General features: G+C 42.4%; 24 protein-coding genes, 2 long non-coding RNA genes and 1 other non-coding gene across 41 annotated transcripts in view; 18 read left to right on the top strand and 9 right to left on the bottom strand.

Annotated features, from left to right (window-relative positions):
• Positions 1-2,996: 2,996 nt before the first annotated feature.
• LOC133969142 (uncharacterized) lies at positions 2,997-9,489 on the top strand. Its single transcript, XR_009924182.1, has 2 exons — positions 2,997-3,327; positions 8,796-9,489. It is a non-coding gene; the product is annotated as an uncharacterized LOC133969142 (long non-coding RNA).
• Positions 9,490-12,125: 2,636 nt separating this feature from the next.
• On the top strand, positions 12,126-13,976 carry LOC133969483 (trafficking regulator of GLUT4 1-like). 2 transcript variants are annotated; one of them, XM_062405999.1, is made up of 3 exons: positions 12,126-12,642; positions 12,833-12,959; positions 13,049-13,976. In XM_062405999.1, exons 1-3 carry the CDS (start codon positions 12,241-12,243, stop codon positions 13,057-13,059), a joined length of 540 nt encoding a protein of 179 aa, XP_062261983.1. In that variant the 5' UTR covers positions 12,126-12,240; the 3' UTR covers positions 13,060-13,976. The 2 variants fall into 2 exon arrangements, with proteins under 2 accessions (XP_062261983.1, XP_062261982.1); XM_062405998.1 differs by lacking the exon at positions 13,049-13,976 and having other exon boundaries at positions 12,833-12,973.
• On the bottom strand, positions 13,970-22,096 carry LOC133969482 (Golgi SNAP receptor complex member 1-like). The gene is made up of 9 exons (XM_062405997.1): positions 22,004-22,096; positions 21,098-21,209; positions 20,684-20,756; positions 20,101-20,208; positions 19,929-20,020; positions 18,867-18,941; positions 15,145-15,174; positions 14,800-14,882; positions 13,970-14,468 (listed from the first exon to the last, which is right to left on the bottom strand). The coding sequence occupies exons 1-9, from the start codon at positions 22,029-22,031 to the stop codon at positions 14,344-14,346; spliced, it is 726 nt and encodes a 241-aa protein (XP_062261981.1). The 5' UTR covers positions 22,032-22,096; the 3' UTR covers positions 13,970-14,343.
• On the top strand, positions 15,546-18,106 carry LOC133969484 (uncharacterized). 7 transcript variants are annotated; one of them, XR_009924205.1, is made up of 6 exons: positions 15,546-15,560; positions 16,679-16,791; positions 16,995-17,050; positions 17,520-17,612; positions 17,732-17,833; positions 17,994-18,106. It is a non-coding gene; the product is annotated as an uncharacterized LOC133969484 (long non-coding RNA). The 7 variants fall into 7 exon arrangements; XR_009924207.1 differs by lacking the exon at positions 15,546-15,560 and adding an exon at positions 16,100-16,114 and having other exon boundaries at positions 16,679-16,773; XR_009924204.1 differs by lacking the exon at positions 15,546-15,560 and adding an exon at positions 16,100-16,114.
• Positions 22,097-23,397: 1,301 nt separating the features above from the next.
• On the bottom strand, positions 23,398-24,939 carry LOC133969481 (beta-crystallin A1-like). Its single transcript, XM_062405996.1, has 6 exons — positions 24,853-24,939; positions 24,446-24,507; positions 24,163-24,281; positions 23,878-24,019; positions 23,657-23,799; positions 23,398-23,545 (listed from the first exon to the last, which is right to left on the bottom strand). Exons 2-6 carry the CDS (start codon positions 24,482-24,484, stop codon positions 23,398-23,400), a joined length of 591 nt encoding a protein of 196 aa, XP_062261980.1. The 5' UTR covers positions 24,485-24,507; positions 24,853-24,939.
• Positions 24,940-28,537: 3,598 nt separating this feature from the next.
• On the top strand, positions 28,538-38,762 carry unc119b (unc-119 homolog b (C. elegans)). Its single transcript, XM_062405994.1, has 5 exons — positions 28,538-28,866; positions 35,465-35,575; positions 35,866-35,965; positions 36,080-36,252; positions 36,710-38,762. The coding sequence occupies exons 1-5, from the start codon at positions 28,605-28,607 to the stop codon at positions 36,820-36,822; spliced, it is 759 nt and encodes a 252-aa protein (XP_062261978.1). The 5' UTR covers positions 28,538-28,604; the 3' UTR covers positions 36,823-38,762.
• A 73-nt stretch (positions 38,763-38,835) lies between these two features.
• On the bottom strand, positions 38,836-48,249 carry LOC133969479 (solute carrier family 13 member 2-like). The gene is made up of 12 exons (XM_062405993.1): positions 47,623-48,249; positions 45,922-46,050; positions 45,108-45,244; positions 43,958-44,214; positions 43,700-43,877; positions 43,474-43,596; positions 42,493-42,702; positions 41,607-41,707; positions 41,248-41,363; positions 40,992-41,153; positions 40,769-40,906; positions 38,836-40,408 (listed from the first exon to the last, which is right to left on the bottom strand). Exons 1-12 carry the CDS (start codon positions 47,722-47,724, stop codon positions 40,277-40,279), a joined length of 1,785 nt encoding a protein of 594 aa, XP_062261977.1. The 5' UTR covers positions 47,725-48,249; the 3' UTR covers positions 38,836-40,276.
• Positions 48,250-50,284: 2,035 nt separating this feature from the next.
• Positions 50,285-54,320, top strand: vtnb (vitronectin b). The gene is made up of 8 exons (XM_062405992.1): positions 50,285-50,473; positions 51,164-51,280; positions 51,364-51,591; positions 51,923-52,062; positions 52,336-52,492; positions 52,914-53,072; positions 53,454-53,774; positions 53,899-54,320. Exons 1-8 carry the CDS (start codon positions 50,410-50,412, stop codon positions 54,033-54,035), a joined length of 1,323 nt encoding a protein of 440 aa, XP_062261976.1. The 5' UTR covers positions 50,285-50,409; the 3' UTR covers positions 54,036-54,320.
• A 358-nt stretch (positions 54,321-54,678) lies between these two features.
• trnat-agu (transfer RNA threonine (anticodon AGU)) lies at positions 54,679-54,752 on the bottom strand. Its single transcript has one exon. It is a non-coding gene; the product is annotated as a tRNA-Thr (tRNA).
• A 6,694-nt stretch (positions 54,753-61,446) lies between these two features.
• On the top strand, positions 61,447-70,818 carry aldh3a2b (aldehyde dehydrogenase 3 family, member A2b). Its single transcript, XM_062405559.1, has 11 exons — positions 61,447-61,583; positions 63,170-63,332; positions 64,135-64,366; positions 66,515-66,600; positions 67,046-67,254; positions 67,342-67,459; positions 68,000-68,141; positions 68,233-68,399; positions 68,524-68,623; positions 68,918-69,156; positions 69,951-70,818. The coding sequence occupies exons 2-11, from the start codon at positions 63,171-63,173 to the stop codon at positions 69,963-69,965; spliced, it is 1,470 nt and encodes a 489-aa protein (XP_062261543.1). The 5' UTR covers positions 61,447-61,583; position 63,170; the 3' UTR covers positions 69,966-70,818.
• Positions 70,819-71,990: 1,172 nt separating this feature from the next.
• Positions 71,991-78,083, top strand: ca4c (carbonic anhydrase IV c). Its single transcript, XM_062405561.1, has 8 exons — positions 71,991-72,173; positions 74,135-74,182; positions 74,393-74,557; positions 74,967-75,112; positions 75,681-75,773; positions 75,870-75,936; positions 76,047-76,210; positions 76,522-78,083. The coding sequence occupies exons 1-8, from the start codon at positions 72,113-72,115 to the stop codon at positions 76,708-76,710; spliced, it is 933 nt and encodes a 310-aa protein (XP_062261545.1). The 5' UTR covers positions 71,991-72,112; the 3' UTR covers positions 76,711-78,083.
• An 84-nt stretch (positions 78,084-78,167) lies between these two features.
• On the bottom strand, positions 78,168-83,644 carry asl (argininosuccinate lyase). Its single transcript, XM_062405560.1, has 16 exons — positions 83,435-83,644; positions 83,138-83,332; positions 82,064-82,147; positions 81,293-81,349; positions 81,074-81,171; positions 80,904-80,981; positions 80,703-80,780; positions 80,570-80,622; positions 80,245-80,307; positions 80,027-80,141; positions 79,690-79,774; positions 79,444-79,503; positions 79,272-79,355; positions 78,920-79,000; positions 78,728-78,834; positions 78,168-78,556 (listed from the first exon to the last, which is right to left on the bottom strand). Exons 1-16 carry the CDS (start codon positions 83,447-83,449, stop codon positions 78,397-78,399), a joined length of 1,413 nt encoding a protein of 470 aa, XP_062261544.1. The 5' UTR covers positions 83,450-83,644; the 3' UTR covers positions 78,168-78,396.
• A 320-nt stretch (positions 83,645-83,964) lies between these two features.
• Positions 83,965-87,798, top strand: LOC133969902 (serine protease FAM111A-like). The gene is made up of 3 exons (XM_062406612.1): positions 83,965-84,107; positions 84,864-84,939; positions 85,081-87,798. Exons 2-3 carry the CDS (start codon positions 84,901-84,903, stop codon positions 86,659-86,661), a joined length of 1,620 nt encoding a protein of 539 aa, XP_062262596.1. The 5' UTR covers positions 83,965-84,107; positions 84,864-84,900; the 3' UTR covers positions 86,662-87,798.
• A 27-nt stretch (positions 87,799-87,825) lies between these two features.
• LOC133969901 (serine protease FAM111A-like) lies at positions 87,826-93,827 on the top strand. Its single transcript, XM_062406611.1, has 4 exons — positions 87,826-88,686; positions 90,667-90,742; positions 90,864-90,926; positions 91,228-93,827. The coding sequence occupies exons 2-4, from the start codon at positions 90,704-90,706 to the stop codon at positions 92,947-92,949; spliced, it is 1,824 nt and encodes a 607-aa protein (XP_062262595.1). The 5' UTR covers positions 87,826-88,686; positions 90,667-90,703; the 3' UTR covers positions 92,950-93,827.
• Positions 93,828-94,658: 831 nt separating this feature from the next.
• Positions 94,659-98,245, top strand: crcp (calcitonin gene-related peptide-receptor component protein). 2 transcript variants are annotated; one of them, XM_062406828.1, is made up of 6 exons: positions 94,659-94,752; positions 95,586-95,622; positions 95,732-95,830; positions 95,929-96,023; positions 96,509-96,566; positions 97,142-98,245. In XM_062406828.1, the coding sequence occupies exons 1-6, from the start codon at positions 94,745-94,747 to the stop codon at positions 97,277-97,279; spliced, it is 435 nt and encodes a 144-aa protein (XP_062262812.1). In that variant the 5' UTR covers positions 94,659-94,744; the 3' UTR covers positions 97,280-98,245. The 2 variants fall into 2 exon arrangements, with proteins under 2 accessions (XP_062262812.1, XP_062262813.1); XM_062406829.1 differs by lacking the exon at positions 94,659-94,752 and adding an exon at positions 94,759-95,494.
• Positions 98,246-100,221: 1,976 nt separating this feature from the next.
• On the top strand, positions 100,222-107,801 carry LOC133969433 (protein-tyrosine sulfotransferase 1-like). Its single transcript, XM_062405917.1, has 6 exons — positions 100,222-100,469; positions 103,797-104,413; positions 105,307-105,465; positions 105,624-105,877; positions 106,670-106,871; positions 107,215-107,801. Exons 2-6 carry the CDS (start codon positions 104,006-104,008, stop codon positions 107,248-107,250), a joined length of 1,059 nt encoding a protein of 352 aa, XP_062261901.1. The 5' UTR covers positions 100,222-100,469; positions 103,797-104,005; the 3' UTR covers positions 107,251-107,801.
• Positions 107,802-107,815: 14 nt separating this feature from the next.
• On the bottom strand, positions 107,816-112,581 carry LOC133969434 (pinopsin-like). Its single transcript, XM_062405918.1, has 5 exons — positions 112,224-112,581; positions 110,872-111,040; positions 109,844-110,015; positions 109,523-109,756; positions 107,816-108,322 (listed from the first exon to the last, which is right to left on the bottom strand). Exons 1-5 carry the CDS (start codon positions 112,558-112,560, stop codon positions 108,146-108,148), a joined length of 1,089 nt encoding a protein of 362 aa, XP_062261902.1. The 5' UTR covers positions 112,561-112,581; the 3' UTR covers positions 107,816-108,145.
• A 1,454-nt stretch (positions 112,582-114,035) lies between these two features.
• Positions 114,036-122,236, top strand: LOC133969432 (clathrin interactor 1-like). Its single transcript, XM_062405916.1, has 12 exons — positions 114,036-114,314; positions 116,546-116,650; positions 116,847-116,943; positions 117,381-117,489; positions 117,733-117,972; positions 118,244-118,412; positions 118,512-118,728; positions 118,824-118,905; positions 119,057-119,134; positions 119,445-119,761; positions 119,843-120,026; positions 120,336-122,236. Exons 1-12 carry the CDS (start codon positions 114,274-114,276, stop codon positions 120,707-120,709), a joined length of 2,013 nt encoding a protein of 670 aa, XP_062261900.1. The 5' UTR covers positions 114,036-114,273; the 3' UTR covers positions 120,710-122,236.
• Positions 122,237-122,814: 578 nt separating this feature from the next.
• tcerg1b (transcription elongation regulator 1b (CA150)) lies at positions 122,815-133,399 on the top strand. 2 transcript variants are annotated; one of them, XM_062406365.1, is made up of 21 exons: positions 122,815-122,871; positions 124,232-124,463; positions 125,170-125,322; positions 125,588-125,840; positions 125,933-126,175; positions 127,112-127,171; positions 128,349-128,549; positions 128,701-128,801; positions 129,043-129,131; positions 129,244-129,404; positions 129,550-129,631; positions 129,726-129,861; positions 130,131-130,220; positions 130,357-130,475; positions 130,646-130,796; positions 130,887-131,051; positions 131,182-131,364; positions 131,646-131,825; positions 132,097-132,180; positions 132,437-132,537; positions 132,660-133,399. In XM_062406365.1, exons 1-21 carry the CDS (start codon positions 122,825-122,827, stop codon positions 132,859-132,861), a joined length of 3,033 nt encoding a protein of 1,010 aa, XP_062262349.1. In that variant the 5' UTR covers positions 122,815-122,824; the 3' UTR covers positions 132,862-133,399. The 2 variants fall into 2 exon arrangements, with proteins under 2 accessions (XP_062262349.1, XP_062262350.1); XM_062406366.1 differs by lacking the exon at positions 127,112-127,171.
• A 711-nt stretch (positions 133,400-134,110) lies between these two features.
• On the top strand, positions 134,111-139,304 carry LOC133969936 (prenylcysteine oxidase-like). Its single transcript, XM_062406669.1, has 7 exons — positions 134,111-134,453; positions 135,181-135,387; positions 135,515-135,689; positions 135,859-136,070; positions 136,361-136,501; positions 136,839-137,250; positions 137,431-139,304. Exons 1-7 carry the CDS (start codon positions 134,345-134,347, stop codon positions 137,678-137,680), a joined length of 1,506 nt encoding a protein of 501 aa, XP_062262653.1. The 5' UTR covers positions 134,111-134,344; the 3' UTR covers positions 137,681-139,304.
• A 2,931-nt stretch (positions 139,305-142,235) lies between these two features.
• Positions 142,236-146,663, top strand: exosc8 (exosome component 8). The gene is made up of 11 exons (XM_062406022.1): positions 142,236-142,305; positions 143,447-143,483; positions 143,582-143,645; positions 144,080-144,153; positions 144,233-144,278; positions 144,712-144,817; positions 144,899-144,944; positions 145,021-145,117; positions 145,210-145,330; positions 145,410-145,516; positions 146,451-146,663. The coding sequence occupies exons 1-11, from the start codon at positions 142,289-142,291 to the stop codon at positions 146,567-146,569; spliced, it is 834 nt and encodes a 277-aa protein (XP_062262006.1). The 5' UTR covers positions 142,236-142,288; the 3' UTR covers positions 146,570-146,663.
• On the bottom strand, positions 146,580-158,776 carry supt20 (SPT20 homolog, SAGA complex component). Of its 3 annotated transcripts, XM_062406019.1 has the most exons (24): positions 158,765-158,776; positions 158,224-158,319; positions 158,035-158,070; positions 157,229-157,354; positions 156,542-156,668; positions 156,334-156,437; positions 156,036-156,152; positions 155,876-155,929; positions 155,579-155,718; positions 155,283-155,439; positions 154,904-154,960; positions 154,692-154,769; positions 154,101-154,270; positions 153,981-154,013; positions 153,755-153,866; positions 153,340-153,445; positions 152,953-153,099; positions 152,172-152,484; positions 151,978-152,093; positions 151,800-151,855; positions 150,941-151,051; positions 150,160-150,250; positions 149,520-149,608; positions 146,580-147,589 (listed from the first exon to the last, which is right to left on the bottom strand). In XM_062406019.1, the coding sequence occupies exons 2-24, from the start codon at positions 158,224-158,226 to the stop codon at positions 147,443-147,445; spliced, it is 2,490 nt and encodes an 829-aa protein (XP_062262003.1). In that variant the 5' UTR covers positions 158,227-158,319; positions 158,765-158,776; the 3' UTR covers positions 146,580-147,442. The 3 variants fall into 3 exon arrangements, with proteins under 3 accessions (XP_062262003.1, XP_062262004.1, XP_062262005.1); XM_062406020.1 differs by lacking the exon at positions 158,765-158,776 and having other exon boundaries at positions 151,978-152,090; positions 158,224-158,315; XM_062406021.1 differs by lacking the exons at positions 149,520-149,608; positions 158,765-158,776 and having other exon boundaries at positions 158,224-158,315.
• Positions 158,777-182,752: 23,976 nt separating this feature from the next.
• Positions 182,753-188,354, top strand: LOC133970020 (UDP-glucuronosyltransferase 1A5-like). The gene is made up of 4 exons (XM_062406806.1): positions 182,753-183,050; positions 185,636-185,934; positions 186,034-186,747; positions 187,160-188,354. Exons 2-4 carry the CDS (start codon positions 185,641-185,643, stop codon positions 187,742-187,744), a joined length of 1,593 nt encoding a protein of 530 aa, XP_062262790.1. The 5' UTR covers positions 182,753-183,050; positions 185,636-185,640; the 3' UTR covers positions 187,745-188,354.
• Positions 188,355-191,080: 2,726 nt separating this feature from the next.
• Positions 191,081-194,636, top strand: LOC133969993 (UDP-glucuronosyltransferase 2C1-like). The gene is made up of 4 exons (XM_062406767.1): positions 191,081-191,346; positions 191,461-191,759; positions 191,872-192,585; positions 193,173-194,636. The coding sequence occupies exons 1-4, from the start codon at positions 191,343-191,345 to the stop codon at positions 193,755-193,757; spliced, it is 1,602 nt and encodes a 533-aa protein (XP_062262751.1). The 5' UTR covers positions 191,081-191,342; the 3' UTR covers positions 193,758-194,636.
• Positions 194,637-196,566: 1,930 nt separating this feature from the next.
• On the top strand, positions 196,567-199,477 carry LOC133970106 (UDP-glucuronosyltransferase 2C1-like). The gene is made up of 4 exons (XM_062406932.1): positions 196,567-196,694; positions 196,809-197,107; positions 197,221-197,934; positions 198,595-199,477. The coding sequence occupies exons 1-4, from the start codon at positions 196,589-196,591 to the stop codon at positions 199,177-199,179; spliced, it is 1,704 nt and encodes a 567-aa protein (XP_062262916.1). The 5' UTR covers positions 196,567-196,588; the 3' UTR covers positions 199,180-199,477.
• A 7,312-nt stretch (positions 199,478-206,789) lies between these two features.
• Positions 206,790-226,346, bottom strand: LOC133969816 (periostin-like). Of its 4 annotated transcripts, XM_062406513.1 has the most exons (31): positions 226,101-226,345; positions 225,395-225,493; positions 220,762-220,826; positions 220,515-220,672; positions 220,252-220,416; positions 220,001-220,147; positions 219,711-219,852; positions 218,479-218,691; positions 218,248-218,382; positions 217,509-217,657; positions 216,993-217,129; positions 215,401-215,531; positions 215,142-215,272; positions 214,179-214,281; positions 214,021-214,088; positions 213,882-213,927; positions 213,759-213,794; positions 212,635-212,934; positions 212,496-212,531; positions 211,253-211,297; positions 211,054-211,140; positions 210,932-210,967; positions 210,770-210,805; positions 209,529-209,573; positions 209,330-209,416; positions 209,208-209,243; positions 209,047-209,082; positions 207,812-207,856; positions 207,634-207,720; positions 207,515-207,550; positions 206,790-207,319 (listed from the first exon to the last, which is right to left on the bottom strand). In XM_062406513.1, exons 1-31 carry the CDS (start codon positions 226,217-226,219, stop codon positions 207,267-207,269), a joined length of 3,009 nt encoding a protein of 1,002 aa, XP_062262497.1. In that variant the 5' UTR covers positions 226,220-226,345; the 3' UTR covers positions 206,790-207,266. The 4 variants fall into 4 exon arrangements, with proteins under 4 accessions (XP_062262497.1, XP_062262501.1, XP_062262500.1 ...); XM_062406517.1 differs by lacking the exon at positions 209,529-209,573 and having other exon boundaries at positions 226,101-226,346; XM_062406516.1 differs by lacking the exon at positions 207,812-207,856.
• Positions 226,347-229,892: 3,546 nt separating this feature from the next.
• Positions 229,893-233,963, bottom strand: part of trpc4a (transient receptor potential cation channel, subfamily C, member 4a) — a 19,304-nt gene continuing 15,233 nt past the window's right edge. The window contains exons 8-15 of the mRNA XM_062406518.1: positions 233,847-233,963; positions 233,563-233,763; positions 233,351-233,472; positions 232,877-233,072; positions 232,594-232,788; positions 232,280-232,321; positions 231,869-231,958; positions 229,893-231,412 (exon numbers count right to left, since the gene is read on the bottom strand). The exon at positions 233,847-233,963 is cut by the window's right edge and continues 23 nt beyond it. Coding sequence (XP_062262502.1) covers positions 230,822-231,412; positions 231,869-231,958; positions 232,280-232,321; positions 232,594-232,788; positions 232,877-233,072; positions 233,351-233,472; positions 233,563-233,763; positions 233,847-233,963 — 1,554 coding nt within the window. The 3' untranslated portion in view covers positions 229,893-230,821. The remainder of the gene's footprint in view (positions 231,413-231,868; positions 231,959-232,279; positions 232,322-232,593; positions 232,789-232,876; positions 233,073-233,350; positions 233,473-233,562; positions 233,764-233,846) is intronic.

Here is a 233,963-nt window from a genome sequence, read left to right as displayed (position 1 = left end):
GGTTGTGTTGTGGTTTTTGTGGTTGTGTTGTGGCTTTTATCGTTGTGTTGTGTCTTTTGTAGTTATGTTGTGGCTTTTGCGGTTGTGTTGTGATTTTTTTGGTTGTGTTGTGTTGTGTCTTTTATCATTGTGTTGTGTCTTTTATGGTTGTGTTGTGGCATTTTGTGGTTTTTGTAGTTGTGTTATGACTTTTGTGGATGCGTTGTGTCTTTTGTGGTTGTGTTTTCGCTTTGCATTTGTGTAGTGTTCTTTTTAAGCTTGTGTTGTTGCTCTTTTGTCGTGTGGTGGCTCTTTTGTAGTTGTGTGATCACTGTTAAGTTTGTGTTGCATTCGTACCTTCAGTGATTCAGGAAGACAGAAGATAATGCTGAGTCATGGAGGACACGTCACATTTATTCCTGCAGAAGTGACAAAGGTCACAGTGACACGCAGACGTGACACAGGTGTTTTCCGATCCCTGATCTTTGTCATAACAAACTCCACAAAAGCCAAATCTGATGTTCACACATTTCTACAGGAAAAGAATGAACATTCACGTCCAACACAAGAAACATTCAGCTCCAACTACTACACGTATTTCTATGTTCCTGTGACCTTTGGCCTACAATAGTCTATTTATTCCACAGGTCATGTGATGGGTGGCGTTTGAACCATGCCCCAGCTCACGTCTTGTTCTGATGATCTTGCGAGTCATGAATGTCGGTGGGGGGTGGGGGGGGGGGGGGGACAAGTGACTTGCACACTTCTCCATCTGGTGCAGTCATCAGTACACAAACAGATCTTAGGTTTCAGCGCAAGTGAAATGGCATTTCATACAACAGCTCCACAGCTTTTGCAAAACATGCAAAATATGTTTTAATTTGAAAGAGACGTACATGAACATGAAAGCTCCGGGAATTTCAACCCGGACGCTGTGAATGTTTTACAGAAGTGGGTTCAATTTTACCGGTGTAGTTCCAGTCATCATCTGACACCGAGTAGGTTCTTCTGTGTTACATATATTGAGTAACAGCTTGTCTTTTGAGCTGCAGCTTGTCTTTTCCTAAATGTCAGATGGTCATTTTCATTATCCAGATCTTTTACTGGGGGGACGGCAGGAGAAGTTCCTGTAAAATGTCCCAAGCAACTAACTCGGACATTTGCTTTCTCATATTCAGCTCACACGGGCAATTTCATGAAAATGTCCAAAGTTCTGTGCAAAAAGCTTGGGGGGGTTATGTTACATCACTGGTTCATGTCCACCCTCATAAGTAGAGGACATAGTGTGGGGTTGCTAAGCACTGAAGGTCACAGGTTACCATCTTTCTACAGACACAACATCATATGTCTGTGTGAGGAGGCCTTTAAAAACAATAACACACAAAGAATTCAGTGATTTATCAAGGTCAAAACCAGACGAGTAGTTTTAATTCTTCCTGCTTCACATTCAAAATAGAAAAGGTCACAGTGAATTCACCTTGTGGTAAATATTGTGTAGTATTGGCTTTTTTTTTTTTTAAAAAGAAGGCAGGGGAAGAACAAAACGTGGGAATGAGACAGCGGATTTGTTCTGGTGTGGATTTGCTGTGTCAGGTGACCGGGTGAGGACGCAGCTTCTCAAACTGCAGCGAGCTTAAAGCTGCAGAGTGACGGGCCAGAGAGAGAGAGAGAGAGAGAGAGAGAGACAGAAAAACTGTAGATCGGCCGTACAGTCCTCGCTGTGTGTGTGTGTGTGTGTGTGTGTCTGTGCGTGTGCGGGTGCGTCAGTGTTTAAAGGGTAACAAGTTCACTTCGACCTGCTGATGTCCCTGGAGGCCATTTGCAGACTCTTGTGCCGTCTTGACACAGTGCGACTTCTGTGCAATTAGAATCAGGCTCAAACTGACACCTGAAGAGCAGCTTTGTCAGCCGGACCCATTCAAAACATAATTTCACTGTGAATGTCCACACTTCATGGTTCTCTTTCTCTCTGGGACTTGAGGCTGGTTGGGATTCAGGCCTGCTGCTGATGTTGGTGAATTTGTTTCATGACTTCAGAAACAGTTTGGTTCCCGTTCAGCTGCTGAGTGTCAAGACACAAATTTCCTTAATTTGGAAAGATCAACATTATTTTTGACCCACACGACAGATAAACAAATGATGCTGAGACACAATGAAGCCAAAGTTTAGCCAAAGTTCAACGTCCGTCACTTAAAAAGGGTTTCTTGTGTTGTTACTCATGTGTATTTGAACGATTGTAAATGTTGTAGATCTTATCATTTTTCTCCTGCAACCTAATTTTTTATTTTATTTATTTTTTGGTGAACTGGGCGTATAACCTTTATTCATTTTTTCATCTCAGCAGCACAAACTTTTTCTAAATAATCCTCCTACAGTATTTTAACAAAGTGTTGTGAGTGTGGAAACCAATTTAAAGTCACTATTTTAATTGGTAACACACACATGAATTATGTTTGTTCAAATTTTAATTGACAAGTTATGTTTATTCTTTCTTTATCTCATTGTTATTATAAGTATGCATACTGTCTTTGTCTGTTCATCCTTGTGTTTAATTGTCTTTATAAACTAAATGCTGTTAACATTACCACCACCTACAAACACATTAGTTTTATTTATAGCTTTTCTCGTCTTCATTGTTTATAGAGATGAACACACACATCTGGAATCACATCCATCCATATGAGTCATTGACAGGAAATAAACATTCAAAACACAATATGAAGGAACTTAACAAACAGGATTAAATAGAGAACGAATGCAGGTGAGAGGTTGCAGCGACAATAAAGAAAATGACCAAACATATATTAATAATTATAGTTTTTTACTGCTTTCGGTGTTTGGAGGGGAGTCGCCCTGCGTGTGCACGTCAGGTCCGTGCCCAGTCTGACGTGCTCTCCTCGTAGGTGCTGACGTCATGACGCTGCCAGCTGATCGGAGTGGGAAACCGGGTGTGTGTCTGACTTGTATGTGTGTGAGTGTCTGTGTGTGTGTGGGTGTGTGTGTGAGAGAGAGAGAGAGAGAGCGAGAGAGAGAGAGAGGCAGATAAAGAGAGAGAGAGAGAGAGAGAGAGAGAGAGAGAGAGGAGTGGAGCAGGAGTTGGGTAAAAGGGGCTGAAGTCCTGCGTCTTCTACTCCGCCGCCGCGAGGAAAAGTCTCCTCAGCGCCACAGACCGAACCCGGGGCCGAGCCGTGTTTTACACCGTCAGTCGTTGAGTCGGTGAACCGAGCCAACTGACAGCGACACACCCTGCCGGAGCTCCGGGACTCCGCCGAGGAGGAAGCCCCGAACTCCGCCGGGTCCGCCCTGGATGAGCTGTCGGCTGCCCGAGCGACCCGGCCGCCGGTCAAGGTGGGGCTCAGTACTTCAGTGTGTGTGTGTGTGTGTGTGTGTGTGTGTGTGTGTGTGTTTGTCTCTGCCGGCGAAATGCGTGTTCCTGTCCGCATGATCTAGCCCGTGGCGGCTCGATGACCCAGTTTGCGTGAAAACGGCAACTGGGAATCATCCCTGACACGACTTCACGAAGTCCCACATCACCTCTGCAGGTCAGATGTTAGTTGTACAGCGTCAGATTGTCGAGGTTATGGATGTGATGTGATAGGAGTTGAGGCTGAAGGCCTGTGTGTATGTGTGTCACATCATCCAGGCCCTGACACTACAGGATTTACAGGCAACCTAGAAATGTGACATTTTGCCAGCATAACCTCTGAGCTCCTGCAAAGATTAAATCCCAATTCAGATCATTGACAGTGTGAAACCGTGGGCAGAGACTTTATTAAAGTGTTGCATGGAGTATTCCACCAATGGCAATGAAGAGATGAATGAAACCTGCTTAATACTCAAGATAATATCCACATTAAAACAGATACAGCCCGTTTGTGATTTACAGACTTGTTTTCATGTTCTATTCCAAATCTATTATATGTTATAAGAACATTCAGAAAAACCACAAATCTGCAGCTCAATCTTCTAGAAATGTCGTATTTTTAGACCGCGGGCACACGTTGCAAGTTGAGGTCTGCACCAGTGGAATCCAATCTTGTCAAAATGTGTCCGTGTTCAAAGCCTCTTAAAATCTGCTGAGCTCATACCAGGCCCGAGAAATAAGCCCGAGCTCGAGTAAGGGATAGGTGAAAGTGTAGGAGGAATATCTGAGGCCGAGTGTTCTCTGAGAAATGTGGTGATACCAGCAGTCGCCTGGCAAAGCCGGAGGATCCTTCCAAGGAAATCATTACACCAGTACGTTTATAGAAGATGTTTGTTAGAACCAGTAAAACATTCCTGGAGCGGATGACGTAACAAAGTATTTAGGCCTCCCTGTTCACCTCTGGCTCTCCTCAACTCGTACGCAATCATTTTACAGTTCTACCGATACAAACTGAAGCTCCATGAACGCATTTAAAAGCAGAGTTAAATTAAGTTAGTCTCTCTACGGGATGCATGCTTGTGGGGGAGGGAGGGAGCTGTCATATATATTACATCCAGGAAGCCTGCCTTATATAATTGTACAGCCAGAGTTCAGTGCACCGGTTGGAATGCTCAATAGGCTGTGTCACGAGCTGCATTTCTGCCACTGCAACCCTGGAGTGTGACATAAGCCACTCCGTCAGTGAGGATCACATGGCCGTGGCAGGGTGTCAGTTAGAAAGCAACTCCTCCAGTCGTCTACATGCGTTTGTCCTGTGTCCAGGCAGAAACTCAGCAAACCTCGCCCCGTGCCGTGCCGTCCCCCTGCCTGCGTTTGCAGAAGTGAAGCCATTTTGCTCAACTTGGGTTACACCCTTCATTCCTATTGCGTGCCTTGTCACGGGAGGATGGGGCAAGAAGGGATGTGTTATGTAGGTTCAGTCTTTTCACAGAAAATGGCAGAGACTGCCTGAGGACGGGCTTACAGGCCTTGTGTGTTAAACCCCCTCTCAGGATGTCATGAATTCCGAACGGTTTCCAGTTATCAAATAAAAAACGGTCGTGGTTATCTCAGGGTTAACGTGAGATGGCCTTTTAAAGTCCAGCGAGCAGCAGAGCGCTGCACTAAGGTCAGAGTGTTGCCAAAGCCACCGCCCTTTCCCTGTCTTTGTCCCCATTCCCAGTCTGAAATGATCAGTGGTTATTGCAGACTACAATCTGGGGCAGTAAACACTCTCCATGTCGGCCACACCCACAGCCGGGGAATGCACCTGAACTGATGTATGTCATTGACGCACAACGTTTAATTATCATGTGTGAGTATGCAAATCTGTATCTGTGATAAATCTGTAATTCCTCACATATTTACACCAGGCCGCGGGTGTAGGTTTCTTATCTCATCGCCTGCTGCGGTATTCTCACACACCGGCGTCACCCGGTGAATGAAGAGACCAAACAAGTGGTCACGAGGCACAGGAAGATGTCCGTCTGTAACTCTGACGGGGATCTGTCCGAACCACCCTCCATCTTAGACACTCTGTTTTCTGCTCAGCTTCTATAGGAGTGCGCTGCCTCTGCCTATATATGTTCCGTGTTACACAACGTCAAGCTCCCTTGATAAACAACTTCAATTATTTTCTTTGTGCATGGATCATTCACACCCTGTTTACACACCATCACTCCTATTTCTCTTGGACACGCACATCCTGGCAATTCCACTCCAGCGTGTCTTTCCTCTTTCTTACCCTCCCTGTCGAGGCGGGGCGTGCACGTCCACGGCCCCAGATAAGCTCAGTTATTTTGTATATTAGTGAGGTGTATTAGTGTATATTAGTGATTGTTGTCTCTTTTTACACTGTTGCCCCCTTGTATAAAAGCCTGTCTCAAGGCCTTCCACACCGGCTGTCATGTGACTCTATCTGCCTCTCTCGCTCAGTCGGGACAGAATGAAAGGGTAAGAGAGAGGGGGAGGTGTGAGATGCAAAAAAAAAGAAAAGAGGAAGGCGAAAGGGAGGTGAGGGTGAACCTAACGGTGAAGCCACGTCCGCCTTGTCTGGTGTGGACCAGATGTAGACGAGCACACAGAGTGGGGATGGGTGAAGGATAGAGGGATGGAAAAGGAGGGGTGGAGGAGAGCGTACGAGCCCACAGCAGCCGGATGGAATTTCTAACATACGCAGCTGGAATGTCCGGAATGCAGGACAGTCTGATCTGACCAAGAGAGAGAGGTTGGAGAGGACGGACGAGTCAGGAAAGACTGAAAAAGAAGAAGAAGAGGAGGAGGAGATATGGGAAACAGTGGCACAGCTAAAGGGTCTCAGGGTTCAACACTGGCCGTCATTGTGAACCTAAAGATACAGAGTCCCCGTTTGTGGAGGCAGTGACACGCTATGGAACAAATCGCTAATTCAGTTTCAGTTTGAGGTTGTGGTAGCCTCGGTCAACAGTTCGGAGTGTCACTGGTCCTGTGTGTGGCCAGAGGACTTGTACGTCTTCCTGCCTGAATACATTCATACACTAGCTGAGCGCGTGTGCAGCCCTGCGGGGGGGTGGGGCGCCGGTTCACTGTATAATTCTGCTAGGAGGCAGCATTTCTTTTAAGATCTGCTTCCGGCATTTTTTTGCAACTGACAGTGAAAAAACGGACAAAGAATCAGTTTATGAGTCATCTTCAACATTTCAAAACATCCAAAGGTCATGAAATCTGGTCCAGACACACCCAGGGAGCCCAGATGATTCCTGGTTATCTGGTCGATCCCCTGTTATTTCCTCGGTATTGCCCTAAGGCACCTGTCTGGATGGCAGTATCATCCAGTCCGTTGGTTGGTGCACTGCTTTGGTCCAGACCCGAGTGAACCACTGACTTTCAGCCAGGTCCACGTTTTCTCTCGTCTTTGTCTTTGATGGCTTATTTACTCCATTAACTGTTTTGATTGTGCCAGCAGATATGTTTGACTTGTGTACTTGTGTTTTAAAAAAATGTGTCCAATGTTCAAAAGCAGTTAAATCCCCAATTTTTGTTGAAGATAAAAGTAAGTTTAGTTTTGGCCGCCTTTTAATTTGGACCAATTGGCTTTACACGTCTCTGCTATAACTCCGTGACGTACGACGAAATAAAAACGCACTGCTAGCCATTTAGCCGATGTTCCATTTTTTCTCTCCACCGTTTGTTCTTAATGGATCATGATTATTCGTCCCCATTTGCTGCTCAATGTGAATAAAACTGTAGTGTGTGTGGAGGCTACAAGACAGAAAGAAACTGTGTATGGACGCCATTTTGGAGTCCAGTATTCAGTTTCATAACTCTCTCAGATTTTTTTAAGGTTTATTAGACTTCAATCTGATTTTGAAACAAGTATAAATATGTCACTGGTAGATTTCCTAATGTTTTCTTTTTTTTCAAGAATGTAGATCCAGTTAAGGGCATGTTTGTGTCACAAGTCAGAACAGGCAGTCAAACCATCTGCATGACTCACCCATTAAAAAAAGACTGATGTGTGTCAAGTAGATTGAATGTCAGGAGGCGGAAGGTAAATCACATCAGTGTTTTTCCATGTACGCTTCAGATGAATGATCTGTTATATACGTCTGAAGGGAAATGACTCTCCGACACCCTCAGGATGACGCTGAAGTAAAATGCAAACTAAGTGTGAGACAGAGTGATTATTTCACCCAGCGGCAATGTCTGTAAAACCTTCATAAGTCTGGCAGATTGTGACCCACCCCCCCCTGCTGTGCGCCTTCTGCAGGCCACAGGCCGCTCGAATACCTGAGATTATTCTGCTTCTCCTTAGCGCAGGAATGTGCAGCATGTGTTACTCATCGTCAAGCGGAGAAGTGGAGCATGTCCTCAATGTCCTCGATGTCTCCGGATCACCGCAAGATTACATTCTTACCTAAGGCAAGAAACGCACAAACATGCTTTTGTGCGTTTGTCTTTATTTTTATCCCGTACACGCTATATCCACTCTGTAAGACACTGGATTGGTTAACACTGGAGTGTAATTCATTTAACAGTTACAGTAAGCTATAGCAGCAATTCAATAATTTATATATAATTATTATACAACAATTTCAATGGATCATGCGTACAAATAAACTCCCTGTTTTATCCGTAGAATGTATCAAAAAGATCTATTCCTAAAATGACAGAAACCATCTATTACAGAAAGTATTTAATGTGTGTTTTGACTTTTTAGTTTGGTCCATGTGCCATCTACTAACATGGAGGAGGCAGGGTTTATAACCTAGACTGCAGCCAGCCACCAGGGGGCGGTCACGATGATGTGGCTTCACTTTCAAGCACCTATCATGTCGTCCATCTTTATGTAATGTGTACAGATAACACATTTTTCAGCATAACAAGTCTTACATTTATTTTACATTCTGGAAAAACCCAATAAATGATTGATTATAAATCATAAGTGTTTTTTTCAAAATAAAAGTCATGCTAGCTGCTGGGATGCTGTACTTCAGCTAGCACGTGGAACATGACGGTGCTAAAAAAAAATGCCGAGGAGCAAATCAAAGGAGGACTTCATCCGGGATTCCAGGATCTTTCATGTGAGCGTTCCTCTGGAGGCCGGCGTCGGATCCGCAGAACCGGGAGAATATCTAAGAATGTCTCGCTGGTGCTGTGAAACATGCAGAGGCAGAGCTGAGCTGCCGATGCATGCTTCCCCCTCTGCTGATCTGACACATGATCCTGTGTGTATCTCTGCTGTCGTTCTTATAAATCACCTTGTCTCACCCACTTACTCACAGCTGATCGCACACGCCACTGCACCCACTTTCTGTGTGTGTCTGTATTTGTGTGTGTGTGTGTGATTGGCTGCAGGCCACCTCGTACCCACGCTACGAGCAGAGAGTTTAGAGGGGAAGCTAAACTGACTCTTCTTCTTCTCTTTCTGCAGGAATCTGTGTTAGCAGAGGAAGGGAAGAGGAGTCGTGCCTCGTCCCCCGTCACCCCGGGCTGTCTGCTTCGAGCTCTCACGCTCACTGGTCGACTCCCAGCGCCTCCCAGCACCTCCCCTCGGCCCCCGAATGGCTGACGCACAGCAGTTCTTCACTGGCGAGCTTTATGTTCCCGTACACATGCTAAAGCTGCCAGCTGAAGAACTGTTCTGGTCAGCCCTGCCCCGGACGACTCGAGGAGAGGAAGCTGACAGCTGAAAGTTTTGGTGGTGGGGGGGGGGGGGGGGACTGAGGAAGGAGGCAATTTCACAACACTCAGTAGTTAAACTGGACTTTTACAACCATTGTCTATATTCATGTGCTAATGAGACGTAAGGTATATTTCACTTTAGTCAAACTGGTAAACTGATATATTAACCCTGGAGTTCATGTACTTATGTCCTATTCATCTGCTGTAATGTAAGTTTTTTTAAAGTTTTCATGTGTGTTTTGGGGCAAATAGTCATTTCAAACCTTCACATTCCTCAGCTAATAATTTCCGTCCCTCAGTCTCGTATTCATTTGTATCTTCTGTGATAATAAACACGTCTTGAGAAATCCTAAATGTGACGTTGTGAACTCTGGAGAAACTTTGTTATTGTTCATGTTTTGTTTTTTTGTTGCTTTCAATAAAGACCAAAATATTTCCTCAGACTCTCGGACAAAACTGGAAACAATCGACAGTTAAAAACATTGCCAGCTGTGACTCTTGACCAGAAATGAATAAAACAGAGGCACAAAAAGCCAAATGAAACTGTGTCAATCCATTTTTACTTAAAAGAGACGGATCTGCAATAACTTCATGGTTATTATTATCTTTAATCTCCACATAAAAAGTAAATAAGCTGATGTTTAGTCAGGGCCACATCCAGTTCCACTATTTTTACACACAGGCCAGATATGGGCGTCTTCTCCTCTGGGCCTATAGGAATTATCAGATGCTGCAAAGGGCGGCTCAGGAGGTAGAGAGGTCTGTCCACTAACCAGAAGATTGTTGCATTGATCTCAGAGGATCAGGCCAAGATACCGAACCCCACAATTGCTCCTGTATGAGGAATGTGTGATAGAGAAAGTGCACATAAAGTGTCTGTGGGTGAATGAGGACCATTCAAGGGATTCCTTCAAATTTAGAAGTCATATAATCATCATACTGGGAGTCAATGGCATTTATAGAAATGCTTCTTAGTTTATTTCTTCAATTGTTTGAGCAGTCCAGAGATATTTTTGTAAATCAAGGAAAAAGTTATTTTTCAGTCGCCACCCACTTTGCACTACATTTAACTTTAGAGCTCGTTTGCAACTCATTTAATTTTCTGAATAAATGTTTTTATTCAAGGGGAAGCTGAGGCAGAACTGGAATGGGCCTCGGTGGAGTTGTCAAAACGTCCACTAGATGGGGATCTGATCTCTAACTATAAGGTTTAAAAAGGGAGCTAGAATCTGACTGGATTATTATCTCGTCGTGAGGATAAACACGGTAAAGAATCTCTGATCTGGTGAAATCGATCTTTAATAAAAGTACAGTAAGATGTAAAAATATTAAAGATTATATTTAACTGTCTTCATCCAGTGATATTTGATATGTGATCATATACTCAACCTATACTTTAATACAAACAATTTTTACCAGGACATGTGCAGAAATCTTTAACACAATAAAATCACACTTTGTTTAAATCAATTATTTCACAGATCAGTGTTTTTCATATAGGTGCATAATGGAGCACTGGACATAATGGAGCACTTTCCAGTGCTGGGTTGTAACTGAGTACATGTACTGCATTGACGTATCATATGTTCAGGTACTCCGAGTGGTTCCTTTAAGATCTTTAATGTATTTGTACTGCATTACACGTACTTGGCAGCTTTGATAACAGTTGCTTTACAGATTTTACAAAACCAACAAACAACCTTTTAAAATATATCATCATATTAACACAGTGCTTAAAATAAAGTAATATATAACCAGGCCATTGTGCAGCTTCACCAGCTGCATCATTTAAAGGCTAATCATGTATGAATGCATCAATATTTTAATACTGTTACATTCACATATAGGCCATTTTTCTTACATTATGAACGTCTTTATTTCTGATGAGTATGATACTTTTAAATAAATCCCCTTAAAATCATTCTCCTTTTCAACAGTGAACAGAAATGGTTAAATACATGTAGTGGAGGACAATGTGCAATATTTCTCCCTGAAATCAGGTTGACTGTATAATTGGCACATGAAATAAATAGAAACATTAAAGTTAAGCAGGAGCCAATTCAAAAAGCTACTGTCACACTCACATGGGCATTTTTTTGATTTTCATGAATATCTTTAGTTCTGATATAAGCCTACATTTAGCCAGTAAGAATTCAATACTTTAAAAGTAAAGTACAAGAAAACTTTCTCTTTTCATTTGTTAAATCAAACATTTACCCGTGACTAGTAAATACATATAGTGGATGGAAAATGCAACATTTATGAATGAAATGAAATATAAAGTAATAAAGTAGTATTCAATACACTGTAAAGATCATAAGGGCCATTTTATCTTAGTAGTATAGATGTATCTTAGAAGTATCTTTACTTCCGATACCCCAAGTACATTAAACTAATAACACTTAAACACTTTTAAGTAAATGATCTGGAAACCTTACCTTTATTTTTAAAATTCCAGTCTTTACTAATAATCAGTTTTCAGATAAAGTGGAGGGAAAAATATCGATATTTGTCCCTGAAGTGAATTAAAGGAGCACGAAATAAATGGTCATATTAAAGTACAAATTCTACTCAATCCAAAGGGTATTTTGGATAAAGTAATATGTTTGGGCAATGAAATATTAATTAACCACTTTATTGTGTCAATGGGTGAAGAACGATGAGCGTCCTGTGTCCCTCTGTAGCCGCTGACCCCCCCGTGCGTAAATGGAGAGCTTTTACGCGCCGGGTCTGTTTTGCTCCAAGAGACGTATTTGCAATGTCACATCGATCAGCCTCGCGTCGGACGCTGGGGATGAGCCGTTCACATGTGAGGAGATGCGGTAATACTTCAGAACTTAAAGAGAGAGAGAGAGGGTGAGGGAGAAAGAGAGGAAGGGAGGGAGGGAGAGAGAGAGATAGAGGGGCGGGGGAGGATGGGGAAGGCGAAGCGTGTCAAGACGCTCGCCGTCAACTAAACGTGAGAGGGACCGAGACATCAATAACATCGAGCTCATCAATAAGACATTTGGATGGAGTTAGACTGCTTAATTAAATAGGTTGCCTTGAAGGTATTGGTCTCTCTGAATTTAGAATGGAGAAGATCTGAAGGAAGACTCCTCAGCATCTCCATCCACAGGACAGCGGCTCCATCCCATACTCTCAGAGACGCGCGCACACGCACTCACATTATAAGACTTGCTTATCTTTCCACGATGGCGATCAACACTGATGCCGCCTTTGGGAAAAGCGCCCTCGGCGAGAGGGAAGTTTCGAACCCCACCGACTTCCAGGACACGGAGAAGCTGCTGGGCGCCCCCACCACCGAGCCCAGCGGGCAGAGCAACGTCAAATCCTGCGACTCCTTCTCCCTCAACATCCGAGGGAGCATGCATTCCCTGGACTCGGAACAGATCGGACACAGGTCGCCGATGAAGTCGGGCTCTGTCGGGCAGCTGACGGCCCCACCCAGGTCCACGTCCCGGCTGAGCCTGGGCCCGCTGCCCTCCCCGGTGCCGCCCGGGTCTGCGCCCCCCACCTACCTCTGGCTGGCCGTGCTGTCCTGCTTCTGTCCCGCGGTGCCGCTCAACGTGTGCGCCCTGTGGTACGCGAATGTGGTGAGTGTTACATCCTCTTGCTCCTCCAGTTCCCATCATGATAACACAGTGTGCACTATGGTTGCTCTGGGCTTTAGGTGCTTGGGCGTATTTGAACTTATAAGCTCAAACACTACAGGTGTTTTGCGCCTATGTTGGATTTAAATAATTCATAGTTAGTGACTTCCTTTCGCTTCTCCTTCCCCATTAGTCCAGGTCTGTTCTCACTAGTGGGGATATAGAAGGAGCCAGGAAATATGGGCGTCTGTCTATGCTGCTCAGCTGTCTGGCAATTCTGATGGGTGTGGCTGTCATCATCTTCATAGTGTTTACAATAGGTATGAAAAAATAATAACGTGGAAAGCACACACTCACAATGCTCAGGGTGAAGCTGTGTAACTTTATTTCTGCCTTCTCTTTCTATCAGAGCACCAGTAGTGAACCGTGGGATGGAAGGAGTCACAAAACCGACTCCTTGGACTTCACCTGATCTCAAATTTGCACAGAAGAGAGAGGAAGAAGAAAAGGAGGATGAGGAATGAAGACCAAAAAAAAAAGGAAAAGCACAAATCTGAGTTGAAAACAAGCTTACGAGACTCTTGATGTACAACTTGTTGCTTTTTTTTCTGCTGAAGAGAGACAGAAAGAAAAGAAAGAGGAGAGAAGTCACAGGCTCACGTCCGTTAACCCCACAAACTCAGGAAACAACGGCAGGAGGATGAAGGCTGCACGCTGTCCGCTCAGCACCTCTTGCCAGAGACCGGAAACAGCTCATAGTCTGAACTGGTGGTGCACTGACGACTCAGACAATTGGATGATTCTACATTTTGATTATGAGAGCAAAAAATACATATAATAATCACAAGAAGTAAAAAAAAAAAACTATCGTAATAAGATTTGCGTGTGATGTGAATAGCAGAAGTCCTCAATGCACCTCCGGTCTTTGTCCCAACATTTAACTTCTGTAAGCACTAACACTCCACTTTTCTGTTCGCCACAGGATGTTACACGGGTAAGATGATTTCATACAGCGTTTACATAAAGCTCATGTACACAACAACGCCCCCCCCCGCTGCAGTCGTAGTGTGATCTCTTGCTTCGCGTGCTACTATGTTAAAATGAACTGACTCGTGTTTTGGACTCTACTGGAACTGCCTGGATCTCTAAACCTCATTATGTTTACACTATACTGCAAGATCTGAGATAGGGGCTGCTTCCCCCCCCCCTTGTATGCACTGTTCTTGGCACTCTGATGTTGATGTTTATACATTTATACTGTATGACTGGTTAACGTGCCATAATTCTGCATGTCTGAAATAAACTTGAATGAGCATGACACACGCAGGAGTGAGGTCGTCGTCTTTATTTTGGTCAGGCACCGTCGATAGCGTATAACAAAAGTGCGGCATGAACGGCACACCATGCCAGTAAAATCTTATTTCATACATTTATAAAGATTTAAAAATGACAACAGGGCACAAGCAGCAATACAGGAATTTCAAGAAGAAAACGTAAATTGCAGAAAATAAATAAAACTCATCAAATCCTCACTTTCAATTAAGACTTAATGTGATGGACTTTAAAATGTCTTTCTTAATTGCTCGTTTAAGGAAAGCAAATTACAATAGAAGGAGACATATACAAAGATATATAAATACAAACAGTTGGACTGCAATGAATATTTGAAAATGAAAGTAAAAGGCGGCCAAGTGAGCGAGTGAGTCAGTGGAAAGTGTAGAGCAACAGGAGTATGGTGCAGACGCCGATCACCCCGCCCAGGATGAGAGAGTCACGCCTCTTGCGCAAATTGATTTTCTGGATGAGACCGTTGATGGCAGGGAAACGATCTGAGGGGCAGGGAGGTGCGGTGAAGGAAAGATAATTAAGAAGTCGGGCTTCCCTCGCTTGTAGTGAGCAAGAGGCAGAAAGCAGTGAGGGAACATACATCAGCAGGGCTCCTCAAGCAACCGGGGGGGGGGGGGGGGGGGGGGGGGGGGGGGGGGGTAGGACAAATGGAGCCTAATGGTAAAGTCTACTGCGTCACACAGGCTGATATCCCTGCATAGCATCAGCACAAATCTGTGCAAATGTCCTGATTTCTATTTTAGTAAAAGACAGTAAAGATTTCCGGGTAAAGAGCAGATGAGGAGATATAAGTAAAACTGTAAAAAAGGATACTGGCCAAAGTTGTAACCCTGGTTTGAATGGACTTCAGCATCCCACGCTGAAAGGTGATGTTCTCTTTGGTCGACATGGCGATACTGGATGGAGAGAAGGCACGAGGGATTAAAACGAGGGATTCAGCCGTCGTCACCACATCACATCACGTTTTATGTTTTGGGCAGAGAAGCGAAAAAGTAAGATGTTACAATGGCGTCTTTTTAACAGATCTGAATGGGCTGTGTTTGTTCAGGGTGTGAGTCTGTGTGTGTGTGTGTGTGTGTGTGTGTGTCTGACTGAGCTGAGTGAGTGCGTGAGAGTAAAAGGGGAGAGGAGGAGAGTGAATGTGGCAATAATGCTCACCTTATTGCACTGTCAATAAGCCGATCGGAGCTGTGAGTAAGAAATGGGGAAAAAAGGACAAGCTGAAAGACACTGAAACGCCTTCATCCCGTTCACAAACAACATTCTGATCTGATTTGAACCGCGCTGGAAAATGTTTTCTCCTGGATTAAACAAAGGAAAGCCTGTGCATGAAACCACACGGCTCTTTTGTCGATTATCATAAAGGGAGCACTTCCTCCTGCGAGTCCCGGGAGGCAGGAGAAAGTGCTGGTTAATGGAGGATTCTTTAGAACGGCAGACTGATTGGTCAAATCCGACCCCGTCTGAGCAGAAGCACGTTTCTTCTCTACAACACATACAGCGGATGAATATAGGTGCGTTTAAGCAAGACGGCAGATGCACAGCGTTCACGTCAGCTGCTGTTTACTGCTGAGGTGAGTGACGGAGAGAAAAATGAAATGGTCAGCGTTCAGGGCCGAGCAGAGCACACACAGGCTGCACTGTGCATCCTGGCTGACTCGAGCGGAGACAAAGAAATCAATACTGTGCTTTACACTTCATTCGTCTATCTGTCCACCTCTTCTACTTTTTATCTACTGCTGTCCTCTGCTCTTTCTCTCCATCTTTCATTAGCTGGAAGAGCCCACGGCTTTTTGTATTCAACTTGTACTTTCATACGTGGAACGACCTCCCTCGCTCACTGAACTGCACGCTCATCTCATCCCCTTTGCATCAAGTTTGTAAACAGTAGTATGAAAAATACGTTTCCAAGGTCTGTCCTGTCACTCTCCTACTTCTGACTGTGCCCCTTCCTGGCTGGGGGGGGGGGGTCCCCTGCTACTTTCAGACATCGAATCCTCCTGGATATCTACAGACATTAAACTAGGACGTCAGGCGGATAAAGTCTGACGAAATCATGGAGCGTGAGCGTCTCACTCCGACATTTGCGTTCACACATGCACCTCCTGGAAGGACAGCAAAGTTCAGTGTATGTACAGACCAACACACACACACACACACACACTTGTATATAGTGAGTCCATTTTTAGTTAGTTTGGGTGTTTTTAACTTTCATTATTTTTATAAGAAATGTTTAGCCTTGACACAAATACTTTCTATTTACTAATGTTGCCCAAGTATAACTTTTGCCAACGTCTACACTGCCAGAAACTGTGAAACCTTCAACTTCGCTCACTACTGATAAGGTGACGGTGGTCAGTGGTATCAAGTTAATTATTAATAAAAGTCCCAAATTCCTGGTTGATGATTTTAATTTTTTTTACCTTCTTTAGAACCCTGGTGCCCTGAGATAACTTGAATATATGACAATGATTTAACGTTAATATAAAACGTTGTCTGACAGTCAAATTCATTGTGAACCGATGGACCCCCAAATGCACGACAAAGATCATTGAAACACGCAACCTCATTGATAATCATCATGCTTACTGTCAGTGGACGGATAAACAAATATGGGAGCAAGTTCGGGAATTGAACCATCGAACACTTCTAATCAGTTCCGGGCACAAAACTTTCTTGTTTGACATAACAGATTGATCGGAATCAGACACGTGGGACGGCCGAGTGTTTCCCCCATATATTGAAGACGCCCAGCTCACAGCAGAGGACAGAAGACTGAGACTAGAGGTAGGACCAAGACTCCAGGTTTGTCATCTGCAACACATTTATCTCATTTTATATTTTCCATCTTAAATTTGAGATTTTTTACAGACGCTTATACTTTGTGTTAGAGTAAGATAATCCAACTTTTCAATTTCAAATAAGGGAAATCCCCTAAACTCTGGATAACTGTTCAGGCATTTTATCTGAATCCGTTTTAATAATCATTGATTCTGCTTTCCTCTTAGAAATTCGTTGCTTGTCTGGTTTCGAGTTGGAAAAATGTCACAAAATACTAACTGCGGTACGTTTTCTGACGACAGAAACTGAACAAATTATCAATTAGCAGATAAAATCTGTCGGTATGATCAACGTTCATGTTTGGCGCCATGAACACGTTTTATTTGAGATTAAACAATGCAGAAAATATGCTTTTGTTATGATATTTTACACAAACGCGTTAATTCTAAAAATGATATGTCTCTATATATAGATATGTGTTTTCTTTTTATATATAGCCAATTTATAAAAATTTAAGGCAAAGGTTAAACTGTGAAATATCAAGCCTCATAACAATGCTTCTTCATAAGGGTTTGATAACAATTTTATAATCGTTGCCAATTTTGTTATTTTTTGGCACTAAAAATTTCAAATCGGTCAGCCTCTCCTTTTGACAATTGCGCTGAAGTTGGACGTAAATGTTTAAACAGTGTGAATTAACTTTTCTGTCAAGTTGTTTTATCGTCTCTTTCCCTGACCACACCTCTTTACAGGAGTTGGGCCCAACAGTAACCAGGGCACCATGAGTGGCAACACCATTAACCCGGTAAACAGTGGAACCATTGGATCAGGGAATACCATAAACAGTGAGTGGTTTCACATGTTTCTGAGAGGGTTTGACCAATTTATTATAATTATTAATTAATATTATCGTCATTTTTTTTGGGACTTTACTCCTTCTCTTCAATCTTCATCATTCCAACAGCTGGACAGCAAGGCCACGTGGGAATTGGAAACGTGACAGATATTAATGTCGGAACCAACACAGGACTCATTGGTTCAGGATGCAATGCGATCAACAAATGAGGTGAGAAGAAGGATCAGCTTTATTTGTCTCACAGCACAGAGTAACAGATGTGTGCATATGAGATGTGTGTTAATTTTTTTCCTGTGCATTTGTCCCTGAACAAATATATAATATATTTTCCCATCGTTGGACTCACCATTTTTTTGTTTCCCCCTTTCAGAAATCTGCCCTCCGACAGAGTAACTCAAATGTTGTTCACAAAGTATTAAAGATGGAGGTCATCATTGATTTGAGAAGTATTGATGATAATAAAAACAACATATAATATCTGAATTCTGTCTTTGGTTGAATATTTACTACATTTTAGATATCCGTTTAATATCTGACCTTCCTCGTGATGCATCAAAACAATGAAGCAGCTATTTTGAATCAATAATCATGTGTTTTAATAGCTTGGTTTTTGCTCAGGATTTTCTCAAGAATAGAAACAGAAATAAAAATGAAGGTTCATATCTGCTTAAGGTAGCACCAAACACTTCGGTATGAATAAATATATATAAATGTCAATATTATTATTGATCTAACAGCAGCTAAAGTGATCTGTGAGGACAATATGCACTTATAGTCTTTATCTATAAAGTTAACTTGTTTTAGTCCAAATTTCAAGTTTGTGTTGATGTTAACATGTCCTTATACAGACTGAAAAACCAACCAGACATTAACTGTTAGTGAGCTTTAGAGCTGCTGGTAGGTGGATTCATCAGCTCTGCCAAGGACTTTATGTATTTACCCGACACAGTTTGTTGGTTAGTCAGCAGGATTACGCAAAAACTACACAACGGATTCCCGCAAAACCTGTTGGAGAGATGGGCCAAGAGGGAATCCAGGAATGTTCTTACTTCCTTTGACATTGAGAGATAGGGTGTTTTTTTATTTTCTCCAATTTCCTGAGGAATAATGAACGAAATATTTAGGGAACTGATAGTTATGAGTGTATGTGATTTGGTGCAGCTTGTTGAATTTAAGGGGACTGTGAGGCCTTGACAGAGGTATGCACTGAGGGTGTCATTCGAGTTTTAAAGAGATCTCTTACTTTCTGAGATGTTCATGTTCCTTGAGGAAGAGCTCGGTCTTTCTGTTATTCACTCCTGAGCTGCTTTTGTAGGACCTGCACAGGTAAACAGAAGCAAGAGAAACATTCAACTGATCCATTCATAATAGGAAAACTATAAGAATAATTGTTTGTGGCAGCCCAAATCTTTTTTTGATTGGTGACGCAATGTAGTTTAAATCTCTCTCAATTGGTTGCTTCATGAAAACGAACAACCCTCTGTAATCACATGCAAGTCTTCAGTCTTGATTCCGAATGAAGTATTTCACTCTCTCCTATTAACCGATGCCTGGGTGCTCATTATGCACTTCCTGCGATAAGGCTTTTAAGTGATTAGCTCTGCTTAAGCCACAACTCTGTCCTCCATCTCCTATTTACACTCCCTGTTTGGACTGATCATCAATTCATCTCCCATTATCTCCTCTGCCCCTCTGCCCCTCTCCTTCCCACAGCTTCTCCACACCTCTCATCTCAAAAGAAAAATATTAAAATTCACTTTCATCATTTTTGTAATCGGTCAGTCAGCATCAGCTCAGGACAGCGTGTGTACCTCCCTCTGGCCGTGCGCTCCCTGTCCTCCCCAGATGGAGCATTTCTCTGGTTCAGATGGGCCAGACATAACCACTCTCTCTCAGCTTCGGCTAAATGAAAGCCTTGTGGTTTGATTTACTGTAGAAGGCACTTACGAAAGATACCCCCAGAGAAAGAAAGAAAGAAGGAGAGGGGTGTAGAGAGGGAGGAGGAGCTGCGGGGGGGGAAGGAGGAGGAGGAGGTGCCTCGTTTTTACAGGATGAAACATGATAGAGGGAAGCAGGCTGTTAAGGGATGGGGGAATTCTGTTAATGACTGGACATTTCTGCCTCCTACTGGTGGAGGATAACACAGCAACAATCCACAGAAAGAGCAGAAGAGAATATCTTCTAATAAAATAAAATAAAATAAAACTCCATTTAGCAATTGGCGTTTTTCAATATTTTCTGACATTTTGTTTGCCAACAGTGTACAATATCTTTTATTATATATGTGTTGCATGAGGGGGCTTACTCAATGTCTCTGTGAACCGAGCCAAGCAGGTCCTCTCGCTCCCGCAGGCTGAGGAAGTTGCTTTTGGTTTTGTGGAATTCCTGATTGTAGTCCTGCAGGATACAACAATAAGAACTACAGTTAAAATACTGACAATGGCAGTAATAAGAGAAAGTGAAGTTATTGTGTGTACCTGTAAAATGTCTCTGTGTCTCTGTAGGGTGTGCATCAAAGCTGCATTATGTAACGAACCTCCCGGAGAGTTTGTGTATTCTGCCATTTTGTCATTGACCCCTGTAAGCTGCAAAATACAGATATTACATTTATATGGTTATTTAATATAACAATATATAAAACCTAAACATAAAGCAGCTATACAAACATGACTCTTATCCTCACAAGATTATAATGTCAGTTTAACGTATAACAATGTTCTATTAAACATGAATGTATTGTAAAAAAGCGCATTTGTAATAACCAGGAAGATGTAAAATAAAAGTACTTCTCCCATCATATAAAAACCCAAGACAACCGGAGAGCTTTGGTTGATGCTCTGTTTTTGTTTGAGTAAGAGTTTAAGCACTTTGAGCTGCTCTACAAATGATTTTATTATCATTAAATATAGATTTAATTACCTTTGATAATATTGGTACAAGATTAGTTCTGTTGCTTCTACTTGAAGCTACACTCAAGCTAATAATACTAATACAAAATGAAAGTAATACTATAATGACACTTATACTATGTAGTTCAATATGTAATGTTATTTGACTTACATTGGCCAGGAGCTGCTCCAGCTCAGTAGTCATGGCCACAAGCATATTGTCTTGAGTCGAGCCAGAATCAGATCTGATGAAAAGGAAATTACGCTTCATTAGGTCTAGTTATTTTTGTCATTCCAAGTATAAAAATGTAGTTGAATGTGTTTATGAACTAATGCGTCACACATACCCAGTTACTGGTACAAAATATATCACTCAAACATTGTGCAACAGTTAAATAGGGAGGACATTTAGGATTTATGATAGTAGAAGTAATAGTAGAATTAATAGTAGTAGTAGTAGCAGTATTGTAAGTATCGGATTTGATTTAACACAGGTTATTTCTATAAATATTTAAAGTGTATATCTAAGGTTAACAGAGGTCAGAGTACTTCCACACTGTACAGTGAGGTGAGGTTTGCTGCTGACCGGCTGTCTCTCGTCTTGTTGCTGCTGCTGCTGTAGCTGGTGCAGAGTTTACTGAAGGAGACCAGCTTGAGGTCCAGCTCATTCTCCAGCCGTCTGGCCTGTTTACGCAAATCTGAGACAGAAGCAGAAAAACATCTTGTATGAAACAAAACGATTTTCCACATCTAACCAAAATAGAATTTGTGTGTTTGTGGTAGTTTACACTCAGAACTACCACAAAGAGACAAATTATGAATACAAGACAAAAACTACCACAAACATACACAATTGAACACAAAGATGATGAAAACTACCACAAAGACACTTAAAACTACCACAAAGACACACACGATGAATACAAAAACACATACAAATACCACAAAGAGACACAGGATAAACACAGAGACACTTAACAATACCACAGAGACACACGGTGAATACTAGACCCAAACTACCACAAAGATGATGAAAAATACCACAAACATACACAAAGACACTTAAAACTACAACAAAAAGCAAAAAGATGAACACAAAAACACATAAACCTACCACAAAGAGACACAAACAAACACAGAGACACTTTAAACTACCACAAAGACACACAAGATTAACACAGAGACACATGAATTCACACAAAAAGCGTTACAACGTCTCTTCCAGTCTTGGGCTCCTCTTTATGAAGGCTCCCGGGGTTCCGCCTGTCTACACCCGGGTTCAACTCTCTCATAATCGGTCCGTGCATGTGTAACATCCACCAACAAGCTAACAGGTTAGCAGCTACACAATCCTGCTCTGCGCCGACATTACGTTAATTTAACGAAACCTATGACGGGAGCGTGTGAGTGTGTTTGAGCTGAGCCGGTGGAACAATCACACAACATGTGTACACACTCTTGTTTTACACTCAGACGCAGTAACACAACTTACCTTCCCAGTAGTCGCTGCTGGTCGCCATGTTTGTTTACTGACATGTCACCATCAACCGTCATAAGAAACAGCTGTCGCAAATATTTATTCCACACCATAGTGGCCTCTAGCGGTCATTGTAGGCAACTGCAGCGTGTACTGAACTGAATGAAAGATGGAAAATAACAAACGAGTTAAAACCCCAAATTCAAAAATCTCCCTAAAGTAAAAGGTAAATGAAGTTTAATCAGGAAATACATATTTAAGCAATAAATATAAAAGTGCTGGCAGAGGAATGCTCCTTTTCATTTGGTCATCAGTTCATTATAACAGTTAAAGTTTATCATTGTTCAAATCGGGCTGAGATGGAGCTAAGTTAAAAAAATTTAACTTCCAGGTTAAAACAAGTATTTTTTATTGAGAGTTAAAGTATAAATGTAAAAGCTGCAAACCATGCAATTTATATAAAAAATGACCTTGACAGCTAAAATACTTGAATCTTTTATTTTATTTTTTGCCCCCTCCCTATTGAGCTGGGAAATATTTTACCTTTATTTTTTTCTGGGCTACACTGACTGGATTTCACAGTTTACGTTTATATTCAGAAGATCATTTTTAAAAGACCATATATACCTGTTTTATGACTGCATCCTAAATTTTGCCTCATATGTTTTGGCAGTTTTGAAAAGTTTGAGCCTGATAATAAAAATGAAACTATGTGATATAAGTGTGGTTTGGAAAAGTCCTCTGACAGGTCAGTGTTTCAGGGTTTAATGAGGTTAATTCTCATTCATACCAGTCTTTACCCATTGGATTCACCTGATAAGTTCATGTTTCTCACATTGATTATTATGATTTTAATTCACCAGAGAAAGACAACACACAGAAGGGATTGAGGTACATGTCAGTGTTGTGAATCTCTCAGTTTCTTTGCTCATTCTCTTTATTCATCGTCTTGAACACAGGCAGTTTTGGATATCACAGGTATCACAGGTTGTTGTGTTGATGTAGAAGACAGTGACAATAATGATGATGATGCCATCAATGGTCGAGATGAAAAAGAGCAAAAAGCTTTGAGGTGTTTTCACTGCTCTGCAGCCGACCTCAGACCACAAGGCCTCGTTGCACTCTAGTTCAATTTCCTCTTTCTGTCATTCCGATTTTCTGTCTTTCTCACATTGTTCCTTTCTTTTTTGTGATGTTCCTTTAAAAGACAAAAAGCCCTGTGAACAACTGACATCAGTAAGCACCTGAAGACCAGCTTGGGATCCTGCTCTGACTTGTCGGACCAGTGGAGCCAGAGAGATGGAGGTCGGGGGAGAGGAGGAACGGAGCGAGGGATGGAATTTCAGATAGAGGGAGAGGAGAAGGAAGATGAAGAGGTGAAGAGGAAGAGTAAAAGACACGCTTCCCTCTCAGTGCTGGATCCGCCTGATGGACTGGATCTGGGAGGTTTGGGCGTGAGATCCGAACTCACGGCAGCACTTGTACTCGCCTCCACGCACGTCACTCTCCAGGATGTACTGGAAGCCACGGTATCCAGGGTACTGGTAGCACACGAATCTGAAGAAGTAAATAGATACGGTAAGATAAGATAAGATAGTGATATAAATATCCATCCAGCTGATGTTAGGTTGTGTAAAACTTCATCAAATGTCATGTCCTGGGACTTACGCTCCACTCTGAATGTGCATGGATGCAACCTCTTTGTTCATCCAGCCCATGGCCTGCAGGGAGGGGTAGTCGTCAGACAGCTCGAACTGACGGCCTGTCAGGTTCTCCAACTCGAAGATGGTCATGCGGGAGTCCTTATGGTTCTGTGCAGAGGAGGAGGAAGGAGTTTTAACAAAGTAAAGTAAACCGAGGGCTGTTCCTGTGTCACTTATTAGACTTACAGCACTGCAGATGGGCCTGAAGGAGATCATCCTCTCAATGCGGTAGGAGTTACTGCCACTGTAGGCCTCAATGCGAGGGTAGTCTCCCTTCTCCAGGACAAACTGCTGGCCGCTGAAGCTGGAGTGCTCGTAGCCGACCCAGCTGCAAGAAGAAAGGGGAATTGACAAAGTCAGCGAGCAAGGAAACACAAACTTACCACACACTTTTATACTCCTCAACCCATCTTTTTCAGTGTTTCATTCTGCTCTGGTATTTCTAAAAGTAAGGAGAAGCCTTGTACGTACGCGCCACACTCGACCTTCAGGGAGCGGATGTTCTCCATCCCACACTCCATGATGTTCTGGCAGTTGGCGGTGAACTCCATACGCCTGCCCTGGAAGTGCTCCTGGTCGTACACGGTGATCTGTGAAACACGAAAGAAAGAGACGGGAGATTATATCTTCACAGGCAGGTCAGTTTGTAAAAACAGTACATAAACACAGCTGGAACACTGCTGTGCCTCGACATGCTCAGAAACTTCTTCCTGCTCCATGTGCTCATGGGTAATGTAGTATGGTATATGCTTACCTTCCAAGGGCCCATGGGCATGGGGTTAGTCAGAGCCATTTTCTCCTGATTTTCAGTAGTACCTGTAGAGAAACACACATTATTCAGGGTGGGGATGGCTAAAAACACCACAACACAAAACTTCCCCAATCTCAAATATCTAAATCTTTTAATCTGACACTCTTGGTTGTAGCCTAAATTTCTCTGATGCTTATACTTCCCTGTTTTCTGTGTTCAGGCAATTAACTCCAACAAAATACTTCATTAAACACTTATAATCTTCCATTTTCTTTCCTTCACCGTCTATTTAGCAGTAAAGGTAAAACAAATATCCCTCTGTCTTCACTCATACTCATAGACTCATTCTCCATCATGTCCATAGATTGGGAAACTGTCCTGTCTTGTTACCTTGAATTAATTTGACCTACCTAAACTGGTGAGCTGTCTGTCGCAGAGTTCCACTGAATGGTCTGCAGAGACGGTGTATAAGGGAGTATATATACACCCATGGGTGGCAGGGGCCGGTGGGGGTGGGCCAGCCTGGACCCATGTCAGCACTTTGCTTTGGACTCCATTGTTTTGTTGTGTGCAACACAGAGGGGTTAACACACAGACGCACAATGATTCATGCGAGCACAAAGAGGCTGAACGTCCATACTGCATTACCTATGACTCTGTGGTAAATCTACTGTATATGTAAAGGGGGGGGCTCTGCTATAACTGCAGAGCAGAGGCAAAGCACATTACTTTTGCTGTTTATAAAGTAAATCCACAACAACTGATTCCAGTTCTCAGTCTGCTGCAGGATTGTTTCAACCTTTTTTGTAATCACGTTCACTGAGAGCATGTTTTGAAATAACACTGTGGTTTTCTCTTACTTTATTTAGACTCAGATTATTTAAATGTCTTTCTTTTCCTGCATCATATTGTCTGTAACTATTGCTCTTGTATGCGTTGCTGAGCTGACTTGTCCTTGTCCAACACTTTTATTGTTGCACCAGATGTGACAAACAAACTTGAAACTTGATCTATCACTTGTAAAATTCACTGTAAAATTGTGTTTTTAAGTGTTTAAATGCCACTAAACTACAATAAATTACATTTATTAAAAATATCAACCATAATGTAAAAGTTGTAATCCATACGCTGTATGTAAAATACTTGTGTTAGGATACAGCTTGTGTTTTATTTGTTGTTTAACTGTTTGTGTTGTGTATTGTTTGTATAGTAACCTCCTTTCTAACAGTCCAGTGTCCCTGCTCATTAAAATATGTGTATCAGACGTCTGCTTTTTGTTTAACAAGACTTGGATCGCTTGTTGTCTCGGCTATGTGATTTCCTGAAACATGAATACCATATGCAATGATGCCACAACAATCTACTTAAATAGCACATTAGAAATAAAAAAAAAAAAGAAAGAAAGAAAGATGGTGGCTTTGTTGAAAATCTAATCAAGCTGCTTTATTGATCTAAAAAAAAGGAACTTGATTCATCATCCTTGAACGCCAGCAGAGGTCATTGTGATGCGTGTGTCGTATACTTTGAGGTTGAAATGTGAATGAAAGTATCTGCTGCTATTTCGGGAAAATCTCTACCAGTGAATAAATCATCAATGAAGGTGAGCAGGGGGCGATGGCAGCGATGGAAAGGCCTCATTGGCAGCACCAGCCTCGCTTTGGCATCGACTGATGAGCTGTAATTAGCAGCTCGACTTTCATGACCTGTTGCCGTGTCGATGCATCAGCGTGACGCGGAACACGCTGAGAGAAGAGAGTCGATGTGTTTGTTACTGTTTCGACTGATTGGCTGCCTGATTTCCTCGCTTTCAATTATTCAAAACATCTTCTGGTATTTTACAGAGTCCCTCAGTGGGTCATTAAAGCAATCAAGCCAACCAGATAAGAGAGGTTAGCCGGTAGGTAGCTGAACGTACCCCCTCCTCTCTTCTCTAGCTGCACTGAACAATAAACATTTAGGAATGGCAGACTGAGGTCAGCACATTGCCCAGACTCTCTGTCAGTGTGTGTGTGTGTGTGTGTGTGTGTGTGAGATTGTAATTCCAGGATTGTGTCTGCAACACAGAGACAGATCTATCTGAGAGAGAGAGTATATCGTGAGCATATCACAAATCATATCACAACAAATTATTCTGGAGGACATTCCTGATCACAGGGGTTTTGTGTAGGTGAGAATGTGACACAGGACTGTTGCATATGTCCATGTGTGTCCCTGGTGTGTCCATGTGTGTACCTGTGTGTCTCTCTGTGTGGGTGTGTGTGTGTACGTGTGTGTGTGTTTGTGTGTGTGTGTGTGTGTTTTGCTGATGTTAGCACCAGCAGCTCAGACGTGACAAAGGGTTGAGCGGACTCAGCAGGCTGGGGTGAAGAGCCCACAGTGGCCATATAGCCGACGCTCTGTGTGCACATAGACATCGCACATGTAACAAAACCTCACCTGCTTCTATAGACGCTACACAGACGCCAACACCATCATGCAGCACAGACACAGACACACACCGGACTGCCACAAAAATGTCCTACAAGATAACAAAGGAACACACTAAAACTTAAAAAGCTATCTATTTATCTACGCTTATAGCTGCACTTGAATTCATTTTCCTTTTGTGAACTTGATGATTGAATATTTAAGTTTGGAAGTTTGGCCTTTTTCCAACTTTGGTCCCACTTCTGAACCAGAAAAAAAAGTATCTTGTGACTCTGCAGGTACTTTTTGATCAGCATATGAACTACAACACCTGATGCACTGGCCTCTGGAGTGAATGAAACTGCATATTCACCTGTCAAACTCCTTCCTATATCTTGCAGGTGCCCAGAAAAGGCCAAACCCAAGTTATAACTGGAGACTGGTCTGTAGTAAAGGAGGACTACCTCTAGGGTGCAATGTTTCCAAATGTTTCCGTGTCTACTGTTATAATTAGTTTAGGGAATCTTCAGCCTCTTAATGACTCTTAATGACTTTGATCTCAGTCAATGCTGGTTTGAAAAAAATTAAATCCAGGATGACACCTGTACTACTCTGAAAATTAAGTCAGTCTGTTGTATTTACTGGTGTTTTTCACATGGTGGTGATGAAGAGTCATGTGTGGCTGAGATCTGCAGTGACTCATGCAGAGAGTCCACATGCATCAGTAGAGAGAGAAAGAAAGAAATAGAATTAGATCCTCACAGAGTTGTTCCCGCTGGCGCCTGTCTGTGGTTATTTGCAGCTAATCGCGACACAGGCAATTTACCAGTTCATTTCCAAAAAAAGTGAAAGCAACAATAACTCTATCAAATAGAATATTTACAGGCCAATGTTGTGTGTCACATAGTGCCGTAAGAAGTATGTGCAAAGCACCTATAATAAAGACCTGTCTCAAAATGTAACTGTAGCAGAACAAAGAATTACATTGGCCTGTTTCACTGAGGTTTGCAATGTGTGAAAGGCCTCAATAGACACAAACACACACACACACACACACAAACAAACACAGACACTTAGACACACAGAGAGAGTTACATTAACCTAAACCTAAACCTAACCTGATATGAACATGAACCCAAACCTTATCTCAACCTTCCCCATAATGCGACTGTAACAGATGTAGGTCTTTTAAACATGAATATCACACACACTGTTATGAATGACTGTTAGATCATCATTTATTGTTGAGCCTCCTCCATCAATTGTAGCGAAGAAGCACCAGACGCTCTGTCAGCCTCTCTGCTGGAGGGCTCAGACCTCAGACCCCCCCCCCCCCCCCCCCCCTTACCGGGCATCAACGACCATCTGCCGCCTATTTTTTAAATTTCAAACTGAGCAGGCCTCCAGCTGCTGTTCACACAACAGGGGCTCCGTCTGAGGAAGAGAGGAGAGGAGAGGCGAAGAGAGGAGGAGAGGAGAGAGGAGGGGAGGGGAGGAGGAGAGAGGAGGAGGGAGGAGGAGAGAGGAGGAGGAGAGAGGAGGGGAGGAAGGGAGGAGGAGTGAGGAGGGGAAGTTTGCATGGAGTGCGTCTGCAGAGGAGACAGGCTCATAAAGACGAAGCGGATTTGAATTAAGCACCGGATAACAGACAGCAACTGTGCATCCTTCAAGGAACGAGGGAGGGAGGGAGGGAGGGAGCAACTGCTTTGTATCTTCGGTTGGCAGAGAGGGTGGGGGGTAGGAGGAGGAAGGGAGAATGAGCTATTCTTGCACCAGCCGGGGCAACAGCCAGGACCCGTCGAGCGCCAAGGAGCCTGTCGCTGGTAATCCGGCCAGAGACGCCGGCGGAGACGCGGACAGCGGCGGCAGAGACGGCCCGAGGCGCACTGCGGCGATGAGGGTGAAGAAGGGATGCAACTCGACCGACGTGGGGGTCCCGATGACCACGGAGGAGGACCTGCTGGCCAGCGCGGTGGTCAGCCCGGAGGATGTGCTGGGTCTGCAGAGGATCACGCAGGGTAAGTTCATTGGGGATGAGAGGGAGGAGGAGGAGGACAAAGGTGCTAAGGTGTCACCTCATGTCCCCTCAATGTGTCACCTACCAAGGCTCCACGAAGCCCCCCTGCACCCCCGGATACTTCTGTTTGTTTATGTTGTCAAAAAATGTATGAAATGTAGTAAACATAAATATAAAGGTTAGATAAGAAATGAAAAAGTAGAGAAGAGTTTCCTACTTCTCACTAAAAAGGTTCATTGTACATTCGGACAGTCTTGTTACTTTTTTAGTGTCTATATAAGTTGTAGAGTCTTAAAACCCTGAGAAATGGATTCTGACCCCTTGTATATGTTTACAGTCAAATCATTTTGCACTGAGATAATATTTACATAATCCTTTAATGAAGTCCCAAAAGATAATTGACAACACAATGTGAAAATAGTTCAAAGATTCGGCAAAAAGTGCTTTTGTTTTCAATATAAAATAGAGATATAGATTAGTTTGATATATAATGTTAACTATTTCTTGATGTGCACTTTTTTTTTATCTTATTGGTCATATTCAATTTATTTGGTTCCAATGCTGTCCCCAAAAACCTTTTTCCTTTCTCAAAACTCAGATTTGCAGGGAGCTAAATTATGAGCATGTTTCAGGTGCTTCCTTGAAAGTACCTGGGAGAAAGTGCAGCCAGGTGTCAGGTAACTGCCGAACATGCACAACGCTTTATCCTCTTTAATCACATCATCCTCTGTGGGGCACCACGGCTTTACTTCACCTCCGGGTGATGTTATTCGGCTGGAGGAAGGTGCAGAGTGAGGTGCTGGGGTCAGTCAGGGGTTACGATCCACGGAGGTTTCTTCGCCTGAGTTCACGTCTGGTTCAGTTTCGGATAAAGAGAGAAAGCTGACGTGTGCTTTGCAGAAATCTAAGAGGCCTCATCCAACCTGGAAGTGTTTGTGTAGCTGTATCCTGTTGTTCACTCTGCAGTCAGGTGGTGAGGGACCCACAATAATCCTTGCAGGAAACAGGAGAGTGTTCAGTGCTGTTATACGAGGAGTGATAGAGTTTTAACTTAAGCAAGGATAGAAAAAGAAAATATAGAATACTTGTCTGTAAGTTATACTTAAACACGTAAAAGTCAAAAATAAATCAAAGTATGAAAAGTAACTATATACAGATGACAAACCTTGGCTATCGGTATAATAATAATATTAATATTAATACTAATATAAAAAAATCATCTTTTTTTAAACATTTATAACTATTTCTTTTAAATCAACAATTTGTTTGACTTACTTGTTCTAATTGCTGCCTTCTGAAGCACTTTGTTGTATTTCTGTTTTCTTCTTACGTATAGTTATTAATACTTAATAATTAGGAGAGTAACTAAGGCTGTGTAAGCACAGGGTCATCACAATGGCTCTGTCCCCCACGCCGGACTTTATTACGGTGTCGGAAACTCTCCCTCTCTCATGTCACAACCTCACGGCTGGAGGGAGGAGGAGGAGGAGGCATGTGTGAATCACCACAGCAACACAGACACGTGCTTGAATCACTACAGCAACACAAAGCATCTTCCCTTGGTTACAGCCAGAAGAACATGCCTGCTCTGTTCCCCCCCGACCCTTCTTCATGTCTGTTGGCCGCTCCCCAGTTTAAAAGAGGAGCTGTGCTGTCACTCGTCGCCGTCAGAATTGACACTAACAACATGAGCTCTCTGAGGCCCTGGTGTTGTTTTCTGGCTCCTTCGTCTGCTGCTGCTCATTCTCAAGTAGCTGAAGTTTCCTCTCTGAGTGGCATGGCGCTCGGCTCAGGCTCGAGTCAAACTTTGTGTTTTTCACTCAGTGGTTGTTGTTGGAAGCTGCTCGCTGCCTGTGTCAGTCTCACAGGAGAAGAACGATGCTCATGAAAGTCACTTTCAGATGTACCTGACGCTCATCTGGTAACCAAAGCAAGCGGCTGAGAGTGATTAAGGTTTGCACGGACAGAGCAGGCTAATTTGTTCTTTAAGAGAATCTTAATCTGCCTCCAAGCTTAATACTCAACAGCCGACAGGAAATGAACCAACGGAGGCTTGAAAAATTCGTTATTCGTGTTTAGATGAAGCAGAAATGCTTTTTACATTGGCTGGTTCCATCTTCTCAAGGAAACCAGTTTACTTTTGATTCAGTTTTGTAAAGTGACAAAACAAAACAAGACAAAACATCACATTGAGTGCGAGAAAATGTGATGAGCCTTTTTCATTAATGAAATGTTGACATGCAACTGTTCGGATGATGAATAACTGGGCATTATAACAATATCAATAATCATATCATTTTCATTAACAGGAATATAACTGAAGGTGCCATATGTCGACTACAAAACTGTTGGTCATAAAGAAGAGTTTGAAACCACCACATTCACACAGGACCAAAAATCTGTCTTTAAACTTAATTTAAAGTATAATAATTTGACATATATCGTGGTAGGTAGTTATCGCGATATTGTTTCCGGCCTAATCGTCAAATTGCTTCTAATCTTTTTATTTGTATCCTTTCAAATCGTGCCTGAAACCAGAAGCTCACAACTTCAGAACTGTGGCCAGTGTATGATGATTCTGTTTAAGTGACATTTCCTGAGTTCTGTGAAAAGGATTCATGGTGGCTCGACATATTTCTCTGTCAGCTGAGCGACAGAATCACTGAGTCAAATGTAACCGTGTGAACTTGCCTGTGAGGTTTTCAGTTTGAGATGAAAATAACCTGTGTGTGAGAATAGACTCTGGTCCTATTACCCACTGAACCTTGCAGTTCTGGAGGATTGTTCTGCTCTGGTGTTGTGCTGCTGCAGTTAAATACTCCACGCTGTGAAGTTAAACATGGCGGCAGGTGATGCGACTTTATTTACTGTATGTGAAACGTTATTCGAGGACAATGACAAAGTCCCATCACAGATATGAAGAAGAAAACCTCACACATTCGACCCCTTGTTCGCTGTGTGAAATCACGTCTGATTTCCACGTCCGTCCATCAGTGAACCTCCGCTCTATTCCTCCCGTCATCATCATTCTCTATTTTTTCCATGGCGCTGTGGTCAGTGACAGGCGAATTCAGGTCGTAAGGCAGAGGCGAAATGCATCAGGCCTCTACTGCAGCATCCTATCAAACCTCATCACAGTTCACACAGAGCTTAGGGGAAGAGACTGTGACACATCATGTCTGTTTTTACACTCAGCTGTACTTCGACAAAAACACAAGAAACTCAAGTTTATATAGAATAGAATCGATGCATCATGTGTTTATCATAGAGCAGCTTGTTGATCTTGTTTTAACAAATATAGGGAACTTGCTGGTTAGAGATATTATTTAAGACTCTGTGAAAGACGAGGGATCAGAGCTGAGGGAACCAATCAGATGAAGGGAGAGCGTGAGTGAGAGCTCAGGGACAAAGTGCTGGAGTTAACAGGTGTAACACCGAAGAGACCAGCTCCCATTCTCAAAGGTGGGAAACACACTGGTGCAGGAAGTGAAACAACAGTAGACACACGGGGAAGGTCACTTTCAAAATAAAACAGGAAGTCACAGAAGGACAAGACTGAGGTAATTCCTTTAAAAGTGAAGAATACAATACAATGAGATCCTGTCTTGTAGATGCCGATTAGGATAGAATGAAATAATTAGACAATATACATACCATACAGACTAAAAGCTCTATAAAGATATGAATACATAAACAGGATATAAACAGTACATACTTCAATGTGAATGATGCAATGAGTGTATCAAGTGTGGAATAGAGTGTCCCCATCAGCTGGGTATATCCAGGCTGCTGTTATCATGATTCATAATCAACAAGTTGAGCCAAAGAGGTTTGCACTGTTGCCTCACAGCAGGAGGTTTGAATTGCATGTTCTCCACATGTCAGTGTGGGTCTTCTGCAGGTAGTGTGACTTCCTCTCAAAGTCCAAAGACATGCAGGTAGAGGTTAGGGTAGTTGGGGACTATAAAGGCTCCATAGACCTGTCAAGTGTGTACTCCAATGGGACAGACTGAACTAGATCAGAATTTTCACTGTCAGTTGTTATGTTTGCCTGCATGCACGTTGTGTTTCTGAGCTTTTTATATGGATTCATGTGCAGCTGATTTTAAACTGCTGCTCTGGAAGGTAGAATCTGACCGGTCCCTAGTGTTATCTGGATGAACGGGCAACACGGAGCTCAGGAGTGTTGATTTTGGATGACTCTAGGTCATGTGATGCACATGTGTTGAAGAGATCTATTTCATAGATCTGCAGCTAGAAAACATGAACGACAACAGCAAGAGGTTTGGGTTAGGTTTAGCTTAGGGTTTGGCAGGGAGTAACTTCAGCTAAGGTTAGAGAAGTTAAATGAAAGTTAATGTAATGTTCTCTGAAGTCATGGATACACGATTCTGTGAGTGTGTGAGTGTGTGTGTGTGTGGCTTTCTTATTATGTTGACAGATTGTTAATTATGCACCACGTCATGCTTTGTGTTAAAGTCCCCCTCCACTCAAATATAATGCATTGCTTATTGTTATGTCCAGGATAAAAATACCGCCATCTTTGGCATTTTGAGCCAGAGTCTGCACACCAATGAGCGGGGGATGGAGATGTAGCTCAAATGCAAATCAGATGTAACTTTAAGTGGTGAGTGTGAAATGCAGGATCATCAGTTTGATGCACTTGTTCAGTGGAGAGAACATCTGAAGTCGCCGCAGGATTTCAAAACCTGCTGATGTTGGGTTGGGGTGTGGAGTAAGTTTGAAGAAGTGGTTTTGCAGACGAGCTTCCTGTCTCTGCGTACGACTGCTGAGTTCACACCCACAGACACACAACTACACACACAGACACACACACACACACACACACACACACACACACACACACACACCCACACACAAACATACAAGGCTTTAGCTGCTTATAGTCAACTTAATGTGTTGCATAATTCATCAGCAGCTTCAGTGGATTCAACATTTACTCAGATGACTGTGAGTTACAGAGATTGTGTTTGTGAATGAAGTTTACTACAAGACTCACACAAACACACACGTACACACACGCACACACTTGCAGATAATAAAAATGTTTGTCTCTTATTCCAACTCTGTGTCTTCATGGGACTTCATCGTGAAGCCCAAAAGGAACAATTAGCAGTGGGTTAGTGAAAAGACAAAGACAACTCCAGCTGTAGTATATAACACACATAAACACACACACATAGACGTACACATGCACACCAATACACGTCCATGCGCAACTGTTAGTATTGGTCCCCGCTGCTCACAGGCACAGACAGTAGATGGTATTAATTGAAAATATAAAGCTGCTGAGGGTGTTTTTGTTTTTCTGTTTCGTATGTGTGTGTGTGTGTGTGTGTGTGTGTGTGTTTGCAGCTCCATAGTCAGGACTGATGAGTTCAGAGAAGCCTTCACATTGACAGAGGAGCAGAAAGGCGTCACAAGGACACAGCGAATCAGATCAGTGCTGTCAGGAACACTCGCCTCACAAAGGACACAGGAAATGGAGTTGACAACAGACTGAGACTCTAGTGTGCGATTCTTCTTTGGGGATCTACCGATTTGTTCTTATATGACATCGTTCGACCAACTTTCATGGATATTTATTTACGAATTTTTTCTGCATAATCAGTCCTACAAACAAACAAACAAACCAACAAACAGACATAAACTCCTTGGTGGATGTATAATAAGGCGCATCGTGAGTAATCTTCCAGATGGTCATGATGAAATAAACAACAAGCGGTTGTGTGTGTGTGTGTGTGTGTGTGTGCCACAGATCTGTTGACATCAAATGACAAGTAAACAGACACTGAGCTGATAGATGGACATGACATTTTAATCAGACGTGTGTTTACTGATCTCTTAAACTCACAGTATCTGTCTCTGCAGTGATCAGCACACAAATCTCTGAAACTGCCAAAAAGAAACTTTCTCTATGAGCGTCGTGGCTGCGAGGCGAGAGCAGCCTCGGTGGTGATGATGATGATGATGGAGACACGGGGCTGTTACACGTCCTGACCAGTCTTTTCACTGGATCAAGCGAGAAGCAGGAAGTGTCTGCCCTGCTGGGGGACGCTAATAAGAAGTGACACTGCCTGGCGAGGGCAGGAAGGATTAGAGGATCGAAAATAACCAGCTTCTCTTTCTTGTGTGTGTGTGTGCGTGTGTGTGCGTGTGTGTGTGTGATTGTGTTTGCTAAGGAAATGGCTGCTCTAACACAGTTTTTTCATCATGATTTTGAATACGACTCATCTGTCTAAAAGTTGAGTAGGATTAGAAACTGCACTTAGCAGAATGAATGTTATTATTAGAAAAGTTATGTATTGCTCTGTAGGATTTTCTGTTAAAGCTTTTGAGCATTTATTCGCAGTGTAACCACTTTCTTAGATTTTATTGTCTTGTTCGCTTGGTCCACTCACAGTATATTTTCTAACTTTATGATGGTTCAGTTTTGTTTTTCTCAACATAAAACCGAATCCACCATTATATCTGAGCTCAGTTTAACATGGTCTAATATAATATTGTATATTCTTTAATTATATCGTTGAAGTGTGTAACTCTTCGTCTCTCTCTCTCTCTCGCTCTCTCTCTCTCAGATTATCTGTGCAGCCCGGACGAGAACATTTACAACATCGACTTCACCAGGTTCAAGATCAGAGACATAGAGACGAGCACGGTGCTGTTCGAAATCACCAAACCTCCCACAGGCAAGTCATCCATCCATTCATCCATCCATCCATCCATCCATCCATCCATCCATCCATCCATCCATCCATCCATCCATCCATCCATCCATCTATCTATGTATTTATCTATCTATCTATCTATCTATCTATCTATCTATCTATCTATCTATCTATCTATCTATCTATCTATCTATCTATCTATCTATCTATCTATCTACCTACCGTCATGTTAAATTACATCCAAATTTCTCTGTGTGAAAATATTTTATTTCTCTTTTCTCTGTTCCATCCCAAACGAATCCTCACCTCAGATAAATCAGGGGAGAAGAGGGACATCGACCCGAACGCCGGCCGGTTTGTCCGTTACCAGTTCACCCCGGCTTTCCTCCGGCTGCGGCAAGTTGGAGCCACGTAAGTGAGAACGCGTGTCAGTCTTTTAGTCAGAGACAGAATAAATGCGTTGTCCTCTGTCTGTGGGATTCCTCTGTCTCTCTCACCTCTATGTCTCTTTCTTTTTGCCGGCAGCGTTGAGTTCACCGTCGGAGACTTGCCCATAGAAAACTTCAGGATGATCGAGAGACATTATTTCAGAGAGAAGCTGCTCAAGAGCTTCGACTTTGAGTTTGGCTTCTGCATGCCGAGCAGCAAGAACACCTGCGAACACATCTACGAGTTCCCTCCTCTGTCCGAGGACGTCAGTAAGTCTATACACACACACACGCACAAACACACACACACACACACACACACACACACACACACACATAAAGAAAATATCTTTAGAGGCAAGGAGGCATCTGTTTTGAAGGCATTGACATGGCACTGTAATGGTTAATGTTTGGATAATGCTGCAGTCTTTGTTCCTGAGTCCACTACACATACCTGTAAATCATGGTCATTCTCTCCATCCAGCCATCTTTCTTCTTACATGAGGGTATGCAGGTTAACATGAAGGTAGGGATGAGAGAATGAGGATGAAGGGACGAGGATAGGGATAAGGGAAGAAGGATGTATGGTGAAGGAATGAGGGAAGGAGGAACCTCCTGAACATAAGTCCTGCATCGAATAATAAAATAAGTTTATCTGTCTTGTTCCCACGTTGGAACGTCGGACATTCTTCTGACCACTGTGATTTGTTTGTGTGTTTCTGTTCAGTCCGGGAGATGATCCTGCACCCGTACGAGACGCAGTCCGACAGCTTCTACTTTGTGGACAATAAGCTGGTGATGCACAACAAGGCAGACTACTCATACAACGGTGGGACGTAGAGGCGACACACACACACCGACGGGAGAAAGATGGACGCACGGACGGTCCTGAGGGAGGATCAGAGTAAACTGACAGTTGCTCCAATCGTCTCTCCTTCTCCGTCTCTGTCGCCCTCTGAGAGAATTCCACAGAGGAAACACCCATTCAAATGTGTCAGTTGAATTGTGAGTTGAGTTTGTCCGAAGCCTGAAAAGACGTCCGCACAACCACACACATAGTGCAGGCTCGGTGCGACGTGTGTGTTTGTAACAACGTGAGAAACAACGGCTTTTGCTCTTTAGCCACGACATGAAGCAAAAAACTGGAAAAAATCTGTATCTTGAAATATTGATAGAAATTATTTGTTTCATTGACGTACATGTTAGAAACAAATCATCCAAAAACTTGTGTTTTTAGGACTTAGTTTCAACAAGTTTGTGTGTGTGTGTTTGTGTACTAGAGCTGGGTCGATTTCTGGTTTGGTTTGTGATCATGACAGGTTCTGGCAAATTAAAAATGAACCTACACCAGCAAACTGTGCAGACAGCCTCTAACCACCGTTAATCCTGAAAAGTAGGACAACATAATAAATAACACTTGTATGGTGGAGGGCACACCTCCGCCAATTAGTCCCCTTATGAAACCACGTTAAGATTCTCTAGCATCAGATGTCACACACTCATAAATATCAGAAAGTGAGAAGCATAAACACATCCAGGACGGTAAGCCAGAGTAGTGTGATGCTCAGTTTTCATGATTCAGTCTCATTTAACAGCTTTTTAACAACTGTATTATAGTTACGTTAAATAAAATGAGAGGCCTCCGATGAAAGACGTGTGGAAGTGAAAACACTTATTCTGTATTCATCTTTCTATCTAGTGTCTATTATGGTTTTGACCATGTTGGAATTTGTGTTCCATGTAGCCTCTGCTGGATAAAGAGCGACAACTAATGGTAAAAGGCGTTACACCGGTCTGGTGTGAATTTGACTCATTGTTTCAAATCGGTTGTTTGGTTTTTACAGAGCCCAACCCTACTGCACAGTGTGTGTGTGTGTGTGTGTGTGTGTGTGTGTGTGTGTGTGTGCATCTGAAGTCTGATTACTGTGTGTGGTAGCAATATATGAACTTAAATGTCAGTTGTGTGGTCATCAGGTTTAAAAAGGTCTAAATAGATTTCAATCTGTTTGCACATTTTCTCCAGCAGACAGTAAATTAGCTATTAGTTAATGTTTCCTTTTTAGGTCTGTTCTTTATTTCTTATTTCTCAAGTTGTGGGACCTGTGTTGACCGTGTGGGGACCAGCGGTTTGTGTTTACTGTCACTGTTCAAAGCACAGCGACTCTCTGGAGCCGCATTGTCCAAGTTAACATATCGCCTTTCAGGAACTTTACAAGAAAAGAAAATGTAGCCGAAGACTCTCAGAGAACAAATCACCCCCAGATATATAGATATATATATATATATATATTGTGTGTGATGTAAGGTCTATTTCTACTTTAATTCTTGTTTCATTAGATAATTTTCTCATTTTTTGCGTTGATTCTGCCTCTCATACGTCATTTTTGGTCAGGAATCGTTCCTGGTGTTTTAATCTGCTGTTATTTTAGGGCAGTTATTTATTAATCACCTTCACATCATAAAGAAAATCAGTAACTAAACTACCAAACCCATTGCACGCACATTGCAAATAGCTTACAAAAAACATATTTTCCCACTATTACTTGAACGTGCCTGTTTGATTCATTCATTGATTCAAAGTTAATAAAGTCAAACCAAGGGTTGGAGACACATTAGCAGCAAGAAGTAGTGAAACAGGCAGCAGGGAACTCAGGTTGGCTCGGGTCCACTTGAATGTGCAGCAGATGTATTTATTACCTACTTTGACTTGTGTAAATATTTTGAACCGAGGTCAAGTTTTTGACGAATCAAACGTTGATGAGATGATTAAAAAATAAACATATATTTATGAGTCTTTTTGGAAATATCTCGTCTGTTAATGCTGTGGGTGTGGAGAGAGTGAAGACACGTTGCTGACACGATGATGCTTTATTCTCAGAAAGGAAACAGGTTTCAGGTCAATAAAAAACTTAACTCAGGACATACAAACACTTCTGAGGCGCTGTAGCTCCACATCTCCACAAGTGACCTCAGGGACCTTCATAACCTACTGGCAGCTCCTTATCTCCAAGTTGTCCTTTAACCAGGGACACCTTCCTGCTATTGATTTGCACAACTCGATTCCTCAAAGACTTTTAATCAGTGTCGGCTCGACTTTGTGTGCAAGTTCTGATAACAACTGGAGTGGCTCTGTTAAAGGGATAAGACAACATTTCTGTAATCAGGCTCAAAAGTATTGGAGTAGATTGCATTCCTCAGCCAAGGCTCAACAGTTTTTAAAAATTCATTAAAATTGCACACACTCATGGAAATCAGTTTTCTCACTGTTGATTATTTATTAAACACTATCCATGAATTAGTCCCAGGGAAATTACAGAAAATGTCCGTGCCTGTATTTAATGGCTTCCTTCTTCCCCCTTGTCCCATCCGTCCACAGTGGAAATCCAGTGACTGGTTGTTGCGTAATCCAGTTGACAGACAAACCAGTATAGGTACAGGAGCGAAAACCAGTTGGCAGAGGTAATTAATCTTCAAAGCTCAGTGTTATATCTGGTTTTGTTTTTTTATCTGTACAAAAACGTGTTAATCAGCCAACACTTGAGAAGAAAGAGTGTGTTTTCCAAAAATGTCAAACTGTTCCTTTAATACCTTCTATAATATACAAATAAATACACAACTAAATCCGCCTCTTTGGTTTATACAAATCACAAGAGCAGAAATACAAAGACAGTGCTCATTTTTCGAAAAAGTAAAAACCAGTGTGACCAAAACGCCACAGTGAAAAAAATAACACGTTCAAAAAAGAAATAAGGGACCACAGTATTAATTTAAATCAACTGATACAATTCAGTTTTAGCTCATTTACGTGATGCCTGTGAACACAGCACGGTCACGTTACAGTAAATAACCAGTCACACAAACAGTTTACTGCAGTTTCACATGATCTGTCAATGATGAACACGTCGATGAGATCACGTCCCCGTCACAGGAGAAAGTGTCAAGGAAACGTGTCGGGGTGACGTGTCAGCAGAACGCCACGGATAACGTGAGCTGGGTCTAAATGGTAATATTTATATATAAATTTCATCTTTTAACTTTCTTCAGCACGGGTGGGTGATGGGTGGATGCCAAGACTGTGCTTTGAAGCACTTTGAGTGGTCACCAATACTGGTAAAGCTCCATATAAGTAACAAACATTTACCATTTATTTCAGAAAATGTATTCCTGAGATCTAAAGACTACTAACATCTGGATTAAAAAATATTTACAAATTAATTTTTTTGCATTATGTTGCTTATCTGATCATAGATATTTTATGAAAGACCTCATTGTCCTCCATTGTGTCCTTTTTCCCTCAGGGTTGGCCCTGTGTAGCGTTGACCCAAGCGGGGATGGTGCCCAAGTCAAACATGGCGTATCCCCAGGTGTTGATCCCCAGGTTTATGGTCAAAATCCCTAGGATGTTCAGCATGAAGCCAGCTTTCACCTGGGGAACCAAACACATCAGATCAGCACAGGCTCAGTTTTAGTGACTTAAAAGGTCGTCTCCTGAACGAGAGGCCCAAACAGAGGGAAGAGTCTTACAAAATAGCTGCATTAGTGTGGGCGGAGCCTAATTCTGAATTAATACACAACCAAGACTGTAGCGTTCAAGAGCCGGCTTCACATTTGCGGAGCTAACATGTCGTTCATCTTTGTATACATCAATGTAGAGGACCGTTATCTCCCTTTAACAACGTTTTGACTCTTTTAAATAAGATCCGAGAAGCTCAACCCCCTTCTGAGCCTTCTTAATGTGAATGATAGGATTTGTGTGTTGTGAACGAAAGATGTGTGTGAATCTCACCATGTCGATGACTCTGAGTCCTCCAAAGGAGAAGGCCACGGCGTTGGGTGGTGTGGCCACCGGCAGCATGAAGGCCAGATTGGCAGCGAGGGTGCAGGGCAACATCACGTACAGCGGGTGTATCTTTATCGCTATGGCCTATAAGAAACACAGAGCAGTTTGACACATGGAGTGTGTGCACAGCCGTGTGTGTGCATGTGGACGTTTATTGTGCTGAGTTTACCATTGAGCCCAGGATTGGCAGGAACAGGGTGGTGGTGGCAGTGTTGCTGGCGCACTCTGTGAATGTGGCCACCAGCAAGGAGAGCAGCAGGGAGATGGCGAAGGGGGGAATCTTCTCCAGAGGGGACAGGCTTTCTCCCAACAACGTGGACAGACCGGATCTCTGTGAGCCAACATAGGAGGAGGGTCGATGCTCATGTAGTTATTGGTCATGAACGTGACTTATAGACATGCAAAGACCAAAATCGGGTTTTTACCTCACTGCCGGCTGCCAAAGCAAAGCCTCCTCCCAGGAGCAGGATGATGTTCCAGGGCATTCGCTCATGGACCTTCTGCCAGCTCAGCAGATTGGGGGGGGAATTAATCATCTTACCTGCAAGACCCAGACGAGGTTGGAACAAGAAACAGTGATTGGTTTGAAAGAGCCGCATATGTATCTGTCCCACAAACCAGAGACTGGCCCACTGATTAAATATCTCTGACACCAATATATCGGCTGATATCTTGGGAGTCATTGCCAAATTATTATATTAATAAAAAGAATCAGCCTTGACTCCTAAGACGTCATTATGAAACCTATAGGGATTTTATATTGAGGTCAAAATGAACATTTCACCTGCTTTGTCGTAACCGTAGCCTCCGAACCTAGGCAGCTGGGAGGGGATGACGAAGAAAAGCATCGACATTAAGATGGCGATGGTGCCATCAGACACAAACCTGAGAAACCCAAAATAACAACATATTGTATTAAACATTAATGTGGACAATTTAGGAAAATGTTAACTCCACTAACACAAACATTTAAGATATAGTTTGTAACTCTATATTAAAGAGCAAAACAGTGGTCAGAGCAGACGATAGGTCGAAGTGGTTGTTATAGAAATCATGATGATGAAGGTGCTCTATCCTTAATAAAGATGCATTTCTTACCCAAACTTTAACAAAGTACCCAAACCATGATCTTTGAAACCTAAAACTGAATCCCTCCAAAGATGTCTTAATGATGTCCTATGAATTTTAAAAGTTATGGACCAACAACATGACATTTGCCTTAGAGGATGTAATGGTTTTTAAAGGTCCAGTGTGTTAGATTTAGGTGAAAGGGATGTGTTGGTAGCAAATTAATATAAAATAATCCCAGTGATGTCTCACTGGTATGTTTCATCTAAATTGTAAAATTCCTGTTTTCTTTACCCTAGAATGGGCCCTTTATATTTAAGTACTCCATATTTACATCAGGGGCGGGTCCTCTCTTAGGAGGCAGCCATGTTTTTTTACAGTAGCCCAGACTTGACAAACTAAACCTTTTGAGTTTTTGTGACAACCTAAGCGGCCACAGGTTCTCTTTCATGTTTGGAAGGGGTGGGTGAGGTGAGGGATGTTCAGCCGCAACATGTGACTAAATTCTACACACTGAACATTTAAAGGAATAAGAAATATTCAGCTTTGGCTACACTTTGATAGGAAAAAATATAAAAACTTCACCAATGCGAGAGACTCACGCCTTTTCCTGGTTGAAGAGCACCGTGGCCCAGCCGTCAATGAAGCCCGGCTCCCTGGTGAACCACAGGAGCACCAGCGTGGTGAAGATGACGAGCACCGCCACCTCAGCAAACCTAATGCGGCCCAGCTTGAGGTACTCCTCCCTCATCACCTCACGCGCCTCCTGATCTCTGCCGCTCTTCATGCCACAGCCAAATGACTGCTTCAGGCTGCGGAGGAAAGTAAATCATGGAAACGTCTGAAGACTGAGGAAGTTAGGCTGAACCATTAATTCACATAATTGAGAAAAACTTTATTAAATACTCCTCGGTGACCTGCAGTGGAGGGCTGTCACAAAGTTAATTTACTTCATTAATGTACTTTTTCGTCATTTTTCACGTATATGTATTGTACTCAAGTAGATTTATGTTTGGGTAAATTTCCCTTTTAATTCACTGCATATACCAGCAACACTACTACACTGTACTTTCTACTCCACTACTATTTTATAATAAAATATGTTACATACAATAAAGTAATCAATAGCGAGAGTGAAACCTGCTCCACTTATCCAATCAGAGTCGGCCGGTAATATTAGACTCCGCCTCCTTCAACAAGAGCAAAGCGTGAGGTCACAGCCAAGACTCCGCCTCAATGGTGCAGTAAATTGTCTTTAATACTTAGCATACCTAGAAGCAAGAACTGACTTTTAATCAAATAGAATGTACTTTTACTTGAGTACACTTTTTATTTTACCTATTTGTGCTATTACTTAGGTCTAATGTTCAAGTACTTTTTCCAATGCTGGTGACCCGGTGAAACTCTAAAGCCGGTTAGCTTAACTTAGCATAAAGACTGAAACAAATCTGCTTTCTTACGCTTGCTTATGAACATGTTGTGTGACGTTTGTTTGATTTGCTCAGGGCACACAACCATGCATGAAGTTCCCAGTGGTCACAGAATCATCTGCGGCCATCTGTACAAGTCTGAAGTGGCCTTACTTGAAACCGAGGAACATGAACTGAAGCCAGATCCAGGAAAACACAAGCATGAGAACCATGTTGGGGAAGGAGAAGGCGAACCAGCTGGCGAAGTTGATCACGTCACCATTTTCAGGAAACATCCTTCACAAAAACAGACAGGAAAGATGGAGAGATGAGAGGAGGAAAACCAGCAAACACAGTGTTCTCCTGTGCTTGTTGAGCGATGATCATATCAAGGTCTTACTTGTCGACTTGGCCCTTGAGGATGATGTTGGTGGTGGAGCCGGTGAGCGTGGCCGTGCCTCCGATGCTGGCAGAGTAACACACGCTCAGACTCATCCCCTTGGTCAAGAGTAGGTACCTGTCCTCCATCGCTTGTCTCCTGGACTCCTGACACGACTCTGGACTCACCTCAAGTTTACCTGTAGCCCGACACGCCCAGAGGGTTCAAATCAGAGGAAGCTCTTACTCTCTAGAAAATGGCCATCGTGTCTTTACTTACACACTCCGTCCTCCTGCTGAGTGTTGGTGTCTGGGTGTTTGTCGCTGCTTATTTCCTGCTTAGTGGATCTGGTCTCCAACTCAAACCCGTGGTTGTCGTCAGCTGCAACAGGAAAATCTCGCTCATCCGCCTGGATCTCGATGGCTTTCAGCTGCTGCAGAATGGCTTCGGCGATGGGCAGCATCATGGCCGTGGTGGCTGTGTTGCTGATCCACATGGAGAGGAAGGACGAGACGATCATGAAGCCCATCATCAACCTGTGATACATGGCGGTGATGGAGAAATGACTATGATGGAGTATCATTTTTCATATTTAACATGTTAGATATTATCCAATACATTGTGAGAGTAAGGTTTTATGCTGTCAAATACATGGAGAATAAAAGTACTTCTGCTAATTTACCTCGATTGAACATTTGAAATGTATTTCTATCTTCTACACATCATACACCATTTGTATTGGTGTGTAGTTTTATGCTTCAGTTTTGTGTTGTGTATTTACATTTTCCCTCAGATCTACCATTTTTTGTTACGTTTGGTTATAGTGGAGAAATCTCTCAGAAATGTAAATTCAGAGAAGGCTTTCACCCCGAAGATGATCAGGGCCAAATGAAGGATGTGTGGAATCAGATGATCATTTTCAACAAGTGTTGTGACTCTAAATAATTGTGATGAGAAAATTATCTGAAAATGTTATAACTGTGCTATCAGGGGATGGAGCAGCAGTATTGAGGTGCTGGAGATACACTCACTCCACCACTTGTGACTCACTTGTCAATCATGATTTTCTGAGCCATTTCTATAGCATCAAATAACTAAATCCAAACTTAAAAGAAGCATTAACACTTGAATAAACATCAATGTGACAAGAACTACCTAAAATAGCAAAAAAAACATTGCTGAGAAAGTTTAGATTTTATTATTTTGGCCCATCTGCTAATTTGTAGGAAGCAGGGTTTATGACCTATACTGGAAACAACCACCAGGGTTGATGCCACAACTACCTTTTGTGAGTTGTGGCATCAACCATCTTTATATACAGTCTATGATATCCACTATGACGTTCTTTATAGGCAGTGATGACCCCATAGTCGAAGCTTAGTTTTTCTGTGTGTTGTAGCATGCACAGATGAAAGATATCGGTTCTTACAGAGCCGGACGGGCGCCAACCACCAGCAGAACTCGCAGGGCGATGCGCTTATGGAGGTTTGACTGCTCCACCGCAATGGCCACCAGCAGGCCACCAATGAACAGCATGTTAGAGTCTTTCAGGTATTCAACACTGACCTGAAACACATCACACAGACACAATCATCAGCTGACGAAATCTAGAGTCCAAACGGGTGCAACAAACCATCAGCTAGCTCCTGAAGTAACCTGTGAACACCCAGAGCTAATGTAACATCCAGATTGTTTTACGAGCAATAAAAGTCAAACGCTGGCATTGGCAGATTTGACCTCGTCTGTGGAAACTAGAATAGATCCTGGAAATAACTAACCGGGGGGTCAAATGAACACTTTGAGTGCACAGAGCCTAGTTAGGGCTGAGTTATTATAATAGTTATTATAATAATAATAATAATACAGTAAGCTTGTGCCGAACTTGAATCATCTCACATATCCTCAGGTGTTGCTGAGGAGAGTGCCTGGAACTTTAGACCCTGACTACACATCTATATTTGTTTGTTTAATATTTACTTTATGTTGTTGTACTAATTTGTTGGTTTTGAGAGTTTATTCAAAATATTGGAGGAGATCATAAGAGGAGAATTTAGTTGTCCTTCCTCTGATTGAATTTCGGGACATTGCCGTGTTAAATCATGAAAGGATGACAACAACAAAAGAAAGAAAGAAAGCAAAGCCTTAGAAATATTTGTGTGTTTTTCCAATAAGGGAAAACTCATAGAGACAAAAAGTACAAGTGCATATGAATAAAGCAGAAACTCTGTATATGAGAGCTGTACCTCTCCAGCCGTCATGATGCCCATCATAGGAAAGAGGACGACCGGCAGCAGGGCGGTCACAGCCAGAGGCATGCACTCTGTGCACCAGAACAGAGCCATGAGGATGATGGCGTAACCACATCGTGCTTGCTGTAAACAAAGACACACCCTGGGGTCAGAAGTGGCAGGAAACAGCAGAATTAAAAACACGTAAACAAAGACAGGCATGTTTCTTCACGTCTTTCTGCGGTCACATCCTCTGACCTACCTGGAACTGTTTAAAAGGCAATACTAAGACTTTACACACGCAGAGAGATTAACCGTGATCATAAAACAAACCAGATAATGAGTTCTGATTAAAATGCTTTTCCTCCATGACCCGTTTAAACCACCCGACACAAACATTTCCACTGCCACTCACACAAGACTGCGCTCAACTCAATAGATCACAGACTAAATTTTTGAGAGCAAAACAGTATGATTTAGCAGGATTACACAAAAACTACAGAATCGATTTACATAGAGGGGTGATGACCCATGAAAGAAGCCATTCAGGAGTTTTATTTCAACTTCTGTTGAATGTATCCAGAGAATAATTGATGAAAAAACCTGACGTTTGGTGTTTTGGATAATGATCGTTATTCTTGCAAATTGATACCGATCCAGATCTAGTGAAGTCGAATGTGGTGACATAAATCAAGACTATTTTAGTTATAACACACATTTCATACAGATTCAAGGTTCTGTACATGGATATAAAACAACACAAAGACAACAAAAAATTTAAAAAGTCATGACAGGACAGATTAAATCCATTTTCAAGCAATAAAAAACTATTCAAAGAATAGAATAAATTAGGTGTTGAGATTAAAAAGGGTAAAAGAAATTAAATTCCAATATGAAATTCAGTTAAAAAAGTAAAATAATACAAATAAATTAGATAGAAATGTGTAAAATAATAAATATAATAAAAAGAGGTATGACCATATATATATATATTTTTTCATAATTAAGTGAAAGGCATTTGTGAATGAAAAAGTTTAAAATCTGGATTTAAAAGCTTCAACGAGGACTGTTAAAAGTGGATGGAGGTATGTGATCTGCTGAGTAAGTGGTCTTATATGGTCTCGACCTGGATGAAGTTCATGACTCCTTAAGAAACAGGTTGAGACAATGTCATTCAGTTCCTTCAACCTCAGACACGGTCAATGCTTGTGAAAGTGGAAGAACAGAAAAAAGGAAGGCATGTGGGACTTTATGACACAGAACTCTGAGTTCTGTGTCATAAAGTTAGAAAGATATATGATACTCCTCCAGTGTGCACAATAGCTGAGGCGTTGTGTCTGCAGATTGTCCGTACGTTTGCCCCATTCTTCTCAGCACAATATCACAGGAACACCTTCAGGGACTCCCTCTGAATTTGTGAAAAATCTTCAATTCGACTGAAAGAATCAACTAAATCGATTTTGTTGGTCAAAGGCGAAAAGTCACCATCACAAAACATGTTTTGGCCTCTTGAATGTGATCTCTCCAGTTTTGTCTTCTTATTTTGATCACTTTTCACTTGGGCTCACAGACTAACTGATCAGATTTCTTTGGTCAAAGGTCACAGTGGCTGCAACCCCTCCACCTTTCCTGTTGTGTTGGACTGACACTGATAAAATTTTGCCGATTAAGCCTCTATCAATGTTGCTAAACATTAATAATCACACAAACACTCACCGACGTAGGACTGATGAGCGGCAGGGGAAGTAGTATCAGAGGAGTGATGGAGATGATAAAGTAGTTCCGATGGTACCACAGCCAATTCAGCCAGACACCCATGTCTCTGCTGGATACAAAAATCTAGCAGTAACCCAGAGGTTAACTATCCAGATGTTTTCCTGGTCTCTCAGTGCAGACACCTGCTGAGAAGAGAGAAGACAAGACTCAGGAGCCGGGAGAACCTCCGATTAGCACCCAGGTCAGGGGAGCTGACTGTGAAGAAAAGCAGAGATGTGCTGTGATGACGTTGACATGAGCCGCAATTTGTTCCTTTTATCTCTTTCAGCATATCAAACATTAACTCGACACAGAGGAGATCACACTCCTTAGATAACATCCCTGGGTGGGGCCTCAGGGCATGTGCTACAGAGCTGGCTGAGGGACTCACCTCGATCTTAAACCTGTCGCTGTCACAGGCCACACCCACCTGTTTCAAAACCACCAGTGACTACAAGCCAGTTGCACTCACTTCGATCATCATGAAGTGTTTTGAGAGAGTGGTTCTGGCCCCTGTTCAGAGAAGTATACATGAGACTCTGGACCCCTTGCAGTACGTCCACCGTCCATGGAAGCACCTCGGACACCATCATCTGAAGCCCTTCACATAGGCCCCTCCCACCTGGAAAACATCAGGATGCTCTTCAGAGTCGTCCCATAACAAGCTCACTAACAAACTGCAGAACCTTGGACTCAACCCCGCACTCTTTGACTGGCTGTCAGATTTCCTCATGGCACAATTGGAAATATAACATCAAACAGCCTTGTGATGAACACGGGTACCCCACAAGGATGTGTTCTCAGCCCCATGCTCTACACATTTTTCACACATGACTGTGTCATCTCTCACAAGGACAACATGACAAAATAAAGGAAAACTCCTCTGCTGCGGCTCATCCCGGGGCTTGAGATAAGCAGCTTCAAATTCCTGGGCGTCTACATCACTGATGACCTCACCTGGAAACTAAACACTGCCCACTCAACAGTGGCTGTACCTCCTGCAGAGGCTGAGGAAATGTCGCATGTCACCAAAGACCATCAGCAACTTCTACAGCTGCATAATTCAGAGTATCTTGACCATCACCATCGCAGTAAGACTGCTGAAAGTCATGACATCACTTCCCTCTCCGGTAGTCCACAGAAGAGTCTGCTCCATTGTCAAGGACTCCAGCCTCCCCCAACTCGACCTGCACACACCTCTGGCAGAAGGTCCAGAAGTGTGAGATGCAGGACGTCCAGACTGAGGAACAGCTTCTATCCAACAGCCATCAGACTGTTAAATACTCTCTAGCCTTTCACTGGTCTTTACAACTCTTAAAAGCTCATAGTGGAAGGCAAAGAAATCATTTCGTTGCACAGAACTGAATATATGACAATAAACGCTTTGGTCTTGTCACAGAGGAAGATGGAGCTGTTGTGAAAGAGAGGAGAGGCGAGGACACGGCCAAACACAAGACGGGTTCACAGTGTGAAGGAGTTCAGCTCTGTCAGGGTTCACCAGAGGTCAGGGGCGTTTGGCAGCTGAAAGTTTTTGTGGCTCACGGACGGATCATGAGAAAATCCCCCCCAAGAACCCCATGAAAGAGAAACAACCTTTTTGTGTTGCTCCTTTATGTGTGATTAAGCTCATTTAGAGTCTCTTGAGTGTTCAATTTGTGATTTCACAATCAGAACACAAAAATAAATAACTATATGATTTTATTATATTTTAAATTGTTATATTTATATCATAGTTACATTGTCAACGATTACTTAAGAACCATTTGATTATGGCTTTTTTCTTGGTCACAAACACTGTCAGCCATAGAGAGGTGCACCTGATGGACAAGTGCCCCACCTTGTGGCAGTGAAAATAGGAGCAGTCCAACTTGCCCTGATAGCTCACACATGTGGGCCACTTGTGGCAATGACGCAGCACTCCTGGTCTTCTTATGGCCTGGACAAATAGATCTCAAATATATCGCAAAACTAATCTGGTCCCTTTCTGACAAACATACATTGTAAACTGGATGTGAATCTTAAGTGGCCCATGAGGTAAATACGGCACAAATATCAGAAAATGAATTCAGGCCACCTTTGGCCCCTCTGGTTGACATGCCATGACTTCTTTCTGTGTCGCTTTATATGTCAGTGTAGTAACCAGGGCTGTATTTGTAAGAATCTGTGTGTTTGCTTTCGGGTTGTCTATTTGTTTTGTTTTTTTACCAGGGATCAATAGAGAAAAACTGCTGACCCAGTTACACAATGATTGAGCTCTGACACTCACTCCCCCAGACGCCGTACAGTCTGCAGGTTTTCATTAGAATAGCACATGTCCAAAGTTTGTTAGTTATTTTACATTTCAAGCATATTCCCTATTAAGAAACAATCGAGTAAACAGAAAAACTACACAATATGTATTCTCCATTATCGGTCTCATTGTTGTTAGATAACGGGGAAGCTGACATTGGGTGTAACTATCTAAAGTCTGTGGGTTTATTCTGTGCCTCGCAGTGATCATGTTGATGTATCTGGGACAAACAGGACAGAGATCAGCCATTCCAGTTTAATGATTATCAAAGTGTTGACGGCCTGGGGTCATCAGCTCCTGAAAAATACCGATCGATTGTCATCTGCACACAACGCTGCTCCCCGAAGTGGGACACTCAGTTCACACTCATCTGGCTGCACTACAGTGAAAAGTGCACTGTTCTCTTCCACGTCTTGACTTTGGTGTGTTTGAAGGTGGAGTGTTTTCTGTGAGACGACATGAAGCTAGCAGTGAGTCTGCTGGGCCTCGTCGTCCTGCTGGACGCCACCTTGGCTGCAGAAAGTAAGTCTCTTCGAAAAATAAGAACTTTCTTAATTAGCGATTGTGTTCTGTCATCACAGCTTAGAAATATACTACTAATCAAAATGTATATATAATATAGTTATGTGACAATAAAACAATAACATATTTTGAACCTGTTTATGTGGCTACATCACACAGGAATTAAATGTATAAACATAAATAGTATGTCTGTAGTATGCCCTATGTCTGTAATATGTATGGACGAGTATATCCCTATCCGAAGTCTTGAAGAAACTACTATCAGCATCGGCCGCAAAATAATCCATATCAGTTGGGCTCAATTAGATTTATACTTATATTTATACTCAACTGATTTATTGTTATTATTATATTCAGTGAAGCGTAGGACTATTATAAAAATGCATTACCTTTAAAGACATTTATTATGTGTACTCCCCTGTTTACCATACAGTGTATCTGAGCATATAAGAACTCTGTGTATGTATTAATCCCTGATGGAAAACAACATTTTAAAACCTGTTTTTAATAGTTTTATTAACTAAATTACTTTTTACAATAAGAAAAATATGATTAATAAATCAAATATAGATGTTATATTATAAATAAGTAGCATTGGGTTTGAGGTCAGAAAAAAACTATACTTTATGTACTAACCTTAAGTATCTGAGTACTACTTAACGGTATCACTGTCGTACAATGTCTCCACAGAGTCCTGTGTGGGTCAGTGTGGCTCCTTCGATCCACAGAGGAAATGCCAGTGCGACTCCATGTGTGTGTACTATGGAAGCTGCTGTGGAGACTTTGACTCTGTGTGCCCCAAAAAGAGTGAGTGGAGCTGCAGCACGTTCCCATGAATGAATGGTCAAATGTTTTATTTCTCATTTGATGAAACTTTCCTCCACCCTCAGCCGCTCGGGGTGACACCTTCGATGCAGGAGAGGACACCACAGAAACTGTGACCCCAGTGGCTACGACTGTTGCACCAACTTTCCACACCTCTGCAGCGGTTGTCTCTCTCCCACCCATCCCCACACAAGGCCCCACCCCGGCTGCAGACCCTGACGCGGTGCCCTGCAGCGGGCGACCGTTTGATGCTTTTCTGCAGCTGAAGAATGGCTCCATCTATGCTTTCAGAGGTAAACCTACTTTTTGGTTGAGGAGGACACTTTCTCCACAGTCCTCAAATGTGTCCTCAAAATATTTTCTTAGGATCCAGACCTTTGGAATTAATTGGTTGATTTTAAGAACATATAGTGCTATGCAAAAGTGTTAGACCCCAAAAGTAACAGGATTGCAAAAATGTTTAAATGTATTGATAAACTCCGAAGAAATGATGAATTACAATCCAGACATCACACTCTAAAGCGACGGCTGGAACTGCTTCTCTTCGGTCAGGCTTCTGATGTCAGATGATAGTGATGAAGATAACTTATTCCCGGCTTCCCATCCATGCTACTTCTCCTGTAGGTGAATATTTTTTCGAGCTGGACGACAAGTCTGTTCTTCCTGGTTACCCCAGACTCATCCAGGACGTGTGGGGAATAGCAGGACCCATCGACGCCGCGTTCACACGCATCAACTGTCAGGGGAAATCCTATATCTTTAAGGTAGAAACTGTGAAGAGTGTGTAATCGTATGTGTAATATTATTATTTATTCTGGGAACTCATACAAATTCTAAACCGAGTATCACTCATTTGTGTAATGGTTTAGAAAGGTTTGAATCTGTAAAGAGAAGCAGCACAAAGAGCTGAGTCTTACACTGGGGCCGGGATCTAAAAGTTTAGGTTGTGTGTGTATAATTTGGTGCAGTTTTATTGAATTTAATGGTCCTCTTTGACCTCCGGAGGTTATTTTAGCATTGTTCTTATTCTGTCTCAGGGCGACAAGTACTGGAGGTTTGACGGCAACGTCTTGGATCCGGAATATCCACGGCTCATTTCGGTCGGATTCGACGGCATACCTGACGACACTGACGCTGCGTTTGCCGTCCCAGCACCAAGCCACCGTGGCAAAGAGAAAGTTTACTTTTTCAAAGGTATAGATGAAGAGATGTCTGGTGTTTTTCAGTTTTTACAGGTGAATTGTCACCAGTGTCAACTGTGATGACCCCCCCAAAAAATAAAGTACTGTTAAGATGATGCTTGTGCTCATCACCCATTAAAATTAAGCATCTCAACTTTTAACAAATTATGGCTTTGTGACATTTTTATAGTTAGGTAGTTAGTATTTTACCGTCCTTTATTTTGCAACATCTTGGGGGTCCTAACCCCCGGGTTTAAAACCTCCAGTGTTGGAACGTGCCTATTTTTATATCTACCTTTCAAGTAAATTAAATATTTGAGCCACATTTTATGCTATTTTATACATCTTCACATATTGTTGGGGCAAATAAGGCTGTGACATTTCAACATGTCCTCAGTTTATCATATCTCATGTGCGTGTGTTTCTCTCTCCAGGGCAAAACTATTACGAGTATGAGTTCAAGCACCAGCCTTCCCACGAGGAGTGTGTCCGCATGAGCAGGTCCTCGCCTTCTGTGCTGTTCACGAGATACACAGACCTCTTCTGTGATCAGACGTGGGAGGATTTCTTCATGGAGCTCTTTGGAGACTCCTGTAAGACTCATCTGTGTTTCCTTCTTTATATGTAATGTTTATTTCTTTGTAGGAGCAAGTAAATGACAATAAACCAAAATCATTTGCAACAGCATTAATAGCCCCACAATTAAAAGACAGAGAGAACACAAAACTTGTTGAAGTTTTATGAGGGGAAATTATATTTGGAAAGTTTATAAATGCAAACATAAATGTGTAAAATTACTTTTTTTGAATCTCCAACCCCTACAGTTAGAAAAATTCTAACTGTAATGTATGAAGATAGTTTTAAACCAAACATAGAATACACTAGTGTTAGTGCATATTATCATGTCTTATGTTCATGCATGAATAACATCACTTCACGGTAAATGACTCCGATCTCGTTTCTTCTACCTTCAGTCAGCGATCCCCACACTGGCCCTCGGCTCATCAGCCGGGACTGGCAGGGCATCAGGTCTCCTGTAGATGCTGCCATGGTTGGACGAGTCTACATCAGCCCCAAGCCCACGCCATCGCCTACTCCAGCAGTGAGGAGGCGGAAGAAGAAGCCCAGCAAGAAGCGTAAACAGCGAAGACGGCAGAGTCGCCATGTGCTGTTCGATGATTTCTGGAGTTATGATGATTGGTCTGATTACGCCGACTACAGCGATATCGTGGAGGAGAGCCCCACAGAGGCGTACCGGAGCACTCCTCTTCAGAATGTGTATTTTTTCAAAGGAGGTACAAACACATGGAGTTGTTTTAATCGCTAAATCGAAAATTATTTCCACAGAACAGGCATAAGTTAAGTTTTTCCCTTTAACAGCTTTTTTCCTGTGTTTCCTTCCTCTTTTTTTTATGGCAGATAAATACTACAAAGTGAGTCAGCAGACGAAACGTGTTGACGCCGCCAACCCGCCATACCCACGATCCATCGCGAAATACTGGTTGGGCTGCAAGAACGAGGAGAAACCGGATGTAACAAGGGCAGAGAAGAAATAGGCTGCCTGAGGAAATACATAGAAATCCATTCCGTGTTTCAAATACAAGTTTGTCTTTAAATAATTACAGCATGAATTTATGATTAGGTGAGTTATTGTTGATGTTAAAGCATTTTGTTCACAACACCCCTCTAATGTCCCCTGAGGTCCTGTGTTGACAAATCCTCCTCAGTAATAAGTAATTTGCCGCTGGACAAAAGATGGCAAGAGATTTTTTTGTGATTTAATTGAGTATTAAACATCCTCATGTGTAGGTACTTGAATAAACGTGTGATTAAAAGAGGTACTTCAGCATGCACCTTTATTATTTTCATGCATAATTATGAGAGGGGTAAAATGATTTCAACTATTTTCAGGGTGTTGCTGTATTTGAGACTGAAGTAATGGATGTGAATACTTCCACAGCTGGTAACTGCCCATATAGAGAGTATTAACCATAAACTAAATTTAACTATATACGTTTTATACTGTCACAGCTGGAGTAATGGCCTCAGGTTTCCACTGTAAAAGCTCTGATGTGTCACTTAAGTACTCTAAGTAAGTATTTTTTAAATACTTGGGTTACACATTTTCAGGGGGGAAATGTTACAACTCACGTGATTCGTTCAAAATGATGGGGAAATAGAAACAATACAAAAATTAAAAGGCACCGCTGGGATTTGAACCCAGGATCTCCTGTTTACTAGACAGGCGCTTTAACCAACTAAGCCACGGCACCACGTGACGGCGCGCTACGTTATTACTCTTTATATACAAAGCCACACTTGTATGATGAGTTCAAAATATATATTTTATTTGTAATTTCCTTATAATACACTCATTTGCATAGTTCTACATGACATATATTATTCTACGCCTTTCCATTATAAATACTCTAATTACAGTGCCATCTTAAATATTCGAACAATCACCCCAGAAGGTAATCGATCATTGCTGCAGAAATCTCCAGATCGGACAGATTGAAATCGCCCAGGTCCTGGAGGCACAGGTCGGACAGGTCGTCCGGGGCCTGCTCGGTGCTGCAGGAGCTCCGGCGGTGGTGGAACCGAGGACCCTGGACGCTCTGCCTGGGTCGTGGAGGAGCGGCGGCATCGCAGCGGCTGCCCGCGGGCTGGGAGCCCTGTGCCCCTCCGAGGAAAGCCTCCTCGGTGAAGTCCCACTCACCGACCCCCCCGTGGGGAAACGCGAAGAGGCTCGAGTCTGTGAAGTCCGGGGTCTGGTAGTAATGGTCCTGAGGAACTTGGTCCGCGGCGACGGGAGATGTGGGGGGGCACAGGGACATGGCCTGACTCCCCGGGATGGTGGAGAGCCGGGTGGACTGGGGTAGACTTGGAGCAGGGTACCCTGAAGATGACGGGAGGCTCGGTGAACGCTGAGCATGGTACCCTGGAGGAGACGGGAGGCTCGGTGAACGCTGAGCATGGTACCCTGGAGGAGACGGGAGGCTCGGTGAAGGGGAGAAAGCAGGAGGCAGCGATGCGATGGGGGCCGGGATGTGCGTGAAGTGGGGACGGAAGGTTCCCAGTCCGGTGGGGTCTGTGGGGACCTCTCTTGATGGCTTCTTGCTCTTGAAATAGCGTGCGCGCCTGTTTTGAAACCAGACCTGTTGAGAGAGAGAGAGAGAGTGAATTGAAGTTACTTCAAATGCCACAGTGGGGCTTATCCAAAGTTACACAGAGGAAGTGCTTATCCATAAATCACGCATATGAGGTCTGGCGCATTAGGCTTACCTGGATCTTGGACTCTGGGAGTCTAGTGACTGAGGCGAGGGACTCCTTCATTTTGATGTCCGGGTAGTGTGTGACGGAGAAGGCCCTCTCCAGCTCGCTCACCTGCGCCTTGCTGAACGTAGTACGCTTCCGGCGGCGATGGGTGTCCGAGCACGGCCTGTGGACAGCCTCGTGACAGACTACAGGGAGATAACAACATGTTAGCTAACTGTTATTGTACTGAATAGCTCTTATCATCTCTAAATTAGGTTTAAACACAGATTTAGGATGCAGAAAGTATATTTTATATATTCGTAGTATCTCTGGTGACCTAACCAGTTATGAAATTAGGTTTTGAGTCACTCACCTCGCTTTGGCTCCTGTGCGTAATCCTCGTCGATGTCGTTTGCATCCAGGCCTGAAGTGGGCCAATAGTGTCCCGGGTAAAAGGAGTGCATCTCAGATGCGTTAGTGCAGGTATAATCCAATCCAAATGCCATTTTAGTTTCTTCTCTGGGGTTGAAGCACAAAGAGAAGGAGCAGTATGTCCCCGCAGGTCTCCTTGGCACTGGTGAGGATGCATATGGCTTACAAGGTTTTTATACTTTGCTTGACAGACAAGAACGACCCCCGCACCCCCACCCCGCACCGAACCGCACCCCAGCGCGTGTCTTTGATGTGCCCTTCACCTATTAGAGGCAGCACGGTTAATAGGTGTCTGTCCGATCCCCGAAGACCCGTTAATGTGCCAATTTAACCTACAGGGACTCTTGTCCTGGCGTGCAGCATGTGGTGCCAGGTCACAACTCTGACATCCTCCAGGTAATCTAAAGTGATATGTCGTTTACGATCTCCACAATAATAAACAGAAGGAAACACATTATAAGGGCTTTGATTCAACACGTAGGCCTGTTGGGTGTATAGGCTTATAAGTGGAAATGGTTACGCACTGAGTCTTGGGGGGATGATAACAATAATACAACTACTTTCTACAGTTGCTCCCTGTTATCTGCACGGTTCCTTAAGGGGAATAAACTCTTTGGACTCACACAACCCCATAACAATAACACGTCAGGTAAAAAGCAACACTTTCAGTCTGTGAGACATCCTCCCCTCCACAGCTCGCCGCCTCCTGGTGCGCACTCAGGGGAAGAAAGCACACTCTGTGGCCGGTGGGAGTGTATTGAAGCGGTTGTTGGAGTGTGAGGCTTCAGTCAACTGTAATGTGTCGAGGTGACAAACTTTTCCTCCTTCCTCGTCGCTCGCGCTTCCACCGATCGAGACATCAAAACACCGGATAGCGCACAGCCCCACGCGCGGGCACGTCCAGACGCTCGGTGCCAGACTCAGGAGCTGGATTTGAATTTACAAACACGAAGCCACAAACAATTTTGCTCTTATTTGTCTGCGTTGTCTGTGTTTTAGAGAGACGGAGAAAGTTGTGTTTATAACAAGACTTTCTCTAAAAAGTACATAAAGACATCACTAGATTCAAATGTTATACCAAGTATTTGTCTTGCATGATTAATATTCAAGATCATAGTTGGTAAATGTCACGTGTGTAAAGCAGGGTTTTGTAAATTATCCCAAATCTTAATGCATTAACGAAAAAACTTTCATAATTGTGTTGCGAGGTCATGCTTAAATTTCTGTTACACTTTTATTGTTTTTATTCTTAAATTTGTATCTTTTATATTGAGTTCATTTATTAGCATTTATCTATTTGTTTGTTTTTAAGTTTTTTATTTGATTTTAGGTTTATTCTATTATTATAAGTATTTTGACATGTTTTTTTATCTGTGAAGCTCTTTGTAACTATGTTTTTAGAAGAAAAGATATAATTTTTTTATTTTAATTTTTGTAATTTATGTTTTTATTTTTTCAAACTGAAAAATACAGTGACTAATCGTGGGGGGGGGGGGGCGAACACGAGACATGGATAAGAAAGCTAATAATGGAAGATTTGCATGAAACGCGGTCCTACACTGCTCTCCTTATTGTAATTGATATTTCCTGTGTGATGCTATAATCTGTTGTCATTGAATATTCACACGGTCACATGGAGAGCACGTGAGCACGAGGAATAAGACATTCACACCAACAGCGGACCATCAAGATCACAAAACCACTGCTGCTACTGTCACATGACTCCCATTAAGATGACAATATGACGATACCGCAGACAGAAACCAGGTCACATGCTTCCACTGTGACCTCACACACACACACACACACACACACACACACGAACGATGTGAACGTTTAGGATATCTAGGTGGATATCAGAGTGAGCCTATAACATGTTAAAGTTAAATTAGTATTATAGCCTTGAAGGACGCTAAATTACTGGGAAGGTCACACGTCACATCTCCATTTGTTACAGCGGAGAGACAAAATGAGAGTTCAAGATACACAACTTTGTCACTAGGGGGCAGAATTTGACCGTTTGTAAATGTAACTTCTCGAACACACACCATTGTACGGTGTTGTATATATCTATATTCTATTAAATCAATGAATTACTTTATGTTAAAAGTTTTTGAGACATTATGAAAAGGAGCCCCTGCCTGGCTCCACTGTTTAAGATACAGGAAGTAACATTATCAAGGCTGTTTCTTAATTCATAATTCAATAACACACATAGATTTAAGTCTTTAACATACAAACCTGCACTTCAGTGTAAGATAAACATTTTACAAACATTTTCAAAGTAAAATTATTATCCTTCACTTATCAAATGTATGGCACCCGTGTTCAGAAAAATTAGACTAAACTCAATATCTATCCATCTCTCTATCTCTCTATCTATCTATCTATCTCTCTATCTATCTATCTATCTATCTATCTATCTATCTATCTATCTATCTATCTATCTATCTATCTATCTATCTATCTATCTATCTATCTATCTATCTATCTATCTATCTATCTATCTATCTATCTATCTCTGTGTTATGGCAAGTGTTTCTCTCTTCCTGGTTATATTATTAATCGTTCCTCTATTTTTTCTTTCATTCTTCACTCGTGTATTTATGTATGAAAGAGAAAAAACATGCTTTTCGTAACATTCTGTTATTTCCACTTACTGTTTGCAAAAGAGTGAAAAAGCATTTCTTGGCCACGTCAGACTTACAATTTTTGATTTTTCTAAAAAGATTTTGTTTGACTTACAGTCTGTATATATTCAGTATGAATGGATTTAATTAAAACAGCAAAAGTCAAATAACACAAATGGAAGTTTATTAGACATTTCAAATTTCCTTATTCCCTGGTCATGAATCGACACACACCATCTTGAGTGTCCGGCTTCGTCTTCAACCCAAATATTCATGACCTTTCCATAAAACACACGAGCACAAACACACACACAATACACAAACTGTCCTCTCTGTGCCTGAATGCTTGGTTTATACGTCACAATCCCAGGTGTGCACACAGAGGAACGCTGCTCTCCTGTGTCCACACTCCTCTCTAAGAGATCAGGATCGACACTCAGGTGTGAATGACGCTCTGGCCTCTTCTCCCTCACCGACCTCCTCACTCCCTCCTGCACAATACACAAACACCGCTCCTCAACCCACTGTTTGATGTGGAGACTCCATCCACATTTCCTGTCAACCCTTGAGATTTTTGGGCCTGATCCACGCGCTGCAGGGCTCAGCAGACGGGTTTACTCCATGGCCTATGTGCTGTGTCGTTAAATGAAAAGCCTTTCTGGATGTGGAAAGTAGAAGCTGAGTGTGATTCCAGTTTGGCAGCGGATGAGAGTAGATCTACCGCTGCTTGGAAAGAAGGGCCTGCAGAAGAGGATTGGCTCCTGCTGCTTTAAAGTTACGAAACAACTGGATATTAATGATTTGATTTAAATAGATATTCTCTGAGAACTGTTCCCAGCACTGGGATCAGTTGGGTAGTTTGAGCTTGACTTTGGGAGACAGTGGTCAACAGGAAGCAGGCGCGCAGAGCACCCAGCCATTTGGGAACTGATATGATTAAACTACCAGATGAAACTGGTATGATCATGTATACATCTTGTTTCAAAGAACAAGATATAAGTATAGTGTATATTGTTTCTTTGTTATTATTAGATTATTACTATTATTAGACCATAGTATTTAATATTAGATAAATAAACTGGACTTTACTGCACTGCTTCTCTGGGACTTGGATCAGGCCGGATGGGTGACAGGATATCAGGAGAATTATTCCAGGATTTCCAGGAAGGTCAGACTGGATCATTAGGTCACATGGTGCTGAGATCTGAAGCTTGACTGTGACTACTGGTATTTGATAAAAGACTTCCACATCTACAACAGAGAAGATGTTACACCTGCATAGTTTTCATGAAACTTTTGCAAAGATAATAAGATATTGCTTTTGTTTATTGGCACATTTTTTGTGTTCCATTTTGCAATGACACGTGTTACTTTTCCGCCAGTGTTCAAATGGACAGAGGTCATAGAAAAACTGAACATTTTGTAATAATCAAATCAGAGTCTCTTCATGCAGTCAGTGTTTGCTATGGTCATTGTTATCTCTTTGTACGTTTTCATCTATTTAGCTAGATTTGTGTGTTTTTCATGAATGTTAAGTGTTTTCTATGGTTATTTATCATCTATATGTGGATGTGTAGTGTTTTACATCGTTATTTATCATCTATTTGTGGATGTTAGGTGTTTTATATCATTATTTATCATCTATATGTGGATGTTTATGGTCTTATATGGTTATTCATCATCTATTTGTGGATGTTAGGTGTTTTATATGGTAATGTATCATCTGTATGTGGATGTTTGTTATTTTATATGGTAATTTATCTTCTACATTTGGATGGTTATTGTTTTACATGGTTATTTATCATCTATTTGAGGATAGTTAGTGTTTTGTACGGTTATTTATCATCTATATGTGGATGTTTAGTGTTTTATATGGTTATTTATCATCTATTTGTGGATGTTTATTGCTTTATATGGTTATTTATCATATATTTGTGGATGTTTAGTGTTTTACATGGTTATTTATCATCTATTGGTTGAGGTTTAGTGTTTTATATGTTTTTTTGTCATCTATTGGTTTTATATGGTTATTTATCATCTATATGTGGATGTTTAGTGTTTTCATATGGTTATTTATCATCTATATGTGGATGTTTAGGGTTTTATATGGTTATTTATCATCTATTTGTTGAGATTTAGTGTTTTATATGGTTATTTATCATCTATATGTGGATGTTTAGTGTTTTATATTGTTATTTATCATCTTTATGTGGATGTTTAGTGTTTTATATAATTATTTATCATCTAAATGTGGATGTTTGGGGTTTTATATGGTTATTTATCATCTATATGTGGATGCTTGGGTTTTTATATGGTTATTTATCATCTATATGTGGATGTTTAGGGTTTTATATGGTTATTTATCATCTATATGTGGATGTTTAGGGTTTTATATGGTTATTTATCATCTATATGTGGATGTTTAGTGTTTTATATGGTTATTTATCATCTTTATGTGGATGTTTAGTGTTTTATATGGTTATTTATCATCTTTATGTGGAGGTTTAGTGTTTTATATAATTATTTATCATCTATATGTGGATGTTTGGGGTTTTATCATATATCTATTGTTATTTAGTCTCCTCCATATCATAGCATGTGAGAAGGCTAGCGGCTAGCGGCTAGCTGCATCCGGGTGGGTCCTGCCCTCCTGCCCGGAGGGGGAGTGACCTAACGGGGAAAGCAGAGCTCCTTTCCTGGGTAACTGTCACAGTTCGGCTCCTGCGCTACGGACCATCTCCCCGTCTAAACCCAGAGGAATCTCCAGAAGCTCAAACTACCCAGGTAGGAATAAAATAACAAAAGCTCCGCAGCTGATGTCTCTGTTGTTTCAGAGCATTGTGCTGAACGGCGAGAAGGATCCGAACCAATGTCCCGTAGAGACGCGATAAACAGCTTCTACGAGAGGGAAAGAGACCAACTACAACTTAGATCAGCCGATAAACGGGACCAGCCCGATATTTATGACAAGTGCAGAACAGTGACGCAGCAAATACAGTGCGATCAACTTCCGTTATCATGCAGCATGTGTTTGTCTGTATGGACATTTAACTGGGAACCAGTGATTGTAATGGTGGTTTCATTTTACAGCGCATTCCCTGCAGCTCCGTGAAAACAGGCTTCGGGTGACCTGCTGTCCTTCACTCTCTTTATCCTCATGTCTTTGTGCTACTTGAACTTTTGTGTCGAATCTCTCTCGGGACGTTATACAACACTTCTAACTGTGCAGAGAAAAGCTCCAATTTAAAGGGAGAGGACCCCAAGAATGTGAATTCATCCATTATCTCCTCACACTGCTGCTGGAGGTGGTGGGTGAAGGGTTTGACTCCAGTAAACTATTTCTGGAGGTTCAGGGGTAATAATAATAATAATAACAGTCTTTATTTATAGAGCACTTTTCAAAAATACATGTTAAAAAAGGCTGCAAGGGAAAAGCAGCCAGGTCATGAATCATCAGGTTTAGAAGAAAGCAGGTAAAATATATTAAACAAGAGTTATAAAAGAAAGTTAAGACTCAGGAAAGGCTCTCTGATGAAAGAATGGTTCAATAAGAGACTTAAAAGACTTCCACTGAGTCAGCTGACCTGATCTCTGCAGGCTGGTTGGTCCAGAGCCTCGGGGCCTGGAATGCAAAGGCTCCCTAGCCTCTGTAACAGACCAGAGACCTCTGGTCGAGGATCTCAATATACCTGCTGGTGTAAGATTTATATCTCATTTGAATCTGCCATTCAAGTTTTTATTTAATTTGCACTTAAGACATCAGAATTTCCTGATGTCTTAAGAGCTGACTGGACATTGGGCTGGGTTAAACCAAACTCTGATTATCTCAGATTAAAATCAATCTTCAACTGGATGATTGAATCCTCAAAAGGACGATTTGACCTTCAAATACAAACCTTGTCACGTACTTGATCCCATTGTTTACATAATAATACATTTAATATTTCAATTAAAATGTAAGATATTCTTGTGTTGTTTGTTGTAGAGTCGTGTGGAACAGGTGTGGACGCTGGTAGTGGTTTACTGTGTAAGATAAATAGCTAGCAAGCACAGCTACCTGCAGGGTATCAGCGCTCACTCAGTATAAATAAAGATAAAGTACCTGGTCTGATAGTGATACAGTCAAACTACTCAGTTAATGGATGTTTAATGGACTCTTATGTCAACGATGTCTATTGTTAATGAGATGAGTGAAGATGCACAAGTCTAGTAGTCACACAGTGATGAAAATGTATCATATATATAATTATATATATATATATATTTATAAAAAAAAGTCCCCTGAATCTAATCCTGAGGTCCCCCCCCCACCTTTTAGCGTCTGTTAGAACGGCTGAAATAAAATCTTGTCTTTTTTATTTTGTTGCCAGGATGTCCAGGGAGCAGCAGGCGGTGGCTTGTGCCAGGAAGGCCTTCGAAACGGGCCGGTCCAAATCTTTAGAGCACCGCATCCGCCAGCTGAAGAACCTTCAGCGGTTATTCACAGAGAGAAAGCAGGAGATTTCAGAGGCCTCCAAGAGAGATCTCAATAAGGTGAGCGGGGATTACAGCACAATCAACTAGTTTATCTCATGGGAAAGCTTTGGAATACAACTAAGAAGTAGGTTTTGAGTCTGTTGTTTTAGACTTTTAGATGTTTTTGGTTTGATATAGCTTCAGGCTGTTACGTCATGATTTTTTGATGCCACATGCTGTAGTGGGGGGTGGGAGGGGTTTTCCCTCGGAGCGTAAGTGACCAGCGAGATGCTATAATGACACAGAACCCGCAGGGAAGGACCAGACATAACGATTACTGCATAGTTCACCATCTTTAAGTGTTTCACGCATGCTGTAGTTAGTGCACATTGAAGATGGGGTTACAGGGTCTCTCTCTCTGCCGGGAGAATTCTTCTACTTTGTAACAACAGCACCAGGCTGGGACATGTGAAAATTTCTCCTCCAGGCATTCTAGATTCAGGAGAAACCAAAAGAGAAGGAACCGACTGTATCTGTTAAACAGTTATATGTGGAAATAACTGAGCTTCCTAGTGTAGTCCCACATTTATTTCCACTGGGGTTTCTGTTGTTTACACAGTTCACCTTAAAGATATGTTAATATCAGAGTTATAAAAAAAGAAGAATCTGTGAATTCGAACAAAGAAGGTATCCGAGGAAGAGTGCAGAACAAGCTAAACATGCAGTTAAGGGTTAAAATATCCTCCAGGGATTTAACAGAAACTTTGATCATGAGGAAAGAGTCAAGCTCAGACATTTGGCAAGATATCCCGATGCGGTTTCAAACTCAAAGATTTTCTCCGAGTCCACAAACGACGTGTTGCTGCTCTCATCCCATCAGAGTGAGGCGGGGACGCAGCTGTTTGAGACCGTGGGTCTGGAGGGGGAGATCAACCTGGTCATCAGGAAGCTGAAGGAGTGGGCCGCCCCTCGAAAAGTGGAGAAGAACCTGTTGATCATCTCCGACACCGTCTACATCAAGCCGGAGCCGCTGGGAGTGGTGCTGATCATCGGGGCCTGGAACTACCCCTGGGCTGTCACCATCCAACCGCTCGTTGGAGCCATCGCTGCTGGTACTGTTGCGTGTGTGTGTTTGTTTGTGTGTTTGTGGGGTGGCTGAAAGGGCAGTGGTTGTGCGATGTATCAAGGGCAGCGTTCACATTTCTATCTGATATCGGCGTTTCCCCCTGTGGTGGACTTTGTGAGGGGACTTGTTTGTGCAGCCATGATGCACAATGTCGCAGTTTCATTTTGAAATTTGAGGCAAGATTTGCAAACACCAACATTTTCCTAATTCCCCCGGATAGCACAAGAAGCTCAAAACTACTAGACCATCTCCTCTGGAGCTGATTTAATTGGTTCTTTTCTTTGTTGAATCCTTCCAACAAGTTTTGTGTCTAGTTTTTTCATAATCCTGCTGACACTTGAACAAACCTACAGACAGAGATGAAATCATAACCTCAATTATTTGTTATAACACTAATTTGTCAGTCCTGTTCATTTTCCTCCCCTTGTGATCACAACCACTCAAGTTCCTTTTTTAATCCTGGCGTTTCGCAACCGTCTTTCTTTTCCCTTTTGCCTCTGATAAGTGTGGGTCAAAGGTCACTCTGTGAACTCTTCTCCACTCTACGCATGATAGAGGTGTGAGTTATGTATTTTGTGGGTGTGTGTTCTCATGAGTGCAGGTAACATCTCAAAGGGCAAACGGTAATCTCTGAGTGAATCGCCCCTCTCCCAGATAGTAAGTGGACCTATGAATAACTCAAGATCGTCTCAGAGGCCGACCTCTGCTCTGAATCGAGTGTCCAGGCTCAGCCCAGAGCACTTTGTGATGCAAACCTCAGAGCTGAGTGTTTGCTTGCTACAGTTTAGCATGACACTGTAGTATCCTAACAGTCTTTAGGCTCATTCTTTATTCGCTCCTATGTCTTTTGTGTTGCTTGTCCATAGTGACCGTTCTACATAAGAGTGATAAATAGAGCTGCTGCAGGTAGATGGTTCATTTGTTGCTGTTTTTAGAGAATGAGAATGAACTCTAACATATCCAGCGCCTGTTTGCAAAGCACAGACTTTGCTCTTTGCTCCGCTGCATAATCAGATCTAACATGAAGGATAATGACGGCTCAGTAGATGATAAGTGATTTCCCTTGATTTGTTGACAAATGCCAGTTATTGGTTAGATTCAGCACATCTTGAAGTTGTTTAATTTAGACACGTGCTGTGTAATATTATTAAACATGCAATTACACCGCTTGTGTTCCACCAGAATACCTTTTTGTAAAGTTTGTTAAGAGTTCAGTTTTTGTCCTCAACAGTAAGCCATTTCTTATCAGAGAGTCTAGAAAAGCAGTAAAATAGAAATAATGAAATATATGGAAACCTCATCATATCTGTGAGGAATTGCTGTTCTATTTTCAATTAAAGGTTTTCAGCAAAACTACCACAGATTACGACAAAACAGAAAGCCCCAAATTACTATAGTCTGTGTAAAGCGCAGGAGTTACATATACCACCACAGAAAAATAAGCTTTCCATAATTTAACATGTTTAAATTTATATGAAATTTACATTTGATGCTTTTAAGGTTTCACTAGGGTGCTGCCTTGAGAAACTCTGCAGTACGTCTGGAGCCTCAAACTCTTGACTTTTGCATTTTCAAAAACGGAGAATGACAGGACCTGAGATATAGTAGATTTCAATATTTATAGTCTAGTAGTCAGAACTCACATGTGTATTAATTATTGATTATCGAATAACAGCAAACACAGGAAGAACTGAACTTAAGGAGGAGACTTAAGCAACACAAGTATTTTACTGTGTTTGTGACTCACTTCTAAGACCTCTCTTTAACTCTCAACATGATATCAGGCAATTGTTTCCTCCAGCATTAGTGAACACTGGGGTTAATCTTTATCTAATGTTTGATTTATCAACCCACTCATAAGCAAACACCTTTAGAAGTGTATTCAAGCATCAAGTGGTTAATCGTCACGCCGGTTTTACAATTATACTGGTCCAACACCCTGCACGCTGTGTACATCGGTGAATTGACAGTACCATGGGTGTTTTGCTTTCCCTTGACACAACCCTGGGAAGTTTGATGAGGCCAATCTACTGTCATAAACACATTTCATATTGAATTTGTGCAGACTCACATGGTAAAAGACAAACTGTGAGCTGCTTGTCTTATCTGATTTGTTTGTCATTTGCCTGTGCAGGAAATGCAGTCGTCATTAAGCCCTCTGAGGTCTGTGTTCACACCGCAAAGGTCATGGAGGACCTGCTGCCACTTTACATCGACAAGGTAAGCCATAACGACAAGAACCCACATATAAACATGACATCGGGTAAAAAGGTTGATGATCCTGATAATCAGGAGTACTTATCAGAAATCTCTCTCTCTGAGTATATACTCTGACTCAGTATTTACATGGTGTATTTGTAGTGATGCATACTGTACAGAGACAAGATTTATTTAGCTTTTATAATGTTCGTATAAACAGCCTCTCCATTCCCGGTGATTATCTGCAAATCTAAAAAGCAGAAATAGAAAACACAGCTCCTCAGTTGCAAAAGAGTAAATCTGTAACCACACTGGGGTGAGAGCCCTAATGAAACTAGTTTACTATAAAAATGCACAACTTAAGACTTTGTAAAAACTGCCCACACACCAAGAAGACATTCAACGTGCTTCTTCTAGCTCTGGCAGCTCGGTGACACCTGCCTGTGTCTTTGTGCCCGTGTGTCAGGAGCTGTACCCGGTCGTATCTGGAGGAGTGCCAGAAACCCAGGAGCTGCTGCGCCAGCGCTTCGATCACATTTTCTACACCGGAAACTCTGTGGTGGGCAAACTGATCATGGAGGCCGCTGCCAAACACCTGACCCCTGTGACCCTGGAGCTCGGTGGAAAGAGCCCCTGCTACATCGACAAGGATTGTGACATCAGCATCGCCTGCCGGTCAGAACAAGTTTTATATTTGACTAGCATTTAAATGAATCCAGTCTCTTCGTAAACGGTCGGTCCTGACGCGTGTTTTGACTGCAGGCGTGTCACCTGGGGAAAGTACACTAACTGTGGTCAGACCTGCATCGCCCCGGACTACATCCTGTGTGAGCCGAGCATCCAGGACCGGGTCATCGAAGAGGTCAAGAAGTCCATCAAGGTACTGAAGCTGAAAACACAACTCTTAGCTCTGCGGGAAAAGCAATGATGAGTAATTTGTTTCAATCTAAACCGAAAGCAACAACGTGCCCCCTGCATTCTTTTGCTACATTTATCGCAGCCATCAACAATATTCCAGAGTTTTTTAAGGGAGTCAAACACATCTGGTCCACTCTTAGTTTGCCAGCTTCTGGGTTGCGTTGTGGTAGAAACAGAGAAGTTTATAAACGACGACACAGTCTCTCCTATTGGCTTCCTGACTGATTCTTATCACAAGTCCCTCATCCCTGATGTTCCTCCTTTGTAGTATCTGTTTCCTGTTTGTTTACAGCTGCACAGTGTAGTGCATGGTCATGTGATACACTATTTCAGGTGTGTTTGTATAGGGAGATGAAGTGCTTGTGTGAACAGAGATTACTTAGCACGGATGTAGGAAAGGAAGCAAGAACAGTAAGCCATTGTTCATTTAGTTTTATTCAGTTTTCTTTGCTCCCACGTTCACAAGAATATTTCTTTAATTTCACATTGTTTTCTCTGGTAGGAATTCTACACAGAAAACCCAAAGACCTGCCCCGACTATGGACGCATCATCAACCAGCGCCACTTCAAGAGGATAATGGCCATGGTGGACGACAGCACCGTGGCTGCGGGAGGAGACAACGACGAGTCCGACTGCTACATCGGTAGAGCACGAAATCAATCTGGACGCATCTGCCTGACACATCTAGAAAATGTAGATAAATAAATAATGGAGTGTTTCTGTGTTGTGTTCAGCCCCCACAGTGTTGCGTGACGTGAGGCCAGAGGCGAAGGTAATGCAGGAGGAGATATTTGGACCTCTGCTTCCCATCCTGCCCGTCAGCGGCCTGGATGAAGCCATCAAGTTTATCAATAAGAGAGAGAAACCCCTGGCCCTCTACGTCTTCACAGCCAATGACAAGGTATTTAACCTGATAGACAAAGGTTGTATTCTGACACGCAGCGAACTACCTAACGGATGGAGACCTGATTGTCGTTTTAGATTTCATGATCGAAGGTAATGTTGTTTTTGCTCAACTCTACAAGGTGACACAGAGAATGGTGGATGAGACGTCCAGTGGAGGACTGCTGGCCAACGACTGCATCGTACACTTCTCTGTCAGCTCTCTGCCTTTTGGAGGAGTAGGTGAGTCACAAAAGGACACATCCTCACGCTAGAGTTTTAAAGCCACTGAAACAGAGAAGTCTGGACACACTGCTGGACCTGTTTCAGTTTGAAAACATCATGGTAACGCTTTAGACGGGCGTTTCAGCCTGGCTCGTACTCTTTGGCCACTTACACTTCACCGTCACATGTCAAAGATTTTTCCTTGTCTGTCTTTGTGTCTCAAAGCAACAGTATGATCAAGATTTTCCATATGCACCAATTTACTCCCATCACCCCGGTCACCAGTTAAACTCTCCTGTTTGTCATGTACAGGGAACAGTGGTATGGGCTGCTATCACGGCAAGTTCAGCTTCGACCAGATGAGCCACCTGCGTGGTTGTCTCATCAAACAGCTGAAGATGGAGGGCATGAACAGCATGCGTTACCCCCCCCACACGCAGGAGAAGCTCGGCTGGGTGCGCTTCTTCCTCCTGAGGAATCTAGATCTGGGCGCGATGGGGAAGATGGCGTTCTTGGCCGCTCTGGCTGTGATGGCTGCTGTTTTGTTGAAGGTGGGTTATGAGGGTCCAGAGAGATGCTTCGGGCTTATAGTTTCATCCAATTATGGTCACATTTTTCAAGATATTTCCACAAACAATAGAAAGAATTCATGAGGAAGTCACAAATATGTCTGAAAATGTAATTGCCCATAGTTTAAAACCACATTTTTCCATTTATCTGTGAATCCTTTTTGACTTTAGACATGTCCTAAACCTTATATACAATGAAAAATACATTTAATCATAAGGCAAAATTGATATCATCATGACATCACAATAAAGTTTGAAAAAGATGTATATAGTGGAGTAACACATTCCCTTTTGTAGCACTAGAGACCGAACCTACTGCTTTTCATTTTAACCAATCATCTGTTGTCACATGGTATCACTCAGGACATGATGTAAAAAAGTTAGCTTGGCCTGATTTGGGTTTATACAGCTTGTGCTAATTAAATGTCATTGTAAAGAAACAGATTATATATATTTTACAGATTTCATATATCTTTAAAAGCCAACAAACATCATCCCTATTTTAAATAACTAGTACTTTGACTTTTGATATTGTCTATATGTGGTCGTAGTAAAACTTTGAGTGCAAGACATTTACCTTTAATGTCGTATTTGTGTGTTTTCATTGAAACTTGGCGTCGGCAGCGCACACAGATACATTCATCAACCTCCAGACTCAGGACATGAGACGGCTCAAGACAATATACGCCGCCCTGCTGCTCTACAGCGCCACCAGAGGGCAGAAAATGTCACTTCACCAGCCTCTAACTGGAGAATGTTTTTTTTTCTTTTTTCAGATTTATCTTCTTTGAAGACATCCTGTCGGTGTCCTGATGACAAATCTGTTGTTTCCGTTGACCCCCGTGGACCAGAGAGAAGTTCCTGCATGAATCAAATCAGATCTGCAACAAATTTGAGAATATTCTGGATGTTGCATTAATATGTATTTAACATATCAGGACCAGAAGTGTCACGTAAATCACTGTGGAGAGAAGCTTTTACTTTCATGAAGGGGATTGTTTATTAACCAACTTAGGCTCTTAAATCTCTGCTCAGAATCATGAGTTATTTAGTTATTTAAACCTGTCAGATCAGGGTTGGATACAAATGTTAATTAAATATTCTTTACTGATATTATACCTAATGCAGCGTCATGCTCAAGCGACACTGCCTGAAGCTAAAGTAAATCTCACAGTCTGATTTCAGGGTTTTCCTCACATCCCTGTGCTATGAACAGGGGCTGTAGCTTCTACTAACGGCACTATCAATGCTCATCGTTTCTCAAATTGAACTAACCTGTGATTTTTTGTTATGCTAATGAATGGTTATTCTAGTGAAGGATTTTACATGTAGTTCATTCTGAGTCTGTTTCATTTCAATCTCGGATCAGCCGTGACCTTGACATTGAGCCTTGAGGCACCAGATCATTTCTGCCGGGTGTAGGTTCGGTTTGTATGTGTTGACTGAATCTTATGAAGGACATTATAATTTAATTTTTTATCTAACCACCAAATGCCTGTAACAACTTGTTTGAATGGTTAACAACAATAAGTTGCTAAATGTTTTTTTAATCACGCCATTAACCTTGATGGGCTTTTAATTAACAGTTAGATTAATTTACAATTCTATTGGATAAATATTGAAATAAATATATTTCTAATGGCATCAGCTTGTGAAGTGATTATTCAAGTGTGTTTCCTAATTTTCTGTGTCATTGCTTCCACTATGACACAATCAACTTCTATTGTCATCAATCTACATGAAAAGAATACGGCTGAACCAATTGTTTCATGGAACAAGACCTCAGTGGTGGAAGTGCTGCATGTGACGACTGGTGATTAAGATGCTGTGTTCACACATGTCATAAATAAATGATCGGTCTATTTGTTTATCTGTCCTGCTCAGGCTCTGAGGGTCACGCTTGGGTTTGAACAGCAGAAGCACATCCCTGCTGGCATTAGTCGTTAGTCCATCACATACAGAGACAAACCAATGTTCTAATCTTCATAATAATCTATACAATGTAGATATAAATTATGTATATACATATATTGAACCTAATCGAAACATACTTTTAATCAAACCTAGCCGTAGCCTTAACCTACATATCTACATAATGTACTAATATTCATGATGCGTCATAATTGTAGTTTATATGCACAATATGAATATACTTTTGTGTTTCATATAAACAGGAAACAACAGATTTGAAAGAAGATTTGTGTACATGATGCCAGTTTGGATTTTGTGACACCACTTAAGACGATATAAATTTAGTTTTTTACATATGTAACTGTAAACCCTCTGGGATAGGTCAAACCAGTGACAATCCCAGTAAACCATTAAACTGTTAGAGGCTGAGACACGCACACGCATGCACGCACATGCACACGCGCACACACATAAACTCTATGAGACTTTAGGGGACATACTTTGACTTGCAATGATTTCAAGGACACTTACTCTAACCTTAATCATAGTTATTACTTGTTTAACCCTAAACTTAACTAACCGTAAACTAACTTTAACCTAGGTGGAACCTTAGCCTCACTGTTTTAACAATCACATTATGGGGACTTGTCTTCCTTTTGGGGACAACAATTAAGATCCCATAACGAAAACAAGTCCCCATAATGTGACAACAGTATTATGTCCCCACAACATAATACCGGGACCACACACACAAAACCTTGTACTTCTGACCCAGATCCTTGATCTAATATTAACCGGATTTTACCCCAAACCACCAAACTGAGTCTTTACCCTCAAACAAAAGGGTGAGGCCAAAAAGTCCTCGCTCCGCATCTGCTCAAATTGGTCTCACAAAGACTCACACGTCACAAGTACACACACACAGACACACACAACTCCTCATAGAAGTTTCCCTCCCACCCTCAAATGCTGAAGGGTCAGAATGTGAAGGCAGTTTGAAATTCAGTCTCTGGTCATTGTGCTGCTCATGATCATGGGTTTTACATTCTACCTCCTGACTCTGCTTTCGCTCCTCTCTCCGTCGACAGGTAGGACACACACACTTACGCACACACCTCTGCAATGCACACACATCCTGCTGCTTATTTCAGGTTTTATACTTGAATTTATCAATAATGAAGAGATTGTTGCAACATTTTGTTCAGTTAGGTCTTTGTGAATGTGACTTGTAAAGCTGGAAAAGCCTTTCAGCTGGAGAACACACCGTGAAAACCAAGAACATACCGTGAAAACAATATAATGAACACAGTAGAAAAGAAAACAATTAAATATCTGCAGCACAAAGATATTCACATTATCCCTGACTTCAGTATTTTTCTCATGTTTGCTTCTGGACAATTGTGGGATTAGTCAACAAGAATATTTTTGAACCGACATTTCTTTTTCTGCAGGTGAATTTCTCAATAAATCTATCAATTGGTTTGTCAACAAAAAAAACCTGTGGAAAATGTCTCAAAACATAAAAGCAGCAAATTCTGCTTAACTGAGAGGTTGAAATGTTTTATTAAAATAGATCAACTGGTTTTCTCTTGATCGATTAATCTGTAAAAGTTATTGATCGCCGTTGCTAATTTCAATTGGACATAGTAATACCTTGAGTCAGTAATTGCAATTATGAAGTAATATCTAACGTTTGCTAAAAACAGATTTAAATTCATTCACAGAGCTTCTACAGCTTCTGAAGAGAAATATAAACAGATTCATTCAAGAAGTGAAATTCTTTCAGGTTTTGGCTCATTGGGAATCAACGAGGAAACATAAAGAAAAGAAGAGGGGATGATTTAAAATAAGAGAATAAAGTCTGTGTATTCGTGCCTTTTTCCGCACAAATGGGTTTGGCACAGGTGCGGGAGCCAGGTGGAGTAAAGCCAACCTCCACCTGATGTGCATTGTTCTCAGCTGGTGAGAACTGATGTCCCCTCTCAAAGCACGGCATTGTGGGGTTAATCTGCGTTCCTATATTAGCTAAATGGTTCTCTGTCGCACTGCTCATTCCCACAGTGGAGTCACACACCGGAGCTCCATTCACATCAGTGAATACAATACACAACCACAGCCCAAGACTCACAAGTGACTTCCCCAGCACCTGTTGGATGGATGTGTTCAGTAGTGTGAAGCCAGTGAAGTGGTTCTTTGTTTATTTCTGAGCCAGACGTTCACTTCCCACTGAAAACAAATCAGAGTAATCACAACACAACAAAGAGACTTGATCAAATAATCAGGGTGGCTTCTTTCTTTACACAACAACACCTTAACTAAGTGGAAGGATGTGATATGGGTCAGGGAATCACAAATTACATTCTGGTGCAAAATCAGATCCAGACGAAGGAGAGGATCCCAGAATTTAAAAAAAATCGTTTTGCAGCATTTTCATTGTTTTCTCAGATAATAATTCATGGATTTGGAGGAAAGAACACATCATATTGAGGGGACTGAAAAAAAAAACCCAATCATTGAGACAAATTTATTTAACAAACTGTTTAGACAGGTCCATGTCCCATCTGCAACGTTGACTTGAACTGCAGCCAGCCACCAGAGGGCGATCAAGATGATGTGGCTTCACTTATGTCATCTTTATGTACGGTCAATGGTGGAAAATTGTCAGTCCCAGTATTATATATTTCAGTATTTGTACAACATCTGGTTTAGGTACATAAAGCTTCTTAATAAAGCTGCTTTCCGATCATCTTTATATAATTAAGCATAAAAGACAACTGAAGGGCAGGATTACTAATGTGAGAAATTACCATTTCTTGGATCATATGTGTGTGTGTGTGTGTGTGTTTATGTGTATGTGTATGCATGTGTGCTTTACCCGCTCTGCCTTCTCAAAGTCCAACTGCACAGCACATAACACATAAGCACATCAACTGAAATCGCTGACTTGGGAAAACAAACCCATTGTGGCCAATAGAGCGTGAATGTGAGAAACGATTAAGTGCAGAGAGCCTCCTCAAGAACACACTGTCTGTCTGTGTGTTCCCTGCAGGTCAGTGGTGCTACCAGAGCCAGTACTCCTGTGATGACACATGCAGAGGTAAGTAAGACCTGGATATTGGGCTGCTCACCTAAGCTTCATTCAAAGAGCAACTTTTTAAGTTTAACCCTGAATGTAGAGAGGGTGCGTTCCTGCTCAACTCAGACTGGTTCCACTGGAAAACCACAAGCTGAGCCAGTCCGCGAGCTAACACTCAGGTGGTCCGGTCCAAGATTTGATTTTGTGGCCTCTTCTGTTTGTATCGTTCAGACCCCATCCACTGGGCAGCTCAGTTTCCCAGCTGTGGAGGGTTACGTCAGTCACCAATCAACATCGTGACCAGTAAGGTGCACTTCAACAGCGCCTTGCCACCATTCAACTTCATTGGCCACACCGACGTAATCAACATTACGGTGGAAAACAAAGGGCACTCAGGTAATTAAAAAAAGTTTGCTTTATCCTCCTTAATAGACAAAACAGACAGGATTTGGATTTGGGACACTTCTGGCATCGCTCCAGCACTTCTGGCCCAAGAAGATGGAGCCTAAAGTTGCCCAACGTAAAAATAAAATAAAAATAGTACATTCTAAAGTCCAAAACAAATGCGGGTCCTTTTTTGGCAAACATATGGTGCTCTAGGCCGGTGTAATCCGGATGTGAGCCTACAGTGGCCTGAATAGCTCAAAACTAATTCACATATATTGCTGTGGCCTGTTTGTGCCCCCGATCTGGTTAACAACAGCAGATCACCCAAGTCCCATCATTCCATTACGTGGGATTTGCCCACATGGGAGGGCAACTGAGTTTCTGAAAAGGTGCCTGTTGACTTGTCTCCTCCCTGCAGCTCACTTTCACCTGCCACAGTCGGTGCGGCTGACAGGAGGCGCTCTCCCCGGTCACTACAGAGCGGCCCAGTTTCACTTCCACTGGGGGGGGAATGGCAGACCTGGATCAGAGCACACCATCGACGGAGAGCGATTCCCCATGGAGGTACAGCCCTCACGAGACAGCATCAGACAGTGACATGCACCAGGAACTGAGAGAGCAGATGTACTTGAGTGGAGGCCATTAACAGTGACATGTATTATTGTTTGAGTTGAATTTAATTAAACATGTTTATCATGAGGACATTTCTCAGACTGGTGGTTAAGCTGTGTTTCAATGGGAAAGTTTCCTTTAAGTAAAGTGGATTATTTTCTTTTATTTATCTGATAAATATATTCAACTCATTTTCAGCGTGTGCAGCCTGAGGCAATTTGCACGTCTATCTTCACAGTGCTGCAGTGTAACATGAGTTATATAGAACTCTGCATTTATAAAGTATTAAATCGATATCCCATAAATAATTAAAGTGAAAAGTCAATATATTTTACTGTAGGAGCTACTCACCACTATTGGTATATTAGTCTGGAGGGATGGTGGAATACAGCTTTTTATTGTAGTCATATTACAACTGCTCATTATTTATTAATCTGACACAATATGAAAACTACAGACTGTTCTACAGACTGTACTACAGACAGTCACTCTACAGGCTTGTCCCCCTCTCTCTGTTCAGCTGCATATAGTCCACATCAAGGAGCCGTACGGTTCTCTGGCAGAGGCCGAACACGACATGGCGGGTATCGCTCTGCTCGCCTTCCTGTTTGAGGTAATGGGCTTGGGATGAGGTCGACCTCTGCTTTCTACATGTTTTAACTTTCACACGGTTCAGGGTTGTGTCACAGTGCTGACCCTCTCCTCACAGGAAACAGCAGACGACCATCCTAGTTTGAACACGGTGATAACTGCTCTGGGCCGAGTGCAACACAACGGTAGGAGCTGGGAAGTCACATGTGGGAAACTTGATCCATTTTTCACTCAATCGCACAATTTGACCAAATTCCTGACTTGACCTAATCTGACACGTCCGCTCTGTGTTAAGGCAGCAGCACAGTGATCCCAAACTTTCGCCTCAGTGACATTATCCCGTCTGAGAAGGACCTGCACAGTTACTACCGCTATGTGGGCTCCATGACTACTCCAGGGTGCGAGCAGGCAGTGGCCTGGTCGGTGTTTCACAGGACCCTGTCCATCAGCAGCCGTCAGGTGAGCAAGTGTCACTTGGTACAGTTACAGTGTTAACTCCATGTGTGTGTGTGAGTGTGTAGTGTGTTCACAAAGTGACTATAGGAAGTATAGATACCCAGGCAACAGGCAACATGCACTAAATAAGACAACTCTTTCTATCTCAGGAGAAGTAAGTGTTGGATCTGGCCTTGTTAGATCGATGGTTTGTTAGATTAAATTAGACATCAGATTGATTATGTTTACTGGTACTAATTGTATGCAGACATTCTGCAAAGTTAAAAAGCCAAAAGTCTGTGGTGAGGTAAACTTGTTTCTATTCGTCCCTCCAGCTGGATGCAGTAGTTCAGCAGTGTCAGTTCTGGACCGGACAGCCCATGACGGACATCTTCAGACCCACGCAGCCTCTGGACGGCAGAGTCGTGTACCGCTCCATGGCCGCCGCCGCCGCCGCCGCTCCGACAGGCGCGTGGTTCTGTGTCCTCTCAGCTGTGCTCATGACAGCGGGTCAGATAGTCTGACTCAGCACATTAAACACCTGGTGATCTCAGAAGTTAGTGTGTGTGTAAAGGGAACTTTTTACCTGTGTGTTAGTGTAGCAGCAAACTGTCAGTGCGCATGTTTATTCATCAAACTAAATGAATGCTACTGAATATCTACACACTACTAAGTTGTAAATAAAGATGGACGACATGTTCTCACTTCCTCAAATCCAGAAATGAAGCCAAAACATTCTCGTTAGGAACCCCCCCCCCCCGCCGCCCACCCATCTCGTGCTGATTTCATTTGAAGCCAGATCGATCAGTAATCAGGGGTAGGTCCAGCGAATTCCAGCGCTCGACCAATCATGATGTTTCCCCCTGTTTTTGCAGAATCAAATTACTAATTAAAAACCATCCTTATCAGAAACATCAACACTTGAACATATATGTGATAAATACACAATTAGCTTTACAGTCTGTACAAGGTGCCACAATCTCCACCTTTATCTCTAACCCTTGAATTACTAAGTTCCGTTTACCATCTTCTAACATTGAGGCGCCCCATCAAGACGCGTTGGCCTCACTTTCGTGAAGCTGTCATGTCGTCCATCTTTATTTACAGTCCATGTTGGAGGGAGTGTCAGAAATGATTGGGCAGAGTTAATGTTTTGTTTGCTGTTATTTTCCCTGCAAACATTTGCTGTCTAGTAAGATAAGATTATCTAGTAGGAATAAATTTGGTTTGATTTAGCAGCGGTAAATTCACTAACACTTAATGTGCAGTTACATAATAGATGTTTTTAAAGAATGTTAATTTTGTCTGTCATGCATCCGAGACCATGAACCTACTGCCCGGACTCCAGGACTTTCCCTCGGGGCACGCACCACCCCGAGGTTCACTTGGTGATTTTGAGCGAAATATCTTAATGTCAATAATTAAATCAGATAATATAACACAGCTTCTCGCTTTGCAGCACACGGTCTTGTAGCTACTTGATATGTGGATCTCCTCTCGAGCCAGTCAGAGTATATTGTTTTAAATTGGTTTATTTGTCAGAAAACTGAATAAGTTCTAGATGTGAATAAATATCTGTGATTCTTTGCGGACAAACTATTTATTCTCTGCTCCTGCGTATTATTTAATTTCTTTGAGTGCGGTAGAGAAATGTGGCACCAGATTTACTATAAAAACTGTAAATGGCCAGAGCAACCTGTTATATATATACACAGTGACTGGGCGTTTCAGGGATAAAACCAATAACGGATTGAATATCAGCAGAATCTCAAAGTGATCACTCCTTGAAGTTGTACCTTATTCAGACCCATAATGTTAAACTATTACATTTAATGAATCATTTTATACCAATTTCTCTGCTATAAAAAAAAACACAGATCCTTTCTGAACCATTAAACAACACCATCATGTGCATGTGTATGTGTCTCTGTGGATCTACACAGGAAACCATTTGATGGGTACCCAATGACAGATAAAGCTGTAAAACACAAGTAACATTTATTCCTTATTTGTCGAATATGTTTACACGAGTCAGGTCCTTTGTAACATTTGCTGTCTGTGCCTGATCAACTGACTCCTCTGTCAATACGGTTGCTTAAAAAGAAGAAGGGTGAGTGTTTGAAAGGCAACGTGGTTTCTAATTCTTCCTGACCTCAGTCTAATACTTCATTATCGTATTATCAGTAAACCCGATTCAAATATTCAAGGTGTTACTTGGTCGAGGTCACTGTTTTCAGTTTCTTGATCCAGTTCCTCAGGTGTTCCACCTGTGCAAGGACGCTACTCTTGGCTGTGCCTCCGGGGGCGCTGTACTGCTCCACGCTGCTCCTGTAGTCCCACACAGAGGACACGTCGCTTCCAAACAGCGGGCTACATGACAGAGCAGATACACACATCAGGAAAAAGAACAGGGAGAACACTGGAAAAAAAATCATGGCTGCATGGTAGACCGGAGAGAAAGAAAGTACATATTTTAAATATATATATTTTTCCAAATGCTTATAGGTTGCTCTTGTGTATGAGTAACAGAGAGACAATCACCTAAGAGCACTCAGGTCTTCCACAGTGAGTTGGTTCAGTGCAATATTTTTGGACTCAGCCATAAACACAGCTTTACCAGAGACGCCATGGGCCTCTCTGAATGGCATCTGCAACACAAAGTAACAGCGTAACACAGAGTAGCACAAAAACAAATCATCACACAAAATCACAACCTATCTCTCAAGTTCTCACCCCCTTCCTCACAAGGTAGTAGGCCAGATCTGTAGCCAACATGTCAGGACTGAGGGCTGCTTCCATCACACTCTGGTTGATCTGAAACACAAAAGAAACCTCATTGGAAACTAAATCATAGTCAGTTTGTCTCAGAAATCTTCAGCATTATTTTTGTAGAAAACGTAGGGTTTGAACCGTGACTAAAAAAAACACTGTTACAGTCCGAGTGTTATTCCAAGTCCATTGTACTACGTTTACATTTAAACATTAACCCTGCTACGGATACGCAGACTCCAGAGACCCAGCAAAACTGAGAAGCCAATGCTTGGTGTAGTTGTTTTTTCAAAATGATTAACAGTGAATCTCAGACCTTGAGAGTTGACATGACTCCAGTCGTCACCTGCAGCACAGCATGCACAGTATCATAGCAGTCAAACATGGCCTCCTTATCCTCCTGTAGAGGGACAACAAACACAAAGACAATGTTCAGAAACAAAGTTCTTCCCATGAAGCGAAAGACGCACAAAAACACACTTTCCCACCTGCAGGTCTTTGTTGTAGGTGCTGGGCAGGCCCTTCAGCGTCATCATGAACCCTGCACACTGAAACACAGACAAGCCTGGTTCAACAAATGCAAAAACGTTAAACAAATTTAACGAGAAAGCAGTTAAGAACCTAATTATGGAAATTGGTTAAGAGTTTAAGCGAAATCCTGCTAGCTAACAAACGCTAATGAGAACGTGACCTCGTAACAAGGTGTCTTCAGGAACTTCTATGTTTAGTCTTACCTGGCCAAAGACACGACCTGCTTTGCTCCTGATCAGCTCCAGACTGTCGGCGTTCTTCTTCTGGGGCATCAGACTGCTGCCTGTGCTACACACACAAACACACAGATACAAAACGTAGGTGAGGGTGAGGACAAACACAGGGAACACGGAAAAGTGGTACACACGGAGGGAAAACACAAATACAGTCAATCTTTCACTTAAATTACATAAAATCGCTTTAGTCGTTTTTTGCATGATCCTTCTACTAGACAGACAAACAGCGATGAAAATATGAACCCTGTTGGTGGAGGTCGTATTTTTCGGTACTTTACGGATGGCACATAAAATGCCAACTGACCTGTAGGCGTCCGACAGTGTGATGAAGGAGAACTCCTTTGTGCTGTACAGCAGCAAGTCCTCCGCCATCTTACTGAGGTGGGTCACACACAACGAAGCCCAGAACAAGAACTCCACTAAAGAAACACACACAAGGAAACACAAACATTAGACAACTCAGGCAGAGGTAACGCCATCTCAACATGTCAAGCACGGCTGCTTGCCTTGTGGTTTACTTACCAACAAAGTCTCTTTGGCCCGTGGCGTCCATACTGTTTAGACTGATGTCCTCAAACTCTAACTCTGCAGATTCAGAAGAAGAAGTTGTATTTTTATTAACTTGCAACATTGATTTGTTTTTTGACCACTTAGAGGCAACGGAAAACAAACAAGCATTGACATGTAATCCCCTTTTAAAGAGCCATGTCTCTTCTGTTTGATAATTATCTAATACTTCCCATAAAGCTATTTGAAGTTGCACATTGTCATTTGATGTATAAAATATACGTTATAGAGTTGTTAAGCCTTAAACTCTGTGGTTATTGTTTTGGCAAAGTGGCCTGACCTTTCTGCAGTAACTCCCTGTCGATGTCAAACGGCGTTCCAGCGATGGCACCGCTAGTAAAGAAACGTTCTTATTAACCCATCATGTCTGCGTGTGGAAGTCAGTGTCAGATGAGTGTGTGCTCACTGTGTACCTTCCAAGAGGTAAAATATTAACTCTTCTCCTGATCTCCTGAAGCCGGTCGACATCTCTGCTCAGAGCAACAGCGTGACTGAGGAGCGGTTCAAATGTGGGGAGACAGAATAAGGAGGCTGACGTTGAGCAACATATGATATATTTGGTATAAAAGCAGGAGACGTGCACTGCACAGCAAGTTTCTCTGTGTGAAGGTCACCTTAGAATCCAGTGACTCCACCTGATTGGCTGAGCTCTTTGCATGTGGGTGTAACCGGGAAACAGGACGTTGATTTCTCTGAGGGGCAGAGAGAGGGGACAAACTTCAAGAGGGCGCAGGTGCCAGCAGGAGTGAGTGGTTGCACGTGAGACTGTGTGTTGGAAGCTTACACTGCAGCCCGCTCCACCATGGTAGAGATCATCTGGAGGGCATCTTCCGTGAGGGTTGAGATGGCGTCTCGCAGCCACAGCCTCATGTCAGTCACCACCTGATCAACCAAAACACAGAGAGCACGGCCTCAAGGGCTACTCCTTCCTTTGAAACAACTCAGCGACTGAAACCCAGATGGATCTCTCAGTCAGTTGAATTTTAACCCTAAGAAGACAAACCTGGTCATTTCTGCTCCTGCCAGTGTGCAGCTTCCCCGCCGGAGCACCAATCAGCTCCTGAGAAAACAACCAATCACAGAACTATGACATCTCTTATCACAACCATCAGGTTTTTCAAGTTTTCAAGGTAAATTACAATAAAAAGAGCTAAAGCAAGATTGTGTTAGTCTCTCCCGGTTACAATTTCCCCTGTTATATCTGGGTGAGGTTTTCATAGAGGCTGGTACTGGTTTCTACCAAACCCCACACATATATAAAACATTCAATTTGTGAATCTTGTCTTTATGTTGAGGGAATGAACAAAAATACACGATCTTCTTTCAAAATATAGTTTTATAGTTTTTACTGTTTATGTAAGTGGAGCATTGTAGTTTTTATGTGATTCTAACAGGAATAAACTTGGTGCTCTAGTGGCTAAATGCACTGTAGTCTGATGTATGCGATTGTCTCAAAATAAAATACAGTACTGGTGCAATACAGAAAATACAAGTCAGTTGATTTAAATATTCTGGCAGGTTAGAAAACCAAGATCATGATATTTTACTTTTACATACAATTCTTCAGCCAGAGTCAAATTATATTTCGGTTATTTATTTTTTAGTTGTGGCTGTCTTTCTTACTTGTTTCTGTTTTACTCTGAAAGCTTATTGCTTAGACTGGTCCATCACCAGTACGATTGTATGTGTTCCTGATTGTCTGACTTCGATATCACAATAACAAACAGGAGGCCTGGTTGTTAGAAATCCCTCGTGCAGAGTTAGTGACACTCACCTTCAGTCTACGCTCGTTGGCAGTATGAATATCTTCATCTCCAGGTTTAATAACAAAAACACCTTTAGACCACTCTTCAGAAATCTGAAAAGAACGAAACATTTTTACGTACTTCTATATATAAATCAATTTGTATCAAGCGTTTGTATCATATGGACTTGTTCTTACATATAAATATAGGTCTCCTTTATGTATATATGCTTATTAGTTAGAAAGATATGGAAATAACCCACATTTGTTCGATTATAAAATAAAAACAATAAACAATAATCCCTTAACTTTATCATCACAGACATATCTGTAATGGTGTTTATGTATTAAAACCTTCATTAAGAAACCTTTTATTTTACAGAATAAACAATGCTTTTACGTTTATATCTTAAAAAAAATCCCACATCCCGCATCTACTGTTATGATTACGTGAGAAAACACTAGGATATCCTGGGTGGGTTGATGAAGATCATAACATGCGACAGACGCACAAATGAAACAAACAAACAAAATGTGTCAGGATGATCAAGCTGTGTCGTACACACAGACTCGAATGTCAGGAGATCTTCTGGTGGTCCGGTCCTGCCTCTGCGTGCTGGACCACGCCAGAGGTTTCTGTGTTGTTGTGACTGAGTGGAAAATCTCCTGCTTTATTGTTCTTGTCTGGAAATGTCTAAAGTGAGTGTGAGTAGTCTTTGTCCCTGTGTCCTTTGTCCCTGCAGGTTGTTATGTTGTTTGTCCCTGTGTCGTTATGTCGTTTGTTTCTGTATGATGTTATGTCGTTATGTCGACCCTCATGTGGACAAACTGTATTTTATGGATGGATGGAGAACGGTATCGCCAAAACTCTATTCACAAGAACCTGGTCCCAGGCCCAATGGTCCTATGGTCCCAGGCTCAGCCTCCACAGATGTCCACTATAACATCAAATCAACATGATATTGTTCAGCAGCATAGAGGCACATTTTCAGCTGTTACAGTAATCCACACTGGAGGGACAGCCAGGGACACCCTCCCCATTCATCCAGCGGGGAGGGAACGCCCTGCGGCGGGGTGTATGTGCGTTTTCTCCGGGGAGTTTACCTGCTCCAGCCCGGGCAGGATCTGCTTCACCTCTTCGGCGGTGAGCAGCTCTGCCTTCTCCAGAGCCCGCGCGTACGCCTTGCTCCCTCGGACATCAGCGTCCCACATCCTCTGGTCATACGCGATGGACGCGTTGAACTTCTCCATGACTGGGTCGGTGTCTCCCACGAAGCGACCCCCCCACAGCTTGCTTCCCTGCGGAAACAGAGACACAGAGACTCGGTCAACACGGAGCGCTTCACATGTACCTGTTAGCTGAGCGTTAGCTTCGCCCGGGTAGCGGCGGACAGACGTTACCTCTGTGGCGGCCATGTTTACTGCCAGTGGAGACTCGAGCTGTTAAATATGAGCCAGATGTAAACACGCTTTGCCGTGACGTCACCGACTGACGCGCTGAAGCGGAGGCTGCGTCCCAATACTCCATTTCTCTTGGGAAACTTCCCATCTGAGTGCCATGACCAGGGCTGCGTCCCAATACTCCATTTGGGTTAGGAACCTTCCCATCTGAGTGAAATGACCAGGGCTGCGTCCCAATACTCGATCTGGCTTAGGAACACTCTCATCTGAGTGAAATGACCAGGGCTGCGTCCGAATACTCCATTTGGGTTAGGAACCTTCCCATCTGAGTGTCATGACCCGGGCTGCGTCCCAATACTCCATCTGGCTTAGGCACCTTCCCATCTGAGTGACATGACCAGGGCTTTGTCCGAATACTCCATTTGGGTTAAGAACCTTCCCATCTGAGTGTCATGACCCGGGCTGCGTCCGAATACTCCATTTGGGTTAGGAACCTTCCCATCTGAGTGTCATGACCCGGGCTGCGTCCGAATACTCCATCTGGCTTAGGCACCTTCCCATCTGAGTGACATGAGGTATATAATGGGAGGAGGAGCTGTTGAAAGTCTCATTCGCGGAAGAAGTTTGACACGTACACACCTCGGTGACTCAGCACAAAGAACCAGGAGAGACTGTAAGTAGCTGTTTGACGATGAATTATCAGATTTAAAAATACTATCAAAGTAAAGTTCAGGCCCGGATCTAGACTGCTTAGATCGAGGGGTGTGGATTAATAAATTTGCAGTAGGAAACTTTTCACACAGTGGACTTAGGGTTGAGAGGTTTTCCAGAATACATCACATTAGGAAATTCTACAAAGTCTTGGTATTATAAAAATAATCATAGTTGATTATCATGGGTAATGTCCAGCCAACTGGTCATCTTTATTCTGTCCCATTTGAATCTGCAATTCAGGGTCATATAATTCGACTCAACAGAATTTCCTGATTTCTGAATTAGTTGCTAGACACACGGCTGTGTTTGAAAAAGATATTCTCTGATTAAAATTGATCTTTATTCGAATTATCCAATATCAATTGATAAGAAGGACAGAACAATCAACAGGTGGAAAAACAAGTTTTGTTTTTGGTGTCTTCAGAGGACAAGCAAACATTTCTGGGAGTGCACAGTTTGTTTATCTAATAAAGCAAACCAGGCTGTTGAACTTGTTTTTTTAACATATTTTAAATGAATGACACATAACACAATATCTACAATTCCTGTGTAGATATGTGTTAACTTTTATTTTATTATATTCTATATTTCCTTTAACTCATTTATGATGGTAAGTATTTATTTTGATTTGATTACAATTTTGCTTTGTGGCAGAGTGAGGAGATGATCGATGATTGATGATATTCTCAATCATTCTTGTTTTGCCTTCCTGTAGATAAGATCCTAATTCAGCTGAAAACCACGTGATAAGAATGGAACCTAAATCGGAACCAATGGACAAAAGTTTTGAGGTACTGATTGTGTCCTGTGTAATGAAAAGCATTACTTTGAAGGAGGCAGCCCCTGAATTGAGACACAGTGGTCTTGCTTAAATCGGATGAAAATATTCTCCCATGATTCACTTAAATATGGATTATTTTTCATTCCTATAGGAAGAGAAACCACATCCAACCCATTCTTTCAAGTGGACATTTAAAGGGAAGAAACCCACATTATTCTCCTGCAACAGAGCTGGAACTGTGGAGGACTCACTGAAAAGGAATCCACAATTTGAGGGAATAGCTAAAAAGAACCAAGGCAAAGAGCTTGTTCTTCTCAGGAATGGGAAGGCTATTTGTTCACACTTTCCATGCAGCTTAATTAAAGATGAGTGTTTAACTGTCAAGTTTATCAAAGCTGTAAACACGCCAGGGAAAAAAGCTGATGGCTCTGCTCATGTCAGACGAAAGGGCTCATCTGATGAAATTGTGTTGTTTCATGTACGGGTGATGGGGGGGGAGGGTGTAAGGTACATCTTGAAGAACCCAGACTTAAAAAACGAGGTTCACGAAATGACCCTTTTCGCGTATAAAGGGGAAACGGTAGAGCAAGCTCTGAGACGAGATTCTCGATTTCTGGATATTGTATTCGAAAAGAAATGCATGCTCTCTACTGATGACTTTGTCGTGGACATGTCCAATCTGGTGGATGACCTAGGTGGCAAAATTTACACAATCACAGAGGACGCTGAAGAAAAGCAGGATCCTTCAGAGCAGTCAGTGAATGACAATACCGACACAAGTGGTCACACGGCAGCAGAACCAACCTCAGTGCACAGCTCAGAAACAGTGAGGACTTACCTCTCTTCACAGTTTGAGAATTTTATAAATGGGGAGAAAACTGTTCCGTTTGGGGATAATACCCTTCCTATAACGGAAATCTTGCATGTGGAGTATGAAAAAAATGCTCAGACATGCAGAGAATGGAAATTAAAGAAGGAACTGATGGGTTTCAGTAATTCGGTTTGTCAGGTTATAATAAACGGGAGGGCACTAGGCAGTGGCTTTCTCCTATTTGAACGGTCTGTCCTCACAAATGCCCATGTGGTCAAAGACGTTTATAATGACAGTGAAAAGGAGCTTAATACCAAGGTCATTGTCCATTTCTCTTATGAGAGTCAATATCAGATGGAGAGTGGACAGGATTCAGTTGACGTAGAAGTAGAGGAGGTCGCTTTCTTTGAATACTGTCCTGAGAAGATGTATGACTGGGCTTTGTTAAAGCTCAGGGCTGGTGTGAACTTGCCTCCTGCTCTGAACAATACTTTTTCAGAGGCTAACCAAAGCACTGGTGTTTGCATCATCGGGCACACTGATGGTGGAGTGAAAAAAATAGATCCATGCTTGAGTATTGCACCTGAAAACCAGAACCAGGATGTGAAGAAGAGCAGCCTCATTTATCACGACAAAACTAAATTGATTACTCCGCGTTACTTTGAAAGTGTGGCAGAATCTGTTGAGCCTCACAAAACTTGTTTTAATGAAGGGTTGTCTGGCGCTCCTGTCTTTGATAAGGACTTCAACATTATAGCAATGCATTCAGGCGAGTTTACGTACAGAGAGAACAAAACAGAGACAAGAAAGAGTGTGATAGAGTATGGCTATCCTTTGTTTGACATCTTTGACCACATAGACTTTCGGGAGCAGCAATATATCATTTGGTCAGAGCTGCATGAAGACGATGAGTACTGTTAAGAAACTGGTTGAGAGTAGAAACCTCAAAGCATTCAAAGCTGTTGTACGCAGACCAGTGGATGATGACAATTAAAGGGAGTTTTTTTAATTCTTCTGTCAAAATGAGGAACCTGTCCCAAAGGACACTTAATAAATGTACACAGACAAGTACAGTGCGACCTGCTGACAAAAGACAGTCAGTGACCAGTGAGCGAATCTGTTTTCATAGATCAGGACTCTCGTAAGGAAAGGCAGGGAGTTTTAGAGGGATCAAACTGATGCTGGTTTATAATAATAAAGTAACATTAATCACTTTTTGGATAAAGGGAGCAGTGATTTTTACCCTGATTGCAAATACTTGTTTTTGTTGAGGCTGTGTTTTGTTCTTGTGAAAAACAAACATGTTTTTTTTAAACTCAACTATCATTATATGAGCTACAAATCTCCATCGTCATGTTTTTTAACTTTGTGTCTTTTAGATTTCTGATTTAACCATTTGTTTTTAAATGTGAAGCATTTTGTGTTTATTTGCTGTATTTTGTCGTTCTATATGAAATGAGTCGGTTTCTGTTGTGGAAAGGTCCTTGACCAGATAATTGGAAGGATCGTACCTGGTCCAAACTGGGGGATTCTTTTACTTAATTACTCTGTAAGAAAATGACAATGATGTACGGGTGGGGCTTCAATTATTTTATTTTTCTTGTATGAGTTTTGGTCGTCATTTAAAGGGGACTTATTATGAAAATTCCACTTTTTTGGGCTTTTACACGTTAATTTGGGTATCTGGCATGTCTACCGTCCCAAAAACTCTGGAAAAAAACAACTCCCACGATTTGTTGTGGTTCCCCTATTTCAGAAACGAGTGCGTCGAATGGGATTACGACCGAAATAAACATCATAGTCCCACCATGACCATGTAGGGTTCTCGCTACATGGCCTTGGACGAGCGAGCTAACGATAGCCGGGCTAACGTTAGCGTTAGCTCGCTGCTGCTACCCGTCAGACATTTAAGTGGCCGCATAAATAAGGGACCCCAGGGACACCGCTAAACGTTGACTCAACACTGTGGAAGGTGCCACTGCTGTGCCAGCTCAGGCTCCCACTGCTCCCACTGTGGGGCTGCGCTGGGGAGCTGGGGCTCTCGCAGCCAGGGTCACCGGGGGTGAGGGGGGCGGGGCACTCAAAACAGGTCAATCTGAGGAGGGCTGTTTTAGACATGGTCAAAAGGTGCTGTTTTAAATGATCCTTGTGGTATTTTGACCAAAATATGTTAGACATTTCATTAAGACCCAAAGGAACCATATCAACTCTTGTAAAATGGGCATAATATGTCCCCTTTAACATGAAGGTATTTTCTTTAATCAGCTAAATAAATGTATGAATGAAAGGTCAAAGATCGAAATCTGAGTTAAATAACATAATCTGACCTTTTCTGTCTCAATTGATGTCTGTTGGTGAAACTACACTTGTCCATATCACTGCACACATCTTTTGTATAGATATTAGTGTGTGTTTTGTGTTTTTAACTGGGATATAAATGTAATTATTTCTTTGCTGATTATCATAGTTATTATTTCTCTGCATGGATATTTCTGTATTTTCTAGTTTTGTGATATTTTAACAATATTTCAGTTGAGGCTTTAACAACTCCAAAAGTTGAGAGACATGACCCGGGTTGCATTCCAATAGTTAACTTTACTTAGAGTTTTCTGCCTTTCCTGCACTATGTATTATTGTTTGTCATTATTCTGTGTATTTTTTTATGGTTTCTTAATTTCCTGTTGTATGTTAAAGGAAAGATTCAACAATTTAAAATCAGTATCTAACACTGTCTCATCCACCACGAGCCTGTTCCTAGTTTGTGCTTGTCTGCAGTGACACAGATTGATCAACAGGTGGAGATATTTTGAGAGCTTTGTTCTTTAGTTATTATGATCTGAGTGACAAGGTACATAATAAGAGGCGGATCTGTTGAAAGTTTCATTCGCGGAAGACGTTTGACACGTACACACCTCTGTGATTCAGCACAAAGAACCAGGAGAGACTGTAAGTAGCTGTTTTCGATGAATTATTCAGATTTAAAAATACTGTCAAAGTAAAGATCAGGCCTGGATCTAGACTGATTAGATCGGGGGGGGGGGGTTGGAATAAGAAATTTGCAGTAGGAAACTTTTCAAACAGTGGATTTAGGGTTGAGAAATTTTCCAGAACACGTCACAATAGGAAATTCAACCATGTCTTGGTATAATAAGTATAATCACAACAATATGACCTGGATCTAGAAGTGGGCCGGCGTGGGCAATGTCCAGCCAACTGGTCATCTTATTCTGTCCCATTTGAATCTGCAAATCAGGTTTATTTAATCCGACTCAAGAGAATTTCCTGATTTCTGAATTGGTTGCTGGACACTGAGCTTTGTTTGAAAAAACTATTCTCTGATTAAAATTGTTCTTTATTCGAATTATCCAATATCGATTGATAAAAAGGACAGAGCGATCCACAGGTAGAAAAACAAGTTTTGTTTTTGTGCTAACTTCAGAGGACAAGCCAAAGTTCCTGGGAGTGCACAGTGTTGTGCAATAATGGATTAAACGTGTTACCATAAAATGGTGTGACTTTCGACATTCAATAAATTTGGTTATCAAAATAAAATATTGAATATTAATATTAAAATTATATATATTAAATAATAACTTTCATTAATTAAAGTTACATCGGGGGACCACCCTTCAAATTAAGGGGAAGATATAGCAGATTTATTGATTAAGTCTCACAAAAGTACTTACTAAAGTAAATTTGGAACTCTGATTAACTATCAAATTAAAAACTATTACAAAAATTACCATATAGATAGTTAGCTAAGTTGAAGGATATAGAGTTCTTGACAGTGCAGAGGTTAGCAAAATGCACTTATGCAACATTAATGAAAGCACATTTGTGAAAGAAAACATTTATTATGAAGATAATAAAGTATAAAACCACAAATTACTAACGGTGTGCTTAATATATAAAGATGTGTATCTGAGTATGCATGTGTGTGTGTCTGTGTGAGTCAGCGTGCTTCCAAAATGGGGATTGGCCACTCCCAAGATAACGCCCCCCCCTTGGGGCCGAGCTGTAGTTCACAAATAACAGGTCCCAACAACAGTTTGTTCGTCTACTAAAGCAAACCAGACTGTTGAACTTATTTTTGATTTTGGTGTTTGGTGGCGCTACTGTAAAATAATTCTGAACATGAGTTTTGCCAACAAGATGTGAATCCCACTTATCTATTTCATTACTATCTACACCATGGATATCGATCTGTGGATCGTGTATCAGAGATCGTAATGGTGGATCCAGAATGGCGGATTCTGTATCGTGCTGGCTGATCGTAATAATAATGGCGGAACCTTTATCATGTTGGCATCTGTTAATGGTGGTGGACGGCAGCTGATGATGGATCCTAACTGGCGGCAGTGGACAATGACTTAGGATTAAAGTGGCATCCGATTTTGATGGTGGATCATGATCTTGCTTGCTGCTGACCATAGACCATACCTGCAGCAGGACTGCTTGATACATAGTATCTTTCCTCTGATACTTGACCATTACTGACAATAATCCATAAATTCATTGACCTTCTGCTATCCTTCAAAAATGTTTACCCTTATCAATACTGCTAAAACCTTTATCCTGATGATGTTCTCCTTTAGACATTACATCTATTGCACTTCTGTCCGTCCTGGGAGAGGGATCCCCATGGACATCACACCCTATTAAAGCCCTAAAGACAAAATTGTGATTTGTGAATATGGCCTATACAAATACAATTTGATTGATTTAATTGAATGACTATCTACAATTCCTGTGTAGATATGTGTTAACTTTTATTTAATCATATTTTATAACTTGCTTTTATTCATTTATGATGGTAAGTATTTATTTAGATTTGTTTCCAGTTTTGCTTTGTGGCAAAGTAAGAAGAGGATTTTTTAATATTCTAAGTTATTTGAAATCAATCATTATTGTTTTCCCTTCCTGTAGATAAGATCCTAATTCAGCTGGAAACCACTTGGTGAAAATGGAACCTAAGTTGGAACCAATGGACAAAAGTTTTGAGGTACTGATTGTGTCCTGTGTAATAAAAAGTACACCAAATTCAAGTTGTTTCAAAACTATATTTTGAAAGTTATAATATTATAAACATATAATATTAATAATATTTTCTCTCTTATCTCAAGAATAAATCAGATGCTCTGAAAGAGGAAGAGAGTTCATCTGGTAAACCACCTCTTGTTAAAAAGGTTTGTCTTGTAAAATACACATGTTTTATTCTTCTGTATCATTTAACGTTAGGTTCAGTCTGTGTTGGTGCTCACTTCCATCTCACTCAGCCATGTTTTAGATGATCAGTCAATAGCTGTGTCTCAAGTCAGGGGAGTGTATCCACTACCTCTTTGAAAAAACAGTATCGTCACTGACTCACAATGAGTTCTGGGATAGAAGGAGGCAGTCCCTGAATTGAGACACAGTGGTCTTGTTTAAATTTGATGAAATTATTCTCCTGCGATTCACTTAAATATGGATTATTTGTCATTCCTATAGGAAGAGAAACTACATCCAACCCATTCTTTCAGTTGGAAATCAGTGGAACAGAAAACCACATTTGTGTCCTGCAACCGAGCCGGAACTGTGGAGGACTCACTGAAAAGGAACCCATTTTTTGAGGGAATAGCTAAAAAGAACAAAGGCAAAGAGCTTATACTTCTCAGGAATGGGAAAGCTATTTGTTCACACTTTCCATGCAGCTTAATTAAAGATGAGTGTTTAGAGGTCAAGTTTATCAAAGCTGTAAACACGCAAGGAAAAACTGCTGTTGGCTCTGCTCATGTCAGACGAAAGGGCTCATCTGATGAAGTTGTGTTGTTTCATGTACGGGTGACGGGGGGGAAGGGTGTAAAACGCATCTTGAAGAACCCAGACCTAAAAAACGATATCGGTGTTGACGAAATGACCGTTTTCGCGTATAAAGGGGAAACGGTAAAGCAAGCTCTGAGACGAGATGCACGATTTCTGGATATTGTATTCAAAAAGAAATGCGTGCTCTCTACTGACGACTTGGTCGTGAACAAGTCCAATCTGGTGGATGACCTAGGTGGCAAAACGTACACAATCACTGAGGTCAAAAATCTACCAGACAGTCAGCCTAGCAGTCTTGAAGAGGATTTTGTACAGTCAGCTGAGTCTCAGAGACCTGAAGCTGAAGAAACCCAGGATCCTTCAGAGCAGTCAGTAAATGCCAATACCGACACAAGTGGTCACACGGCAGCAGAACCAACCCCATTGCCTATATCAGCAGAAATGAGGAGTCACCTCTCTTCACAGATTGAAAATTTTATGAAATGGAAGAAAACGGCTCCCTTTCGGGATGGGGATAAGACCTTTCCTATGACGAAAATCATGAGTGTCGAGTTTGGAAAGAATGCTCAGGCGTGCACAGAAGTGAAAACAATGAAGAAACTGATGGGTTTCAGTAATTCGGTTTGTCAGGTTAGAATAAACGGGAGGGCAGCAGGAAGTGGCTTTATCCTATTTGACAGGTTTGTCCTCACAAATGCCCATGTGGTCAAAGACGCTTATAATGAGAGTTTAAAGAAGCTTAGTAATAAGGTCACTGTCCATTTCTCTTATGAGAGTCTGAATCAGATGGAGAGAGAACAGGATTCAGTTGCAGAAGTAGAAGTAGAGAAGGTCGCTGGCTTTGAATACACTAAGGACGTGTATGACTGGGCTTTGTTAAAGCTCAGGGCTGGTGTGAACTTGCCTAACAGTCTGTTAAATAAATGTGGATACGTTAACCAAAGCCATGGTGTTTGCATCATCGGTCACCCTGATGGTGGAGTGAAAAGAATAGATCCATGCTTGAGTATTGCACCAGAAAAACAAAACCAGGTTGTGGAGAAGAGCTGGGTCAAAAATCAAGACAACACCAAATTGATTACTGATCGTTTCTTTGAAGGTGTGGCATCATCTGTTATGCGTTGCAAACATTTTCGTACATACAAAACTTCTTTTTATGAAGGGTCGTCTGGCTCTCCTGTCTTTGATAAGGACTGCAACGTTTTGGCGATGCATTCAGGAGGGTATCCTTACAAAGACGAAAAAACAGGTACAATAAAGAGTGTGATCGAGTTCGGCTATCCTTTGTCTGACATCCTTGAACGCATCAAAATCCAGTTGGTGGGAAAAAAAGAGGCTGACGAGACTTTTAAGGAGTTCTTTGAATTCTGTGACAAAGAGGAACCTGTCCCAATGGACACTTGTTAAATGTACACAGACAAGTACAGTGTGACCTACTGACAAAAGACAGTCAGTGACCAGTGAGCGAATCTGTTTTCATAGATCAGGACTCTCATAAGGAAAGGCAGGGAGTTGTAGAGGGATCCAACTGATGCTGGTTTAGAATTATAAAGTAACAGTAATCACTTTTTGGTAAAGGGAGTGGTGATTTTTAGCTTCAAATACGTTTTTGTTGAGGTTGTATTTTGTTCATGTGAAAAACAAACTTTCTTTTTTTTAAGACAACTATCATAGTATGAGCTACAATAATCCATCGTCATGTTTTTAAACCTTGTGTCTTTCAGATTTTCGATTTAACCATTTGTTTTTCAATGTAACGCAATTTGTGTGCGTTTGCTGTATTTTGTAGTTCTATATCAAATGAGTAGTTTTGGAAAGTTCCATTGACCAGATAATTGGAAGGATCGTACCTTGTCCAAACTGGGGGATTATTTTACTTATTAAGCTGTAAGAAAATCACAATGATGGAGGGATGGGGCTTCAGTTATATTCTTTCTTGTGTGAGTTCTGGTCGTCATTTAAAATAAATGTATTTTCTTTAACAGCTATATGAAAGTATGAATGAAAGGTCAAAGATCTCGTCCACATCACTGCACACATCCCTTGTATAGATATAAGTGTAAGGGGTTGTTTTTAACTGGGATATAAATGTTATTATTTCTTTGCTGACTAACATAGTTTTTTCTGCATGGTTATTTTTTGTATTTTCAAATGTTTTGATGTTCTAACAATATTTCGGGTTAAAACTTGCCCATTGGGGTTTCTGCCTCTCCTGCACTGTGTAGTATTTGTTTAGATTTTTCTATGTATTCTTTTAATCTTTGCTGAATAAAACATAAAATACCTCTGTGAATTGTTTCTTCAGTTCCTGTTGTCCACAAGTTCAATCTTTGTTCTTTAGTTGTTGTGATCTGAATCCACAACAAGGTTTTCTTACATGTCCACATCCTAGAATAAACCACATTTTGAAAAAATACACAGAAAAAAATTCCACTGAAAGAAGGAGAAGAAAATACTTTACTGAAGTGTACATGGTAAATGGATTTGTATAGCGCTTTTCTAGTCTTGATGACCACTCAAAGCGCTTTACAGTGCAGTTTCACATTCACCCAATCACACACACATTCATACAGTGCATCTATCCTAGCACTTTGTTATTCTATGGGGGCCATTCAGGGTTCAGCATCTTGCCCAAGGAAACTTCGGCATGCAGATGGTTCAGACTGGGGATCAAACCGCCAACCTTCAGGTTGGAGGACGACCACTCTACCCCTCAGCCACAGCCGCCCATTAAGTACAAAGACACTTAACACACCAAATATGGCATTTAACAGTGAACAGAATCAGATCATAAAGCAGTGAAGAGAATATTTATACACACTGAAGTACAACTGAGTTTTTTGGTAATCTGCTTTTTTGTAAAAATCCATCTGCAAAGATATTAATTACATGAATGTTCTCAAAAGCAAACAAATAAAAATGACATCGTGTTTTTTTCAGCAGAGAGATAAAGGTCTTAAAATTCCTCTCGAAGGGATTAATGTCTTGAAAATGTTTTAAAGGAGCAGAAAATACTGTGGTTCACGAAGAAGAAGAAGAAGAAGAAGAAGAAGAAGAAGAAGACGAAGAAGAAGAAGAAGAGGACCAAAGATATATATATCTATGAAGAGGACAACTTGGTGCCGGCGGAACGTTTGACGCTGTCGACATTTTCTACACGGACGCTTTTGTACAAGGAACCAGAAAACACGGGGCTGTCAAAATGGAAGTGTAAGATTTGTATCTATTGAATATTACTCGATATGCACGAGGCCTACATGTATGTTCGGCTGTGTGTTTGTTTAATACTCAAGCTTTAGTCAAACGCTGCAGGTTGAAGGGAACAAAACTTCAGTTTGTGGGTAAACGAGAGTTTAATGTCACAACCGCTGTTAGCCATGTTCAGGCTTCTCTCCTTAAAAGTAAATACACGATAACAAGAAGAAGAAGAAGAAGAAGAAAAAGCTATTGGAATAATGCTGCTGTTTCCTGGTTGTGTATTTGTGGTCAGAAAAATGATTAATAAACAACATAGGGGGGACTTAGCTTCTTAAAATCAGTTGAAATCCATTTGTCATCGACAGAAAATGAAATTATTAAAACAGTTTTCTGTGTCAGTGTTCTGGTAAATGTTGTGTGTCTGGTTTCTAATGTGTGTTTGTGCTTTCAGGGGAAAATGTTAGAAGCGTTTTTACCATTCTGTTGATTAACCTGTCTGATCAACAGGGACCTAACAGCTAAAGGTACAAAGAGATAATATTACTGAAGAAATTATTATTATTATTAAAATAATTTAAATGGAAAAGAAAAGTGACTATGACACTAACCGATGTCCACATCACTTTCAATTAGTCTTATTTTTATTACTTTTAATGCAGTTGTTAAAGTTGTTTCAGCAACCACAGGAGGCTCATGTGTCCACAAGGGACCAAACTAACACCTGAGCTAGTGCTGCTCACTGAACAAGGACTGAGTGAGGAAGTTGATATCTGAGATTACGTAATTTGTTGTTATTTTAAGGTCACCCGTTAACTTTTCTGCTCATACATTTGTCTTCTTTTCAGGAAAAACGCCAACGCTGCCATGCTCAGTAACTATGAGGTGAGTGAGTTCATGTGTTCTGTCTCGTTGGGTCGTTTTGCACTGTCCAGTCACGAGATGAAAATACTTCTGTGTCACTTCAAATTTGGTCTGTATGTGTGTTTCTCAGGTGTTCAAACTCCTGACAGACCTGAAGGAACAAAGGAAGGAGAGCGGGAAGAGCAAGAACAGCTCTGGGCAGCAGAACTTGAACACCATCATGTATGAGGTCGGCTAACGTCCTCTCCTTTGCTTCAGGGACCTCATCCTGCTCGGTGTCCATGTCGTGTCACATTAACACAAGTTTCCTTTGCTTTTTCCACACAGACGCTCAAGCACCTGTCGAATACGCCCTGCAGCAGACAGAGCCCAGAGGTGGTCCAAGAGTTCCTCACCACCATGATGCCTCATAAACTCACCAAGTCAGTAGGATCTCTCTGATACCTAAAGGTTCAGTGTGTAGAATTAAGTGACATCTAGTGGTTAAACCACATGTTGCAGCTGAACAGCCCTCGCCTCACCCTCCCCTTCCAAGCATGACATAGAACCTGTGGTAGCTTCAGTTGTCTTAAAAACTCAAAAGGTGTTCAGTTTGTCCAGTCTGGGCTACTGTAAAAAACATGGCAGCCTCCGTAGAGAGGACACGCTCCTGATGTAAATATAAAGTATTTAAATATAAATCTAGGGTAAAGAAAACAACAATTCTTACGTTTAATATGAAACACACTCGTGAAAACATCACTAGGATTATTTTATATTCAATTTCTGCCAATAGATGCCTTTCACATAAATCTTACACACTGAACCTTTTAAGATACATAACATACTTAAGATATACAGCAATTTGATATGTGTGTCTTTATACCACATACACACTGATGGCATTGTTTCCAATCTTTGTCTTCAGGGCTGAGAAACTGCAGCTACTGAACCACCGGCCGCAGACCGCAGTGGAAATTCAGCTGGTGAGTGTTTTTCTTAACTGTCATCAATTACTAGTGTTAATTCTTGACATGTTTATCACTTCAAGTGTCCACTTTGAATAATGATTTGCTAGAAGACTATTGTAAAATATAAAGGATTCATTTTAATGATTCTTTAGCGATGCACAATTTGTATTAGCAGACTCTGATAGTTATGGAAAAACCAGTGAGAGCAGGATACACTTTGAAAGTATGTCACTGTTACGCCTGCTAAACACATTGACGCACATCACCTGACAACTGCTCGAAGCCGACTTGTCCGTGACTCACTCACTAACTTGAGTCTCTGCATCAGCGGTGAGAGTCTCTCCTGCTTGTGAAGAGTCCAGTCATGCACGGTGAGTGCACAGGCAGGGTGCACACAGCACATCATTTGATACAGTAAGAGCCAGTCCCGCGAGGTCCCACAGACACTGGGTCTTTTTCTTTGTTTCCTTTCAGACGTCTTTAATCATTGATGGCTATCGGGAAGTGAAGAGCATTTCGACAAATAAGACCATAAACGTTTCAGAAACAACGCACTGACCCTACCTTTTTAATTTTCTGTTTGTGTGCAGATGGTAGAGGAGAGTGAAGAGCGTTTGTCAGAGGAGCAGATCGAGGAGCTCATCCAGACGGTAGCAGACATTCTACCCGGTGACCCTGAACAGCTGAATGCTGCACCAGCAGAGGCAGAGATGGATGAACAGTCATGACGCTGTGAAAGTCCAGAAATGACCCACAGGTGAAGAATTGGAGTGGTTGCTTTTTTTTGCATCACTTCTTGAACTGAAGAACGTCCTGACCAAGTGGATGCAGAGTGGCTGCCTGGCCGTGGCTCACAGTACATGGTTATCACTTAAATCCCTCATTGAAGGATTCAAATTAAGGTGAAAATACGCACATTGTCATCATTTACTCAGTGTTGTGTACATACAGCTGAATTCAGATCCCAAATGTGCACACTTTCATGAGTACAGGTTTTTGAACACTGACTTGTTTTGCTCCTGACTTGTCTGATTTGTATTTCACAGCAGATCATATTTTGGCAGAGACAATCTGCTATTAAAGAGCCCATATTGTGTCAAATACATTTTCTGAGCTTTTACTATCCGTAATGCCTTGAAGGGGTCAGTAGGTGGCTTCACAGTATGAAAACAGTCACTCCGCGGACTTTTTCATTCGAAGAATTGGGTTATCTGAACGTATCATTTCGTAATTCCTCCCCTGTATGATGTCATCCGGGTTCACACTCGTCTCTCAGCCCCACGCAGCCGGTACCAGTCCAGCCTCCGAACCCACCACCCCACTCCCAGTCGGCACCACCACCCCTCCACACCGAACGCGACACCAAGCAGACATGTTGCTGAGCTAGCAGCATGTTAGCTACCAAAGACTAACCACACTGAAGAAACATTGTCGCGTGGAGAGATGCAAGGAAGAGAATGTGTCAGTGCACGTTCCTCCAAAGAACGTTAATGTTCGAGACCTGCGATTACGCTTTAAATCCCAGAATGTGTAAAATATGGGCCCCCCTTTAAGTGTTTTTTTTATTCTTTGTTGCTTTATGATTTCAAAAGCTGTAATATATCATATGTCAGTCGAAATTAAATCTGCATAAGTCTTATTGCAATGGCTATGTAATAAGTAAACAGTTGGGACCGAGAGGTGATGGGTTCAAACGCTGTTCTCTTTTTTTTAAACTTTAAAAAGCTGACATTTTCCCTCTGTATCAAAATGAAACCTAACAGCTGTGAATGATAGAAAGCACATTCACACCAATTTTAGCAGATGTTTTGTGAATGTTGTCGTGCTAAGGAACAAATGAAAAAGGTACTTCTGGTTCTCATGTGGTGCAGCTTAACAGACTGAAGAACTGCTGCTACTGGTGTCACTACCACACTTCTACTGAATTCTTTGCAGTGTTTCTTCTCTCTGCGTTACAGTAAGTCAGTGAAGGTAGAAAGCACCAGTGGCAAACTATATAAACAACATGTTGGTCATTCTATTTGCTGTTTGAGTGGTAGTCACACTATTGTAGTCATTTACTTAATACACATTATTACTGTAGCCACTCAGAGATTACGCAGTATATAATATAGACTGATACACATACCCACAATCAGCTTGTGTATTCTCTGCTGGGATGTTGTGAAGTAGCAGAAGAAGGATGTGTTGGTTAGAATTGTTTACCTGACTTGTGTTTCCTGTTAACGTGTTACATTCATTTCCTATTCTTGCCTAACACCTTGTAGAGGCACGATAGATTGGGCAGAGTGAAAGTTGTGGAAAGTAATTTTGCACCATTACATCTAATGCCCCATCGGGACCCTCCCCAGCCATCAGTTGAGCTTACACGCATTAAAAAACCAAGTACTCATGCATAAATCTGACATAAATATATATGTTAAAGATGACACAATTAGCTTCCTGATATAGTCCTCAATCCAACTGGAGGACTTTAGAGGATTTCTGTACAGAGCTACAGAAATCCTCTGAGATGGGAGGGTGACTATCCCATCTGTCCTTGGAAAGCTAAGCTGGACAGGAGCCATTTTGAGTAAAAGACCCCTGCCTGCCTGCTTGGAGCTTCTCAAAAGGTATTTAAAGGTGAGACTGGTCAGAATGGAGGGAAGGAGGAGCAAGCCATAATTCAGAGAGGTCTTTGAAGAAAGTCTGCTCCAGACATGCACGTTACAGCGGACTGGGATCATGTCGGTTCACCTACAATGACCTGAAGGCAACGCTGGTTAGAGACAAGTCTCTGCCCGTCCTGGAGTGGTTCAGGCAAAGCCCAGGTTTAAGCCCTATAGGACTGAAAGTTAAATGATCTGAAATGTTTCTAACAATATGACAGAGATGGAAATAAAAAGTAGTATAAACAAGAAATACAGTAGCACAAGTATAGGCCTCTTACCATCCAGAATATAATCAGTACAATCATAGCAGACCTGTATTCAAGGTTTTATAAAAGCATCACTGACTAAATATTCTTAAAGTACCCAAACTACCAAAAGTACTTAATGCAGAATGGCACATTTCAGAATAATTTGCGTTATATGCCAGTACAAACCTAGTGGAGCGATTGTCTCTGATCGTGTGTGTATCCATTCACGTGTGAGGTTTTATTTCCTGTATCGAAACAATCTGTTATTTGCATCGATAGTCGAGTTGATTTTGAATCCTCTTGCCTGCGGACACTTGGATGACACCACAGCAGCAAGTATGGAGGCATGTTTTGTTTTGACACGTCTTTAGAATCGGTCACCATTTACTTGGATGGTATTGGATTTAGCTGCAACACTGTTAACCCCTGAAACTTCCAAAAAGTGTTAAGTGGACTCAAACCCTTCACCTCCCCGCCACAGGCACAGTGGTGAGTGGAGAATGGGTTCTCGACCTTTTTTTTGGAAGGGTGGGGGGGGGGGATCTCTCCCTTTAATCCCCACAGGTAGCATCTCCCCTGTGGGCTTTCAACTGCGAGTAAACGAATCGATGAGGCGAAGGAGGAACACACGCTTTACCACAGCGGCGGGCCCTGCCCCCCTTTCACGCCTCCGCCAATGGGCGCCCTGGTGGCGGATGCGGACCAATCGGCGCTCGGGATCCTCCGCCTGTGGCCGCGCTCGTGCTCAGCCTCGGACTGTTGACGCCTCCGCTTCTTCACAACTTCGGCGGCTGCGTTATGTTCCTGTGCGTTTGAAGAACCGGAGAAATGGCGGAGAGGTTCCCTGGGTGACCCTCCCGGTTCTCCACACGGGAGCCGGACGCGGTTGTGTGTGAGGGCGGCGGAGGAGCTCTTCGTTTCCAGCACCCTCCCCCCAGCACCCCCACCCCCCCCTTTTTTTGGGTGAATCTTTCTGGGATCAATCTTCACGTGTGTTTTTCTCTCCTGGTCAAATTTCGGTGAGTGAACTCCATTTGTTTATTTACCCCGCGTGTTTGATTCCTGCGACTGGAAACCAGTGCGACGAGGCTGCGCTGTGGCCGCGTGTAGTAGCGCTGACAGCGGGTCACTCACCTGGTGGCTGCCCGCCCTCGGGTGCATTTTTGCAGACGAGACGCATCATGGAGCCCGGCCAGATGTTTGCGGCTGACTGGGCCTCCGCCTCGCAGCTGTACAATAATCCCGTTTACACACACACTCACACAGACACACACACTCGCACACAGCACTGACCTGAACATCTGGTTCAGCACACAATTTGTCGTGGAGCTGCAGCTGGACATTCACCTTTAGGACACTGAATGATTTATTCTAGTGTTTACGGCTTTTATGCAGAAGAACGGCCAGCAACTGACAAATCCGAGGTAGATCTACTGAGTGTTGTACCTCCTCCCTGTGCACAATACATTAGCAATACAGATAGATGATTGCTATATTGCCATTGATGGAAACTACACTGTGGACATTATTGATATTGTTTTATTGCCAAGCCCTAATGGAGACTGTTATTTAACAATAAACTTCAAAAACAGAAAGTGCACTCTATTCTATTCCCCCACTATGCTGATGAAGGGGAAGTGAAGTGTTTGAGTCCAAAAAACCCACTCAGGGGTAATCAGCGTGTCAGCCAAATCCATTACAATTGAAGTAACTGGGGATCAATTCTTCAAACGTAAAGAAAACAACACAAAGGGTAACATATAATGTCTCCATACTGCTCCTGTGGTGTCATCCAAGTGTCTTTGAGCACAGACATTCAAATTCTACTCAGAACAGAGTCATTTACACCATGTTTGAGCAGCGTTTGTGTGTGGATCACATGTAAGAAACTGTTTTTCAATGTCGCAGATAGAGTACAAATTGCTCACACACAGATGCACATCCAATGGAGAGTATTCAAGTAAACAATAAGCTCTTGCAGTCATGATGTTGGAGTTGCACAGTCCCTCTCAGTATCACTCCTTCAACAGGAAGTCGATGCCGCCTCCTGGGAGGAACAAGGAGGCTTTCTTTCAACCTTCTGGTCAAAGGTGTCACCCACTGTGCACCAGTGTCACCGGTTCAAGGCAGAGCTCAGAGGCAGTTGAACTTCACATTCAATCAATTTCCCATTTTCTTTTTTGCCACTGAGGGGAAACTAGTTCTGCAGCAACAAAAGAAAACCAACACTCTCATTAGAAATACACAAATTAAATCCTGGGAGGCCTTTAAGGGAAGGGCTAGGAGGATGGAGGACAGTATTACTGTATATTAACATATTAACCTGGGTTTTGGGGAAACTGCAGATTGGGTTATCCCTGTTAGAATTGCCCTTGGGCAGAAAGTCATGATCGGATCCCTCTGGACGGATGTTAATCTCAGGTCTGAACAGGGTCAGGGTTTCCTCCCCTGTGAGAAGATGAATGTGACCCGGGCTTTGAGTTTCCTGCCGACCTGCTGTTCAGAGGTGTCAGTTTGCTGCTTTCTGCCTCAGCTGTAGTCCGGTGACAGACTGTTATTTCTGGTCGCTGTTTGATTCGAAGCCTAGACGTGTTGTTGGTTTGTTCCTGATCGGAGAACACAGTGGCCCTTTCAAGGTCAGTTTATGTTTTGAGTTGTCAGTCTGATAATACTTGTTTGGTTTGGTTTCTTGCCAAGTAGATAGTTTTGTTTGACTTTTCCAGTTTTTCCCGATAACACAGAGATTTTTGCCTCCATCCTATAGAAATGGGACTTACATTTTCTTTGCGGTATTTAAAAAAGAATTTGGAGGGTTAGGCAAAATTGTTCTAGCTATATTCCGTTTTTTAGCAACACTAATAAACCGTTCATTGATTGTATTGTGTTGGGGTCACTCTGTAGACATGGCTGCACAACATTGATATTTGTGTTGTGTTTGTTAATTTTATCTGAAGACATTCAGTATATTACCATGAAAAGAACTGAAGATCAAATTCTCACATTTGAGAAGCTGGGATGAGGAAATTTATATTTGCTTGGAAATGACTTAAACCATTAATTGATTATCAAAGTAGTTGCATATTATTGCTTTTCATATTTTCTTTGAACGGACTAATCAATGCAGATCTGTCTCCTCTACAAATTTCGCCTTTTCCTTATCGACCAAATGTGTAATTGAGAGCGAAAGCAACACATTAATCAAATGAAGGAAATAAGTTTTAGTTGTGTTCCTAAAGTGAGAAATGTTTTTTGTGATCTGGGTAAATCCTTTAAATGGGTTGACGGAAAAAAGCAGCAAGGCTCAACTAATACCACTGGCCTAATTCTCCAAGTGGCTTAATCTGTGCATGGAAATGCATTAGATTTACATGCAAAGCCAGTGGATACCGCTGGACTTAACATGGATTAAAACAGCATCTTAGTTTCGCTGCCAGGTCGGAATGTCCTCATTTCCAGCTGACTTTCCTCTTACGCTTTGATGGTCAGGCTGAATTTCATTCCCAGGCTTTTCCAGCACAGTAAGCACAGGGTTTCCCACGTGGCATCCAGATGTGAGGCTCACTAAACTTCCAGTCTGAGAAGGAAAGAAACGAACGTACCTCTGAGAAAGGGAGGCTTGTCCAAAATGTAAAGCTGCTGTTCGTTGATAGAGTCCTGGTTTGTATGATTTTAGAGCGGTAGGGTATCTTTAGTAATGAAACCTTCATCATTAGTTAGTTGTTGTGCTGATTCAGTTCTTTTTGCAAGCTTGTACATTTTTTGTGCTTATAAGAGGAATTGTAGTCTAAGCTGTGCACGTGCACAAGAGAAATGGGGAAGTTGCAGGATGGTTGCGTCAGTAGTAATCCGATCGTAAACAAATCGCTCTGCTCCGCGGCCTGGCAGAAACTGTCAGTGACAATGAAAACACAAGGAAGTTGTAATTAGTGGCTTCAGATACACGGCCTTGGAGAGTGTCTGCATTTCATGCCGCAGTGAAGTTTGATATGGCTGAAGAGTCTGGGACTCCCCAGAGGAAAGATGCCGACCAGCTCCTCCGAGGACAGAAACTGGATTAATTTCAGATCCCATTAAAGTGTGTGCAAGTGTTGTTGGCACAATACCACAGCGGCCACCATCACACTCAGATTGCTGATGCTGTAATAGCCCACTCATGCAGGGCAGTTACTCATTTACTGGACATTTAGAATAAGATGATTTATGTTTTTTGTTAGTCAACAAGTTGTGAAATTATTGTGCAGTAGGATTCACAATCTCAGAGAAACAGAGGCATTGACTGGTTTTAAGGCAAAACACGGATTCTGGTGCAGCTCTTACATGTTCTTCTCATGTGTTTGGTGCTGTAGGGCTGATGGATCAGAGACATGCTTGGCTGTGGAGTGCAGCAGGCCCGGATCCCACTCTCCAACACCAAGACTGCAGACCGACAGGGGAGTGAGGGGGCCCGGCCTCCGTCAAGCTACGTCCAACTGACCTTTACTGCAATTGACGACGTAAGCACGTGCCCGTGAATATTATTTTATGTCTTCCTGACTCCCAAACACACCCGGAAACCATGAGGAACACCAGGTCAAACCTGCTGCTCGGCTTCGTGCTCCTCTGCTCTGCCTCGCTGCTCTACCTGGGCATGAGCGGGATAGAGTGCCCTCAAAAAAGCCACCGCTACCGATGGATGGAGCTGAACCTGGCCTCAGCCAATCAGAGTCAAGCCCTCACCGAGCAATTCCCAGAGGACACGCCTCTGATCTTCATCGGAGGTTTTCCCAGGAGCGGCACCACACTCATGCGCGTGATGCTGGACGCCCACCACGCCGTACGGTGCGGGGAAGAGACCCGAGTGATCCCTCGCCTCCTGGCCATGCGGGCCACCTGGAGCCGCTCGGTCAAGGAGAAGATGCGACTGGACGAGGCGGGCGTCACTGACCAGGTGTTGGATTCAGCCGTGCGAGCGTTCCTGTTAGAGGTGAGCTGAGCCCGAAACACACTTTACACAACCAAGTTTTCAGATCAATAGATGCAGAAGGGAAGTTTGTTATGTTACTAAAGGCAATTGTGAATATACAAATAAAGTTTTAAAGCATAATCACTTTAATATCATTGTTGATTCATCTGATAATTGTCAGAACATATCACTTTAGAGTCTATTGTGTAATATTTACTTTTACAGCATAGTTGGTTTTTTGGGAGTGAAGTCTCTAGAAACAAGTAAATGCCACATAAACTATAGAGGTGATTATTTAACATCTTTGGGGACGACATGTATTTGCTTTCTTATTGGGACTAAGATGAGAAGATGCCACCCATGTAATAATGTCAGTTGAATATGAAGCTACTCCTGGCAGGTACTTGGCTTCACATTATGACAGGGAACAGAGTGCAGAAGCTAACATGGATCTGTCCAAAGGAAATTAAATCTGCCCCGGAGCATATATAAAGTTTATTTGTCAAATCATTTTATCATTTTCACACACACGATTTGAGGATGAAAGCACCTTAGGTTTTTCAGGTTATTAATATGTGTAAAATATTACAAAAGTTACAGTAGAGTTTGACAAAATCTTTTCCCACAGATATCCCTAATGTTACACAATTTAAATGATCAATAATCAATAATTTAGAACATACAACAAATTCAATTGAGGTAAGAAAGGAGTAAAAGAACAATCCTGGTTTATAATTAGTGTGTTTTGGGTAAAATGTTTCTATTTCTATTTAATAGAATAACTGTCTATCTATCTTACAAATAAGACGAAATATTTATATATGATGTCTCAATATAAACAATAAAAATGCATCTATTAAAAATAATGGATTGAAGGTAACAACTCTGCCGTTTCTTGTTTGTTTTTGTTTCAGGTGATAGTCGGCCATGGAGAGCCTGCACCTCGGCTCTGTAACAAGGACCCGTTCGCCCTGAAGAGTCTCTCATACCTGGCGCGCATCTTCCCTAAAGCAAAGTTTGTGCTCATGCTACGAGACGGACGGGCCACCGTCCACTCCATGATATCACGCAAGGTACGCTGGTTCCCTTCGTCATCGGGGCTGCAGGCAGTAACATTTCATCACAGGCTTCCTCTTTCCATCAGTCACACCACAACATTATTTCAGCATTTCTGCATTTAGACACTGTCATGACCAGGTCTGTTGTGTTTTTATCATCTCGCCTTTCACAGGTGACCATCTCTGGCTTTGATCTGACGAGCTACAGGGACTGTTTGACCAAGTGGAGCAGTGCAGTGGAGACAATGTTCAATCAGTGCCAGGCAGCCGGGAAGGGCAGATGTCTCCCTGTTAGCTACGAGCAGCTGGTCATCCAACCACAGGAGGAAATGAGGAAGTTGCTTCATTTCCTAGACCTGCAATGGGACCCATCAGTGCTGCACCACGAAGAGCTGATTGGCAAGGCCGGTGGTGTGTCTCTGTCCAAGTGAGTATCTGGCATGTGCGCAGACACCAAGCTTGATTCTTACCCTGCAGATGGTTTCAGTTTCACATGCTGAGGTTTGCAGATATCTACCTCTGAATATTATCTTACGGAAAAGTAAGGTGCTTCTAATCTTTCAAAATATGTGCTGAAGTCAAAGTTCACTTCCCAGGCCACTCCCACTTTCTGATATTTCGAAAGCTCAGCACAATAAACTGGAGCTGCCTGCGTGCCTAGATGAAGGTAAACAAGACGTCTTACTGAAGTGCATTTAACTATAAAAGCCCCGACACAAATCCGAAAGTGACGCTTACAAAAGCCACACAATTGAAACACTAGACAATGAAACGAGAAGCATAACTTACTGTGGTCAAGTAATGTGTGAAAGAAGCATTTTCTTCATGAAAGGACTCTGTGAGTGACAGGAAGGCGACAGAGGTAATTTAAAACTCTATTGATTGATTGATTGATCTGCAGCAGCAGGTCAGGGTGAGGGGAGTCAAACCTCAGCCACAGGAAACCGCTGCAGCAGTTTCTAGTCCAGTTCTTATCGAGCTATCTATGTTTCCTGCCAATGACAGTTCACAAGGACAGAGAAATGCAGATCAGCGTGAAAATGTTCGATTGAGGAAGTCCAGACTAAAGACTACATTTTTAATTGTGGCTGTTAAAGACAATAGATACATGGGTCTATCTCTTCTAGACTGACCGATAACAATTATCTGTATCGGAGCTTTACCTTGTAGCATCATGCTCCAACACACTTAAACTTAGCTCATGTTTTCCCCGGTGCAGGGTTGAGCGTTCGACGGACCAGGTGATGAAGCCTGTGAACACAGAAGCGCTCTCCAAGTGGGTGGGACACATTCCTTCTGACGTGTTGATTGACATGGCAGAAATCGCCCCCATGCTGGCTCGCCTCGGCTACGACCCTCACGCCAACCCCCCCAACTACACTCGACCAGAGCCCGCCGCCTCTCCATTAAACTACTCACAGGTGAGCTTAAAGGAGACGTATTGTGCTCATACTCAGGGTGATCATTTTAATTAGTGTTATTAGTGTCTCCTTTACAAATGTTTAGCCTATTCTTTTTTTTCCTCCAATGAACATCTAAAATTAAGGCACTTTCATAAGTGCAGTTCCTCCTATATTGACAAAAGCCTAATCAAAGTAAAATGGAGACATGGCCCTTTTAATAAAGTACCTGTCTGGACTGTGTCTGTATTTTTACAATTGTCCAGTTGAAACAAAACATGACAGTCACAGCAGCTTGATGTACGATGGTGTAGATTTTATGTTTCCACTCATCAGTGACCGTTTGTATCTTTTCCTTCCTCAGAGTTTTAAAACAGCAGAATCTCCACACCCCAGTTAAACAACAGAGGAGAAAGCTGATCGCTTGGCTTCGCTGTTCCACGACATGGATGCACCTTAAACACAGACCAGCTAAGCAGCAATTACACCTCATGAACATTTCTATATTGTCTCATATGTATTTTTGAATTGCTCGTAAGACTTGAATGCAGTGGTGCTGTCTGTTCACAGTCTGTTTGAAATACAGATTCATGGGGTGGTTTGTAGTTTTATATCATGTGCTGTATGTGGTTAACCTGAGACTCACAGCAGCTCAGACATTATCACGCTATCACACCTAGTACCTGAAAGTATTTCAACGTGTCTGTCGGTCGTTATGGCTTCACCACTAATGTGAATGTGTCTTTACACAAATCTCCTTCTCACTGAGATTTCAGTCAGTGTCCATGAAGCATAATGACTGTATATTTTTCAAGATGTATGTTTATTTTCTTAATAAATTATTTTGCCGTCGACCAATCATTCAGGAAATTGAAACTTGTTTATTCCAAAATGAGAATTTGTAATTGTTGTGTATCGTACAACGGGAAATAAAAACATGCCTAAATGTCACCTTATAATGTAGTTCACGTATTTTGTCATCCATCCAATGTGTGCAGCTCACAGCTGAAACACAGTGTCCTCCACTGATGACAAAACAATCGGACAGAACAAATCATTCTTCCATGTAGTCAAACTTGACTTTAATGTACTTAACATTACCCTGAGTGTAAAGTGGAGTGCTTGAAATGGTATTGATGTTAAATTGAATTACAGTTTCAAGTCTAATCAAATCCATGAGATTGTATTGGGAACAAAATGCACTGACACTGGACTGAAGTAAAACAGTGCATTTCTGCTAAGGACATGACGTCAACATGCCTAACTATTAATAACCTTCCATATGTAGGGTGGGGTTAGGGCAGGACAGTGGGTGTGGATGCTGCAGGTGTGTGTTTTGGTGAATGTAGTTCCTCTGTTGTCGGGTTGCGAGGTTGAGGCCACGCCGCCTCGCTGCTGGGCAGAGTGAGGTGGCCCGGGGTGGGCGGGGCTTCTGAGCTGCACCTGATCATGTTCAGGAAACATCTGGAGAACTGAGCGACACAAGCACAGGAAGTGAAGGGCAGTGGAACATGTGATGAAGAGACGAGCACTTTCAGAGCCGCCCTGTCATGTTAGAGCAACTCTATGTAACTTTTTACTGAGCAACAGTGCCCTCTGCAGCTACACAGGGTCATTCATCCTGTTGGGCTCGGTGTCCGAGCGATGACAAGCTTTTCATCTAGGGAAAAAAACTAATTCCATCAATCTGTCGACCCGAGCTCTGGCTGTGTCGTCCCACTCACTGAGCTGAAGCACAGCTGAACGACGGATATTACCCATGATCCCCGGCTTCCTGAACCAGAAGAGCTGCTGCTGTAACAAATCCACCAAACTGTTTAGAATTCTTCATATTTAAAAGAATACTCTGGCTTTAAATAACCACTCAGCAAAGTTTCACCGAGCAAGAACAGACATTCTGTGTGAGGAGTGAGAATGAAAGAGGAATCATTCTCCATATTCCAAGTCACTGAACTATCAAACCCATTTTGCCCAGCTGCTAATTTCATGTAAAAAGGTTGCAGGGTGTTGCTTTAACTCTACACAAGAACATTTCCACTTTCAAGAAAGAAATCTCTTTGATCACAGCAGATGTTATATGGGAATTGTGTCGACCAAAGCAAAGATAAATGTGAAGAGTTAGACTTTAGAAACCAGTGCTGGATTACATCTTAACTGTTTGTCTGTGGCCACAGTCTGGTTTTAGACTTCTGAATCTCGACTGCATCTTTAGTGAGTCATATACAGGTTTAAGCGGATGTTTGTTTTTGGTGGGAGAGGAAACAGAGATGCAACAAAATAAGAAAACACTTGACTTACAGGAAAAAAAGGTGACTTGGTGACATAAAAACTGTATAAAACATCCTTGGATACATAAGTGGATGTTAAGACAACCGCTCTCTCCTCACTAGATGCTCCTCACTTTTTAGTGGATGTTTGAAAGTTAATGTTTAACGTTTGTTTTTCTGCTCCATTAATTTGCTGAGGCCCTCTCGTGTTCAGCAGCTTGTGTGTAATGTGTGGTCGCATCAGGATACTACGCCTGGAAATCAATTATTATGAGTTATATAATGTTTTTTTTTTTTTATCACAGTAAAACTATATTTCCAGTGTATGAGCCCAACTATTACCTGGTGGGGCCTGTAAGGTTTCCTGGAAGGACACGTGGAGTATTTGCACTGAGCTGCTGTTACCTGCTTGTTGAGCAGCACGTAAATAAAAGGGTTGAGGACGGTGCTGGCCTTTGCTAGGAGGGCGGGGATTAAACTGGCAGTGGGCGGCAACGTGCCAGGCCGTCCAAAGGAGGAGAGCATCGCCACAACACCATATGGCATCCAGCACAAGAGGTAGCCTGTGACCATGGAGACCACCATCAGCAGGATACGGCCCTCCCTCTGCTCAGCTGACGACCGGTTGATGTCGGTGACCTGGAACCAGAAACACACACACACATGGCACAGTGAGCATGGGGAAGTTGAGCTGGACGTCACACTGAGGTCAAAGGTCAAGCTCACCTGTCTTGCTACCTCTCGTACGGCCAGCAGGATCCTCCCGTAGCAGAACAACATCAGCATCAGAGGCAGGAGCAGGCAGAAGATAAACAGGCAGCTGACGTAGGAGCGAGATGTGGCCGAGCGCTGATTCCACTGGACCGAGCAGGTGGTGCCGTGACCCTCGGGCCCGTAGCTGCTCCACAACACAGGACATGTTCACCGATGTCACAGGGGTTAAACATTAGTAAGTTCCTGTCCTGTGTTGTTATATGTAGAACATTTCCCTGTTTTTCTCTCCCTGGAGTCATAATGATCACTTAAGACCAAATCTATATAACTGTTATTTTCAATTTGGGATTTTATTTCCAAGAGGAAAATATGAAATCCTGTTAAAGTAATAATTGTGTGTGTGTGTGTCTGTGTGTCTTTGTGTTTGATAAAGTCAAGCCTGTCGTTTTTTGGGGTTGTTTGTGTAGTTAATGCTGGGGCGTTGCCAGAGGGTACTGGCCCCAGCTGAAATCTGATTGGCTCCAAAAGCACCCTTCTCCTGTCAGTAGTGTTTAAAAAAACTTGTCACTTACTAACAATAAATATGACAAATTGTCCTTATTATTTTATATTTTTTAAAGATTTTTAAACAACACAATTTTCTAAATATGTTCTGCAATGTGTGGCTGTACTCGAATCTTGAGGTCCAATAGCAAACAAGGAATCATTTATTATTATTGCACCTTATTGAATCACACATTGTTTAGGATGCTGGACATGTAATTGGCCTGTCTGTGTAAATTGTGACCCCAATTAAGAAAACCCCTCCACATAGTAATTGATTTATTGACTAGAGAGTTATACGACACAATTAAACAAATCACTTCTTTTAGGTTCTTCTTAGATAGATAGATAGATAGATAGATACTTTATTAATCCCGAGGGAAATTCATTCTTCTTGTAAACACTTCATACTCACCTCCGTGGTGAACCCTCGTCAGATAAAACAAATGAATGATCAATAGAGTGAACTGTGGCTTTGACATTGAGAGAGTACAGACCTGCTCCAGCCCAGCAGCGGTGGCAGAGTCCACACCAGCGAGTAGAGCCAAGAGGCTGCCACGGCGAGCCGGGCCCTGCGCTGCTGAGAGGAGTCTGACTGGGCGCTGTGGAGCAACGCTGAGTATCGCTCAAAGGACAGCAGAGAGAGAGACACCAGGGAGACGATACCTGACAGAGAGAGAGAGAGAGAGAGAGAGAGAGAGTTTTGTCTATTTTGTTGATTTAGTTGTATTCATTTCACCGAGCGAGTGTTGTCTTATTTTGGGGGCCTCTCTACTCAAGGATGACAATATAAGAAAGTCACCACATATTTGTGTTGTGACACTGATTCCCCTTTTCTCTATTGCAGTTTTCATCCCAGAAAGATATGGACCACGTCAGGCATCTTGTGGCCCCAACAAAAGGGATGTGAACCTAAAGTGGCCCATGTGTAATAGTGACTGTGGCTTATAGATATCACAAAACAAATTTGGGTTACCTTTGGCACCTTTGGTTGAGATGTGGTATTGCTATTACTATCAGATCTGCCCAGATCTGCCAACCAGGAGCAAACCATCCAAGTGCCAACATTCTATGCAGTATGTGGGCCAAAACTATTTTGTTATGTGGATTATTGACCAAAGATTGAGTTAGGAAGCCTGATCGATTACTGGAACAAGGAACATAACATATCTGCAATAGGAAGCTCTGATTTTCTTGGAGACAGATGGAGCCGATAGAACAATGATGTGGTGAGATGCCAGTGTTTAAATATATTTGTCCAATAGCTCCACATGAAGACGAATGGCACGTGGCCACTGTGGGACGATTACAATACTCCTTGTTGCAGGAACAGCTCAGATTTAGTGATGACAATCATTTTTGAATGACTCTTTTTTTATCTATATTTGTATTAGAATTAGAATTTTTTTAAGTGACCCAGAGACGCCCTGGTTCTCATTTTATTTTTGCTGCTTACATCACAAAGAGTTACTTGTTGGGGCAATGTGTCACATGTGCACACTCGCTAGTTTCAAGTCATTACATCCATATCTGTAAAACATACAGTGTGCACAAACAAAAAGTAAATAGACAACACAAATAAAAGCTGTAGTTTTAAAAGACAAGTTCAATTAGTTACATGATTTAAAGTAATAAAAAACAACGGTTGGCATAATAGACTATGACTCTGCACTAAAATGAGTTATGAAAATGAAATGGAAGCACTTTTGTTCTTTGGTTTGGGATGCATTTTTTCTTTTTTTTTACCAATTTGAAGTATTGATCCCAAGATTATAAAGTGTGACAACATGGTCTCCACCTCTGATTAAAACAGATTATTAATAAGCTGTGGAGCCTCACGACCACTCACCGAACAGCGCGTTGGAGAAGCCGTACCACCGGCAGCCGTAGGAGCCGGTCAGCCACCTGCCACGCACACTGGCTGCAAAACTGAGCGGAGTCCCGAAGATGCAGACGAGCATGTCGCTGGCGCTGATGTTGATGAGCAGCAGGTTGACCGGAGTCCGCAGCCAGTGGAAGCGGGAGAACACCAGCAGCGCCAGGAAGTTACAGAGGAAGCCCAGCACCAGGATGACCCCGAGGAACACGGCCACCGTGGTGTGACCGGCCAGGGTCAGCCCGGGGTTCGACCCGGAGCTCTGCCCGGTGCTGATGCTGTTGTTGCTATGATGCGAGGGGGTCAACATGGCAAACTGGTTATCAGTGTACAGAGACGAATCTGAGACAGGAGGAGGTGTCCCTTCAGAAACCAGGAAAGAAAGAGGAGCGAGAAGCTGGGGAGTTTACTCAGAAACACACTGAGCATATAGAAACATGGCATAACCACAATATGTTGAAGTAGCCCAGAGCTGTGAAGGGAAGTGGGTTAGTTCGCCCCCACTGTGCAGGAAGTCTTCATCACTTTATTATGTAACTCAAACCCAACAGCAAACATTTGTGAAAATCGCATCAGATTCAAAACGATTAAAATCGACGTAAATATTCGTACCTCTGTGAAACTGACACCCCCCCCCCAAAAAAAGGAAAGAAGCAATAATTCACACAGATGCAGTCAGTGATTTTTACTTCAGATGACCATTATCACACACTCGTCTTTCTTCTGTTCTGTTATTCTATAGACCAGATGGGAGACCTAAATAAGTGAGCCAGCTTATCAATAATACAAGAGGACTCAGGGGATGCTGAGGGCACATGAGACTGGGGATTATGACACTGTTTTTTTTTTTTTTTTTCATTCACCTTTCCTTTAACTTCTTGATTATAGAGAAATCCCAAAGTTGTAGATATCTGAAGGTGTAGAGAAGTCCCTGAAACAGAAACTCTAATTTGACCCACAGATTCAATAAATCAAAATGACTTTCCAGAGTGAGGAGTAAATACCTAAACAAAACTAGAAACCTCAGAAAAGAGCTGCAGGTTAAGGATCCCTCTCCCAGGACGGACAGAAGTGCACTAAATGTTGCATTTAACTGAGCTATAAAAGAACCGTAAGCGCATATTTTAGCAATCCAGCTGCAATCATAGTCAACCATCTAATCTGCGTGTGTTTGGATTCTGGGACGAGGCCGGTGTACCCGGAGAAAACACACAACATGTACACACATCCACATGCAGCATGACAAAATAACATGGTTTCAATCTTTCATACGGTAAAATGATACAATAAGGGAATGACGCAATGTTTTCTAGTGTTGGAGTTGTATTCAAACAAATGCAAGTAGAGTTTTATACACGAAGATTCGAGATCTTGAATCTGGAATAAATGTAGAAACTCTAAACATCCGTATTTCCTCGAGCACATGAAGTCCAACCACTCCGGTGACACACGTTGATGTCGTGCTGAAACGTACCACTGGAGGGAGCTAGTTCTCTGATGTGCAGTGAAACCTGCACCTGCGTCAGTTTAATGGGATAAATAAATAAAACCTTGTAGCGACGGAAACTTATTATGAGGAAATGTGTTTCTCATGAAAAACACAAAACCATATCTTTAATACACAGAAACAGATTTTTCTTTACGTAAAAGCAGTTTTCGCTTCCTGGTGTGACAGGTGTATTTAAATGATTTCATCAAAATGATTAGTTTTCTTTTTGTTTTAAATTCAATATCACGTGTTCGTGTTTATTTATTTTTTCTTTCCAATTTGCATCGAGCGCTCCACTGAGTCTCGCGAGGGCACGCGCAGGACGCTTCCGTGACGTAGACGGAGACCTAGGTTTCCGTAACAACTCGGGCCGGCTCGTTACCCGCAGCGGCCGTTCAACAACCGGAGCTCACCGGGGCGAGGAGCAGCGGCCAGCGGCGGGGGACTGTCGTCGGTTACCGGATACCACCGCTGCCGTGCAGGGCGTAGAGACGCGGCCGGGCGGGGGGGGCGAGTCCGCGGTCCCGTGCGGAGATGCTGAATATGTGGAAAGTCCGGGAGCTGGTGGACAAAGCGTGAGTACCCGGAGCAGGTGCCGCTGCTCGCCCGCACTCACCCGCTCACACCTGCTCGGAGGCTGCTAAGCTAATCGGTGCAAGCCAACCGGAGACCGGGCAACATCAGCAGCCTCACCCGCCGGGCGGAGAGGGATGCGCGGCCGTGACGTCACGGACCTAGCCCTCAGCTGTTAGCCCTGACTAGCCGGGCTAGCTGCCAACCTTCAACCTTGGAGCATAAATATAAATTTTTTTTTAATTTTATTATTTTATTGTTGCATCTTCTCTCATGTGCTCCCTTCACCCTGGTTCACTCGGCTGAATAATAATGTGATGCTATAATAGGGGAATTAATATGTGTGCGACCCAGAGCGACCCAGCTAGCTAATTCCGCTAAGCTAGCTAAGCCCAGCTCGGTCGGTCATCAGGGAAGTGGTCCCGTTAGCACTGATGCTGCGGCCGGATCACGCCCTGTCCCGCCCCGGTGATGCCCGCTATCTTCACCGAGCCTCCACCGGCTTCAAACCCAGACCCGGAGGCGGAACTATACTGGTTGCAAATTTTTGGAAGTGGCTTGATAATTGAACGTTCCCTGATGATTAGCTGCCAAACGCGTCTCCAGTCGGAGCTACACCGGTCTGACGAGGCCCATGCTCCCATGGTCCCAGACACACAACAAAGCTTGTCTGGGACCAAACACATGGTTGTGTAGTAGCTAATCCCACCTCGGTGGTTTGTCTCTGCAGAGATGCTCCTCGATGTTGTGGATCTGTGTGATAACTATTGCTGCAGGTGTTTTACAATATAATACAAAACACCTAAATCCTGCTATACCGTCCATTTTATCATTCACTGACAGGAAGTGACAATAACATAAAACCACAGCAAACACAACTGAAATGTTGAAATACTTTGGGCAGAGTAAAAGTTATTCTGACAGAAGTATATGGAGTTTCATGGTATTTGTTGAGTGTAGTTTTTATGTGTGGATTCCACATTTGGAAGACTTATACTTGTGTTTAGTTCTGATGATAATATAGCGGTTCAGCGTGACTCCTCAGCTCAGACCAGGGGTGGGAATCACAGGGTAACTTACGATAGGATGCACGATACATGGCCCACAGTAACGATAATAATCACGATACAGGGATTCTCTGTTTATCGATAAATTGCAAGACAATCATATAACAATCCATATATCAATATTCGTCCAACGGAATAAGATTACAAAATGCCCCTAAAGAGACAGAGATAGAGTGCAGGATGGAGTTTGACACGTCAGGTCGACAATTTATTGTTACATCAATAACTAGAGCCCCCCCGCCTGCTATGAAGTAGCAGTAGAGGTAGTAATAATATAATTAGTATTTTAGGGATTGTTAGAGACCAGATCCCATCAGCTGTTTGTGGTGCCAGGCTAGCCATGATGAAAATACTGTATTATTGATCTGCAGCCTGAGGGTTGGCAGTGGCAGCTTTGCTTTTCATGCAGATTATGAGCTACACTATTATAGAGCCCTTGCTGTCTGTCTGTCTTATGCACTGCCAATAACGGAGTCTAAGGCATCAGTTATTTACTTTTACCTAGTAGGTTGGCCGAGCTTGGAGAAAGCAGCTACTTGGGTGTTAAGACGAAACGAGGAGCAGAAGTTTGGAGAAGGAAATTTAAAAAGGGAAAGGATAATTAAAGCAGGAAGATCACATATGTAGTAGTCACAAGAGAGGTTTGTTTAAAGTTGCAGTGCTTTGGCTGAACTTTTTGCAGGCAGTCTGTAGAACAAGCCATGCCCATATAGAGATGCAACACACACACACACACACACACACACACGCACACGCACACGCACACACCGGAAAACCAAACACAGGAGCAGGTGAGGCAACAAAAGCTACAAGAACAGGAAGCAGACACAGCATAAGGTTCCTCTGCAAACACAAGCTCATGAGGCAATAAACCGTCTCATCCTCCGTTGTGCCCTAACCAGCTGAATGTATTACTCACACTGTGTACTTGTGTGTCTGTGCTCTCAAGTGCACTGGTCAGTACACAGCCTTTGAGTAAACTCTCATTCATTATTCAGTGAGCTGAGATTCTCTTTTTCATCAGTGCAGCATTTAGATTACTCAACTCTTGATTATAGCCATTTATTCTGATTAGCCTTTGTTTGTGCAGCACGTGTGTTTTGTATAAGCTATGAAATATTGATAGTACTTCTAATAATGAAAAAAACACATGTTTGTGTCAACAGCACCAATGTGGTGATGAACTACTCAGAGATTGAGTCCAAGGTGAGAGAGGCCACCAATGACGACCCCTGGGGACCCTCTGGACAACTGATGGGAGAAATAGCCAAGTATGTGCAACACACACATTACAGTCACTGCGTGGCCATGTAAACGCATCCATGTTATCTCTAATGCAGCCGGTAAAGACACGTTCTACTAAAGGTGGTAACTCAACAAGCTGTTTCTCTTGGCCACATTCTGCTTTGGTTTACCTGCGGGGGTTTTACCTGCATAACATACATATTTGTTTGGTTGTGTGTGTAGGTCGACCTTCATGTATGAGCAATTTCCAGAGGTGATGAACATGCTGTGGACCAGGATGCTGAAGGACAACAAGAAGAACTGGAGACGAGTGTACAAGGTGTGGTTATATTCTGGTTGGCAGTTTTATTGTTCCTTCCACATATATACCAAGATACGATACGTGAATTCTGTATATCTGTCGTGCAAATAAGAGAGCAGTGCTTCTCAACTACTAACTCGTGTCCAACCTGCATAATGACTTAGGAATTATAGAATTATGAGTAATACAAATGCTGAGGAATAGTGAGTTTGTATTTTTAGGGAAGCAATTGGGATGAGTTTAGGAGAGTAGAAGTGACTTTAGGGAGGGAAACTTCTAGGAGAAGAACTAAATTCACTTAAACAGTTGAGTTACGTAGAACTGACTTTAAGTACATTGTTGGCGAACATTTTTTTCTCGATGAGCAATGCTTGGATCATCCCCTCGTCATTTCTGTACCTCTCTCATTATGTCCTCACTCTATCTCCTGCTGTATCACTGTGTCTCTCTCCCAGGCCTTACTGCTGCTGGCCTATCTGATCAGGAACGGGTCTGAAAGAGTCGTCACCAGTGCCAGAGAACACATTTACGACCTGCGATCTCTAGAAAACTACAACTTGATTGGTGAATTTTTCCTCTTTCTCTCCTTTATTTTGAATAAATTTGAGATGTTTTTAGCTGTAGGTACAAGGACCATCACAGAGATGTGTATATCTGGACGTGAGTGTCAAAAATAGAAATGGTTAATTGTCCAGTAAAATTCTAAGTAGCCTTTCCATTTAATTTGAAGTAAAAGCCTGATGGTGGTCTGTCAAGACAACCCCCCCTAAAAAAAAAAACTTAATTTGTGCTTGTGTCTGTTTGCAGATGAGAATGGTAAAGATCAGGGCATCAATGTGCGTCAGAAGGTGAAAGAGATGGTTGAGTTCATCCAGGACGATGACAAATTGAGAGAGGAGAGGAAGAAAGCCAAGAAGAATAAGGATAAATACATTGGAGTCTCTTCTGACAGTAATGGAGGAGGAGGAGGAGATGGAGGAGGAGTAGGAGTAGGAGGTGGAGGAGGAGGAGGAGGAGGAGGAAGCGGAAGCGGAACCCTAAAGAATTGTACGTAACTTATCTACAATATCAGGATTTGCTGTTTTTTATATCACTGTCAATTGGATATCTTGTTGTTTTTCACTGTTAATCAAACCAAGAAGATTTTTTAATGTATTGACCAAACAATGTATCGATAAAATATTACAATTATTATTTGCAGCAGAATATTTAGAGAATAGTTACACAGATTCAGGAGGTTTATACCAGTAATATAATGGACTGCTCATGACCTTTGGGGGATGCCTCTCACTGCACTTTCCTGTCTCCTTCAATCCAGCTAATGAGTTGGATCGGAGTAAGTGGGACGAGGACTGGGACAAGAGCAAAGGAGCTTTCCCCTTCAGCGAGAAGCTCGGAGAGATCAGTGACAAGATAGGCAGCACCATCGACGACACAATCAACAAGTTCAGGAAGAAGGAACGAGACGACTCACCCGACAGAATCAGGTAAACGTACAGTATGGCAGTCATGTGTGGTAAAACCTCTGTCTTGGATTATCACAGCAAACACAAACACACAATAACCCAATTTTCTGTCTGCCATAGTGACAACGAGGAGGACCGAGCAGCTAGAAACGGCAGGCAGGAAACCCTGGAGTTCAAAGATGAGGAGGAAACCGTCACAACGAAGAGTATCCAGATCACACAAGCTACAGAAACCACAACCACCACCACACGGAAGCGCAGCGGAGCGTCGGGCAGCAAGACTCTGGACCTCGGTGCAGCAGCTCACTACACTGGGGACAAGAGCCCAGAGGAAAAGGTGCTCAACACAAACGCTGTCATACTTCCTTAAAAGTGAGACACATTTTCAATCGCACATGAATAACTGCCATGTCTATGTTCTTCTCTTGTTAGTCATCAGTGAGGCAGTCATCCAGTAGCGGCCTCGCTGACCTGTTAGTGATCGACCCTTCATCCAATCAGAGCAACACAACAGGTAGGAACCAACTCTCAAAAAGACGAGGAAGAAACAAAGTCCATGAAGATGATTTTAAAAATCTTACTGTGTGTGATGTCAATCTTTGTTGGTCAAAATGGTTCTTAGACTTTAGCTTTTTGTATGAATCCAATTGTGTTCCTCCATCCAGGTGGTAGCTCAGACCTGATCGCTGGTTTTGCTGACTTCTCCTCTCCAGCAGCCTCTGCCAGCCTCCCAACCGCCTCGGGTAAGCTCCTTCTTCCCTCTGTGATCTTTGGCTGCTTCATAATAAATGTTTCAGGGCAAAAAAGAGGAGTAAACATGAAGTTATTTGGACGGGCCAGTTTTGCTGATTGTCATCCATACAAGTGTAGGAGTAGGATCCATATAAGAAAGGAAAACCCTATGCCCTCATACCAAACAGTTAAGGTGTGAGATATCTTAAATCCTGAAATTCGCTCTTTGAGAACAGGGTTAGATTTGTATATAGTTTTTTAGAGTGCATTATAGCTATTGTCCATATCCAATTTAACATGTCAAAACTCTCTTGTGGCCAGCTGCTGTATCATCCAATGGAAACGGAGAATTTGGAGACTGGAGCGCCTTCTCAGCCAAACCCCCAGCGAGCTCTGCTTCCTCCCAGCCTGTCATCGACCTGTTTGGCAGCGTCCAGTTACCCTCTGCCCCAGCCGCTAATCCCGCCCCCAGCCCACCTTCTGCTGAGCTGTTTGACCTGATGGGCGGAGTTAACCATCAACTAAACAGTCCACACACAACACTGAGCGCGTCTCAGAGCTTGACTTTCTCTCTGGGAGGAGCGTCACCAGGAACGTCTGTTGCTATGGCCACCGTGCCCCTTTCTCGCTCTCAACAGGTTAGTGTGGTACACATCACATCATTACCATTTATTTAATATGTATTTATCAATTGGTAAAATGTTTGTCATTTCTTTCAGAGCTTGGGAGGCTTCACATCTCAGCATCCTATAGGACAACAGCAGAAGCTTGGCGTCGGAGGTCAGGGATCATTGGGGTCGACATGGTCTGACCCCTCCGTCAATATCAGCCTGGACTTCCTATCAGCAGGCCTCAACCCCACCAAGACACCGCCCACACTCAACAACATCATCCAGCAACAAGGTATCACGTTTCACTGGAATTAATTTACTGTTTGCAGAAATACAAAAGAAAACAAACTCACTAAACAACGTATCTGCAGGTCTACAAAAAGATCAAAAATATTTCTCCTGTGAGACTAATATTGCTGCTCACACAGGTCCAGGTCATATTGAATGAATAATTCTTGATATTAGATATTATTACAACATTTTAACTCAGGGATTTGAATTAATAAAGTCCGAGGCATTAAGTGGGTCTTGACAGAAATGACCAAGCTGTTCCACAGCTCCATAACCCAAGTGTCCACCTCGTCCCTGTTCATGTCTGCAGGTGTTCCCCCCGTCAACCTGTTGGCCCAGAACTTTGGAGGACTGAACCTGAGCTCCCCGCCCCACATGACACCCATCAGACCACCTGCCAATCCCATGATGTCAGGTGGTGCCATGACGATGGGCATGCCTGCATCAATGGCAACTGGCATGCCACCTTCAATGACCACGGGTACCATGGGGATGGGCGGACTTCCGGCAAACCAAGGCATGATGGGAATGAACATGAGCATGAATATGGGCATGACCACCCCAGTGATGATGGGTGGCGTGGGAATGCCGGGAGTCGGTATGGGCCTCTCACACAACATCAGCCCAGCTGTGGTCCCACCCAAACAAGATGCCTTTGCTAACTTTGGCAATTTTGGCAAATGAAGGAGTGTGAATGTGTGTGAGTGTGAATGTGCATGTCTGACAGTGTGAGAGCGTGAACCACGGACAGGCCGCTGTACTTGAAGACAACCTTGCATGTTTCTCGCTCTGCTCCTGCTCTTTTCGGCGAGGTGAAACCAGTGATCGTTCGCTATCCCAGTCTGATGACACAATCTTTGAAGCAGGGGAGATCGCCCCCTGGTGACACTCGCCCTCTGGTATTTTTCCCTCAAGAGCAGGGAAGTTGTTGACCCCACAATCCTCACTTGTTTCTAATATGAACAGCAGTGTCATTACAAGACATCACGACAGAACGTTTCTCTCTATAACTGCACTGAGAAGTCAATCAGTAGGGTCGACTGGTTAAAATGGCATCGCTGCCTTAATTCTGCATTGTAGCCCAAGACATCACTTTCAACATGATTTCAACCTGATTGAATCAAAATTCTACTTTCTCTCGCTCCTTGTGTAAACAGCATAACAGTTACAGTGTCTGGAGTTCAGAGAATCCATACTCTGGTGCTGCAGCAGAATCTGGGATGGGTGTTTGCAGTGAGATAATGAATTACATCCCTTTTCTCTCAGTCTGTCTGTCTCCCCTCCCATCGTGTCATCAGGCTCGTAGCAGTTCACAGTGGATGTATGTACAGTAGGAGGATATTGGTTGATGTGTAAACGACACCTTGAGTGAAGCCTTGAATTGCTCAGAGATATAACAGGGTTACAGTTAAAAGTGATACTTGTCCTGTACTTTCCATTTTGGATGCCTCGGCCGTATTAATGTTCAATGAAAGCATCAGTCAGTATTTTAAGTACAATTAACCAATACTTCCACTCAACACTTTTGCATACAGACACTGTTTATGGACCGAGGGGGAGAAAAACGTCTTTAATAATGAGTATTTTCTGGCCTGCTGTGGGAAAGGAGGGCCATCATCTGCTAGAGTGAACATCATCGTGTAATTATTTAAACGTCTTTCATGTTGAAGGCAGTGGTACACAGCAGTTATTGGGACACCTCAGCAATGTACCATTACTTAGTATTTTTTACCACTAAAGATTTTTCATCTTGCAGCTCATTTATTTGGTCTCTTGCATATCTAGGCCTCACAAACGATGTACTTAAGTCATTCGTTTTTAATAAATGGTTTCTACAGCTATAGCTGAGATCGATCGAAGGGGTGTTGGGATCCTTGGTGAAGCAAATGTGTGAGACATGAGTGAGTCTGTGTGTGTGTGTGTGGGTGTGACTTTGTGTATGGATTTAGTTTTCTCTGTTTGATGTGCAAACACGACTAAGCGGAGCCTCTTGTCATTTTCTTAGGCACTGCACTCCGAATGACCAAATCTTTATTTTGTTACTCTCAGAAGGAATAATTGCATAGCTGTTAGTTTAATATTTTATTAGTTAACTTGTAAGGTTATGTTCATATTGGAGAACTAATAATAATATTATTTAGACATGTTTTTTTTCTTCTTTTTTTGGTACAGCTCATTTCATTTGTTTGTACTCATTTTCTGTACATCATTCAACACTAAATTAAATTATAAAAAATGAAGGTTCAGTTTCATCCTTTCTCCAGTTTCTAGGTTGTTTGTCTTCATGATCGTACAGGTTTTTACTTAGGTTCATGAACAGGGTTGTAGTAACTTTCATTGAAAACATTGAGTTTATATACATGTTTTTATTTCATTTTTACCAATTTACTTTTATTTCATTACTTCTGATAATATATTTATACTATATATGAAATCAGTATTCGATATATGCTAATTTACCTCATCATTTAATCATGGAGACTTACAAATAAATATACAAATTAAACTAAAAGTTTTAGAAAACTATTATATTCATTTTTGCAGAATAACATCCATCTGAATAATTTTTTTTAAAGTAGGTACAGGGTCACACACACACACACACACACGCGCGCATACACACATCCACACACCTGAACAAAGACATCGTGACAAACAGGATACAAGCGAACAATCAACGTCCAATCAGATCACGCACAGGTCGGACTGCGCCACGATCGACAGCGGCGTTGAGCCAATGGCAGACAGAGAGATGACTAAGGGGCGTTTCCAGGAAGCGAGTGGTAACACTTTCCTGTAATGGCGGACCAGGCAGAGAGCGAGACCATCGGATTCAGCGACAACAGGTCAGTTAAAACCACAAGAAGGGTTTAAACCAGTGCAGACTCAGTGGGAAATGGAGCACAAACTGAGTGTCAATACAAAGTAGTTTTTTAGGTTGATAGCTTGTGCTGACCGGTGTTTTCACTAGTGAATGGAGCCACGCTAGCTAACTAGCATGCGGCTAACTAGCCTGTGTTTCCAATCGGCTCGCCGCTTCTGTACACTCGTGGCACGCGGTAAATACCGAAACCGCGCTCAAACGCCGACTCACAAGTCCCTGCTGAACCGGGATGCTCCCCTCACATGACCCCGTTGCTTCTGTCCAACACGGCTCCCTCCCTGAGTAAGCATTCTGGGCTTATTTGATAGTGTACAATAGCATGCTAGCTAAGCTATGCTACAGTCATTAGTAAGCAGAGGCGCACAACTGTGTTTTGAATGGACCGTTTGTCTGTTGGCCACGTTAGTGACATATTCACCCACTGTGTGTTAGATTTTTTAGCTTTGGATCATAATTCATAACACGCACGAGCAACAGGAATCCGCCCTGAAGGATCCAGCGTTGAAACGTGCCGACTAATGCCCATCACGACGCTAAGTGATGTCCGGCCCGGCTGGACGCATCTTCTTGCACGTATTTCAGCAGCTCGCATCCAGCCTCTGTGCTCAAGTTTCAGGCCCATGAGCTCAGATGTGAGTGTTCGTTCAAATCCCCTCGAGTTCAGTCTGCAGCATGTGAAGTCAACGACCCCAGACTCACAAAGACCCGTCTTCATTCACAAGGAAGACAAGGAGTGATGAAGCAGGTGTTGTGGCCTCAACATCCAACAACATTAAGCCAGAGAACACACAAAGATAAACTATCAGGTTCTCTAAGATGCTTGAACTGCCCCGCCTACAGATTACAGTCAAAACTGAGTTGTGATGCAGTTTCAAGTTTGTTTTTAAATTGCTGCACATTGTAATAATTATCTTCTAATAGTGCTCACAGTACTGCTATTAGATATCATCACAAAACACTGATACTAATTGGTTTTGCACAGTCAATGATGATTTAACTGTCCTTAATTGATTTAAATTGAATGTGCCCTGCAGAAATATGTTTTTTTGTACTAGAAGTGAATGAGGAGGTTTGTTTTGCTTTGTAATCAAGAATTTCCCAAGATGGATGTCCTCCAGACATACCTTTCAAGTCCTTGAGAATGGCAGCTGGCAGTGAAGCCTCCTGTGTGAATTAATTTGTGCACTCGTACATTGGAATCACGTAGAGTCTGGTGGGACATTTCAATAGCATGCTAGGTTTTTAGGATTTACCTAAGTGATGATATCTGAGGGTTTTTGATAGTTCCCATCATTTAACTCATTGTGACCTTGTTGTGATAGAATGGCGCAGCAGGCGGTGCGGTTCCGCGGCCCTGCCCCAGCACCTGCGCCTGTCCAGACCCCAGTGTTACGGGGCCCACCACCACTCCTTAGACCACCACCTCCTCCTTTTGGCATGATGAGAGGGCCCCCGCCACGACCCCCGTATGCACGTCCACCCTTTGACCCCAACATGCCACCCATCCCGCCACCAGGAAGCATGCCGCCACCTATTGGACCTCCTCACTTACAGGTGACTGTTTCCCATTCTTATACAAACATGCATGTTTTATTTCATGATAGTGAGGGGCTGAACTGTTTTATGTTTGACTGCAGTGATGCTATACACAGCATTAACAAAGAGATGGAAAGAGACTTAAAGTGGCCTGTTGAAGTACTAATCATCGATTCATCCATAGTTTAAAATGACAAAATGTATGTATCTGTGTCAGCCCCTTTGGGACATATAAGACAAGTCAGTTCAAATAATATTATGTCTATCATAATTCAGATTGAGTCAGTTGATTGTTGGGTTCTGAGTTGTTGAGTTGTTTGTGAACTTTCAGTGATGGAGTCTTTTGCTGGGCAGAGTCTGTTGACCACAAAGCAAGATCATAATTCATGCATGAATATCAGCAGTGTTAGATCTTGGAACAGTACACACAGAATCAAGGACGGCCGTGTTGAACACTGTTTTTATAATATCCATGACTTCTACCATCTTCCTAATGGATTTTTAGTTACAGTGTGTTTCCTTCTTGAATGATCTACTAGTGATTGAGCAGATTTAAATTCATAGTCGTATAAACACAGGCTGCTGGGTAAATTAGCAATGACTCATCTTACTGGCCCTTTTTCCTTGTATTCAGTATCATCACTTTTTGTTGGTGAAGGGAGGATTCTCATGTGATTATATGGATTGAAAACTAAATGCTGGGTCTCAATCTTTTTTTCTGCAGAGACCTCCATTCCTTCCACCTCCCATTGGTAGCCTACCGCCTCCTCCAGGGATGCTGTTCCCTCCCGGGATGCCTCCCGTTCCTGCAACTGCAACCCCTGCGCTCAACCCCACAGAGGAGATCTGGGTAGAGAACAAGACGTCAGAGGGGAAGGTAAGCCGGGAGTTGCATGTAAACACACAGCAGGGTTGCTATGCTGGTTAAGGCATTCTGGAAAAAGATAAATAATGAATGGCCTCCCAACAGTATGTTAAATAAAATTAAGCCTGGGAGTCCTGTTGTAGAGAAGATTAGTTTTACAAGAAGTTTTCTGTTGATGCAAAATATTTAGTCCAATGTTGGAATACACATGCTCACATACACAATGCAGTTTGTCACCCAGTTAAAAAGGCCTGTCTGTCTGTTGTCCTTTGCACAGGCGTATTACTATAATGCCAGGACCAGAGAGTCATCGTGGAGTAAACCTGATGGTGTGAAAATCATCCAGCAGTCTGAACTCAACCCTCTTCTTGTGGGGACAGGAGCAAGTGGGGGGGTGACTGCAGCTGGCAGCTCAAGCACCATCAACACTACAGCCAGCACGGCCGGAGCATCCTCGACTCAGTCCACAACTTCCTCCCGCACACTCGCCTCCAGTCCAGACTCCCCCTCCCCCTCTGTGACAAATGCAGGTAATTACTTTAGATATTATCATACTCGCATCCACTTGTACACGAAAGCAAAAATTGCAATCCTCTTGTTTTTTTCTTTTTGTTTCCATAAGCCACTGCTGTAGCAGACCTCACCCCTGTTGCCACGGTGACCTCAACCGTTGGTGTGTCTCCAGTCACTGTGGTGACTGTTTCCACGGTGCCATCACCTGTTACCGCGGTGCAGACTGTGTCACTCCTGCCTGCGGGCCTGTCTCACAGTGTGGCCCAGGCCAACGCTGCCATGCCTGGCTTCCCACCTGTCATGGTGCCTCCTTTCAGGGTGCCTTTGCCGGGCATGCACATTCCTCTACCAGGTAATAACTGCTGCCTCGGCAAGAGCAAGAAACTCACAGACAGTATACAAACCATTCAGGTAACATCACTGTAACTTCCTCCAATTACAAATGTTAATTATGTAATGTTGGTGATAGTTAACCAGTTAAGATTTAATTCCTCGATTTATTATTCCTCGAATACTCTGATGTTAGTCGGCCACTTATCTGAGCAAATATTTTGAGACAACTGGCATTTAGTTTTCAAACCCTGTGGAAACCCTGATTCAGCATTACAGGTATATTTAATATGACAACAATAAATGAGGATAGCTGGTGGAGGTCAGTTCTCACTGTTATTGGAACACCACAGGATTATTTTGGGGGCAACAGGAACTCGCTTATACATGTAAAAAATGTGAATGTGTCTCAGAGTAATTCATACTAGACACAGACAGGTTGTGAGATCAGTAGGTTACATACAGATGTAAGTTAATGGAAATGCTTCTGTTGTTCCTATGTGTTGTCCTCTTCACAGTAAAATGTCTATTATTATCCCTCTGTCCTTCATTTTAAGTGAAAAGCACATTTGGGGAGATAATTTTTATCAGCTTATAGTGTGTCTGTGGATTTAGTGTGTGTGAAGTTGCTTTATTACAGTTAGACAAGGGATGGGCTAAATTAGGGAACTTGTTGATTGATTTTATAAATATCAGATTAAGATCTTCTTGATTGACTTTGAGATTTGTTTTGTACCAACCAAACGATTCGCTCTTTTAAATATGCTTTTTTACTAACGGTCTCATAATAGACATTACTCTTCTATTGTAAACACAATGTACACTGGGCTTTCAAAGAAAAAGCCAGAGTCTATTATCTGGGTGTGTTTGTCTGCGTAGGGACCAAAACTTAAACACATGTGGTAGCTGATGTCTAGTGTCCTGCTGTGTCCAACCAGATCCTTGCTTGTTCTTTCAGGTGTAGCAATGATGCAGATAGTAGGTGGACCCTGTATAAAGGCAGGCCCCGGCGCCAACGGTAAACACCCCACCGCTCGCCCCTCAGACCCACAGTAGATAGCATGGTAGTGAATGATGTCTACATAAGTCATATGCTATATTTTGGACTGTGGTGAATGCTGTGAACATGATCCATTCAGTGTACAGGCATGAAACCTCATTTATTTGCCTGATACCGAATCAACTCACAGACTTCATATCTCTGGATCAAATGTGTCATGCAAACCATTTCATCATCAGCATATTTTAGGGTGTAGAACTGGACAATGTGCTCAAGTCTTGTTTCCAATATTTCTTTCTTTAGATTAACCCATCAAGAACATTTGCAGGATTGTTTTTTTAAGACCATATGTGTCTTTTGTGGGCTTCTATCATTTTAGATGAACGTCACATTCATGGTCATTGTTATCAAGACATCACTGAAGAAACCTCAGGATTTGCTGAAATACTTATTGGAAATTATTATGGGAAATGTTTATTTGTTTCTTAGCCTGAGAAAAGGTTTTAAGTGTTTCAGACAATGACTGTGCTGCAAAAGCAACAAGAGCGATGCTCAAGCAGATTATAGAAGTGTTTTGTTTAGCTGATAAACTCTTTGTTGGTAAGAGAAATGTTTGAGGAGGAAGAACACAGTGATCTCTGTTTTTTAGAGTTGTTATTTTGCTTAGCAATGATTTACAATGAGAGACACATATTATATGCTATCAAGTGTTCGTATTTCATGTCTCTGACTTCATCAGCGAATCATTGAACATTGGCTGGGTTGGGCCGAGTCAGGATAGAACATTCCCATTAATGTGAGCTGTTGCCGTCCAGAAGTGAACCAGTTAGGACTACAAGGCGTGGTCCTCTTTTGTGGCATGGTTGTGTGTTTGCTGTGTGTGAGTTACGTTTAGACTTCTGTAGTTTCATCTTTCACTGACTCATCTAATTACCTACTTCTCCAAACAATGAGGCAGATGCTTTTAAAGTGGCAGTTAATCAGTATCATGCGGCCTGTGGAGCTCACTCTCTTACCTCTGGGGGTCCTAGTTCATGTTGATAACAAATGGCCAACCAGGAATATGACATGTCACCAAATTACATATCAACAAATGACTAGAGTTTAGTCCACCACAACTACTTTTGTTGGTCAGACATAAAAGATGACAGTTATGTAATCATGGTCTGTCTCTCTCCTCTCTTACTGATTACAGGCATGCTTCCTGGTATGGGTCCGCCTTTAGTTTCCATGATGCACCCCGGGCTGGCTCTCTCGGCTGCCCCTGCTTCCATGGCCGGATCGATGCACCTTCCCGAGTGGTCAGAGTACAAAACAGCTGATGGGAAAACCTACTACTACAACAACCGAACACTGGAGTCAACCTGGGAGAAACCACAGTCCCTGCTGGAGAAAGGTGCGCATTGCTGACTAGTGCACACACACGGAGATTACAGGCTTTATTTGTTGAGCTACATTATAAGTACACTTTGTTTGTGTGTCTGTTTTGTGTATCAAGCCAAGGGCAGTGGGGTTCACTATTAACCCTTTCTCTGTACTGTTTACAGAAAGAGAAGCAGAAAAGATCAAGCAGCGTTTGGCCCAGGAGGAAGCTGAGGCAATGCAGATGGAGGATGAAGAGAACAAAAATGAAAACACTGAGAAGGAGGTATGTGAAGTGTAAAAAACGGTCTAGCTTTGATGTGATCAGCAAAATTAAATCATCATTCCACATTATTTATTTCCTTTTTAACACGTGATTACAGGGACATCAGTGAGACATCTTGAATTTAAATAAATCGACCTAGAAATTATGGGAGAATTATCCCATTTTCATATTCTTGTTAACTTATATGATACCGGCACTGTTATGCTCTATAGTTGTACTAAATTTCTCTGTTTCAATCAAGGAGCCCAAAGAAGAAGAAATGACTGAAGAGGAAAAAGCCGCTCAGAAAGCCAGGCCTATAGCCACCAACCCTATCCCTGGCACACCATGGTATGCATGGCACAACGCAGAACATTGTTATCTCTATTCTCTACCGCATTCTTATTTTCTCTTCTACCTGGCTCCTATTGATGACCGTGTGTGTCGGATCACTTCATTTCAGGTGTGTGGTATGGACGGGTGACGAACGCGTGTTTTTCTACAACCCCACAACACGGCTGTCCATGTGGGACCGACCCGAGGAGCTGGTGGGTCGAGCTGACGTCGACAAGCACATCCAGGAGCCGCCACACAAGAGAGGCCTGGAGGACACCAAGAAGACAGGTGTGGACAAAGTCACACTCGCTGAGTCAGGGATTATGACCTTGTATAAAGCACTTGATTTTTATAGTTTCTGTTCTTGGTAAACAAAAAACATTCTCAACGCTGTACTGTCCTAATGATTTTATGTCTGTGTGTTGGTACACAGGAATCAATAAGGAAGAGCCAGAGTTAGCGATGGCTACTGAAGAAAATCTGGATGAGGAGCCAACCAAAGCCAAAAAGAGGAAGTAAGTTTCACAGTACCTGGGGTACAGTAAAACTTACACTCTTCTACTATCCTACAAACTATTCTCTAAACTCCTTGTGTCTTTGTCTTAACAGGAAGGAGGACGTGAAGGAGGCGGACTCAGAGAAGGAAGCAGCAATGGAGGCAGAACTCAGAGCTGCCAGAGAAAGAGCCGTAGTGCCCCTGGAGGCCAGGATGACCCAGTTCAAAGAAATGCTGCTGGAAAGAGGGGTAACACAACTCTTATGCTGATTGATATTTTAAGGTAAAGTTTATCTGTCTTTGTCTGGAGACACACCATCACAAGACTGGGCTTTGAGACAAATATTTTTTAATGTCACGTGTTATTTCTTGAATTGTTCTACTTTTTTATTGACGAGGATACATTTTTCATAATAATGTTCCTAGTTTTGTTTGTGGTCCTAGACAGTTTGTATTAGACGGTAGTGGTATATGGTCACAGCTCACTGTCTAACACAACTGTTCTTCTTCACGTGCAGGTGTCTGCATTCTCAACTTGGGACAAAGAGCTTCATAAGATTGTGTTTGACCCACGTTACCTTCTGCTAAACCCAAAAGAAAGAAAACAGGTCCAGTCTCTTTTCCCGTCTTGTGTTTCTCTCTCTTTCCTCGTTATCACTCACTCATTTTCTTGGAGTATTGTCATTACCATACCATGTTTTAAAAATCCTTCATTTATAGGCTTGTGGTTCCTGTCTATTTTAGGTTTTTGACCAGTATGTGAAGACGCGAGCGGAGGAGGAGAGGAAGGAAAAGAAGAACAAGCTGATGCAGGCCAAAGACGAGTTCAGGAGGATGATGGAGGACGCCAAGTTCACGCCCAGGTAAACAGCTAGGCCAGAGATTTAAGATACTAACATCTTTGGTATAAATCTTTGCAATATTTACCTCTGATATATTACATCGGTGGTAAATATAGCTGTTTTCTGACAAAAAACTTAAAGTGCTATAGAGAAAATATTCCTGAGATGTTTGTATCTTCCATTCGTTGCAGAACAACATTTAGTGAATTTGCGATGAAGAATGGCCGAGACCCTCGATTTAAGACCATAGAGAAGATGAAGGACAGGGAGGCCATCTTTGTGGAATTTATCACTGCTATGAGGAAGAGGGAGAAAGAGGACTCCAAGTCCAGAGGAGAGAAGGTATAACTCACTGGCTCCACCAACTGGAGTGTTTCTGCTCTCTGTGGGTAGATTTCTGATTTGTTTAAATATTTGTATGTCTGGTTTCAGGTGAAGTTAGACTTCTTCGATCTCCTGAATGAGCAGCACATAGAGGGAGGCCAGCGATGGAGCAAAATTAAAGAGAGGCTGGAGACGGACCCAAGATACAAGTCTGTGGACAGCTCTGCACTCAGAGAAGAACTTTTCAAACAGTACATGGATAAACAATCCAAGGTGTGTTTGAAACATGAATTAGGTTTGAGGAACAGTGAAATGGAGTGAGGATGTAAAAACTGCATGAGGTGGATAGAATCCTAGCTGTTGTCGACATCCCCTCATAGACAATGTGTGTCACATCCCGCAGACCGTGGACGTAGACAAGGAGCGAGAGCTGGAGCGGCAGGCTCGTATCGAGGTCAGTCTTAGAGAGAGGGAGCGCGAGGTTCAGAAGGCCCGATCAGAACAGACCAAAGAGATCGACCGGGAAAGGGAGCAGCACAAGAGGGAGGAGGCCATCCAGCATTTCAGAGCGCTCATGTCAGATATGGTAAGACCCTCTGCAGATTTTTATTTTCGAATGAAATGTGCTGTATTTAAAATGTCATGAAGTCTTCATATTTCACCAGTGTGTCATTTATCAAAAGATATGAGAAAATGGAGAATAAACAGCTGATTCTAAACTTTCGGACAAAAGTCTAGTTTATCTGCATTCAGTCCCAAAGGAAACGAGTCAGATCCATTTTAACTGCAACAAATAATTTTGCACGAGCACAATTTTAACTCGTGCCTTTCACATAGAACCATTATAATTTGGTAATTCATCCCCAGGTTCGTTCTTCGGATGCAACGTGGTCGGACACGCGTCGTAACCTGAGGAAGGACCATCGCTGGGAGTCGGCTTCGCTGCTGGAGAGAGAGGATAAAGAGAAGTTGTTTAATGAACACGTAGAAGCTCTGGCCAAGAAGAAGAAGGAACATTTCAGGCAGCTTCTGGATGAGACCAGCACGGTGAGGAGTAAAAACATGAAGCGAGAAAGGTGCCAAAAACAGTCAACAGCAAGAAAAGTGACCAATAATCTGAATAAGCATTTTACTTTTTTAATAATCTTTTTGCTTTAAAAAAAGAAGATAATTCAGTTATATCAAGAGTGAACTTTTTATTGAGAGATTAATATGAATCTAAAGTGTCTATTTATATGTTTTATCCATTATTTTAAACAACCTGGGTCAAGTGGATCTCTGTTTTATTTCATGAGTTTGACGGGTCTTTGTGTTGTAGATCACCTTGACAACAAGTTGGAAGGAGGTGAAGAAGGTCATCAAAGAAGATCCTCGCTGTATTAAGTTCTCCTCCAGTGACAGGGTAAGTCTTTTAATGAGAAACCTCAGTGTTATTTCATTTGTGTGAAATAATATAGACTGATGGTTTGTACGTCTTAAATCATTAAATTCGTTACAGTTAATTAGAAGTTTGACTCATAAGGTGCAGGTGTCACTTATAGAAAAAGAATAGGGAATTATTCTTTCTTGGTGAGTGGTGTGGGTTTTAGTTGCTTTACTTACTTTACACTGTGTCTGAGTGTTGATGTGTAATGTGAATTGTGTGTCTGTCTGTGTAGAAGAGACAACGTGAGTTTGAAGACTACATCAAGGACAAGTACATCACGGCCAAAGCGGATTTCAGGACGCTGCTAAAGGAGACAAAGTTCATCACGTACAGGTCTGTACGCTCAACGAGGCATTAACAAAACAAGTTAACAGCATTTTTCTCTGAATCCTGCACTGAGCCGATATTATTCATAGTTTGATCACCCTGCTTTCTTCCTGTCTCCCTTCCTCCAGGTCAAGGAAACTTATCCAGGAGTCAGAGCAGCATCTGAACGACGTGGAGAAGGTCCTTCAGAACGACAAGCGTTACCTTGTTCTGGATTGTGTCCCCGAGGAGCGCAGGAAGCTCATCATGTTCTACATTGAAGACCTAGATCGCCGCGGGCCGCCACCTCCCCCCACGGCCTCCGAGCCCACCAGACGCTCTACCAAGTGACGAGTAGCGCCACCTTCTCGGCCAGTGTCCTTCTCGTCTTTGCCCTCCACTCGGCCAGAGCATGACCTCCCCCCAACATCCCCCTCATCCCTGCCCTCCTGGCCCATGGTTGGCCTTGCAGTGTTATTGCTGGGGGTTATGTTGCTTAGAGAGATGAATTGTAGAGGTCTCTGTGTTATGTCACCTCTTAGCCGTGAATTAGCCCTGCATTCAAAGCAACAGCAGGGAGCAGAGGTTACCTGATTTCAAGGTGACCCTTGACCCCTCACCTCTGACTGACTACAATTGAGGGAGAGAGATAGTGATGAGGCTGCTGCCCAGGCAGCCAAAGAGGTGTAAGATAACAGATGTAAATGAAGATGAGCGCGCGTGGGAGTGTGTCTGTGAGTGTGTGTGTATGCATGTGTCTGAGGCGTTCTTAAGCCTTACTTCTCCACTGTGCCACTTATCAGTTTAGCGGCTCAGTGTGAATGTTAGTTTCTGCTCAGTGGTTTACTCCTATATTGAAGAAATAAAGGCAACTTCCACTGTTTTTCAATTTGTCGTCCTGTGGATTTCATGATTCTGTGCAAGTCTGGAACTCATCTGGAGAAATTAGTCAGAAACTAAACCTCTTTCATGAAGAAGCAGATTAACCTCCAGATACCTGTTGTCACAGCAGTTAAAATATTTCACCTGAGTGAGACCCACCGATCATCTAGAGATGAAATTAGTACGTTCATAGGGCAAATTGAATTTGGTTAAAAATTACGTTTCAAGTTTTGCTAACTGATTTATCACTGCGTGTGATTAAAGTGTTAATATTTCTCAGTTTTCTATGATGGTAAATAAAAGATTGACTGCTGATTAGACTAACTGTTGGTAAACAATTTGTAAAAATGTCACAAATTGACATATGCACTCGTAACAGTCAATTATTAATTGGTTCATAACCTATTGATAATCGGTCAACTTAAATTATGGGAAGTATTGATCTGCGATCGTGACCCAGGAATTACACCAAAGCAGATTGTTTTATCAGCCGCTCCTAATGATATTTAAATGATAGAAAGAAATAGACGAGTGTATATATAGACTACTGTACCTACAGATATTTTTATTTAATTTTACATAGTCATGAGTATACATAGTTTATATACGATCAACATATTCGGTTTATATTTCGTGATGTCCGACGTCACTCTTGCAGTATCGCGGAACCATGCACACAGCGCGTACACGCTTGCATGAGCTCAGACGGCTGTGATTGGCTGAGACGAGGCTGCGGTTCTGGTGACGTCATGTTGCCGGATGTAAACGGTCCATCAGGGAAGTCGCCACCATCACGTTCATGTGATTCTACTCACGACCCCTCAGCTCCATTTAAATATACAACTGATGAACACGGAGGGTTGAACCGAGTAAAAACAGGGTGGAGCTTTGACCGGAGCTGAACCCGCCGCGGCTCCTCTCCTCCCCGGCTCCTCCCGGCTCTACTGCCGCTATGGACGGCTCTCTGCTGCCGCTGCTCGCCGCGCTGCTCTCCGCCTGCTCGGTTGTAGGGGATCCCGAGGGACTCGCTTCCGTCGACGCAGCTCCGCCTTCGAAAATAGGCAAGGAAGCCGGGGTCAAATCACCACAGCCACCCGCTGGCTGTAGCTAGCGTTAGCATCCAGCTACAGGCTAATAAGCTAATAAACAGACATTTAACTGGAAGCCCCCTGATTTACACGTTATATTGATCTCTGTGTGCTACTGCAGCTTCATTTACATGAAGCTAATGTGTTGACAGCTACTTTTGAAGGGATGTTAAAGGTAAATTTGTTTTTAATAGATTTTACTGAGGACCCCATGTGGCCCCATTCATCCAAATATGATATCCAATAATTAGAGATCATCCAAATCTGGTTAGTTGTCCAAAAGGGTTTGGATTTTAATAAAATGGAAATAATTCTGGATATAACAATGTCAGACAGATCCTTTTCTAAAAAGGACACAACTCCAAAATAAGCAAATGACAGGTGCAGGAGAATTAAATTAAAATCAAATGTGTTAAAACACAACAACAAATGTAACACTATACACAATATACATCTTATAAATGTAATTTTTATATAGTGTTATGTTCCTGATACATAGCTGCTGTAACACATCAATTCTAAATACATATTTATATCTATTTATCCATCTATTTATCTGATCTATATATCTGTCTATCTCTCTATACATCTATCTAAACATCTATCTATCTATATATATCTATATATCTATACATTTATAGAGAGATAGAGAAATCCTTGTGACGATCACATTCTGATGTCATCTTCCTCTGTGCTCCAGCGGTGATCGGGGCGGGGATAGGAGGCAGCGCCACGGCCCACTTCCTGCGGCAGCACTTTGGTCCTGAGGTGCAGGTGGACGTATTTGAGAAGGGTGAGGTCGGCGGTCGTCTTGCCACCGTGACCGTGAATCACAATGACTACGAGTCTGGAGGTTCCATCATTCACTCCCTGAACCTCCACATGCAGGAGTTTGTCAAACAGCTTGGTGGGTCCACGCACACACACACACGTCATGGTTTGTGAAATTTAATGAGAAATATAGTTATCTCTACTTTTTTTTTCCCACCTGTGTCTGTTTTGCCCTTTGTGTCGTTTTGTGTTGGCCCCTGAAGGTATGAAGTACCGCCGCAGCGTGGCAGGAAAGACAGCAGTGTTTAACGGCAAGGAGATGATTCTGGAGGAGACAGACTGGTACCTGCTGGATCTGTTCCGACTGTGGTGGCGCTACGGCATCAGCTTCATACGCCTGCAGATGTGGGTGGAGGAAATAATGGAGAAATTTATGAGGTAGGCCAGAAATATGACTTGTGGTTTAGTCTCATGAACATGCACACACCGTTGTCTCTGTAGGAGGCTGCAGTGAGCATATCTATATCTCTCTATGTTTATCGGTGATGCACAGACTTTTCCTTTGACTCACGTGGTATGTCCATCTGTGTCCACATGCAATTTAAAGGATTTACAAGTACCAGGCCCATGGCTACGCCTTCAGCTCGGTGGAGGAGCTGCTGGACTCTCTGGGAGGGAGTGGTTTCATCAACATGACACGTAGGCCGCTCTCCGATTCGCTGCTGGAGCTGGGCGTGTCACAGCGCTTCATCGACGACGTGATCGCACCCGTCATGAGGGTCAACTACGGGCAGAACGTCAGCATCCCAGCATTCATAGGTCAGATGAAATGAGCACTGGAGTCAATGTCTGGCTACAGGTGGAGAGTGAAGAGAGGAAGGTTAAACTGTTGAAGTTAGGGTCCGAACATTAAAGAGAGGAAAGAAAGAGGAAACAGAGGAGACGCAGGATACAAGGGTGGGAGGATCAGGAGGATGAGAATAGCAGAGAGGAAAGCAAGGTGAGAGGGGGGGCTGTGGATCATGGGAACAGCTTTTAATTAGCTTATAGAACTTGACACTGTCTGTTGTGAGTGACTGTCTGTTTGTTTGTGTGTGTGTGTTTTTCAGGTGCTGTGTCTTTAGCTGGTGCCCAGAACAACCAGTGGGCGGTGGAAGGAGGAAACAAGCTGGTGTGTTCTGGCCTGCTGAAGATGGCTAATGCTAACCTGCTGCAGGCAGAAGTCAACACCATCTCCCCCATCCAGACAGGTACCTCACCCTGATAGTGTCTGAATATGACCACACTGAGCAACCTACTTATTTTTATACAGATTTAAATGGATTTTCAGCTTTTGGAGTGGCAGCAATCAAACAGTCCAGAGGGTTTGTCCCCACGCAGCATATATAATAACGCTTGTACATGGCAGGGACATAATTGTGGTAAATCAAATTATTATTTGGGGTTTTCTGTCCCATCCTTGTGAACATGACATCTCAAGAGGGAACATCTTGGGAACAAATGTTAACTTGTACCTCATTTACACCGAAATTAGTGAAAGTGATTTGAATATAGTGTTGACACTGACCTTATTTGTTTTTCCTGTAGGGGAGTCGCTCCAGTACCAGCTGAGCTTTACCACGGCAGCAGGAACGGGATCAGAGCTGTATGACATCGTCGTGTTGGCGACGCCGCTCCCTGCCAGTGTCGAGTCTGGATTCCAGTTCCAGGGTTTCACGCCTCCCTTTGACCAGCTCCCCGGAAACTACCACAGCACTGTAGCGACCATCGTCCACGGCTACCTCAACACCTCTTTCTTCGGCTTCCCCGACCCGCGCCTGTTCCCCTTCGCCAGCATCTTGACATCTGAGACCCCCGATGTGTTCTTCAACAGCGTGGCGAGCGTTTGTCCCGTCAACATCTCGTCAGGGTTCCGGCGTAAGCAGCCGCAAGAGGCTGGCGTCTACAAAGTGTTCTCGCCACAGCATCTGGAGAAGTCTCAGCTCAAAACACTCTTCAGGTCAGACGCTGCCTTCCTCTATAAGTCGTCATGGTTACAAATAACTATTGTTTTCCATTTTATTCAGAAAATTTAAAAGGAACAGAATATTTTTAACTATATTTTAATGTATAAGCTGATATTGTCTGAGCAAATATTCATATTCAAGTCTGCTTATGTGTTGTTCTTCTCATGTCTTAGGTCGTACTACTCGGTGCAGGAGACAGAGTGGCAGCCCTACTCTCACTACAGCAGCAGCCAGGGCCTGCCGCCTGTGGAGCTCCACCCCAACCTCTACTACCTCAACGGCATCGAGTGGGCCGGCAGCGCCATGGAGATGAGCTCGGTGGCTGCCAAGAACATCGCCCTGCTGGCCTACCACCGCTGGAACAGACAGGTGGACATGGTGGACCAGAGAGATCTGATGCACAGAATCAAGACGGAATTATGACCTGAATGTCACAACACGCTTCAGTGAGGGTGCACATCACTTCAGTGCTTGTGGAAGAAAGGGGGAGAGATGGTTTCTGGGTAACTGCGCATTCAAAAATAAAAGGTCTTCAGAGGTGCAATGGTTTCCGAAGAACTGAGATCCAACCCAGGACCCTGTGCCAGAGTGGATTTGAATGGACCAGGGCATGTGGGGGTATCAGCTTTATACAGAACCAGTAACATGTTGTGGATGCAAACAGAAAAACAACTCAGTAAAAGACAGTTTGATTTTGCTAATTGCATCTTTTTTTTTACTGTGCCTGGGACACATCAAATATATGAGGCATGTTGGCGTATTGATAAGTGATTGGCTGGTGGTTGAATTGTTGCTGCAGGCAGCTTTTCTCCAGAAATAAAGGAAACCAAGCAACAGTGGGAACCACCAGCTGATATTTATCTCAGTAGAAAGTGAATGCACTGGAGGGAGATTGCTTTCTTTAAGAGTTGCTGGTGCTCTGTAATTTAATATTCCTGTTTGCACGTGAAGAGCTTTTGGCACTCATGGGCTGAAGACTCAAAAGATGAGCGAGACACTTGAGCGGCTGCTTTTTGTCTGTGCTGCAGCAGCTAGTGATTTAACTCAAGGCACATTAACCAGCACTGACGTCTCAAAAGACACAACTGCAGCAACGCCGGCGTCATCGCACTCTTAATGGACCGGCTGTCGTAACACAGGCGATGTCGTTAATCATATTTCAGTAGCATTTTTGTAAATTAATAAAAATCATTATTTATTATGACTCCCGGTAGTGGCCACTGGTGCTCTGCTCTATTTGAGTATTTCATCATCTCCCCTCTCCGCCTGCTTTAGTGGCACAATCCTCTGGGAAAAAAACATGTCTTTCTTCGGGGGGGATTGGAGCCATCAAGCTCACTGCTGGTGGTCATCATGACACTATCCGCTTTTTGTCTCAATCCCTAAAACCCAGTGGAGATTCATCCATCCATCCATCATTTATCTATACTGCTTTTCCTTTGAGGGACACAGGGTTGCTAGAGCCAATCCCAGTTGACATTGGGCGAGAGGTGGGGAACATTTTGTCCCTGGAGGGACAACATGTAGAGACACACAATTATTCACATCCACGCCTATCGGCAATTTCGACTCTCAAATGAACCTAACCCACAATCTGCATGTTTTGGGATTTGGGTAAGACTCCAGATTATCTCACGCAAACAGAAAGACCCCGACCCAACCATCATTCGAATAGGTACTTCTAATAACCACCATCACCATATACGACTTCCAGCAATGGATAGTGTTGACAAATATAAGGTGGCCTCATAAGAAACCACCAACTGTTGTTTATCTTCAAAAAATTTAGAGAAATGCCTTCTTTTATTATTGTGTGGATTTACTGTGTATTTTGACTGAAATGGATTACTGGACTGTTCACATTAAAAGGGCTACGGTTGATGGGTGTGATTGTGATAAGAAAACTCTTTGAAATGAAAATAAAAGCTTTTTCATTCTTTTGTTCTGCACAGCTGATGTTTTACGGCTTTACTGTATGTACAAATGTAGAAATGGTATCCACTAGATTCGATGTCAGAGGAAAAGCAAATAAACACAATGAGCATTATGGAAACATGTTTTTTTTTCACAGTCTTCTTCATGGACTTTGCTCTGTTGTCATGATGATGGATCTGTTAACATCATTTCTAGCTCAGCACATTTTTAGGAGTCCTCATAAAGTTAATCAAGATGAAAACCATGTGATGAAGCTGAAAGCTCCTACACAACCTACTGGGACGCCATTGCAAAATCCAAGGTACAGTCTGTGTATTTGAATGACTTAAATCAGTTCCTTTACTTGAAAGTTCAGATAAAATAAAGTTAAAGTTCTCAGTTATAAGTAAGTGATCTTCATTTTAAATTGAAATTAAGAGAAACAAACAGGGAGAGGAATCAACTTCCTGGCTACATTTCCTATAGACCTTTTGTTCTAAGCAAACAATATGTAAGGTCTGTCTGTGTGTGTGTGTGAATGATATATGATTGAATATCATTTTGAAATGTGTTGTCCTGTATTTGTGTGTCTTTACTCAGCTTCATGATTTATTTTAATCTTCCTTTTGTTTGAATCATAATTATATTCTCCAATGTTCGTAATCTTGATAAACAGTTCCTCTTTTAGTTATTTATCCTAGAAACAGAGCTTGCACCAGGGTTTTCTCAAGTGTAATGGCGCCATCTAGCGTCTGCTTCAGGCCAGTACGGTGGCTGTGATGCTGTTGGTCAACCACAAGAGGGAGCCCGACACCTGCAGTTCCCTTCTCATTCTGAGCAAAAGTAGGACAAAGATAACAAAAATAGAACAAAAATAGAACAAAAATAGAACGAATATAGAACAAAAATAGAACAAAATGAGGAACGCCACACGAATTTGCGTGTCATCCTTGCGCAAGGTAGAGAGAGTCTGATATGCCTGTGTTTAGGACTTTGAAAAATATCTTTGAAATTTACTTTGAAATATCCAGAAATTAAATATTCCACAGTGAAAATGTTGGACTTTCCTATGAAAAATATCTTGAACGGTGAATATGTTTTTTTTTATTTCATTGTTTTTATTGCAGTTTTTTGTTTCCATTCAACAAACAAACAGTGTCTACAAAACTAGACACAAAACAAAACACAAAACATACATGACAGCTCTTACATGAAGGATGAACATATGGCATGATACAAGGGTGGTGAATCACACAGTAAAACGAATGTCGTTTAAGTCCTAGGCAATCCTTTTAACAGGGTGGAGGAAAGGTCTGGACCGATATAGTCCAAAAATGGGCGCCACACTCTGTAGAACTGATCTACACTGTGATGTATTACGTTGGTAAGATATTCTAAAGGGATCAGGTCAACAATTATTTTGCGCCAACCACAGACAGAAGGGACCTTGTCACTGATCCACTGCAAAAGAATATTTTTCCTAGCTGCAAACGTCAAAATATTATACAATCTTTTGTTGACTGCTGTTTTCAAACAGTCACTTGGGAGACCTAGAATCAGGGATATGGGGTCCATTCCTATATTAATATGAAAAATTCTCTCTATTTCACTTGTAATTTCAACCCAATAAGTTTATGACAAGACCAGAAACAATGAGTTAAAGTTCCCACATCAGTTTTACACTAGAGACACAGAGGGGAGAGATAGCGGTTGAAGAAATGCCTGCGGTGAGGGGAAATATGTAATCTGTGTAAAATCTTAAATTGTATTTCTCTTGTCCGAGTGCAAATTGAAATCTTTTTTTGCAAGAGACCAAATGGTATCCCACTTGTCTTAATCTATGGTCACAGACAACTCCCTCTCCCACACACCTCTGACCCCCTGCGCACCAGTAGTAGAAAAACCATTAAGTACATGGTAAAATGAGCTCAGAGACACTTTCAATTGTTAATGAAACAGAATCCTCTCAACAGCAGATATTTCAGGGTGATCAATAAAGGTTGTGCTATGAGTGATATAATGCCGTATTTGCAAAAAGCGAAAGAAATCTTGTTTGGACAATTTGTATTTGTTAGTAAGCTGTTCAAATGACATAAGCGTATCATCTGACAATAGGTCACTGAGGGATTTAATATTCTTATTAGACCAATGTCGAAAACCAGGCTCCGAAGAACCTGGGCGAAAAGCAGGAGTATTAATTACTGGGGTGAAAATGGATGTTATATTTGATCTTCCCTCAAGGCGGTGGACAAGCCGCCATGCTTTTAGAGTGTTGATTGTTACAGGGTTTGCACAGAAAGCTTTGATTTATTTAAAAGTATTAAAAAATAATAGATCACTTAGTCTGCACTGAGATAATGCTGTCTCAATATCCATCCAGATTGAAGTTTTACCCTTAACCCAGTCGTTTACAAATCTTAAATGGGCACAAAGTTGGTAAATTTTAATATTAGGTAAGTCCAGGCCACCCCTCGAACTTGGTAGATGTAATACTGCCATCTTAAGTCTGGGTCTACGCTTGTTCCATGGTGAATATGTTTGATATTCAGTATGTAGGTAGTCAGGGAGGTCCTGGACACAGGCATATCGGTCTCTCTCTGAGATTATTGAGCAAAGTGTTTTTACATTAATTTGAAATATCCAGAAATGAACTGATTTGATTGTACACATGTTGGACTTTACTTTGAAGAATCTCTAAATCTATACAGTAAAAATTGTTATTCAGTATGTAGGTAGTCTCTCTCTGGAATTATTATTATTATATATACAGATTTTAGCTACTTGAAACTCAAAATGTGTGACTTTTATTTTATAAAATCTCTAAATTGATACAGTCAAAAATGCTATTCATAAAAATGACATGTGAGACGATAGATACTTCCTGTGAATATAATCCAATCCATTTCTTTTTCAATTATGCATTTTGTATATACTCCATGTCAACAGTAGAATATCTGTGTCGGCTGATTTGACCACAGAGACGCGAGTGTCGGCTGGCTCGATCGGCTCGACCGCAGTTTTCCATCCTAGGACAAAGTGGGACCATCGCATATGAGCCTCCCTCCTTCCAGGCCACCGTAATGCGGAAACCAGACCCACGTGGTACACCAAAACATCATGGCGGCCGGTTTCAAGTGAGTTTCCTCGGACCTCGGCTCTTTCACCACACATGTGTCTCTTTAAAGACGCGGTTTACTCTCACGTCGTGTTTAACACACACAGGCAGGAAGAACAGGACGTTACTAGTCGATAGAAACAGAAACTAGGGGGCGCTGTGACCGCGGCGCTTCGAACCTGGTGTCGGTGAATCGCAGACGTGAAGCGGATCTGATGGATTCGTGATGGTTCGAGTCTCTTTCTGTGTTGACTTCAGTCCACAGGGTTAGATTCTGACAGTCAGACAATCGGTTACAGTTTTTACTTAACGTTTACCAATTATATTATATTATCCTATATTATTTTATCTTATGTTATTTTATCTTATGTTATTCCACTTGCAAACCTCTTATTGTGAATCTCAACCAAATATATACAGCCACATACCTTTTTCTATTCAACATTATTATTATTTTATTGTTGTACTATCATTATATACTCATTTTATATATATGCTCGTATATGGATTTGTTCATTTCAACATCTCCTTAGACATAATACACAAATACAGTTTACACCCTTGTGCAGTCGTTCAGTGACACTGCACTTTACTCAAATATATTTCTATACAATATTTATATTAGTTACAGGTGCACATTATGTACAGATTTTGTGTTTTTATTTAGTTATTCAAATTCTATCGGTTATTTTTAATTCCTCATTCTGACTGTCTGCTGGTGTGGGATTAATAAAGTTAGAAATTTGACTTAGGAATTAAAAAGTTTTTGTCGTCATCGACAACAAAGTAAAAGACACTAGATCCAGTGCACAAACACAACAAAACACACACTGTTTTAATTTATCTACTTTGCTGTTATTAGGGAAGTTTTGTATAAATAAATAAAGATATTAAAAATCCTAATTTAAAGTCCTGGTAAGAATGCATTAAAACTCCTAAGCTACTTTCTTTACTAGATAAAATATTCTGATAGATTCCCTAATTCTGTTTGTATTTGTTGTTTCTTTTTCCTTTTTGTGTTTTCATGATATTTGTACTTTGTGTTTCTTCTTTGTTTCCACTCAATCTGAGCCCTGTTTGTATTTTTAATACTATTTGATAATTTTTAAAACCATGACGGTGGCAGCCATTAAGCTCGGTGTCCTCCTTTGTTCTTACAGGACTGCTGAGCCTCTGGAGTACCACAGGAGCTTCCTGGTCAGTGACTGAAAACACACACATTCTGTCGTTTGACTTTACACATTAGTATTTATTTCTAATACGACAATATAACATCAAAACGTTTCCCCCTTCAGAAAGAAAACTGCAGACCCGATGGACGAGAGTTGTCAGAATTCAGAACCACGACACTGAACATAGGTGAGACGCAGAGCCAATGGAATTAAGCTCCATATTTATATAAACAGCTTGTTTTACTTATTTTAAAACATAACAGCATTCTGAGTGGTTATAAGAGTTGAAGTTAAAAACAACCTTTACATTTAAATAGATTCAACTTTCACCAAAATTAGTTAATCTCGTCAAGACCAGAAGAAAGTTTGGTTTTTGAACGATTGTAGAGATTTTTTTTTATTATTATTATTTGTCTGAATTATTATCAATGCTAAACAGTCGTTAGTGATCAGTCACGTTTACACAAATGCAAAATACTATTGCACTACTTTGTTTATGGCTCTCAGGTCACTGCGTGTTCATTTCTGCTCCTTCAGGGTCATTGATGAATGATCTGTGACACAAACGTGTGTGTGTGTGTGTGTGTGTGTGTGTGTGTGTAATATTTCCTCTCTGCTCAGGGTCCATATCCACGGCAGATGGCTCCGCTCTGGTGAAGTTGGGAAACACGACAGTGATCTGTGGGATTAAAGCGGTATATGATCACGAAGCTCGCTTCACTGATTCTGGATCAGATAAACCGATGTTTACTCTCGTGTTTTCTTCCTGTGCAGGAGTTGACGAATCCTCCAGTGGAGGCACCTGGTAAAGGCTACATTGGTAAGTACAGCATGAAGAGCTCAGGAGCAGGAGTCAGGCGAAGTGCTCTGTGTGAATATGGACCCGACCCAAAACTCACCTAAAATACTATTTGCACACACTCGTAAATATAACTCCCCAAAACATTCCTATTTTCTTTCATTCTTGCACATTTCACAATGTTTATGAAAGTGGCGAAAAGGACCCTGGATCCGCCCCGGATGCAGATACAGCCACATCACATCCTTACACTAAGATTCATGGGAATCTGTCCGGATAGTTTTTGCTTAATTTACAAACCAACAAATGTTGGAAGTTTGACTCTCTGGACAGATTGATCGATCTGTGTCTAATTGTGTTTCTAATGAGACTGTATATGTGTCTCGTGTATTCACCATTCTGATCCTAATGAACAACCCATCACTGACTGCAGCTCTCTGTCCGTCCTCGTTAGTGCCCAACGTGGACCTGCCGCCTCTGTGCTCGTCCCGCTTCCGACCGGGTCCGCCAGGAGAACAGGCCCAGGCCGCCAGCCAGTTCATCGCAGATGTGATCGAAAGGTGCCTCAGATTTTAATTCTTAGCTTTCATCAGAGCCTTTACGCTTTCATTAACCTCCATGTTTTCATCTGGGTTTGGCAGCTCTGAGGTGATCCAAACAGAGGACTTGTGCATTGAAAGAGGAAAGGTGAGTAGTGCACGTGCAATGCTGCAGTTGTAAAGATTGGGACGGTTGGTTCTGACTGTGCTGGTTGTGGTTGCAGCTCTGCTGGGTGCTCTACTGTGACTTGATGTGTCTCGACTACGATGGGAACCTGTTGGACGCTTGTATCGTTGCCCTGCTGGCTGCTCTGAAGAACAGTACGTGCTATAAAAAGTGACCACTCTCTTTTTATGAGCTGCTTTTCATAATCATCCGTAAGTTTACTTCACTGCTTCCTGTTCGCCCACAGCGCAACTCCCTGATGTGACTATCAGCACAGAGACCAGTGCACCAGAGGTCAATCTAGAGAAGAGACGTGGGCTGCACATCCACAAACATCCAGTCGCCACCTCTTTCTGTATCTTTGATGAGTAAGTGACGGGTTTTTCAGTTTTTCGAGGTGAAAACATCGTTCTGTGTTAGTGCATCTGACTCTGGATCTGTGTGCAGCTCCGTTCTGATCGTGGACCCCACGGCCGAGGAGGAGAGTCTGGCGACCGCTCAGCTCGCTGTGGTGACGGATGAAGAAAGCCGACTCTGCTCGTTACACAAACCAGGTCAGAATGCGCAGAGGGAGGTGACTGGCTTCTCGCTGGTGTTTGTCCTCATGAGGAACTCCCGGAGCTGTGAAGGATGTTCAACCATCCAGTTTGTTTTAAGAGCACGAATCTTGCATTGAAACTAGTTCATCCCTTGATTAATTAATTAATCAATCAATCAACCAATATGAAAACAAGAGTAAATCTGAGGTTATGTTGCAGATGATGCAGGAATAGAGGCTCAAGTGTTGGAGCTTTAAGTGGAAATGATTCTTCGCTTCAGTCAGAGCTGTGCAACTTTTATTGATCAACAGCGCCCCCTGAAGCCTTATGTGGGGACTCATTCTGTCCAAATTATTTTTGATTTGATCGGTGGATATTACCCATGATCTGCAACTGTAACAAATCCACCAGTCTGTTTAGAATTCTTCATATTTTAAAAGTTTCCTGCTGAATATTAAAGATAAACTCTTGTTTTAAATAGTTTTTAAGTCTTTGTAACTGATCTGCAGTCAGCTTTTCTTCAACTCGCTGCAACTGATGTTACATAGAGCAGGGAGGAGAGGGAATGAAATAGGAAACATCTCTATTCCACGTCAGAGAACCAGCAATCTCATTTTAATTAAGCTTTGTTTAATGTAAAAAGCTGCTATGAATAATCAACAAATGAAAAGCTCTGAATTATATCCCACTTCTCTCTCTGTTGCTGGATTCTATAGAAAATATATGAAGTAAAAGGCAGTTTAAATTCCCAGAGTTTTGGAATCAGGAGCATAATCTTGAATTTTCTCATCTTTTAGTTTTTCAGAAAAATATCAGGAGATTTGTAATGATTTGTTTGTTAGGGGTCGTTTTTGTTGTTTGTGCCGGTTTCATACATATTTGCAGAAACCCTGTATGAAGTTGAATGAGGAAAGAACCTCCCTCTGAAACGTCTCTCCCTCTGGCTCAGGTGGGACGTCCCTGTCAGGAGAGAAGCTGCAGGAGTGCATCAGCCGAGCAACAGTGCGACAGAGAGAGATCCAGAAACTCATCAACAAAGTCCTACACAGTGTGAAGACAGATCAATAAAGAGCCTCAGACCAAGCTTTGTTTTATCTAAAAGCTGTATTTTCCACTGTCAATATATATTCTTTTTAATAACAATAAAACTGCTGACAAAGACTGCTTAAAAAAGTATTTCATAGTGTCCGGAAACATCTCACACATACACACACACACACTCAAATGATGTTTTGTAAGAATACGCTCATTGCTCCTGATCTCATTTTAAAAAGAAAAGCCTTTTCAAAATGTGCTGTTCCAAAGCAGGTTCATCATCTTGCATGTTGATCTTGAGACCTTGGTTGAGCCCTGTGTCGGGGTCGCCTACAGAAGGAGGACTTCCAACAGACTGAGAGGTAGAGAGCTGCCCCCAGGCACTGCTCCAGGATCAGATTTGCATGTTCACATGTAATGGCTGTGTGGAGGATTTGGTGTTGAGCTCAGATGGGATCCTTGCTTACAGGGCAGTTTCTACCAGGGGGAGGGGGGAGGGGTCAACCAGTCAGAGGCGTGAGGACCAGGAAGGCTCCAGAGGAATCCTCAGTGCATTCATGATCCTCTCAGGCCACAAAACGAATTGGTCTTCCTGATGGGACAATGTTTTACTGAGGAAGCCAAACTACCAGAACCATTTTTCTTCTTCTGTAAAAATATCACTACGGTTCTTTAAGCCTAAGGCTCCCTGTCCTAAAAAAAAGCCCATAATTCATGGTGGATACAGTTTGGGGTTTTTCCAAAACCTCTGACGATCATTACAAAGGAATTTGTCAGCTAGAAAAAGACAAACAAATGGCAAATGAAACGTCTTTTTTTCGCCTGCAGCCTCCACAGTGAGACAGACAAAGAGCACAGTATGGATCATTCATGTTCTTGTGTTTTGTTAGTGTGATTTTGAGTCTGTCATGATTTAGGGAGGGGCTGTGGCGTGCTCCTCTTCCTCTTACTTCTTGGCTGGCTGGCGGTATGTTGCCGTGGTGCTCCCCCCTGAGGAGCCGCTGCTCCCATAGCCATTTGCTGCTGCTGCATTTGGTGCTGCAAGAATTGCAACTGTCCCATGCAGAGAGAAAGATGGAAAAACAAGGGACGTCAGTGGCAGTTTCAGTTGCGTTACTACAAACAACATAGTGCACGTTTTGGTCTGTGGGTCTGAGGTACGTGTGATCCTCTGCAGCACCGTTACAGAAACACTGGCACCAGTGATGAGCAGACTCCCTCAATGAGGCACATCCATATCACTACATTGTCGTATGAAAAATACGTTTCACACTCAATCAATCTGCCCACACGAGTTTAATATCTGTTCATACCAACGATTAAAAGCGCATATAACATGAACACTCAGAGAGACTGCTTGTATATTAGCTTGTCTCTTCCGCATGTAAACAGTTGTATCATTGTAAAAGTCTGAGTTTAGTGAGTTTAGACAACAGGAGTCAGCGAAGCTCGTAATTGATTAATCCATGTTGCGTTCTACACGGAAGAGGGTCATGTGACAGGAGCCTGACGAATCAGAAAAGGCCACGCTGCTACGTCAACAAACATCTGAGTCTCTGCTCTGCTTCTTTCTTTTCAAACTCAAACGTAGTAATGTGGATGTAGCCTGAAGCTGGAACAGATTACCAGCACAATGCTCTGTGTCACAGACATATATGTAAATATAATGAGTGGCATGGGTTAGTGAAGCTGAACTGAAGCCTGGTACGATGGACAGGAGTAGAGAAACATAGAAGGAGTTGTTAATGGGTTGCAGATGGAGGTGAGGAGAAGGAAGAGACACAGGTGGGGTGGGGTGGGGGGGAGGCAGGATACAGTCAAGCAGCACCAGTGGCGTTCTCTTCTGAAGACACCGATTATTTGCCGGGATCCTCTCAACAACACACATGCAGCTCAGCAACTGTGCTTCCTGCTCAGAGTAAGTCAGCAACTTCAACCAGGCAAAGAAAAGAAGAATCTTTCAGCACTTTATGCTTCATGCTTTCAGTGAAACAGTCCAACATCGGTAATCTGTCTTAAAGCAGTCAGCAACCCTTCAACAGTATGAACCCGATAACGCTATTACACATGTTGCTAAGTGCTTTGTAAGAACATGCCTCCCACTTCCACACGCTGTTAGTCTCTGCCACCGGGAAGTGCCACAAGCTCTGGTGTACGTGTGTGTGTGACTGTGTGTGTGTGAGAGAGAGAGTTGGCCGCTGGGACCACTGGGACCACTGGGACGAGTGTGATCTTTGTCAAAAAACATATCAAACAAACACACAACACAAGATGGAGTGAATGTTGTGGATCTACAACAAAGAAATACAAAACAATAATTCAACAGAGAAAGTGGTGATGGAGGATTTGGATGAAAATCAGACCCATGGTGAAATAGTTTTAAGTCCAACTAGAAGTAAACTTAAATGATTGAGGGATTTATTCTGGGTTAAGGCCTTTGCTGTTTGATCCTAGCTTCACGTTGGCTGCATCACATCATATGTTTAAGACAAAATAGTTGATGAATATCTGCAGACAATTACATTCAATAAATAGACAAATAAACTGAAGCAAATCCTCCTAAGCGAAATTCCATCGCTTGAGTGAGAGCTTGGGTTTGAAAAATATTAAGAACGCACAAATAAAAACAAAGCATCTATTGTGCAAAGGCCTTTATTTTATGAATTTGTATGTGTTTTCATTAATTTTAGATGGATAATTATCTCATATATGATCAATCATTTTTCAAATGTTAAATGTTCTGAAAATCCAGCCTCTTCAGCCTTAAATGTATTTTTATTCTGTAAAACATAGAAGTGCATTGTTTGCAACATGTTGTTAAAAACATATTTAAATATTACCAAAGGTTTGAGGAAAATATGAAGCTCCTGTCAAGTAAGGTTACACGAGGGCCGGGACAGTTGGCTGATTATCTAGTCTCAGTGTTTGTCTCCTTCAGAGAAATGTATATATGTGTATACAGATGTTAAAGTTGCTGTATTACTTGGATCTGTGGCTGGTGCTGCTGCTGAAGCCTTGGAGAAGGCAGCGGGCGCCCAGACCCGTCCAGCCCACAGCCCAACTGGGACAGCACTAAGGGGGGAGGAGGAGGAGGGAGAGGAGGACGGCGCCCCAGAGGGAAGGACGTGACAGATGCATAAGCAATGAAACCAAGTATGAAGAGAGAAATTTCACAGAGGCAAAAAGAGGGAGGGAGGGAGGTCAAAAGCACAGGTAAATGACCATGGAGGTTTTTAAATAGTATGAATTGGTTGAGCCCAGAAAGGTTAGAGTGAGCAAGGAAGGTGGAGAAGGAGAACAGGAACAGTGCAAAAAGGGAAAGACATAAGGATGGGGGTGTGGGGGGGGGGAACAAAAAGCAACAACAGAGAAACAAAAGAGGAAATGTAGCAGAGGAGAAGGGGAAGTTGAGTCTCTCCTGTCAGTTGTTACATGCTCCGCAAAGAGGAACAATTCATCATGTTGACTGGTAATGTACAGGGATTACAATAATGAATACATTAGTTCAACTGATCTTATTAGTACCAGTTAGTGGTATGATGTCAACTGGTTTTGGTTAAAGGACTGATCAAAGAGACAATGGTGTGTGTGTGTGAGTGGACTGGGGGGGTGGTGGTCCATACCTGCTGCCTGTGGAGACATAAAGCCTCCGACTCCCAGGTTGATGACGGCCGTTTGCTGGTTTCCTAAACTTTGATCTGACCCCTGGTCGCCCTGCGGAGAGAAACCGAGGCAACACAACTCAGTGAGGTCATCACACACACACACACAATCCACCTTCACTTCTTCAAAACCATCAGCGTCCACGTTTTGAATACAAAGATACGAACAACACTTGATCTAACTGTTTTTTATAACATTTCTCCAAAATTACAAACTCTGAATCCAAATTAATAACAGACATATCTTGATATTTATTTCACTAGTTCTCGTCCGTGAGTCCAGAACAGTGAGGGTTCCGTCATCATGTGGTTACAGCTTCTCCCACAGTGCCTGATGGAATATGTCCGTATTCGCTTGGCACTGTTGAGATTGTGGGATTTTCTCCCTTTATTCTTTGAAGCAGATTTGTTCAAACCTGCTCTTGTATGAGCTTCTCTCCACATGTGTCATGAAGTCAGTCAGTCCAGAGATTTTCCACTGTGACTCAACGCTGGCTTTCAGCTAGGTCGCCAAGGAAATTTCAAACTCTTGTTCTAAAGCCATATTTGTTAATAAGCTTCAGCCGTTATCCTGTTGGACCAAAGATCGCTGCCCCACCTTTTCTTTGGGAGGAGTTTTCCTTTAGAGCTCTGGCTTCAGTATGGCAATCCAGCCCAACACAGCCCAGAGAGGTTACTGGCTCACTCATCACTTCCCTGATAACTGTGTATTCTTGTAAGCAAACGTGGCAGTGCGTCTTACCGTCTCGCCCTGCTGTTGAGGACTGGAGGTCGCCGAATGACTCTGCTGTGGGGAGAACTGAGAGAGCTGCTGCTGCTGCAGAGAGTTGAAGATGAGAGGACCAGTGGGGATCTGGGAACGTTTAAAAAAACATGCAAAGGAACACACAAACCAGTCAAACAACACAGGGTAACTACACAATCACTGCTACCACAATATCAAAGCTATAAAGGACATAAAAGGGATATTTCAAGGCAAAGCTCTTGAAGCAACCTGCGTCTTTATCTCTATTCTTCTTCTGCTTAGTTCCTCTGCACTGAGCTTTTTGCCAAGAGACTCTGCATCTCAGGAGTTGGAGGGTAACTGTTGTTCATGTTCCCCAGCCCCGTCCTGGCATATGGAGGAAAGCACCAGAAATGACATCGTTGTGGCTGGCTGGTCCCTGCAGCTCCCAACTCCAACTTGGCATCTCTACATACATTTCTGTCACCCCTCCTTCATGAGGGCACACAAATATTCCCAAATGTCCCCTAAAGGGAGATTTCGGGTAAAAACAAGGGATTCTGCATGAGTAAGAAAGGGTAAGGTCTCATGTCGACGTCACCATGCAATCAATCCATCAGGCATACTCGCGCCTTAATGGTGTCAGGGTGAGTGGTTCTATTTCATTCAGGGCACCATACACTAAAATATACACACCCTTGTGGCTTTGGAATAACTACATTAAACCGGTTTCACTACACTGTGAGCTGCAGGGAAAAGAACATGTGAGGAACTTAAGCCGTGCAGCTGATTCACACGCAGCACGACACTATTCAAGGTGTCAAACATATGCTCAGGCAGCAGGGAGTGTCACAGAGCAACTGGTACAGAGTCATACCTGCAGGAGGTTCAGTGGTCTCAACCCGGTGCTGCTGTTCAGGCCAAAGTGACTCCCTGCAAAACAAATCACAAACAAACTCTTAATCTCGTCATTGCTCTCTGCAGGTCACAGGGACACAGATTCCTCACATAGGATTTTAGTACACATTGTGGAATGTGACATTGAAATCTCTTACCACTCTGTACTGCGGACTGCATGGTGGGCATCAGGCCTCCAGGTGGCAGGATCCCACCCAGGTTAAGGCCTGCACCGAGCATGGGGTTGGAGCCGCTCATCAGGTTCTGAGGACTGCTAAAAAGAAAGTAGTGGAGGGTCATGAAAAGTGACTAACAAGCTACAATATGGCATCAGAGATTTTGATTCTCTTACCAGACAGAGCTGACCACGTTGATGAAGTTCAGCCCTGTGGGGCTGGCCATGACCTGCGACGAGGTGGTTCCTGTGGTGATGGACGTACCCATGGTGGGCAGAGGAATGGTCATGACGGGCAGCGGCTGGCTTAGAGCCAGCTGCTGCTGCGTGAAAGGGGTGAGCAGGGCCGGCTGCGACTGGCTCTGAAGCAGGGGAGGGTCTGAGGGGGTGGGGGTCAGCGAGAGAGGAGCAGTTAGGGAGTCGGTGGGATGAGGGGTGGAACACGGCGTGTTGGTGGGCGTGGGCGTGGATGGCTTTGGGGTTCCCGACCCTTACGGAGGAGAAAGTGCATCAAACAGACAAGAATCAAGAAGACAGAGGGGGGGGGGACGTTAGCAGGTGAAGGCTACAGTTTATAAAAAAACTCAAATTCCATCAGTTCAGTACTTGATTCATTTACAGAAACTTCCCGAACAACAACTGAGTTCAGTTTCAAACAATCTGATGCCAGCTGGCTTTAGTCACAATACATATTATAAAATACATAGAAAAGTGTCTGTGATGATGCAATTTTTTCTGTATTTGTAAAGTTCCATTTACGTCCCAGTAGTTTTCTACTTCTACATTTATTAAGACCAGGATCTTTCCCGAAAAGCCTTTTATAATTTCTTTAAAAACTAATTTCCAGGAAAACTTGGGAGCTAATGTGGGATATTGCAACACAACTCATTTTCAGAACTGTAGCTGTGCCCGTTGACAGAAAGCAGCCAAACGGTTTGTCAGACTTGTCTTTACTCACTCTGTGTGGAGCCCATGGGCGACAGGGAAGCAGGCGACAGCAGGCTCAGCTCCATAGAGTGCTTCCTGTTCAGAGACTGGCTTTTGGCTGGAGGGGGAGTAGGACACTTGAGCAGACCACTGGTGATTTGTGAACTATATGGATTACCTGAGGGGAAAATGCAGAGCTGACATAAATACACCATTCTCATAAACAGAAAGTATACAAGCAGATCTTGTCTACTTTGCTTTCTCGTGTTCTACAATTTCCAGATCACCTTTCAATGCCATGACAAAGGATGCACATTTTTATCTTTCAATCTCAGAATATTCGGAAAAAAATCCCTTTGCCCTTTGGTCTGTATCTGTTTTCTACCAAATGACTAATGTAGGTTTCATCGTGATTTACCTGAGGAGCTGCTGCCCGATCCTGAAGGCAGTTTGATGGGAGGGGGTCTGTGCTTTACCCCTTTTCCCAAAAAAGACGTCTGGACTTGTGGAGAAATACCTTCACCCTGCAGATGACATTCAAACAAAAAGTATCTTAACCACAGTGCATCACGGAAAGCATAGATGCTTCCAGACATGCACTGAACTCCTCCAGATAAATTATCCAGAGGGAATGTATGTGAGAACACAAATGTCAGAGTCAGTTCCCCCCTCGTAAAGAAACCCAGAGAATCTCGGATTGAGCCCATGTGGAGGGATCGGGAGCACATTGATGATATTTTCAGGACTAAAGGACATTTTCCTGTTGTTGTGTATGTTTTTGACAATCTGCTGCGGCTGGGTTCTTCGTACGTAAAAGGCAAAGAGGCCCTTACCTCATCTTTGCTGGGGGAGGGAGGCGCCTGTCCCACGCTGCCTGAGTTATGGGACATCTTGACCTGACACTTCACATCTTTCTCATACACTCCTTTGTACTGAGTAAGAAACCTATCAAGAAGATATAACACAGAATTTATGCCAAGCTCTCAAATAGCATATATCCGTGAAAATGATGTATTTGACAGGATAAGCTTCTGAACCAAAGAAAAGACGGCGACTCACCGGTCTGCATCGATCTTCGAGCCTATGAGGAATCTGTGAATAAGACAAAAGAGATGAGAATCAGAGTTGCATTTCAAAATCAGTCACGTACACGGAATTAGTCTAAGAGACTGTCCTTACGGGGGATGTATGAGCTTCAGGTCTGTGCTGTCCTCCTCTGCTTTTGGTTCTTTCGCACAGTAGATTTTCCCGTAAACTAGTGGATCTCCCATCGCCTGGAAGATTGACACCTTGGTCCTCTGTGCTTGGCCCCCCACCTCACACTCGAAAGTGTAGTCATCTATAACTTCCTGTGTAAACACAGAGCACAAAGAAAACTGAGTCAAAACAAATATGAAGGAAAATGGTTTTAAAACGAGGTGAGAACTGATTTACAGAAAACTTGGAAGAAGGATGGGACATGGGCCAAAAAAGAACACATTAAATTGAATGGTTCAGACGAGGGAGTAGACATTTTACTTATGTCTTAACGTTGTTGGAAAGAGCGTCAGGCATCTTTATGGGACTAATATCTACGAGTGTGTGCAGTTTGGTTCGGCCTGAAAGAATTTAAGGGAACTGTTGGGCCTTGGCGATGGCTTGTGTTCTACTAAGTGCCATTCTAGTTTCCTATGGAGCATTACACTTTACACACCACCCACCGCTTATTCCTGACAGCAACCAACATTGATCTATAGCCTCAGAGCCTGTTAATGCTGCTGCCACACTTACCTCAGCAGGCCAGATCACAGTAGTGGGCTGAGAATCCTCCAGTTGCAGGGATTTCTCCACCACAGCGTACTTTTCCACCTAAAGCAACACACAAACAAATCCATCTGGTTTGGTACAGCCTGCATTACTGTCAGAACAGTGAGATGTGTGGGTTTTAAGTGCTGTGTGCTCAAATGTTTGCACGTGTCACAGAGGAACACTGAACTACTCACATCAATTTCCTTCGGTACAGTTAGTTGGCAGTTGCTCTGCTTCCACATGTCGACACACTGCAAGGGATGACAGTAAAGAGCAGCAGGGAAAACAAAATGAGCAAAAGCAGGTCAGAGAGCACAATGAAAACAGGCCAATAGTAGGTGAGGAGATTTTCCTCATCAATGGTTAACAGGGAACTTAGATGTATTTAAACCTGGCTGAAGCTCAAGTTTCATTTTTATCTGTTAGTGTTGAGACACTCAAACAGGTGGTTACCATGTTTATAATGTGAGAGAAGGTCTATTCAATGGAAAATGCCTCTGTGAACTTCATGATATCTGAGTAGGTACGCAGTGTAACTATGGTTGTCCTATTGGATGTATTTTGATTTCCTACATTTCCGATCTTTGAGATCTTCAGGTCTATGACGGGAGCAGGTTTCCTCTCCTTCCTCCTCTGTAGGTAGTCGTAGAGTCGAAGCTGTGGTGGTATGGGCAGGTGGGACAGCTCCTGCTGCCTGTTCAGAGCAGCTCGAGAGTGTCTCTTGAAACACCTATAAAGCAGACAAACACAAGAAGTATGTATCTTCAAATGCTTTTTCTTTTTCACAAGAAAAATATGGGTAAATGTGCATTTTTCCCCCCTGCCGTTCTAAGTGTACTGACTCCAACCCAGGTGGGTGTCTTTTGTACCGTTTCATGGAGCGAGTGTTCATTTTCTGTTTGTTGTATAGCAGGCGGTTGGCTGTGCAGGTGACCGAAATGGAAGGGTCCAGACACAGAGGCTCAGCTGTGGCCAAAATCAACTGACTCTCCAGCTGCAATTTGTCGTCCTGCAACGGAGAAAAACAGACGCTACAGAAAACTCCTGGGCAATGTGCTAATGCTTAAAGAAAGAACTGCCTACGATTATGATCCAGTAAAGACAGCGAGGAGGCGAATCAAGACACTGAAGTGTCTCTGAGATAAAAACCATGATGACTTATTTACCTGTGACCACTTGTGGTGGTCACTAGTCATGGCATGGACATCACAGGTCAGAGTCTGTAGGGCAAAAACACAGATATGAACAAATATTTGCTCTTAGTTTATTTGTTTTACAATTTATTTATCTGTTTTTTTTTTTCTTTTACGTATTCTGATATATTACCTGCATGGTTGGCCGCAGCAGGATGTGTCTGCTCTGGTAAGTCGGCATTTTGGTATTTCCAGACTGCCTGTAGTCTCTCACCTCTACTATTACACAGCCACAGTGGAAGAAGTTGACCTGAAATACAAAGCAAATGATGGAGGTCAAACATCAGATTTAAAGCTATCCCAGATATCAAAAACTTGAAACCTGAATACACTTGCTCTCCATTTAGTAACATATACTTTAGAGTACTATTTAAATTAAAATATTTTATCTACAACATGATGGATGCAAATACACACGCATGCATACAAACCTGGGATTTCTCCAATAGGTCCACCAGAATAGGAGGCAACTCCTCAGCATCTAAGTACTCCAGCAGTTCTCCCTCTTCATATGGCAGACGGATTGTTTCAGAATCTATAAAAGAAGACAGATGTGAATAATGCAGATGATGCCATTTTCATAAACATTCAAAGAAAAACTTGATGGACTTGGGTAATTGCTGAAGCGGTTTCTCTTACCAGATCCATTTTTGCCCCTGAGCATTAAAGAATAGCCGTCATTCCCAGGGTAAAGGTTGACCACCAGACATGATACAGACTCCTGGGACACCAGCTTCTCCAGTAGATTGACATTTCTCCTCAAATTCTTCAGAAAGACAACAAATAAACAGATAAACAAAATGCAGACAAGGTGCAATATCTCTTAAACAGATTTACTATTCTTTTCTAAAGGAAAACGTAAAATTGAACCACTCCCATTTTTTATAAAGTTAAAGATATGACAGGTATTTTTTACTTTACATATATTAGTAAACATGCATTTATTCTTGCTGCTGATGTAAAGAATCAACAAATTATTATTTGGAGACAATCTTGGTTGATTAAATCAATCTGACGACATAGGTCATTTTAGTTGTATATTATGATTCATTAAAGCTAAACAAAACTAGGGTTTGACTTGAAACTGTGAACTTTGAAACTTCATTTTGAATTGGGAAAGGACTTACTGTAGAAAATGCAGTTTCACAAATAATTAAATCTCCAATATGAAACTAATTTCCTCTCTTGCATTAGTGGTAATTCATGCACAGCTTAATGTCTCTAAAAGTAATAATGTCCACTCACTCCCTGCAGATTGGAATAAACAAGGTTTAAATTCACGGCCCATAATGATCTGGTCATAACTGAGTGTGAAGTAATACAAACCTTTAACTCTGGCTCTTTCTCACATTCCTCTATGTACAGCTCATAGAGCTTCTGATACAAACTCTTCCTCCCGCCGGATGTAAGTCTTCTTTTGGCTGGCCGCTGTCGAGCACTTTCAACAATGTACTAAATAATGGACAACACACTGCGTTAATGGATGATGGGACAGAGAGAGTGTGAGTAACATTGTCAGTGCGTTCACATGGTGCACAGAGGCCCCGCTCAGACCTGGTATTAACTGCTGTCCTGAGAGATTTGATCACAACTGGAGCGCGCTAAGTGCATGTGTTCCGACCGTGACCACTTGTGATCGGATCTCAACCCCCCCTAGCTATATGCAAATAATAAAGTAATGTAATTTTGTGTCTGTTAAATAAACATTTGGTTGTTTTTACCCAATCTGTATTTAAATAGTGCTCCTCTAGTCTTGATGCCCATTTAAAAAGGGCTTTATGGTAATGTTTTGTCATTCACCCAAACACTTTCACAAAGTGCATCTTTGTGCAGCACTTTCTCGACCATACATCACTCACACACTGCCTGCACAGCCATCAGGGGCAGTTTGGAGTTCGGTATCATGGCCGAGGACACGTTCACACATGGAATGGCAGAGACTGGGATCTTACCACCGACCTCCTGGCCACAGCCGTCCCCCACTGTGGTTCTAGTGATCGGATCTCAAGACACATTCAGACCTGCACTAAGTAATGATCCCTTGTGATCAGATCACTCAGAAAGGATGTTAATACCAGAGTACAAGCGGTTTCCTCTTCCTGCAAAGAATAACATGAAATAATGGCTTTTACCTCGGCTCGATCCAATGCATATTCCAAAACTTGTTGCTGAGGGGAGGGGGGGAGAGAGAAACAGCTTTTGTCACAATTTGAACTCTCAAACAAGTCAGATAGAAACTTTACCAGCGGTGGAATATTTGATCCGCTGCACAACATCCCTGAGGATGGCTATGTGGAGGACCAGATGGAGATGGAGCTCACCATTGTGGTCCACCGCCAGCTGCAAGGCGAGGGACGGTAGACGATGCTGTCCTGTCTGCCCCACGCTGTCACCGTCCTATAGTGACCATTCACACCCTGCACACACAAACAGATGACAGATCAGTACAGACACAGATCCCTCGGTTGACTGGCAGGTTGTTCACTCAGCTCTGACGCCACTCGATTGAAAGATGCCACACGCGAGCATCCAGAGCTAAAAACTGGCGAGCGGAACTATTTCATCCTCTGAGGAGACTTTGGGGGGAAACGAACACCGGCACGATGCGTGTCCGGTCGGTTGAACCCGGGTGGATAAACCCGGGCGGCGGCGTTTCAGCGAGGGGACCGAGAGCGCAGCCGAGCGGGAGGCTGAGCAGCGACGAGCCCGTTGCTGCCTGTGGCCGTTGAGGCTAGCGCGGCTAATGCTAGCACGCTAACCCGTTCTCAGTGGGTGAGCTGCGAGTTACCCGCTCCGCTGACGGTGTTTCCGCCCGTCGGAGGCGCGGGCCGACGCAGGGCTAGCTGATCGGGGTGCACTTGCCTTCGAGGTTGCATAGCGAAACCAAATGAAATTGAAATATCGGCGTCTTCATTGAAAAAAAGTCGGAGCGGCAGCCATTTTCTTCCAGTGTGACAACAACAGCTAAACTTCCGGTTTGAGCGGCGGTGGGCGGGGCCACCTCACAACGGGGTTTCGATGGAGACAAGTTTCCTTCAAGAGCTTCACCAGACAGAAGTTTAAAGTTGAAGAACGAGCAAATCCACAAAAGACATTTTAATATAAGTATATATATGAATTATATGAAAGCGATAGTTCACAGAAAAATAAAACTTCATTCATAATCTACTCAGGAGGTGGTGGGTGACGTGTTTGAGTCCACGGAACACTTTGGGAGTTTCAGCCAAATCCAATACAATTGAATTAAATGGTGACCAATACTTTTTTTTTAAATGCCTCGATACTGCTCCTGTTGTGTGACCCAAGACACACAACAGATGATGATGTTATCTACATCATCATCTACACCATGTTTTCTGATATCCTCGAATCTGAATGAGTTGAATTGATATGTAAGATACTTATCATTGTATGGTATACAGTATTTAAAATGTAGCAGTTGGAAAAATATTGATGGTAAAGAGTAAGTCAATTTAAATGCTAAAGACGATTTGAGTCCTAAAGGTTCAGTGTGTAAGATTTAGGTGAAAGGGATCTATTGACCGAAATCTTATATAAAATAATCCTTGTGATGTTTTCTCGAGTGTGTTTCATCAAAATTACACAAATTCTTGTTTTATTTACTCTAGAAGGAGCCGTTTATATAGAGATACTTTATATTTATATCAGGAGTGGGTCCTCTCAACGGAGGCAGCCATGTTTCTTGTAGTAGCCCAAACTGGACAAACTATCTCTTTCATGTTTGGAAGGGGAGGATGAGGTGAGGGGTGTTCAGCTGCAACATTTATATTCTACACACTGAACCCTTTAAGGATACGCACATATTACATATAAATACAATCAATATGTATTAAACGGTAGAGAAGTTACCTGTAGTAACTGATGGTTGTTGTTGTTGATACTTAAGTGTCAATTTGTGTTTATCGCTCAAGGTCAAAAGGAAATTATTATTATCATTAAACTTTGAAGATACATTTCAAAAGAAGATGAAAACAACTGGTTACAATTTAGAACGTCATTCCATATCAGAGGCCGTATAATGGGCATATATCAGTAGGCTGAAATCCCATAAAAGTACAGTAGGGGGAGGAGCAGGATAGCAGATTCATTAGGCTGACTGCCACAGGTGAACAGTCCGACAACATCTACATAAATCCATACAGTATACACGTATTTATATATATTTTAATTTCCACTAGAGGTGAGGACAGTTTGTGTCTGTATGTGTAGAACAGATGCTTACAGCGGTTTTAAAGGAAATTATCTCCACATGTTTCAATAAATGTGAGTAGTAAATGTCTGAGGAGCAGACATATAAACATAACAGACGTATTAAAGTAATAATGAACGTTTAACGGCCTTTTGCTTCCTACTTGTTAATCAGAAACTGTCACTCTCTGACTTCAGGGCAACAAATATAAAAAAGTTGGCATTCAGTCAGTTGTCTGTGAAAACCTGCATGATGCTATGTAAGCACGTGGATTTCACTGAGAGGTTATATAAATCTATTGAAGCCGTTATTGGTTTAAGCGTGAGTGAGCAGTTTTGTTTATTCTTCTGGCAGTCGGGCTTGAAAAGTCCTCTTTCAACATCAACGTCTCAGCAGAATGAGTCGTTCCTTTATGAGGACTGAAAGGTTCTGGGTGGGGCTCGCTTAGGATTTGCCCTCACCTGCTGCGCGTGGACACACTCACACACACACTCCTCAAACACATATCCTTTCTTTCACGGCCACATGATAGGGCTTGCTTGGGGTCAGTTACATTTCAAGCAAGAAGTGTTTTTTACGTCTTTCTTCTCGACACAAAGGAGGTGATTTTGCGTGGTCAGAGGTTTAAGTGGGATTTACCAGGTGACATTGATATCACATCAGGTTATGGGGCCCGTAAAATCATTATGAATGTTTTAACTGTCTTTTGATGCAGTGACCCACAAAAATTTGTCCCGTTATTTCAGAGGATTGTGTTTGATTTCATCATTACCTCTGCCAAGGAGGTTCTGTTTTCACTGTTCATTGTGTGTTTGGTATTTGTCAGCAGGATTGTGCAAAAACGTCCAAACTGAGTTCCACCGAAGTTGATGGGGGGGATGGTACCGAGATTTTGGTGCAGATTTGGATTAACAATTAGGCATTTCTTACACATTTTTGTTAATTCTTCTCTGACTTGACAATCATCTGTACGGTGGGGCCTTGGCGGAGGGTTGCCTTCTACTGAGTGTAGTTTGCTGCAGTTTTGCTCAATGCAGCAGTTGGAGCTGAGAAACGCTTCAATAATGCCAATAACAGCAATTCCTCTCTTAAATTTCACTTCAGCAGGAAACCTTCTTCTAACGTCAGAAGTACACAGAGCCATAAATATGACTTTACCTGAATAGAGCACCATGCAGCAGAACACTTCTGTTTCCAGGGGCACAGTAATGCGTGTGTTTTCCAAAACACTGAAATACCTGTTAGTGCATGCAGGGTGCAAATTTTTTTGGTAGACAGTCATATCTACGGCAATGTTTCAACTTAATTTATAAAGCTACTGCACATTCATGCTGAGCACCACACTGCCTGACACTACTTTAATTAGTGTGTGTAATCTCATAGCGATGTCTCAGATCAAAGCCATGTGCTGAACTTCTTTTTGGTGCAGATTCTCGTTTCTTGTTAGATTAAAATGACTTTTAAACAGTTACAAATCCTCAACTGAATCCATGCATTGCAGCCAAATGCAGAATGGTGCAGGATTTGAGGTTTCCGAGTAATCCTCTGCATCAAATTCGGACCTGCAATCAATTACATAGTTTAGAAGCAGCACTGGTAGGTGGCCAGTGCTTGATGACTCGCTGTCTGGGACACCTACATGTAAACAGTGGTTTGATTGTCTTTATTTACCGTACGAGTAGAGAACTTAACAAAAGGCTCTTTATATTTCTCCTCCTGCCAACATCTGCTTTTGGTGACTCACAACCAATGACCTTAAAAATGAAAAATGAATAATGAAAAAAAAAATCATAGTTAGGTAATAAGAAACAAACTTCCTGACATGTGAAACATCTTTAGCTCTGGTTGTGATGGAACCCTCACCATTAAACTAAAAAAAGAAGTCTTTTGTTGAGAGCGCACAGAGGGACTCCCAGATGCTGTCACTGAGTTGCTGGGCCATGAGCTCTGATCGGGTTTTTTCCAGTCCATGAGCACTGAGTGAAACAAGCAAGCACACAGTGTGGAGGGAGAGAGTTTTATGGGAGGTGACTTAAATGAGACACTGGGATGCGTCAGCGATATAAAGCATGAGCATGTTTGTGAGACCGGTAAACATGTGTATCCAATGGGAACGGGAGAAGTGAACTCTTCACACGGTGTGGACAAGCAGGCGTCATGATCATTGATACACTGCATCTACTTGTTCTTTTCGTCTCCTTCCCTCCGCTCCACGGTCCGTTTCTTCTTCATGCTCCTCTCACCTTGAGGGACGTGGGACCTGGAAACTGTGAGAAGAGGACTTTTCCATCTCGGCCTGTTTATTCTCTTTTAACAAAGACAGGGCCTGCAGCTGTGTGGGAGAGAACAACATCTGCCCCGGCCCCGACTGAAAGGATGTCGTCTAAAAAAAGGTTCAAAAGCAGATAGTCAGATGAACTTATTCTCCAGAGGATGTCACGTTTCAAAGTGGTGCACAATTACAGTAGTTGGAAATTGGCGATGTGCTACACTTGCCTCCGTTTTGTATTTACAGACCATTTTCTTCATTGACTCTTGAGAAGGCAGAGGCAGAAATAAAAAAATGTAAACTTTAAAACTATTTCATTTCGATAAACAACACTACACCTGAACACTCTCATGCGAACCATAAGAGCCACCAATGAAGGTAATTTAAATGCCCCCACTAAGCTAATTATGCATTTTTATTGAGTAGGCAATAATGATTTATCATCCTCACTTATTTCCAGTATGTAAATGTGCCAGATTTAACCACCCAGACTGCTTACATTTGCAGGTTAATGGTAAAAAAAACTTAGAAATAAGCTGTATTAAAAACACAGAAGTACTTACACAGATATTAAGCTCGCCCCCCCAAATAAAATAAAATTATTAATTTATTTTAGGACATATGAAAACCTAGACAAAGGCAGATAGCACATGGATGGCACAAGTCCAAATGATTAGTAAAGCAATAGACAGCCATATCAAGGAAAAGCACATAATAATTTAATTAAAAACACATTATAGATATAAACGAAACCAACAGGCCCCTTAAATTCAATCAAGCTGCAGAAAATGTTACACTCTCATAGACATCAGTCCTCTAAATGTGCATGATTAATTTCATCAAGGAACAGGAATTAATCCTATTGGCCTTTACTGCTTCCATCCTCCAAGTTCCATGGAAATCCACATGGTTGTGTTTGTTTGATCTTGCTTACAATGAAATCAACACATGAACAAGGAAATATATTGAAAAGGGGGAAACAGAACCTCCTTGGCTGAGGTAATGACTAATTATTTGATATCATCATATCATTTCCTAATTTTCACACAGAAAAATGAACTGATATAAAGTGTGGGAAAAAAAAGAAAAAGAGATGTGCAGTAAATTGTAAGTCTACGGATGTGGTAAATAAAAACTGAACAACATCACGTAGGGTCCAGTTTTGGTCTTGGGGGAATTGTTGCATATCTGGACTCTGAGCTGCTCTGTCACACAGGATTAGACCAATGCAGAAACATCCCATGATTTCACACGGGGGAGGAGCTAAAGAGGTAGCTGCAGTGTTTATGTGTCTGGTTCGAAAACATTGTATTTGCGGTTTGAAAAACAGAACAGCTGCACTCTTCTATCCCTTAGGTCACATTCAATATTTACCAAATAAGGCAGACACGGGAATAAGCATCAAGTTGTTTGAGAATTCATAGAAGATACATTGTTGGTATGTTACTGTCAGATATGCACCTGCAGGAGAATAATACACGTGATCTCAGGCACAAAGGCCTCTGTCCTCGTGACGGTCTAACAACATGCAGAAATACATTTTCCTGTTGGCAGCAGCAGTGTTTTCTCCCAGTGAGGTCTGAGCCGACCTCGTCCATCACGGACAGGAGGCAGAGCTGAGAGGCAGAGAGCAGGAAGACCAATCTAATCCTTCATTCTCACACCCCCCCGAGACTCAGAGGGATTCAACAATTCTTCGGGGTAAAAACATGTGTATTTGCAAAAGGAAGCGTGTCGTTGCCGGGTTTTATAGCCACTGAGATCACAGCTGAATCTGTCTCGTAATATGTGAAGTATTTTTTTACCATAATTGGGACAATGATGTCACCAGTGTCTGTGTCCAGTTGATCCAAACACACTTCTCCCTTCTTTGCTTCGAACGGACAGAAGTCATAAAGCCTTTGCCACTAGAGGACCTTGTCACTTGAACATAGAATTATTTTTTGATATTGCTAATAATGTTTTTTTTCTACAGAAGACACTGCCATTAACTATGTAGCATATTGTTTAATGTTCCCATTAATTGCTGAGCTCTCACTGGGCAGTGTGAATATACCTTGTACTTCCAGGTCCACACACTTTTCCAGTGCAAGTACATATAACTCACTTCCAGAGAAGTGGTTTTAGAGCGGCAGGATGACTCAGACCAAATGTCAGAGTTGGGCATCGTTTTCGAAACAACAGGAACAATCCTGGGAATAAATGCACAGGGAGGTGAATGTGAGTGATTGTTAGGAGAGGAGTGTGAGCGCTGAAAGGTCCAAACCAGCCGACAGTGCTTGGTTTTTGTGGGTTAGGATGGTGTTAGACGTCCTCCTGGAACCACGATAAACAACAGACGTGATTGATTTAGTCAAGTTAGTTATGAGGTCCTCACTGCAGGCATGTGGTTTCCCCATGTTTGTTTCATTTTCTCTGTGTTTGTTGTTGCACTCAAAAGAAATACACTGCCATCATCATTGTGCTGGTTTTAATTCCTTGCAGAGTTTATGGAAACTTAAGCGAGATAAGAACGCCAGATCTCGTAATGAAGTATAGGAGCAGTCAGTACAGTGCATTCCTCCTCCAAGGCCCAGCAGAGCCCTCATAAAACCACAGTTAAATTCACAAGATCTGGGTTTTTATTTATACCTGCACCAAATTACACAAACTCATAAATATCAGACCATTAAACATGCCTGATATTTTTCTATCAAGAACTGTGTGAAAACCGTGAAGATGAAATAAAACAACTGATCTCACCGTGTTGAGGAAAGAAAAAATCCTGGATCCGTCCCCTGAATCTGATCCGCACCGAAATGTACGGTTCTTCCCGTAACTTGTATCACATATTCCACCAAGTTTCATGGAATTGCATTTTTTTTTTAACCCTGCTAACTAACCAAGAAAACAAAAATGAAAACCATTGAGGCGGCTGGGTCGGCTGTTCCCCAGAGGGTAGAGCGGGTTGTCCATTAACCAGAGGGTCAGTGGTTTGATCTCCATCTCACACACTCCCTGACATCTGTGCTATGAGTGTGTGATTCATGTGTGATGGACATACTGTATTGTAAGGCACTTTGAGTGGTGATCAAGACAAGAAAAACACAATTTGAATCTGGACCATATGCAGACGACCAGATTCACTTTTTTCCTCTTCTCTCATTGCTGCTGCCAAGAAAACCCCCCAGAGCTGTTTATGTTATTTTTTCAGCAGTGGGCATCCGTGAGTTTTCTAACTTTTGCCACTGCTCACTCCTTTTTTCCAAAAACATGTCTTCAGTTGTAACCGAAGACATGTTGTGTTCAGACAGATGGATGCGTGAATGCATGCACAGGCAGGAGCTACCGGTCGCTATCGTTCTCTGCAACTGCATGACTCAATCTTTCTCTCATCTCTGTTGCTGTATATGAAAACAAACTGAGAGACAGAGAGAGAGAGAGAGAGAGAGAGAGAGAGAGAGAGAGAGAGAGAGAGAGAGAGAGAGAGAGAGAGAGAGAGAGAGAGAGAGAGAGAAGACTTATGTTTTCTCTCTCTGAGAAACAGCTGCATGAGCCTCATCTGTCCACTGGCCTCAGACCAGCAGTCTACTGGGAAACCCGTGGCTGGGCCAAGGTTCACATACACAAATTAAACATCCATACATGGTGGGAGGCACATGCGTATCCACACACAGACAAACATGAAAGCGGAGGAAGCCACAATAGAAGCTGAGAACTATAAAACATTGATGGATGTCACAACATGACTCTCGTGTTACTGACACATCAGTTTGGCTGCTGACGAGATGAAAAATGTCCCGTTAAGCTCCCGACTGAGGGAAGAGTCTGACCGAGGTGAAGCTGGTGATAACAGCAGATTATTAATGTTAGCTTTGCTTTTTTAATTAAGTGTGGTTTATAGACATAACTGTATTTATTCGCTTATTTTCCTTGTTGTAAATTGTATTCAATTTGTATTATCTCTTTGTACCATCATTCACATGTATGTCTTACGCTCCCTCTCTTCTAATCAGTGACTGTTGGTTGTTCAAATTAAGCATCGTCATTGCATGAAACAGTATAATAGTACATTATAAAGTGAATCATTATTATACAGGTCATAAGTTACTGCGAGAGAGTTACTGAATTTTCAAAAGCCGGACATAAAGAAGAATCAGGAGACATAAAAGGATCATTTCATGAAGTTTATCATCAAATCAGCCTGTGACATCTGTGCCTTTAAAGACTGTGTTGCTTTTGGGCTGGTGAGAAAATTATGACATTATGATGCTGCCAGAACAAAATCACCTAAGTGAAGGCTTCCATATTTTTGATTTCCATAATCTCCTCATGTATTTCACTTTAATTATAAAGTGATTTCCTCCCAGCACCAGTTGACAAGTGTTTTTTGTGTCATGGCTGAGAGGAGATGAGACGAGAAGAGGAAAGTTCCTCTGGGTTTAAGCTTAACTCACTCTGTAAACAGCTCCTGGAACCTTTTATTTAATCTGGTGCCAGGAACCAAAATTGCGGTTTAGATTATTACGCTCAGACGTGATAAATACTTTCATTGTGACAAATGAAAATATAATCCATGGAAACAAAGTGAGCTGCGATAACGTCCACCTTCAATAAAGGTGTCCTGGAGTGATTTATGAAAGGAATTATACAGCCTAGTAATTGTCGGTGACATAGGCAATAAAATCTAGAGTTACAAGTCCTGGCAAATGTTATATATTCACCTTAGAGGGAGTAGATCTAATCGAGTATTCAGACCAGGCTCCGCTGAACCTTCATCCATGGAAGACTGACCTTTCAAGTCCAATCACAGAGGGAAGTGTCTGGAGTGGCTCTCAAGTGTCTCAGGCACTGATAACATGGATTGTGATAGATTGCAGCTGAGCAGCCGTGCACGCTCTCTGGGAACATGGGGGGGGGGGGGGGGGGGCGCACTCAGCAACTTATCTGTGAGTCACTTTGAAGAGAGAGAGAGACAGCTTTTAATACACAGGACTGTCCTGGTTTGTTCCCTCCGGTCTCTGTTTGTCAGAGCACGTCCCCTGACTCTTGCTGACACGTGATATGTTTTTACATGATAAATATTTTTCTACTTTTTATCTTTTATTGTAAAAGCTTTTAATTGGGAAATCCAAAACTGATCGCAGCTCTTAGTGAGAAAACCTTTGACTCTCATTCAAAACACATCGTAGCATTTCACATTGAGCTGGAAACAGAACCAAGATGTGAAGATAGCGTGTGTGCGTGTGTGTTTGTGTGTGTGTGTGTTTGTGTGTGTGTGTGTGTGTGTGTGTGTGTGTGTGTGTGTGTGTGTGTGTGTGCATGTGTGCGCAACAGAGAGATGGAGAGAGAGCCAGGAACCATTTCAGACAGAGCCGGCCTGATGGGACAACACAGCATGAGGTCCTGGCCAAAGGAAACATGCAGCGAGCCAACGGGTGATCGCATGTGCTCTGTTTTCCAATGCAGTGACAAGTTCACTCCATTACCACTCTGCCCACTTTCCCAGTGCAATTGTCTGAGAGCATCAGCTGGACATACGAGGCACATGCGTGTTCCCCAACCGCATCCCATCCAGCACAATGGAAACTGCTGTCATGTAAATGAAATGGAGACTGCAGGGACTGTCATAGAGAGTCTTAAAATAGTGATGACGTGTGTCCAAATCATTATGGGTGAATTTAAAGAAGACATATTATGCTCATACGCTGGTGACCTGTCCAGATGTGCCATAGCTCCCCCTGTGATGCTTACAGGATAGATCATAAATCGATCAGAAGATGGGTGGATATTGTTCTCATATTCATAATTTTAATGTGTGTTAATAATCGAAAAGGCTTACATGTGTTAAAGTTCAGAAAACACTTCACTTTCTGCTGCAGCTCCTCTTTCAGCCTCTGTCTGAAACACTTGGTTTTAGCTCCTGTCTCTTTGAGGTCCCGCCCCCCTTGATGAAGTCCAGACTGCTCTGATTGGTCAGCTGGCCCAGGAGCTCCCTTTAAGTGACTTTGGTTTTTTTAACTTTGGGTAATTTTTACGTACACAAAAAAAAAATAATTGTATGTCTCCTTTAAGGGTTTGTGTGTCCATACTAACATGTTTGGCACAATGTATCTCGAAGCCTGACAGACATTATGTTTCTCCATGCAGAACATTTACATTCCTGCTGAACTGTATCATGGCACAGATTGTTGAGTTGTGTTTGGCTGATGTGTTACATGATCCAAGCGACTGGCAAAAATGATGTGATCTTAGCCAAAGTGCTGTTAGACTAACTGGCTCCATAAAGTGAACTGACACGGGTTTGGCCCCTGACTTCAGGCCTTTGTGAGAGACGTGTTCTACTTTTTATGTAAACAGTTTGTTGGGTAAACATATTTAGATTCCTTGGATTGAGTTGCATGAATTAACAGTGCAAGAATTTGCATAAAATAAGTAATAATTACTATTACCGAGAGGAGGATTTATATTTTTAAAAATATCTAAAAAGGTGAAAAAACTCCAAGCAATGATCTTTCTTTGATGGTCAAACAAGTAAATGTCTTAACGTCCGTTTTTAAAATGACAAATTACTGTTTATGCCCAGTAATACTTAAGATCTCCAATATTTGTATGAACTCAACTGTATTCTATCCTGACCTTCCACCTTCACACCACATCCTGAAACTGCCAGCTCTCATTGTTTGTGTGAAATAAAGCTGACTCAGTCTTAAAGTAAGCGACTTTTTATTATCCTGTCCTCTTTCTTTAAATGTGTTGGAAAAGTTTGATCTAACCGTTACACTAACAGTAAAAACATCCCCTGAAGTCAGGGAGGTAGAATTACATTATCTTATTATTCTGAACCCTCCTGTGGGACATACATGTTGTTTGCCCTGGTCTTAACTCAACACTCTTACAGAATTATTTTACTATTAGTTTGTTTGTCTGTTAAAACAATCCAGATCTATGGCAGATTTCATTGGCTTGAGGTATGTGAGTGTCACTCTAATTCTTGCTGCTTACTTTGATTGGCTTTCTTATTTCGACTTTTGATTGTTGCTGAAATATAAATTATTATTATGATTTATATCTTAAGATGCCGACTATAACTGATGTGACCAACGAGACCAAAACCACAAACCAAAACCCCTGAGCCCGAAACAACCTCCTGCTTCTGTCATCTTTAATTAAACTTGTGATGTTTTTTGTCCAAACAATAACATCGATTTACTTTGCATAAACCTTTACATTATTTGACATGTCATTGTGGGGGAGCACGTAGGTTGAACATGTTGGGAACTAGGTCGAGGCTCGACACCATGATATGAGGATGTTGGTAGGAAGTGTCAGTGCCTGTCAAACCTCCAGGCAGCTGGAGGTTTTATCGTTTCCCCTGTCAGTCTGTCGACCTCAGACATGTACAGTAGGTCAGACCTTGTTGTGAGACTGATCTATGGCTGTTGGGAACTCGGCCCTTCCTCCCACCCAAACCTCATAACTCTCTGTTCTGTGACGTAAATCAACGATATTATATCAATTTTAGTTTTAATGTCCCATTTTCTTGATACCAACATTTCTCGGATTGCCTCGACTGTGCTGGCTGCTCTTCCCTGGGTGACTGAGGTTGAAGCCGAATTTCCGGTGAGGACTTTAAATGTGTTTGGCATTAGGGTAAAGTTACATCTTCAACCCCTTTCATCAGATCAATGAATACTCCCTCAGAGAAAAGTGTTGAAACGACAATAGAACACTTACGCATACAAGACAGCCCCCTCACGGCCGGTCTGCACTCGTAAGCACAGAGTGAGTTATTAATTGTCCACTGCCATATATGGAAAGAATTCTCTGTTATTTGGAAAGTGAGCAAGTTTACTGGAGTAAACAGTCAGTTTAAGATCTTTCCATCTTTATGGAAAGATCTTAAACTGAGATCTTATAGATTACAAGTGTTCTGGCTACAGGTCCTCAGACGGGCTGTGCACCCGGTGTACACCGGTTACTATGCTTACCTCATTTACAAATATACAAATAAATAATTAATTCAAGACCATATTTGCTGTGTGAATTTAATAATGTTGTTGTATTTTGTAGTATTGAACATCCTCACGTGTTTAGGTGCTTTGATAAGTCGTTAGAAGATCAGAGCAGTGCCCTTTTTTCCCTCGACGGCCCTGCCAGTGAGGACCCGGAGAAGCTCAGTTGAGTTTCTCTGGTGCTGTGACATGTTTATGTTGCTCCCCTGTCTTGCATAATGTTGTACAGTGGGATCCAGTGGGAGAGGTGCCATGAAGAGGCTAAGTACACAATGGAGCAGCAAGAACAATGAAGCTAAACAAAGCTTTTACTAATTGAAAGGGGAAACTAGGGGTGGTTGGCACTGTCTGTTGCATTACTTTAGATTTTTGTTTTGTTTACTTCAGGAGAAAGTTGTATGTTTTGGTCGAGGCCTGATACAGAACAATGCTGGCAAGAGTCACTATCTCGTTTACGGACAGCTTGGCAGCACGGATGATTTCTGTCATAACGACTGCAGATTTCACAAAAAACACTGTTGGCATAGACACAAGTGGTTGTAAAGTGTGGAGCAGTTACTTCTCATCGAGCCAAAGCTGTGAATTTCAATATTCAACAGTTACGATACAAGTTTATCTTGTGGCAGCCGCAAAAAAGTAAAGATAATTTGGTAAGAGAGGCGTCATTATCCAGCACAGACTGTGCCAATATATCGTCTTTAATCGTCTCCAGAGCATTCTCCTGGTGCTCGATCTGGAATTCATGCTTCATGCCAGTTCGATGAGTTCAAGTCAGGGCTTTTTGAGGTCGCTATCCTCGCCGACTCACCCTGAATCCTCATAGTTTCACACGCAGTTGTTTCTCATCTGGTTTAAGGCGAAACAGTTTTTTTTTTAAAAAATAGGAGAAAAAACACTAAAGTTTAGCAGAAACACCCTGTGCTATTGAAAGATGCACTTGATTCACAAGCAAATAATAAAACACAGCTTTAATTTGAGAAACACGTGCTACCACATGCGCGCATGGACTCGCACACCAACAGAAATCCTTGGGTTCCTTCTCGCAGTCATCTGAACTCTGTGACTCTCCGTTAGCTCGACTCCCCTATTCTCTTGTTGCCAAACATAAATCCTCCTCCCAGGTTGGTTCTTGAGCAGCGCACCAGCTAAGACATGAAATTTAACCTGGGGGTGTCTGCGTGTGTGTTTTCCGAACCATGACAAATTAAAAGTCACACTTGGAAAGCTTTGGTTTGGCCGTTGATGGCAAAGCTCGTGGAACCATTAAACGTTAGTTTTCTCACCATGTGATGACAGAGATCTCATTTTTATGAAGGAATTACAAAAACCCTCATGGGTACAGGAGGAGAATAGAAAATCTTCAGCTTCAGGCAATAATCAACCAAGTAAAAACAAAAGACAGCAGTAAAGAAAGCAGCAAACACAGTAAACTGCTGTTGTGGGCCCCTGTTGTGTGTGTGTGTGTGTTTGTGCCACATCTGTTTACTTTGTGTGTAGCGCGGCTCTCACTACATCAAACAGTGGTAACAGCTGTAGTAACGAGACAGCTCTGTTTGCACAGTAAACAAACCTTGAACCCCTCATATTCACGTTACCTCTGCCTTCACATGACCTCACCGGGCAAAAATGTCAGGACACCCCCAGCAACAAAAACCTCCTGTGACATGGATGGAGTGTGGAATTCTGGCATGTTTGCATGTAAGGATCATAAATGTCAACTTTAAAGAGAGACTGCAACTTAAACGTGATATTTGTTTAGCTAAATATATAACTGTTGTTTAATGAAACATTTTGTAATTTTTCTTTTCTTTTAATAAATTTTTTACAGTGTTTATTATTGTTTTGTATCAATGGGTTGAACAAGGCTCATAACGCCACCTAGTGTTTCATCTTAAGCTTACGTGGAGTCAACAATTTGGGATGTCTGTATATATATATATAAACATGAAACTTTACTTAAACCACCACATCACCTACATTTCAGAGACGTCACTTAAATAACTTTGTGTCTGTAGTTTTTCCAAAAACCCCAAGTCCACATGTAAGCTATTGTGGCAGTGGGTGTTCTGCCCCCTTGCAGAGGAGCATGTATCCTGTAAAAATGGAAACCTGTCTATAACCCGGTAGCCCACTAACCCTGTAAAAAGCAAATTGTTGTGTTTACACGTAGGTTTTTGTCCAGATTGAATTAACAGGCTATAAATTGTTTATAAGTGAGTTTCTGTGGGGCTGCTTGGATAAATGGTTTACCTTTGGAGGGAGCCAGACTAACAGTTTCTCCATTTCCTTTTTGTCTATATGCTACGTTATGCTAACTGGTTGCAGACAACGCCGCAGTGTGCAGTGCTGATGTCAATTGTCCTTTGTAAATGGAAAATGGAAAGGGAAAACTGAAAATCCACTTTTAGGGGGACTCAGCGCATGGAAAAGGAATGGAGCCCCCCCGACCAAGCGTCTGTATGTGACGAGATTTATTTATGATTCCAGTGAAATTACTCTTAAATCAACATTTAGAAGTTTAATTTTGGATTAACTTTATGTATTTAGAGTCTCTGGAGTTGATGACTCATTTAAGTAATTTATCAGGACAGCTAAATCTGAGCCACATTAATTCTTTTTCCCGAGATTAGTATTTATACAAAGAAACGTAACTTTCAATAAATCGCTCAGGCTGCGTTAAACTCAAGAAGAGCTTTGCACAGTTTGTGATACATTTAAAACTTGTTTGTCCTTTTCCACACACATTTTATGTGGAAATTCTGACCATCTTTGTAAAAACACTGAGCTTTTAAACTAAATAGCCAGGCCAGTAATGTGAGAACCGAGAATTCAACACCAGTGCTGGCCACACGCTTTGGTTATTCTCCATAAGCAGACTAATGGTTCCCTGTTCGGCTCCATCATGCACAGTGATTAACGGGACCCAGCGGGCGACGTCCGTCCTCGGCCTGTCTCCTTCAGCCTCGTGCGCATCTTCCCTTAAGTAGTAACGCATCCACCACTATACTCCATCGAAGTCTTCCAGCGAACAGCCCCAAGCTAGCAGGTCAGCTCCGGTTGGCCTTGTGGTCCCACACGTGACAGTGCTGGCTGCTCAGGTGTTTCGACCGATACAAGGCACCGATCATAGTCCTTCCAGCCCGGAGCCCACCTCTCCTCCGGGCTCTGTTTACTCACGTCGCCTTACCGCCAGTAAAAACAAACCACCCTTTGGCCAAACTCGCACAGGTAATGCAACACGAATATTCACTTTTCTAGTTTACCAAGTAGCTCTTGAAAATTGATAAATTAAAGAAAGATTTATCCTTCCTTTCATAGAAAAGAAAATCAAAACTTATATTTTCACCTGATGCTATTGAAAAGAACAAAAACCAAGCAAACACATACAGCAAAATAAAAAAATGTGGGCCAACAAACGCACTTCATTCAAATGTAGAAATGATGGAAAACATTACATCGATCATGTTTCTTTTGTAATCCTCTTAATATTGCAGCTGCATGTGGGAATTTTTGGGTCGACTGACTCATGAAAAACAAGCTATGAGCCTCTCATGAGTTATATTATTACAAGAGTTCGAGCTTGTGTGCCATGCGCTGGATGGATTCCACCAACCAGGCAGTTAAGTTCACACTCTCAGCAGAATGTCCCGAAAAGTAGGAAAATATGAAGGTTTTACCAAAGAAATAATAAAAACACAGGCCAGGTCATGTGTATGGCTTCCGTGTCGGCCGCCGTCTTACAGTACATCAAACCTCTGCAGGAAAAAGAAGCTGGTACATTCTCTCAGTGCTTCAGCAAACACACGAGTCATGGATATAAGAATACGTCTGTCATCGCTGCAGAGGTTTGGCCGGTCGCCCGTTGGAACTCCAGACTTAGACAGCTACAAGGTGAAGTGATGAGAAAGGTGAAGGTGGTCGGATGGAGAGCATTGACCTGTGAGAAGAATACCCTTAAATATGGATTAGGACAAATGTAACCTTTGTTTTGGGTATAAGATTATAGCGTGATAAAAGAAACAAATCAGATCTTGGCCTACACCCCAAAATACTGGCCGTTGCCCCCAGAGGTTAATTCATCATCAGTCTATAGCCTTTCGACTCTGATGTTGGTGTAAGAGTAAATAAACTATGTTGTGTTTAAATGTTTTATTATTTAAGACACGTTTCATTGTGTATGTCTCGCAAAACCTCACCCTGTAACATCCACTTATGTGCAATCAGCAGTTTCCCTTTATAGACGATTACTGAAAATGAAAGGTTTCAACCAGATTTCCTGTAAATTACAAAGAGCGAGATAAAGAAAGAAGGGAAATCACAGTGGGAGACGTGTGGCCCTGTTGCTCTTGGCCGATTCCAGCTTCTGCAGGTTGGTGCCAGGTTTGGATGTTCAGCGTGTGTCATGCACTTCAAGCCAGACCTCTAGTAGAACCCTCAGGAGCTGTCAGCCCGTCACTCGTATCGTGCAGCCCGGCTCTGATGAGGGGGATTAATAGAGAATTCCTTACCTTTAAACCTCTCAGCAAAACTGTCATTGGACGCTGGAAAAACTGAGAGAGAGGTTACATCACAAATGACAGAACAAGGCGCGTGTGTGTGTGTGTTGGTGTCTGTGCTTTAACATCAGCCCGTCCGCTGATAGACTAATATTCCAGTCAAAGCAGAATTTCATTTTCTCTTTTCTTTTTTGGGCTGCAAACTCAGATGGACTGACCACATGACCTGGACTCAGCAATTTGATCGATGACCGTAAACCTCAGGAAGTCGATGCACAGATGGAGGCCAGCGCAGCAGAACAATGGGCCTGTCTACCGTCTGGCTCGCATTTCGGAATGAAAGAATGCACAAGTGTTTTTACAGACAAATGCTAAATAGTGAGGACTTGCTGAAATGAAATGCCCAGAGGTTAACACAGCCTCGCAGCTGCTGTCAGGGCTTTGACGTTGTGTGTTTAGGATGAGAAACTTTCCACTTAGCGACTCGTCTTACATAAAAGGACGTTCATTGACAACTGAAGTAGCGCTTGCCAGGGTAGGAAACATTTCATGCTCCCTTCTCAGTGGTGTTGCTGCAAGTTGTTTCAAGTTGAACCCGAGTGGCTGTGGATAAGATAAGGTGGCGCTTCCTCACTCTGGTGTGTGTTAAGTTAGAAGTCCAGAGTGTCAATCACTGCCTGTGAGGAAAGCACACCCCCCTGGAAACACAGAGTCAACACACTCTCTGTCTGTACCCTGTCATATTCAGGGCATTACAAAAAGTGTGAGCATGCATTCATAACAGAAATATGTATAGGATACTAAAATCAAGAAACATGAATTATTCCCTAGGGGGAGAGAAAAGCAAAGTTGAAAAACTCACAAAATTTGTTTCGAAATCTTTGGGTAATCTTGCTTAAACACAAACAAGCAATCCAACATATAAACAAACAGGACTGAACACTTAACCTCCTTGGCTAGGGTAATTATTTAAAAGAAGATTTGTTTTATATCTGCTTTCTAGGTGTGTGTATATTATGTGTGTGTTATAGGGAGTGGAAGTTTCTGGAAAACAACTTGACAACACACAGGCTTTTATCTTTGTTCCCTCCTCGTTTCATTTGAAGTGTGAGGTCTGTTCTGAGGAAGGATTGAGACTCCTTTGCAGGAGGGGAAACTCACATTTGGCTCTGAGCTTGAAAGGTAAAAAGGCGTTTGACTCAACGGAAGACACTGGTGTGTGTGTGTCGGGGGGGGGGGGGGGGGGGTGCTGAGTCTGGAGCCTGGGGGATGTGATTCCAGCTTCAACTGATCCTGAGTGGGATTTTACAGTGGGCGAGTGCAGGGGACAGAAAGTGGAGTTTATATTTCTCAGACTGGCTTTGTGTTAAACTACTCATGGATTTAAATGGCCAGCATTTCGGGGCGGTGCTCGACGTTTCTCTAAAATTAAATCAAATCAAAGTGATTCTTTGACAATCACAAAGTGCCTGGGTACTTCACATACGTACAAATTTAAATAACATTGGACGCGCTTGAAAAACGTTATACTTCTACCTCATCCACACAGGATATGACTGTCTGGAACCGATTCAACATGTGGTTCACTGTTTGTAATAAGATTCAGTTCCTCCAAATGATTAAACAGCAGATGTTATGCAATGGCACCTTTCTGTTAAATGAACACAATATGACGACAATGAATACTACAACTTGTCTTATTATAATTTGTTATATATATTTAGCTTCCTGCAGCTTAACCACTAAACAAATATGAAAGAGATAAGACCATTTACATCTGGAGCATATATTTAAAACATCATTGAGTGCAGTTTAAACAAAATTCTCTCCAACTGTTTAATTTTACTTTGTAGTCACACAATCAGCCAGAAAATAATTTGTTTTTTATTCATAATACCACAATGTCACATAGTGACCACATATTGCTTGTGTTTTTCTATGTGTGTGTGTGTATCTATGTGTGTGTGTGTGTTTGTACTTGTTTTTCCAGTTACGTCCTCCGGAATTCACTGACATGTTTAACATGACCTCATGCATAACACAGGCTTGGTTCACACCAAACACTCATAAACACATTCGTACAAATCTTTGGCAAAATTCTTCCACAAATTCCCGTTAACACAAGTGCTCGCCTTGTTTGCTCTGTGTCCTTAACGGCTGTTTAAGGAGCTTCAAATCTCATCGTGTGTGAATGTAGTCAACGTATATTATGGTTCTTTCACAATAAATAAAATACAAAGTCTTTCTTCAGACTGTAGGAACAGGAAGTGGATATCTGGTAACGTTTGATAGGAGTCCAATCCCCCCCACAAACTCCAGGTCGAACTCTGTACAGGGTGATCTGACATAAATTGGTCATAAAAACCCACTGACACACACACACACACACACATACACACACACACAGCTTATGCAATACATTAAAAAAAGAGTGTTATTAGAGGACAAAGATCCTCCACATCCTACCAGTTGAGAGAAAACATTGAACACACTGTTGTCAGTAGAGTACAACAATGCAACACAGCTCACTGATGAGTACGTTGCATAATGTAAAGTTTTTGCCCTGATGAGCTTTGACAGCTGGAGCGCTGCAGAGTTTCAAATTTTGGCCTCCGACGTTTTTGTAAAGTGATTAAAGTGTTTCTACAAAAGTGGAGTTTCAGAGAGTGAAAGTTATCCCCGTGTGGGATGACGCACGGTGGACTTGCCCTTTCCTCTTCCCGGCCCAGCTCTTTGTAAGCCAGCAACGAGACCTGAGCGCTCTCTTCTGAATGGGCTTAGTGGGAGCTGGTTGTCCGGCCCACTCAAGTTTATGTGACTTCAAAGCAAATTCACTGGTCCTCTCATTTTTTATTTGTCAGTTTTCTGATCTTCATCCTCTTAGATTTCTCACCGGACCTCAATTTTTTCAGATCTGATATCACAAAAGAAGCTTAAAAGACCATTTACCTACTGTTCTTTAACTCTAAACTTGTATTATATGTTTTGTGTAAATATTCACTCAGATCCTTGTATTTTATAATGTTGTTTTTTTTCATAATTACTAAATTAACCTTAATTCATGGTTAATCATTTTCTATGTATTTCTGTAACACATTAGAAAACATGACTTTTCTTGTGAATCAGGGTTGAAAAAACTATCAAGCATTTCACCAATTTAAACTGCAACTCTGATTCAGAGGTTGATTTGATTCATACATTTGAGAGAACTTACGAAAAAACATATTAATGGTGTTAACTGCATATTTAGGGCCCTAGCACTGACAAGCACTGACAGGTGAGGCCCTATTGAAATTGTAATTATTATTATTATTATTCAGGACAATTAATTTGTTTTTTGAGGGCTTTAACATGCTCATATTCTTACCAAAATTTGCAGAAAATTATAAAGTGGTGAACATTTAGGTATGCTGGAGGAATTTTCCATGGGCGTCGCAAAATGGCTCAACAGTGCCCTGAGACCCCCGGAACGTGTTCCCATTGACCGATCTTCACAAAAATCGATACTCAGGTGTATCATTACCAGACAATCAAAAAAGTCTAGGTGCAATTGGAAAAACGCAACAGGAAACATAATTAATCTCATTTACCTCAGTCCTTCTGGCTTCTAATTGGTTCGGTGTCGGGGGTCCCAATGGCAGCCGGCTGGGCCACGTCGCTGGTTCTTCCTGCTCCTCAGCCGGTTCTTCCTCTTCTGTCCTAGATGAAATCCCTCTGGCGTGATCTGTGCTCTGTTTCTGCACTGTGGATGTTGTTTAACAGATGTTGGCCAGTAACAACAATGAGTTTGAACTTTAATTACTCTCTTATAACATGTGGTTTCATAGGCAACTTCATATAAACACCATAACACAACTCACTCAGAGGTCACACCTTCCCCCCGTGCACGTGACCTGAACCTACGACCTGAGCCACTGTCCAACCTGCGTTTTTAACAATACCAAATAACCCCAACAGTCCTGGAGATGCATCAGATATCGGCAATCAATCGGCCTGATCCGCAAACCGACTGGTGTGTATGTGCGTGCGTGCGTGTGTGTGTGTGTGTGTGTGTGTGTGTGTGTGTGTGTGCGTGCACCATACAGGCGTGCATTTGCATGGCCTCTCCAGGGAGCTGTCAGGGCTACATTGACGTTCTCCATGTCCGAAGTGGATGACAAATTGGAGGTTATGGATGGAAAAATACCGACAGCCTACACACGTGTAACAACACTTAGCATTCGTGTGCACACGTGCAGAGGCCGTTGAGCCGGTGATGAAGATGGTGAAATGCAATGAAATCATAAACTCCCAGATGATTGAATGGACTCGACGGAGCAGAAAGCAAAGTCGAGGTCACAAACTGCTGAACTTCAGATTCATGCTGTTAACGCAGATGATGCTTTGTGTTGATAATAATCCTTGAGGTGTTTTTGTTTTGTGGCTTTTCTGTAGATCCTCTTCAGGTGAAACACATTTCAGACTCATTAATTGTGAACGTGAAAGTGACGCAGCTCCTGCTCTGTAACCTCCACACTTTACACAAGACTGTAAATGATGCAACAGGCTCCATTACTGCGTGGGGTCCTGGAGGAAACAGTCCGAAAGGCCACACTGTTCACACTTGTTTATATTTGTCATGGTTGCGTTGTGTGTGTGTCTGGACAATGATGGATTGCACCATAGCTTGTTGACTGGGAGAGTCAGGTTTGTTTTTACTGGTCTTCAGTTACTGTACAGCCAACGTGAAGAAATCTGAGCTCCTGGTAAGAATTTGCGTTGGGAAATTATGAGGTTTTCAGTTTTAATAAACATCTGTTTATTAAAGAAATAGTCAGGCTACCTCTGTAATGGTTTCACATTTTCTAATCAAGTTGATCTGCCTGAGATAATAAATAATGACTGAAAGTTGGGAATCATGTGAGGATTCTCTGGCAAAGCGTGTTGGAAATATGAGAAAGGAAGATGGTTATTTAAGTTTTAGAAAGTTCATCTCATAATTAAAAAGCTGCCTGACATCAGAGCAGGTTAAAGAGCCACGCTAATGTTTTCTGCATGTGTTTGCATGGAATCACTTTAATTTTCCAAAGGTCCTGCAGTTTTTTCTTTTCCTTTCAGTGTTTTGCAGAGACGTGAAAATCGCTCGGGACTAAATGGCGAAAATGCATTTTGTTGCATTTATTATGTTTTGATCAGAGCTACTTAAGAATTATGTGATAATACCGATGTGAATTTGAATGACTGACCTTTTTTGGTATAGTTGTCGATCACAGGCGGCTTCGAAACTACAGCAACAGCAATTGATTCTGTAGTTCGGGGCTCGAGCTTCTCTGTGGAGCAGAGTCAGGGTTCAGCAGCAGGTCTCAACTCGTCACGGCTCAATTTCTGCAGCTCACATTCAGATAGAAAGCTGCAACCAGCATCACCACAGGTCGACAGGCAGCTCCAAACAGGCAGAGTACTGCACGAGTCATTTTAAATCAAATCGATAATTCAGGCAAACTGGAAAAGGGCATAAATAAAAGTTCTAAAGATTTTGGCATTTGTTTTATGTTCCCATCATAAAACAGGCTCTTCGGTAATTGAACTTCTCCTGTGAGGTGTAATTAAAACCGCCCACTAAAACAAATAGAGGACCAATCAAAAGCTTGGATGGAGTCTGTAATCAGCTGTACATCATCTCACAGAACTCATCTGTCCTGTAATTCTGACTGGAGAGAAATTAGAGGTCAGTTTGCTTGTCTTTACTTTCATGGGCACACGTGAATAACAAACTAAAGGGCCTCCTTGTATCGGAAACAAAACCAAAGTCACTCTGTACTTCTTGATTGAAACACTGAGGGTGGATGTGCAGGAGGTTTCTTCCTGGAGCAGGTTGGCACACGAGAGATGGAAACTTCATCAGGGTGTTTCTTTAATATCTGTTGGTTTTTTATCGTCTTTATCTGTCAGCTGCCTGATCCGGATACAGCACAATGAGATCATAGTCATCAGCATCTCCACCCCCGGGAACAGAGAAGACACACACACACACACGTACGCACACACACACACACCAAACCCACACCTTGTCCTTCACCTAACCACAATCCAAATCTTCCCTTTAACCTTTACCAGGAGTGTTAATTGTTTCATAAAGTTTAAGCTGCACATTTTTCCATCTTCTGTTGCCAAAGAGTTTCCCTCAAGCTCTGTGAATCTTCCGTGAACCTTTGCTTCTCTCGGACTCTCAGATTTTTGCGGAAGTTGCTCTCCCTTCTTTACCATCTTTATAAGACAGATCATTTTGTCTGAATCTCCTCCTGATGTGGAGGCTATTCAGCCTAAAGGGGTAAATTTCTCTCTGCAGTTCTTGGACATATCGATGTGACACATGAACGTAATCGTTGATTCAAAAAATATCATTCGACACAACAAGACTTCAACTTGTTTGTTAATGCTGTCAAAAGATGGAAAAGAAAACTTTAACTCCAAACAGCAAGTCACTGAATAAACAAACTCGCTCCTATAATCGGAGCACTGTTTGGTTTTGAACCTTCCCATTCATCGTGTGCACGGCTGCAGGGACCCTTGGTTCATGAGTCAGACAGAGTTTCCACACGGCCATTATCCTGTCCAGACCCCTGCTGACAAATGCAAATGGATTGTGCAGACCGCAACAGAAATTACCCATTTGATATTGTAAAGGCAGATTGTATTAATGCAGACTCAGGCTGTTACAAAAGACACAGGACTCCTGCAGGCTCGGCTGTGCAGGTTTCTGTGTAAATGCTTTTTAGATTGTTTAGCTTTCACAGCTACTTAAGTCGTAATTCCTCGTTAATTTATTTGACAGATGCTGATGAGAGTCTGTCAAACATACTGTGTCATTGATTAGAATCTGGTGCACAAGGTGTGTTGCCTTCCTTCGTGTTACAGTGGAGCAGGAATCCCCAGTGAAAATAAGGAACTCGAACTATGAAAGCTGATGGGGAGCAGTGTCCTGAGATGTCTGCTAAACGCCGTGGGGGGGCAAGTTAAACACCAGTGTGCACAAAGTGGTTCTGAGCTATTCATTTATACTTTTAAAGTGTAATTGTCATGTAACCTCATATCACCCAAACATCCTGTGCAGAGTTGTCCCTCAATCAGCTCCAGTAAAGTGATCATGTCTGTGGAAATTAGAGTTACTTTCTCTTGGTGTCTGCGTCCTAAGAGTTTTTCTTGAGCTCCTGCTGTGGAAGATTTTTGACCTTTGCCTGAGACACTGTTTCCTCCTCCATCCTCCTGCATGTTTTTACATGATACAAGGGGAAATCCTGTATTTTTAGTACACTGTGGTGAAATAGATTTTCCCCGGAGTCCTGGAAAAAACTGACGTAATTACCATGGAAGAGGTGGGGACCAGTAATTCAAACTGGGTGTGACAAGGCTGGTGATCTGTGTTTGATGGATGGGTCCATGGAGGAGTGTTTTTAGGTGTGAGTAGACTCACCTGGCGTATGGACGTGTACTGTTAATACAGTTTTTTGACCTTCTACATACAGTCTGTGTGTTTCTTGTGTCTCTCAATAATTCACAACAACTGTTCTCGACCACTGCTCCTCTGCCAGATCCTCTCTCACACTGTGGCATTAACACTTTGACCCACTTTGCCTGATTTCTCTTCTTTTTCTTGGAAAAACCATTTCAACCTGTTGCTGTGATGCTAATACTCAACAATCCCTCCTCGGAACAACCTTCCTATCACATGTTGGAGGTAAGAGGTTATTATCCCTCTATCTCTATATGAAGTTTCCAATCACAAGAGGGTGTAAATTAGCAGGCATTAGGACCCAGCAGAATGTGGTAAGTGTGCTTTTGTAGGTGAAGGAATGTGGCCCTGCATTGTTTTTACCCTGAGAGAATCTGAGGGAACCAGGAAATGCAAAGAAGCCAGGGAGGACTCCGGGGAAAGGAGAACAGGGTATTATGAAAACTGACACACACTTTAATCAGGTCATGTTCAGAGACAGTGTATATACGCCCATTGTTCGCTAAACAAAATCTGTGTTGCTAGTTGTAACACTGGTATGAAAGAGTTTCCTGGTTGGACAAAACAGAAAGTTCGGCTTCTCAGGACCTGCAGCTGATTAACTGGCTTAGTGGCATCACCCCTATAAGATATATACTTAAACACTTCCATCAGCTTTCCCAGGTGGAGGCCAGTAAGGACCGACTGGTAAGTGACAAACACTTTGTAATGTCATTTCACGCCATGATTTCCATTCCATTCCATCAACCTGTGAATATAATAATAATGATTTTATTCTATTAACATTCATTCACTTTCATCAGAGATATCATGTTGTACTTACTTTGTTTTTAAAGGCGCAGAGCAGACACGATAATATTAGGTGGATAATTTTTTATCCTTTGTAAAAATCTGTTGCACAAGGAGAAATATGAGTAAGTTCATCCAGGACTTTACACCATACATGTCACAGCCGATGGATTAGATAACTTTGTCCCTCGGTTGTTCATCTCCTGCTATAAAACTAATATTTAGGCTGCAAGCAGGAGCGGGTCTTTCATCTTAAGCCTGAAACATGCTTCTGCGTTTTCACGGGCCCGTAAGCGCAAGAGCCCTTCCGGGTCCCTTACGTGCTTATGTTTCCCTCCTTACGTGCTGACGGGTGTCGACCCCCTTTTCTAAAATTTACGGCAAAGCTCCGCAAGCTCACTCAGCCCGCAAGGCTGTGATTGGTCTGCTCTACATCCCTTCTGGAGCTGCATTTCCGGTTTCATGCCCCATAATACCGGCAGAAATCACGGAAGATTTAGAAGAACGAATATGGACCAAATAGAAGAGCACTTGGCAGAAGATATCCGATAGTATGATCACTTGTATAACCTGTCACTGACTGGCGGATTTGTCCGCCAGAAAAAGGCTACGAGGAGCCGCAGTGGCTATGTAAATAAACAATCGACGAAGAAGAAAGAAGGCGTCTCTAAGGTCGTCTCGACAAAAAGCATTACTCCGCCTAGTGTTCTGGCGCGGAATTGCTTTGTAAGACGCACAACGGTTGGGGAAGCATGAATGAAAACGAGTCTTGCGCCACAGCGGCGTGAAAAGACGCAGACGCAGTCACAGAAGCATGTTTCAGGCTTTAGTGTTCGGGGGACGATAAACAGAGACATTTCACATATATTCTATGTATATATAAAGTGTCCCCATGATCGTTGCTGTCTCTGGCCTTATCCTCTGTGCTGTTACTCATTCTCACAACTACACAATTCAACACAACAACCACACTAATGTCTTTACTTTCTACACATGCGAGAAGGCTTTTACATCATAACTTGGAGACAAAAACGAACAAACTTACCTGAGAGTCTGTGCCTCAGTCTGATTGTCCCTCTCTGTCCTCAGCTTGTGGCCTTTTCCTGAGGACACATCGGTGAAACATTTCCATAAGCACTTCATTACTTTCTTATGTCAATGTGCATCCGATATCACGAGTGTCCTTATACTTAAATGGCATTTCGGTGCAGTGTTTTCCTCACAGGTTATTTACAGCAGCAGTGGGGAAACACCACCCATTAACCAATCTAAAGCTAATAATATGTCGATTAGATTTAGATGTCGTTTTTCAATGAATTAAGACTATTTATTTCCTAAATGCACAGTGGCAGCAATTTCACATGCAGTAAGACAAGATAATGCACTTAGAACGTAATGGTTTTGGGTGAATTAATCTTAAATATTATATAAATATTACTACATTACCATTGACAACAGATCATGCATTTTATGTATGAAATCCACAATTTTTTATGTAACCAAGCATTCTTTGACATAAATACATAAATATAAACCTAGAGTTAGATTCAAGATTGAACTGAGAGGTGAAACAAACAAAATGAAGTCTGGTTAAATGTGAACATGTTCTATTCTGATAGAATTAAAGCTTGTTTTTAGTGAACTGAGGAAGAACTCAGTAAACTCTGAGGTCACATTGCTCTAAGAGAGAGAGAGACAGAGTGTGTGTGTGTGTATGTGTTTGTGGAGGGGGGCGTGGTTGTGTGTGATCTTGCAATGCTGTTAAATCACTAGTGCAAAGGGAATGAGCTGATCTGTGATCAGAGCAGTCTGGAGAGTTCAGAGAGAGCGAGGGTGCATGTTGATGAGGTTACGCTCAGTAGGTGTAACATGTCTGAAACTCTAGACCTCCATGCTGGGTCTGAAACTACAAACATTGTTCAAATGGGTCTTTTCCTTTAAAAAACTTTAATTACATCTTCCTGTAATGGTCAAACAATGTTCTTAACTTCATTTTAACTGTATATGGAGTAATTGATAGTGAAATGTTGGTCCTTCAAGTATGAAAGTAAAGGACTTGAAAGCTTTAACCTCCACCACTAATCCTCAGAGAGAAGATTCAACATCCTACCTGCAACTAGAACCCGGAGTAGAGGAAGTCAGCAGGTTATAAAATGTGGAGAAACTCACTGCAGCACATAACGAGAAGCAGGATTTATCTTTCTCCAGGTTTAACGTGGTATGTGTGAAATTCTGGCTGCTTCAGGTTACACAAAATGGACAAATAACCTTGTGAATAGGTCAAAATAGTTTGAACTCAAATATGTAAGGAATCATTTAGAGAGAATGTCAGTCTGCAGGCAGGCTGAACTACAGCTGCTGCTTTTCAAGCATGCCTGTGTGAACGTTAGGAACACGTTCATGCTGCAGGTTGTATAGTAATGTGAGAATTTTCTTTGAAAACTCACGTTAAAATGCTTTAATTTCTCACTCCTGTATTTTAGGAACCATGCCCCTGTCTCGTGTCTGTGGAATATTGGTTCTCCTCAGTTTTGGTTTGATTTCCATCCCCCCTCCTTGCCACGGAGGGAACATTCTGGTGTTCCCCATTGACGGCAGCTCCTGGCTCAACATGAAGCTGCTGCTGGAGGAGCTTCATGCCAGAGGACACAGCCTCACTGTGATCCGAGGTAGCACCAGCTGGCACATCCCAGAGGAGTCTCCTCTTTACACATCCATTACAATTCAAATGGATGAGGGTATGGAGAACTTCTTTGAAGTTTACCTGCAGGAACAAATGAAGGTATGCCATCATCATGGGTCTGGGTCGTCTAGTTATTTAATTATTAAAATTCATATTTATTGGATTTCTTAATACTTATTTTCTTACGGTTCTTTTCAGGCGCTGAGAGACGGGGCATCATTCCTAACTTCCTTCAAAATCACAAAGGATTTCATCTCCATGATATTCAAAGCTCATTCTATGTGCTCTGATGCCCTCATTCAAATGTTAGATGATGAAAACCTGGTCAAAAGATTAAGGGACACCCAATATGATCTTGTTCTCACTGACCCGGCCGTACCACCAGGGGTTCTGTTAGCAAAGTATCTCAAACTGCCCCTGGTGCTACATGTTCGTTGGATCCCCAGCGGAGACGGGCAATTTGCCATAGCCCCCTCCCCACTCTCTTATATTCCAGTGCCAGGATCGGGTTTAACCGACAAAATGAATTTCATGCAGAGGATCAAGAACCTGTTAATTTACGGCATAATATTGTTCCAGCACAAATTCATGGTCTGGCCAATCTATGATGTTGCCTGCAGTAAATTTATCGAGGGTGAATGTGACATAATCTCGATGCTTCAGGATGCAGACATATGGCTGTTCAGGTCAGACTTTGTGTTTGACTTCCCTCGGCCCACGATGCCGAACGTCATCTACATCGGAGGGTTCCAGTGCAAACCGGCCGAGCCTTTGCCAGCGGACCTGGAGCAGTTCGTTCAGAGCGCTGGGGAGCATGGTGTGATCATCATGAGTCTGGGAACCATGGTTGAGGCTTTACCAAAAGAGGCTGCAGATGAGATCGCCGGCGCTTTTGCCAAGATGCCTCAGAAGGTAACGTACTCGTTACTAAATGCTGAAAGCTAGAAATGATCCAGAGAGATCTTGAGATATTTAATTGCAGCAATTAATCAACAAGAGATCAAGTCAAAAACAAAAACAAATATAAATCCTTCGTAGCCTGTTGGGCCAAAAATGAATCATAATAAAGGTTATGGAAATCAGAGGGAGTGATCTCTTGATTCATGATGAAATGTATTGATGTTACCAGATAAATAGTTCCTCTTTTATATTGCCATCTTTGAGTATCTTGGGTATCTCAGGCTGCAGCAGTGGAAACACCATCGTGTTGCTGTAAACACTGAAAACAGATGCTGCTTGTGAATATGTGGAATCTGTAGACGAGGGCTAACTGCAGGTAAACAATCCAGCAAATTGATATTGATTATTTTTGTTTACTGATCAGGTGATATGGCGACACAAAGGGGAGCGTCCCTCCACTTTGGGCAACAACACGCTCATCGTGGACTGGATGCCGCAGAGGGACCTCCTTGGCCACCCTCAGACCAAAGTCTTTGTAGCTCATGGAGGAACCAACGGAGTCCAGGAGGCCATTTACAACGGGGTGCCCGTGCTCGGCTTACCACTGTTCCTTGACCAGTTTGACAACCTTGTACGTTTGAAGGAGAGAGGAGCTGCCAAGATCATTGAGCTGGGCGACCTTAATGGACAGAGTTTCGAACAAGGTCTTCGGGAAGTGCTCCTGCAGGACAAGTACAGACAGAACATGCAACGACTGTCTAGCTTGCACAGAGATCAGCCTATAGCACCCATGGATCACGCTATCTTCTGGGTGGAGTATGTGATCCGTCACAAAGGGGCAGCACACCTGCGTACGGAGGCTTATAAGATGCCCTGGTACACGTACTATAGTTTAGATGTTCTGTTAGTGTTGCTGACTGCTGCGGCTGCACTGCTGCTCTTTACTGTGGCTGTTTTCAGGTTCCTGTGCTGCAGAAGTAGAAGGAAGACAAAAGCTAAAGCTGAATGAGTTTCAAAATGTTAAGAAATCTTATAGAATAGGTTCTCTAAATCTCTGTAGACACAAACGTAATGTTCATCTTAAGGTATCTCATTTGTGCGTCTTTGTTATATAGGAAGTGAAATGACAACCAGTACCAGTACCAGTTGTGTTTGGGATTTTTGGGCTAAAACCAATTCAAATGTGACAAACCTAACTTGTTATATGAATTGTCTATCATTTTATGTTGATTAGAGCAAAGATCAATATATTTGTATTATTTCAAAGGAAAGTCTCTGTGTCATTATTGCTACAGAATCAAATATACTGTTCATGTTCCCCAGTGCAAATCCCACACTATGCTGAAGGTGGAATAGAATACAATAGAATAGTATTGAAAATAATAGAAAACCATTATTGTCAGTGTATAAGAGAAACCACTACAGCGAAATTAGAGGGGCTATTTTTGCAAAACCATGCACATTCATATAGAAAAAAACAAGAAATACTTAATATGCCTGAAGTGCTGAAAACGAGACTATCACAGCAGATGTTTTCTAGTCAGACTATGAGACCAAATACAAAGTAAAACAGAGACAACAACACACAGGAGCTGTCTCGACCACTGCTCCTCCGCCAGATCATCTCATAAACTGTGGTAATAACACGTTGACTCACTTTGCCTGATTTCTCTTCTGTTTTCTCGGAAAAGCCTGTTCAACCTCTCACTGTGATGCTAATATTCAACAATTGAAACAACCTTCCTATCACATGTTGGGGTCAATGTGGGCCAGAGGTTATTTCTCCTCTATCTCTATATGAAGTTTCCAATCACCACAGGCCGTAAATGGGCAGACATTAGGACCCAGCAGAGAGTTCTCAATGTTACTTTGAAGGTAAGGAATGTGGCTCTCCCTTGAATACATCCTGGGAAAATCTGAGGTAACCAGGAAATGCAAAGAAGCCGGAAGAGACTCCGGGAAAGGAGAAAAAAGGTATCGTGAAAAGTGACTCACACAATATGCAGGTCATCTTAAAATACGCTACTCAAAAAGATTAAGGGAACAACTGATTGTGTCTGTTTAACAACAAGTCAGTTAAACTTCAGAAATATTTATTAGTCCATTTAGGAAGAAGTGTTAGTGAATTGATTTCACCTGCTTTGGTGCAAATGCAAGTGACAAAAGGTGCAATGGAGGCAAAAGCAAGACAACTAATGTCTAACTAATGTCTACCTTCAAAAAGGGAATGGTTCTACATGTGGTGGCCACAGACAGTTGCTCTCTCCTTATCCTTCCTGACTGATTCTTCTCTAGCTCCTTCTTCTGCTTGTGTCCTTGTCACTACTGGTAGCAGGAGGCGGTAGCTGCAGCCCAATCAGGTTGCACAGGTAGTCCAGCTTGTCCAGGATGCAACATCCACACGTGCAGTCACAAGAAGGTTTTCTGTGTCTCTCAGCACAGTCTCAAGAGTATGGATGAGACAGTGCTGAGAGACCAAACTAACAAACTAAACAATTGCCTGAATGATTAACATATTAAGCGAGAATAATCATAAGATGCAGGTTAATACATTTTTTTAAATTTGCTCCACCTCAAACTAGTACAGCAATAAAATGCATCTTAGAAATAGCGCTATCTGTTATCAAAGTGCTTTCACACGATCTGTGAACTTGCAACGCTGTTATCTCACTAGTGCAAAAGGGACTGAACTGATATGTGATCAGAGCAGTGAGTGAGGGGGCATGTTGATGATGTTACTCTCCTGTCTCCTGCACGCTCTACTCAGCCCCCCCCCCCCCCCCCCCACACACACACCCCTCACCTACTGCAAAATGAGTATTACCAGTAGGTGAGAACATGTCTGTCTTCTCCTGGTGTGTGATGCATGTAAATGAGCAACTCTGGACCTCCATCCTGGACCTGAATCAACAAACATAATCCAAATGGGTCTTTTTCTTGAAATAAAAACGTGTACATTTGATCCCTTAAGTTCATCTTCCTGTAATATTATAACACTTGTGCTAGAATTTGTAGTCCAGGAATTTAATTGGTGATGGAGTAATTTATAGTGAAATGTTGGTACTTCAAGTATGAAAGTAAAGGATTTGAAAGCTTTACCCTCCCCCAATAATCCTTAGAGTGATATCAGAGGACTTTCCTAGGTTCAACAGAGTTCATATCTGAAACTTGCTTCCTACATTCAACTGGCAGCTATTGTCAGATCTGGCAACAGGAACATGCATTAGATTAAAAAAAAAAGTAGGTGAAGAAAGTACAAAAGAAGAAGCAGGATTTTCCAGGAAACTTGTCTTTCTCCAGGTTTAAAAAGATGGTTCACCCAAAAATGAAAATTCCCTCATTATCTGCACACCGCCAATGCAGATGGAGGGGTGGGTGATGCATTAGAGACCACATAACACTTTTGGAGTTTCAGGGGGGGGTTAAAGTTTTGCTGGCAACGGAAGTAAATGTCGATCAATTCTTCTAACGTAAAAAAAACAACAGTAAAAAACATTGACTGACTTCAAACTGCTCCTGTGGTGTTCAAATTCAACTCAAAAAAGCATAATTCACTCCATGTTTTAGCCTGAACATCCGCTGCTATCCTCCTGCCCTGAGCCGTGTTCTAGCACACACACATCGCACAAGCTTGCGCATTTATGCTCTCACCAAAAGTGCACGTGACAACATCCGACAGAACTTCCTGCAGTAGCTTCAGCTAGGCGGCTTATGCTACTTAAACTAGCATGCTACTAGAATTAGTGATGATACCGCAACTAGTTGAAGCTACTGGAACTAGCATTGCTACCTGAACTAGTGATGCTTCTGGAACTAGCGATGCTACAGGTACTTATCGTGAGTTTTCGCTGATCTCGTCGAGTGCACACCTCGGGCGAGAGCTTGTGTGTAGTGCATGTGCTCGAACGTGAACACTTCTCCAGAGGAGAATATCAGAGGACATTAAGACTAAAAACATGGTGCAAATGACACCGTTTTGGGAGGAACTTGAATGTCTGGGCTTATGGACACTTGGATGACACCACAGGAGCAGTATGGAGGCATTTTCTTTTATTACGTCTGAAGAAGGGGTCCCATTGCCTTCAATTGTATTTGATTTGGCTGCAACACTGTTTACCCCTGAAGCTCCAAAAGTGTTTTGTGGACTCAAACACTTCACCCACCACCTCTAGCGGCAGAGTGTTGAGTAGAGAATTAGTGGATTTTCCTTTTTGGGTGAACTATCCTTTTGCCATGTTATGTGTGAAATTCCAGAAGGTTCAAGTTACCCAACCTGGACCAATAACCTTATGAAATAGGTCACATGTGTTTAATAGTGACAGAGAAAAACACTCATGAAACTTCACAGAAGTTCACACACTACTTTGACAACATGATCAGGTTGTCAGTGATAAATCTACGAAGGCATATTAAATAAGAGGTTAATACATAGGTTGTTAACTGCAGAATATTGTCTGCAGCATCATAGCTTTGTATGACATATGCATTGTAACTCATTTACCGTTATGGACCAATCAGATGTGGAGTTTGAACTCAAATATGCAAGGAATCCTTTAGCGTGAAAGTCAGCGTGCAGGCAGGCAGAACTACAGCTGCCACTCTCAAGCATGGGTGAGTGAATCTCAGGAGCATATTCATGTTAATGATAGTATTATAATTTTCACTCTATAAACTTGGGAAAACTCACATATTAAAATACTATTGTTTCTCACTCCTGTATTTTAGGATCCATGCCCCTGTCTCGTGTCTGTGGAATATTGGTTCTCCTCAGTGTTGGTCTGATTTCCATCCCCCCTCCTTGCCACGGAGGGAACATTCTGGTGTTCCCCATTGACGGCAGCCACTGGATCAACATGAAGCTGCTGCTGGAGGAGCTTCATGCCAGAGGACACAGCCTCACTGTGATCCGGAGCAGCAAAAGCTGGTACATCCCAGAGGAGTCTCCTCTTTACACATCCATTACCATTCAAATGGATGAGAGTCTGGAGAACTTCTTTGATGAGTTCCTGCAGCAACACATGAAGGTATGCAATCATGGATGATGTTCTGGGACATACTGGGTCATCTAGTCATTTAAATATTACAATTCATATTTATTGGATTTTCATCATACTTATTTTCTCACGAATTTTTCAGGTTCTGAGAGACGAGGCGTCAATTCTAACTACCATCAAAATCACAAATGATTTCCTCTCCATGATAACTCATGCTCATTCCATCTGGTATGATGCCATAAGTCAATTATTAGATGATAGAAATATGGTCAAAAGATTAAGGGACGCCCAATATGATCTTGTTCTCACTGACCCGGCCGTAGCACCAGGGGTTCTGTTAGCAAAGTATCTCAAACTGCCCCTGGTGCTAAATGTTCGGTGGATCCCTGCTGGAGACGGACAGTTTGCCATAGCCCCCTCCCCACTCTCTTATATCCCAGTGCCAGGATCGGGCTTAACCGACAAAATGAATTTCATGCAGAGGATCAAGAACCTGCTTTTCTACGGCATCTTATTGTTCCAGAACAAATTCTTGATCGGGCCAATCTATGATGTTGCCTGCAGTAAATACATTGAGGATGACTGTGACATCATCTCGATGCTTCAGGATGCAGACATATGGCTGTTCAGGTCAGACTTTGTGTTCGACTTCCCTCGGCCCACGATGCCGAACGTCATCTACATCGGAGGGTTCCAGTGCAAACCGGCCCAGCCTCTGCCAGCGGACCTGGAGCAGTTCGTTCAGAGTGCTGGGGAGCATGGTGTGATCATCATGACTCTGGGAACCTTGGTGAACGCTTTACCCAAAGAGGCAGCAGATGACATCGCCAGCGTCTTTGCCAAGATGCCTCAGAAGGTAACATGCTCGTTAAATGTTAAAAGCTAGAAATGTGCAACAGAGCAATTAATCAACATCAGATGAAATAAAAAAATAACACTGGAATGCATCGGATGACTTTTTGAATCTATCTACATTCACATGCAGGTAGCTGTTATTAAACAACCAACATGTCATCTAGACCTAGCATTGCTCCAATAAGATTCACTGTTTGTGATTTGTTTGGAAAAAAGTGTGACTTGTGTGGTGTGTGAAAGAAACTGTTAGGAATATCAAAGTGCTTAGTGACGGCTGGGAGTTGTGAGGAGTTGTTGAGTCCTTCAGGTCACCTCAATGACTCCTAATGACCCAACTAGTTAAATTAGAACGTTTTTAACCCACCTGGATATACCTTTAAACAGTGTACAGATAATGGAAGATGTAGTCCAGTGACCCGGATATCCCTTCACTACACAGGAAGCCTCAATAGATTGGCGTTTGGTCCCTGAAGCTAATTCATCATCAGATGATGGCCGATGGGCTCCCAGATTGTGGCTGTCGTATTGTCTGTCTGCTCATGGACAGATGTGCAGCAAATTGATATTGATACTTTGTTTACTGATCAGGTGATATGGCGACACAAAGGGGAGCGTCCCTCCACTTTGGGAAACAACACACTCATCGTGGACTGGATGCCACAGAGGGACCTCCTGGGCCACCCTCAGACCAAAGTCTTTGTAGCTCATGGAGGAACCAACGGAGTCCAGGAGGCCATTTACCATGGGGTGCCCGTGGTCGGTATACCCCTGTTCTTTGACCAGTTTGACAACCTTGTACGATTGAAGGAGAGAGGAGCTGCCAAGATCATTGAACTGGGCGACCTTAATGGACAGAGTTTCGAACAATTGCTTCAGGAAGTGCTCCTGCAAGACAGCTGCAGACAGAACATGCAGAGACTGTCTAGCTTGCACAGAGATCAGCCTATAGCACCCATGGATCACGCTATCTTCTGGGTGGAGTATGTAATCCGTCACAAAGGGGCAGCACACCTGCGTACGGAGGCTTATAAGATGCCCTGGTACTCGTACTACAGTTTAGATGTTCTGTTAGCGTTGCTGACTGCTGCGGCTGCACTGCTGCTCTTTACTGTGGCTGTTTTCTGGTTCCTATGCTGCAGAAGTAGAAGGAAGACAAAATCTAAAGCTGATTGAGTTTCAAAATGTTAAGAAATCTTATAAAATGGGTTCTCTAAAGCTCTGTAGACACAAACGTAATGTTCATTCTAAGGTATCTAATTTTTGCTAGAGAATCAAATATCCTGCTCATGATCCCCCTGTGGAAATCCCAAAAAAATCTTCCATACAAAGTTTCCAATTACCAGAGGCTGTAATTGGGCAGACATTAGGACACAGCAGAGAGTTCTCAATGTTACTTTGAAGATAAAGGACTGTGGCCCTGCATTGGATATATCCTTATAAAATCTTAGGTAACCAGGAAATGCAAAGAAGCCAGAGAAGACTCCGGGAAAGGAGAAAAAAGGTTAAGGGAACATGTAATCGTGTCAGTTTAAAAACAAGTCAGTTAAACTTCAGGAATATTTATTTGTCAATTTTGGAAGAAGTGATAGTGAATTGATTTCACTTGCTTTGGTGCAAATGCAAGTGACAACAGGTGCAATGGAGGCAAAAGCAAAACAACCCTCGAAAAGGGATTGGTTTTACATATAGTGGCCACTGACAGTTGCTCTCTCCTTATCCTTCCTGACTGATTCTTCTCTAGCTTTGTCCTTTGTTGTGTCCTTTTCACTACTGGTAGCAGGAGGATGTAGCTGCAGCCCAATCAGGTTACACAGGTAGTCCAGCTCCTCCTGGATGACACATCCATAAGTGCAGTCTCAAGATGGTTTTCAGCGTCTCTCAGCAGTCTCAAGAGCATGGAGGAGACAGCAGGAGACCAAACTAACAAACCAAACAATTGGCTGAATGATTAACAGATTAAGCAAGAATAATCATTTTTTGCAGGATAAAACAATGTTGTAAATTTGCTTCTCCTCAAACTACTACAACAATAAAATGCTTCTTACACATGAACACATCTGTTATCAAAGTGCTTTCACACACGATTTGTTAACTTGCAACTCTGTTATCTCACTAGTGCAAAAGGGACTGAACTGATATGTGATCAGAGCAGTGAGCAAGGGGTCATGTTGATGATATTACTATCCTGCCTCCTGCACGCTCTACTCAGCTCCCCCCCCCCCCTTGCCTTGAGTTAAAAACTTGTACATTTGATCTCTCAGGTATATCTTTCTGTAATGTTCAAACTTTGGTGCTCAAAATGTTTAGTGTAGTAATTTAATTGGTGATGGAGTACTTTATAGTGAAATGTTTGTACTTCAAGTATGAAAGTAAAGGATTTGAAAGCTTTACCCTCCACGACTAATCCTCAGAGTGATATCGGAGGACTTTCCTAGGTTCAACAGAGTTCATATCTGAAACCTGCACCCTACATTCAACTGGTAGCTATTGTCAGATCTGGCAACAGGAACATGCATTAGAAAAATCAGCAGGTGAAGAAAGCACATGACAAGAAGTAGGATTTTTCCAGGAAACTTGTCTTTCTCCAGGTTTAAAAGGATAGTCCACCCAAAAATGAAAACTCCCCTTTATCTGCCCACCACCAATGCTGATGGAGGGGTGGGTGAAGTGTTAGAGTCCACATAACACTTTTGGAGTTTCAGGGGGATCACAATGTTGCTGCCAACGGAAGTACATGGGGATCAATTCTTCTAACGTAAAAAAACAACAGAAGAAAACATTGACTGACTCCATAATGCTCCTGTGGTGTTCAAATTCAACTCAAAAAGGCTTCACCTACTCTATGTTTTAGCCTGAACATCCGTTGCTATCCTTCTGCCCCGAGCCGCGTTCGAGCGCAAAAACCGCACATGCTCCTTTATGCTCTCACCAAAAGGGCACGTGACGACATCAGTGAGAACTTGCTGCCTTAACTTCAGCTAGGCAGCTAATGCTCCTGGAAATAGTGATGCTACTAGAACTATAGATGCTCCCTGAACTAGTGATGCTACTAGTGATGCTACCTGAACTAGTAATGCTACTGGAACTAGCGATGCTACTAGAACTAGTGATTCTACCTGACCTAGTGATGCTACTTGAACTAGGGATGCTATAAGAAATATTGATGCTACCTCAACTAGCGATGCTACTATAACTAATGATACTACTAGTGATGCTATTTTAACTAGTGGTGCTAATAGTAATGCTACCTGAACTAGTGATGCTATTAGAACTAGAGATGCTACCTGAAGTAGTGATGCTACTAGTGATGCTACTGGAACTAGCGATGCTACAGGTACTTATCGTGATTTTTCGCTGATCTCGTCTCGTGCACACCTTGGGCAAGAGATTGTGTGTAGTGAATGTGCTCGAGCGTCAACGCGCCTCCAGAGGAGGATATCAGAGGACATTAAGACTAAAAACATGGTGCAAATGACACCGTTTTGAGTCAACTTGAATGTCTGGGCTTAAGGACACTTGGATGACACCACAGGAGCAGTATTGAGGCATTTTCTTTTATTACGTCTGAAGAAGGAGTCCCATTGCCTTCAATTGTATATGATCTTTCTGCAACACTGTTTACCCCTGAAACTCCAAAAGCGTTTTGTGGAATCATACACTTCACCCACCACCTCGTAGTGTTGAGTATAGAATGAGTGGATTTCCATTTTTGGGTGAACTATCCCTTTGCCATGTTATGTTTGAAATTCCAGAAGGTTCAAGTTACCCAACCCGGAGCAACAACCATATGAAAGAGGTCACATGTGTTAACGTGTGACAGAGAAAAAACACTCATGAAACTTCACACAACTTCACACACTAGTTTGACAACATGATCAGGTTGTCATTGATAAATCTAAGAAGGCATATTAAATAAGAAGTTAATACTTTGGTTGTTAACTGCAGAAGATTGTCTGCAGCATCATAGCTTTGTATTACACATACATTGTAACTCATTTACCGTTATGGACCAATCAGATGTGGAGTTTGAACTCAAATATGCAAGGAATCCTTTAGAGGGAATGTCAGCGTGCAGGCAGGCAGATCTACGGCTGCCACTCTCGAGCATGGGTGAGTGAATCTCAGGAGCATATTCATGTTGTTGATAGTATTATAATTTTCACTCTATAAACTTGGGAAAACTCACATATTAAAATACTATTGTTTCTCACTCCTGTATTTTAGGAACCATGCCCCTGTCTCGTGTCTGTGGGATATTGGTTCTCCTCAGCTTTGATCTGATTTCCATCCCCCCTCCTTGCCACGGAGGGAACATTCTGGTGTTCCCCATTGACGGCAGCCACTGGATCAACATGAAGCTGCTGCTGGAGGAGCTTCATGCCAGAGGACACAGCATCACTGTGATCCGGGGCAGCACCAGCTGGTACATCCCAGAGGAGTCTCCTCTTTACACTTCCATTACAATAAAAATGGATGAGAGTATGGAGAACTTCTTTGATGAGTTCCTGCAGCAACACATGAAGGTATGCCATCATGGTTGATGTACTGTGCCCCACTGGGTCGTGTAGTTAATTCATTATTATAATTTATATTTATTGGATTTTCTTACTACTTATTTTCTTACGTTTTTTTTCAGGCGCAGAGAGACGGGGCGTCAATTCTAGCTTCAATCAAAATAGCAACTGATTTCCTCTCCATGATAACTCAGGTTCATTCTCTCTGGTATGGTGCCATCAGTCAATTATTAGATGATGAAAATATGGTCAAAAGATTAAGGGACGCCCAATATGATCTTGTTCTTACTGACCCGGCCATAGCACCAGGAGTTCTGTTAGCAAAGTATCTCAAACTGCCCCTGGTGTTAAATGTTCGGTGGATCCCCGGCGGAGACGGACAATTTGCGATAGCCCCCTCCCCACTCTCTTATATCCCAGTGCCAGGATCGGGTTTAACCGACAAAATGAATTTCATGCAGAGGATCAAGAACCTATTTTTCTACAGCATCATATTGTTCCAGAACAAATTCTTGATCGGGCCAATATATGATGTTGCCTGCAATAAATACATTGAGGGTGAATGTGACATCATCTCGATGCTTCAGGATGCAGACATATGGCTGTTCAGGTCAGACTTTGTGTTTGATTTCCCTCGGCCCACGATGCCGAACGTCATCTACATCGGAGGGTTCCAGTGCAAACCGGCCCAGCCGCTGCCAGCGGACCTGGAGCAGTTCGTTCAGAGCGCTGGGGAGCATGGTGTGATCATCATGACTCTGGGAACCTTGGTGAACGCTTTACCCAAAGAGGCTGCAGAAGAGATTGCCAGCGCCTTTGCCAAGATGCCTCAGAAGGTAAGGTACTCGTTAAATGTTAAAAGCCAGAAATGTGCCACAGAGCAATTAATCAATAGCAACATTAAAAAAACGCTGAAATGCATCGGCTGACTTTTTAAATCTATATTCACATGCAGGTTGCCGTTATTAGAGATGAAATTTCATCTAGACCTAACACACCTACAATAAGATTCACTGTTTGTGATTTGTTTGGAAAAAAGTGTGACTAGTGTGCTGTGTAAAAGAAACTATTAGGAATATTCAAGTCTTAAGGAAAGGTCAACTGGACTTGGTTGAGTTTCACCTTCTTTCAGGCTTCTTCAGTTCTAACTGACTGCTGGGACTCCCAGGTATTAGTGACTGCTGGGAGTTGTTAGGAGTTGTTGAGTCCTTCAGGTCCCCTAAATGACTCCTAATGACCCTACTATTTAAATTAGAAAGTTTTTAGCTCACCTGGATCTGTACACCTTTAAACAGTGTACAGATAATGGAAGATGTAGTCCAGTGACTATCCCTTCACTACACAGGAAGCCTCAATAGATTGGCCTTTGGTCCCAGAGGCTAGTTCATCATCAGATGATGGCCGATGGGCTCCCAGATTGTTGTTGCCAGATTGTCTGTCTGCTCATGAACAGAGGTGCAACAAATTGATATTGATTATTTTTGTTTACTGATCAGGTGATATGGCGACACAAAGGGGAGCGTCCCTCCACTTTGGGAAACAACACGCTCATCATGGACTGGATGCCGCAGAGGGACCTCCTGGCTCACCCTCAGACCAAAGTCTTTGTAGCTCATGGAGGAACCAACGGAGTCCAGGAGGCCATTTACCACGGGGTGCCCGTGGTCGGTATACCCCTGTTCTTTGACCAGTTTGACAACCTTGTTCGTTTGAAGGAGAGAGGAGCTGCCAAGATCATTGAGCTGGGCGATCTTAATGGACAGAGTTTCAAACAAGGTCTTCAGGAGGTGCTCCTGCAGGATAGCTACAGACAGAACATGCAGAGACTGTCTAGCTTGCACAGAGATCAGGCAATAGCACCCATGGATCACGCTATCTTCTGGGTGGAGTATGTGATCCGTCACAAAGGGGCAGCACACCTGCGTACGGAGGCTTATAAGATGCCCTGGTACTCGTACTATAGTTTAGATGTTCTGTTAGTGTTGCTGACTGCTGCGGCTGCACTGCTGTTCTGTACTATGGCTGTTTTCTGGTTATTATGCTGCAGAAGTAGAAGGAAGACAAAAACCAAAGCTGAATGAGCCTTGAAATGTTTAGATATCTGCTTGAATGGTCCTTTATGGTACATTATTTGTACGTATTTGTTATAGTAGAAGTAAAATGACAACCAGTTAACTGATTTAGTATGTATATACATTTAAATATAAATATAGCCCTATAAAAATAGTAGAGCCTCTTTCCTGTTTCAATATTAGCTATCAACTGTTTCTTCATAGATTCATATTTTTGGTTAAAAATGTATAATTGCTGTCTCATCTACACAAGTCTTTAAATTTATATCCACTATAACATTAAAACATATGGAACCGAAAACTCCAATCGCTGTCTCCGCTTCATTCATGTCTAAGGTGCCAAACCCCAACATTTTTGGATCATCTAAAACCAATTCAGATGTGACAAAGATCATATCAAAGTCTCTGTGTCATTATTGCTACAAAGTATACTGTTCATGTTACCACTGTGAACATCCAAAAAAATGCTAAAGTTTTGATAGAATATAATAGAAAGCCATTATCGACATTGTATGAGAGTTCATTTCTCTAACCATAGGGTCAATATGAATTGTCTTGGTATCCATGTAAAGCCAACACTTTCTGCAGATGTGGTTCGGGTACATTCATTTCTCTTATACAAGAGACAATGCAATATTTTCTCTGTGATGAAGTGCTGGTACAGGATTGTGTGAGCTGCAGTGAAGTGAATCACAATATCACAACCACATGTACCATTTCCAGGACGCCACCGGCAACCAGTACTCTGTGGAAAATTTAGATCAATTTGGCATCGCTTGTTATTCTTTATGTTTATATCGATCCACATAAATAACATCAGCCTCTAAAGTAAAATCAGAGCCACCGAGAAGAAGGACCTAAAAAAACTGCTCTGGAAAATTTCTTTAATTTCAGAAAATAGACCGTTACCACTTTTCCCCCTCTCTCTGGACGAGTCCAAAAAACAGATGCCTTGAAACGATCAGAGCCTGGAGGGGAAATTTCTCTTTGATAAAACACATGGTTTCCATTTATGAGGCTGCAAGTTAAATTACGTTTTTACTTATTATTCAGTGATACTCAGCCTCAGACTCCTGGGCTGATGAGTAAAACAAAGATGTGAAGATTATTCCAGGGTGCACGCATGCACACACACACACACACACACACACACACACACACACACACACACACACACATACCTACACACACTCAGTGTAATCACCTGCAATCATGTTGTTGTCCAAGAGAATCAAAATTGAATACGTATTTGGATCAGTAGAAACAATGACCTTGCCATAATCTGCAGTAGTTCAAAAAAACAAATGCTTTGTTACAGATTTGCACAAAAAAAAGGAAAGATTTTACAGAAATATTATTTTCACATAGAGTTAGTTGCATCTGCATTGTGTCCACACGTTGCTGCTGCTGAAGGAGGAAGCTACAGAAGTGGTTTTAAGAGCTTCTCTGAATCCATGAAAAACAAATACAAGTTCAACTTTACCACAGCCGCTGTTCTCCGCCAGTGAGGAAAACACGATCTCCTCACAGATATTTTATTTTAAAGCTAAAGAAGGATGTGTGTTGACGCTAACAGGATTTTCTGGCTACGTGTGACTTTAGGAATCTGGTGGGCATGGACATAAAACACAGCTTTGGCAAAACGGGTGAATGATTTGCAATCAAAACCCAGTGGATAAATAAAGTGGAAGAATTGATGCAATTGTTTCTTGAGTGTAAAACACATTTTAATGACCCAGAGGAATAGTCCAAACTGATAAGTGTAATTGCGGTGTTTCATTTGAACAAATAATGATCCTGTTTGAGTTTGTCCTCCAGCATGATCGAGTTTAATAGCCTATTCCATTCTAGTTTAAATTTAAGTACAAGACAAACTAATGTTTCTTTTCTCTAGATCATACGATTTTACGTAACACTAATACTTTTAAGATACAAGTTTCTTTATCTGTCCTTCATTAATTTTGTACTTTTCTTCTTCTTACTTTTACCTATAACACATCTAGTTAAAATACAATACTGGACAACCAGCAACAACCACATGGATGAAATAAAACACGAAAGTTCCAAATCACAGTCAGGCGGTATCAGAATGAAAGCGGGACGTGTTATGTCTGTAAATCGAACCCAGGCCTTTTGGGCTGTTTCACACCTCCAGACTATCACAGGGAAGATTTGCTCTGGGACTTTCCTGATTTCCAACTGTGATTATCTGGGAATGTGAAGATTTTGACAGATCCAAACGTAAACCTCCCAAACTGCACCGATTATATCAAACAAATGAGACGTTCAGGAGTTGATTGTGATCTTAAGGTCAATTTGAAATTGTAGGCAAGTTAGAAAAATATGGATCTTCTTAATTTGGTCCATATTCCTTTAAGAGGCTGACAACTTTTGACCTCAAGGGACCATTGACTATAAACTTCCATCCCATGTATCATAATATGTCCTCTAAGAATAACTAACCTCAAGGAGGATAAAGCTTAAAGTCAACATCCACTACAACCCTTAACTCCTGTGATAATCCATCTACTTCTAAGTTGCACAGTTATCACGTTTAGTTCTCCTGATTGCTTTTGCCCTGAGGGACGCCTCGACTCGTCCAGACACAAGGTCAGACGCCCTAACATCTGCAGCAGGAGCAGATCACTTAGACACACAAAACAGGTGCTGTGCATGTTTCTGTCTCCTTGCTGCAGCCTCCCTCCCTCCCTGTGTCCTCCTCCCTCGATCTGTTTTCTCTTTGTCCTTCTCCTCCTCTGCCTCCCCCTCAGACTTTGCACCGCCTTTTTTTCTTGGAAAATCCTTCCTGTGATCGCGGCTGCCGTTGGATGATGTCACTGTGCATGCTTTGTGTTAGAGACTTGTCAAGGCTGCGCTGTGGCTGCCGGGAGAGGAGAAGCCTTCATAAGATTAAGTACTGCATTTTGAGAGTGGGCGTAGATTCTACTTGACTTGTTCTTGATTCTACTTGAAACTTGACAACTTCCAAATAATTCAGGAATGAGTAATAACCATATTTACCTAGAGGCATATAATCTGTTTTATTTTATTGAATTGTGTTAGTTTTCTTTTCTTTCAAATGGCTTTTGTAATGATTGTTAACAATGTATTAAAGTATAATTTTGCAGGGAAGCTTAATTTTGCTTTAAATGATGAACACTCACTCACATCCAATACGTCCAGGAGCTCAGACATGAACAAGCAAACACACAACAACCACAGCTGACTACAGGAGATAAACTAAGGATAAACAAGGTTATCATTATGAGACAAGAAAACGGACAAAAAATCTATAATTTATACTGTTATGGTCACATAAGAGGTTTGGTCAGAAAATAATGACATTAGAAATAAAATTTGATAGAATAAGACTGGGTAAGAAGAGTAAAAAAGGGCAGAAGAATAGAAAGTATTCTCAGAAATGATTGTAAAGTATTTCTCAGAAGATGTCAGCACCTTGTTAATGTTACTCTCTGATCTCTGGGTAGTAAAACAGATTTTATACAGGACATGATGAAGGACGAGACCCTGGACTCTTCAATCTAAGTAAAACAGCTTGACGGGCCTGTAGAGATTTAACAGCTGATACGTTAAGTGTTGCTATTGGAGCAATTCCCAAAAATTTCAGCCAAAGGATTTGGCTCAATTTGTTGGGGAGTGGGGGGGGGGGTGTTGTTTCTGAAAGACGGAACTTAAATGGACACGACCAGAACATGTGAAGAAGTGAGGCAGGTGCAACTTGACATTTATCACATGAACACACCAAACATTTATTTTGGCTCCCGCACACATGGCAGAGCAACTGGAAATAAAAAATTACAACCAGACCTCCGTCATATATCTGGATACAAAATTGTTTGCATTAAGTCTGAGATATTTTAGGGGGGAAATCAAACATTCTAAACAAAACTATTATTGTTATATATTGATCTGACTGACCAGGATGTTAAGAGACCTCAGTATTTGAGCCCGTGTTACTGCAAAGCAAGATATCGATTGGCTGATACAGAGAAACTATGACTACTGCTAAATATATGACAAATGTGAGTGTGTGCATTGTTTGTACAGAGTTATTTACTGCTTCATACCTCGACTCTTAAAGCAACAAGCATCTACTTGCAGATTTGAGGTAACTCAACTCAACTCTCACTCACACACACATTCAAGCTCTGCGGCCTGTGCTCCCACGAGGCCTCTGTAAGCCATGACATCATTCTCTCCACAGTCTCACAGATCACATGAATAACTTTCTCTACCGGCCAGCAGCACGACTGCTTCCAGGGATCCTCACAGGAGGTCGTGGCCGTTTGGCAGCGTTGAGTCTCAGAAATTCTCGTCATGTAAATTCTCCCAGATGAACCGCATCATCTGAAATGTGTGGGATCGTGTGGCTGGAAACCGGGCAGCAGCCGCAGTGTTTGTGACATGTGTCCACATCCGTCTTCTTCTCGCCGCTCTCTGTCTTTAGAGGATTACACTTTTATTCTTTACTTCCAGCAGCTCATTAATAGCAGTGAGATATTCATTTAAAAACTTAATATTGATGTTGTAATAAAAACTTACTTACTAAGATTATTTTCTAAAATTAGAGATGACAGTGTTCTGTATGAACTCACCATGTGTAATGACATTTTAACTCTGAGTTTAGGAACTGTATAGTTTCCATAATATTGGGGGCTGTAGCTCAGGAGGTAAAGTGGGTCATCCACTAACCAGAAGGTTCGATCCCCATCTCCTCCAGTCAAGAGGCTGGGTTAGAGTAAGTGTGTCCCCAAAACAAACAGTTCTTCAATGTCTTTCTGTGATTTCTCCTTCATCCCTCTACATAAATCTGTTTTAAGGACATTTTCTTTCTAGATCTAGAGTACGTGAACTTGTCTGTCACCTTCAGTTGTTTTCTATTTTGATTTATAAAACAGTATCTTCTCACTGAATCCATTATAACGAAAGCTAGAAACATATTCTTGGATCAGTCATAGCGACACAGTTAAACTGGTGTGATAATGTTTCTCTGTCACGGACGATGGTTCACAAGTCAAATCCGAGATGACACTTTGCTCCATTAGTTGCAGATCCATGTGGTTGAGCTTACAGCTGGAGGACGGACAACAGAGCTGTTAGTGAATGAGAATGTACAAAGTTACAGCAGAGTTTGAGTTGTCCTGCATAGTTTTTATCGGGGGAAGTAGTTACTGGCACTACTAGGCTCTCGATGTGTCACAAGGTCACACAAGGTCACAAAGAATAATATAAAATATGTATATATATATAATATCATACATATAATGTCTGTAATAAACGACAGGAGATATATCTCTAAGAGGTTGTGCTCACAGAGTAAGAACTGAAATCCTTGTCTCTGAATCTTAAACTTGTGCTAAGGTAATGAAAATTAAACGAATGTGATCTTATTAGATGGGGAATCGTTAAAGTGACGCTAAACGACAAAACACATCACGCAGTAAAGCGATCTGTGTCACATGGGACGGGTAATATCTCTCGGGTATTCTGACAAACAAGGAATAAATTAAGCAGAGAAACATTTATTACTACAGGCTGACAGGTATATGTGATTATTTATATCTACCAACGGACATTCACAAGCCATCTGACAGAGCTGATTTCCATTAGCTTGTGTTTATTTATCGTTATTCCCTAATCCTGTAGAGGACTGTGAGTTCATACTTGGCCAAGTGTAACATCTGAAACAAGATGCACATGATCTAAATCATATCCATGATCCTGGATCAAATGGGTCTTTGTGAGATTCATCCACCAGTTATATTTATGCAGTTGGCAGAGAGAGAACAGGGCTGTTGTGCCAGGGAATGATTTCAGCTGTGAATCTCCTGCAGCCGGGTTTGGTACCAGTCACTGGTCCAGTTCGGGTGCTATCAATCAAACATGTCAAGAGTTTGGTGAAACAAATGTGGCAGTGGCACTTTCAAGACTGAAGCCATTGCTCCAGGTGAGTGGTGCAATTTATTGGAAAACTGCTTGAACTCCTGCATGAACACAACTAGTGCAGAGCTAGTTTACTATCCTGTTCTCTTGTCATCAGCTTGCTATCTGCCCTCTGTGACGTCAAACCTGCCTCCTTGTGCAAACCTGAACTCCCCTCTGCTGCTGCTGCCGCTCCTGGATCCGTTTTTAACGATGCTGCACAAGGGCGACGCTACACGTGAAGTATTTAATAAATTCTCACTCTCCGTCCCATCTCCGTCCGCTTCCCAGGGGGAACATGTAATAAACTGGAGGAAAACACGAGTCCAATGGATGCACACGTGTGTAATATTACTGATGCATGTGATACAGTTAAAAAAAAAAAAAAGCATTTATGTAACTGTTATGTAAGTCTTCAAATCTGGCCTGTTTTTGTGTTTACAGTGTTTATGCACATGTTCTCACGGTGCAGAGTTTATCAGATGAAGTTGATTAAGATTCACTTGGCTCATCATGTAGTTTAAACCCCCCCAGGCCGGCTAAATGTGTAAGTATTCACAAGTGTAAATATGAAGAAGATGCATGATTCTGCTTGACTCAACCTTGTGTTAAATATATATAAAAAAAATCTGTGTTAAATGCATAGTAGCCACTAAGTACACAATGAAGAAGGATAAGTACAACTATACTTTTACTGGGTCTTGGCATTCTGCGCATTCATATGTGGTCAGAAAAACCGTGAACGACCATGAATGGCGGTTTGTATATTTTAGAGTAAAAATTATGCTAATATCTTGAAAACGTCATAATGTTAAAACTACAGAATGTGACATATGCAGGAGTGTCTGTAGAAATGGGCTAACCCCTCCATCTCTATTACAATAGAGATGAGAAAAGTATTGTTTAGTACTTTAGAACAGGTCGTTTTAAAATGTTACTGAAGCCAAATGAAAAAAGATTCACCCAGTATCAGGTGCCACTTTTGGAAAAGCTATTCAACATGAAACTATTCACTTCACAGTTTCTGACTCTTAAATCCTACAGTGTTTTTTTCTCTGTGTTCTTTTGATTTAGGATTGAAATAAAACCAAAGGTTAAAGAAACATGAGGCTGATGGTGCGAGTGTGAAACTTCATATTCATCTGCTTTTGTCTTGGTTAATTACGTGATGCAGATTTGCGATGGGCTCTTCTCACCGAGACACTCGTCATCATTCAGCATCATTTATTTTCAAGAAAAACTAATCTCTTTCTAGATTTAAGCAAAGAGTCATATTTAAGGGACTAGAATGCTCCTGTTCTCATACTCTGTGTTGGTAGAGGAGGGTGAAGATCACTTCTAATGCAGCTTCTTTTAAATGTGTCCATATTTGTGTTGATTGTCAACTGCAACTACAACCTCAGCATTTGTTTGTGTTTTAGGATTACGCAAAAGCTGGGTGTCAGTAAGGGAATCTGAATTTAAACACGATGAGATGGAGCATTTTCTACTTCTTCTTTGATTTCCTGGGGAATAATTCAAGGATCTTGATGAAAATCTGGATTCTACTGAATTTAAATGTGGTTTCCTGAGGGGAATCATGGGATATGTGTGTAGACAAAGTCAAGCTCAAGTTCAAATTTAAACCCAGGTAACCTCGTGAATTTAGAGGCTGCAAAGAATGATTGAATACTGGATAAAAATTCATTGTGTTTTTTAATCACCATGTGATAATTTACAAAGGTACGATACAGCATCAATGGTAGGAAAACACGGTTTCTTTAAAATGCATCTATTGTACAGAGAACAAGCACCATATTAAAAAGCATACACAACTCTTCCCAAGCAATGTTTACAAAGTGACATGACTTTAATTAAAAAAAGCAAAAACTCTCTACGGTAGAATATATCTCACCTTACACATCATCCACCCAACGGAACAAATTCATATTTCCCATGCACACTTACATGAAGGGTATTTTCTAATGTCACTGCAATTCTATTACACATCATGCCTATCACATACAGTATGGTCCAGGTGGAACGGTCAACAATCACAGAGCTAGAATGATTCGATGTCTCCCTGTTGGTCCATAGTTTAACCCCCCAGCACTCGACCAGGAGCGCTCGAGGTGCATTCAGTCCCCGCGGTGAGCCCGGCGCTGTGCTGGGATTCACTGCCTCGGCTTATGGTGACGCCGGACCAGCCTCGCCCGCCTCATTCCAGCTGTGAACACGAAACACGGGGATTAACGGACGGAGCCAGAGGGGGAGAGAGAAAACATGTGGAGGAGGAACTCATGAGGGACGTGAAGAACAGTTGGAACTTGAAATGGTGGGTAGTGGAAAATCTGAGGAGTCATCATGTAGTTTTGGCAAAAACCTTGGAGTTGAATGTGTCATCAAATAACTGAGCTCTTACCTGGTGGTCTTCTGCTGGGCGCTCCTCTACCTCCCTCTGGGAAACGAGGAGAACACAGTCAGCCAGCGCACACGTGCAACACATGGACTACACAAACTCTTTCTGCCGTTATGTGTTACCTTTAATGAGTTTGGTAATCCTCTCTGATTCCTCACGGATCATACTCGGGTTGCCGTGGATGGTGGTGATTTTTGAGAAGTCTGGACCTGAACGTTTCAAAATAAAACCGTTAGATCCAAAAATGCTCTGAAGTTTTACCGTCACAAACAAAATCATGAATGGGTTTGCAGACCCTACCCTCAATGATATGAGGCTCGTTCTCCGTGGTGTGCCTGGCTCCACCTTCAGACCGGCAGCGGAGAAGGGAGTTGAAAGTCATTTAACGACTGAGCAACTGTGCTGACTGACAGACGGACAGACTGACAGGTACATACACCCGGTAAAACACCTCCTCCGCTACCGCACAAGAAGTCAAGCACAGATGTGCAGGATTCATGGACACGCACACAGATGTTGTCACAGGCAACTTTCAGGGACAGTACACATCTTCATTTCATATCCTGGAGACTACACAAACCCTAATGCTGCATTTGCACCACATGTGAGAGGAACTGTGTCTGGACCACAGCTTATTTGCATTGACTTTGTATGTAATCTCATCCCACACAAAATTGACTTCACTTTAGGTGTGAACGCAGCATGACCCTAAAATCAGACTTTTCCCAGCTGAGGACTCCAACTGGACAAGCTGTTCCCATATTAGTGGTCTTTAATCTGACATACGTCCCCAAAGGTGTCCTATAACACACACACACACACACACACACACACACACACACAAACACTCAGGTGTGCAGTGGGCGTTCAGCTCACACATAGAGAGAGATAGTGAATTCCTCTAAAGCCCACTCACAAAGCTGCAAGACACCAGAGATGCAGTCGTAGCTTGAAGCTCACCACCCCTGCAACCACACTGCAAGCCAGTGGCATTTTGGAGATCGGCAACCTCACAATGTCACATGACAACTGCACACTGCTCATGTACACACAGGAGAGTTAATAAAAAAAAAAGCTGCAGCCATTTACACAATTCATAGTGAACTGTTTTTTCTTTTGGATAATTTTGAATTCCCTGTCTTACCCTAAACTTGCAAACGTTTACATTTGATGGTCTGGTCACAAATACCAGGTAATAACCAAGTTAATCTGAGAGATCTTCATAATCAGCAGCAATAAGTTTGTGGGTGACATAATTAGTTTTATTTGATATAATGCCCCTGAAGAGGTGAACTTTATGCTTTATAGTGCGGATAGTTATAAAAAATAAATATTGAGTAAAAGTCTACTATTAAACCCGTAAACATGTGTTCCATTAAGGCTGAGTTGTGCACATCATGACAACTCTGTGTTTGAGGTTTTAGATGATGCTCACTGAAGATTGATGCATTTGTTAAAAGAGCTGTTAGCGACATGAAACCTCTTAGAAGCAGCCCGACCAGCTCATGGCAGAAAATGTGTCAAGAGAAACTGACCTTGAATTCTTTTCCTATCAGCATCAAACTCTCCACCTGCGTTGATACAATAAAAGGTACGGTGTGTCATTAAAATGGATAATGGAAATCCGAAGAGTCATCGTGTAGTTTTTGGCAAAAACCTTGGAGATGAACGTGAAATCAAATAACTGAGCTCTTACCTGGTGGTCTTCTGCTGGGCACTCCTCTACCTCCCTCTGGGAAACGAGGAGAACACAGTCAGCCTGCGCACACGTGCAACACATGGACTACACAAACTCTTTCTGACGTTATGAGTGTTTACCTCTAATGAGTTTGGTAATCCTCTCTGATTCCTCATCGATCATATCCGGGTTGCCGTGGATGGTGGTGATTTTTGAGAAGTCTGGACCTGAACGTGTAAAAATAAAACCGTTAGATCCAAAAATGCTCTGAAGTTTTACCGTCACAAACAAAATCATGAATGGGTATGCAGTTTAGAAAATGCTTTTTTGAGACCCTACCCTCAATGATATGAGGCTCGTTCTCCGTGGTGTGCCTGGCTCCACCTTCAGACCGGCAGCGGAGAAGGGAGTTGAAAGTCATTTAACGACTGAGCAACTGTGCTGACTGACAGACGGACAGACTGACAGGTACATACACCCGGTAAAACACCTCCTCCGCTACCGCACAAGAAGTCAAGCACAGATGTGCAGGATTCATGGACACGCACACAGATGTTGTCACAGGCAACTTTCAGGGACAGTACACATCTTCATTTCATATCCTGGAGACTACACATCCCTAATGCTGCATTTGCACCACATGTTAGAGGAACTGCGTCTGGACCACAGCTTCTTTGCATTGACTTTGTATGTAACCTCATCCCACACAAAATTTACTTCACTTTAGGTGTGAACGCAGCATAACCCTAAAATTCCTCAACTTTTCCCAGTTGAGGACCCCAACTGGACAAGCTGTTCCGACATTAGTGGTCTTTAATCTGACATTCGTCCCCAAAGGTGTCCTATAACACACACTGACACACACACACACAAAAACACACACACACAAAAACTCAGGTGTGCAGGGTGCGTTCAGCTCAAACATAGAGAGAGATAGTGAATTCCTCTAAAGCCCACTCACAAAGCTGCAAGACACCAGAGATGCAGTCGTAGCTTGAAGCTCACCGCCCCTGCAACCACACTGCAAGCCAGTGGCATTTTGGAGATCGGCAACCTCAAAATGTCACATTACAACTGCACACTGCTCATGTACACACAGGAGAGTTAATAAAAAAAAAAGCTACAGCAAATTTACACAGTTCATAGTGAACTGTTTTTCTTTTGGATAATTTTTAATTCCCTATCTTACCCTAAACTTGCAAACGTTTGCATTTGATGGTCTGGTCACAAATACCAGGCAATAACCAAGTTAATCTGACAGATCTTCATAATCAGCAGCAATTAGTTTGTGGGTGACATAATTAGTTTTATTTGATATAATGCCCCTGAAGAGGTGAACTTTATGCTTTATAGTGCGGATAGTTATAAAAAATAAATATTGAGTAAAAGTCTACTATTAAACCCGTAAACATGTGTTCCATTAAGGCTGAGTTGTGCACATCATGACAACTCTGTGTTTGAGGTTTTAGATGATGCTCACTGAAGATTGATGCATTTGTTAAAAGAGCTGTTAGCGACATGAAACCTCTTAGAAGCAGCCCGACCAGCTCATGGCAGAAAATGTGTCAAGAGAAACTGACCTTGAATTCTTTTCCTATCAGCATCAAACTCTCCACCTGCGTTGATACAATAAAAGGTACGGTGTGTCATTAAAATGGATAATGGAAAATCCGAAGAGTCATCGTGTAGTTTTTGGCAAAAACCTTGGAGATGAACGTGAAATCAAATAACTGAGCTCTTACCTGGTGGTCTTCTGCTGGGCACTCCTCTACCTCCCTCTGGGTAACGAGGAGAACACAGTCAGCCAGCGCACACGTGCAACACATGGACTACACAAACTCTTTCTGACGTTATGAGTGTTTACCTCTAATGAGTTTGGTAATCCTCTCTGATTCCTCATCGATCATATCCGGGTTGCCGTGGATGGTGGTGATTTTTGAGAAGTCTGGACCTGAACGTGTCAAAACAAAACCGTTAGATCCAAAAATGCTCTGAAGTTTTACCATCACAAACAAAATCATGAATGGGTATGCAGTTTAGAAAATGCTTTTTTGAGACCCTACCCTCAATGATATGAGGCTCGTTCTCCGTGGTGTGCCTGGCTCCACCTTCAGACCGGCAGCGGAGAAGGGAGTTGAAAGTCATTTAACGACTGAGCAACTGTGCTGACTGACAGACGGACAGACTGACAGGTACATACACCCGGTAAAACACCTCCTCCGCTACCGCACAAGAAGTCAAGCACAGATGTGCAGGATTCACGGACACGCACACAGGCCACTTTCAGGGACAGTACACATCTTCATTTCATATCCTGGAGACTACACATCCCTAATGCTGCATTTGCACCACATGTGAGAGGAACTGTGTCTGGACCACAGCTTCTTTGCATTGACTTTGTATGTAATCTCATCCCACACAAAATTGACTTCACTTTAGGTGTGAACGCAGCATAACCCTAAAATCAGACTTTTCCCAGCTGAGGACTCCAACTGGAGAAGCTGTTCCCATATTAGTGGTCTTTAATCTGACATACGTCCCCAAAGGTGTCCTTTAACACACATACACACACACACACACACAAACACACACACACAAAAACTCAGGTGTGCAGGGTGCGTTCAGCTCAAACAGAGAGAGAGATAGTGAATTCCTCTAAAGCCGACTCACAAAGCTGCAAGACACCAGAGATGAAGTTTTAGCTTGAAGCTCACCGCCCCTGCAACCACACTGCAAGCCAGTGGCATTTTGGAGATCGGCAACCTCACAATGTCAAATGACAACTGCACACTGCTCATGTACTCACAGGAGAGTTAATAAAAAAAAAAAGCTGCAGCCATTTACACAATTCATAGTGAACGGTTTTTCTTTTGGATAATTTTGAATTCCCTATCTTACCCTAAACTTGCAAACGTTTACATATGATGGTCTGGTCACAAATACCAGGTAATAAAGTTAATCTGACAGATTTTCATAATCAGCAGCAATAAGTTTGTGGGTGACATAATTAGTTGTATTTGATATAATGCCCCTGAAGAGGTGAACTTTATGCTTTATAGTGCGGATAGTTATAAAAAATAAATATTGAGTAAAAGTCTACTATTAAACAAGTACACACAAGTTCCTTTAAGGCTGAGATTGTGCACACCATGACAACGATGTTTGAGGTTTTAGGTGATGATCACCGAGGACACGATGCTCACTGAAGATGGATGCATTTGTTAAAAGAGCCGTTAGAGGACACATGAAACCTCTTAGAGGCAGCCCGACCAGCTCATGGCAGAAAATGTGTCAAGAGAAACTGACCTTGAATTCTTTTGCCATCAGCATCAAACTCTCCACCTGCGTTGATACAAATTAAAAAATATACGGTGTGTCATTGAAATCGGTGTCGAAACATTTGTGAAATCTCATCATCTAACAACAAAATGAACGTTGACCTCACCCCCAATTACTCTTGTGACCTTGGTGACTCTGGGATCCCCGGTTTCGATGACCCTGGTCAGTTTGGTGACGGATGGCTCCCCCTCACCAACCACCTTGGTGATATTTGGATCAGTTTCGATGACCCTGGTGACCTTTGTGACCACCGGGTCCCCCCTGATGACCACCTCGGTGACAGTCGGTTGCTTTTCGATGACTCTCGTGAGCGTGGTGAACTCTGGGTCCCCTTCGATGACCCTGGTCACCTTGGTGACTTTTGGTTCTGCTTCCATCACTCTGATCACCTTCGTCACATCAGGGACTGTTGAGAGAGAGAAGAGAGAGACGTGACCATCCCATAATCATGATAATAGAGAGAGGTCATCTTTAAAGCACAGTACATGTATTCTATCCTTCATGTACAAATTGAATTTAGTTTAAAGAGCTGTAGATCTGAGCCACACCTTTAAATTAGAGCCAGCTCCATTTTTAGTTTATGTAAAATATATTGTTTGCTCTGCCAAGATGAACCACTACTTCTTTTCACCCATCACTCCCATCCTATGAGCCGTACTGTGACTCTACATCACATTTCTGAATAAATCCCAAAAGGTAGCAGTAGTATAAAACATAATACACAGTGCCTTTATTCTATCCATAAATTTAATAAGGCAAACATGTGTAGCCCCTAAAAGCTCTCTGATCCACTTCATGTGCGTAAGGACCTTTGAGGAATCAGGTCGCATCTCTTCTTTGTTATAATAAATCAAAGCCTGCTTCCGTCCATGTGAGTAACTGGAAGAACCAAGAGTCTGCTACGGTCTCTGACCATGTTCTGCTCTGACAGCTTAATTACCTCATCTCTGAAGGAGTTGATTAAATATCCCAAGAGGCCCCAATGGATTTAAGTAACAGTGAGAGGAACAAAGAAGAGGGTCCAGGGAAGAGGCCAGAACGGAACAAAGACAGTGATGGAACACGCAGGTAGCTGCAGATTGGATTTCACTTGCTCCTTTTTTAAACAAAGAACATCTGTTCATTTCAAAGTCACTTATGTTTTTCCTATAAACACACTGAGACCAAATCAAATCTCTGATGAAACTAATTCCTAACTTTCAGTCATGTGGTTAATAACAGTGGTCTCACCTGTTTCAGTATAATGAGTGGTGGTGATGGTCCTCTCTGTGAAGTAACACAATAGGTTATGAGTTGCTGCAAACACAATAAGGCAGACATACTGTTCATTCGTTCAGCAACAGAGACACTTACTGTAGGAAGTGAGTGGGATCTCAGTGTAAGTAAATCCAGAGACATACTGAAGAGAAAAGCAGAATCAGAGGTTTTAAAACACAACCTACACAGACGTGAGCGGAACATATTCACATGTGTGAGTTTTCCCTTTCACTACCTTTATCGTGATGTAACGAATCAGTTTCTGCAGGATGACCATGAGGTCCTGACGGCCCACAGGAAGATCTGCAAGTCACACGCAGCATCAGTAAACATCATGCAGCCACGCACACTGGGAACATTTCATGACTTTCCGCTAATGCACGTTGTTCCCACCTCCGGGATAGAGAACGTTCTTCACGATATGGATCACGCCATTTGTGGCCATAAGGTCGCTGGACGGAACTTGCACAGAGTTGACATGAATAGAGTTGTTAACCTGAGAAAACAGAGAAACACTGAATTCACATGTGTTTTTTTTTTGAATACCACTAATAAGGCGTAGAATTAATTTGTGAGTTCCATCAGCTTCTGCTTTAAAAAACACTTCACTGAGGCATTACCTGTATTTTTTTTAAATGGACACACATGGTTTGACATGAGAGGTTTTTCAGCTGTCGAGGCTTCAATTTCTGATTCCCTGCATTTTAATTGACTCCACAGTTGTGAGTGGAGGTGGACATGGAAGTAAGGGATAGGCTTCCTCTCACCCACATAGACCACTGATCCACATCCCTTTCTGTCTCAATCCACATTTTAAAAACCTATCAACTCACTTTCTCTCCTTTTGAACAGATTGAAGCAGCTCTCCTAACAGCACATTATACCAAACGAGCTTTTCCTATGTCTGCTCGGGGGGTCCTGTCAGCCTCAGGTGAAATCTTGGCTGATAACCTGATATTGTTATAGGAAAAGGGCTGAATTGAGGTAATTGCAGGGAAATTATGACAAAAATGACATTAAGACAGGAAGGAAGAAAGAGAAAATAGTGGAAATGGGAGGTGGAGGGGATCAGACCAGGAAATGGGAGTGGGTGCTGCTGGAAATGACAGGAAGACAGATTTTAATACTTCTGGCCGTTCTCCAAATATATCCAGCTTTGAACTACGACTCTTCAATTGCAAAAGTTTAAATGAGAATGTGGGGAAAAGTCTATTTCTCTAACATTATGAATATATGGGGTTTTTTTTCTAAATAATTCAAGGACATTATTTAAAATGTAGAACGATTGAGACCATAGGCCTCATATTTGCTCTACGGACACGACTCCCCACATGAACACAGAGCGGTTGCACGTACAGACTTAACTTGCAGGTTGTTGCCCTGCAGCGTTTTGAGCAGATTGGTAACTCCTCCCTCCAGTCCTCCATTAATGAAGATGCCATTGCTGAAGTGGTACAGCAGGATGGTTCTCAGGACATTCAGATCACCTGTCCACGAGAACACAAGTTAAACATGATCTACGTTATATTAGCATTTTTCTATCCCCTCATTCCTGCATTGTAGATTTCTAAACAGTATTCCTTCTTTTCAGTGGACGTGTGTTTATTTCACTTACTTCTGAGCAGAGCGTAGTCTTCTGCACTCAGGCCGGCGAACGCTTCGTCAGTTGGTGCAAAGATGGTGGAGGAGCCTTCCTGCTTCAGCAGATCAGTCAGATCCGCAGTTTCCATCAGTGACAGGAAAATCCTACATTCATTCAAATAAAGTAAGAAATAAGGAAAGCAAAAAGTCATCCATGGGTTTAATCTAGGATCGTGCAATTTGACAATTTTTGCCTGTAAATCAATAATTCTGATGATGTTTTATAATCTACAAAGATTATACTATTATTTTCATGGTCAGTGATGTATTCCACCAGTAACAGCAGCTCCAGCTCTAATGAGGCTAAACTACATCTCATAATTGGATTGAAAACTGGTAAAATGTGTTGCTCATTTCGGGGGGGGAGGGGGGGGGGGATTGTGGTCGTTGAGGTTGGGATATGTGTGAGACACATGATCTTATGTGGGCGCAGCTCATTCACACATCTGTCTCCTTGGTTATTCATCAGCGGGCGCGAGTGTTTGTCACCGAGCCAGGAAATGTGAAATGTGTGGAAAAGCACTAATGCTTGGTAGATTATCGTGTTCTGTCAAATGTGTGGAGTAGCCCACAGTATGGAAAACCACTTAATAGGCTCCAGTAAGTTTGAATGTATAAACAAAGTATTCATCATCCTAATCACCCAAAGCTGGAGTGTGGGATTCTTACATCAATGTACATTACATTCAGTCCTTTGCCAAACGAGTTCATTAAATTCAGATTAATCTTATTAGTGCCAAAGTAAATCTCTCTGTATGTTGTATGTGTTTTAAATGTGTCTGTGGAGACGTTCGTACTCTGGCCCAGTGGCAGCGTAGGGTTTCACATCAACCAGCAATGATTCGTTTTCCAGAGCTAAGAACGAGAGCAACATTATAGACCAGAGTGGACTATGGCGGCAATACCTAGAGTGTAATCTAGTTAATTCGTTATTAGTTCATTAATTCAAAATTTAATACTTTGAGGTTAAGACCTCATTTACAATTTAGCCGAGAACACCAAAATAAACAACACATTCCAAGCAAATAATCAGTAGTAATAATTAAAATAACAAAATAGCAAAAGGAAAATCCTTACTTGCCTTCTCTCACACATTCATTAACATATACTTTAAAGACTTTAAAACCAATTACAGTCATATCGGGCGGCACTAAATCCACGATACAGCGAAGGTGTCCTCGCATAATAGTGTCAGGGCGATCGCTTAGGGGGAACATGTGCATGATTGGAGGAGATCAGCTTCAATAAAAGGTCTAATTTCTCCCATGGAGACTAAAAAAACTGTTTGGTCATATAACTCATGTTTATGAGTTTGATGTCTTGGCTTCGACCGCTCGAGAGCATCCAAGTTGACTCAAGTAACTCGAAGGCATCGCTCCATTAAAGGATGGATCCTGAGAGTGGTTGAACAATTCAAATAGTCCCCATGTTTGCCATTTTCAGTATGAAGGTTGCTATAGTTGGGAGGTTGTCGCTGTTTGGTGTGAGCAGCTCCTCCCTGCCTAGACCTGCAGTCCACCTCTGGTCAGACCAGCTGATGAGCAAAAAATGAGAAGCAGTTCTTACTTGAAGCGTCCGTCAGCAAGCAGGAGCTCGTACATCGTCTTCTTGGCCGGTTTAATGAGAGAGTTCATAAGATGGACGGCCCCATTGCTTCCCTCCTTACTGCCACGCACCATGCAGGCATTTTCTATGCACACAGCCTAACAAGAGAGCAGAGCTTCAGGTATCCATGAAAAGCCTTTGTGCAAATCTGTTAAGCATTTGGATTTAAGGGAAGCCGGCTGCCACATTATCGTGTTTGCGTAAATCAAACAGGACGATTCAATCCTGTGACGAAATGAACCAGCTGATTCTAATATCTGATTCACCAGAGCAGAAAGGCATTCCATTTGCCAAGAGCGCTGGAAAAGACCCGCTGCTTTTCTGTGTTTGGTTATATCTCAAAGACAAAACAAATCATGTTAGCACTTGATATGGTTCCAGAGAATGGAAGCCAACTCTATCTGCTATCATCCCATCATCACTTCTTTATCTTTTCTCCTGTTCTTCCTGTTCTTTGATTGCCTGTGTTGGACTCACAGTGCGGTAGATGAAGACCCGGAGGAGCTGCCCGGCCAGTGTTTCCAGCAGCTGTCCGTTGTAGAGCTCGCCCAGTGTGACTTTCAGCTTCAGGATGTGGTTTTCCAAGATGTACCTCAGCAGATTTTGATCTGTCGACATCACCTCATCTGACAAACACACACAAGTTGCAGTTTTACTACGACACAGGTTATGTTATACATTATGTCTTATTCCCTTGGAGGTTATGGTTGTACTGGTGTTTGTATATAGCAGGATTACATAGGAACTACTGGACAGATTAGACAGGAACCTAGTGGAGGGATGCGGTATGGGTAAGGGAAGAACCAATCAAATTTTGATTAGAGGGGTCCAGGATTTTTCACTTTCTTATTTCACTTTTCTGTCAGATTTCAGAGGGTTGGTATTGATGAGTATGTGCAATTCTGGGTGTGTCCACATAGAAACCTGGAGGTAGTGGGTTTACATGTTGTTTCATTGGACTGTCTGGTAACATCCAGGGTTATAAACATGTAAACGACACAGATGTGTAGCTGAGATATTATTTAATTTAAGGAGAGGTATTAACGCCATTGAATGCAATTCTAGTGTCTCTAATGTGCTCCTTAAATTTTCCTTTAAATAAAGTGTGAGATGTCTTTCAAGGAAAAAATTTAAATTTTCGATCACATTGAGCGAAGCATTCTAATGTCGAGGTTGCTCAAAACCACTGTACTAACAAGACTGGAAATCAACTCACTGGTGAAGGCTCCGTTGACTGGGGCCAGAAGCGTGTATTCAGTCTGCGGACGCATGGCGGAGGCTAATCCCAGTTCGGACACCATGTCGGTGAACACACTCTGCGTGTCTCCCATCAGCTCAAACACGTCCTTGGCTGGTGTGAATCACATGAACACGACATGTTGCTGATCACAGAACGACATCGCTAAACGATTTGAACATGTGTTATAGTTGAAGTTTATATTTTTACCTGAGTCGGGGATGAGCACCTGGTCGATGAGGTGGATGACGCCGTTGGTGGTGACGATGTCCTTCTTCAGCACCATCTTGATGCCGTTCACCGTCAGACTGTCGCCGTCGCAGCCGATCTCTATGTTGCTGCCTTCCTCCGTCTCGTACACCGATCCAGCCGTGATCGCCTCGGAGCACTGGACAGTCTTCAGCAGGTGGTAGTTCACCAGGGCTGATGGGAAACAGGCGGTGAGAGGAACGTTTGTGAGAAAGAGAGGTTGTGAATTTCCAACATGTACCTGATTATTCTCGTAATCTGGCTACACTCACATATTTCTTCAGCTCTTTTGGAAATACTTGGGTAATTCTATCAACATCCAGATATGAAGTTACCCCTCGACTGAGTCCAACTGTCAAACTGAGCAAGAAGAAACTGGCCTGCAGAACGCAATTACAACATGGGAATCTGTTCCAGACCCACAGAAATTCAAATGAACGGTAGAAACAAGCCACTAGGATCCATGTTATCTTATCCTAAGATGGTTGGTCAGAAAACTGTTTTCCATTTGGCTGAGAATGACTGTGAGGTTATATCGTGCTCCCAGAGGACGCCACTAACCGGCTTCATGTTTATAGACATTCCCGACCAGTGATTTAACAAATAAGCAGATAAGCTGCCACCGTGGAGACACAGAGTTTCCTGATTGTGTTGCAGAGTGCGTGGGTGAACTTGTGTGTGAGTGGGCGTCTACCTGGAATGTGACAGGTGTGTAAGTTTAGATAAAATTAGCTTTTAATGATGACGCTACTGTAGATAAAGAATCAAGGAGATATGTATATCTGAAGTGGATTTTATGTTAATCCATTTTACTGAAAAAGCATCTAAGAGTAAAGTTGTCCTATATCGTTATCCTCATCAGCCTCAGAAAGGAAATGAAATCGAAAGAGACTTCTCTCTAAAAATATAGAAAACTCTAACTGAGCTTGGTCATTTCAGTGGTATTTATAAACAACTCAAATCAGCAAGCGGTGTAAGAAGAAACACCAAAGCTAGTAGGGTTCATACTCTGGGGACCATGAATGTCTAAATAAAAATTCATAGCCAACATCCATCAGTTGTTGAGATATTTCAGTTTGGACTACTGCTAGTTCCCTTCTAGGCTAAAAACATTAAAATGCCTTGAGGCTCTGCACATGCCAATCAACCAAAGGGTGATATGCGAGCAGGTTGTGTCATTATATGTATATCACCTGCAATAACAGCCTTGTTGTCCATGATACGCTCCAGGTAACCTGGGTTCAGTTTGTCAAAGGCTTCGTTGGTGGGTGCGAACAGGGTGAACTGTCCCGGCTGGTCCAGCTTGTCCATCATACCAGAGGCCAATGCCGCAGCCTGGGAAACAAGACAAATCAAAGGGTCTCATAACCGGAGGAAACCTTTTTGTCATTGGTTCTTTTCTTGACTCTTTACTCTTCATGTCCACGAGTAAAATGTTGACTTTGAAACCCTTTGTATTTAGCGCGATGTGCGTTTTACATACGTTGAATGAGGAGAGGTCATCTTCGACGTCCAGGACATCCTTGATGGTTCTGCCCACGGCGCTGATGACCCGGTCGATCACGTGCACCACGCCGTTTGTGGCCACCTGGTTACCGTGGATGATTCTGGCACAGTTCACTGTCACAACCTTAACAAGGGGGGAATCTTAATTTAGTAAAATTAAGATTCCCCCCTTGTCAGTAAACTGGGTTAAAAGTCATGAATTGTTTTTTACACTGTGGATAAACTGACCCCATTTGAATAGTGGTTGATGTGGAGCCCCAGGTCGTTGTACATGGAATTCACAGTCATGCCGTCCTTCATCCCTTTTGTCAGAAGACGTCGGTTCACCATGTGGAAGTGAAGAGCGTTGTACAGCTCGATGTTCACGTTGCTCACCAGGGCAGACCGCACAGACTGGAGAAATCACACAATCGGTCAAACGTCCCGAACTTTCTATTCTTTGCTTCTTATTGAATTTATTTGTTTTCTCTTTGAACCTCAGTTCCACTCACAGGGTCGAGCTGGTCCCAGGCTTCATTGCTCGGTGCAAACAGGGTGAAGGAGCCTTGGCCTTCAATCTCCGCTCTCAGCTCGGCAATGTCGGCGTACTGCTGTGTGGTTGTAGCCCCTACGAGCCCCAGCGTACCATACACATGGTCGATGGGAGCCACTGGAAGGAAGCAGAGGGATTGTTCATGCACGGAAACAGGCGACTCTACAGGACCTATGTGGTGGACGTCTGTGGTTGGCACCACCTACCTGCAGGGCATCCTTTCATACCCTCCAGCCTCATGTACCCAGGACAGCACTCATATAGGGCCGTCCTGTACAAATAAACACAGACATATAATACTTGTAAGTAATGTGTAAAATGCAAAAATACCCAGAGAGCTCAATTCACAACAGCGAAATGAAAAGAAAAACTGTGCAAAATGCAATTAAATATATGTAATGCAATACGGAGGAGAAAGGAATTCCTCAGGCATTATTAAGCAGAAGTGACAGACGAGATGCTGGACTCTAAGAGGTGAAGACATTTGAGACAGACTGAGAGCGAGGCTGCAGAAAGAGGAGGGATTTCACTCACCAAAATATAAACCCATAATTGGGCAAAGTACATTTGAAAGTTAGAAGAGAAGAAGAAGTCGAGCTTGTCGAGGAGAATGAAAACACGTAAGAAAAACACCACTGACATGAAAGAGGTTCACAGGGCGACTGGCAGAGGGCCGACAAGCCTCCGCAGACCAATCAAAGAGAAAGAACTAAGAAAGAAAGAGCAAGTGAGCGAGCCGACATCATTTCCAATATCTCGTGCAACAAGAACGAACCCGACCAACGAAATAAAATACAAGAATCGTAGAGGAGAGCTGAAGGAGCAGAGTCATGTGAGAGGAACGGGATCAAAAACAAGAGAAGAAGAATATGAATAACGCTGACAAGCTGTGCGTCACCAATATCAAAGAGCAGTGAGATGAGGGATCAAACCTCTTCAGCTTTTCCCTGACTTCAAAATGATAATTGGACAAAACATGTAGAGAAGAACGTCTGTGGGCCGTCACATTAAAACAACTCAACAGCATGAGCTCTAAGGGAATCAGAGCTTCACATTGTACTGTAAATATAATCAAATTTTCTCTTAATGTTTATGCTCCAGAGCAACGTTACTAATTCTGTTATAAGCGTAATTATTCTTTGTCATTAGTGGGTGTACAGTCAAGATAGAAAACCTTGTCGTCCTCGGATTTCTGTTCGTTTTTGTACGTTATCATTTCCGTCATCCCGTCCGTAAGATTGATCTCTGTTTCTAGTTTAGTGTAATGTGCTGTCACATATGTACAAAATTGATTGGACAGGATTTTGTGTTTGGCTCCTTTTGTCAGAAGACAATACCAGACTCCACCGGGCACTTTATATTCATAAGGAGGAACAAACAGACATTCGTATCCGTCTGATTTAATCTAATTCCTTGAAACACAATTGTCTTCTTGTGTAAATTTTAAGGATTTTTCATCCTGGCAGGAAGCTGAGAGGACCTGCTGACACGAGCTGCCCGTCCGACCCTCCTCCCTCAGCCGAGCGGACCTGACACTTTGAGCCATAAGTCAATATTCCATCAAATTTAGGTTAAATCGAGGAGCAAATTGTGTTTTTCCAAGCAGATTCTCATTGAGGAATAACACAGAGCAGACGTTGGTTTGGGACTCGTCCCAAGTTAACGCACTACGTTCTAAGGTTCAAACAGAACGAGCAGTGAGTCATCATCGACGATTCGCCGAGAGAACGAGTCCCCGAACGCCGGATTAAATTTAATGTGGTTTAACTCGAAACCGCTCAAAGGTTCCAGCTTCCAGTGGGTTTGCTAAAGAGACGGGGACACTGGTAGAGTTTGTTGCTTTCTGTCCCCCCCAGAGAAAGTCCCTCCCTTCGTAACCACTGTGAACATGCAGTGCACAAACATTAAAGAAACACAACTCACTTTCTCCAGTTAACTCCCTGGAATGATTCACACGTTTAAACGGAACCTCTTCTAATCCACTTCAACCCATGTGTGTGTGTGTGTGTGTGTGTTTGTGTGTGTGTGTGTGTATGTGTGTATGTGTGTGTGTGGGTGTGGGTGTGTGTAAATGTTTGCAGGGACACAGAATCTGTGAATCTGCTACTGGTGCTTACCAGAGAAATCCCCATATGCTCTGACACTGATTGATATCATGCAAAACATGCACACATACACACACATATACACACACACACTCTCACACACACACACACACGCACACACATAGGAAGGTATGAAGTCATCGCTCCCCAGCTGCACACTGACAGGATAATGGAGGCAGAATAGACCAGTAACAGAACTGGCCAACGCACTGGAACCAGGCCTCTGGCAGTGTCGCTGCACAGAGCAGCTCTAGGGGGCTTCCAGATGAGCAGATGTGCAAACGTGGGGCAACACAAACACACACGCACACATACTGTACCCTCACACACAAGAAGAAGACATGTCTGGCATCAGCCTAAAACATCACTGCTTTTTCCCATTATGCGATCAGGGATGATCTGGTTTTCTTGCGTCCTGCCAACATGACTCTACTCTACACATGACAACCACTCACTGTAAATAACACACCACACTGTGACTTTAACACGCCTCTTCCATCAGTGACGTTATTACTGTGACCACAAATCAACCGGTGTCTAAGCGTTCGTCCTCCGCTGCCCCGGCGCCTCGTGTCCGTCACCAGCATCACATCAGCACACCCAGATAATTGCTTCCACCTGAATCTCCACTTCAACAGCTCAACCCTCGGGTATCACTTACCTCCAGGGTGGATAATTGGAAGAATTAAAGGTTGAATTCACATCAATTTCATTTGTTCTTTGAAAACTGTTTCTCAGCGGTCGGGTCCAGGTCTGTTGCTGCAGATGCTGCATTCAGGCCCTTAACGCCCTCTGCTCATCACTCATCGGTCCAAGATCCAGCTCAGACACAACCACAGCTGGGTGGACTTCCTGCACCGCTGCCAGACGATGTCCTCACTGTGACCACAGAGGGAGGCAACTTCTCTGGCTCTGGACAAGTGTCGCTCAGTTCGCTCACATTTTCTTTTTGCTGTGTTAGTTCGGCTGTTTAAATGTGGTTTTGTCCTTTTTTTAATCCATCAAATGATAAAATTCATATATTGCACTTGACTGACTTGTGTTGATGCATGCACGATAAAGTGCAGAACAGGCAGATATAAGCCTGTGTCCTTTTATTTAAGATTTTAAAATTTAGTTATATATTTTAGATTTAATATAAAGTTAGTTTTTAATTTATTTCTCACAAAACTTGTGGGTAATAGAAATCGTATTGCACCTGATAATAACCCTTAGTAAATTCACACTTTCTTTCTTTGAAATCTTTCTTTAAAATGTAGATTTTAATTATTGTTTATTAAATCTTTACAGTTCCAAACATGTTTGGTATAAAACCCTCATCACTTTCCTTCTGTGCCCTGGGGCTGCATGTAGTTTCCTATTTTCTCTTTAGAATCCACAAGTACTGAATCACTCTTCTCCATTCTCCTTCTCATCACCTCACTTTTGTGCTAATCCTAGTTCCATTACAGATGATTGTATGACTAAGAGAAGGTGTGCGTGTGTGTGTGCATGTGTGTTCTTGTATGTGCGTGTCTATGATAGATGAGAGTAAGCGAGGAAGAGAGCAGCTCCAGCCGAGCCTTACACTCCATCAACACATCAGCAGCGGTTTTCCACATATTTCACCCTGACGTCTTCTCATCTCACATCACAAGGATTTAATACTCTGACTTAAATCCATCAGCTACTTGCCTCTATGCAGTTCATCAATTTTGAAACGAAAACAAATAAAAATAATAATATTCATATTTTTATCATTGAATTCTAAAACACGTGTCACTCCCACCGAGGGACACAAAACTCAATGCAATCAAAACGTCACAAAAGTAGTTTCACACGCAGGAAAAGTACGCTTTGCTGTGTTTCCTCAGTCCATAGAGAACAAGTAAAAAGTTAAAACTACTGTCAAATATGTGTAATTATCACAATAAATAAAAATATGTACAAAAGTAATGCACATAAAAATGGAAAAATGCCAAGTAGAATTTCAGCATTTTAACAGAAAACTAATGTGCAAAGGTAAAATTAAGGAAAAGTGTCCATCACACACACAAACACACACACACACACACACACACACACACGCCCACACACACAAAGAGCATATAGACAGAATTCTTCACAGCTGAGATGTATCTGAGGGGAGGTGGAGCATCAATCACTGCTGAGCAGAGTTTACAACATCAGCAGGTCGACAATAGAGTGAACTCGCCCGCAGGCTACAAAACAGGCCTGTACACAAGGAGGGGGATTGAGTGTGGGGGCTGTGGGGGTGAGGATGATGAGTAATATATATGTTGAGTTAAAGCATCATGAAAAACAAAAAAAGATATGTTGTATAGCCTGGGTCCTCTCGTTTCATGTTTAAAAAAATTCTAAAATTTGCCAATAAGAAGTGTGTAAAACGTTCAAGTTGAACTGTACGTGTGTGTGCAGGTTCAGAGAGGAACATGAGACATGCAGCTACATGCTCAGGCTACAGGAGACGGACTGAGCGTCCACACAGCTGGGCTCATGTAGACATGACCTCGGCCATTTGAACCGCAGTAAAAAAAAACAGGTGAGCAGGTAAAAGGTGAAAGCAATCTGTGAAATCTATCAATATCAACCCCACCCCTGTCAGAGGTAGAATTTAAAGAGTTGTTACTATAATTTGCGGGATATGTAGTTTTGAACTTTGAGTTGAGACCAGCTGGGCTCCGTGCAAACACATTTTAACTTCAACCCCCTGAGTCCCTCTGTAAAGACTTACGCCTTCTTGCCACAGATGGAGCGTTTGTACCAGTTCCTGCACGTGCTGAAGTATTTCTTCTGGGTGCCCAGGACCTGCTGCAGAGCGCACACGTTGGGCCTGGATGGGGGGAGGAAGATGATGAGGTGGAGGAGGAGGAGGAGGAAGGTGAGACGGGATGTGGGAGCATGGAAGGGGAGAGAGACGGGTAAGAAGAAAGGAGGATGAGATGAGAGGAGGAGGTGAGGGTTGTTGAGTGAGGGTATGAAACAGGGAGGGGTGCAGACAGGTTGAGAAAAGAACATAAAAGTAATTTATACATGAATGTGCAGTTTTTTTTTAACAATGCAAACTTTAATTTAGTTTTGAATTCCCACTTTATCCTTTTTCTTACAATAAATTAATTGAAAAACTTTCTCAAACCTAAATGTAAAAAGTTCACTGCAGAATCGTTTTCAAACACTAAATCTGGTACATATATTTATAGGAGAGGAGAAAATGAATGTGAGAGAAAATATTGAATTTTCCATTATGGCTTGAATCGATATTCGCTCCACTGTGGCCAACCTGCTTCTGAATCAATAACACAATTTATATTAATTTATCTGCAGATCAATGTGAAGAAAATGGATCAGGGTTCTTAATATCAGCTGAATTAAAAAGTTAAATCTGCAGAACTTTTGTAATGAAAGTTTCATGCCCCCCCCCCCCGGTCCCGTCTCCTTACCCTTCAGTCCGGGCCCGTATGCGACTGTGGGTGACGATCTTGTCGTAGGCTGAAGAGTCCACGCTCCCCAGGCAGCAGAGCGCCACCAGCGCTGAGGTCACGGCGAGCAGCTGATGCATCCTGGGATGTTATCAGTCCTCTGTGTACTTGCAAATGGCTAAAAAACACACACACACACACTTACACACACAAAACCGGGGTCCCCCCCCAACACAACAAATACACTGGAGATACAGGAGAGGGAGAGAGAGAGAGAGAGCTTTTATACCAACAGGTCTCTCTCTCTCTCTTTCTCTCTCTAGCACACACCCATACCCACCCACTCCTTTAAAAAAAATCACCTCCCTGAGTGTCCTCCCTTTCCATACCATGAGATCCTGCTCTCACCCACACACACACTGAGTAAGGATCCTCCCCGGAGCTCTGGAGCCTATTGTCCCCCCCCCCCCCCCCACCCCTCACGTTGTTTCACACGACTCTCTCCACCTCCATCACATCCCAGAGCACCGAGGACGCCCTGTAACTCAAACTCTACATCGGCTGTGTGCACAGGGCTGCGACAGCTCGCGGATTATCCTGTTAAATTATATGAGGCTACTGTGTAACGCAGAGGTTCTTTACACCCGCGCCTTAAAGATTGATGGGGCGTTGTAAGAGAGGAGCTTTGGGCACAACTCTAATATCTGTCCCATGTAAATAACCTTGATTTAGCTGTTTTTAATGCACTGGGAAAGAAGAGCTGTAAATCCAACAACCCTGGGGTGATGAATCTATGAAGACACTTTTTCTTGACAGAAGCCTGACTGTGTTTTCTTAGCGTCCGTCCGGAGGGACACCCCTCTCCTCCCCATCGATTTTGAGATGTGGATTTATCCTTTCCTCTCCTGAGTTCCCTTCGGTGCTGCAGCTGCTCTCCCCCTCACTTCATCTTCCCTCCATGCTGTCGCGCTCCATCGTTCATCAGCTCAACTCTTCTTCTTCTCCGGGGCCTAACATCTCTCCACAGTCGCCTCCGTCTCTGGCAGGTTGAAGCCATATCTGATTCGGCTTCAAAGGAAGAATTCATCCTGAAGCAGGCATCAAACCGGCTCCCGTCTGGACATCGTCATGTACGGTCGTGTAGTGTGTTGAAAAGGTAGACCCGAGACGCACAGGTCTGGAATCTCTTATCAGGTCCTTAAATAAAGAAAAAAAAAAGTTTGGATTTTCTCCACAAAGAGAGATCAGGGAGATTCCCTTTAGTTTTTCTTCTTAAATATATCTATTTTCCCCTAAATAAGCCTGATCTTTTTCGTCAAGATCTAGGAATTATTCCCTGGGAAATCTGCTAAACTCACGCAAAGTTTACCAAAGTTGAATGGCTTCTTTCCTAACCCACGATGCATGCTTCCACAAAATGTCATCGTAATCCGTGCAGCAGTTTTGTCGTAATAATAATTAACTGAAACTAATCATATCACATTTAATTCCCCCGCAGCGCAGCACAGATTAACTCGCTCTTTATGAACTTGCATGACCTCCGTGACCCCGGCTGAGCAGCAGCAGCTCGCAGGAAGCCGACCTCATCCGACAGGGGCCCCTCCCTTTGGAAACAGCTTCCTGTCCATGACGTTATCTCAGTGTGAGGAAAGAAGATATAAAGTTTACACACAGAGATCACACATTCACACGTAAACACACACATTCAAACCAAGTCTGCAATTTAAACTTGATTTCTTTTTTTATTTCCTGTGTTATGACTTTAATTACATCTAACTGTGAATAAAGTGCGCTTCTGTTATTTTCCTCTCCTGAAAGATTTTCATGCTCAAAGCCGAACCTGGTGTCACCACCTCCCTCTGCTGTCTGCAGGTGACCGTCTTAAATCTCAGTTCATGTAGAGATTGGAAGCGAGGAAGAGGAACTGAGGAACTCCATTCTGTAGTGCCAGCGCCCCCAGGTGGAAAAGATGCGTCAGTACAGTCGTGTGTTTCTGCCGCTTTGCTTCGGACAATAAGGAAAACCATCTCCTGCTTGTGTTCATCCACTGACCAGTCAAGTTGCTCTTTATATCCATTTGTGTCCACTCTCATATAGTATATGATAAATAATCTGTAGATATTAGGTTAAGATTTTTATATATTTTACTAGAATCAATTTCCTTATATATGTTCACATGGTTTTTCAATAAAGCTGATTCTGAGAGAAAAACGAAAATGGTTTGATTATGGATTTTGGTGCATAGAAGATACCAAAGATAAAACCCTTCCCACACGTCTTCAACTCGGTTCAGTTACAACACTGTCAAGGTTCACGACCACATCTGGAATCTGGTCACACTTTCCTCTCACTTCATTGAATTGGGTCCAGGTCTAAGAACATGATGACACTAAAGTGAAGTTGACCTGTGACCTTTCCAATACAATGTGTCATCACTTTATCATTTTACGCCGCATAATGTATTCGGTCATAATTTGCCCTTGAATTCTAAATTAGGCCTACACACATCCTCAAGTGAGATCACAGCGACCTTTGACCTTAGACCATGAGAATTGGCTAATCCTGGATGTGGACCTTGGATGTTTCATGTCATCACATCTGGGAAGAATTATAGATTATTTACCGGTCAACATCTGTATAACAGGTCTGCATTCATTTCATTGGAGTGTGTGCGTGTCTGTGTGTCCTGGTGAGTGTGTTCCTGCAGCGAGTCTTCATGATGTGTCCTGAAATATAAAAAATCTGTTTGGAATTGTGAACCTGGTTTGTCTCTAATCGTGCACAGAGTCATGTGTGGAACACCAGTGTGTGACTGCATCAAACTGTGCGTGTGTGGGTCTGTCTGTGTTGTTATTGTGTTGTTGTGGTTGCAGCTTGTTACAGTTGCTGCTGGAGTTTTTCGACACAAGTTCTTAATTTCTGTGCCCTTTGATACAACATAAAAGAACTCAGCATCTCTTTAAATGAATACGACTCAAATACAAACTTCAATGTCATTTTTTTGTTTGATTCCTGAGCATTAGGGGCAATAACTCCTTTCGAATGTAAAGAAAATAATATAAATCCAAGCTACTCCTTTAATTAAATACGGCATTTTTTACGTAATCATGTGTCACTGCATCAGTGACAGTTCAGTCCTGTTGGAACCTCAGGAGCATTTCAACCTTTTGATCAAACGCTGAGCAGTTTCATCATCCGCTGAATATTTCATCTCTTTTTCACTTGCATGGCCACTTGACGGCTGAAAGAAAATCATAAACCACCGAGAAGAAAAAGCCGGAAAGTGATGGAGTGTAACGTAGAAGATTCAGAGTCAAGAGAAAACAAAAGAAGTCTGGTGTGTATAGTTAATGATGGGGTATGGTGGTTCAATCTCCTGCTGCCAAACTTCTAGACTTCCCAGATAAATATCAAATACTGTTGAACACATTCAGCTGATTAATCATCCAAGATTTATCTGGGTCAGGACAGGACCATGTGCTGAAGTGGTGAAAATGTCCTTTGTTGCAAAAATTGTGCGGCAAATTAGAGAACACGGCAACCAATCAGGAAACACATTTTCAAACGGAAAAGTTAGATATCTACTGAAGACCAGGCTTGTCGCTGATTGGCCGACACACTGACAGCCTTTATAATGGGAAGAAAACACAAACAGGATGTGTTTTGTGATTTGCACTTCAGGGCCACCGTACCTTAAAGAATGAGTAATTAAAAGACAACAAAAGAAGCCGTCTGTCTCGCTCCGGACAGGACAACCTCATGTTTGAAGCAACAAAAAAAAAGGAGAATGAAAAGTGAACTTTTTCGGTTTATTTCGGTTCTGTTTCAGTCTCTAGAACATCCGTCGTACGAACTAACATTACATCTAAAAAAACTTTTTTAAAAACAGCTAACATTTTCAAAAGAACCAGTAGATTTTCTGTAGGAGTGATCAAACATGAATAATGTGTTGCTTTTAATGGTTGATAGCCTGTGTTCATATTGTCATTATCTCCCATTACCCTTCCACCAGCAGCCGACCACATGGACCCCTGTCAAACCCTCGTCCTCGTCTCCCTCCCTGGGATTCTTTGCATAGAAAAACATCGACAGAGTTGTTGCATGGTCAGAGCTCGACACACGGTTCGCCAGAGTAAAGTGTGTAAAGTGCAGAAACAGACAGAATAAGGCAGAGAGTCGGGTGAAGAAGTGAACATATCTATTGCTCCCGTGAGATAAAGGAGGGGAAGAGATGAAGCAGGCGTAGAGATAAACAGGAGAGGAGAAGAGGTAGAGAGAGAGAGGGATGAAGGAGAGAGTGCTCGTACAGTGAATGATGGAGTGGCGGACACATGTTGGGGAAGGGTAAAGGAGAGAGAGAGGAGGTTAAAGAAAACAGGACATCTTCAGTTTCAGGGAATAATTACTTTCTAATCGTCCATAGGGAAGAGATAGGATGAAATGACTTCATCCTGAAATCTAAATCCTCACGACGCTTCATTTACCTTCGCTGCCGATATAACGGCATTTTAAAACTCTGAAACCAAAGGCCTCCCTGAGTCTCCATAGATCAAAGCTTATCACTAGTGTGGTGATTACTGGGAAAGTTCGACTCGTTGCGAGTATCACACACGTTTCCGACCCTTCCTCACTTAAAGCTCACATCGATTGTCAGTCTCACTCCAGTCCATCGTAACGTGGCCTGTTGTAATGTTCCTGTCAAACATCCCTCAGCTACCAGGTCAATGAAGGATCAACAATCATCATTTTTCCTCGTCCAGCTCCGAGCCGTACTTTGAGACCTCGGCATCCTCGATGTCTGCCGCCGTCACCGCAGCCTCCTCCACCATTTCTCCCTGTGAGAACTTTGTCTCCTCCTCTATGTCCGGCTCCTCCTCGGCCCCAGAGTCCCCTGCTTCCTCTGATAAAGAGTACATCTTCCTGGAAATCTCTTCTTCGCCCGATGCGGCTTCGTTGCGGTGGCGTTTCTGGAACAAGCCAAAGTCGCTGATATCTTTGGGGAAGTTCCTCCTCTGGCCTGACTTGTCACCGGGGCTCTCATCAGGCTCCAGGGGCAGGAGTCCGTTCGGCAGACCGTTGAAGGCCCCTGGCAGCCTGGGTGACGCTGTGGAGCTGCCCATCTTGAGGATGGAGGCGGTGATCTTGAATCTGTTGCTTTTGCTTTTGGCCTGGCCGCTCTGAGGGCCGGGGGAAACCTTGAGCGAGGAGTTAGGGTAAGCGAGGCTGGACTCTGCCGAGCTGCCGCTGGCCTTCGCCCCCTGCAGGGCGGGCTTCCCCGTCTTCATCATGCCCATCACCTCGTAACGGAAGCTGGAGATATCTTGTTTCAGCTCCTGAGGGAGCAAAGCAAAGCATGAGCTCCTCCTGGTAAATCAACTAATGCTTTTCATTTAACCATTAGTCCCAATCAATCTCTGCAGGGGGAAACTGTGGAGCGCTGCAGAGAGTATTGATTAATTTTACCTCCGTCAGTACTAAGTGGACAAGGTGTAATCCATAAAATTATTATTATATAATAAAACAACTTTCCTTACAAAGGTTAAAAGAACAATGTAACATTTTAGAGGAAATTACATTTCTTCAAAGATCTAAATCTAAGCACAATAGAGTGGAAACAGGCTGTACACTAAACAGCAATGATTTTAAGTGTACATAGAGAATCTGTTGGTTCTCAGTTACTTATTTACACATGCAGCTCAGGAAGAAGGGAAATATTTGTATTTTAAATATGAGCTGCTCGACTATGTTCCCCAGCTGGTTGTTAACCTTTTTTGTTTCCCTGAACGAACCTTGAAGTTCTCTTCAGTCAGGCCTTCCTCTGTCTTAGCGTCTCTGATCATAGCAGCCACGTAACGTTTCACCAGATTCCTCAGCACCTCCTGAAACAGTGGAGAAAGAAACAGCCATTGAAAACAATGACATTCTTATATTGAAAAAAAGTGCTGTTAGAAAACTTCTGAGTCAAAAATAAGATGACAATAAAGTATTCTAAGCTACAACTCCCATAAGAAGCAGAAGAACCACCCCCTGCAGATGTGGACAAATGGGAAATCCCCGCATGAGTGTAATTGTTTGGCTTATTGTTGCATGAATTTTCTATTGACAGAGACAGAATGGAAGCGGAGAAAAGCAGAAGAGCAGAATGTGTGATCTGTCACAGTCCGTCACACACACGCACACAAACACACACACACACTTACCTGGTATTGATGGTTTATCCTCATATTCTCCGCTGCTCGCCTCTGCAGAGACATCACATGCAAAAACAAAAGTGAGTAAGAATCATTTTGACTCTTTAAGGGCAACAAAGTATTATTTTCTTTATTGATTTTCTCTGTTAATTGATTAATTGATTTGTCTACAAAATGCAGAGTAAAAACTGCCTAAAATTCCAAAGGTAGCATCTTGAAATTGTTTTATCTAATCATCATCACAAATGATGTTTTCCCTCCAACAGACTCTGTTCATTCCATCACTTTGAAATGTTGTTTTAATTGTTTGACGGCCGACTTACTCCGAGAGCTCCAAAGGTGTCAGGCCGCTTGGAGTTGGTCCTCTTGCACACTTGCCTCTTAATCCAACACATGAGGTACAGGAAGGACTTGGGGCTGGGGATGATGTTGAACGGGGCCGGCAGCGTGGCCCCTTCCTCAAAGTAGCTCATCCACAGCTTCGTCCGGGCGAACTTCCACTCGATGTCTGCGTGGTCCTGAAATCCAGTTCAGAGCAGATTCAGAACAGAAAGCAGGTTTGTATTGCATTGTGCTTTCAGCTGTGGTTTGTGTGCGTGTGCTCACAGCGATGTGCTGGTAGGAGTTGTTCATCATGGCGATGAGCATGTTGAGCAGCACCACCAGTGAAATGATGTTGTAGGTTCCAAACATGGTGGCGCCGACAAACTCGGTGAACTGGTGGTCGGCGTCCACGTTGGTGACGTAGAGGCTGATCAGGCCGAAGATCGACCAGAAGAGAGACTGCAGGGTCTCAAACAACCTGCAGGGAAAACACTCCTGTTACTCAAATATCACGTTGAGAAAATCTTTTATCAACTGAAAAAGTTTTCATAAACCTGGAGAAAAAAATCCCTTTACGCTCGTGTTTGTAAAATTCTGCTGAAACATCAGTTTCTCTTGGTAACTGGAGACTTTTCACACATTTACAAAATGTGCTGTTCACAGGCGCACACCTTTCTGCTTCTTCGCCACTCAGTTTCACAACATCACACATCTACACTGAAAACGCAGGCACAGAGGAGACTCATGTGAACTCACGTGGAGAAAGCGTTATTCTGCTCCACACAGCGGATGCCCTTACATTTCCCCTTCTCGTCCGAGGCTTTGGTCTCGTAGTAAAAGTAGAGCTGGTTCAGCCCGTTAGCAAAGGCCAGCAGGACCTGCAGAGAGGCGGGGTTTGCATGAGCCAATCAACGCCTCTCAGTCCTGTTAAATGCTTCATGTTGATGTGAGAGTATTTGCGTGTTTACCAGACAGTAGATGAAGAGGAACTTCAGGATGTCCAGCAGCATCCTCCCCAGGGAGATCTGCAGCGGCCCCAGATGAGAGTTGGCTGTGAACAGGGAGATCAGGCGCAGGGAGCTGAAGATGTTAGCGATGGCAAACACCGCCTCAGCTACGAGCGTCGGGTGCCACATCTCCCACTGGTTCCTGGGTTTACTGCCGCTGTACTGTACCGGGAACACAGTGAGATACAGTGAGGAGGACACATCACACCGGATGGTTCTGCTGCTGTTCAGAGATCAGTCATTACCTTAGTGTAGGCTACAATCTTGAGGGAGATGGTGGCCAGGTATAGAGAGTTCATGACAAAGTCCATCAGGTTCCACCAGTCGTGAACATAGTCCTGGAAACCACCGTCCCACATTTG

This window comes from Platichthys flesus, chromosome 15 (assembly GCF_949316205.1).
Source record: "Platichthys flesus chromosome 15, fPlaFle2.1, whole genome shotgun sequence".
NCBI lineage: Eukaryota > Metazoa > Chordata > Actinopteri > Pleuronectiformes > Pleuronectidae > Platichthys > Platichthys flesus.
The sequence above is the reverse complement of the archived record's forward strand: the minus strand, read 5'-3'. Positions and strand labels throughout refer to the sequence as shown.

Coding starts and splice junctions, on each gene's coding strand:
- LOC133969936 (XM_062406669.1), top strand. CDS start 134,345: ATGGACGGCTCTCTGCTGCCGCTGCTCGCCGCGCTGCTCTCCGCCTGC. Junction 135,690..135,858: donor ATAATGGAGAAATTTATGAG/GTAGGCCAGAAA, acceptor TGCAATTTAAAG/GATTTACAAGTACCAGGCCC. Junction 136,071..136,360: donor CAGCATCCCAGCATTCATAG/GTCAGATGAAAT, acceptor TGTGTTTTTCAG/GTGCTGTGTCTTTAGCTGGT.
- tcerg1b (XM_062406365.1), top strand. CDS start 122,825: ATGGCGGACCAGGCAGAGAGCGAGACCATCGGATTCAGCGACAACAG. Junction 125,841..125,932: donor CCCCTCTGTGACAAATGCAG/GTAATTACTTTA, acceptor TGTTTCCATAAG/CCACTGCTGTAGCAGACCTC. Junction 132,181..132,436: donor AGTTCTCCTCCAGTGACAGG/GTAAGTCTTTTA, acceptor CTGTCTGTGTAG/AAGAGACAACGTGAGTTTGA.
- LOC133969816 (XM_062406513.1), bottom strand. CDS start 226,219: ATGCATCAGCTGCTCGCCGTGACCTCAGCGCTGGTGGCGCTCTGCTGC. Junction 214,282..215,141: donor ACAACCTGCAAGTTAAGTCT/GTACGTGCAACC, acceptor CTGTTTTCTCAG/GTTAACAACTCTATTCATGT. Junction 207,857..209,046: donor TGATAGGAAAAGAATTCAAG/GTCAGTTTCTCT, acceptor GCCGGTCTGAAG/GTGGAGCCAGGCACACCACG.
- LOC133969483 (XM_062405998.1), top strand. CDS start 12,241: ATGGCGATCAACACTGATGCCGCCTTTGGGAAAAGCGCCCTCGGCGAG. Junction 12,643..12,832: donor CCCTGTGGTACGCGAATGTG/GTGAGTGTTACA, acceptor CTTCCCCATTAG/TCCAGGTCTGTTCTCACTAG.
- asl (XM_062405560.1), bottom strand. Junction 79,775..80,026: donor ACACTGTCGGACGCCTACAG/GTCAGTTGGCAT, acceptor TTGTGTGTGTAG/CACAGGCAGCAGTCTGATGC. Junction 78,835..78,919: donor ACTACCTTGTGAGGAAGGGG/GTGAGAACTTGA, acceptor TTTGTGTTGCAG/ATGCCATTCAGAGAGGCCCA.
- LOC133969993 (XM_062406767.1), top strand. Junction 191,760..191,871: donor TCCTGCAGCAACACATGAAG/GTATGCAATCAT, acceptor CGAATTTTTCAG/GTTCTGAGAGACGAGGCGTC. Junction 192,586..193,172: donor TTGCCAAGATGCCTCAGAAG/GTAACATGCTCG, acceptor TTTACTGATCAG/GTGATATGGCGACACAAAGG.
- LOC133969479 (XM_062405993.1), bottom strand. CDS start 47,724: ATGGGTGTCTGGCTGAATTGGCTGTGGTACCATCGGAACTACTTTATC. Junction 41,708..42,492: donor CTCTTCAACCAGGAAAAGGC/GTGAGTCTCTCG, acceptor TGGGTTTCTCAG/GTTTGTGTCTGATGGCACCA. Junction 40,409..40,768: donor GACTCAGAGTCATCGACATG/GTGAGATTCACA, acceptor TTGGTTCCCCAG/GTGAAAGCTGGCTTCATGCT.
- LOC133969434 (XM_062405918.1), bottom strand. CDS start 112,560: ATGTTGACCCCCTCGCATCATAGCAACAACAGCATCAGCACCGGGCAG. Junction 110,016..110,871: donor CCGCTGCTGGGCTGGAGCAG/GTCTGTACTCTC, acceptor GTTGTGGAGCAG/CTACGGGCCCGAGGGTCACG. Junction 108,323..109,522: donor ACGTGCTGCTCAACAAGCAG/GTAACAGCAGCT, acceptor TGTGTCGCTCAG/TTCTCCAGATGTTTCCTGAA.
- ca4c (XM_062405561.1), top strand. CDS start 72,113: ATGATCATGGGTTTTACATTCTACCTCCTGACTCTGCTTTCGCTCCTC. Junction 75,774..75,869: donor TGCTCGCCTTCCTGTTTGAG/GTAATGGGCTTG, acceptor CTCTCCTCACAG/GAAACAGCAGACGACCATCC. Junction 76,211..76,521: donor TGTCCATCAGCAGCCGTCAG/GTGAGCAAGTGT, acceptor TCGTCCCTCCAG/CTGGATGCAGTAGTTCAGCA.
- vtnb (XM_062405992.1), top strand. CDS start 50,410: ATGAAGCTAGCAGTGAGTCTGCTGGGCCTCGTCGTCCTGCTGGACGCC. Junction 50,474..51,163: donor CGCCACCTTGGCTGCAGAAA/GTAAGTCTCTTC, acceptor ATGTCTCCACAG/AGTCCTGTGTGGGTCAGTGT. Junction 51,592..51,922: donor CTCCATCTATGCTTTCAGAG/GTAAACCTACTT, acceptor CTTCTCCTGTAG/GTGAATATTTTTTCGAGCTG.
- LOC133969432 (XM_062405916.1), top strand. CDS start 114,274: ATGCTGAATATGTGGAAAGTCCGGGAGCTGGTGGACAAAGC. Junction 116,944..117,380: donor ACTGGAGACGAGTGTACAAG/GTGTGGTTATAT, acceptor TCTCTCTCCCAG/GCCTTACTGCTGCTGGCCTA. Junction 117,490..117,732: donor AGAAAACTACAACTTGATTG/GTGAATTTTTCC, acceptor GTCTGTTTGCAG/ATGAGAATGGTAAAGATCAG.
- LOC133969482 (XM_062405997.1), bottom strand. CDS start 22,031: ATGGCGACCAGCAGCGACTACTGGGAAG. Junction 20,209..20,683: donor TGGAGCAGCTCCTGGCCAAT/GTAAGTCAAATA, acceptor TGTATTTTGCAG/CTTACAGGGGTCAATGACAA. Junction 18,942..19,928: donor TCGGTTCACAGAGACATTGA/GTAAGCCCCCTC, acceptor TTACCTGTGCAG/GTCCTACAAAAGCAGCTCAG.
- crcp (XM_062406828.1), top strand. Junction 96,024..96,508: donor ATGCCTCATAAACTCACCAA/GTCAGTAGGATC, acceptor CTTTGTCTTCAG/GGCTGAGAAACTGCAGCTAC. Junction 96,567..97,141: donor CCGCAGTGGAAATTCAGCTG/GTGAGTGTTTTT, acceptor GTTTGTGTGCAG/ATGGTAGAGGAGAGTGAAGA.
- LOC133969481 (XM_062405996.1), bottom strand. CDS start 24,484: ATGGCTCTGACTAACCCCATGCCCATGGGCCCTTGGAAG. Junction 24,282..24,445: donor TGCCCATGGGCCCTTGGAAG/GTAAGCATATAC, acceptor CGTGTTTCACAG/ATCACCGTGTACGACCAGGA. Junction 23,800..23,877: donor TCAGGCCCATCTGCAGTGCT/GTAAGTCTAATA, acceptor TCCTCTGCACAG/AACCATAAGGACTCCCGCAT.
- LOC133969901 (XM_062406611.1), top strand. CDS start 90,704: ATGGAACCTAAGTTGGAACCAATGGACAAAAGTTTTGAG. Junction 90,743..90,863: donor CAATGGACAAAAGTTTTGAG/GTACTGATTGTG, acceptor TCTTATCTCAAG/AATAAATCAGATGCTCTGAA. Junction 90,927..91,227: donor AACCACCTCTTGTTAAAAAG/GTTTGTCTTGTA, acceptor TCATTCCTATAG/GAAGAGAAACTACATCCAAC.
- LOC133970020 (XM_062406806.1), top strand. CDS start 185,641: ATGCCCCTGTCTCGTGTCTGTGGAATATTGGTTCTCCTCAGTTTTGGT. Junction 185,935..186,033: donor ACCTGCAGGAACAAATGAAG/GTATGCCATCAT, acceptor GGTTCTTTTCAG/GCGCTGAGAGACGGGGCATC. Junction 186,748..187,159: donor TTGCCAAGATGCCTCAGAAG/GTAACGTACTCG, acceptor TTTACTGATCAG/GTGATATGGCGACACAAAGG.
- unc119b (XM_062405994.1), top strand. CDS start 28,605: ATGAGCTATTCTTGCACCAGCCGGGGCAACAGCCAGGACCCGTCGAGC. Junction 35,966..36,079: donor CTGCGGCAAGTTGGAGCCAC/GTAAGTGAGAAC, acceptor TTTTGCCGGCAG/CGTTGAGTTCACCGTCGGAG. Junction 36,253..36,709: donor TCCTCTGTCCGAGGACGTCA/GTAAGTCTATAC, acceptor GTTTCTGTTCAG/TCCGGGAGATGATCCTGCAC.
- LOC133970106 (XM_062406932.1), top strand. CDS start 196,589: ATGGACCAATCAGATGTGGAGTTTGAACTCAAATATGCAAGGAATCCT. Junction 196,695..196,808: donor GCTGCCACTCTCGAGCATGG/GTGAGTGAATCT, acceptor CCTGTATTTTAG/GAACCATGCCCCTGTCTCGT. Junction 197,935..198,594: donor TTGCCAAGATGCCTCAGAAG/GTAAGGTACTCG, acceptor TTTACTGATCAG/GTGATATGGCGACACAAAGG.
- LOC133969433 (XM_062405917.1), top strand. CDS start 104,006: ATGAGGAACACCAGGTCAAACCTGCTGCTCGGCTTCGTGCTCCTCTGC. Junction 104,414..105,306: donor TGCGAGCGTTCCTGTTAGAG/GTGAGCTGAGCC, acceptor TTTTTGTTTCAG/GTGATAGTCGGCCATGGAGA. Junction 105,878..106,669: donor GGTGGTGTGTCTCTGTCCAA/GTGAGTATCTGG, acceptor TCCCCGGTGCAG/GGTTGAGCGTTCGACGGACC.
- aldh3a2b (XM_062405559.1), top strand. CDS start 63,171: ATGTCCAGGGAGCAGCAGGCGGTGGCTTGTGCCAGGAAGGCCTTCGAA. Junction 67,460..67,999: donor AGGTCAAGAAGTCCATCAAG/GTACTGAAGCTG, acceptor TTTCTCTGGTAG/GAATTCTACACAGAAAACCC. Junction 68,400..68,523: donor TCTTCACAGCCAATGACAAG/GTATTTAACCTG, acceptor CAACTCTACAAG/GTGACACAGAGAATGGTGGA.
- exosc8 (XM_062406022.1), top strand. Junction 144,818..144,898: donor ATCGCAGATGTGATCGAAAG/GTGCCTCAGATT, acceptor TGGGTTTGGCAG/CTCTGAGGTGATCCAAACAG. Junction 145,331..145,409: donor TCTTTCTGTATCTTTGATGA/GTAAGTGACGGG, acceptor ATCTGTGTGCAG/CTCCGTTCTGATCGTGGACC.
- LOC133969902 (XM_062406612.1), top strand. CDS start 84,901: ATGGAACCTAAATCGGAACCAATGGACAAAAGTTTTGAG. Junction 84,940..85,080: donor CAATGGACAAAAGTTTTGAG/GTACTGATTGTG, acceptor TCATTCCTATAG/GAAGAGAAACCACATCCAAC.
- supt20 (XM_062406019.1), bottom strand. Junction 156,438..156,541: donor CAGGGGCAAAAATGGATCTG/GTAAGAGAAACC, acceptor CTTCTTTTATAG/ATTCTGAAACAATCCGTCTG. Junction 154,271..154,691: donor CTGTGATCTGGCCTGCTGAG/GTAAGTGTGGCA, acceptor GTGTTTACACAG/GAAGTTATAGATGACTACAC.